General features: G+C 41.8%; 2 protein-coding genes across 3 annotated transcripts; both read right to left on the bottom strand.

The window, feature by feature from the left end:
- Positions 1 to 59,351: 59,351 nt before the first annotated feature.
- cacna1ba (calcium channel, voltage-dependent, N type, alpha 1B subunit, a) lies at positions 59,352 to 201,038 on the bottom strand. Its single transcript, XM_069682367.1, has 50 exons — positions 200,779 to 201,038; positions 197,846 to 197,951; positions 196,183 to 196,322; positions 158,230 to 158,321; positions 157,787 to 157,939; positions 154,020 to 154,207; positions 136,991 to 137,094; positions 128,154 to 128,269; positions 127,886 to 127,972; positions 125,675 to 125,756; positions 123,838 to 124,055; positions 121,902 to 122,014; positions 121,680 to 121,792; positions 121,463 to 121,594; positions 119,647 to 119,719; positions 119,451 to 119,568; positions 119,221 to 119,288; positions 117,973 to 118,079; positions 112,378 to 112,413; positions 110,012 to 110,782; positions 109,019 to 109,209; positions 108,690 to 108,810; positions 106,540 to 106,669; positions 105,889 to 105,948; positions 105,359 to 105,465; positions 103,588 to 103,599; positions 99,760 to 99,780; positions 94,629 to 94,725; positions 93,755 to 93,915; positions 93,510 to 93,647; positions 93,200 to 93,401; positions 92,918 to 93,082; positions 90,093 to 90,203; positions 89,933 to 90,016; positions 89,387 to 89,392; positions 87,812 to 87,928; positions 87,547 to 87,612; positions 87,309 to 87,400; positions 86,680 to 86,830; positions 85,564 to 85,691; positions 85,236 to 85,332; positions 81,645 to 81,750; positions 77,291 to 77,398; positions 76,205 to 76,314; positions 74,949 to 75,130; positions 72,647 to 72,770; positions 72,040 to 72,159; positions 65,172 to 65,412; positions 61,267 to 61,484; positions 59,352 to 60,558 (listed from the first exon to the last, which is right to left on the bottom strand). Exons 1-50 carry the CDS (start codon positions 201,036 to 201,038, stop codon positions 60,004 to 60,006), a joined length of 7,098 nt encoding a protein of 2,365 aa, XP_069538468.1. The 3' UTR covers positions 59,352 to 60,003.
- A 2,706-nt stretch (positions 201,039 to 203,744) lies between these two features.
- Positions 203,745 to 227,684, bottom strand: ehmt1a (euchromatic histone-lysine N-methyltransferase 1a). 2 transcript variants are annotated; one of them, XM_069682318.1, is made up of 23 exons: positions 227,655 to 227,684; positions 226,915 to 227,308; positions 225,758 to 225,893; positions 225,323 to 225,405; positions 224,665 to 224,872; positions 224,396 to 224,541; positions 224,166 to 224,309; positions 219,529 to 219,836; positions 219,303 to 219,386; positions 219,115 to 219,203; positions 218,904 to 219,010; positions 217,546 to 217,668; positions 216,533 to 216,634; positions 215,996 to 216,100; positions 212,831 to 212,985; positions 210,935 to 211,102; positions 209,673 to 209,817; positions 207,615 to 207,692; positions 207,199 to 207,314; positions 206,176 to 206,262; positions 206,015 to 206,093; positions 204,293 to 204,468; positions 203,745 to 204,171 (listed from the first exon to the last, which is right to left on the bottom strand). In XM_069682318.1, the coding sequence occupies exons 2-23, from the start codon at positions 227,278 to 227,280 to the stop codon at positions 204,075 to 204,077; spliced, it is 3,102 nt and encodes a 1,033-aa protein (XP_069538419.1). In that variant the 5' UTR covers positions 227,281 to 227,308; positions 227,655 to 227,684; the 3' UTR covers positions 203,745 to 204,074. The 2 variants fall into 2 exon arrangements, with proteins under 2 accessions (XP_069538419.1, XP_069538418.1); XM_069682317.1 differs by lacking the exons at positions 216,533 to 216,634; positions 225,323 to 225,405; positions 225,758 to 225,893; positions 226,915 to 227,308; positions 227,655 to 227,684 and having other exon boundaries at positions 224,665 to 224,847.
- Positions 227,685 to 234,552: the final 6,868 nt, after the last annotated feature.

Here is a 234,552-nt window from a genome sequence, read left to right as displayed (position 1 = left end):
TGCCACGTCCCCCCCTCTCCCCCTGTCGACCCAGGATCCCTGCAGCACCTGGAGGGCCCTGAGGGAACAATAAGTTCAGAAGTTCAGTACTTGTTGTACGGGGGTAGTAGGTGTCAAACTATGGAAACAAGACTGTCACTGGCATAAGATGTACACTTTGTGATCCCCTTTGTTTACTCTTTCAGGCTGAACCTGACACACATGCATCAGTTTCTTCTTACAATCAGTCACCAACAATGTCTCCCTCTTACTCTGTCTCCTTTGGGTCCAGCCTCTCCTTTGTCACCATCCAGTCCTCTGAAGCCCTGCACATGAACATGACATGACATCGTCAGATATTCTGGTTAAATTTGACTGACTTTGCATTCAATTAAATTCAGTTCAAGTAATCTTTTAACCACTTAGAACTCACTCAAAAGGAATAAAACTAAAAAACTGGACTAAATGAGAACAGGGTCTGCACAGCGTCTGCACAGAGCCTGCACAGCGTCTGCACAGCGTCTGCACAGCGTAACGAGACAACACTTCACTACAGTGGACCTGTCAGATTGTTTTGAGACTTTTTCTGTCTCCTGTGGCCAAAACTTGATGAATATAGCTTGAATAAACAATAAAGTAATTCCTGAGTCCAAATGATTACATGTAACTGGAAACATAAGAAGAAGAAACTGCTTACTGTGCCACCTGGAAATCCTTTTGGACCTGGACTTCCAGAAAGCCCCTAAAAGAGCAAACAGAGCAAAGTGTAAACAAAGCTTTAAAAAGTCAACTCATTTCAGTCATGTCAAAGTGAGTCTCAAGTTGTCTCAAACCTTGTCAAGAATCAAGTAAGTCCAAGTCAAGTCTAAAGTCTTGTCAGAGCATATGTCAAGTCAAGGCAGAGTCAAGTGTCAGCTACAGACCAGCAAGTGTCAAGTCATGTCTGACATGGAGACATGCCCAGGGTCCAGTCTCCAATCGTATCAAGTCTCAAGCCAAATCAAAGCTCTCAGGTCAGTTGAGGCAAGTACAGCACAAGTTTTCTCAGGACACTTGCAAGTGCAGCTCCTAGTCTTTCAGATCTCTGATTGCTACTTGATAAACTATAAGATATTAAAAGCTGTATGAGTAGTGTTGTAAGCCGAAGTCCTGCACTTCATGCATGCAACTAATAACTAAATATCAAACAGATCACGCCATGCAAGTCCTGTCTGCCACTAGTCCTTTTTTAATTGCTTATTGCAATGTTCAAGTTCAAAACTCGACACCTGGATGGTTTTACTTTCATTTCTAAAGACAAGTCTACCTTTTAGTGAGGGAGGAAGTCAAGTCTCACAACAGTCAAGTCCAAGTCAAGTATGTTAAATATTTAGATTAGAAACTGACAGGTGTAACTGAACATTAGAGATAATAATTCATATTATTTACCATGGGGCCATCCCTGCCAGGATTTCCTCTTGCTCCCATCGGCCCCATTTCACCCTGTTAGACAGAAGAATGCATCAGTATGTGTAAAAACTTGATTAACGAGGAAACATGTGATTGCAGATTATTACATTTAATCTTACCATATCTCCTTTCTGACCGGGAGGGCAGTCGTTACCTGGTGGACCCTGACAAACACACAGATAAACACCAATAAACAATACAGCACAAACTGTGACCAATATTTAAATGTAATGATGTCTGGCCCAGACTGCGTTTTTTCAGCCAATAGGAGAGAGTGAAACATTAAGCCAAACATAAAAAAGACTATTTTCTAAGGCCCTGGTTTAATTCTAAAAGTAAAGCCAGATCCCCCATCCATATTTTAAACCAGCTTATTAATATTTAGCTGACTCACCCTGAACAGACCGAGAATCTACAGCAGCAGAGATCTTGCAAATTCTGAGCACAGGCAAAATATCATTCTGCCCACACCTTTGACTAATTTGACTCACCTGACCTGCACATCACTTGACTATGGGAGGAAGCCCAAAGTTCAGCAGGGGAGCATTCAAACCCGACACAGAAAAGATCACAACATTCAAACTTAGAATCTGAGTATGTCATTTACTTATCAAATTTACCTGGGTCCCTGGAGGTCCATGTGAGCCCATCTGTCCTGTTAATCCTGATGGTCCCTGTTAGAGAGGCAATACGATGAAATTACTACAAGGCTAAGCCTCCATTAGTACCGTATGTAAGTCTGATGGGTGAGCTGGAAGACATACCAGAGGGCCTCTACGCCCTCGGGGGCCAGTTGGACCTTGATCCCCCTGCATGGGACAAAGAACACCGTAAACAATCATACTTTTATTTTACTTTACTGACTCAAACTGTGCTGATGCCTTTCCATATAAATTCACCTCAGACCCATTCAGTCCAGTTGGTCCTATGCCCCCTGTGGCCCCCGGTGCACCCTAGAAGATTCAGACTGAAAATGAGTTTCTTATGTGGTCACCTGAAGCATCATGTGAGGTAAGAGGAAACACAACAGCCTGCTCACCGCTGGTCCTGTAGGACCTCTCATCCCGTCATGTCCAGAGTCCCCCTGATTTAAAAAGGAGTTAAAAAAAACTCGATTCGCGATTTCAATGAGGAGACAGAAACAACATCAGAGCGATAGATTAGAACAGGTGTCCTACCTTTGGCCCTGGAGGTCCTGGAAGCCCGTTTATACCTCTTTGACCCAAAGGACCCTGAAAAGAAAAGTGCAGTCACACTTTACATCCAATTTGATGCATTTATGAAACCTTTTTAATCGATTTACACAAGAGCAACAAATAGTGTGACTGGTAATAAAGACAATATAAAAACACAACAGGTTGAATAAACAATGGGAAAAGTCTAAATCCAAGATACAGGGCCAGACTGTGAATGTGTAGCTGAGCTTTATGTGAGCCTGCCTGTCTCAGACCATTCACAAATATATTCCCTAATCCAGAATCTTCGCAACTTCTGGAGTGAAGTTTGTAGGCTGATAAACATTTTAAGACACAGGACATTTCAAAGACACGCTGACATCATCAGGATCATTGGTGAAAGTATCAGCGGTGCAACCAGGGGGGACTTAAACAGTCACAGACCTTGCTGAGCACACGGCCTACAGGAAGAACTTCTAACAGGTGCGTACAGGTTACTCTTTGTTATGGAGTAAGATGGAATTCAAATTTATAGCAGTATAATTGTCGCCTCTCATATGCTGGGAAATGCATATCTACTGTGTGTCCGTGATCATATTTGGCTGCTGTGCCGTTAATGATGAAGCTGAAGTCTGCATGTAATTGTATCAGGGGCTGTCATCCATAATGTGTATGCATATACAGTAATGCTTTTCTTTAGGCTGTGTGTTTTATGCTTATCAACATACAGTGTTGGTCCAAAGCTATTTCAGATGTTTTGTACTTTAAAGGCTGTGGTGGTTTTAGGCAGGCTGTTTGATAAATGTGTCGTGGCTGCTGTCCGTGGTTCTGATTATTGGCTGGTTCGGATGAGAGTTGCGTCGTGAGTCTCAACAGGGTGACATAAAGTGTCTGCTTTATAATTGTTTGGATTGGTTGTGTGTGTCCATGCATATATGTGCGCACAAGTATGGATTTCTAATTCGGGCCAGGGAGAGGGCCCAAAAAAATATTTGCACTGGGGCCCATCACAGTCATGTGACACTACTGATCAGGATCATTTTATTAGTATTTAAAAAAAATCCTCCTTCTCCACAGAAGAGGATGAGCTAAATTCCCATCACAGGTAACCTGATCTCCATGTGTAAAATCAGTGCAGTGTTCCTTTAAACATTCCAGGCTGGTTGTCACACTTACAGGAGGCCCAATGGGTCCATCTTCTCCTGGCTCACCTTTAAAACCCTGAAGGCCACACAAACAACAAGCAGAGGAAATGAAGTGGTTCATGATATTTCTAACCAATATACAAATTTATCACAATATTTATTAATAAAACTTTAGTGATATTTTGGATCTGAATGACTAATCTGTACAAAAAGTTTTTGAATTGCTCCAATTGATTTCTGTGAAATGATCTGTCAAGGCTGCAACATAATCCTTAGGGGCAAATGCGTCCAATCAAAGTGTGTCCACTACTGACAGGCTCGGATTGTTTACCAAAGTGTCTGGCAACATTACAGAAAGGGTCCCTACAGTAATTTTCCCTAGCAGAACACAGTAGCTGCTGTACTTGTGCCTCGATCAGTTGGTTTATTTGCGTATCTGTTGTATTGGATGAGCGCTAAGCATTTAAAATATCAAAGTCACAGACACTAAGAATTACAACATGAGCCAGTCAGTAGCAAAAAACAAAAGTGCACAGTTGACATTCATGGATCGTGCAAATTTGCCCCAAAATATTGAGACTCCAGTCAGAACACAGTAATCCACTGGAGCTTCCCAAACTTTTGGTACCCTAAAATAAACATGTAAAAAAATGTGCCCTGGTTAAAAAATACCAGAAATCCAAGAGAAATAACTTCTATCCCGTAAAATAGAACTGCATACACAAAGCAGGAGCAGAAACATTATAGTTGTAATCGTTAAAATGCTGCAGCTTTGGTTCTGTTTACAAATTATTTCCAGCCACCAGAGGGGGATACAGTTTTCAGCACAGTCAACTTCCTCGACATCTGCAGCTCACAAAAAGGAACAGAGGATCAGAGCAGAAAATATTCACTCAAATCTGTTTCCATACTGACCTTTTCCCCGGCTCTCCCTCTGTCTCCACCTGGTCCGGGCTCACCTTTGAAGCCCTGCAGGTAAGGACACAGAGAGAGCAAACATTTTATAGCAATATGCTTCTTTACATTTAATCAGTTCAGAGCGGCTCAGTGCAGCTTGCTGGCCACTGTACAGTACTCTACTGTATCCTCAGCAAACAGAATGAGCCCCAAGGGGGAAGTAAGTGGTTGACCTCTGACCCAATATGGCTGCATTTAAGTAGCACACCTGACTGTCTGAAATAATGTTCAAGTCACAAAATAACTACTTATAAATCATTATTAGCATCTCTTGGTTTCTTGTTATTCTTTGTTCTCTCCGGGTTTGCCGGCTTCCTCCCGCAGTCCAAAGACACGCTCGTTGGGTTCATTGGTGACTCTACTGTGACCCAGTGACGGGTTATAATACCATTATAACTGTGCTTCATTCTTCTCCGCCATACTTTTGCGTTGTTCACAAAACTACTTTAATCTGCTCATCTTGCTTCTCTTCAGTTATTTTCCTTGCACACCTTCACCTCTGCTGTAACTGCACACAGCGGCCTGTCCCTCCCCGCCTCTCTCTGTTTCTCTCGCCCTACAGGAGTCCGCTCTGTTGACTTTTATCATGAGCTGTACGTTTTACAAAGTGGCTTTCACAGCAGCAGGTGAGCTGCATTTCAAGGAGGTTTGTCGTAGAACAAAATGTAGCTAAATGGTGGTATCTGTTCGAGGCACACACTCCTGGAACAAATTACCAGCACGTATCAGAGACTGCGACAACTTTACCTTTAAAAAAACACTCAAACACTGGTTACAGCACTCATACATAACATCTGTCTCCTTCTCTGGTGGCCGTTCACCGGGGGTTTTGGGATCATCCTGCATTTTAACCAACTTATTGTATGTAGGTATGTTACTTGTCATGTAACAATGTGTCCATTCTGTATGTAAAATTGTTTGTGAGCATGTCTGTGTGCCGTCCGATGGGCCATCTTGTGAGGTGTCCTGTAATTGTAAAATTTGTTGTGTGTTTTTTAAGTACCTGCCTTAGAACTGCGGATGAAATTCAGCTATTGTGCTGATTCTGGCATATTTACTTTGAAGCATATTGCTGATAGGTTGATTAATGTGCACTGTCAATACATTAAATAAATTAAATTATATGAAACCCCGCCTCTCGCCCAATGACAGCTGGCAGCTGACGGCAGCAAAGACGATTATAGACCAGTGGTAGAAACCAACAACCGAACACAATTTTAAAGTGGACAAATTTAATATCTAACTTATAGGATCTTCTATCGAATCAAAACTGCTCTGTCTGTGTAGGTTCTACTATCCTGTTGGTTGGGGGGTGGGTCCTGGGGGGTTAAATGTTCTAAAATGCTCCAAATGTACCTGGCAGCCTGGTGTATTGTCTATACTGTGTTGATTTCAACAATATAAAAAAATAAGTGTTGAAAAATAAAAGAACAGGTGAATTCAAATGTTTTTGACAGCCTAATCTTTCTATGTTCCTTACTTATGTTTTTCCATCTGTTAACAAGTGAGAAAAACAGTTAGTGAATGTGGAGTTTGTTGAATACTTTTCCTTATTTCAGAGTCTAGGAGCTGAAGTATACTGAACTCTATTTTCTGAATAGGACTGAAAGCAGCCTTGTTTTCTTCCAGGTACATTTCTCTGTGTGGCAGAGGCTTTTTAAGGTGCTTTCACACCTGAGCTGTTTGGTCTGTTTAAACTGAACCCTGTTGCGTTTAGCTGGATAGTCCGGTCGCTTCGGGGTGGTGTGAAAACAATCTCAAACTTTGGTGCGGACCAAACAAACAAACTCTGGTCCACCTGAAAACGGGGATCTTGGTTCGCTTCCAAGTGGTCCAGAATTTTTTTCACTGAAGGTGAGAAAGCGATACAGGAAGTGAGCCAAAAAAACTGTGCATTGTGGGTTGTTAACCAGTGCTTACGCTTGCAGAGACAGATGAGTAGAGGACAGATGTGAGGGAGCTACGAGGAAATAGAAATATGGCCTGCCCAAAAATTTCACAACACGGAGGTTCAAACTGTTCAGTGAAAAACTACAGGAGAGTGGAACTGATCGAAAGTTAAAAGTAACAAAAACTCAGACAGCAAAAGGTTAAAGTCTGTGATTATGTTGAGTGTGATTGATCAGTTTGCTCTCCCTCTTTGTTTACTGCAGGGAGTTTTCCCATGTGGAAATTCTGACCAATCGGAGAGCAGTTTCCCCGTGCAACAAAACATTTAAAAGCCAGTTAAAAGCTGCCGTTTGAACACAAACCAAACTTGAGAGAAATGCAACACTGTAAGAATTTGGTCTTTAAATCGGATCAAATGGACTTTAGGTGTGAAAGCGCCCTTATAGTCAGTATAAACAACTTTGTAACACATAATATACTGTAGATAACAAAAGAGAAAAATTATCAGTCATTTTTGTTCTACCTGGCTTAACTTTTTCCCTCACTTGCTTCTCAGGGCTTCTTTAAATAAAATAATAGGCATGCTAATCTTTTCTGTCCCGGCATGCTTGTTTTTTGCGTTCTTGTGTGCACCAACATATTTTGCCAAACAAAGGCTGTTGTGATGTGTGTGTCTCAATAGTTATTTGATTTAGCTAAAACTCTCACCTCTTCACCTTTCTCGCCTGGTGGAGCAGCGTCTCCTTTAAAACCTCTGGAACCCTGACGAGAAAATGAACAAACAGAAATGTTAGAAAATGATGCAACTAATCACAAAGCATCTCTAATAGTGAGTGCTGGTACCTCTCACCTTCAGCCCTGGTAGTCCTGGTGTCCCTTGACGCCCGTCCACACCTGGACTGCCATTCCTGCCCCACCTCCCCGGGTTACCAGGGAGGCCCTTTGGTCCAGGGTAACCCTAAAATACACACACAATCCCATGATATAAAGACATCAGGTATAATGCAGTTTCTGATGTTACACACAGTCTCATCATTTTCAACATTTACCATGTCTCCTCCCTGTCCTGGTGTCCCTCTGCTTCCTGAATCTCCAGGAAGACCCTGAATGATGAACATGTTTTACTAACACTCTATTATACGCTTTTATTTTGAAAAACTGTGACAAGGTAAAGCCGGCTCAAACATGGGAAAGAAAAAGAAGACAGGCATTAAAACTGAACACATGATATAATGCCTGATGTGAGTATGATGAATGTTAAACTCACAGGAAGTCCAGGTTTGCCCATTTCACCCACAGACCCAGGTGGACCTGGCGTCACCTGAAGAGGAGGGGAAATATTAATAAGTTACCTTCTCTGAGTGAGCGTCTCAGATCCAGAGTAAAAGCTGAGCAACTCACCGGCCAGCCAGCGCGGATCATCTGGTAGAAGGATGATCTCTGCAGAAATAAGCAATCAGGATTAAAAATATGTGACAGGTACTGCTGATTACTGACAAACTAACAGGTGATACTGATTCACACACGTGCTAAATGCTGAAATGTGTGCATGAAAGAACTGAAATGAAAGTGTTAATACGCTGATGTTTCTGTGGTAAATATCCACCATGTTGACTCTTTAGTGTTAATGTTAGATGTTTTTATATGAAGTTCAGCGGATGGAAATGTCTTCCATTTTGTAGGAACTTGATCAGATATGAAAATACGGCCGGATAATAAAAAAATCTCAACAGAGAATCATGACATAATTTCTGTTAAAAATACAGACATGCATCAGCCAATCACACAAAGACAACAACAACAGGCTGTCAGTGTGCAGTTTTTTGTTTCCTGCCACTAACGATGCACTTCCTCTGTTTAAGAAGTAAACCAGGGACCATGTGCAATATTAAACATAAATGTTACCACTCGATGCATTGTACCAGTGTTAGCTTAAAGCTAACACTTCTCTTCATTCACAGTCCCTTGGCAGGTCACAATGAAAACATCACTTAGTTACAAGACTACCACACATAATACAAAATGACACAGAGCGGTCACTTCAAACACACACACGCACACACACACTCCCTCACACCCACACACACACACAGGTCAAGAAAACGTGTTGCTCAAGTTAAAAGCAGAGATATAAAATCAGTCGTAGCAGAGTTGAGTAGACTTCAACAGATTTTTCAGTTTGACTTTAAAGCTGCACAAAGAGCTGCAGCTCTCAGCGTCATCAGGGAGGGCGTCCCACTGAGTTTTGGCCTCCACAGAAAAAAGCTGACTGCCCAAAGGGGGAGCAACGAAAGGGTACAGAGCAATCTCTGAATGAGGTTACCAGATGAAGTGTTTTAGTCAATGGACGTTTTGGAAGTATTACAGAAACAAGCAGAGCTTGAGTCCGCTCAGCTCGCAGCCCCCAAAGTCTCAGAGTTATGGCTTTAGTATATTGATACAGAAGAAATTGTGATTTAGAAAACAGATACCAGATATCAGATATCCACTGTCTACAAAGCCCTGAAATATTGACGTCACCTCCAGAGGCTAAACTGTCGTCAGCCGAAGGTTCTAATATTCCTGTATGCATGACACTTCACATGTTTACAACTTATGAGGAGTCATCACCTATGTGAACGTAGGTGGTGGATGATGCTCTCAGACTTTATCTCTTGTACCACTTGAGATTATGGAAGGAGCCAAAAGACCTCAGAGTGTGTGACAAACTGTTAACAGCTCCATGTAGTTCATCTTGTTGCACTCTGATGGACGTTGAGTGGTGCAGCATAAAGCTCTCTGTCACTGTAAGTAAGTCCAGCACACAGGAGTCCTTCTGCTTCATTACACCACCCAGCTCTGCTGCTCCCGCTCCTATTTGTCTTGGCAGTGGAGGTGCAGCGGGGGTACGAGTGGAGGCCAGCCAACCCTGTCAGGGTGAAGCTGAGCCTGGCAGGGAGGCCTGGACCTCCCTTAAGTCTCCCTGTGTCTCTGCGGACGAGCAGTCAGAGCCTGCAGTGTGCTCGGAGACAGCAGACACACTGGGGCCTTTCACAGCCAGCCTGACCTGCTCGTGGAGCCGGTCAACACGCTGAGCGCAGGGCCTGACCCAGGACTGAGGTCTGGACGGGCTCCAGTTACAATGCCTGCAGATCCTTCAGCTCTCATTTCAGCCTGAGAGAGCACACAGAGAGAGCTGTGGCCATATAATGCACTGAGGACACACTGGGAGAGGATTAGTCAGCCCCGCATTAAATAGAAGCCAATTCCTCCCCATGTGACTGAGTCTATATAGAAATGACTGCATCTGTATGTCACTGTTGTCATGGGGCATAAGTTTAAATGTATTCACATAAACCAAAGGAGGACTCTGGTTCATAACATCTTTTTTGTTTAAGTGCAGAATAAATTGCTGTTTCTAATTTTCACCTTCAAACAAAACAGAACTGGTACAGAAACACAGACCAGCTCATATAGTAATGAAAGGCTTAATGAGCAGGATTTTCTCTCATCATCCAGGAGAAGTGTGAGCTGGTGTCTGTATCTGCAGAGGAGCTGCCCTCCATCTGTGTTACTATTGTTTTTATTAGTCTGCTGTGTTTGGGACATTTCTGTACGTCCATCGCTGGGCAGGAGCTCAGACAACAGTCTGCAGGTCAGGACTACATGAAAACATGTCTGTCTCTCTGCTCCGCTCTCTGTCTGTCTGTCTCTGTCTGTCTGTCTCTCTGCTCCGCTCTCTGTCTGTCTCTCTGCTCTGTCTGTCTCTCTGCTCCGCTCTCTGTCTGTCTGTCTCTGTCTGTCTCTCTGCTCTGCTCTCTGTCTGTCTCTCTGCTCTGCTCTCTGTCTGTCTCTCTGCTCCGCTCTCTGTCTGTCTCTCTGCTCTGCTCTGCTCTGTCTGTCTCTCTGCTCTGCTCTCTGTCTGTCTCTCTGCTCCACTCTCTGTCTGTCTCTCTGCTCCGCTCTATCTGTCTCTCTGCTCTGCTCTCTGTCTGTCTCTCTGCTCCGCTCTGTCTGTCTCTCTGCTCTGCTCTCTGTCTGTCTGTCTCTCTGCTCCGCTCTCTGTCTGTCTCTCTGCTCTGCTCTCTGTCTGTCTCTCTGCTCCGCTCTGTCTGTCTCTCTGCTCTGCTCTCTGTCTGTCTCTCTGCTCTGCTCTCAGTCTGTCTGTCTCTCTGCTACACTCTCTGTCTGTCTCTCTGCTCTGCTCTGCTCTGTCTGTCTGTCTCTCTGCTCTGCTCTCTGTCTGTCTCTCTGCTCCGCTCTGTCTGTCTCTCTGCTCTGCTCTCTGTCTGTCTGTCTCTCTGCTCCGCTCTCTGTCTATCTCTCTGCTCTGCTCTCTGTCTGTCTGTCTCTCTGCTCTGCTCTGTCTGTCTCTCTGCTCCGCTCTCTGTCTGTCTCTCTGATCTGCTCTATCTGTCTCTCTGTCTGTCTCTCTGCTACACTCTCCGTCTGTATCTCTGCTCTCTGTCTGTCTGTCTCTCTGCTCTGCTCTGTCTGTCTCTCTGCTCCGCTCTCTGTCTGTCTCTCTGATCTGCTCTATCTGTCTCTCTGTCTGTCTCTCTGCTCCGCTCTCTGTCTGTATCTCTGCTCCGCTCTGTCTGTCTCTCTGCTCTGCTCTCTGTCTGTCTCTCTGCTCTGCTCTCTGTCTGTCTGTCTCTCTGCTCCGCTCTCTGTCTATCTCTCTGCTCTGCTCTCTGTCTGTCTCTCTGCTCTGCTCTCAGTCTGTCTGTCTCTCTGCTACACTCTCTGTCTGTCTCTCTCCTCCGCTCTCTGTCTGTCTCTCTGCTCTGCTCTGTCTGTCTCTCTGCTCTGCTCTGCTCTGTCTGTCTGTCTCTCTGCTCTGCTCTCTGTCTGTCTCTCTGCTCCGCTCTGTCTGTCTCTCTGCTCCGCTCTCTGTCTATCTCTCTGCTCTGCTCTCTGTCTGTCTGTCTCTCTGCTCTGCTCTGTCTGTCTCTCTGCTCCGCTCTCTGTCTGTCTCTCTGATCTGCTCTATCTGTCTCTCTGTCTGTCTCTCTGCTCCGCTCTATCTGTCTCTCTGCTCTGCTCTGTCTGTCTCTCTGCTCTGCTCTCTGTCTGTCTCTCTGCTCTGTCTGTCTCTCTGCTCCGCTCTATCTGTCTCTCTGCTCTGCTCTCTGTCTGTCTCTCTGCTCTGCTCTCTATCTGTCTCTCTGCTCTGTCTGTCTCTCTGCTCTGCTCTGCTCTGTCTGTCTGTCTGTCTCTCTGTCTCTCTGCTCTCTGTCTGCAACAGACTCTATCGTAGCTTCAGCATCTTTATGAGACATGAAAGAGATTTCACAAAGCCTGTGCCGTTCTGTGAATCAGAGCTGCAAGTGTGACAGAGGGCGGAGCACACACACACACACACACACAGTCGACTTCGGCCTATCAAACTAATCCCTGTACCTTCCTGCGGGGTTGTACGGAGGTGTAGGTGTGTTAGTTTGTTGTTTAAAGTGTAACCACTCTGAAACAATCAGAAAATAACGTCCTGTTTCTGTTTCACTGCTTTATTTACATTAACGGCGCTTGCTCTCTTTTGCACGTTGAAAACCTGACTGTCGATGTGTTGTGTTATTTAAAACTAGGTAACTTTCAGTGCTGTGGACATAACAAAGACAGAGATTGTATATTTTTAAACACGTGGCATTGAAAAGTATCCAAGAACCGAACATTTTAACAACCCTAGTGCACGCTGAAGCCAAGGCTTTTACAAAACTACAGTATATACTCTGAATGGTAACTGTGAAAATTAAAATATATACAGTATATATGGGTGGCTGATGCCTGTCGCTCAGTTTATTTAGTCAATGTATCATTAAATAGAAGTTTAAATGCAGAAAATGTGACTCATGGATAATAATGACTGTTGGTCATGTATAAATGAAGCTCTTATATAAGAAAAATAAATAAATCATAATGCTGCCCCTGAGGTATCAATCACCACGCTGGGTTGTACATGTTCACTGAACTGTACCAATATAGAATGTTACTATATCAACTAAACAAGGGAACACTGTGGTATTAAGACAGGGTGACATTAGCAGGCAGGAATAGACAGAGTGTGGTGAGGACGTTCAGGACGCTGGTCTGAAACTACGTCAAGAGGACGACTGAGGTAAAGAGGAGGCTGAAGAGAGCACGTACTGGTGTTACAGCCTGGTCCAAATCCTCACCGTTCACAGCAGGTCCAGTGGGTTTAGTGTGGGTGTTTTTTAGCATATTTAAACTTACCCTAAATGCCATCCAGTCCTCTTCAGAGTTCCTCCATAGATAGAGAGTGGGAAGTCCTGGAGGTCCTGGAGGCCCTAGATCCCCTCTCCTCCCATCCAGGCCCGGAAGACCTTGAGAGCCCTGGAAGAGAAAAGATCAAAGGATCACAGGAAGTAAAACGCATATTTCATGAGTGGAAAGGGGTCAAAAAAAGAAATAGAATAATATAAGTTTGCCATTTAGACCATCTCCATCTTGGTTTGTTGCCGCAAGAAGAGACAACATTTGGACCCCATGATGGGGCTGGAGAGGAGTGAGGGGTTATTAAGCGCTAGCATTGTTTGCAAGGTGCATCTGTTATTCACGTTAACAGTGGTTGGGTAAAACACATTGTAATTACTGAAAAAGAGACCACTCCAAAGTGTCGTTTAGTTCAACCACATGCTGAACAAGACATTTTTAACGTCACCCTGGTAGCAACTGGTAGCTACACCCTTAAGCATACCCTGCTTTATCATTCATTTGACTCTAAATGGGAGAGTAATGGCATCATGTTGTGTTAAAGAAGACTTGAAACTAGAGATTGAGACCATAAACACTTTACAGAAGGAATAAATCAAGAGTGCAGAAGGCTTTTTTCCTTGTAGACTTAAATAATCAGCAGAGTTGTCCCCTGCTGGACATTAGACAGAATGCAGGTTTAAGGCTACGCCCACATCATGCAGTAACTATCTCCACAAACACACACTAAAAGCCTGTTAGGGGTAAAGGCGCCTCATTTTGTTTCCTGTTTGTAACATTACTAACGACATACTCTGAGGTCCTGTTTCAAATCACATGTGAACACAGAGTAAAATCAGGACCTTTAACATACACGTTAATCTGGTTTTTACCTGCTGCTTGGGAAAAGGTGGATAACTTTTTCATGATGATTACGTAAAAGTGTCCATGCACATCTTACCTTGTCACCTTTAAATCCAATGTAGCCTTCTCTCCCTGCACATCCCTGTAAGAATACAGAACTGAGAGATTTGTACCAAACATTTACAGCTTATTAGCAACAGCTGGATCATCTCCCGTGAGATGATCTTAAAAAGAAAAGGGCGCTGTTTTCTCTCCAAGACATTATTAATACGATGTGTTTAAAGCAATCTCTCTACCCTGCAATTTTACAAGTTCAATAAAAACCAGTATGAGTCAATTTCTCTTAGGTTGATGCAACCACACTGTTTGCACAGAATAACCATAACCTCCACTTACAACCCAAATACAGGCCTGTTAAAGAGAGGTAATTTAGGGAATTACATAAGCCACTGTGGGGAAACTTTCTGTATGAATGAAGAAAGATATTTTGGTAGCACCAGAAACAAACGCTGTGTTTGTTTGAGAGATTTCCTTAGTGAACTTGGAGGTTTTCTTAAAGGAGAATTATGTATTTTAAAATACGGAGCCTATTTCTTTTCATATTTCGGGCTCCTTATGACGTATAGGGACAAAAGCTCCGGCACTCACAGAATCATGGATGACTCAGTTTAAGTGGGTGCCGTCTTCAGCAACTCGTTGGTTACCCACATTCAACTGAGTCATCCGTGATTCTGTGAGGGACTGAAGGGCCTCGCACAGGGTCCGCAGCAGCACTTTTAAAGTATCCCAATTCCGCTGGAAAACCATGGACCTGGCGACCCTGGCTTTGTGTCCTGCATTACATTTTTTTTACTATATTTCTACTATACTTACTATATTTTTGACATGTTAGCTGGTGTGTGTGCCTTTGGTGTTTTAATTGGTTAGTTCAGATTAATATTTGTGCACATGTTCACACAAACATGCTCGAGGCAGCGATAGACCTGCAGGAACTCTTGTGTTTCGAGAGGTTAAATTACTGTTTTTGTTAATGGAGTCTGGTGGATTTGTAGCGAGCAATGCAACGATGCAACAATAATTTAACAAAAAGGTCCAACTCTGTAGGTTCTGTTACCCATTAACTGCACTACTTTTCCACTTTGAGTAAAGTTTGCTAAAGCAGTGTCCAGCTGTCTCAGGAAATTAGCTGACCTTTTTACAAATGGTAATATAAAAAGATATAATAAAAAATGACATCTTCAGGAGGAACCAGTAGCTTTAGGGCTCAGAGCCACAGACTAACACACTGTTACTGTGAGTTGTATTGACACTTAGGTATAAACAATGTGAAGGTAGGAGTAATGAAAATAGAAGCAGGAGTACAGAAAGAGGCTCCCTGGACTGATACATCTTATTATTTCTGTCCTAATAAGACACTTACTCTTCTTCCATGAGGTCCGATGGGACCTGAAGGGCCTTTGTGGATTCTGTAGACTTTCTGGTCGGATCCGTAGATGATGTTTCCTGTACCGGTTGCAGGTAGAGGTGGCATTGACTCCCTGTGCTGGGGACTTGAATCCTGCCCTTCATTGTTGTTAAAAAGCCTGTTGGCCTCCTGATCTTCATGAGATCCCATCGATGCTATCATGTCCTCGTCCGTCAGTGAAGTAACATTATTAGATTTCACCTCAGACATTTGTCTCCTTGAATCATCTGAGCTTAAGTCCAGCACAGTATACAAGGCTGTGTCTGCTGCACGTCTTTGGGTCATATCTTCATCCAACGTTTTGATGCTTGTAGAAGTCTCAGTCTCATGAACTCTCCTGTCTTTATTGTTGGTGGCCAACAGGATGTGAGGCTCATCAACAAGTATGAAGCCATGGTCAGCAGCATGGTAAAGGGTGGAGTCCTGAGGGTTTCTCTGGGCCTAAGAGGAGACACAGAAGAGGGATTGCAAAATTGTGTGTTTAACGGGATTATATGTGCAATTCAGGAACAAATACAACAGAAGAGGAGTGAAGCTGAGGAGCAGACGCAGCAGACGGCTTGTGAAACTTCTATTACATTCAAGAAGGACCCTGTCTGGTCTGTAAGGACCCTGAATGTCTGCTGTGTTGTTCAGTACACACTGAATCACCATGGGGTTAACAGACTCTGTATTAAACTGGAGGGAGTAAACAAATGTGAGTGTTGAACATGCTGCACACACTATCTGAACCCAGGACCCTCCCAGTTGAGAGCCCAGTTCTTCTGCCCATCCTCTCAGTTGTATTTACTGCAATATATCACAAAAACTACTAAAACATGAAACCTTTAATGTATTCATAAACCACAATAAGTTAGACTAGACAATACAAAGTACTTCATGATAAAAAAACAAAGAAGTAATTAAACAAAAAAGCAAATGACAAAAGAAATGAACCACAAACAAGTGTAAGCACTTAATGATGACTGATTGACCAATCTGACACAGACCATCTGCAGTCCCTGAAGCAAAGTGACACATACAAAAGTGCCTTTTTACCCTTCAGATTACTTTGTTTGAGCTATTACTTTGAATTCACTAAGAATAAATTGCAGCCGCTGATAGCACCATAAATTGCACATCATTGGCAACCACATAAAGTTTTGCAGTTTGCTGTTGTTGTGTGTCTGATTGTGGAGAGAAGCTCTCAGGCATTAGTCGACAGATGGATCTCAACTCCATCCACAGATCGATAATAAGCAGGGAGAGGAGGGGGCAGCTCTTTGACAGTTTATTGTTGAGTCCAGACTCGACAGCTGTTTTACTAGTTTCACTCTCTGTAACTCAGCTTCATTTCTTGAGCAGCTCGTCCATATAATAATCCCAGCGAGTTTGAAAGGTTACATTCATAAATATTAAAACACTAAGGGGGGAATTCACTAAGAATGAATTGCAGGCGCTGACAGCTCCATAAATTGTGCATCATTTGCCCCCGCTATCTGCTCCATTTTATAGAGGAGCACGCAACAGCAGCTCTTCCATAATAATCCCCGCCCTGCTCCAGACCGTCTCCACATATGTGGCCAAAGGGGGAAATACACTAAACAATTGCTCGGCTTTTGCGCCCGCTAAACCTGTGCAAATGATACAAAAAGACTCCACCTCATTTTTGAAGCACACGCAGAGGATTAAATGCACCCCAAAATGCGCTGCAGAGCAAACAGCGTCTCTGTGCTCCGGTGCCATTTGCACGTATTTAAATGAGTCATTACTCAGACATTTGGGGCAAATTTGGCCCCTTTCTATGTAAATTAGCCTCGTGGCAAAAAGCAACTGATTCACAAACAGCAGCGTTAACAGCACCGCGCAATTAGAGTGAATATATTACCGTCTGCAGAGAGCGGGTGGTAACTGCAGCGCAGTATTATAAGGGCTGTCACGCTCTGAGTTTACACTGATCAAGACGACAGTTCTTCTTCTTGTGTGATCAAATATGTATTTGCTCTAAAGGCTTCTTGACGGGGGCGGCACGAGCGCATGCAGAAAAACAACAACAAAAAAAATATTTGCAAGTTTTTTGGTTTTTTTTATCGCTAATTTGCAAGTCACTTCAATGATATCATGTCTTTGGTCGAAGTGGGCGCCCTTATTCTAGTTTGTGTGGCTGGGGAGGCCTCACATTCAGAGGAGAAGGGAGATCGGGAGAAGGGAGAAAAGCCCGAAGCCATCAGGTGCCCATATCAGGAAGCAGAGGACAGAGGAAGGAGAGAAGCGTGCAAAAGTTAAAGGTATGCCTCTATGTCATCTCATAATGATACTGTATATATATGCACGTAATGAAATATAGGCTGGCAGCCTCATAGCCCTCATGCTTGTTGGCCTATTTCTATTTCTGCTATGTTTTTAAGGGCGACAATAATCAGTTCATTCGATATAATTGGAGACTGTTTCATAACGATAATATGTTTAGCCTGCCATAAAACTATTATAACCAATATAACCAAACACATTATTGATTTGGTTAACCTTCATTTAGCTAACACCATAAAGGTAGTTGTACGGTGCTGAGCATAGAAAGGGTCATTTTCAATGCTGTAGGCTAAATTAAAAGACATCTTTAATATGCTGATATTTTGTATCTTTTCTCTTATTAGTTATTAGTTCCAATCCTGAAAGAATGATAGGCCTACATTGTGCAAAAGGAAATGTAAGCTGTATTTAATTGCGTCGTGTAACAGATGCGTGTTTGGTGTCAGAATTGTACATACAGCGAGTAAAATAAGTATTGAACATGTCACAATTTTTCTCAGTAAATATATTTCTGAAGGTGCTATTGACAAGAAATGTTCACCAGAAGTTGGTAACAACCCAAGTAATCCATACTTCCAAAGAATCCAAAACAAATAAGTTCAGAAATTAATTTATGTGAAATAAAATGTAATGACACAGGGAAAACGTATGGAACACACGTACTGAAATGTATTTAATACTTCATACAAAAGCCTTTGTTGGTAATGACAGCTTCAAGACGCCTCCTGTAGGGAGAAACTAGTCGCATGCATTGCTCAGGTGTGATTTTGGCCCATTCTTCCACACAAACAGTCTTCAAATCTTGAAGGTTCCGTGGGCCTCTTTTATGAACTCTGATCTTTTGTTCTTTCCATAATTGGATTCAAGTCAGGTGATTGGCTGGGCCATTCTAGCAGCTTTATTTTCTTTCTCTGAAACCAACTGAGAGTTTCCTTGGCTGTGTGTTTGGGATCATTGTCTTGCTGAAATGTCCACCCTTGTTTAATCTTCAGCATCCTGGTAGATGGTAGCAGATTTTAGTCAAGAATGTCTCGGTACATTTTTGCATTCATCCTTCCTTCACTTATATGTATGCTAGTACCGTATGCCGAAAAACAGCCCCACACCATGATGTTCCCACCTCCAAACTTCACTGTTGTGATGGTGTTTTTGGGGTGATGTGCAGTGCCATTTGTCCTCCCAACATGGCGTGTATTGTGTCCAAATGTCCAAATGTTATGCAGCAAACTTTAAACGAGCTTCAACATGCTTTTTCTTCAGCAATGGAGTCTTGTGTGGTGAGCATGGATAAAGGCCATGGCAGTTGAGTTATTGTTTTCTTGGAAACAATTGTACCTGCTGATTCCAGGTCTTTCTGAAGCACTCCACAAGTGGTCCTCGTCTCTTGGACAACTCTTCTGATAATTCTTTTCACTCCTCTGTCAGACATCTTGCGAGGAGCACCTGGTTGTGGCCGGTTTATGGTGAAATGATTATCTTTCCACTTCCGGATTATGGCTCCAACAGTGCTCACTGGAACATTCAGGAGTTAAGAAATCCTTCTGTAACCAATGCCATTTTGCATTTTGCAACAGTATGGTTGCGAAGGTCTTGAGAGAGCTCTTTGCTTTAACCCATCATGAGATGTTTCTTGTGTGACACCTTGGTAATGAGACACCTTTTTACAGGCCATCAGTTGGGACCGAACCAGCTGATATTAATTTGCACTGACGAGGGGCAGGATTGCTTTCTAATTACTAATAGATTTAAGCTGGTGTCTTGGCTTTCCATGCCTATTTGCACCTCCCTTTTTTTGTGTGTTTAATACTTTTCCCTGTGTAATTTCACATTATTACACTTAACTTATGGACATCTATGGTTTGATTTCTTGCATGTGTGGATTGCATGGGTTGTTTCTGACATTTGGTGCAAATGTCATTACAATAGCCCCATTAGAAATATATTTACTGAGAAAAATGTTGATGTGTTCAATACTTATTTTACCTGCTGTATATTATATTTCAATGCAAATTCAGGGACACTTCTGAAATACTTTGGAGCACCCTCTGGCACTGGCCAGCATGAGGAGCCATCCACCTCCACAGCCACACAGGTGCCTTCAGATCCTAAGAATCCTTTTGCCTCCACTTCTCCCCAGCAGGATTCTTCAGGTGTGTTAGTGGGTGTGCGCGTGCCTGTGTGTGTGTGTTTGGTGAAGTGCTGATGTAGTTGGAGGGTGTAGAAACGTTTACAGAGAGGGCTGGAGAGCCGGATATATTATTTGTGTGTGTGTGTGTGTGTGTGTGTGTGTGTGTGTGTGTGTTTGCTCAGGTCATCGTATGAGCTGGAACCGCCACTGCATCCATCCATCCATCTATCTATGAAAGATACTTAAATTGTTGAAGAAGCGGTTCTGTGAACATTTCTAAAGATCGGTTTGACAGCTGAGCAGTACGTCATCAGTGAAAGCCAGGGATTTCTCATTTGGCAAATTCACCTCCTCAGGCCTCTCGTCTGTTCTTCACGCCTCTCTTTCAATTCCTCGCTGGGAGGAGCTACGATGTGAGGAGGCGACGCGAGTGAGGGGCGCTCAGAGACACATTAGTGGAATGAAAAGAACTCAAAGACTAAATACACCGAGAGGGTGAGTGTAATCAGACGCAGGTGTGATTATCAAGAAACAGGAGAAAATACTAAGGGTGGGGCACATTATCAAACAAGCAGGAAAACACAGAGGCAGGAAGCACAGCAGGAAAGGAGCAGAAAGTGACAAAATAAAACAGGGATGAAACATGATCAAATTCAATATGCACATTCAGGCTCAAAGTGTGATGTTGTAGAAAGTAAGGCACTGTGCACATGTGCAGATAAAACTCAAGAACCTGGCAGCGTTATGACTTTTGAAGTAGGTCACTAATACAAGCCTGCAGCTGATCGACTTCAAAGAGCACCTGAGACAAGAAGGAGAAGAGAGCGGTGCTCAGCTGAGGGGCATGAAGAGGAGGCAGAACACAGACACAGTACAGGCACAAATTCCCGTTATTCAGCAGCACACAATGCTCCTTTATCCTGGACAAGCTGCCATTGTGGCCGCAGCTCTCCCAGCCTGCAGACACTTGATCGCTCTGCACCTGAGCCTATTTGTCCTGCTAATCTTCCCCTCGCTGCCCATCACTCCGACGGACTGAGACCAAAGCAAACCAAGCAAAGCTTACATCAACACGAGCATAAAGACCGAGCACAGTGTTTTTATAAAGAGACTGCATAGAGTGACACAGGATCTTACTTACTTCAATATATTTCCATTACACTGGTGATTTAAATCAACTCTGCATCATAAACAGAGCTTCAGGATTAAACCACGTGGTGAGCTCAAAGACTGACACATGGAGCCAGCAGCCAGTCCCAACAGCTGAACTGATCAAATGTACAGCCAGGTATAAAAACTGTTTTGGTGAATAATTATGCGTAATTGGGGGCGTGGCCTCTTTGAGTGACAGGAAGTAAGTAAGTAATTCAGTCTCTAAACTGAAGCTCTCGGCTGGACTGCTGCTGCCTTTTGGAAAGATATTCATGCAAATATCAGACAAATACAGCTTGCTGTGCAGTTTATTGAATTAACAGCTCTGTTAGTGTTTTTTAGTCTAAGCCTGGAGATATTCTTGCTTTTTAACCTTGTGTTCCTGAACACAAGGTTAAACACAACCGGCTGTGTCATCAACGTTATTGTTCACATACTTGTCTCTGCACTACGCGTGTTACTGGAGGATACCTCTAGAGGGCACACCAGAGAGCTCAGGCCGTATGCAACTACCAGCTGTGCGGCATGTGTACAACAGACAAGGCGACACTCGAGGAGGTTATTATTATGTTCATTCTGAGATCACAGCAGAATTAGTCTGAGACCAGTAACTGACAAGATTCAGTAGCCAGCTCAGGTGACTGATGACTGTCGGCACTGTCCCCACTTTGTTTCTCCAACATGTAACGGTCCCTGACTTGTTTCCATTTAGTTTTGCCACAAAACCACAAAACAACATCTCATTCTGTAGGAATGTTAACTAATTATCCAGCTAAAGCAGGGTACACACTACAAGATAATCAGATGATTTTGGGCCTGATTCCTCCCTTCCAGCAATCATAAGCAAAGTCCTGATGATTCGATGGTTCTAAGATGATCTCTCCACATGTTACTGTGGTGTGAGGGATGTAAGGAGTGATTTTACTTCCCCCGATCTGCTCGGAAGGCCGTCGTGGCCGCACCGATTTGAAATCGTAAATATTAAACATGTTCAATATTTGATATCCTGTTGTGTGGGGGGAACCCAGAGGACAGCCGGGGACGCAGTCTATGGATTGTGACGTGGAACCAAATGATAGCCAATGGAGGAGCAAGCTGACTGAAGGAGGAAGCACAACAACCGCAGCCATGGCGACAAAAGCAAAGCACAAAGTAACATGTACAGCCGGTGTTCACGCCGTCTCCACCACTTCATCCACAGTTTGTTCTTTTTTCTTCCTGAATTTTCTGTAAAAAGTCCAAATCTATCATCACCAATTCTTCCTGCTCGTCGTCCGCCATGTTTGTTTACTCTAAAGTCTTGTTTGACCGCCAGAGATTTAGTGAGATTTCCAGCTGTGAGAGTCGGACTCTGGTTGTTGGTGAATTAATCTGTTAGTGTGTGGTGTGCTGTTTTTGTGTAATCATTGCTCTCCACACACTACAGGAACAACACTATTCAATCTATGATTATATATCGTCATGTGGGGTCTCTCACATTTTCAACTTCTGTTATGATTTGAAAATCTTTTAGTGTGGGCCGGGCATAATGAAATAAGCCTAATTTAGCTTTCAAATAAACCATCTGCAAACCCCTTGCTGCTCTCCGGCACCACCCTCTCGTCCAAATATGTTTCACTTCTGGCTCAAAATACACCTCGATGGTGACAGCCTTAACACCAAACTCAGGTCCTCAAAACGGCAGACCACAAATGCCTGGTTTCTATTATATAAACGCGGCTGATCAACGTGTACAGGTCATGGCCATGCTTTATTATAATTAGCAATGCATTATGGGAAATGCAGGACCAGCGTTTGACCCTTGATACCATTTGGGCATGCCTGTTGTGTTTGGCTGGTTTGGCTTTGTGAGGTGTTGTCAGCTGGTGGGGGCCCAACAAGTAGACCCTGGTCCCTGTGTTTTGAGCTGTTATGTTTATTTTTTGGATAGCCAGTGTTGTAACCATAGAAGTCTGACGGACACCTTAAATTCAGACTTGTCTAAATAATATAGAAGTAGCATTTAACTATGTTTGGCGATGAGAAGTATCTGGCTTAAATATGGAGAAAAAGTTTAAGTGAAGACGAAACTATGAGTAACAATAAGTCATGCATATCTCTCAGTGGTTATGGATCTTTTCTGAAATACACACCAACCCATCCCATCATCTGGAGCTATACGTAACATGCAGGGTGGTTGTGTGGAGACACCATGTGGAGGGTTTTTCTGGAGGAGGGTTGTTCTCAGCGCTGCGTTTACACAGCTCAGAGCAAGGTCAGCAGGGGGGTCAAGAGGCGTTAGCAGCGTCTTGAGTCGCCGTGTTGCCCTCACATTGTTGTTTTGCTTGGACTGAGAATTTCCGGCACCAAAGTTTTCACTTCAGCTCTCATGCTCTCACTCTGTGCGTGCAGCTTAAAACCATCAGAGAACATCTGATCAGAGACAAAAGAAGCTCACAAATGCACATATGTGCTGGCAGAGAGCAGGGTGCTTCATATGGATCGATTTAAACAGGCTTCTAAGAATACAGGGCGTCTACATCTGGCCGGCGTATCAAAGAACCATCACAAACATGCTAAATTAACTCCTACATGGCAGGAACAAGAGAATGTCATTTTCAATACATGATGGAGTTCAAGAATCACAACATACACTGTGGAATCTTTCTGACTCATTCAAAGTACTTTAAGCTGCATCCCTAACACAGAGTCATCCCCAGCAGTACATACCAGATCTGTCTGCTGCCCATCTACAGTCAGTCCCATGTGGAGGGGGTCCTGCAGCCAAAGGCAGCCCAGCACACAGGTTAATATAATCCACATGTCTACAGCATGTCCTCACTGCAGCTGTGCCGGTGTCAGACAGAGTCCACGGTCCATATGCCTTCCTCTGGTCCTGTCAGAGCAGGAGCTGCAGGCTTTCCCCTCCTCCAGCTGGCCCTCACAGAGACACACCCAGGACTCTGCTGCCATACACACCACACTGCGAGCTGCCACACCCCAAACATCCCACTGAGCCTGGAGGAGGACGGATGCTTATCTCCTGTGTGTAGGGAGGTATTGCTGCTGTCACATCAAAGCCCGGTGACGTATTGTTTCCTCCATAAAGTAGAATAATTTTAAAACCCTACTGGCAACACAACCAAATCATCCATGACCCGCTGCAGCAAAGAAACATCTACAGGTAAAAAAAATTAAGGATGAAAAATGTGAAATATGCAAAACTCTAAAAAGTATATTCATGAAGTGTTGTCATGAGAGCATATTGCCACCAGGTAATCAATGTGGGATGTGTATCATATTACACAACCTAAAAACATGAAATACAAAAATTATCAAAACTAAAAACATGTCAGTGTCTGCACACAACAGCACACGTTAGGTCGGTGCTACAGGCTGCGACTGAATTCTTCACGAGAAATGTCCCTTGGTAGGTTTACAACATAACTGCCAAAGCATCTCACATCCTGGTAGCTAACTGGTTAAAGTTTGTGCAACACTTTAATTATAAATACAGATCGTGGTTGAATGGTTAGCTAGTCAGCTTGATGAGTCACGATCTTACAGTTTATATCACCTTCTTGTTTGTAATAAAACAGCTCAGTGGATTTCTCTGCCATTTAACCGGACTGTAGTAGAGATGGGAGGTTGGACTCTTCTTTACTAACTCCAGTAGGTATGAGTCACTCACTGAAAAGAGTCGGGTTTTCGAGTCACTTCGAGTTACCCAGAGCTTGAAAAAGGGAAATTAAAGACCTTTCTTTTTAATCTGGCTTTTAATTTGGAGTAATTTTACTACCAAAGTTCTGATCATTGTTTTTACAAAGTTTTATCTCTGGTATTTATTTTGTCTTAAACTTTTTACTGTTTTTAATTTATTGACTAACATCTTATTGGTTTTACTGCAGTGATTTAATATTAAATTAATTTTCTTATTCATATCTTTTCTACTTCCTTGTTGTCATCTTTTAAAATTGTATTCGTTGTTGTCAAATAAAGTTGAGTTGAGTTCAATCCCCCAACGGCCCAAGCGCCCATAGAGCATGTGCACTAGAGACTTCCGTCGCCCGATCGGGCTAACTTCCTGTTTAGCTTTCTGCTACATTAATGGAGATTAAATGTAATCATGCAGCACTTCAAGACCTTCTGATTGTTTTGGGACCTAATTGATCGATTGCTGATTGTAAAGTGAGTCATTTCATGGGGTTTGTGACGCTCGTTTCCCGTGATTGTGTGCAGAAAAAGTGCTTTTTCTGGAAGCTAAATTACACAGTTTGACCACTATGTTGTATTGTTTAAAGCTTGCAGCTGTTCCCGGGCTTGAAGCACTCAGCTGGTTTCAGAGCTGCCAGCTGAGTATCAAATAATCCAGTTAGTCACTGACTCACAAGTCATAACCGCGTAACCAACGAGACGAGTTCCACCTGCTCCCAATCCCACTGATTCACACGATTAGACCAAGATTATCTCAAAAACTAAACGTTAATTTCTAAATCTCATTCCTTTGTTGTTAAAGTCTGTCAGTCTGCTTAAGTAGGGACCTGTGTGTGATTTGTGCAGTGGGGGCTCCGTGGCCTGCTGGAAGAGCAGGTACTGAGCTAGTGAGTGATTCGTGTAACTCGAGTCAAACCTTCAGTTCAGGGCAGGGAGCGAGCTCTGGGCACCGGACTGTGGGTACGAGTACTGAGTTGAAACAAACACCAAAGTGGTTGTTTTTCTCACAGGGCAAGGTTTATACGGTGGTCTCACCTCAAATTCGCAGTTAGCAGTGGCCAGTAGCGTTCAGGAGGGGTGAGTCATTAAACGAGTTAGTGGAGGTGAGGACTCAGGAGTCGCTCATCACTAGACTGTAGTAGTGGATTAGTGTTTTTTAACAGAGGCAGTACCAGTGGAGAGGGTTTACAGAGTCATATTATGTGCAAAATCAGTAAAATCATTCCATCTCAATAACTTTACCATATCCACCGCCATGCTGCTTCTCTGTACAATTAAATCAGTATCTGAAAAAGTCCCATATTGGTCTGCTCCACACTCTGCAGGATGTAACTGCTCGTATGAACTTAAACCTGAAAGTCAAATGCAGAGTTTTTCGTCTACAATCCATTTAGAAATGACATGTTCAATGTACTTTAGTTTAAAGAAGCTTAAAGTACCTAGGATATCTGAGACCCTCCTTCCCTGATGTCAGCCACACTGTCTGAAGCTGTTTCACCATGCGAGCTAGTGTCAAAGACAATTAGATAATTTATTGTCAGTGATTATGAGTGGTCTCGTAAACCCACATCAACTCTCTGATGATCTCACTGAGGGTAGTTTGATCTATTTAGAAGAACTACAGTGGAGACCTACAGCAGAATCAATCAAACACAGTGAGTGGCGGGTTTAACATCCGCTGCACAGTAAGAGCGGGGGGATCACATTAGAGTGTTTCTCTTGAATGAGGCCTTCAGCACTCTGATATATATTGTGTTAGAGAGAGAAACCCCTCAGCAAATAAACCACTTTAAGTCCCATCAAATATACACATTCTGACCATGATGGAGCCACAAGATCTACAGGATGACTCTGTCAACAGCAGCTAAGCTAATCCCTATATATATATATATATACATACATACATATATATATATATATGTTACATGTGGTTTCTATTACAGCACAGGGTGAGGGCATGATTGGTTTTCTCATGGAGGGCTTAGGTCGGGTGTGAAAAGGACACAGTGGCTGCTTACGTCAGACTGTGTGTGTTGGTAACATGGTAATGGTGTTTCTTGTTTGACACTCTGCCGTCAGCTAAAGTTGGGTTCAGTAAATTACAGGCCTCAGAGTTAGTCTGAGGTCTGAGATGATACAGAAGCTCTGCCAGTTTCAGAGAGCACAGGCATCTGCGACACATGGGAATGTTTTAAGCCTGAACTCTGTAGCTGATTTGCTACGTCAGAGTCTCGACTCTACCTCGGTGTATTCTGAGATACACCGAGGTATTCTGAGATTTGCAGAATATGTGGTGTTTTTATATCTTTCTGCTCTTCACTTATTTGGCTGCAGTCACAAAGGCAGCACGGTTCATTCTGAAACATTCTGTGGGACCTAAAATGTAACACTTAATTCACTACTACAGGACAGTGACTGACAGCATTTAACCCCAAGAAAACTGATATGGATCTAAAATAAAAACTATAGTAACTAATGCACTCTTTCTTTTTGCAGCTAAGTCTTCTGACTTTTGAGTCATCACTGTAATGGCAACGTATTTATTTATTTATTGATCTCTGCAGCGGTAAGTACAGCCATCCTATTTCATTGTACTGTACTTGTGCACTGCACAATAAAGTTCTATCTATTTACATTTTGTTGCCTGGATCTAAAATAATATAGTCAGAGCATAAGAAACATAACTTTTAGATTGTACAGATCAAAATGATTTGCAGCATTTAATTGATTTGATTTGATTGTCTGGGAAATTACACGACCTGTAAGAGACAAATGTTCAGCGGCGAGGTTGTGTAAGGCTGTGGAACATGGAAGTGAAGTTTTAATTTTCCCCCAACAGCTGAAAATATTTCATCTTTTACATGTTACTTTGCATGTCTAAAGAAACGTTTATTTTTAATTTTTAAAAAGCCCTTGCACCAGACCTACAGGACCACGGGATGAATTTTGTCATAAAGATTAAGAGGACAGCCTCAAAAGACGAGTAAAGAGAGTCCAGGTGGATGCCTACGCCGTCTTTGATTGAACCCGTCTGATGTCTCCACATCCCTCCTATACTGTGATGGAGACCGTTTAGTGAGAGAAGACTGTGAGCATAGGACTGAGGCATGTTGCGTACTTCTTGCACAGGAGCCCCCAAACCTCACACAATAACATAATTAAAGCAGGTGTGTAGACAGAGAGTATGCATTCTTCAAGCGAGAACCATCACGGTCTGCAGCTGTGAGTCCTTGTTGTTGATCACAAAGCAAAACAACCTGTGCCGCACAATTGCATCAAAAGAACTGTCAGGTTTATCTTTCTTCCTCGACAACAGCCTCCCACAAAGCCAAGGTTTTCAGCAGCACAAACGACAGTGACCTAAGATCAGAGAGCTGAGATAACTTGTCCACGGACTCGAGCTGGACTCAAGCAAGTATGTGCCCACAATAGTAGCAGACAGTGACACACAGCTACAGGGGAAGGTTCATACAGAGCATTCTCAGAGCCTAGGCCTGTGTACCCAGCCTCAATCCAATTATCCAGCAGCCAGAGCATGAACTGAATCATTAACAACGTGTACCTACACTCATTAGAAACTGGTGATATGGAGCGATGACTAAAAGTATGTAAGGGGTGAAAAAGGCTTGAGTTATGACATCCACCGTCACTCGAGTCTTAGTGGGGTTTTTTGCAGAAAGATTCAGGCTTGTTAAAATATAATTTAACAAAACATTTCATCCCATGTGTATCATGTTAACTTAATGCATGCCTCATGATGATTTAATGTATCATGAATTAATGCAGGATGTATCATGAATTCCTGTTGCTCACCATTAAGAAATGATGAAGTCACAGTGAAGTATCTGAATGAGTCAAAGTTTGGATCAAAGGGGCGTGGGACACAATCTGAAGCTCACAGTTTGATGTGTAATAGCTCAGTGTTTTTATGTGCTGCATCTGGATGTCTGATGACACAGATTTGTCTCAACCCGAAGTGAATGCACCAACTCTGGACTCCTGCCGATCCACCCTACACATCCTCACAGGGTTCAAATATGTGTCAACGATACTCAATTGTGAAGCTGCTGCAAGTTCAGATAACAACTCAATGAACCATCAGCAAGTTCTATTGTTTAACTACAACAGAGACAGAACAGATGGAGACAAATCCACATTTTTTGTTTCTCTTGTTCTAGGTATATACAGTATATATTTACACACCTTACTGCCATCTGCAGGTCCTGCTGTCACACTGACAGTTGATGGCAGTGACATTGCAAAACAGTGAAAAGAAAGACAGCTAACCTTTAACCACATACTCTGTGAGTCTTTCTGGTTTATGAAGACTAAACTACTAAATGAACTTCCTGACCTGCTGTAATACTCTGAAACTATAGACGTTGATTATAAAATATAGAGTCTCTGTTTGTGACCTGACGGCTCATCTGTCACACTCTCACTGACCTCTGAACAGTGTGGGGGGAGTGGGGAGGGGCCCAGGGGCACTAGTGCAAGTCTAAACCCCGTAAAACTACAAATCAACACCACAGACATGGATACAGAGAGTTAAACAGAGGTCATGACCCCTGACCCCCGTAAAGGAGGTTGTGGAAATTGTTTTGATGATTGCAACCCAAACAGCTCACCAGTTTAACTCAACTTAAGGAGTTTGTTTTATGTATGTAGGTGTTGTTCAAATCTTTAGGAGTCATTACTATATAGACAATATAAAATCCAAAAGTGGAAGAGTTTGTAGAGAACAAAAAATAGGCAGAATATGACTGCATTTACATTTTTTAATTACGACATGCAGTTGGACATTTGATCACTTCCAGAACAACCTCCTTCAGAAGAAGCAGGAGCACAAAACGCAGCGAAGGCAAAAAATAGATCCATGCAGGCAGATCTTTAATCATCCACTTTCTCCCAGCAGATTTTCCCAACCCACACAGAACCGCTAACCTTCAGGCTCCCACCCCCCTGAAGAGAACATCCTCTGTGGAGCCCGGAAAGTTGGCGAGTATCATTGAAGGGCGGATAGTGGCAGCACTGAGGATGCAGCTAGAAGACATGGTGATGAATGAACACAGAGCCAAACCACAGTCCTCCCTGAAGGGGCGTTCATCAGAGCAAACACATCCTCCCGTCTGCACGTGCACACAAACACTAATGATGTAGTGAGTGCTGATAGATGCCGTGTGTCTATGCTGCTAATGAATTATGGCCCTTCCTCGCGGGGAATTATAAAGACAGAGTGTTTTCAGTACAAACTTTACTTCTGTTATAATAAACGTCTCAGAACACACTTAGAATCATTTCTTTCACTGCTCCCTCCTCACGTCTGCATGTTACACTGTAAATGGACAAAGTGTGAGGAAACAAAGCACCAGTGTCCCTACGTAAGCCCCCCAGTCACTGGACAACAGGATTCAAAGCTAAATTAAAATCTGTGCAACATTTATAACAAACAGTCTATTAAATCTGTCGTACATGAGCGTCTTACAGTGGACTCACCGGATCTGTGAATCCTTCTGCACTGTTGGACGACTCCTGAGGTCTGGTACCAGAGTGCAAACTCTAAAGTAGCAAAAAGACCGAGATGCATTACTGACAATAAAGGTTTCAGTCGGTCGTCTCTCAATCCGAAGGTTGGTGATTCGATCTGCTACAGTCACATGTCGAGGTGTGGCGTAGCCATCGGGTATGAATGGGCCTAGTTCTGATTAGAGATGAGCGCTTAGGCCTTTGCCATCAGTGTGTGAATGTGTGTGTGTGAATGGGTAAATGTGACATGTTGTGTAAAAGCAGCTTTGAGTGGTCCGAAGGCTAGAAAAGCACTATATAAGTACAGTCCATTTACCATTTACCATTTTGAATAGATATGTCTGAAGTATCTCCCATATATCTGTGTTGTAAGGTAAGCCTGGATGGGGGACGGAGCCCATATCTGTATTTGTCCTAAACTGTAGCCCCTTTTACATTGCCAGTTCAAGGATTATTACGCCTCTGAGGCTGAATGGTGGGGCGAAGTCGTTCTGCCTCTGAGTCGGCATTAGAGGTAGTAACAGAGGCGAAATGGCAGGGCAGAACAGCGCTGTGTGTGTGTATGTGAAGCACGCACTGTTTGTTTACACCTCGCGCTGGGTGGCTTTACCCCGGCGTTGCTTGGTTCAATGTAAAATGCCAAAGGCGGCAAGGACGGCGGAGCTTCGGTGATGTGGCAGAAGTGCTGTGTAACAAAAACTCATGTGGAGGAGTTTCAGGATCAGGAGCATGTGACAGATGTTTGTAATATTTGACATACAAAGGAAGAAGTGACATTAAGGCAAAGAAATGCTGTAACCCATCCAATGACATCCAAAAAGATGTGTATCATTTTGTTTAGTCAAACTTAAAGTGTCTCACTCAAAGGGCTTCAAGAAGAAGAACGAGAAAATCTCACTCCTTAATCACTCTTTGCTCCAAGCAATCAGGGTCGACATGGTGCTGGCTAGTGATCTGGAGAGAAGTAATCTATGAGCAGCAGCCATCTCAAGACAAACAATGGATGCAAGCAAGATTCAGGCCTGATCAGAGGTCTGGTGCTGATGGAGTTCCACAAATTAAAATGCACACTGAACATTAACCCCCTAAACTCTGCAATAGGTATGGTCCTCCAGTCCTACATTGGTATGTTTGCTTATTGTGATGTCATTTTCAAATGCTACTATCCTCACAATCTTTACAACTTAAGCTACATTTTTTTTGCTACATAATCACACAAAAATGATCCAAAACAATTCTTAACATAGAAACATGAACAGAACATTTCTTATAATTCCATTAGGTATTTGAACTGTGCTTGTCAGTTTTTTGGTTGTGTTAAAAATTTGCAAAAAAGGGTGCAAAGGCCTTTTCATAGTTTCATCTACAACCTACTCTCCTACCCAGGGTGCATCAGAGGTTGTTTGGTTGCAGGCCGGTCGGTGCAGAGTACAGTGGTCTCTGGCAGCGTCTGGATCCCCCATCACAAAGGTCATTTGTCTCACCGCTCCCTGAGGACGCCGACAGGAAGGAGAGGTCAGAGGTTATCCAGGGGACATCCACAGGTAACCCTCATCCTCCCTCACCCCCAACATAAAGACTTCTCCCTCCACTTGATACTTATGTGGAGGTCAAGAGAGCCAAGAAAAGACATCAATCAAGATCAGTGCTTGTGAAAAATCGCTCTCATGCTGTCTCTGTGACCCTGACTTCAGTGTGTTTGTATTTGACACAAAACAAGCCTCCGGACTGTCAGGCGGCTTGTTCTGGATTTATTTAAGGTGTACAGGATTTCTCTGCTTATACATGTTAGAATTTTTCAGGATTAAACAACTCAAGCTTATAAAGCACGTCTGTATGACTTAAATCTCAACAAAATACAACTTTGTGTTTCTCCTTACGTGTTAAATCACAAAGATTAATAATCATCTGTTTAACATTTGACAGGAATGACTTATTAATAATACCCCTGTACATTTACTTGATGGAATTTTGGTAACCTGTAATGAAGGATTTCTAGTGTCGTATAACTGTGTATACTTCTGCCACTATTCCCATTGATACTAAAGCCCCTTCCACACATGCACTGCACTCCTGAAAATGTCCCGACATTGTCCTGGTGGGCTGCATGTGTGAACGTGGACGAATTTCGTTGCTTGCATTGTATTAATTCTGGGATGTACGTTGCTTTGAACAAAAGTGTCTGCTAAATGAAATTGTAACATTGTAAAATGTCTGCAAGAAGTCGGGGTGAGCCGATGTGTGAACGCAGCAGGTAATAGTCAGGAACATTCGCTGCGAGCTAGCAGGCGGGATGATGAAGTTTCTGTAATGCGACCGATGATTATAAACATCCGAGGCTAAAACGAACAACAGCAAAGATGTCTGCAAACTGGAGAGATGAAGACAGTCAGAAGCCTCTGGCTTTGAGGGCCGACGTCCAAATTGTTTGCCAGTTTAGGGAACAGCAAAGTACTTTTTACGTCATGTCCTGCCTCATGAGACCTCCCACAACCCCATTTCTGGAAATTGTCAGGAGTGCATGTGTGAAAAGGGCTTGTTAAGCTTTTTCTGCTGCCAATAAGGTTGTCACAAGGTTAGCTCAGCAGGTTAGATCTGTGAAGTCAATTCAGCCTTCTCCACAAACAACAAACTCTCAAATAACCCTTAGAGCTGTTACATTAACCAGATCAATGTTTCCTCACTTCAAATGGAGTCTCAAAGGCCTCCAGGCTGCCTCCGATCATCAGCAGGCCGTCAGTGGAGATGTCCTGCCAAGGATAGGCCCAGTTCACCCTCTCCACCAGAGCACAGTCCACGTACACCTCCAGCCAGAGCGGGGACACCCCCAGTGAGACCCGGTGCCACTGGCCATCACACAGAGAGCCCACTGGGAACCTACATTTGATTCAAGAGGGACAGATAAGGTGAGAGCCAGGAGACATCATAAGCCCCTTTATCTGTTCAATGAAAAAATGATCCTAATGCTCAGCTGGTTTACATCAGGAACATTTTTCTGATGAGTTTATGGTCTTAATCTCAAGTTTTAAGTCTTCTTTAATACAGCATGATGTTCATTCAGTCAGTTAGAGTATGGTCAAATTAATATAACACTTAGGGCCCTATTTAGACAGCTGGAGGCGACTTTTGCTCGTTACACGGCGCACAATCTGGGCGCAAACCGAGGCGTAAGGCGCAAAGAGTTTGTTTTAAATCCCTGGATTATTCATGGACATGTTTTTGGCATAACATGAATCAAACCAATCAGAGCATCAGCTCTCATTCCCTTTAAGAGCCCGGTGCGCCTGCAGGCAGGCGTGTTGCTATTTACACGGCGGATTTCAGTCATTCTTCTTATATAAATCGGACCCCGACCAGCATATTTAACTTTTTTCTTTCCACTGTGTCCTTGAACACGCAGAAAAAAACACAGGTTACTGTACGATACATGTCGAAGAACTGAAGCGATCCCACTGCCCAACATGGCATGCTGTGTACATTTACGCACAAGGCACAGCATTAATGATTTAAATCTCTAGATAGACAGGATCTGATTTGTATTTCTGAGTTCTGTGTGCTGACCATCAAAGAAAGGTTGGCCTTAAATGTTTATTTTCTTATTGTTGCTGCTGGATCACATGGCTGTATTCTTGTGCGTAATGGACACTCGGCGTAATGGGACTAACTGGACTGGCCACAGGTAGTTGCATGCTTGAGGATTGTAATAAATGAACCTCTTAGTTGCGTGTGTGTGAGTGTGCACCTTTTTTTTGCGTGTACAAGAGAGAGTGTGCATCAGAATGAGCGCGTGAGATGGAGAGCTGTGTGTCGGTCTCGGGAGTTTGTGGCCTGTGCGCGGCTCGAGCAGGAATCTCCCTGAGGTGGAGCAGGTGTGTGTGGAGGCAGCGGTGAGCTGTCCACGTCTTCCTGCACTTCTCAGCAGATCGGTAGCAAAACGAAAGCAGTATCATGATTTAAGGAGACGAGGGAAACCAAAGCTTGCAGTCTGTCCCATAAACAACGTTTTTTCACTATATCTGCAAACACACTGCTTTTTCCTTATGAGTAGAGGTGCTGCTGTGCGTCCCCCGTGTGAGTGACAAGCAGACTCGTGTTGTAAACTCTCCGATGTATGTCCATAATGAGCCTTCTTAATAGCAAACACAGACTGTGCCATAATCTTTAGACTTCAGACCAGGTTTTTATTGGTCTAAGGCGTAGTCGTTTTCTGCGTCCTCAAGATAGCAGCACGCCATCCGTTTGCCTGACCACACCTCATTTCAAACCCAACACGGCCACGGGGGCTAATGGTGGCGCAAGATCACTTGCTATTTACACAACGTGGGCACTGGGCTAGAAGATGACGACTGCGGCGGGTGAGATAGCAATGACACTTGCACTGCACGCTTTGGCGCTTTGCGCCGGGTGGAGGATAGGGCCCTTAGTGTGAATGACTGAACACATTTGGGCTAGCTATAGCTGATGACTTAGGTTTTACGAGCCCCCCACTCCTCTCCAGCAACAACATGTCCAAATATGGCCACTTCTGGTAACAATAACCAAGATAACAACAGCCAAATTGGCAAATCTGAGGCTTTAGGGCGGTAATCAAAAAACCAATGTGTGACATCAAGGTGGCTAAATCTACTTCTTATTAATAGTCAGCAGGAGACATTGAGGAAACCAGTGCAAAGAACATGTTAGGGGTGTTTGCACATATAGGTAAAAATGTGGAGGTTAATTACAGTGTGGTACAGGAGTGTAGGAGCTGAGGATCAGACGTACTCGTATTCTCTATGTTGGGTGGAGATGAAGGTGATCGAATGTGGGCCAAGGCGGAGCTGCAGGTGGATGTGATGCTGGGAGTTTAACACAGTCAGCATGTTACTCTCCTCCTTCTGAGAGCTGCTCAACTCCACCAGCAGGCTGAACTCATCTGAAAAGCTGCAGGAAAGACACACACTCAGAAAAACACATGATGTGATGCATGCATATTCAATGTATTTCTGAAAGTGAGTTGAGAAGATCAATATAAATCTCTTGATTGTGTGCTAAATACGCAGCTGGAGTCTTAAGCCTTGTTTAGTTTAAAAGCAGAAGTCGTTAGCCTAGCTTAGTGTTAAGAGAGGAAGTTGTTAGCTTAGCTTAGTATAAAGACTAGAAACACGGGTAATCAGCTTCATAAAAACATAAACCAACACAACAAATGATTATTTTAATTATCAATTAAGATGCAATTCCAATTAATCAATAACTTTTAGATTTTTAATCGTGTGACACCTTTCCAAAGCTTCTATTCTGTGGCCAGCAGTCCGGTTCAGATGTCTCATTTACCATAATGTAGGATTTAAAAAGCAGCAAATCTTACATCTGCGTTTTTACTTCACGCACAATTTAAAGTTTTCTCTCTTTAAAGAGTTTCTAGATAAGTAAATTATTGATGAATTGTTTTAATCAAAAAATAAACAGTGTTTAAAATACACTCAAACTATGATTTAAAAACAACAAATAAGATACAACATAAACTAGTAGCATAAAAGGTGTTTATAGGTATATTATGGAGATTTAGGCAGAACTAGGCTTTCTGTTTTAGTCTTTATGCTAAGCTAGGCTAACCATATCTTAACTCTATCTCTGTCCTAAAAACACAAGCATCAGATATTTCCCAAATGATAAACTATTCTAACACAAAGGACAGCTTTGTCAGAGTTTCTGTGAGAATTCATCAAAAAAAGTAAAACAATCACAAACCTTGGTCCAACCGCCTGCTGTGTGGCCATCACAAGACTGTCATACAGGCTGACCTGGAGAGGTGGACACTTTGGACTGTCCGCTGAGAGAGACGCATTGGTGGACTTGACCAACATCTGGGAGAACTGCTGCACCAAATCCACTTTCTCTGTTGAGGATTTAAACAACACTGTGAAGGGAGAACTGGTGAGTTACGTTAAGTTTCCAGTTAGAGACTTTTCTAATGAGTCAGCAGAAACTAGAACGCACAAGTCCCCAAGCTGTGAAAACAACTGATGGGGCTTTTTAACAAACTACATTATGACAGCAGGAAAAGCACAGATTTCTATAATACAAACAATTCCATGTTGCTTCTTTGTTTGCAGGATACTGCTGCTGTTGGTTCTGGTTCACTCTGAGGTTTTTTTGGTCAAAAGATCCGTTGACTACAGGCCACAGGACTGTACATGCTTGGATATCCATCATCCTAGTCATATTCAGCAGCCTCAACATTGGTTCACCTCCTGACCCCTGAACTTTTGTTATGTGCCACAGCAGAGCCGATGCAGTCATACCATCTTGTGGCAGTGAAATCTTACACCCACAGTAGGGGGGTGATGAAGTCTTAACAGTCTCCATTCATGTCTCTCTGAATGAGCTGCAGCTCAGCAGTAATGTAACAGCCATGGAGAAAGGAAACACATGCATGGCCACTGCTGAGGAACTCCACAGTTCATCAGGGAGTGAGTGAGCAGCGTGAACAGCCTGGAGCTGCATCCAGTGTGTGTGGTGTCAGAAGTTGTGTTTCTTTATAGTGAAGCTCTGGAGACAACATGCCCTATCAGTGCGTCTGTATACTGGCAGAACTGTTCTGCTTTAAAGCCAATTCTAACCCTGGACACTGCCACAAGTTGTTGACAGCAAAAAGGAAGTGTGGGAAATTCCTCAAACAGGGATAAAGGAAGTTTGACAGCAGTGTGGTGTGGCAGATTTTCTAGTGAAACATGCAGAGGAACAGAGCTGACTGGAGCCAGTTCTAAACAAACAGCAGTGTTGGTTGTTTCTCTACCAGCCATCCCTGCTTCTGATGTCATGAACATCATTAGAGTCAAAGAGATTTATCCGTAATATTTTAGTTCACTGCTGAGAACTGGCAGCATCGACACAGCTCAATATTTAGGTCAAACTGAGAACACAAATCTGAGAACATTTGCTCCATCCAAGACAATTGTGGACAACGTACTGAATTTTGAGCTGGATTACAAATATTCCTTTTCTACATGGACTGTGTCCAAACTCTTGAACTTGCGTCCAACTTGTGTCCAAACTCTTAAACAAATAACTTTCTTAAAGAAAATTAATATCATTATCATTATACATTATCAGGGAAATATAGTATGGACCATAGGCTGTATAAAAAGATTGACGACATGACAGCTCCCTAAAAGTGAAGCCAAACCCTCTCTATCGCCCCCTGCTGACTGGCTGCAGTATAGGTCATAAAGCCCGCCTCCTCCATGTTAACAGATGGGACATGAGTCAAACTATAAAATCAAAATACACGTCAGATAAATTTTTCATTTCATTTTTGTCATTATAGTTAGTTCTTATCATGCTGATTTACGTCCAAGTGTTCATTTTTCTGACAAGTTTATTTGTAATTAGTTATTTGATGCTGTAAAAATGATGATTGACAGCTCTGTTGACAAATACAGCTCCTGCAGCCGATCAGTTCCAGATTAGAAGAGTAGAGGAGGAACGGCGAGAGGAAACATAACAAAAACAATCACTACAGTCGTTTCCATACCTGTGAACGTTAACCTCAGATCAACACAGAGAAGCTGTTCTGTTGTTAAATACGCCGGCGAGCGAGATCCTTGCTGTTTTTCGAGATAGGGTTGTCTGCGTCCTGCAAGACCATTCAAGAGCTACAAGAAACGCCCCCTTCTTTGAAATTGATCAAAACACATAACCACGTGAGACGTCAAAGCGGTAAGGCGGAGCAGCAGGCTGGCAGCGTCGAGGGAGGACTGAGTTTGCTTTAAGTTCGGCCGTTTCTGACTATTAATTAATAGAACATGTTTTGTTGCATCTATAGAGACTGATGATGAAGGTAGAGGGAGTTGGCAAAGCAGTATGGTGAAAAAAGACAGGAAAAGAAAGAGTAAGAGCAACTAGTCGCAGGAGTCGGATGAAGGGAGGAAGCTAAATTCAAAGATGGTGAAGATGGAAGGGTAAGGTAAAAAGTCACTTTCGGTAAGTTAAGTGTGTGTGTAGCGTGTAACATGTATGCTGTTGTATCTCTTACAGCCCAATACTGGACCGATGATATCAGCAGGGTTCACAACCATATGTATAAACCAGGAAGCAATCACATTATGGCACACAAGTGTATCCTTGGTTGTTATCATGCAAACCTTGCAAGTTTACTGAGAGGACCTCTGAGATTTTGGTTTATAAATATAAAAGACTCAATTTTAGAAGAATTTTACAAAACTGCAATGATAATTTATCAGAGTATTCATGTTGAAAGACCTGCTTGACCTGAGTGCCTACAGGTACAGTTCATCACTCAGTGTGTCTGTCCGTCTCATCCTTCCTGCACCACCGCAGCTGCTGCCACACATGACTGAGCTCTGATAATGCGATGAAAGGTCTGCTGTGAACCATGAGCTGCATTCCTGAGTCATAAAAATATTTGAGAAGACCAATTACTGCTCCGTGAGAGAGGAGCAGGCGGGAGCGCAGATGGAGAGGTGTTATTTTTCAAAGCAGACACATTGACTGGATGTGTGCAGGTGGAGGCAGAGGAGCTGCCATCTTGACTCCATGTGTCCCAGGAGGGCAGCCAATCATTGACAGCTTCATGGCTTCAGAGTGGAGTCTGGAGCTGCAGTGTACTTTAGGAGAAACCTACTGAACACATGGAGGAGCTTTCTGGACTGTTCTCATTTAAGCTGTAATTTCACAGTACAATATGTAAAATGTTGTTTAACACAAAATCATCGCCCACTAAAGATGGAAAGCCTTTTGATTAACAGTGTATCTGTTCCACCAGACACTCGTAGATGGATGTATAAAACATGGCTGAAATGTAGTGCAAATTTGAAGCCTTATCTCCCCCCTCCCCAGAATAAAAATCTGTTTGTTTCATGTGTAAATGTATCACCTGAAACGTGACAGTCTCATTGGTCCACACAGATCTGATGTTTCACCTGTTATTTCTCCTGCTTTCCTCTGTTGAACTGAAGCATCACCACATTAATGACCTCTACTCTAATGGCCCAGATACAGGTACACTACCAAATTCTCCACATTCTCTGCATTCAGTGAAATTGACCCTAACATATTTGCTCCCAGAAGCAAATCCCCTCCCAGAAGAATAATATTGGGACATGAAGAAGGGGTTACCCAGTATTACTTCTACAGTATTAGCAAAAACGAAAAAACAACGTATTCACGTAAGTGAAAAAACGCACATCCCCCAGGTGATTAATAAAGTAAGCCCCTAACTATTATCATTATTATTCATTATGTCAGGCTAAAACATTGGTTACAAGCCTGTGTAACTATGCAGCTACAAACAATCCTGCAGCACCATAAGATTACTTTAAGAGTATGAAGAAACTTTTTAATTCACCGCACACAGTTCACAGTGCGCTACATGTTCCTGCTGCTTTGACGTTCTCTCTAACGCTCTCCTCACTGAGAAACATCTCCATGGAAAATCTAAACAAAGGTTATTTTGGCTGCGTGCTGTAAATCGCTTTGTGGACAACAACCTGGTGGCAGCGGTTACAGGCAGTTTCACTGTTTTCTGTGAGAAGTCATGAATCATTCCCAATTTAATACTGATGCCCAACATTAGCTAAAAAAGCAAACCAGACCATCAGCTAGAGTTATTCATCAAGTCTCGCAGCACAAGAGAAGGGAATTTTTTCAGATGGTTCCTGATACCAATAAAGGTGAAATAAACATTAAAGATGCTTTGCTACAAGCAGAAACTGCTGCGTGAGATAAAGGTGACAAGATTCAACTACCCTTGGTGGTTGAACATTTCTGGATCAGTGCATCAGAGTCAGTGGCATAACGTGTCATTGATGTGTGTCAATGCCTTCAGCATGTCAGTGTCACGGTATCTCAAAGCGGCAACAGCTACATACTGCACTGACCATCGAGTGGAAGGTAGTCTTTTTAAAGTGACATTTGGACTGGTGTCGGAGCTGGAATTGGTTTCAGTTCTATTTGAGAGCATTGTCCATCTTTTAATGCTGTGTCCAAAGAACACATACATGCACTCGACTGTATCATAAAACTCACCTCTTGTATCTATACAGAGTCAAGGATGAGGTTTAAACCATATGTAATATATTTACTGGAATTTATCATAAAATGGCCATGATACTTCATCAGAGATTAAGGAAACATGCTAAGTTGAAATACTGGCTTCTCCGACAACAACGCTGCAGCCAGTATATTCTCCTCCTGAAATTTCCAACGTCGTGTGTGTTTTGGCCTGTGCGATCCCGCCCACTGCCCATTTCGTCACCCCGGGTTGCCAAATATGAAACAAATTGGCGCACAGGACTCGTTGCTTGTCATTGTCAAAGCGCACGTCTTGCGCTCGAGTAGGTTCAGTGTCCTCAACCTGGCAACCTGCATGAGCTTCGTGCTGTACTAGAATTGAGTGCTGTTTGGGAAAAGCTGAGTGTGGGTGGTGGAGCAAGTGAGTGAGAGAGACAGGAAGTAAGTGTATGCACATTAGTTACCAGAGTGAACGGGGATCAGAGCGGATCAGCGGAGAGTGTTATCAGTAACTGAAAATAACAACTGCTGAACAGTAAGGCTGTGTGTGTGTAATAAAACCATGTACTCCTCAAGAATGAAGCTGCGCTCCCGTGTCTTGCTTCCTGCTCGGTGCTGTGTGTGTAAAGTGACGGGAGTTAGCCCTGAAGCTAGCGGCAGCTTCAGCCATGGGGCAGACTGATAAGTGCTTTGTGACCACGGTCCTGAAGCAGGAAAGGCTAACATTAACTTGAGAAAATATGGGTCTGTCATGAAAATTTGCACTGGGTTACTAGTGTTACAGAAAGCCAGAGTGATACAACTCTGTTTTTTTTCTCTGTTTGTTGGATTTTACATATTATAACCTTCTTTGCTTAAAAGAATAGCTAACCCACCAAAAAATGCTAATTTGATATCCAGCTGGACGAGGCAATTAACTGCCCCGACCCCAGACCTCCTGGGATACCAAGGCGAGGGCGGGACAGGGGGAGACAACGCTCTCGAATATTTTGAATTTGGACTGCAGTACCCTTTTTAGATGCTAGCTGTCGATGTTACATATTGGTCCTTAAAGTGTGAGATGCACAGTGTACATACACAGCCGTCGGCACCTAGGCAGGAATTCTTGCTTGAACTCCTGTGTATATGCCACTTGTGTTTGCGGCACCGTCATATCCTTGCCCATTGCACTTTGGTAGATCAAATCCGTCATCATCTATAGATGCAGTTATATCCTTGGTAAGTTAACTGTCTGACAAAACAGACACCTCACGGAATCCAACAAATGATTCATTAATTTTCACGTCACTGCCTACATCACGAGCGTCTCTCTCTATGGTGACGTATCTGAAGATTTGACTCATTTGATCTACTTTGGACATATCCTGTGTAGTGTCCATAATAACAGAAAAAAAAAGAGCTGCGTGTATTTCATCCAGAATTTATTTTTGAACACATTTAGCAAGGATGTCCATAAGCTCATTTTGTTCTGATGGGCTAAGTCATTTGAATGAGCAAGCTGGGCGACTTATTAGATCTTTTAGGACCGGGACGTAATTTGCCATAAACACATGATAGAGGGGAAATTTCCCTGTTCATTTGGCCTGGTATTTCCCGATGCTCTCTGAATGTTATGTTGTTTGTAGCTAAATTAAGTGTGATATTAATCAGTCGGTCCAGTACCTGCCTCCAAAAGTTCGCTTCCTCAACAATGTCCTTTTCCAAATCCTTGTCAATAGTTCCGTGCAGACGCCTCTGGTCATATTCCACACATGCAGCGGTACAGAAGACATCTCAGGCTTCTGGATTCTTGTGGATAAATTAAGCCAATTTTTTGTCTTCCATTTAAACTTTCCATTAAGCACTGTGCGATCAGCAAAAAGCCAACATGTCTCACAATATGCTACATCCAGCTTGGGTGATTAGCATAACCATGTACGCGTTATCTCCAAACCTGATATGGTTTTGCTTGTGTAGTAAGCAGTGGAAAAACAGCGGTTTTCCTGTGTTGGATCCCGGGGAAATAGGCCCAGGGGTTTGCACGGTCCCTTAGACAAAATATAACGTTTGACATTTGCATCTACATTCTCAGGAAAATGTCCCTTGCCTGTTGTCTACTCGGGACTCGGGACAATACTCTACTTGTGCAGAGATGAGATAGCGGCAGTTGTATCTCCAGTATCTCCAGCGGTTCCAACGGGTTGGCTGGCTCCGACATGTTAGTCTCCACCACTCTTTTACCCCTCTCAGAAGGTTTGTCCAGGCTAGCATTAGCCGTAGCAGGTGGCTCTGAGCTGGTACTGCTACTGCTGCTTGATGCTGCTTTCTCATCCTCTTCTTTCTTTTTAGAGAAACTGTCTTTCTTTGGCAGCTTCGCCCTCTCTTGTTCGGCTGCCTCGATACGTTTCCTCTTTTGAAAGCCGCTTTAGTGTCGATACTCCATGTTTCTGTCTCGCTGTATTTCATGTTGCTTTGGTACGCAGTATTACATGTCAGTAAGTGCTATAACCCAGCATTCTCTGTGGGCACAATTTCACATTTTAGAACTTCCAGTCACCCATTATTCTCTGTTATAAACTTAACATAGACATGTAACAGGGTTATGTGTCAATAAAATATAGTTTGTTATGGCATTGTTATTTATTTAGCGAATGATTGAAGTATTTGACATCATGAGGCAAATGGCTTGGCTTACAGAATACCAAGTATTTAAAAGTCCTTGCACAAGGTTAATGTGAGTGAACCATAATTAGGTCCAGTAGGGACTTTTGTGGCAGGTTCATCTGATCCTGGAGAGACCTGCTGGTGAGAGATGGCGAGGTATCCTTCCAGGGCACTGTGAGTTTAGCTACTTAAAGGTTTTTGTAGCCTTGGATAGCTGAACTAGGTCAGGTCGAGGTGCTGTTACTGCCAACTGTTCTGGGAAGACCAGTCTCCTGCTCAGGTCTACTTGTATCTCCCAGTCAGCTTAGTTAGCTCGATGCAACATGGAGTTTAGGTTTTTGGCAGCTGGTCTTGCACTAGGAGCATGTCTCCCTCCCCTTGGAAATGGATTGCTTTGGGTAATGAGGCCTGTAGTTTATCGGCTTTGACCCTCTGCATCGGTCCATATGGCGATTTGAGAAAGGACCTTGTCCTGCCTCCACCTGTAACAGCCTTCTCCCAATGCCTTGGTGCATCCTGTTAGGATGTGGTTCAGGGTGCAAAGAGCTGCCCTGTAGTGCTTGCAGGATGAATCTTCTTCTTTGCCCCAAACCTTATGTTGTGGGGAGTTGGCAAAATGTCTGCCACGGCCCGGAGAAGGAAGGTCAGCATGCCTTGATTGGTACCCAAGAGATCTTTCCGACGCAGTGGAGGCTCAAGTGCCTGGACCCATTGCATCCACTATCACTGGCTGGCAAGCTCTACCGCTTTCACAGGGCGGTCTTCAAGTTGTCTTTTGCCATTGGATGCCTGGCTACAGCTCATCGCATCGTAGTTGCCAAGCCTCAGCCATCCCTGACAAACCACTTAAATGATTCCCTGCATGCTTCCAGTATGTGGCTGCTTCCTTATTGCTTCCTGGGGTTTCCACTTCCTGGTCTTGCTGGCGTGTTTGGCTTTCCTGTCTTTGGGCACTAGCAATGAGCTGACTGCTCTTGCCTTGGTGGCCTTAACTTTTTCCATCATATATGGAACTGGCAAAGAAGCTTTGAGGGCTTAGTGTATAGGTTCACTGAGCTGAAAGTAGAGTAGTTACTGCACAATCTCTCCATTGCTTTCACTTGAGTAAAGTAGGAATGGCCATTGCAATCTAGGAATGATGCCATACTGGAACGACTATCCTAGCAGCAAAATTGAATTCCCTGTCCTTGTTCTATCATGGGGATCTCCAACCCTTGGATACCGAAGGTGGGTCTCACCTGCTGTCCTTTAAGGATACTGAGGTTCCTGGATTTTCCCAGGTCAAGCTCATCTTTGACCATGTAGCCATCTTTTCCAGGGGGCTTCTGGGTTCTTGGAGTCATTACAATTATGTCATCCATGAAGGCTCTGCTGGCCAGACGCCTTGTGCCATCTTTGACCCTTTACAGTGCATACATCCTGCTGTCAATAGGAGGTTCATGGCTGCCACAAACAGGACCATAGATATAGAGCATCCTGCCATTATAGTGTCTTTTGGTGAAGCCCTAAATCATCTTCAGCGACTATGGTGACTCAGCGAGTCATTTGTAAAAAATATGGCTGCTTTCTTTTGAGCACTAAAATTTGAATGCATGAAAACCAATAGGTCACTCAGTCTCTGTCATCATAAAGCCACAGCAAGAAAATTGATTTTTTTTTACCCTATTTCAAATTAAATGAAGTGACAACGTTGTTTAAAAAGTTGGAAATAATCAGCAGGACGAAATTGCTGTATCAAAATGGCTCCAGTTTGTTGCCATTTTAATATAGGTCATCTTTACTGTAGTAAAATAAACAGTTACAGAGAGTGATTCCTCAGTGGGTACAGTGTACTGCCTGGCGTCAGAGTGACTGCAGTGTCAGTCTGGTCAGCCTGCCTGCTGACTGATGGGATCTCAGGTAATCTACAGTAGGAAGAAGCACATTCCTGTCTGCGAGGAAACGAGGAGCTCCACACATTCCTGAACTCTGGTGGCTTCAGATGTTACTGACAAGAAAGAGTTAACAGACCCTCTTCACTAATCAGAAGGACAATGATTTATATGTACTATATCTGAAAGCTTCTCATTAATCTTGGTAGTTACCAACCAAAACCCCAAACAATAAAAATAAAGAATATTTTATTTGTAAAATAGGACAACCCATGACTTCTAGGGCTTGAAATCCAAGACATTTGGATTTTTAAGGCTGTTTTCTTACTGATGTTGCCACTAACCAACACAGTGGTTGTGAAATGCTTTCAGCAGATATGATTAGTAGAAGTTATTTGAACATTAAAAAACCTGAAACAAAGTTATCAATGTTGAAAATTTGCTGTTTGGCTTTAGTTTTTCCAAGTTTCCACACTCCAAGTCTGGATCGCAAACAGGACAAAGGTAACTGCTCCAGGCCCCAGGTGTTCAGAAGGCTCCAGGTTCTCCCTGGAAGGGCCCTTAGTTATTCAGGAGAGTTGAATTTTGTTGAGCTACAAAAAATACTTGAGCTTCAAAGTCACTTGTAGTGCGCCAAGAAAGCCTTTAGATTCTCATGACATTCTTACTTTGCATAATTTACAAAGCTGTATCATGACGTAGTTATTTCAACATCCTTTTAACAAGCAAAATTACATTTTACATAGGGTTATTTAGGGTTCATAGTGCTGTTGTAAGCATAGGCACCTGAGCAATGAAGCAAGTGGAGCAAATGCAGCTCCATTATTCAATTAGGGGGAGTAATGTTCTGGTTTTGCTACCCCACTTTCGGTCTTTATAAATAAATAAACTAATCACCAGACAGTTCCCGCAATCAGGTGATTATATTAAAGCACCATATATCAATGATCATTTTACTATTTACAGCAACTGACAAAAACAAGTCATAAAAAAATCGAACACCCTTTAAGTGGTTCCGTCAAACACGTAGCTGATCGTTTGCCTCAGCATGCCTTAGCTGTCAATCATGTCTGTCGATCCACACAGGAGTCTGACTGACAGAGGTGAGACACATGTAGCTTTACTGCGATCATGGACTGAACACAGAACATGGGGAAAGATAGGTTAGCGTATGTTGGCCCACTGACTCTGACCAAACATTATATTAGCTAAAAGTAGGATTTTACTGTCGCCGATTTACTAGTCAACGTTAACTTGGCCAGCCTGCCCGCCTGACGTTAGCTTGCTTGTCCAATATAATGGACGACTATGTGAGCAACTTTCTCGAGCTGATTACATTTTTTGTTTTCAACCTTTTATTGTATTATCAGAGGTCACAATTGGTCCGCAGCCATTTTCTTGAGCAGCTTTATTGCTCCCTCTAAGGTCACCTGACAACGATGTTAGTGTTTTCTGAAGAGCACTTAGTGCCAAGGTCATCTATGATGAAACACAAGAGGTCTCAATCCACTAAAAGCCCCATTCACCACCTCGCCTCGCCCTGCTGTTGTTCTTGGATGTCACCAAACCTCTACCTGAGGGCCTAAATGAAAAGATACAAAAGCTTTTAGTCAAACGTTTCCCGTCTTCTGTTTCAGAAGCCGATTCACAATGGCAGGATGGAGACCAAAAAACACACAGTGACAGAATTCAAGTCAGGAGGGTTTACACTGGGACACAAAACAAAGAACGTCTCACAGCGGACAGCACAAAAACGTGGGTTAGTTGTTTTTTCATTTAACGTAATTGAATCCTGATCTAATTAATTGAATCCAAGACTACTTGTTTTGTGGAAGAATTTTTACTCTCGAGTAAATTTGTGATAAAAAATACGTAATTCTACTCCGTTACATTGGCCTACACACGTCTTGCTACTTTTATTGACACCAGGGTTGGAAATTAAGCACCCACCAGTCCGAAGTATAACTGTTAAGGATCACTTCATGACTTCACCACTTACGCGGACGTGTACGTGAAGCGGACTGCGGTACTTCCATATGACGACGACATCACTGTCTAATCCTTGAGCAGTGCCTGCAACGTCTCTCCTGCTGGGGACTGCTCACATGTTTACTTCACGGAGGAACACTCATGATTTCTAGTGAATAAGCTAACGCAAATAACCCCTACTAAGTTAACCATCAGTAGTCTGCAAGCACCAGTTAGCAACTTATCAACAGCTAACCACAGAACATAGAGGAGAAGAGGTGCACAGAAACTGAGGCAACAGTTAGGATAAGGGGAGAATGAGGCAAGGTGAGCCACCTCATGTTTCTGGGTAAATGTGCGCATGTCATTTAAGCTACATTCATCAAACACCCATCATTTCCTTCTGGCAGTGATGGAGAGAAACATACAGGAGAAGGGCTTGGAAGTGGAGTCAAACTTCACTTTGTGATGTCACAAATTGGAGGAAATTGCAATTTGGGCATCTGCCCGAGACACAACAGAACTGCCTGCCCCTAGCAGAGATCAAGGACACGCCCACCCAGCAGCTCAATCTGCCGCAGACATTTTTTTCACTCCACCACTCTGCCAACGGCTCTGCTCGTCAAGTTGGTTCAGCATGTCTTGAGGAAAGTGTTTCTTTGGCTGGGAAGGAAAACTATCATCTAAAAAGTGGAGTTTTCTCTTTGCTGACAACTCCGCAACACGGCCACAGGGAAGGAGGCGTACCTCAAACACTGAGTTCTACCCCTCAGCAGGCTTCGGAGAGCTGACCGATCAGAAGAAAGCTGGTACCACAGACTGAAATGTGAATCTTGTTATTAGAATAAGACCTCACCTTTAATGTAATGTTAATTGACTGTGTCATTATTAATGAGGCTGGCAGCAGAGGGGAAGAAACTCTTCCTGTGGCGTGACGTTTTGGTCCTGATGGACTGCAGTCTCTTGCAAGAGGGGAGGGTTTCAAAAAGACTGTGTCCGGGGTGGGACGGGTCGGCCACAATCTAACCTGCACACCTCAGGCTCCTGGAGAAGTACAGGTCGTGGAGAGATGGCAGATTGCAGCCAGTCACCCTCTCTGCAGAGTGGATGATACGCTGCAGCCTGCCCTTGTCCCTGGCAGTGGCAGCAGCATACCAGACGGTGATGGAGCAGGTGAGGATGGACTCAATGATGGCGGTGTAGAAGTGCACCATCATTGTCTCTGGCAGGTTGAACTTCCTCTGCTGTCCCTTTTGGATGAGGGAGCTAATCCCTCACTTGAGGTCCTGGCTGATGATGGTTCCCAGGAAGCAGAAAGACTCCTCAGTGGAAACAGTGGAGTCACTGGTGGTGATGGAGGCGGGTGTGGCTGCTTTCTTCTCAAAATCCTCAATCATCTCCACTGTCTTCAGAGCATTAAGCTCCAGCTCACCATGTGGTCAACCTCCCACCTGTAGGCGCACTCATCCCCACCAGAGAGTGGTCCTTGACGGACTGATGACTGGAGGTGCAGCTGTTGGTGTACAGGGAGAAGAGCAGAGGGGAGGGAGCGCAGCCTTGTTGTTATTACTAATCTTATAGTTTAATTTTAGATTCCTTGCACATCAGCAGTACTTTAATAAATGAATTCTGTATAATCCAGGATAAAAGCATCTCGTCTTGGCTTCTTTTGCACTTTTTATTTGTGATTGTGATTTGATGAAACGCACAATCAGCTGGCAGACGCACAAAGCTGCTCCGCCTGCGGAGCTATGAAAGGTGAGTGACAGTAATTACTGGTCGTCTGCTCTTCAACACTCAGTGCAGACTTGGACCGACGCCCGGCCGGCTGTCAGTGAGCTGCATGGCGGGCACTTTGATGTGAGATGAGAGCAGAACACGGAGCTGCCTTCTCTTAGTGTGCTGTTCAAACATTACATCAGATACAACAGAGCTGATAACACCACACAGTCTGCATGCCACGCACACACGGAGCAAGGCATTCCCTCTGGAGAAATACCTCTGTGCATTCTTTAATAAGCACATCAGAAGGAGACTGTACTCATGCCGCTGTATACAGTAGGACCACAGTGCCAAACTTTACACTTTACACATTTTCAGACTTGAGGATGCAAACTAAAAGTAGTTTTAAAAGAAATTAATACTACTACAAACCCAAAGCATACCTTCTGGAAGAAGATGTTAATTTACTATTTAGTTTTTTAAGTTCCAGTCACCGCTGCCACCGGGTCAGCATCAGATGAGGCAATTTTAGGTGCAAAGACCTGAAAAGCCTTTGTTTATACAGCAAAGATTCACAGTGAGTGATGTGTTTGACATTAAAAAAGGTTTTTCAGAAAACAAGACTTACACATGTAGGCCCACAGAACAAAAGATCGGCAAAGAGATAAGACGTACCGCTTTGCCTACAGGCAACAAAATTAACACAAACCAAAAGTTCCTCACAGTACCTTTAAAGGTAAGTTCAGATCACATACAGTCTTCGTGTTAAACAGAAAATTAAGCATGGAAATGGCCAGACTTCAGAGCATAAATGTGTGCCCTGCACCCTGGTCTATATATATGTGGGTATATGAAAGTACTTCAGTCCGAAGTGACTGGAGCTGGGGCTTAATGTGCAGCATGTGGACGAGGAAGCAGAAAATCTGCTGAAATATTGTGTAATTAATCGTCTCTTAAATGCTATATCAATCACACATACTCAAACTTTCAGGTTACAGCAGGAGCAGATGTTCTTTTAGTGCAGCAACAGCAGCTCTCAGTGGAAGAAGCTGGTACTACAAGTCATTATTAGGGCATACACATTCATTCTTCAAATTCAACACTTTAATTCAGTCCAACATTTCAGGGGAATTGTGGGGATAACTGAATACTAAGACATAAAAAATAATAATCAAAAAAATAATTCTTGATGTTACCTGGTGGATTTCCCTTTCACAACAAAAAATGAATTATTTTAAGATTAGTGTAAATACAGTATGAGTAGAAGTTTTAATGACGACCACGGACTTCACAGCGCGATTCACTACCATTTTATGACTTTTTTTTCAGTTTTTAGTTCTCTTGTGAAACTATAATATTACTTGCATGAAGGTGTATCTTACCTGTCCGCTGAAAACTCAACGCATCTCCTGAAGCCATCACGTCCACAGCATATCCAATAAAGTCAACATAAACCAACAAAAACTGGATTTTGCTTATTAAAATCATGGCCTCTGTTTTACTTTCTCCAGGAGGACAACAAAAAAACATCTGAAAACGGAAAAACATTGAAACTTTCGAGGTTAAAATATGTAATCCATGTAAGCCCGTTGTTACATTTCCATCATAAAGTGATGAACTGCCAAATTCTTTTTCTCGCGAGTCAAGCGAGAAAGACTTCATAGGGCAACTTCCTGTGAAGAGTTTCAAAACAAAAGCCCTTTTATGGATTATTGAATGTGACACTTTAAAGGCAAAGCGTGAGATAAGTTAACCAGTGATATTAGTACGTTCACAATCACATTTGTAGCCAATAATGAACAATATGGGCTTTCTTTTAATGCTGTGTGTGCTTGAATTTTATTGTCCATCAGTTTGACCTTTTCTCTCACTTGACATCTTTGAGGTGATTCCCACCTGATGCTTTTTATCCGCCCTGACAGCAAAGACTGATTTGAAAAAGATGTTGGTGAGCTTTTTTTTTACTTTGCAATTCACAAAAAATCTAAAATACACAGATATTACAAAATAGTTGGTGAAGTTGGTGTGAAGCTAAGATAATATAAGATAAGATAAGATAAGATAAGATAAACTTTATTGTCCCCGGAGGGAAATTTGTCATGGACATAAGTGCAGTGCTGCTCACAATCAATACATTCATCATACCAATCATAGGATACATACAATCATACAATAACATGCCCACTATCAAAAAATAAAAAAGACTGTATCACTGTGGCAAACCAGTGACACAGCAAATATCAATAAATACAGTAAGATACCACATGGTAGTGAAACACAATTTCATGTTGCAATTTATGCAAGAGTGGAACAACCTCCTACTAAAACATTATGTTATTGCAGGCTGTTTGTTGAGTAGAGTGATGGAAGTAGGGAGGAAGGGGAGCTTGAAGCGATTGCTTTTATATCTACTAGCTCTAAACCGTCTTCCAGAGGGCAACAGTTCATATTCTGAGTAGAGAACATGAGAATAGTCCTTCAAGATTTTTTGTGCCTGATTGACAACAATTTTTCCAAAGATAGTTTGAAGGGACAGGTAATCTTTAATACCGTAATTTTAATGGCACATTTAAGCATTTTATCAATCTTCCCATGACAGCATTATAGAACGTCAACATCACACTCGTACTTACACCAAACAATCTGAGTCTGCGAAGAAAATGCAGTCTTTGGGCCAGTTTGGCACACAAGAAATCAACATGAACATTCTACTTCAATAAGTTATCCATCTGAATGCCCAAATACTTATATGAGTCCACCTGCTCAATTGGACAATCATTAATTAAGACAGGGTCATGTGATCTAACTGCCCTGGTGTCAAATATCATCTCTTTAGCTCTCTTTAAAAGGCCAACAAGCTAGTGTCAATAATTGCAGTTCCTCTATTGACCTCTTGAAGCTGGTTCAAAAAGAGCCCCATGGTGAAATGCCCCAATTTACGTTAAAAATATGTTTGTACAAAAACAGATTTGTTTCTACAGCTAGGTCCCCGTTCATGACAGCTGTGCCGGGCTGAATTTAATTGACTCATCAGATTGAATAATATAAAGGCATAAAGTTCTGCATAATAAGGGGTGTGGCCAATTAAAAAGACAAGTTAGAGCTGCTATCTGTCTGCGTTCTCCTCGTGCATGCATTGCTTCCCTCTGAGTACTCTACTTCTCCAACAGTCCAAAGACATGCTGGGTTCATTGGTGACTCTAAACTGTGGTAGGTGTGTTTGCAAGCCTGAATAGTTGTCTGTATGTGTTGACCCTGTGATTGACTGGCGCATGGGTGTCATAGTGGGGGGGGAAAGTGGGATCAACTACCCCAGGTAGTTCTCCATGGGCCTAAAGAGAAAAGATAATATCAGCAAATTATATTAAAGGCAGTCAGCCAGGAGCCTTTGGCTTGGATCATATTAGTGTTTTATAAACATGAATACAATCTCATATGACATCATATTCAAAAATATTACCTTGTGGTAATGATGGTCAACTTTGGAGCGATATTCAGCCCCTTTCCCATCGAGCCAGCATCACATCTGGATATCAACGGATTCATGACCATCTAGATTCATATGATATCACTTATCATGCTGTATTTAAAACTGAGCATGAAATTGCCTTAAAACACAGTTCATTTTCATGTATTCATGTTTCATGCACTTTTCAGTATATTGAATTTACAGTATTAAATTTTTTGCGTATTGAATGTGTTGTCACGACCTTGTGCTTAAAAGTTAAGAGCTGGGCTTTTCTGGCCATATTTGAAGTTGGTCAGATCAGCAGGCTTGGAGCAGGACATCATAGTGAAAACATGACATGTCCTGTAGGGGGCGCAACATCCTCACCAAGAAAACAGCAATGGAAAACATTGTTTGCAATTATTTTGTTATACATTTGGACAATAGCAACAACAATCAATGTTTGTTTTTTTAACAGACCCCACAATTCTTGAGAGTTTGTCCAAATGGTTGACATGACGCTTGATGGTAAAAGTATCAAAATGTATACAAATACTGAAATGAGTAGAAAAAGTCATATTAAATGCTTATATAAAAAACTTTACTGAAGAAATAAGCATCACAGATGTTTGGGGGGCATTAAATCCACTTTGTATCTCATGGCATGCTACAAAACATTGCAGGTTTTCATTCAAACACAGCAAAAACGTTTTTGGGCATTAGATCCACTTTATTGAATCCACATTAGATCACTCATTCCTGCCTACAATCAGCACATGGGCAGCACTAACCTTTGACCTTTCTGACTTGCTGGTACACCTGACCCAAGCCCAGTCAAGCCGATGGTATCTCCCTCTCTTAGATATATTCTTGATTTGTGCATCTCAGACTCCATAAAACATGTTATCTTGTAATAGTAGTAATATGTTCACATATATCAACATGTTTCAGTTTGTTACCATGGAATTGATAGTATTACCAGTATGAGAATTATTTCAATGTATTTAGTCTAGATATTTACCTTATGTACTTTCAAAACATTTCAGAAATGGTAAAAAAAAATGTAATGATCGATTTTTTAAAATTCAAATATGTAACGGCAAAATGTTGATGAATTACCGTAGAAAATTTTGCCAGACCGAGTACATATGTCAGACTTAAGTTTTTGTTTGCTCACTTCCTGGTAGGCAGCAGACTGAACGGGCCCAACACTTTCAGACACTGCACCATCTGGTGGATTTTTTCAGCATAGCATACCTCCGCCAAATGGTAGAGATGTGCTCTACCAAATGGTTGAGCAGGAGGTTAAAGGGAATATTGGTATGTGGACATGTATTCAGGCCAGGACTAATATAAAACAAAATGCAAAATTGGAGATGATTGAACCTTTTATATCTAAGTCATAACAACTTGAATTGTCAAACTTGGGCATGCAGCCATGGCCTCCAACATTTGTCCTCGTCAATTTAGGTCTTTTGGTCTCATACGACCTTAAGACAATTAGTGAGGTTTTTTTATTTCTTTTACATCTTTCGCTCAAAGAAGAGTGTCTCTTTACACAGAAATCATTAAATGTGCAGGTGATATTCAGAAAGTCTTTCTATTTCTACATGAGCTCGACCTTTAAAAAAGATGAAATAAAACTTTTTATGTCTTTACTGAGATGGAGAAGACAGTGGATAGTGTCAGAAACAAGGGAAGAGGGAGTGGGGACAACGTGCGGCAAAGGGCCGAGGGTGGGAGTCGAGTCTGGCGCAATTTAACTGCTGAGCTAAACCTGCACCCCACAAATACTTTTTTAAACTGGAGTTTTCAGCTTTCAGCAAAGGACTACCGCACATAACATTATATTAAGGGGTAGTCCCATTTCTGCAATGTTACTCTTCTACTCCACTACATCGTAGAGGCAAATATTGTACTTTAGACTCAACTACTTTTGTCGTTCAGCCATGGGCGTCCGTAGGCCCTAATACCTGGAGGGCCCTTGATGGACCTAAGGAGAAAAGAGTTTTTTTGGACAACGTCCTGTCTCTCTAAGTTATTACTGTCATAAATACATCAAAATTGACTGTATAAATACAGTCAGTGACTTCTTTATTTAGTTTAAATGTGGAGCCCCTCTCAACCCTACTGAATGCACAGAATGGTTTAGTCCCTGCACCCAACTGTGCAGGGTTAGCTTGTGTAATTGGTAACAGGGATATTGTGATATCTGTTCATGGGGCCCATCATTTCTAGCACCTCCAATGGCTAGGGACAGCTCCATGCCCCCCCGCGACCCCTAATTAGGTTTATCAATAGCAAAGTCTGTTACAGGGCACAGCATGTACCAAACCTTTGTCACAACACACACTGAGACCTGTTAGCTTCTTCCACTTACCTCATGGAGCCACAAATGTAGTTACTGTTTTTTTTACGATGACTGGTGAACAAAGAAGAGAATTAAATTGATGACTAATTGTTCTCCTTTCAACACATCTTGATTGAAAAAGATCATTGGACTGAACATCCTCGTCATACAACATGAAGCAGATTATTTCCAGTAGTCTGTGTACCACAGCTGCATAAACACTCAGATCATTCAGCTCATCAAAGTTTCATTTCATTCTTTTTTATTTCAATGAGCTTTGCTTCATACAAAATGTTTAATGTAGAAACAACTGCAGAGTTCAAAGTCTGGCCAAGAAACATAAAATCAGGCAAACAAACATTTCACTGAATCCCGAAACCCAAACAAAGGAATGTTCCAGCTCTGCTGCACGGGGGGGAAACAAGGTTCAATACTGCTTTAATAGAAATCCATCTTTTCAGCAAACCCCACAGTTTATATCAAATATTAAAAATCAACAACAAAATAACACATGGTATCTAAAAGTACTAAGTTTTCTACATGCACATACATCGTTAGAACATGCAAACATTTTAATTTTCTTAGGAAAAGCCACATCTACACTGCCAATGGTATGCAGAGAAGAGACTGGATCACTTGTAATGTTTGGTGGCAGATAGGTCCAGACACGGGCAAAGGGAAGGTTTCCTTTGACGCAATACAGAGGCCGCATAGTTAAAGAAGGTAAAGGTATTATGTTGATTTTTTTTTTTTTTGCCTTAACGAAAGAAAAGGTTTAAAATGATGAATGCATCTGCAGAGAAATGTGTTCCAAAAAAACAAAACAGTATTCAAGGTTGATTTATGAAACCCCTCCTCCCATTTTGAGCCATTTGACATTGTGGGTAAATGTTCTGCATGCAAATATACATATAAAGTTGCTGTAGTCCTAAATAATCTGTTTCTTGTCTACACTTTGTGCCTTTATGCATTTTTTTGATTTCATGTTTTTTCATGTTGTTTTCTATAAAACATTTGGTCACAACCATGCTGAAGCCTGAATCTGAGGAGACCAGCATGTAAAGCTACAGAATGGATGGAGAAATGGGTTTGTCTTGTTGCATAGCCCTACTCCCATGTCTTCAGCTTGTGTCTGGCCCCTGTAGTGTGTGTCACTGTGGAGAAACGAGGCCCCGTGACGCTCCCACACGGCCTGCTGAGGGTTCAGAGTCTGTCAAGAAATCCTCCACAAATACCTTGAAGCCCTACAGCTGCTGCAGGAGGTTAAAAGACAGCTATAGATCAACTTTACATAAAGACAAAATAATATTGATGCCAATCACGTGTATCAAGCAAGTTGCATATAACAAATATTGTGTTTGAATCAGCCAGCAGACAGCTGGAGAATCTCTTTCTTTAAACTGAACTGGAAGCAGAAGTCAGTGAATCCACCCTTTACTGTCATGTTTTGGGGAGTAACTCTCTAGTCTTACAGTCTGAGATTTGCAGATTTGGTTATTTGAGCTTTTAGAAAATTGTTTACATCTCAGTTTACCCTGTTTGATCGTTCTTGAGGCGGCCATTTTCCTCTGACATCCTGTTCACGGTGGAAACTCGATGATGTCTGCTGTGTTCCAGGTTGTAAGTTTCATATGTAGGGAATCTGCATTATCAATTCAGCACTTCTGGATTAATCAGGGACTGAACAGGCGATGTAAAAATCTGGAAGGATGTTGTCCATATTTCAAGATTAAACAACCATTAGCTAACCTACAGCTAATGTGTACAGCCAGCCACTTCCTAGCTCTACATAGAAATGTAGAATCTCTAGGCAGACACATGGATTTCCGGGACGGCAAGTGTTCTGGTTTACATTTGTACCAGCTTGTAGTCCAAGTGATGTTGACCAATCACGTATCAGCAGGCTGCAGCATATGCAGGAAATACAGTCCATAAGGAGAGCAAAAGCAGGCGGAACGTAATCCACCATAACGACATTAGGCTCCCATCAGCGTCACCTGACAACGATTTATCTTCTTATTAATCTCTATAAACAGACCTCTGAATGTTAACAGCTAACAACCCGTTCGAGATCTGAAATTCAACTTAAGATAAATTCCCTTGACGCTGTGTCACGAAAGCCATTCAGCATTCAGATTTGCCGGCTTCCTCGAACGCATCAGAAATGATTGATCCGACCTCCGGTCAACAAACATCTCATTTTAAAGTAGTTTTCTTCTCCTCTTGAGGACAGACCTGACCAAGCTTTATTTTAGTTTTTTACAAATGCATCATGATGTTGAAATTTCGACAAAGGTAAGACCCGTTAATTAAAGTCAATCACAAGAAAAACGGGTTCTATTTCTGTAACAATGCAGCACGCGGAAAAGGAAGTAGTCTATCGCCAACCGCCGGCTACATGCCCCGACATGTTTACAGGTGTCCCCAGAGGCTATGTTGTCGTCAGACTATTATTTTATAGAACTTGATATAGGCGATGGCATCTAAGATTACTTCCCAGCTAATACTACCATTAGCTACAAAGTGGTTGAATGCTAGCATTAGCTGTTAAAGCTGATGAGTAATCAAATATGTTGTTTTACTTTGAAATGTGGCCCAAAGAATCCTCATGATACTCACTGTTCACAGCCTTTTCAGTTGCTAACTGATGTAGAAGCAGTGAAATGATAGCAATTGATCAGATTCACGTATGTTTATACAACCAAAAACACAGAAAAGGAAAAAGGCTGCCATGTGAATATAATAATCCTTTAAATAAAACCTCTGCTGTACGTTTATGCTAAAGGACTTTTCTACATGTCCGAGAATGGGTTTAAAAAGTCCAACAATCTACAGCGTGTATGTGAACATATCAGCCGTGTCCCAAGTCTCTACAACATACTTATAGTTACAATGTACTAGAGATATGATGTTTTGATATATTAGGTTATCGGTACCAGTTTCAGTGCAGATCAATATCAGTGCAGAAAAGCCAAGGACAGTGTCACCGTTACAGCCCTCACATGTCAGTATTTATACTGTTAAATGACCTGGTCAGCACATATCCTGCTCATAAACTACATTTAACCAGTCCTTACCAAGAGTGTTTCCATCTGCCAATAGATCAGTATCATAATCCAGAATCCAGCAATATAATGTTTTTGCAGATATACACAAGACACGAACATACGTTATCATTAATGTTAATTACATTGAACAAAAAGAACTAAGGGACTGAGGAAAGTTCATGAAAGGTTTACTGATATTAAAGCAAAGTTCTGGGACAAACAAACTTTGGTTATTCAGTGTCTCACACAGAGAACGAGAACTATGATGTAACCAAGGCAACGTTTCACTTGTACACTATCCTTCACAGGACATTAAATATGCATGAGGACATCTTTGAGCATAATTGTCTCACTTGTTGACCAGTGCAAACACGCTACATTTGCCAAACCTGCATAGAGTTGTAATGTGGTATGGAATTGGGACACAGCTAATAATGCTATCATGGTTTGGGGTTTGATGCTAATGTGGGTGGAGAAGTTTGCAGGGCGGTGCCTTACAGGCTGCAGAGTGTTGTGTCCTGATGCATGTTCTAATTGACTCCCGTTGGGTCATCACGTCAGTGTTTTGGATTAAACCATAATCTTTTCATAATCCCAACCAAGTAATTTGATTGTCTGAACTTAAACTGGGACTGTTGTTCAGTTTGTTCAGGGTGAAAGAGAAACAGAAGCGTGCACTGCTATGTCCTGCAAAACACGCCCATCTTTTAGGGATTCCCTGGAGAACCTTTATAATATGAATGAATGATTTTGCTGGGTGATTCCTGCTGTAAAGCTCCAAGATACAGGATACATCATTTTTTTGCCAGTTATCCATGAGAAAAACAACAACAACAACAAGAATAAAACAACAAACTGGACACAGAAATGCAAATTATATCTGCAACACCGGCATCTGTTTGAATCCACACGTACACACTCACAGGGCCCGGTGTGTCTCAAATATCCATAAAGACTGTGACTGGATCCCGCTTTGCTACTCTGGGTCCTAAATCAGGAAGTGCACACTCTTGAACCCCCCTCCCTTGCTTGTGCTTGCAAGGCTCACATTCTTAGCATCCTCATGAAATACAAAAAAACATGAACTCTACAGCGTGGTCACAGCCGGTGGCCGACCATCGAAACATGCAGGATGTGTTACTGGTAATGTGCTGTAACTGGATCGATATATTTTTGCAGTTCTCATAGTTTGAATGCTCGCGTAGCGTTTCAACAGAGTTGATTCTTGCTCCCCGATCCTCACACGATTTTATGGTTCATCAAAAAAAGTAATATGATCGACTGTCATGAGGTCATTTCCATTCTTGTCCTCTAAGTGTTATGTAGGTATCATTCCTCCGCTTGCAGATAAGGCTTCCTGTACAACATGTTTTCCTGCAGAGCTACAAACAGAATGAACCGAACATCTATCAGACTGGATGCTTTAGAAAACAGTTGACATTGCATCTTTTTTTTCTACAGTATATCTAAAAGGAGAGGCACTTTGTTTTAAAACATCGCAAAGAAGTCAGTAAGAAACATTAGACCTGAAACGATGGCAAACCGTAAGCAGTTCACATAAAACACACCTTTTTTTCATGTCATACAAAAAATGCACACAATGAAAAGAGAACATCTACAAGGAACGTCATAGAAACAAATCAGTCAGTCGGGTACTACCATGCATCGCCTGTCTCTTAAACCTGGAAGAAATAAAACAATCATCACTGTCTGTGTGACAGCAGGTCCTCTGTTGGACTGACACAAAGGGAATGTAGTAAAGGATTAGGCATCATCATGGAATGATAAAGAACAACACGCCGTTTGTACAGTGACACAATGTCTCATTTCACTAAGCTACTTTTTGTCCTGTCTCCATGACCTGGTGATGATTCCTGCTGAAGCTGCCTCACTGACTCTCAAACGCTCTGAAGCTTCAGTCCATTAGTAACTTCAAGTTAAACAAATGACACGGCCTGTTGGTCAGTTGTGCTGTTTTCTGTTCCTTTAGTACACGAGGAATTAAAACTATTATTAAGCAGCTGAAAAAGATAAAACAACTCATCTTGTGTGTGTCTTTAACCTGATTCATCTTTTCCCTTTCTATGATTGTGTTGTTTCTGTATGTAAACTCTCTACAAACACATATATTGATATGAATGCAGAAACTTTTTGGGTCAGAAGGGCAGTACTGGTTGGCAGTAGTGGGGGACAAATGGCCAATCACATTTACGCAGACATTGTTTGTGTGTTTGGAAGCAAAGAGATCGAAGGCATGGCGGATCAGCTGTTATTTGATAAGAATTTAACCTTTAATCCAACTCTTTAAGAGATATCTGTATTTGAATGCAGATTTAAATCAGGTTGCTGACTTTGTCTTTCAACTCTAACACCTAGTCTGACAATGATTGGTCAATAGAAGAAGTCTTGATGACTGATTAGTTACATTAGTTACATCTGAAGGAAGAACTCCCCACAGATTTTAAATGGTTGTTAGACTTTAGCTGATTGGCCATAATGTTGTTGTGTATACGGAGTATGGAGTGAAGCTGTGCAGTGCCACTGTTTGGGTCTCTGTTGTGATCTATCAGACAGCAAACAACTTGTAAGCTAACAATTTACTTTTAACTTTTTTTCTGGTGGTTTATCTACATCAAAAATCCTTTGGCTGTTCCCTTTTCACCTGCGTCAAGTTATCGTAATCTTAATGTTTAGTACGTGTTTATCATGTCAAGCTGTTTGAGAGTCAGTACGGTAGTATCAACAAAACCACAAAGTCAGAGCAAATCCAGCGACTGTAAGACATCTGACATCAGAACAAAGTCGACTCTTTGTTTCATAACGCTACGTGCACTTTGATAATGAAACTTTTTGCTCACATTCAAACATCTCTCATGTCTCCCTGTATAGATGTTCTCCCTAACATTAGCTCTCCAAGTAAGAATTAAAATACAGCATTAAACACACACAGTGACAATGTAAACTAAAGCCTTCAAAGAAGATGATAAAACTCATCACAATTCCTCAAAAATGCATTAAAAAGGTTGGTTTAAAGCCATGCTAGCACCATTCGTCCTCCTCTGCCTCCTGGTAATACCTGGGTGACCTGCCACCAGAACCCGGGCTGCTGCTGCCCCCGAAGCTGAAGTGATACCCGTTGGGCACCCCGAGGTTCTGCTGCGGAGCGGGAAGCAGGGCTCCCATCGTGCGAGGCAGTGCGGTCCGAGATGAGCGTCCGGAGCGGGGGCTGGGCGACAGTGACCCCGCATCCTGGAAGACGTCCAGCTGGTCCCGGAGGCTGCCGTAAAGGCTGTCCAGGGCCTCGCCGGGGCCCCGGCCCAGGAAGGGCTCGGAGCTGATACGAGTGACGGGGCAGGGGAAGTGACGGGAGCCGCTGTGCCGCAGGGCGTTGTGCTCCGACAGGCCGCGGCTCAGCCGGCCGGGACTCAGAGAGGCCTGACTGGACACAAAGTGCACGGGAGAAGAGTTGGCAGTCTTGTAGGCCACCCCGGGTCTTGGGGTGAGGGGGGTCTGAGGGAGCTGCCGACGTCCGCGGCTTGGCGTGCTAGAACTGGAGCTCAGAGCCACTGGGCTGCCTTTAACCCAACCACTGCCCTGGATGAAAATTGGACAAGCAATTTGAAACGATAAAACGATGAGGAAAATATGTAAGAGAGGAAAGGAAACGGGACAGGGCCACCGAGGGAGGAAAGGAAAGACACCAACATGTGATGTGAGATGACACGAAGATGACAGAGAACAAACAAGGAGGAGAACACGGAGAGAGAAGACAGAATAAAAGAACAGGCAATGATGAGATAGATGAAATGGATGGAAAATGATGAAAAGAGAAAGTGGGAAAAGAAGTGAAAGGCCATGAGAGGCTGCACTGAAGCAGACAGAGGAGAAAGTAGCAGTAAGAGCATGCAGAGAGATTCAACTGATTCTGCAGAAGAGGATGCTTTGTGCCTCACCTAAGTCTCATCAAGCTCTCTGTGCCTGCATCTTAGCGTTTAATGTGGAGATATAGAGGACTCTATTCAAAACAATGGCCAATAATATCTGACATGATCGGTTTAACTGGAATCCTGAGACCTCTAGAGTTGTGGCAGTAAACTGGTTCACACTGCTTTGCTGTGTGCTGGATGTCGGCTTGTTATGGATATTTCACCTACACTAGTCCATCACCATCGATGGTCAACTGACGGAATATCTGTTTGCTGTTAATATTTAAAGCCTTTTCCAGACTGAACTGTTAATTCGTCACCTTCACCTGGTCTACAGCCTGGTCTGATCCTATTGTACGAGCGTGTGCCCTCCCACCTGCTTGTTGCTGGTTTCCTGCCCCTCGCTGGGGGAGGCGGCACAGCTGGCAGTGGCAGATTTGGTGTGGCAGTGTTCCCGGCTGCAGTAGCGGTCGCAGGAGTAGTATCGTTGCTTGTCTGCAGAGGAGTGGTGATGTTTCCTCTCGTGGGAGCGTCCACGGTCGTGAGCTCGCTCTCTGGAGGCAGCCGGGTCAGACGCTGGCTCTTCTGGAGCTGCTGAGGAGGAGGAGGACAAGGATGCAGGGTGAACACTGATGTCTCTGTATTCTAGATGATAGATCCTGATGTCTGTATCTTTTCATATTCAGACTTCTGTTCATTGAGACTTAGAGTCTTCTTGTCAAAGCAGGAACAGTATGGAGTCACAGGAGTGGCATAAATAAACTAAACTTAATCACTCGAAGAATAAAAAATAGGAATATATACATTTTTATTTATTTTACATGTATTTGCTTATTTATTTTTGTTTGTGTTTATTTATATATTTGTAAAAAATACTTTTTATTGATTTTATCAACATGATCGTATAATAATCTTTTTTTTTTTTACCTTAATTTAAGTTTTTTAGTTAAATTTGATTTGATTTAAATGTAATGCATTTATTTAATGTCAATACCTTGTTGTTATGATTAATATTATGTCTTTTTCCCAGTTGCTTTTGCTAATCCTTGAAGGGCAAAACTGTCACTCAACTGGCTTAAGGCGGGTCGTCCTGCTTTTTATCTTATAAAAATGAATCATTAAATAAGAATATAATAAGTTATTTAACCTTATTTAATTAATTAAATGTTTATGTGTAGGAACAATGATGTAGAATGTAAACCAAACAGCACAGCATCTACACACGTCACCTCAGCCTTTATCTTGTGTTAACTATTGACCCTTAGTAATTCATTTATTCATGAATTACATAAACAACTAAACAGTCAGGACATTTTTTACAGCAGGACAACTCAAGTTGTTTTTGCCTGTTCATAACTTTAAACTGTAATCTATAAAGTCTTAATAAATGATTATTTGACCACTCATGAAGTTGTAAGTTCTAACGTTAAAGTGCTTTAAAAGAGCGACTGTGTGCTCTTACAGAAGGAAGTCCAGGCTACACAAGTTCCATAATAGAGCTTAAACCATGGTAAGAGTGGCTCTTGAAGGCTGGACTATTGAGCTAAAGAGGAACGTCAGCCTGCCAAGAAGCTCACAGTTACATTGCTTCCATAATGATGGTTACCATGTCGACAATTAACAAATCCCAATTCCCAAAAAGCTGGGACGTTGTGTAAAATGTGAATTTGACGCCTGAAACACGTTCCAAAACAGTTGAGACAGGAGCAAGAAAAGACGGGGAAAGTTGTGGAATGCTCAAAACACACCTGGAACATTCCACAGGTAAGTAGGTTAATTGGTAACAGGTGATAGTACCATGATTGGGTATAAAAGGAGCACTCCTGAAAGGCTCAGTCGTTCACAATCAACAATGGCGTGAGGTTCTCCACTCTGTGCAATTGCAAGGAATTTAGAGATTTCACCATCTACAGTCCATAATGTCATCAAAAGATTCAGAGAATCCGGAGAAATCTCTGCACGTAAGGGGCAAGGCCGAAACCCAACACTGAATGCCTATGACCTTTGACCCCTCAGGCAGCACTGCATTAAAAACCGGCATCATTCTGTGATGGATATTACAACGTGGGCTCAGGAACATTTCAGAACACCATTGTCAGTTAACACAGTACGTCGCTGCAAAAGCGAAAGCCGTATATCAACAACACCCAGCGCCGCCGACTTCTCTGGGCCCGAGCTCATCTGAGACGGGCTGAGCTAAAGGGGAAAAGTGTGCTGCGGTCTGACGAGTCCACATTTCACATTGTTTTTGGAAATAATGGCCGTCGAGTCCTCTGGGATAAAGAGGGAAAGGACCATCCAGATTGTTATCAACACAAAGTTCAAAAGCCAGCATCTGTGATGATCCGGGGTTGTATCAGTGCCCATGGCATAGCTTAACTGTGAAGGCACCATTAATACTGAGAGTCAGAGGATCACCAAGATATTCATCCTGAAGGGCACATGAAATTGATAATTACAGCAATCCTTCTAACAGTTGTTGAGATATTCAAAACCGCATGAGTCTCAAAGCTGCATCCTCTGGGCATCATGGATATCAGTGCATTCTTTTTTGCAATCCATCTTATATCCTGTAAAAGCCCCAAACCTCCTGGCATTCATTTCATCCCCATCCTCTGGGGTTCATTAATGTTTGAACCTAATGTCAGAGCAATCAAGCATTTTGGACCACAGAGGTGAATCGACAGACCATTTAAAGATTCTTTTGGTTTTCTTCTTGCACAAAATTCGCAGTACTCAGTACCTACACGCTTCTTTGTGACAGCACCATGAGCGGCTGGTTTCTCAGACGTCTACAGCAACATTCAGACTGACCGTAACACCAAAGGGGTTTTATCCTCCTCTGCTGACAATTTTCTTTCTCCACAACCTCACCCTGCAGAGACGCTGCCAATAAATTACTGGGTCATTGGCTGTTCATGTCAGTCAGTCTCTTTTATCTGAGTAATAAAGAGCATGTGTGCAGAGCTGCAGTCTCATAGGCAGACCCAGAGTGAGCAATGCTGATCTCTATCACAGCTGAGACCCTGCAGGGGGCCGACGTCTCTGCTTGACACATACGGTGCTGTGTCCATCTTTTACACAGAGGTCAGTCAATGATGACGATGACATCAGGGCTGTAAAGTACAAGTCTGACGCTTCACACAACAATGATTACATGAGATCAACTTTTGTTTACTACTCTGACTTTTTTGTTGTTTTCTTTTGTTTATTCTTGCTTGATTATGTATTACTTTGCATTCATGGCTCCTGCTGTAACAGTGCTTGTCAGTCATAAATAAGGATTCTTTCATTTTCTTCACGCTCAAAATGCACTATAAATTAATTTTGGTTAAAAAAACATGTGACTCTGTTATCAAAAGTTCAACCATAAATGTATGATGCATTAGGGTAATCTTGAGCTTTTTTTACACTGAGGTTCTGCCTCAGCGGCGTAATGAAGCTCCGTCCTCATGCCACCTTTGTCATTCTACATTGGACCATGCAACGCCGGCGTAAAGCCGCCCCAGTGTGTGTTTTTAAAATAGCGTTCCGGCGTTGCGGAAGCAAAACGTGTGCAAGGTGTAAACAAACTGCGCGTGCTTCAAATGCACACACACGGGGCTGTTCCGCCCTGCTGGCTCTGCAGTTTGCACAGACACAGTTTCGCCTCTGTTACTACCTCCGATGTCGGCTCACAGGTGGAACGACCATTTCGCCTCCGTGCATTCTACATAGAAGAAGGAACGTAACAAACGCCTAATAATCCCGCCTTAACTGGCAGTGTAAAAAGCCCCTTGGAAAGAGTCATATAAGAAGACTGATACCACTCTCATATCTAGAGACGAAATTTAATGCTAAAATCAGCATCAGTTAGCTTAGCTTAGCTTAGCACAAAGACTTAAAACAGATGGTAAACAGCTAGCCTGTTTCAGACTAATGTAATACAATCTTTCCACCAGCAACTATAAAGTTCACTACTTCATACATTATATGTGGTTTGAGTGTAAGTGTTTTAGTCAGCCTGGAAACAAAAGTAATCCTTCTACATTTAGACAGTCACATAATTCACATAAATGTATCGTCTCAGCAGAATGTAATAGTTAAGTTGGTGATAATGTGATTTGAGTAACAACAAGTGCCTCTCCCCAATGAATTAATTGTTTCTTTTGCTGTCTTACATGACTGTAAAAAAAGTTCGAGTAGTCATTGAGGTTTGAAGAAAAGTCTAACTTTGTCTTGTGTCCTGCTTTTGTATTTGTGTACCGTGCTCTCAGAGTGTGTGTATAAGTGCTAACTGACCAGCAGAGCCGGGTGCCTGTCCACCCAGGGGAGTATCCAGAGACCTCTGCCTCTTCTCTCTGTCTCGGTCTTTATCTCTCTCTCTGTCTCTGCGGTGGTGGCAGCGGTGGTGGTGGTGATGGTGGTGGGGTCGGTCCTGGCTGGGTTTCTCCAGGGTGTAGTCCCTCAGATTGACCTCCTGGGGCCGCTGTGGGGCCACAGTGGAGGCTGAGCGCTTCATAGGGCTGGTATCAGGGACGGACTGAAGGAGGAGGGAGAGAGAGACACTGAGGCTAACTGAGAAACATGTTTGGCAAAATGTTTCCATCCAGCAGTAACGTTTGCATGCAGCTGCAGCTTCATTCTATGTCTGCACCTGATTTTGTCCTATTTTACATATTTCAGGCTTTAAATGACTAATATGAAATTAGATTTTGGAACTCTCCTCCTCTTGTGATGTGGATCAATCCTTTGGCCATTGCTGTTTTATATATATGTTAATGATTTGGCCAATGCATCTGAGCAGCTTTAAAAAATGTTATATGCTGATGACACTAGTTTGTTCTATTCTCATTCAAATCTTAATACAATCATGAAAGTGGTAAATGAGGAATTGGAAAAAATCTCACAATTGTTTAAAATCAACAAATTGTCATTAAACATTACGAAAAGATTTCATTTTGTTTGGTCACAATTTCAAAAAGTATCCTGAGAACATAACTGTGTTGACTGATAACATAGACTGTATAAATAGATTGACGACATGACAGCTCCCTAAAAGTGAAGCCAAAACATTTCATTATAGCTAGTTATTATCATGCTGATTTACGTCCAAGTGTTTTTTCTGACAAGTTTATTTTTAATTAGTTATTTCATGCTGTCAAAATGATGATTGACAGCTCTGTTGACAAATACGGCTTCTGCAGCCGATCAGTTCTGGGTGAGCAGAGTAGAGGACGATTGACGAGAGGAAACATAGCAAAAACAATCACTACAGTCATTGAAGTTTCCATACCTGTGAACGTTAACCTCAGACCAACACAGAGAAGCTGTTCTGCTGTTAAACACGCCGGCATGCGGGATCCTTGCTGTTTTTTCAGTAAGTTAAGTGTGTGTTTGGGTTAGCGGAAGTGGCTACGGCCGCTTCACTCGCCGATCTCTGCTGTGCAGACTCTGGCTCCAAATGACATCACCATAACAAGATGGCAGCGCCTATCACAGGGGCTATTTTGGCATCAATTTCGTATAATGGGAGCAGATGGAGACGCGTTGACCATCTATATATACAGTCAATGATTGCTAATGTCCCAATAGGCAATGTCAAATCAACTTGTTTTCTTTGTAACCTCACATTTCACTCATTACATCCAAAATTGCAAAAAAATATTGGAATAATTGGAAGAATTTGTTATCTCTTCAACATAACAGTCTCCCTTAACCTATATTATTCTATGATTTATCCTCTTATTAGTTACTGCAACATTGCCTGGGCCAGTACTCACCAAACTAAACTGCGGTGAGAATCATTGCCTCCTCAGGTCCCAGAAGTCATTACTTCTGTTTTGCAAACTTGGCATACTTAATATTTATCAAATTAACAACTTCCAAGTTGCTCAATTTGTACATGGTTCATTAAATAAAACACTTCCCCCCTTTTCCCACAATCGTTTTAGCGCTAACAATCAGTTTCACAATCACTACACACGAAAAGCATTTGAGCTCAGGCCCCCCCAATCACGAACGACTTCATCACAATTTAGTATCACATAGAGGTTCCAGGATCTGGAATTCATTGCCCCCTTCATCTGGTTAAACTTACTTCTTTATCATTTTAAAAGTCTGTGAAAAATATCTGACTTAATAACAGCACAACATGTTTTTATTTCTATTTATTTATTTGGTTAGCTTTTCTTTCTTTATTTCTCTCTCTCTCCATTTTTTTCCTCCTTAATTAATTATCTCTGTCCTCATCTGACTGTCCCTTTTTATTTACATTGTTATTATAGTCTTTCCCCCCCTTTTTGTAAAAACAACTTTATAATTGCTTTTTTTGATTAATGGTAAGAGAATGTATGTATCAAGCCCCCCGAGGGTTTTCTGGGTTTCCCCTGCAGGTCTCCTTTTCTTAAAATGTATAATATTGTTTTCTCTCTCTTTTTTTTTAAACATGTGCTAAATAAATAAATCAAATCAAATAAAATCAACTGCTCCAAGAGATTGCTTCAACCAATAGCCCGGAATCAGGCTGCAACAAAATCCACGGGAGCAAATGCAGTAATCAAAGTTTGTCCACTTAAAGTTCTTGTAGTTTCTACTGACAGGCTCAGATTTTCATTCTTAGTGTGTGACAACATCACAGAAAGGATCCCGACAGAGATAGACCTTTTTGTTACAGAGGAAGATGACTTTTTAACCACAAACAGACGTTACATTGCTCTCTTCCATTGACTAAACAATACATTTCCCTTGCAAAGCACAGGAGCTGCAGGTTTAAGCGTGATGATCTTTTTGATTGTTTTATTGTGTCTGTTTACTTTGAACAGAGCTATTTTTTAAATCAGGGATTTCTTTAACAGAAAAGGTAATTGTAGGATCCCTCGTGTAATGTTGTTGACACTTAACATAAGAATCTGAACCTGTTAGTGGCAAACACAAGAACTGTTACGGTAAATACTTTGATCAGGCACATTCTGTTGCAGCCTGTTTCACGAGCTGAAACCAGGGGGCTCCATCCACTCCTTACATACAGTCTACGACCCTGCAGGGACCACATGTATCTTTCCATCATGTGTCATCATTCACACAAAATCAACTGCATGTGTGATGACAAAAGGGGAAAAACAGGGTCATCAAACCTGCAGCATGAACTCACACTGGAATATGATCTGCTTTCAGGGGTGGTGTTAGAGGAAGCTGATCTCACATTAGCCTGGTCCAGATAAAGTGTTAAACCATAAAGAAGTGTATGTGTTGTATAAGAGTGTGTACATACAGCTAGATGGATCCCTGGAGAGTGGCGTGAGTGGCTCCGCTGTAATGCAGGAGAGAAAGGAGAGCAGAGAAAGTGATGAGCAATGAAGTTTGTTTTAGTCTTTATGTTCATGAAGAAAAGATAAAATCACGTTCACAAACAACGCTCAGTGGGCATTTTTCGATACCACCACAGGTCCATCCTTTCCATCCATTACTCATACCACAGGTCGCCAGTCAATCACAGGGCTGACACACAGAGACAGACGACCTTTGACACCTACGTGCAATTTAGAGTCACCAATGAACCTAACGAGCATGTATTTGGACTGTGGGAGGAAGCCGGGGAACCTGGAGGGAACCCACACATGCACGGGGAGAACATGCAGACTCCACAACAGGATTCGAGCCAGGAACTTTCTAGCTGTGAGGCGACAGTGCTAACTACTGCACCACCGTGCATGAAACATTTTTATACCCAACACAAAGTGGCTTTGAGTATAACTTCAGTCAAGTGCAAATCTAAAACAGAGGGACTTCATTTACAATGGTGCTGAGGTACAGACAGCGATAGAGGAGACACAACTGAAATCACCAAACAGCAGGCAGGAAGCAGTAAAGGACAGAAAGATGGTTCAACATATGTGAATTTACAATATTAAAAGGTAAATGTGCAGGAAAAATAATTCGTAAATGAATCAAGATTTAATCAAGAACAATTTAAATATAACAATCAATACCAAACAATCAAACATTGTAATTGTTGCAACAGTATTAGTGATCACACCAAGCTGCTTGCTGCCAACATGACTCAGCCCCAGGTAAGGGGTAGATGCTGGGTGGATGGACACACTTTATTGGGGCTAAAGATTAGCCAGCATCTTGCTCCACTTTTCAGTAACAGTTGCATGACATGGAAAGACTCAGGTTCCTCAACACCTTATTGTCGTATACTCCTGTGTACTGTTCCATGATAACTTAACTAAGACTTTCATCAGCTGCATGTAAGACAAAAGATGCACTGCAGGATGCGGAGGATACATTTTCTGTGTTTTTCTGCCCACACTGATTTTATCTGCTTCTTTCAGCTCATCCTAGAGGCTCACTGATATCTCTAAGAATATATCAACCTTAATTCCCTCTCTTCTTTCCTGCCAGGCGTGTTATCTGGAGAGGATCCGGCAAGAGCATACCCTGCAAATTAAAAAGGGGCTCTGCACATACTGTATTAAAAGGTGATGAAACTGCAGTATCAGGATCTAATGTCCCATATCAGCGGACTTAAAGGGACTGAGTGTCTTCTGTTTGACTTCACTGTGAACAGAAGATCGCTGAGGTTTCCCGTGTCACCACGGCACAAAGACGGATCTTAAACAGGAGAGCAGGTCTTAAAAGATGTCACCTCCTGATCCCGGCAAAGCTGAGCTCAAATTAAGCAAAAGAAAAGCAATCTAACAAGAGTGAAAGACAAACTGCTGTGACTGAGGCTGGAGCCCCTGAGCTCAGACTACACGGCACAGTTCCCATCATCCTCAGCAGCAGCAGGCACTTTCCAAAAGGCCAGCATTAATTGAATTGTCTAAAGGATTTCCTGCCCTCTTTTCCAAAAGGTGAGGAAAATAAGACAGCGAGTCAACAAGGCAACCTCCCGCCCTTGTTCCTTACATCCTTTCATTAATCCCCCACTCCAGATTCTCTCTCCTCTACAGTAACCCAATTACCATCTCCCTCTCCCCCCTGAATCTTGGGCCCAAAGCCATTTGGAGCCACTATCATCTTTTCGGCTGGCAGTGGGAGAAAAATGATACAGGACAAAAGGCTGGCAGCCTGCCAGCGTCTAATCTGATTACTGTGGTCTTTTCCTCTGCACTGAGGATAGGATCAACAGCTCTTCCAATGTGGCTGTGAAAGGAATGCACTTTAAATGCACGAATCGATCAACATCAACATCACTCAGGAAATGAGAAGCTTATCATATTTCGTAGGATCCAGTCAAAGATTCATTTAGAGTTTTTTTAGCTGTAACTGGATGAATAGTGAGTCAACGCTTCTCTGTGCTTTCTCAGTGGAAATCCTCTCTGTGATGGTTCATCTCACTAAAACTGTTCAGCACCTCTAACGCTACAAAACAGAAGGTCCAAAACATTTTACTGACCGAGACCAAATGTGACAGAAAACTGAATGGCTGCCACTGCCAACCAGTCAAGTTGCAGTATATGACCCGGGCGAGGAATGGAAATAAGTTTGTAATTGAAATTTAAATTTTTTTTTAAATAAAAATTTTATTTGAGGCCTGCATTAAACATGTCACAAGATGGTTATTCACAGCAGGGACCTCGTACCAGAGATCGTCTCTCTCATGTGATCATGAGTAGACTCCACAGCAGAACAAGCAGGTACATGAGCGGCAGAGTCAGGGGAGATTCCCACTTTATTCTGTGTTGTTCTCTCGAGTGTATAAAGAAGATAAAAATACCAGATTGGAAAATAAAATTTTGCTTGCTTTGAAAAGTATGTGCAGAAGTGTGTCATTAGAAACTGAACTGGAATTATTCATATTAAATTTGACTGGCTGGACATGGATCGTTTAATTCAAACTTTGAATTTAAATCACACAATTGAAAATTGAAAAATGAAATGTATTTGTTTGAAGCTGAATTTCAATAAACTTCAGAATGAATGTAATAAACTGAAACTGAATTCAGAATATCTGAAAATTCTGTTTCCACAAGGAAGAGCAATCGAGTGCAGATTCACAGCACTCCTTTTGGCCACTCAGCAGCACCTGTGTTTTTTTACCATTTCCTTCACTACATGGAGCTTCTGGAAGATCCCAAAACTGATGATAGTTAGTTATATTATTGTTAATAGTTATATTATAAGCTGATTCCGCTACGTTAGCTATGCTCACTACGTCACAATCATCCATTTTAAGAAAATGATGGCAGCCTGTTAAATAAAACAACCTTGTGAGGAGCTGATTGAAATGAAAAGACTCCTCAGATGAATTGGTCGTGTGCAGTGGCTCCTGTTATTACATTCACTTTCAAGTTTATTGATATTCAGTTTCACACAATTAAATTAAATTCAAATATAAATAATTCAAATTCAGTTTCTACTGACACATATTTCTGCCCACAGAAAAGATACTGATACAACAGTTAATGAAACAGATGTGAGGTCTTCGGGTCTTTAGGTCAAAGTGCACAGTTGTCTGAGGTATCACTTTCACAAGAACTGGACAGTGTGTTTCCTGGACATCATGAGGAGTGGACCTTTGACCTTTTGGGTAAACAATGCTTCATCGTGTTATACCATTACATATTTGTTGGAAACTGTGCCAAAATCATCAGAAGAATACTCAAGTTATGGCCAAAAATATTTGGCCACCTTTAAACACCAAAATCTTAACTGTTCGTCCTTGATGCAAAGTGCGTTTATGAGCCAAACATATTCTTTCCTAAGACTCCTGAGATATCCTGAGACATACAGGTCATAACGTCGACGTGCATGGCTGTCACCACAGAGGCATGAAAACTGCAAAATCTTGCAGGTCAGTATGTCAAGATTTCTACTTGTTAACTAACTAAATTATTGTTTCAGTTGTCTTACTTTGTTGTTGTCTGTTTGTGAACCATTACATTCTGCTATAAAGAACCAGAGTCCTTAGTCTATGTGCTGTAGGTTGTACTCCAAAGTGGCGATTACAAGACATCGAAATTGACAAATACACCCAGAAAAAGAGACAAGAATCCTACCACCAAAACACAGGACTTAAAGGTCTTTATTCTCTGTTGACTAAAACTATATTAATATTGAAACAACAACAAAATTACTTAAATATTATATACATTATTATCAGATCAGGAAGACTAAAACTGAATCAAGCAGACACAGGTATGGTGAGATGAGGTGTTACCTGCAGCTCAGCATTGAGTCGAGGCATAGAAGCAGCTCGGCCCTGGTTCTCCAGACCTGACACAGGGACTGGGATTGTACTGCTGGCACTGGTCTCCATCTTCCTCATCTCCACAGACTCCTGGACATACAACATACAGACATTTCCACTAGCATTAAGCTATTTTGGCCTGAATATTTGGACAGATACCCCAAAACACAGGGCATTGTTACTGTAATGTTCACACATACAACTGCCCCTATACAGACCATCTACTTTCAAAATGAATGCAGAATCACACGATGGCAGATAATTCATCTTACAAAATACAAAATACACATCAATCAGCTGAAAGAAATCATCTTAATCTCCATTATTTTTATTATGTTACTGCAGTTTCCTTGGGACACATCAATACTACTTTACAGCAGTCAAATAATATAAGAGCTAACGCGTGAGCATGTCAAGCAAGTAAAAAAAAAAAATCAAATAGCAGCCTTTAGTAAAGGAAGCTGTTTCCATAGCATTATTTGATCTTTCCTGAGTAATATATTCAGAATTAGACACCCCTCTAATCTGTTCCACAGAGTTGTTTTACATACACATCGTGTGTGTGTGTCTCCTGTACCGTGTTGGCATCATTGTCCGGCGTGTCCTCTGAGGGGCCTCTGGATGTGGTTCTCTTAGCTTTAGCTTCCTTCGGTTTGTCCATCACCCAGGAAGCAGAAGCCTTGATGTGTTCATGACCCGGCCTGTGTGTTTAACAGTCACAGCTCAGAACGATAATAATAATAATAATAAAGTGTCCATCCTACAGGTCAAAAGTTTGCATTTTAACAATGCAGACACTCCAAGGGAACTTCATTTGAATATTTTGATATTTAATTGTGTAGTACTGAAGTGTGTTAGAGTTTTATCCAGACTTGTGTGTGAGCAGCGTTTCAGTGCACAAAACCTTGAATTACTGAACAATAGTCATTGACATACATAGTTCTGTCAGTATTAGTTATTAGTTTATATTGATAAATGAAAACCAACCAATTTCAAACATTGCTGTTTAAATCTCTTTGTCTCTGTAGGGGTCTTCCTTTTAGGGATTTACATTTAGGATGTAAAAATATCAATACACTTGAGTATCATGATATAATGTTTTGTTTTACTGTATCATGCCTCAAAAACACAGTATCAGTTTAATTAATAGTGTATGCAGAAGTCGATGGTTTGAGCCCCAAACCATTAAATAGCAGCGCTGTAAGCTACACTGAGCTAGGTGACTCTTTGCAACGTAACAGCCTAAACAGACACAGGAAGAAGTAGGTGCATATCGCTGGCTCAAACACCAAAGACAAAAAACAAAGGACTGTGAAACATGCAGGCCCATAAAGAGTCAAATATATTGCTTATATAACCCCCTATATTGTAATACATAACATATTGCTAGATTGTTGCCATGCACAGTCCTGTTAACATTGTTTTATCATATGAAAGATGTTTTAGTCTTCCAAGGCGTTTAACATCTATAAATTAAGTAAAAAGCAAGTCAAATTAACTCGTGGTAGATCTTTTACAAAAACGTCCTTTTATTCTGACGCAGACAGCCTTAAAAAAAGACAAAACATTAGATAACATAAAACAATGTTGTGCATTGTCCACTTAATTGACACAAAAGGCTCCAAACCAGTCAGTCAAAACTGAAGAAGCTTCTTTCTTTAACAATCTAAATCGAGTCCAGTTGTCTTTATATCGCCTGAAACCGCTGGCGGGGGGTCAGACGAAGCGCTTTGTGCTTTACTTTCAATATTTACCCTTCAACATCCATTGATATGGTAATGTTTCTGTTGTTCTCGAGTTGCAGCAGATTGTTTATATTATAGGTCTGTCTATACTTTGCAATGAACATGTTTAGCACCTCCTAAACGCACTGATTGAGAAAATCATGGCCGATCCCGATGTTTAAAACAACAAGATGACCGATCCCAATGTTTTTTTTCCATAACTGTAATTTTTGTAATTATTAATGCCCTTGTCTGCATAAGAAAATACATTTATTTAGGCCTTCATGACTCTCTTTGAGCAAGCATGAATTCAATCTTTCAAATTCTGAATAATCTTTTTATTTAAACTTCTTTTATTTAAAACTAATCTTACTTAAATAATAACTGCCTGAAAAGCCTCTTTAGCCTGTTTTAGAATCATTAAATTTACAACAATTAAAGCAGTTCAATAATAAAAACATCAGCTACTACCATCGGCGCAAGCCACCTTATTTGCCGATGGGCCGATGTGTGTCAACAATTGCCAGATATCGGCCAATTCCGATGTTCAGCCGATGCATCGGTGCATCCCTACTATAAAGATTCTAAAGTCAGTCTGATCTACTAAACAGCACCTATTGAGCCCTTATCCACTCAGGGTGTGCCTGGAGGACAGTACCCAGATATTGGATATTATGATATCGATATATTATAATATATTATATATTTGATATATTATTTATTTTATTTGATATTATAATATCAAATTAAACATGTTCGATATGATTGTTGCACGCTCAATGAGTCTGTAAGCCATTGAGGAGGTTTAACACTGGACCTGTAAAGCCCTCGAATTACCAGATTATTTTAGCAGAACTTTGGTACCAACTGAGGTCCAAGACCAGATTTATCCTCCAGCTGTCCAGAGGAGTAACTGATGTATACATCTGCACAAAACTCCTGGACTCCAAGAAAAGTACCTGAGTAAAGAAGGTGCTTACAACACCCACGTAGAAACCACAACCTCAATAAAATCTGCAACAAAAAATGTCTGAGTAACGCCGGCCATCAGTCTTTTTTATGGTAAGTCAGGACGTACTGTTTGGCGTTAAGTGTTGTTGTCATGACGACTTCACATCTGTCTCTCAATATAACTTCCTGTAGCAGTGAACTTACAGTGTGCCTCCATTGTTGAGGGAGTTGGAGCTAGGTCTGGTCTGTGGCTGGGACTTGGCATGGGATTTGGCCCGGGGCTGAAGCATGCTGGGAGGCTCCACACTGTTTAAAATCGTAGGCGGATCTTTCTCCTGCATGTGAGTCAGAGGCAGCAATGGCTTAAACAGAGCCCCGACCTTGCACTGTGGAGGAGAGACGGATGGCACCATGCTGAAGACATTCAGAGGCAGCAGGCAGAATATTGTTGGACCCAGGTCTGACAGCGGGGGCTCAGCACCACCAGGATGTAAAGTCTTGGGCCAGAATATTCATTTCTCGCAGTCATGCTTGAGTGTAGAACATCTGTGTGCATGTGTATCTTTGTGGGTGTTTATGTGTGCAGAAACCATAGACTGTATATAACAAGTGGAAAAAGCCTATTGGTTTTAAACTGAAGCCAATGTGGAAATGCCTTACACCTTAATTTATTATATCGTAAACATTCTCCTCATCAGTTTGTGATAAGGATGATTTCCCATTAAGAGTCCAAAAGATGACAAGTCTTAGAACTGTCCATCTGTGACTGAGAAGTTGCTACCACAATGTGAAACTTGTTCAGCGTTGCACTGAAACTGAGGAGTCAGCCATTTTTCTGTAAATACAATATGATTTCTTTTTAAATAGCCATAATTACCATCCCAATTAATATAATATTAATTATGATGCGCCTTGCTACCCAGTTCGCCCTAGCTAGTAGTAGTTTATGTTAACTCCTTGCTCCTCTTCAACTCTACGCTCTCGTCCCAATATGGTCTCTGGATGAGGATGATGGCCAAAATGCCCAACTTGAGGCATCAAACAATATTTCACAAACCAATGTGTGACACGGTGACTACATTCACTTCTTATATACAGTCAATGGCCGAGACATGCATGCACCTGTGAGGTTGATGTGGAGGTTACAATTAACCACCAACCCGCAGCCAAATACATGTTCATCTTTGGCTGTAGGATGTTCATGTGTCTTTAATACTTTGGCAGGAAACCAATCAGTGGCTGCTTTCACACTGAAAGTGGATACAAAAGTACCATCTTTGCATGTGTATATGCATGCAGGCATACAGTCAAAGTGAGTATCTGCAAGCATAATATATGTGTTCCATGCATACAGGTTTGCACTACTGCATCCAATATGTGTGGATGCTTCAGAGTGTATGTGTGTTTGTGTGTGTGTCTGTGTGTGTAGTGTGCAGGCATATGTGGTGTGGATGTTGTACCTGAGAGCCTGACGTGCTCTGTTGCTGCTGCAGCCTCCTCATTCGGTTCTGCTTATAGTAGTCGAAGATCATCAGCGCCGCATAAACCTTCCCCACCGTCAGTTCATTGGCTGAATATGTGAAGAGAGAAGAAAGGAGGAGAGGAAGGAGGACAAAACAGGAAAAAAGGAGGTAGAGGACAGAGGAGATGGAGATGAGATTCTGCTGACTCATTCCTTCCTCCTCACTTTGTCTCTATTTGCCTGCTTGTCTCCTGAAAGCTTTAGTTTAAAGGAATTTCTTACACCGAGTGATTTGATTTCTTTCACTTCTATTCACACTAATGGATTCTGGTAGATCTTTAAGGTAAACAAAATAAACATCTTCAGACAGGAAATGCTTTGTGTAGTTAGATGTAAACACAGTTCTTACCAAAAGGTGGCAGCAGAAGCAAAGACCACAGCGGCACAGTAAGTTATGTCTGCTCTCACACTAATGCACTTGTAGACACCAGGGGCATTTTTACCAAAGTTGAAGATACCAAAGAAGGAAATCCTTTTATTCACAATTTTAAGAATAAAAGCTTTTATTATGAAATTTCTTACAACTTAAAAACACTGTTAATTTAAGAGAGTTCCTGAAGTCTCCTGAAATTTAAACAAAATTAAACTAACAATAAAGAAAATCTACTCAAAAGGGGGGCTGAAATGATACGTCAGCGCTGTCTTTTGGTTTCACAAATGACACAGAGGTCTCCTGGGTGAAAGAGAAACAGCCTTACTGTGGCTGTCACTGAGCCTAACAAAGCATGCACTGCTATGTCCTGCTGAACCACGCCCAACTGATGTGTGTTCTTATGACTGACTTCACTGTTTGGTTGACAGGTTGGTCATCAGTGCTTCCTGCTAACACCTAGGGCAGGTCTAACAGCTCGCCCACATGTCCCCAGCCTATAATATCTCAGCCACTATTACTCATTATTTCTCTCTCCCTGCAGGCAACTCTTTGGTCAACTTTTGTTGAATGTATTACTTTATAAAATCTGTCACACAGAGTTTGTGTAACACAGCTCAGCCAAAAAGTATATTAAAAAAAAGAAATACATACGTTTATGTGGCGTCACCAACAGGTCCATGGTCTTCTGAGAGAGGCTGGGCCACACTGTGGACAACTCCTTCTTTAACACCTCGTCAGATAACCGCTGAGCCACCATGCCTGCAGAGATAAAAGACTCTTTTATGAAAACACATAAATCAACGACACGGCACCACACAGTGTTTTAAATAAAAGAGACACAGAAGAAGTGACAGAAACATCTTCAAACTACTTCATCGTACTCAAACAATGGGTTGTTTCTGAGATGATAGGACACTGGTAGAAATAAAAAGTCAGCAAACTAGCGCACAGACCCTGCACAGCACAGAGCCCTCTAATGAGTCTGAGAGCCACGTTTGCTCATTTTCTGAGGAAAACAAATAGCAGCTGTCACTTGAACCCATCTGTGACTCTGGTTGGGACTGGCCGGCTGTTAGAAGAGGACATTTTAGATACAGCAAAAACAACAAATTCTACATCTATCACCTTTTCCAGTCACACATATGATGCCAAACGCACAAACAGATGGATGACATAAAACAATAGTTGAAACAATAGCATTGTAAGTATTTCTGCTGATGTTGTAAACTTCAAATTTGTTTTACAGGAAATCAGATTTTAATCTTGATGCTTGAAGGTTAAAACCCCATTAAAGCATAGATCAGTAGTTCATGCAACATCAACCTCAATGGAATAGCAAGACAGAGCAATTAACATATTAATAGCTACAGTGGCACCCCACAGTATATTCACCCTCCTGGAGCATTTGCACGTCATGTCTATTGTTTAGAGAAAGGACATCAAACCCCACTCGATTCTTCCCAGGCAGCACACGTGAGCACACGGGGGCAAATAAAAAAAAAAGGGTTGCACGACTTTTGTGGATGTTTAACTTGAGGGGAAAAAATGCGACAAAAAAAACATCTAAGTTTTAAAAAAAGAAAGCTGAGGGTTAGAAGGATCCCAAACTGCAGTGCACAGAAAACAGTGTCTCTGTGCTCCGGTGCTGTCTGCGCTATTCAAATCAGCCATTATACATTCATTAGGGGCAAAACTGCCCCCTTTCTATGTAAATGAGCCTCACTGCAAAAAAGTCTAATTCACAAACACCAACGCTAACAGCCACGCGTAGCAAGAATGAAAATATTTGCCTCTACAGAGAGTTGGTGGTAAAAGCTGTACAGTATTAAAAATGTTACCAGAAAAAATAAAAAGGTGTATTTTACATTTGATCATTTTAATCATTTATCTGTTTTTACTTTCTACTGTATAACTTTTACTGTCTATCATTTTCTGGCCAAGGGGACCTGGGGATTTCACAGTTTTTTGCCAAACTACTAGATTATATGATTATATTACATGTATATTATTATATGATAATATTCGTCCTGTGCAAAATCAGCATCTTTGTGTTTTTGGGTTGTAATTTTTGTTTTCTTTGACAGATTTTGGGTGAAAATGCAGAAGGCTCATTTCACTTCACAGCAAGGAGACAGATTCGCAGAAAGATTGACCTCAAACACACTAGAAGAACAAAATCTCAAAATAATGAGATGGATGTCATCCATGGCAGCATCTTTCAACTGGCACAACAGTTATTTTGTAAATGGATGTAAGTATACTTGGATAGCACTTTCGAGCATCGTGAACTCGTGAAGTCACATTCACACACTGATGGCATTGGGCCTTAGTGCCATTTTACAATCAGTATTAATGCACATTCATACCCCATGGCTACGCCTTTGGGAGCAATTTGGGCTTCAGTGTCTTGCCCAAGGACACTTTGACATGTGATTGTAGCAGTCAGGGATTGAACCCCCAACCTTCTGATTGAGAGACGACTGACTCTACCACTGAGCCACAGCCGCCCCTGTCACCGGCAATTAATAGTAATGTTAGGAAGCTAAAATAACACAGAGCCTTGTCAGGGGAATAATGTTAGAGATTAGAAAAAAATACAGACTTTGTTCATCCCCTCGAAATGAGCTGAAAAACCCCCACAGAAATGAGGGGGTCAAAAGTATTAACAAGGGATGTCAGAGGAGACTTAAACTTAGTGCATAGTCACAACAAGTCAAAAAAAGATACTGGAAGTAATAGATGTCTTTCACCCATGTGGCCTGGCCAGGCTCAGCCCGAAGTAGTAACACGGTGGTGAGCAAGGATAGGCATGGGGTCGTGTGTTATGCAAGCTGGCCAGCAGACAAAGGCGTGCTGATCCCCTGCAGCGTAGACTGGCTCTTGCAACATGGGGCGTCCCCTCTCTGGTGGGGAGGGAACCAGAGCTGGTGCTGGGGGGTGAAGGGGTTAGGTCCATAAATAGCACTGGTTCTGGAACCAAAATCCTGGAGATGGTCTGGACTCTCTTCTTTTCCAGGGTTGCCCAGGATGAGAGGTGCCAGACGCATGTGAGAATACTTGGCTGAGGGCTGCGGTATTGGAATGCTTTCTTGCTGTTGTTAGTGCTTATGCACCACATATCAGTTCAAAGTACACAGCCCTCTTGGAGACTCTGGGAGGAGTTGTAGAAAGGGTTCCACCTGGGGACGAATGGCCTGCCTGAACTGAAGCAAAGCAGTGCTTTGTTATTGGACTTCTGTGCCAGTCATGGACAGTCCATAACAAACACCATGTTCGAGCATAGGGTGATTCATAAGTGTACTTGCTACCAGAACACCTTAGGCCAAAGATCAATCATCAACTTTGTTTTGGGGCTGTGTGTTTTGGACACTTCGGTAAAGAGATGAGCAGACCTGGCAAACCTAAACGTGTAGTGACAGTGAATTAGGAACTTCTACAGATGGCTCCTGTCTGTGAGTTCTTCAACTCCCACCAGAAATCTTTGTGCGTCCTGGGGGAAGATGGGTATATGGAATCTGAATAGGCCATGTTTAAAGCCTCCACTATGGAAGTGACTACTAGGAGTTGCGTCAAGAAGGCTTCTGTGGTTGTGGAAGCAAAAACCCAGCTTTGGGAGGAGCTCAGGGAGGCTATGGAGAAGGACTTTCAGTTGGCCTGAAGGTAGTTCTGGCAAACCCTCAGGGGACAAAGGCATAGTTCAAAGATGCGGGGGAAGCCTTACCATTTACTTTACAGAGTTTGCGGAGGTAGTTAAGAAGCTCTGCAGTGGCAGGAAGTCGGGTGTAGATGAGATTCGCCCTGAGATCCTGAAGATTCTGGACATTGTTGGCCTGTCTTGGCAGACATGCCTCTTCAGTGTCGCATGGAGGTCTGGGACAAGCCTGTGGAATGGCTGACTGGTGTGGTGTTCCCATCTCTGAAAAAGTGGGACCAGAGGGTGCGCTCCAACTATTGGAATATCTCACTACTCAGCATCCTGGGAAAAGTATATACTGGAAAGGAGACCCCTGCTGATTGTTGAACCTCAGATACAGAAGAAACGATGCAGATTCTGTCCTGGCCATGGACAGACTCTTTACCCTTGCAGGATTGCTGAAAGGGTCATGGGAGTAAGCTTATCCAGGCTACATGTTTGATGGACTTGCAGAAAGCCTACAATCATGGGGAGTCCTGTGGGGGGTACGGCAGGATTATGGAGTAACGGGGCCGTTGCTATGAGATTATTCAGGATTGAGTGTAAAATGGATCTTGAGATTGACATATAGTTGGGGTGGCTTTGGCTCAGTGGTAGAGTCGGTCATCTTTCAATCAGAAGGTCGGAGGTTCGATCCCCAGCTCCCTCAGTCTACGTGTCGAAGTGTCCTTGGGCAAGACACTGAACTCCAAAGTGCTCCTGGTGGCATAGCCAACGGTGTTAAAGTGATGACTGATTGACAGTTGGGCACTTTACGTAGCAGCCTCTGCCGTTCGTGTATGACTGTGTGCATGAATGGGTGAATGTGACATGTAGTGTAAAAGCAGCTTTGAGTGGTCGCAAAGACTAGAAAAGCACAGTCCATTTACCATTTGGTGCAACGTAAGCAGTATTGTGGGCATTGTAGTGGACATGCCTTGGTGAAGAGGTGGGAAGAAGTTAATTTACTAGTCAATATGTTTCAACCCTTGAGTATGGTCATGAACTCTTGGTAGTGACCGAAGGGGTGATATTGCGAAAACAAGTGGCCAAAATAACTTTCTTCCACAGTGTGACTGTGCTCAGCCTTAGCGACAGGGTAAGGAGCACTGACATCCAGAGGGAACTCAAGTAAAGCCACAACTCCTTCTCATTAAAAGAAGCCAGTTGAAGTGGCTCAGACATCTGATTAGGATGCCTCCTGGGCGCCCTCTATTTGGAGGTCTTTCGGGCACATTCAACTGGGAGGAGACCCGGGAAGACCCAGAGCTTTCTGGAGGGATTATATATCCCATTCATTAGAATATAATAGAAAATGTATGTTTCTCTGACCTGAGGCCAGTTTGATCTCCAGGGCAGTGCGGATGAGGGCCATCAGGGTGGAGGTGAAGTGGACGGTGTTGTCATCAGCGATAGGCATGTTCATTTTGACGAGGCGCTGAGGACAGTAGATGAGCAGAGACAGAGACGTTAAAACACTGAGAGAGAGCAAATAGCCAGATCAGAACATTTAAATCAGCAAGAGAAAGCAATCTGTGTGCTGATGTGATCCGATGCCCTTTATGTATTAACCATCCTACTATAAAAAAGACAAAATAAATCATTAAATTATGTGCATCTTTGGCCACATTGGTGAAATTTTACTGAGACTCAGTTCAGCACACAAAAAGCCTTCTCTACAAGTACGAACAGAGGAGACAAACTAAACATTCACATTCACTGCTAAAGGCTACAGTATGCACTACGCTGCAAGTCAAAGTGCACTGGTGCAAGACTGACATTGACCGAAAGAAAGGTGAGAGAAGGCATGTAACGCATAACCATGGAGGTGCCTCGACAGTCGCAGGAGCTCGACTCTGTGGTTTCTGTCCTAGCAATCATCACTGTGAGTTGAAGAGGTTGGGTATGCTCTACATGTGCAGTGGCAGCTAGCAGTAAAGAGTGTCTCTTCTACCAAGCTTGGGCAGCCTGAGCAGGAAGAATTGGTTCATGTGTTGTAAGAGTTGAGCTCCCCTGAACACAAAAAGCATTCGCCTACATGTGCTATCAGTGGCAGAGCAGAAAGTAAGAAAGACCAGAGTCAGAATGAGGCGGGGATGGAAAGCTGTGGGGCAAACACACAGACAAACGCACGCACACACACACACACACACACACACACACACACACACACACGCATTCATGTAAAACCACGCTAAAGTGGACACACACTCACCCACAGAGACCAACACATACAACAAGAAGCTGCACAATCAATTAGGAAGACAGAAAAACTGACAGATAGAAATTTGAATAAGACTTAACAGCTGTTTAGAGATGAAAACAAAATTTCAGAGTAAATTTGATTTTATATTAAACTTGATAAGAAAAAAATCATTGATCGATTATATTGTCTCCCCATGAACTCCCCGTACACCTGGTATTATCATGCAGTCTGTAACTGGACTTGTTATGTGATCATCTGACCACAGGCCTTTGCATTTACATCTGCTGTTCTCCTGTTTTTAGAGCCCGCCCGACCAGTATTATCCCCAGATTTAGGCCTATCACAGGTATATCCGTTTCTTGTAGCCAGCGGCTATTCAGTATGTGAAGTGATTAGGGACTTTTGGCCTATGACTTCCCATTCTATGTGTTCGTCATTGTTAACAGCCAACAAGAAACTTATATCTGAGATTAATAAAAAGCTAAGTCATTGTCAGATGATAGCTGATTGGTTCCGGTATTGCATTACGGTGCCTCCTTTGCTCAGACTACAAACTGACACCAAAAATCTTGTCCCTTGCACACTGATTCTGCACTTACATGCATTAGGGATTAGAGAACATAGAGAGAGATTAGAGAACATATAATGCAGAAAACAATGCTTAGGGTCATTAAGAATTTGTATCATCATTTTCCAGCAGAGAGCACTCATTTCTTACTATCCTCTCAGTACTGTCTGCAGCACATAGAAGATCATCACAGCTAGTCCACGCTACAATATTTTGACAATGTACAACAGTGTTGAAAATTCTTTAATTAAGGTATTTGTTTAAGGAAGCCACTTTCAGAGTACCTTTGCAGAGTGCTACTAAAGCAAAAACAATGCACAATCCATGTATCTATTTTCATGCAAGCTTCAAAAATAAGGATATTGGCTGCCGTACTAATATTTTTTATATTTTTATGATAGAATCTGTTTCAGTATCAGTCACTAACTTCCCTTATTGTTTGGGCTCTATAATAAGAAATCCAGATACAGCTAACATGTTAATATCAGGTGAAAATGGGTCTACTTCTCATACATTTCATCAACATTCACGCAAACAAAGATTATAAAAACAACAGTGACATATTTTATAATAAATGCTGAGCAGCACTAACACACTCTGGCACACAGACAAACACGCAAGCACACCCAAATAATTTCCAACAGTGGATAGACTGAGGTGAGATGAGAGAGAGTATGACAGTGAATGAGCAGCAAAGACAGAACAGCAAAGTTAAATGCACACATAGAAAGTATTTCTCTCACAGAAAAGCTTAAGAAGCTACACACACACACACACACACACACACACAAATGCACACGCACACACTCCTGTGCACGCCCAACGCACACACACACTGCTCCACAAAATAAAACCCCAACTGGTGCGTACAGTTCAGAGAAAGTAGTGATATAGGAATGCAAATTTTCTCCATAAAAATAATAAATCTTAACAACAATGACTTTAAGTGTTCTGACTTAAGCTTTATGTTATTATCATTAGTGAAAAAAGCAGCTATGCTCGAAGGAACAGTAAAGACAGTAGAGATGAGGTAGGGGCTTACACCAAAAATATCAGAGCACTAGCAAAACAAAGTGAAGAAACGAGGGAACACTGCAGAGCACAGACGTTGGCTTAAGGTCACGCCAATGGGAGAAAGGTTGTCGAGCACAGGGGAGAAGGTGGAGGAACAGGAGGGTCTACCTTGTAGGCGACTCTTGGCGGACATTTCTTTCCCAAACCTAAGGGTGGGGACATGTGGAGCAGCATCTGATACATATCGAGGTACTTGATACGGCCACTTCACAGGGAAGGAAATAAAAAAAAATAAAAAAAACGCAAACAGAGAAGGATGGGGAGTTAGAGAAGGAGGAGAGGAACAAAGGGAAGAAATCAACAGAAAAACAAAAGTATAATGGAAAGGAAAAACAGAAATCTGTTGTTAATAGATTTCCAAGAGTGAGATGTGAGGTGGATGTCATCCTCAGCCGCTGTGTCGGGGCACAGGGATGCATCAATGTGGAGATCAGGATCCCTGACAGGAAACATGGGATGGTAAAGAGTGAGTTTGGTGGGAGGGGAGGAGGTGAGAGAAGAGGGAGGGATGGGCTGATCCAACACACGGGATGCTGATGATGGAAGGGAAGAGAAATGACAGCATTGTAACAGGGATGTCTGCCTCTGCATGCTAGCAGGCATCCCACTGGTACTTCAACCAAGGTGCACGGAGACAAAGGTTTCAATGCCAGCCCGAGCTTTGGTTTGGGGCTTTCTCTCATCGCCTGGCTTTCATCTGGCAGATGTCATCATAAAACATATTCTTTATAAAGCTTTTGATCTAATTCAGATGTTTTTAAGATCTGAATGTAAGGATCAAATTTCTTTAAAGGCTTTTGAAGGTTCTGTCTGTTAGAAATGGAAGGTAACTATGTATGCTGTCTGCACATTACAGACAGGAGAAAGTAGGCATGGCAGGCGGCATGTTGGGACAATGCCGTGGCTTTGAAAGCTTTGTTTCCTCTCCGGCATCATCAACCAAAGCCAGTCAGTTTGAAGGGGCGGGTGCTAGTGTAGAGGCGATTTCATTGGTGCACAGCCATTCAGTTAAAAGTCTCTTGGCATAGAGGTACACAAAGCACCCTAGTGACGGAAATGTCTGGGATTTGCAAACCTTGTATGCTACCCTATTAGGGCAGTTCTTCCCTAAGCCAAGGGGGGGTGAGATAACGCGTAACAAATTGTACATATCCTTATAGGAAATCCGTCCGCTGTGGAAAAGAACAAGCACATAAATAAACAAACGTTCAGGACAGCTTCAAATAAAACAATGATCATCAGTGGGCTCACTGCATACATTTAGGTATAGGAACAAGGCCTGGAGGCCTCATTCAGTCACCTTAGTCACAAACGAGGAAGAGAGGAGTAAAGTTAGGGTGCCTTTTCCCTCTACTTTTCTTTGTATGCTATTCTCTGGGGCACACAGGGAGGGCTGAACATACCATGCAGCCGGGTCGTACTCAGCCCAAACCCGGATGAACTCATCGAGGTGATGAGGCCCCAGGATGGAGGAGTCTCTGGTTAGGTACTCAAAGTTATCCATTATGACGGCCACAAACAGGTTCAGCATCTAGAACACGGACATAAGATTGAGTTCACACAAGCATTTAAAATAATAACAGTAAAATCAATTAATCTGAATGTCACTGGCATAATAAGTCGAGTCATATTTCTTGTGTCGACTTTTTTCACTCTGACCAGCGAAATTGTGCTCTTGAGAGCAGTGGCCTTTGAGGGAACAGAAAGCTGGAGAGCTGATAACATCACAGCATGTTAACTGTGTAGCTCCATACGTTTGTATAAAGCACTGCTCCGTCACAGTAAAAACTGTCTCAGAATAGAGGCACTGCTTGAAAGAAGACTTGTTGATAGATTAATTGAGAACAGTTGAATCATGTGGTAAGTCAGCTAACTGTCTAAGCTGGCTCACTTAGCCTCAGCAGTTAGCTTGAAAGACTACAGTGAACGGTAGGCTACGGTAGCATCTTTAACGCCCAGTGACTGTATGTCCTTGCCTAGTACGTACCTAGCCAAGGGCTCGTATATTCCTTACAGAGTTCGACCATGTTCATAACCTAGTGCTAGCCTGTTCTTGGCATGGTGTTAGCATGATTCTGGCTGGTGCACTCTCCACCGGCGCCCCTAACTGTCTACCTTTTAAGGACATTTGGATGAACTTTGCTGTGCCCCTTTCTGGTGTGACTGGATCTTCTGCGGATCTTATTGTAAGTTGTTGCAAAAAGGGCTTCACATCATTGATTCTGCTACAGAAATGTAGGCCCGAATTAGCTGACTTTGAATTAAAATATAACATTTTAAATATATTTTTTTCTCCCAAAATATGTTAAAAAAAGTTAATTTAACTAGAACTTAGAAAAACACTGTCTTTAAGCCAATGCAATACATTTTTGAAATAAGAAAAGGTGACATGATTGGACATATCACCGATTTACTCTCTGACATAATGAACTGAATTTGATCTTTTCTGCAGGCCAATCTGACCCAGCAGCCCCATCAGACAGAATCAATCACAGGACACCAGGTGTTACAGTACTGACCAGGAAGGAGCAGAGGAAGATAAAGGAGACAAAGTAGAAGTAGGCGAAATCACTTCCACACTGTTTCCCCTGGGACCCCGATCGCTCGTCACAGACTCGGTGACTCAAACATGATAACATGATCTCGTGCCAGGCTTCGCCAGTTGCACTCCTGATACACACAAAGACACAGACAGACAGAGAGAAGCAGAGCAGCTGTGACTGAAAAGACAGAAAGGTCTGTCAGCTATTTGATGGTTCGTAGAAGATTAAACAGACAAGGTTGAACGTCTGTGCTTCATTGTTGAACTCCACAGAAAATGCCAACCTTAAAATTCACCTTTAATGGACATTTAAGACATTTAAATTCTTCAGTCTTTAAATGTCTGCAATAATTCTGTGATATGTTTATCGTATACATGCTGCTGTATGTGAGGACCACAGGCTGTAAGGACCTACACTGCACGACTTCTGGCCCATATACCCATATTCTAGTGTATCGTCTTCAGTTTCGATCTTCATGTGTAATTACACTATGGTTTTGGTGCAATTACACATTACCTACTGGGCTTTATGGCCACACAGAAGTCTAAAGTCTGTCAAAGTGATCTATTGTGCCTTTTTGATAAACAAAATAAAGCCTCATGTACCTGAAGAGCAGCATGAGCGCTTGGAGGAAAGTGCGGAAGTTGTTGTGGTGATTGATGGCCGTGTCCTCATTCAGCTCAATGTTGCCAAACACCTACAGCAGAGACACAGACAGGGAAACAGATTTGTAATTCTAAGCAATGTGCAACTCACCTTTTTCATGTTCAGGCCACATTGTGATTGTAAACCACTGTATGAACATCATGGCCTCTCTAACATCAGCAGAGCAGCGTTACCCACCTGCATCCCAATGATGGCATAGATGAAGAACAGCATAGCAATCAGCAGGCAAACATATGGCAGGGCCTGAGGAGAACAATAGTAAACCAAAACATATTTAATTATTTACATCACCTCTGAATTATTCTAGCTAGGCTGTTTAAGTGTCTGCGTGCAGGTACGTTCTGTGTGTGGCTGTGAAAGGCTGGATCATAATCTGGATCCCAGTATAAGTGTAGTATGTGTGTGCACACGGTGGTGAGCATGGAATACTGTGTGCGGGCACCTTGAAGGACTGGACGAAGGTCCACAGCAGGATGCGGATGGTGTAGCCCTGCCTCAGCAGCTTGATGAGCCGAGCGGCTCTGAACAGCCTCAGGAAGCTCAGGTTCAACAGCCGGTCCTGTCAGACACACAGGAGACACACTTAGCGCCCGCTGACAAACACGCCAATATAAGGGCTCTCATGCTTTTGAAGGTACATGTATTAATGCTCGGCCTAAATACATTCATGATGTATTGAAGATTCAATCACCATATTCAGATAAATGCGGTCACACTGGATATTCAAAGTGAAAAGGATTAGAAGATTATACTAACAGGATTATTTGAGCAGTGAATGCACACCTTGTTGCTGGATGTTGCTAATTTGTGCTTTGATGTAATTTCTGCTTGTTATGGTCTGTTGTTTGGTCTTTCATTTGAAACTCTTTTGTACTGCTGTCTTGTCCAGGCTCCAATGTAAAAGCGATTTTGTCTCTCGATGGAAACATTCTTGGTCACAAGTCCTCTCTATTTCCCTGAAGTTTAAGAAGCATCAACCAGCATCTATGAAACATTGGGTGGCCATTGTTTATGCTTTGCGAACTGTTGTTTCCACAGCCAAAACATTTAAACTGTAATCACCATCAGTAAAGCAGGAGATCAGACCACACTTATCCTGGCCAGATCTCCTTTGCCGTGCAGGACATTTCTAGCATGGAGTGGCTCTGGGTCAGAGGGCATCAGAAACACTCTCAACTTTAGTTGTGTTTCTGATTTTTCTACAGATTAGCAGTAAATTCATCAAATTCTGTGCTAGGTCTTTCTAGCCTTGAGAACTTCTGTTGTGATGACTGGACATTCAGTGTTTTTCTGTTCCATTTGTGGTCTGACTTTGTGTGTTTCTGATTTTGCATGTTTTATGTATTTGCAGCATGTTTGCTGTTTCAGCATGTTTTCATTATCTGCAGCATTTTTTTTATTCACGGCATGTTTCTGTTGTTTTATTTGTTTTGCATTATTGTTATGAATTCGTTTTTGGAGCATGTTTCACGTTATCAAAATGCTATGAGCCAATGTAGCGTTTTGCAAATATCAGCCACCTGTGTAAATGCGGAGGAGCTGTCAAGTCTGAGTGTGTTACGCTGATGATTGCATCGAGCTATAAATTGTAACAGAGCTATATTATATAACACAACTTATTACAGAACCAGATGTATTTTAATCTCTCTGTGCAAAAAAACTTGTACAGTATTAAATGGGCTGTACAGGTCCAACTCAGTCACAAAGACATTCTGACATTCTGACCGACTCTGCCATTCTTGAAAGAGATTAAAGGAATAATATACTGTATGTGCTGCATCAATTTAAACCATTCTTTATGCATCTCATCCAAGTTCCACAGCTTTATGCAAGCGCAACACTAAATTATACACTTTCAATGGATATTCTAAAGACGAATATTCTATATATTAATTAATTCACAGCGGGGGAAATTTACAGAAGGACTACAGAGCTTTTGCGGCTGCTGCACATAGTACTTTGTGAATTCCTCCCTAGGGTAGCTCAAAGCAAAGAATGGCAACCGAAAGTCACTCACCGTAGTCTAGTGATGTTTGGGACCGGGGCATGGCAACACCAGAGATGACAATCAACAAGATGAAAATGTAGAGGACAAGAGAAAGACAGAGGCAGAGAGAGAGAGAGAGAGAGCAGAGCAAGATGAGGAGACAGGAAGACAGGAACAGTCATATTGCACAACATGAACCGATACAGCTCAACAGATACACACATGTAAATCAGTCCAAAGCATCTTAACATTACACACATGTATACTGGTAAGTGCACAGAAAGGAAGTGTCTGGCATGACACGAAAACCCCCGTGAAGCACATATCACTCTCCTCCTGTGATACATTGATCCACTCTTGCTCACTTCTCCTCTTTCTCTCCTTGTCTAAAGTTTTCAGGCTCTCTGGCCTGCTGCCATGCTGATGTGGCTTGTTAGCTTGTTTGCACAAAGCTTGCTGTACAGGCTGTCCCTGCCCTAGCTCATTACCATGACAGCTTTGTTGTTTGGATACAATGCCCTCAGTCTGGTTGAGGTGAGGGTAGTGTGGGTGTTGGGTGGGGCTGGGGGCTCTTACATTGATTTCAGTCACCAGGATGTCGGTGATGCTGCCCAACACCGTCACAAAGTCAAACACGTTCCAGGCGTCCTTCAGGTAGTTCTGAGAAACAACAGATTAAAGTCTTTAGAAGTTATTTATTATTCAGCAGGTTTAAAGTTTTATAAGCATTACCCACCAGTGGACCAAAAGCAATAATCTTGAGGATACACTCCAGAGAGAAGAGAGTGGTGAAGACGATGTTGAGGTTTTTCAGCATCGTTTCATAGAAGTCTGGCGCTCCATGGAACTGAAAGACAGAGAAAAGGTTCCACACACGTTTTCATAGCTTTAACACTTTAACATGGCTGTAACACTGTTAAACAAAGTGTGTGACAGTTATTTGGGAAATTCTTGATTTTGCTTCCTTGCCAAGAGTAATTTGCTAAGATTAAAGGCAGGTTCGTATTTGTCTGTTAAATATTAAAGAGTAACTGCACACTTAAACCTGTTTTTTGAGCTGTAATCTAAATTATATCGCTGTACTGTGATGAAACGCATCAATGCTGGTGTTAATATTGACAATTCTTACCAAATTAATAAAAAACGGCATTGGAAATGTCTCAAACACGCCATCTACTGTTTTAATTGAGCCCTGGACCTTGCCAGCCTATGGTGACGTAGAGATGACCGTCTGTGACAAAATGACATCATGAAATGTATATTAAAAATGGAATGTTAACACCTGTCTATGCATGTGCGGTCGGCACATGCGCACTTGCATTGCCTCGGCTCCGAAAGCTCCGGCTCCAGGCATTAGTGGGGCTGGAACTGATAGGGCTCGGGACCCCCACAGTCCTCCAACACACTCAAGTGCTCTTCAGGGAACTCTGGAGGGGAGAAGTCCTCCACCTCAAAAGAGCCCTCTGTGGCATCTGTGCCCTGTGACTCCGTGTCACTCTCTTTTTTCTCTGGCCAGGGGAGGGAACGTCACTGAGCTGCCGGACATGCCCACACCCTCTTAGCCCCCTCTCAGCCCCTTGCCCACTTTGAGCATTTTTAAAAATTGTGCAGTGGGTGGAGTTATGGTGAGACCTGTGGGTGCAGTTACACTTTAAGTAACAGCAAGCAGCTGGTTAGCCTAGCTTAGCTCCCGGCAAAAACATACCCTAATACGCATAAAAAATAATAAATAATAAGTTCCCAACCTTTCTGACTACACAGACCAGACAGTAGCAATAATATTTTTGACGGACCGGGGGGGGGTTCGACACGCATGCGCATAAATCACGGTCACACGCACGGAAATACAGACAGATCGTATCTGTGTTTATTCAGTGAGGAGACTGCATCTAAGTTTTTTTTAATACGGGACGAGATGACGAGAGGGACGGCGCGACCCATATGATCCATAGTGTGATCCTAGCAGTTTATCTGAATTTATTACGTGATCCATCAGTGAGCAGTTTATAATCATGCAGTGCAGTGACTGATCTGTGTGTTTCTCAGGCTCTGCCCCTGACTTCATAGGGTCGCGATCGGTCTTGTATTTCCGTGAAAACCCTTTATAAAGCATAAAATACGTCTTCACACGCTGTGACTGAGATGAGCCGGAGGTGATCCCCGCGTAGTTTATCAGAGTTATCACGCCGCGCGGGGAGGAGACAGCCGTTAGGAGAGGATCAGATATGACGCAGTGTGTGTGTTTTGATGATGCTCAAACCTGAATCAATAACGCTGTGATCTGTCCGTATTTCTGCGCACAGTTAAAGTATAAACTTCGTCTCCACAGGCTGTCATATGCCCATATGCTGTGTAGTTCATATATTTCACTGATAAACACAGAGCTTTAGAGGGGCATCAGGCTTCTTGTTCAAAGTTTCATGTGATGTGAAGCCAGGGTTGCCAGGTCTGTGGTTTTTCCAGCTGAATTCTGCGACTTTTGGAATGTCTTTAGAGGCGCGAGGCCCTGTGCGGTGGCATACTTCACACGGTCCATTTGACGTTTCTGACTCCGCAAATGTTTGGAATGTCACAGACACCTATGGGGCTTCGCGGCCGGTGCTGAACAACCTATGGCCTGGTACCAGTCTGGGAACCCCTGCCCTAATATAACTACCAAGTGTTGCTTTTTCAACTTAGTTTTGGTACTGATTACACCAATGACATATAAGATAGAAATAGAATCTATTCCTTTCATTGTAATAAACAAAGGTTTCTTTCCTGACAGTCATTGAGAAGAGAAACAGAAAGTGTATCAGTGTGTATTTCCCTTGTGTTGGGCAGGAGAAATGTGCACACACTACAGGATTTTAAAATAATGGCACATCCAGACTGCAGGATATCATTAAAAGATTATTGTGTGCACCCAAGAGAGCAATGCATCACCTGATGTGATCTCACCAGGAAACAGACGATGAAGTGGTGACACAACTTGGTGAAAAACAAAAACAGAAGCTGAACCGTCTGGATGAAGCGACTGGTTGAACATGAGATTCTTAAGCAGGCACTGGAGGTGAGATATTACCTGCCAGTTAGCTTGCTAACTTTAGCCTTGGTTACTACAATTTTCTTTTTTTTTTTACCATACTTGGACACACCATCAGCAGCTCTTCCTCCTTCCAAGTACGTAGACTGATGCATCCAGAAAGTTTCAAAAATCTTTTATTGATTAAATTTATAGATGCAGCTCCGATGAGGCAGTAGGTTAATCTGTGAAGCTCTCATATTAACAGATAATCATTGGTACTGACAAAGGTACTGTTACTCAGGGTGAATCCTGCGAAAATCAGCTGAAACTCTTTTACTCTGAGGAAGGCCTTGTTATTAGTTTTGTGTAAACAAGGTGCAGAGCTTCCCTAAATAATCCATGTGAAGATCATTCATTCCTCCAAATGTGTTACGAGGCTGCTTTTTCTACCTATTTCCAGTCTTTATGCTATGCAATGCTAACAGCAGTAGCTTCCTCCTTAATTAGCATATTTCCTGGTTAAATACATCAGTATCCTCTGCAAACATCCTTACCTTCATCATGAGCACCACAGTGTTGAGAGCAATCATGATCATGATGGAGTACTCAAACGGAGCCGATACCACAAACTTCCACATCCTGTACTGGAAGGACTGCGTGTTCTCAGGCATGTAGCGAGTCAGAGGTTTGGCGTTGATGGCGAAGTCAATACAAGCTCTCTGTAACAAAGAATCTCCACTTCAAACAAATCCATCAGTCGAGATTTGAGAATGTCCAGCAATCTAAAAGCACCATTGTGTAGGAGACGCTGACTGTTTGTCATGTCTATGCGTTACCTCGTTCTTTTCCAAGCTGCACTCAGACAGGGCCTTGTCTCCCTGCTCCTGGAAGGTGATAATAATCAGAGCGACGAAGATGTTGACAAAGAAGAAAGGAAACACCACAAAGTAAACCACGTAGAAGATGGACATCTCTATCCTGTAGCCTGGACTGGGACCCTGGTCTTCAAAGGTAGCATCCACAGAGTGCTTCAAGACACTGCAGGGAGAGAAGAGCACAACACAAAGCCAGGAGGTGAGATACAGAAACATGCAAATCTCAGAGCAGAAATATAACTAGAGAAAGAATACAGTGAGCTGCGCTTACGTCGGCCAGCCCTCCCCAGTGGAGACGGTGAAGAGCGTCAGGAAGGCCCACAGCACGTTGTCATAATGGAACTCATATTTCTTCCACTCTCTGGGCATGGCGGCCACCTCGTCCTTGTCGTAGTCCAGAAACTGTCCTCTGGAAGACATGAATGAAAATAAGGCTGAGTGGAGTCAGACCCTGAACCTGGTTTAGTTTATGATCAGACTAAAGTTTTTGAGAGGCAGTGGGGTTGTTAGACCAACTTGCAATCCTTCTGGAGGCCTTTGGACTCGTCGGTGCAGTAGAAGAATTTCCCCTTGAAGAGCTGAACTGCGATGACGGCAAAGATGAACATGAAGAGGATGTAGACGATGAGGATGTTCAGCACGTTCTTCAGAGAGTTGACCACACAGTCGAAGACCGCCTGAGGACACACAAACAGTATCACATTAAGAAACAAGTGATACTGTTTGATGCTTCTTTCTGTACCAGAACTGTCTTTAAAATCTTTCTCATCATATGATTCTATAATAACCTGCAGGCCCAGTATGTCCACTGGGAATACTGTGAGAATTCCCAGTGGTCTGGCCTGCTGGTGGGTCCAGACAGTGAGATAAATTAGATCGTAATTAGTAAGGCACACAGCTGATTATTATTATGTTTGTATAAGACCACTTTGCAACCATTCACAGGGTGGACATAAAAATAAATAAGATGATTGACACACTGTGTTCCGTGTTACAAACTCAGTAGAGTTAGTTAGTTAGTTAGTTAAACAGATAATCCATAATTATTTGAAGATAATGTTGATGATGTTTAATTTTCCTGTCAGCAAATCTCAGAAAAAGACCCAAATCCAAAGTTATCTCAAGACACTACAAAAAGGTCTACACTGTACTCTTATTATTTAGAGAGAGGCCCAACATGAATCCACCATGAGCAGTACTTAGAAACATTTGGCAACAGAGGCAGAAAAACTTCCAGAAGGCAGAAACCTCGAGCAGACCCATGCTCGTGCTGAACAGCCATCTGCCTCCACTGATAAGTATTTTCTGTGTGTCATTATTAGCGTACACACTCACAGCATGCTCTGCTAAATAATTGAAAATAAACCAAGGAGCAGCGCTGGAGCAGAACCTTGAGTTTGGGCAGACGTTTGATGGTCTTGAGAGGCCTGAGCACACGGAGAACCCTCAGAGACTTGATCGTGCTGATGTCTTTGCCTTTGGTCCCCCTGTGGAGAGCACACACAGTTAGAGCACACACACATTTGTCTTCCAGCAACAGGTGCTTCATCAGACCTGGTCACATCTTTCTAATTACTTGAGTACACATAGGAGAAATAGGTCTTCGGAGCTAACATTTAATATTCAACTAGTCACTACTATTGAAATGTGGTCTGATGTGAATCAGCCGGTTAATGAGACACATTTAATTTCTACCAGAATAAACACATCCAGCTGATGTGGAGTCATTGCTGTATAAGGTATCCTGTTTGATGTATGATGGTGAATTCTGCAGACTGAGAGTAGTTTGGTAACACACAGTTAAGGTTGGACTAGAGTATAAACCTGAACTCTTTGTGCTCAGCTGGGCTGGAGACGCCCTGACTTCAGATCTGTAACACAAAGTTGGGACTGAGATCCATCTTTGGGTCTTAATCTAAAAAAAAAGGGGAGTAATCCTGTTTACAAAAACGATTCATTTTACTTTTAATTATTATACTGTGGCTTTTGTTTATTTTTTTACACAGGCAAAAAATGGTTTACTAATAGCAACAAACAGAGGGCACACTCAGCAGATCATCCTCACAGTGACAGCCCTTCACTTTACCCACTGTTATAGACGACTGTAAAAAAAAAAGAAAAAAGTATGGTAGAAAAGGGAGAACAGCAGTTTCTATCAACAACAAAAGAAGCATCGTAAGCTGTAGAGTATGTGTTATTAGGGTTTGAATGAGGAACATGTTGTCAGGTTTGTCCTGAGCAGGACACACTCAAACACAGACCTCACACAGGGACATGCATCTCCTGATAATAAAGCTGTGTGTTTCATGTAATCCAAGTTTACATGAACATGTTTGAAATCTGAAATTGGACACATGTAGTCATTAAACACATTTACAGAAAGACTGAGTATGTCTTTTGTTAGTCTCAATTTCAACATTTCTCATGCAAATATGGAGAGTTACAACGGTGCATCAATTATCTTGATCAATAAGATGTCCTGAGTGGACAATTTAGTGATTAAGATCTCAGTGAAAAACTCCTTTTTTCAAGTCATGTCATTGTCATTTTTAACGATCTAATTTAACCAGTTGAAGGATTTTAGTTAGCCTCTGAGCTAAAGTTAGGCAGCTCCACTTGCAGCCCCTCCAAAGAACATTTGTAAACAGGACAGTCCTGAGCAATATGTTCTCACTTAAGTTACATAAGTGACTATGTAGCAGAATAATGGCAGGATCAGACTACACATAAATCAGTCACATTAATAGCCAGTCCCCATCGGATGAACACCAGGTGCAAATACAGGATCATTGTGTTTTATTACATGAAGTGAGTCATAGCGCAAAGGACGTCAACAGAGCATCTGTGACACCTGACAAAAAGACAAGGCAGGACTTTGTGCATCTTTTGAGTAGTTTGAGGACTCCCATGCACACGGTCAACATGACAGCTGCCCTCCCTCACCACCCAGGGGGTGGATTCACATAGCTTGGGAATGCTGTGTTAGAGATTAGTCTCCAGTTTGAACTGCGTGTATGCTTGAAAATAGTGGCACTCCCGCTGTCATAGAAACATGGCTGAATAATACAAATGTGGATAACAGCTCACACCGAGCTTGAATGCACTCATGATATCGCACTCGTTAGTACACTGGTGGAGTGAAGGTGGATGTTGTGTGGAGAGTGAAGACAGAAAAAGCTCCTGTCTGAAAGCAGCTAGAGATCAACAACAGAACTGTTTTGGTCTTCTGCTGCAGTTTTTTTATCTCGTCAGTTTCGGGCGAATTTTCGAGTTTTTCCACAATTTCCCCTTGGGCTGTCAGACAGAATTCAGCCAGCGACTGTACACAGGAGAGCAGGAGTGATACTGGCTGAATATCCTGGTGTAATAAAAATGATCATATAATAATAATACTGTACAATAATCCTCGTACCTTCTGACTCTGCATATTTACCAATCCTGATGGACAGGAGCAAGGCTTCCGCAGATAAAAGGAAAACCATTAATTCCTGAACGGAGTGTTTTTCTCTGGTAAGCTTGGAAATAGAGCAGCTGGAAAAGATGTGGGATGTAGAGTAGAATGTCTGAAAAGACAAATGACGAAAGGACCGAACATCCTGGTCACAGAGGAAGAATAAGCCACAAATCCTCCAAATCAAGAGTTCTTTAAAATCCCTAGGAGGTTGTAAATGTTCAGCCTTTACCTTCAGATAGGCCTTTGCTGAACAAGCACTTCAAGGAGATGATAAGGAACGCTGAGGATGATGAGGTAAACCAGTCACAGGTAACGTCTCATTTTCTTACAATAGAAGTGTCCGTCAACTCGTCCTGGGGGAACCTGACGTGTTCACAAGCCAGATGTCCGGCATCGCATCTGTTAAAGTTGGGCTGTGTTCACCAGGGGTGTAGGGGGGACTACAAACTCTGACTGGGATCAGGTAGTTGGAAGAGCACTCTGGGGGAACCCTGAACCAACATGCCTTGCATATATTCCCGGCATAAGTCAGAGGTGAAGAGGCTCTCCATCAGCAAGGCGCCAAGTGTGAAGGAGGTTCACCCTGAGCTGCTTAAAGCTCTGGACATAGTTGGGCTGTCTTGGCTGGTAAGCCTCCTCAATGATACATGGAGGTGGAAGAGCAGGAGAGCTTGTTTGTGAGCTGAATCTATCTCAGATGTTCAAAGCCAAACCAAGCTCAAGCTACAGCCTATGGAGACCCGAAGGCCCGTAGAAGAACGTCAGAGACTCTGACTTTGATACGAAAGTGTTTTTCTTTTTCAAGACTTATTTAGTAGAAAATGTGCCTCCTGGATAACACTGTGTAAACTGTGAACACTGAAGGCTCATTTTTAGGCTTGTTTTATACAGCCTAACATGCTGTTGCTCTTACATTGCTCTGTGTACAATAATGCGGCTCAAAAAACAAAACTCGGGGTCATGTCAGTGAACGATTCATCCGCGTTTACGGGGCAGTCGTAGGAACTCAGGACTTCACTTTGAGGTTCGCTGCATTAAGCTTTTGGGTGACAAACAGTATGGCATCCCTTTGATCTAATGACATATCCTTTGTCTTTTCATATCGCCACATGAGGTCCTTTTACTCCGATCACAACCACATGCAACTACTTTCATGCTGTGATGCACATAAGTCTTACATGCGTTCACAGCAGCAGAGGGCCTGAGGGTTCTCTCACAGTTACAATGAGGGCTAAAGATAATCTGAAAGCTTTCAAAGAATACCGCTCAACACCATAAATAAATACATGTAGGGATGAAGCAGAAGAACAAGTGAGATCTGACTTGTTAAAGAGACTAAAATGTGACAATTATCTGTCAGATGCTCAGAGGCCGTGAAGGTTCAGATGATAATGAGGACGTCTGGCTCAGACGTGTCCGAGGCCAAAACTGTTCATCATTTCTTCTGAACCACTGTCTCAACACTGAGCTATTTTTAACCTCTATTACCCTGCAGAGTGTCTCCAGTATGAGTTATATTACTCAACAAGCCAGCTGCATTACAATATACTGCATAATTTATGGGATAAGAGTGTGTCTAAATACAAACTTACATGCCATGTGTATTTTAAGAGAGTTCATAGTCCAAACTACGAAGCACAAGCGACAACACTGTAAAGGTGTGTTGAGATCACAGACTGTGTATAAGAAATGGACGTAGCCACCCTGATGGGACCGTTCAGTTGGTATTTTGGACGTCGCCATCTTGTTTTTTTGGAGCCAGAAGTGACCATATTTGGACAAGATGGTGGAATCACATTCTATGTTTGTATCCTGGCATGTAGGTTGCTGTGACTGATACGTCAATCACAGGTAGCCCCACCCTCAACCCTCCCCTGCTTTATGGTCTATGTGACTCTAAATGGGAGCATCATTGACTAAATGAACGTCATGCTGTGTCGAAGAAGACTTGAAATAAGGGATTGAGATCATAAAGTCATTAGCTAAATGTTTACTGAGGGAATAAATCAAGAGAGAAGTAGGACCATTTTTTGGTAGACTTCAACTATGGATTTACTTTTTGCATCCAGCGGAGTCGCCCCCTGCTGGCCATTAGAAAGAATGCAGGTTTAAGGCATTTCCAAACTGGAAATGTTCACTTCTTATATACAGTCTATGCTGAAAACAGAGCCACGAGGAGATGCAGGAGTACATTTTAAAATCTAAGACCACTTGAAGAACAATATGCCCAAAGTTTTTTATACATCTTTTTAGCCAGTGACGCCAAAAAACTAAAAAACTGCCTACCGCAGCTTTTACCAGCAGTTAGTGTAGCCTCAGTTGTCACACACGTGGCTACACATGGCTGAAGTCTTGTGTGATCAGTCAGTACTGAACTAGCCGTATTCTTTTCACAGTTTACAATCAAAAACACATTTGTGTTTAACATATTGTTTAAGTAACTTCATTCTTTCAACCCCTGAGAACACGTCTGTCTGTCCCCTCATGCAGGTAAACACTTCCTGTATGTACACTATCCGACCTGGAGAGCTTCTGATTGTGTCAGTGCAGTTAAAGGAGGGCCTGGGTTTGGTGAGTTGTTCTTGTGAAGAAAGACAGACTGACCGACACATACGGAAGAACACTTTTTATACTGACCGCTAAATGACAGGTCTCATTCCAAAATGCAATATGAAGTATTACTTGTACTTTTTAAGAGTTTGGTTATAGATGTTTGTTTATTACATTGACTTAAATCAGGAACATTCTTAAGATCATTTTAAGAACTTTTATTACTTTCTTTATTAAAGTTATAAACTACAAAATAGAAATAGAATATTTTGATGGTATTTTAGCACATTGGAATGAAACTGCTAAAACATGTGAGGTTTTAGAATGTTTTAAATGAAAGCTGTCAGTCACAGGTTACTGCTGTGTATCAGATGCATTTGATTCACTGGATTATGGATTATTGTACACATGAAGCAGATCTAAGCAGAAGGAGAATGGTAGTTAGAGACGGTTGGATTTAAGGGGGGGTGGGTTGGGGTAAGGTATGGGTACAGGGTGGCATAGAGAGGTTCCCCACCTGGTCACACCTTGTTGCGATCTACTTGGGGGAAAACAGTGGTAAAACAAGGTACAGCACATTTATGGATGCTTCACACACACAAACAAGATAAAGCATATGTTTGCATCAAATGACAACACCATAGTTCCTATAAATAAACAGGTAATGTATATTTTGGTTGGTAGCAGACTGAAGGAGTACATCCCAATAAAAAAAGGCTTAGCTACAGTATACAAAACAGCAGGTTTGGTTGGATGCTGAATATGCCTGTTATTTTTAGCCTATCACTGAAGTAGCACACAAATTAAGACTGTTACTGATCATGACAGGCACCTGCTTATACTTTATTCTGTAATTGCATGCTGCAACAACTTGTCAGTCTCAATCAAAACATCCACTAGAAGCCATTAAAACAGGCCATGTTCTTATTAATAACACTTATTGTTATGATGAAGGAAATAGAAATATCACTAACATCTGAGGCTGACAGTAAAATGCAGTTTGCAGTTTGTAGCATAACATGAAAATGCACAGCAGACTGGGCTCAACACTTGAATGGCTCAAGTAGGTGGGATGACAGACTGACAGATCGGGCTGCGATGGGGATGCTATGGTTTGTTGTCCTTCTCACAGGCAGTTAATCATGTGGATTGCAGGCAGAATGAGCTCTGAGACATGCATGGTGAGTGAACAACACCTGTCTGTCAAACAGGACTTTTCATCTGTGACTGCCATGCCTCACACATGTGAAACTTTATAACATGATAGAATCACAGCCACGTGGACCCAAAGTGTTCAATATAAAATATACAAACCAGACACCATGTAATAAATATTTGCATTAATAAATACACTAAAATGTAATTAAAACACTAAATTAAAGGTAAGTACACCTTTGACATTTGGTAATCACAGAGATTATGGCAAATCATTTAACTTAATAATGGTATTTAAAAGCTTCTGGAAATGGGCCTGAAATAGTTAAAATGCAGATATCATTAAGAGTCCATAAAAATCTCATCTCATCTCATTTCGATGTTAAAGTCGAGCTGAAACAGCATTTGGAGAGTATCTAGCTTCTGTATCGTGACGTATTTCCGAGTGAAACAGGACGTGCAGGCGGGACATATCATTAGAGGGATTTGATTTGATCGTTGAGAAGTGGGCGTAGACAGACGTTCTCCACAGCGCAGTAGCTAGCTAACTGATCGAACGTTCTTTGTGCTCTGAGGCTAAATGTTGCAGATTGATTGGTTGAAAGTGTTTGATGCTAACTTACATAAACACGCGTGAAATTTAGTTTTACCGGAAGAAAAAATGATCAGATTTTGATATAAGAATATGAAGAAATTGATTTTCTGTATTTTTTTTGACTAAATTGTCAAATAGATGCACAATATTACCGGGGATGTGATCTAAAAGGATTAAAATGACATTTTTCATTTCACCTCGACTTTAATACAATTTCTCAAGACTGTGGAGGCCTAGCAGGTCACATTTTGATTGACACCTGCAGCGCTCCACACACAGTAAAGGCGTATGTGATCTGATCAGCTGTTGCAGCTTGATTAGTTTGAGTCACCTGAGGAAGCAGTGATCAAGAGCCGTATAACCGCAGTGTTACTGTTCTTATTGTTGGTTCACAGAATTAATTATGTATTTTACTTTACTAATATTTTTAATTAATAAATATTCAAGCATCTAACACAAACTTCAAACCCAAATTTTATATGACCTAAGCAGAGCCCACTGGAAATAAAGGAGCAGCACTGTCTCAGTGATTTTGTGTCGCATGATCGCGAGACAGGTGTAGGATCATTGGTGTGATTAGGGAAATCTGAGATAAAAAAAAAAATCTATATTATTAATTTTATTTAATAATAGAAAGTAGCCCTTGGTTAACACTGTGGATATTAGATAGAAGATAGCTATGGAATCTTGAGAGTGTCATAAAAATACATCATCTGTTGGAGGACATAAATGCAGAAATAAATGAAAAATAAAAAAGTAAAAAAAAATTGGAATTAAACAAGAATAAGCATTTATTTGATCCACTTTATATATATTTATATAATCTAAAAATACATTTTATTTCATTCAACTTATTTCATGTATATTAATTCTCTTTAAAATAAATAATTAATGTTGACTCATTTATTTTGTTGGATGTAATTTATTATTATATAAATTATTTTTTGTATTATTAACTTTTATATTCCTTTAAGGGCCAAGCTGTCAATCAACCTGCTTATTCCTTTATTTCCACATTTATTTTCTTATTCTCTCAAAGGAACTCCTAAGACTCAAAAGTTGAGCCAATCAACATAATGTCATAATGTCTCATTTATTTAATATTGAACATTGGGTCTCTATAATATGCAGGCTGTCAGTCACGGATACAAATTCCATGAATGCTTTTCAGCACAGGTGTAGAACCAGACCATATAGATATATCCCCATCTGCACTGTGACGCTGAGTCAGGCTTATACAGGTTAAGTGGTGCAGTGTAGAACAAACTGCAAGTGAATGGGATGATTTGACAGTATGGTCATAGGGCAGTCATTACAAACCTATAGCTAACAGCATACATGTCATACAGTCCATCTAATGTGCATGCGAAGATCACAGAGAAGATCAATATTCCCAGTGACGCACTCATGCCCTCCTGCATCAGCGTGTTACATTAGCGAGCCTCTGGTGAATTAATAATAGAGAATGTGAAATTGATGGTATCATTGCAGGTCAAGCAGAGCTGTGGTGGGGCAAAGTGCTGAGGAAAACACTTCCCCTCATAGGCTCGGGGAAGATAAGGATGATGAACACGCAGGTGACATGCCCTCCTGGAGAAGAGGAGAGCATGGAGGAAGGACCTGTATCCAAGCACATGAGGGTCGAGTACAGGAAGGTCTCGGATGGACGACGTGATGTGAGTGTGTCTCAATAGTGCACACTGCAAAAAACACCCATTCTCACAAGCAATTTCACTTCATATACTGCAAGTCTTACAATCTTTTGAAGGAGGAATACATCCTGGGAAGTCATTTTTAGCTATTTTGGGGTTTCACAGATCGCTCGAATAGATGACTTTATTTATCCCACGTGAGACAGGCTGTGGTCGCTGCACTGTAAAGCTTGTGGGCGAATGTTCCTAATAAAAGTACGTCTTGTTTGTGCAACTGGCAGGCTCAGATTGTTCAGAAAGAAGCCCTGTTTATAGATTACCTTTTTAAGGTAAGATCCTTTTTCTCCAACCAGGAACAGCCTTCAGATCATTCTCTTCGAATCCCCCAGACTCCATTAGAGAAAACATGTATTCGGAACAAAGGAGTTGCTGGTCTACTGCTGCCCTGACCACTATACGTTTCTATTGTGTTCTGATTCAAAACATTTGTAACACTTAAAGCTCAATGAACAATGCAGCAGCCGAGCAAAGCAAAGCAACTCCAGAGTTCAGCAGGGTAGAACCATTGTTTTTGTCAATGGAGTCTGGTGGCTTTGAAAGAAATTCTACAATAAAAAAGGTCTGTCTCTGTAGGGATCGTTTCTGTAATGTTGTCAGACACTTAGAATAACAATCTGAACCTGTGAGAGGAAAAAACATTTAATGGACGTACTTCATTCAGGTGCATTTAGCCCCAAGGATCACATTTCGGCCTGTATCACATCTTTATAGAGTTATATTCTTTACCCCATCACAAAACCCTGACACAGTTCAGGAAGTAAGACTGAATATGTGAGGAAATGACTTGGTTTTGCAGTGGAAGCCATGTATGTTTCTCTCTCACATACATACACACAGATAATGACACAGACAGGCAGGATGAGAGAGGTAGAGGAGGCATTACCCCATGAAGCTCCTTCAAAACGATCCCGGCACAGAAACAGGGAGAGGATCAGGTCAATAAACACATAGAACAACAGAACAGAGCTCACACTCACACACGGGCAGACACACACACACACAGGCAGACACATTTCTGGCTCTTCCAGGGCTCGTTCAGGACCTTAGTGCCACCTCTCATTAGGTAGAATGTCTGTGTTTTTACTGCAAGTTTCCTGCTCTTATGTGCTGATGTTCACGAATATCTCTTGAGAACAAAGAGTTACTGAAGTGTAAGCAGACTTAACTATGACAAATGCACACATATACAGTTTATTTGAAACCACATGAAATGGTACTTTAAAATCCAAGAGGAAAAAAGTGATGAAAATATTAATAGAAGAATTAACAAACAGAAAAAAGTACACACTTCGTCCTTTAAAGCCCAACAACCTTTACAAAAAGATTAGTTCATCTCTATCTATTGTTAAATTACCTTCAGGTGCATGATTAAACATTGGACTCCCTTGAAACACGGCAATGTACCTGGGTGTGCAGCATAAGGTCCCGCGTCACACAGGACCTGAGTTTTGTGTGATTTATTTGCGTCCTCTTTGGCTCACATTGGGTTGTCGCTTATTTAATAAACTAGCAAAACCATAGACTGTATAAAAAGATGGCCGACATGACAGCTCCCTAAAAGTGAAGCCAAACCCTCTCTATAAACCTCCCTGCTGACTGGCTGCAGTATAGGTCATAAAGCCCGCCTCCTCCATGTTAACAGATGGGACATGAGCCAAACGATATACATATAATTCATTTTTCTCAAACATGGTTTCTGTCATTATAGTTAGATCTTATCATGCTGATTTACGTCAAAGTGTTTATTTGCCTGACAAGTTTACTTTTAATCAGTTATTTGATACTGTAAAAAGGGGGTGTGGCCTCATGATTGACAGCTCTGTTGACAAACGAGGCTCCTGCAGCGTTCTGTTCCCCGAGTAGCAGAGTAGAGGAGGAACGTCGAGAGGAGACGTAACTAACACCAACACTACAGTCATTGAACTTTCCATAAGCGTGAATATCTGCTTCAGACCGACACAAGAAGCTGTTCTTGTGTTTTGGTTAGCGGAAGTGGCTATGGCGGCTGCCACCCTACAGCCAAATGACGTCATCATCGCAAAATGGCAGCATCTGTCACGGGGGGTATATTTTGGCTTCAATTTTGTACAATGACAGCAGATGGAGACGCGTCGTCATCTTTAAATACAGTCAAAGGTAAAACCATCACCTAAAAAGATGAATTAACCTGAAGATTTAACCCACAGGAGAAGTCACACCTAACTGTAACTTCAGACAGAGATGATGTTTTAATTCTCATACTGACCGTTGTTAAGTTCTACTGGAAAAAAGGACAACTAAACAGTGCTTAAATATTGACATTTAAATGGAATATATTATGTCCAACAACAATGTAGATATAATAGATGTAGTACTATAGATTATTATTTGTTTGGTTTTGTGAACAGTCACATTTTGACTAGGTTTAGGAATAGATCATAATAATATTTAAGACTTGTATTTTGACAGTCGTCTCCTGGGTTTTTCATGGCGTCCAAATTAAACTCACATTACACATGTTTCTAATTAGAGTGAGAGTCAGAGTTTATACTGTATGTTACACCTGACAGAGCAGAGTAAAACAGCAGTCATCAAATATATCCACCACATCTGATGATTAACAATTACAAAATGCCGAAATTTTAAAGACATAAAGTTAGAAAAACACAACTTACGAAAATGCAAAAGCCACCAGCGCCCCACTGACCACTATGAAGTCCAGAATGTTCCACAGGTCTCTGAAGTAGGCTCCAGGATGAAGCAGCAGGCCGAGGTCCACCATCTGAACAACAGACACCACGGTTACATCTTTTTACCTCTCATATCATTTTACTACATACTGTGATTACAGTGATGATTGATTGAGCCTTTAATATTTATAGTTTAAACTAGAAACTGGTTTAATCGCCATAGTGTTAGATTAACCAGCAAACAACTGTGTGAAATTACATTGGATTAATAATAAAAAGGACAGTAATGCAGACGGAGATCCTGAGTACATCGCCATGGGATGAGGTCCAGGCACTCGCTGCTTCAGTGTTCTCCTCACATTCATCACTTAAGTACTTTCAGTATGAAGACAAAGTGCTGAGGCATAAACACAATTCTGACAACTTATAATCAAAAACACATCCGTCTAAGGAGGACAATTTCTTGAGTCTTGAGGTTATAAGTGCTTTAAGTGTGTATTTATCTGCATACTTACCTTGATCACCATTTCAAAAGTGAAAACACCAGTGAAGGCGTAATCCAGATATTTGAGCACCTGCACAAGAGACTCAGTCAGTACTGAAGACACATGTTGCCCTGTAGGGTCATGGCTGATAACGCTGTGTATAATACTGTGTATAAAATGTGTTTCATATCAGTCGGCAGGTTTGTGTCCCCTGTTTAAGGCACTTTACTGCACTGGACTGTGGTGGCTTTAAATCTAAAGTTGTAACAGCTGTTTCCGCTTTCAATAAAAGCAAAAGGTCTATCTCTGTGGGAATCCTTTCTGTAATGTTGTCAGACACTTCTGAGCCAGTCAGTGGAAAAACAAGAACTTTTAGCAGCTGTACTTTTGTAAGGCACATTTCCCCCCAAGGATGAAATTGCATCCATTACAGTCTGTTTCGTGGCTGAAGAAATCCACTGGAGCAATTCCAAAACTTTTTGTACCCTTTAGTCATATAGATCCCAAATGATGTGAAGATATAGAAATGGCTGTATATTTACTTTGTTCACATGACTTATCAGGTAAATTAACTTATTTAATGAACAAACTAACCTAAATAATTCAGGAATAATACATTTTAAAAACTCTAGTGAATATTTTTACATTTGTGTGTATGTGTAAATGTTCACTGTGTCTCACGTTGTTGCGAGGGGCGTTGGTCCACACGGGGTCCTCTGCTGCCAAAGCAATGCTGCTCATGGCGATGACAACCAGGATGGACATCTCAAAGTACCGCAGAGTCACAATGTAGTGACATAACCGCCTCACCCTGAGGACACACGTACATCAAAGGCTGTTGTTGTGGCAGCAGCTGCTATATTTGCTTAAACAAACACATGAAGCTAAAGCATGGGTCAGGATAAAGCCAGGATCTCTGTCACCCAATCTTCATCAGTGAAAATGAGTTTCATACAAATACACATGACAAATGCATTTCACTATTGTAGTTGCTTATGTCTTAATACAAAGGAACCTCTAGACTGAATATACTGCATGACAGAAATCTACACATAGAGCAGTGAGGAATCAAAATAATGCAAGTGCACATTCAGCAGTAATACGCTGTCTGGCCAAACAAAAAAGTCACCACCTGGATTTAACTAAGCACATTGGTGAGAGCCTTCCACTGGAAAATGACTGCAATATGTTTCAGCTGGTTATTTAACCCTAACTGTGAGCAGTGAGGAGCTTCTCATTTCTGAAACAACCATGTCAGAAGACATATCCTGTGGTCATGGAAAAGATGTGACTCTGTTTCAGAAGGGTGACATTGTTGTCCTGCATCAGGCAAAAGAAACAACTAAGGAGATGCTGAAACTACTAAAACTGGGTTAAGAACTGTCCAACGCATTATTAAAACCTGGAAGGAAAGTGGTAGGCTTTCATCGTCAAGGAAGAAATGTGGTCGGAAAAAAATCTTGAATGATCGTGATCGGCAAACGTTTGATGGAATCAAGTGGTAAAAAATCAACAGTCGAACTCACAGCTGTGTTTAATAGTGAAGGAAAGAGCATTTCCACACACACACAATGTGAAGAGAACTCAAGGGATTGGGACTAAACAGCCGTGTAGCCTTAAGAAAACCACTCCTCAGTGAGAATAACCGGAAGAAAAGGCTTCAATTTGCTCGGGAGCATAAAGATTGGACTCTGGAGCAATGGAAAAGGGTCATGTGGTCTGATGAGTCCAGATTGACCCTGTTCCAGAGTGATGGGCGCATCAGGGGAACAAGAGAGGCAGATGAGGTGATGCATCCATCATGCCTAGTGCCTAGCGTACACGCCTGTGTGGGCAGTGTTATGATCTGGGGTTGCTTCAGTTGGTCAGGTCAAGGTTCAGCAACGTTATGTGGCCAGAAAATGAGGTCGGCTGATGACATGAATAACCAGGTTTTTCTATCAATGGATTTTTTCTTCCCTGATGGCATGGGCATATTCCAAGATGCCACGATTCATCGGGCTCAGATTGCGAAAGAGTGTTTCAGGGAGCGTGAGACATCATTTTCACACATGGATTTGCCCATCTTTGGGATGTGCTGGAGAAGTCTTTACGCAGCGGCCCTACTCTCCCATCATCAATACAAGGTCTTGGTAAAAAATGTATGCAACTCTGTACAAATGTTATAAAAATAAATGTAAATAAATGTTGTGACATTGCATAAGCTTATCAAAACGACGCCACAGCGAATGCTTGCCATAATCAAAGCTGAAGGCGGTCAAACGAAATATTGGAGTGCGTGACTTATTTTTGGCCTATCTATAGATAGGAGTACCTGAAACCCTATAATACACCCCCATAATTGTCAGATAAAAGCCACATTTAAACACACACATTGTAAGGAGCCTAGAGTGACGGTTCTGATAGCTTTCTTTGTTGATTTATTCTCAGAGTTTTTGACCCGGTGAATCTGTGGAGCTTCATAGATTTGAACATTAGGATCAACAACTATGCAGAGCATTTGTGTTAAAGAGTCGCCCTGATTAAGGTTTAATGGTGTAAATTGGCTCGAAGCATGCTCAGGGACATTAGAACTAAATACTTGACAAAGAACAGCAAAAGTAGAATGTAATGCTGGAAAAAACAACATGGCACCAAGTAATCATCATGCAGACACTAAAGTGCATGCATTACATACAAACTCAGGAGATAACAAAATCCACATAATCACATATTGTACAAAAACTAAGGCCTCAAAGACACTGAGACTAGTGAAGAAATACCAGGATACATGAAATACAGAGGAAGCATTAGGTAAATATGTCATTTAAATGAAAAAGTAGGTGACTCACGGATTGGTCTGTCCAAAGATGAACATGGAGCTGTAAGGCAGGATGGGTTTGGGTCCACTTGGGCCGAGATCCTCCAGGTTCCTCTCAGTCATGGGCATCGTCTCACAGTCCATACTGTTCACTGGGGAGCAGGAGAGACACAATATACAATTAACTAAGCAATCATTAATGAGGCAGAGTGGCATTAAATAACAACCTTTTGCATCCAGCACACTGAACACGGTTCATGAGTAAGAGGTGGTAGATAAAGGCCCTCAGTGTAATGGCTGCCATGAAAGTGATCAGAGTGAGATCATGCGAGCATCCTGTGCGCCTCGGCTGGTACTGACTCTGTATGAGCGTGGTCTCTCCGGGTGGGGAGGTGATGGTCACAGGAGGAATGTGGATGGACGTTTGTTGTCCGGTCCGTCTCACATTCTTCTGGTTGTCTGAGTCCTCTGGTCGGTCAGGAGGCCAGTTGGTCCCATCAGAGCCCTGCTGGGGGGAGATGGTGAGGGACTCCCCCTCTGAGTCACCACACCTGTGCACAGAACAGCTTCTTAGATATGAATATGCAGCATATTTTCAAATGATATCAGTGATGATTGTGTACCTTGCCAAAATCAGGCATCTTATTTGACTTAACAGAGGTTGATGGATCTACATTCATTAGAAACACCATTTCACACTGCAGGGTCACTGCCGAATGATCTCTGATCAGTTTCAGATACAAAATCTTTGTCAGCTCCAAATGATCAGCCCAGTGATTTGTTTTCATTGCTTTGTCTATGTTTCAGACAAAGAGTTGCTTGTTTTCTGCTGGCTTAGTTGGCTAGCTTGAGACTTTGGTGCTTTAAATGGTTAGCCCGGATCTAAAATACAATGCATTTACTATATTGCACCAGGCCTGCGTGAATCCATCATATTAGGAAGATTAAATCTGGAAGCTGGAGAAGTTTGTTGGCATAAACGGCAGGCAAGCAGTTCTTATTTATGGACTGAAAAAGTGCCATCTTCAGGTCCAATGACTACAAACGATTAACAACCAAGTACTAAAGGTTATGAAGATGTCACATTACTTCATTTGCCGCACTTCTTCATATTCATGTAACTTTTGTCTCTCAACTCCATTCCTGCATCTCAAGTCGGCCCCAGAGGCTAAATTGTGATCAGACGATACCCAGTGGGTTAGGGACTTCTGTTTATCTGATGTGTATGTGGATATCCTTAAATTAAACCCGATAATTACTGTTTCCCTTACATATACCAATCTCTGACCTTACAGTACCCCATGTAACAGGGACTGGGATAAGAATTAGGACTTCTGTAGTTCTGACTCTTACCTGTGACTGTGGCTCTTCTCCCTCTCATTAGACTCCTCTCCTTCAACTGTGGATTGGCCTCTGGATCCATGAGTCCGATGTTTCCTCTTCTCTCCATTCTCTGCTCGGGAATTCTTATCCCCGTCCCTGTTACATGAACGTCCATCTTTGTGTCGGGATCTCCGCTCCCCCCTCCCTCCACTGTTCACAGTCCCGTTGCCTCCTCTGGACTGCCGGTGTGAGTGATGATGGCGATGCTCCCTCTCCCCTCCTCCTCCGCTGTCATCCACTGAGCTCTGATGGTGATGCTTCTTGCCTCCCTCTCGGCTGCGGGACCTCTCGCTCTTCCCCTCTTTGCCGCGGCTGCACTCGTGGTCTTTGGAGCGGCTGTGATGGACATGATGCCCCCCATCCTTACTGGTGTCCCCATTTTCATGTGTCTCCTCTCTCCTTCTGGCCCGGTCTCTGTGCCGATGGTGGCGGCGGGGCTGGTGGGGCACAGCAGGAGGAGGGTCAGCAGTGGCGTCCGTCTCCTCTGGCATGCAGGTCTTATGATGGTGGTGGTGTTGGTGGCCCCCCAGCAAAGGCCCGTCACGAGGTTCAACAACAAGCGGCCGGTCCAGGTGGGTCATCATGTCGGGCCGGATGTTAAGGGCGGAGGACAGACGGAGGCGCTCCTCGGGCTCCAGCTCGCTGTAGAGGGCCTCACAGCTGGCTCGGTTTTGCCTCCTCAGCTGGTTGGCCCTCTGCTCCCACACCGACATCGCCTTCATGGACTTCTGCTGCTCTTTACTACGAGGGGAAGAACCAGACAAATCAAAGCACTGAGATTGATTTTACCATAAAGAAATACAGTGTAAATCTTTTATAAATCATTCTCATCAATCCTGTTATTGTAACACAGGACAGAAGCTTTTCCAATGGATGCACTGACAGGCATGGTTTCCTCGGAGGTGTGACACATTCAGTATGTATGTACTTCACTTCATGACTTCATGGCACATAAAACCTGCAGTAAATTTCACTTTACATCTCATGATGGCACATCGTCCCTACATGCTGGATGATTTACAGTATGACCGAGGTGCAATGAAGCTTTCAGCACGGGGTCCATTTATCACAGTCTACTGTGGAGGGAGTTCATCCATGAAAGTGTCTGAACAAATGCCAAGCATGGCCTCATTACCATGCTTAGACATGCTGTTAGACTGTCTGTAATATACTCAAGTAGCTGAGTACATGCACTTTTGATACTGTGTGAAATAAAAACAGTGCTATCCCTTCAATCATAGGGGAGATAACATACACTGACATATCTGCCTGCTGATATTATTAGGCCGATATAGCACACATATCTGTATCAGCGTGTATGTTATGTCTGATAACTTTCTATACAAAACATAAGATGCAAAAAACATGCTGGGATTCATTTTGAAATGGTGTCATTATGTAGTGTGTCCAGCAGAGGGCGCTCTAACTCTGGTCTACATTACAATTGGTTAAAGTGATAATCTCGAAGAATTTCATTTAAATAAATGTCTGTTAAGTCCATCGCCGAATGAGGTAACACAATGGTGATTCTCAAGCGGCGCCCAATTAGTGACGTGTTCCCATCCCATCTGCCAGAGAGGGTAGGCGGAGCTAAGCGGCTGCTTTTCCGGTCTCTGCAAGTGTTGCGAGTAAACAGTAATTTACTATAGCTGAACAAACAAAGAAAAGATCGATGACTACAGATACAACTTCAAAAATAAGTGAAAATCCAAAGAAGAAGAAACAAATCTGACGCTCAGATGAAGGCAATTTATCACCACAGGTGCCGTCAAAGAGAATGAAACTGAGATCTTCGAGATTATAACTTTAACAATGAATAATATTCTTTAATAAAGTAATTTGTTTAAGAAAGTAGCCTCCTTAGTACCTTAAAACATGTGGAAGGATAATCTGTGCACAAATTTATTTTCATTCTGGCTCAAATATTCTTTATATTAGCTGCCTTATATAAGCTGTCTCACAAATCCCATATCGGTCTGGCTCGAGTTACAAAGCCATCTCTTAATGTTAAATGACAAGGGAGACTTCAATCAGTCAAATAACTTTATCCCATGATCTAATGCTGCCTCATCCTGCAGCTTAATGCGTCCTAATATCCTTCTAATGTACAAATATACAACACACACACCTTTTACATGTGTGAAACTTTAGGAGCTAGCTCACTGCACTACACTCTCTCTCTAAACTCCTACTAAGAGGTGGATGGACGACATGGGACTGAGGTTCTGAATGAACAGAAAAACCTGTAACATGGTCGAAATGACTCATGAGAACATGAATACGTATGTTTATCATCATCATCAATGACCACCCTGCTATCAGGCGGCTGGGTTTACCTCAGGTAGTGATGGACGGGGGTGCAGACATAACTCCTACGAACACATAAAGGGAGCAACATTGAAACAAACATTGGGAGAGAAGAAAGTTCAAAGGGACAGAAACAGGTTACAGACAGAAGCATGGAGGGAGCAAATGAGCTTCAGGAAACTAACACGGGGGAAACATGTACAGTAGAGATGCAAAATTATACAAAAACCAAACAGAAACTGTGTTTGCTGCGAGGAAGCTGGGAGATTATGGGGCAAACGTATTGAACACTGGATACAAAGTTATGAAACTACAGAGTTAAAGAGCCTTGGCTTGGCTGGTGGGTTTTCCTATGCTAAGAGATTAAACTCATACTACTCAGAGAAACAGGGTTACACATAACTAAATACACTAAACCTACCACTTGGTGACATCTGTGTGGTGTTAATGTACCTGTTACAGATCATCCAGTGTGAAGCAGCAGCAGCGCGACAGCAGATTCCCATTATTACAAACACAAACACTATTTTTAGCCCTGGTCTCACTGTAGGCTGTAAAAACTGCATAGCAAAACCTACCCAATCTTTCCTCCTCATTTTGTTTTCTTGTTTATGAAATGTATGCATATTACAGACAGAAAATATTCACAATAATACAAACATAAGTTTAATCGCCAATTAAAACATCTACGGTAATTAAGGCGCTTTCTGGCCTGAGAGTGATGATAAGATGTGATCTGAGACCAGCCTGCTGGGAACACAGAAATGGTCGCAGCTGCTACAAACAAACTCTGGGAGGATGAAGGTTGTCTTCATGTTACCTATTAAAGGGCTATTCTGGTACTCTGAAACCTGGGCCCCAGTAAAACACTTTACAGTATTTGTACCACATTGATTGCTTCAGCCAGAAGCTGTAAAACAAGCTGTAAAGGCTCCAACACAGTCCTGGGGGGAACTACGTCTGACCAAAGTACATTCACTAAAAGTTCTTGTTTTTGCCACTTATTCTAAGTGTCTGACAGCATTACAGACAGGATCCCGACAGAGACAGACCTTTTTGTTAAAGAGGAAGTGAAAACAGAAACAGCCGTTACATCCCTCGTCACAGCAACCAGCCCCCATTGACAAAGACGGTCATTTTACTTCTCAGAACGTGGAATGTGCTCAATAACTCATTGGTTTGTTTGGGTTATTTTGTGGCTGTGGTGTTTTAGGGTTTATTTCCCGCCCATAACAACATTTTGTGAGCCAAAATGTAAAATCACAAAGAACTTAAGATCTAAAAAATGGTGAACAGTAACTCCCATGTTCTGAGAGGTAAGACAGCTACGATGCTAATGAGGGCGATGTAACAATAGTTTCTGGTTAAAAAAAATCATAAAAGTAGTTAGTAAGGCTTCTCTTACTGTTTTTATTGCAAGATCATTACATTTGGAGGTATTAAATTTTGGGACAAAAAAGGTATTATTATATAATTCTTATTGTCACAAATGCAGTGAAAAAAGCAAAACCAGAAAAATGTTAGTTTTACTCTTTAATCTGTGGTCTGTGTCTCTCAGCCTAAAGATATTTCTCTTTTATGAAGAATTTAAACTTTATAAGCCTCACAAATATAAAACTAAAAGACAGTAATAAGACAGTACAAATTTAAAACCAGCGTAGAAAAATTATGGAAGCCCTGAGAGGCAGGCGAGAGGAAAACTCTAGCAATCCTTTTTCTGGATCTGATCTAAATTTGTTCTTTCTCTTGTGTCTCCGTGTTTCAACAAGTGTTTGGTAGCATAATCATTATAAAGTCATAGCTTTATTTTTATCTGTGAAAACTGTGAAATAAAAAGTTTGAGCAGGTAATTATTTGTATTTGTTGATGTTATACTCGGCCAAAAGAGGCTGAGATGCACCACTAAATGTTTAGATATGCAGCATTTTAGCCCAAAAGAGGGGTGTTGTTCACACCTGCACAGCTTTTTCTTTTCTACATTTTGAAGGAACATAGAAAGATATTGTGGCAAAGAAAGAAAAGAAAGAAAAGAAAGAAAAATCACCTGTTTCTAAGTCATGAACACAGGAGAGAAAACGATTTAGATCTATCTTAAAAAATGGATTTTCAGGTTTTAGTATATCTCTCAGGGCTTCAACAGAAACGCATCAGAGCTTCAAATATACATAATGAACAAACACAGTATGAACAATGATATCTTGAAGTGTGAAGAAGAAGAAATCATTCCCAGACAGAAGGATGTCGATCACAAACATTCAGACACCAGGATCACCGACACGGACACTTTTAATCACAGAGAAATCATAAAAACTGAACACAGAAATGGAAATATGTTAACACACACGCAGCTCTATGAGAAGTTTGGAAGAACTGCTATGATCACTTTGGACAATTCACACAGAGGAATGATTAAATGATGGAGTTGGCAGCAGAAGAAGAGGGATGAGAGAAGGTGATGGGAGGATTTTAAATTGTAACAGAGAGGTAATAACTCACAGTGAGTTAACGCTGCAGATGGATGAGCTGCTAGAGTGCGCGTTACCTCGACTGCGTGTTAGAAAACTGCACATGCACAAAACAAAAATGGGGGAGGGAAAACATCATAAAGGATGAAGTCAGAGAAACAGCCAGACACCATTCGACATTTTGTCTTCTCTGGGATCCGTTAGCCTCCCACCACAGCTCAATGCAATGGGCAGTCAAAGCTCAGAAAGACTCAGACTGAACCAGAGAGGAAATGTCACACAAATGGACCATCAGGGACATACTGACCGCTATAGTGACAATTATTCAGTTTTAGTTAAAGTGAGAAGAGGAGAAAACCATTAAAGCCCAGATATAAGAGGACAGGATTACACTGGGATCTATAAACAAGCCTTATGTCAATGTAACACATTTATAAAGCTTGATCTGCTCAGGATACAAGAATAATGTCAGGGTGGAGCTGAAAAAACACTTTTTGGCACAGTGATGTTGGAGCTCGATTGTGGTAGATAGTGAATGTCAGTTTATGTTACACAGTGTACACTGTGCTGCTACGTCCATGGTCGAGTCTATCAGAGGAACTATGCATCAGTTGATTTAAATAATTGTATTATAACTAATATAGTAACTCTATGGCTTTACTAAATGCAAAATGTCTCCCTGTGTTTCAAAGCAGTGCAAGTGCACTTAACCTGCATTCTTTCTAAAGGCCAGCAGGGGGCGACTCCACTGATTTCAAAAAGTAATTCCATCGTTGAAGTCCACCTAAAGATGAGCCACTCCTGAGCTGCTTTATCACCTTAAACAGTTTCCCAACAAGTTTATGGTCTCACTCTCTAGTTTCAGGTCTTTTTCAACACAGCATGATGTTCATTTAGTAAATGATGCTCCCATTAAGAGTCTTTAGGGCTGGCTACCATGCAAACCACAGGGGTCTCAAATGTCTGGTTCAGAGTTGGGTTGTGGTCTACTTTTCTTTTTTTCACAAGCCAAAATTAGCATCCCAATGAATATCAGAGTTCCCTTGAAGCACGGATGCACTGAGCTAAGCTAACTGCTAACACTTGCATCAGCTGCTAACTTTTTAATCCCCTTGCTCCTCTCATGCTCCACCGTTTCAGGTGATGACCGTCAAAATACAAAAAAAGCAATCCATAAACAGTTGTTTTGGTTTGGTCAGCTCAACTTCAACTCAACGAGATTATCTATGCATCCAGAGCAGCACTATTATGTTTGTGTTACACAAACTCCATGTATTTAAATGGTCCTTACCAGCTCGTGCCTATAACACAGATTGTTACAGAATATACAACAGTCAACAAGACAAATTAAGAATTGTACACACTAAAAATCACTGGGTTAAAAATGGACCCAGAGTAGGTCAGTAGGATGTAATACAGGATAAACATGACCCACAACCAATGGGTTGTATAAAATCCAGGGTCAGTTTTCATTGAGTCTGAACACTGCATTGGTGCTGGGTCAGGTCACACACACAGACACACACACACACACACACACACACACACACACACACACACTGGGTCTGTTTTTTACACAGTGATTTTCAGTCAGGAAAGTGTTTGAAACAACAATAAAACAATAAGAAATCCAAGTTGGAGCTTAAATAACTGAAATCATGACTGCATGATGCATAAGTTAATATTTTTACATGCACTATCATATACTGTACTGTGTGGAATATCTACAGTAAGTGCATATTTATCGTTGTGAATGGCCACAGTTACTGTTTGTCGAAGATGATTTTTGTTAAACATCTTTCTACCCCAATACAACAGGCTGTATGTGTGTTGTATCATGGACTTATTAAGAGGGTGTACAAGATCTATCACACCATTAAGAGCCGTTCTGCATGTGTTGATGTAATGATGTGTTCCTGCAGAGGTCATTGGGGAGACAGAACACAATATCAGACTGTGTGTGTGTGTGAGGATATTAAATGGGACTCTGACTCTGAAGGTCATCCTGCACTTTGTTTTGTCCTCTTTACACTTCAGAAGAACAAACAGGCATAAATGTGTCAATGCAGGAACACTCTGTTTTTATTTCTTTTTTGGCTTCACAGCTATAAATATGGAAAATAACAACTATGTAAATATTCTTTAAATCTACCCTGTAACTGTTAACACCTGATCTGGGCACTGAGCAATGGGGCAATGAGGAGTTCAATAAAACAATAATATATCTGTGAAAGAAAAGTCTTTATTTCTTTAGTTTACATTTATAGGTAATGCACTTTTTGAACCTTTAGTTCCTGATCTATTTCTCTTGCTTTTGCTATTCCTTAAAGGGCCAAGCTTTCAATCAAGTGGCTTTTCACAATATTTTAAAATATACAAAGAAAACAGATTAATTTATATGAATACAATTAATAAACTTTTATATTTTAAGAATAAAAAACAGATTTAAAGGACCAATATGTAACATCGACAGCTAGCATCTAAAAAGGGTACTGCAGTCCAAATTCAAAATATAGGAGAGCGCTGTCTCCCCCTGACCCGCCAAATCTGCTGCTAGCTTCGAGGCCAACTCCCATCACGCTACACACACAGCAGATAGCCAGACATGGGAGCGCGGCTTCAGTCTTGATGAGTTTATTACACACACAGCCTTACTGTACAGTCGTTCTGTTACTTTCAGTTACCGATAACACTCTCCGCTGATCCGATCCAATCCCCGTTCACTCTTGTAACTCATGCAAACACACTCACTTTCTGTCTCTCTCTCTCACTTGCTCCATCACGCACACTCACGCACTCAGCTTTTCCCAAACAGCGCTGCGCTTCTAGTACAACACGAAGCTCACGCGGGTTGCGTACAGTGAATATATTACATATTGTTCCTTTAATCAGATTATAATAAACAAATAAATGGCAAAAGAAATTAAGTTTAAAATTATTCTCTCATATTTGATTTGTAATTATATTTCCACACAGTTTAATTTACTTATTTATTTATTATATTACTCTTCTCTATATTTCTACTTTTACTTTCTTATGAATAAGGATTTATTCTTTAAAATTCACTCCTATGACTTTATTAAATGGAGGGGATTAGACATTGTGTGTGTGTGTGTGTGTGTGTGTTAGACGAGAAGACAGAGAAGACGTTTGACTTACGCGGTGATGGAAATGTTAGCGGCCGACATGGGGCTGACCTCCTTTACCTCCTTGGCCTTCTGGAGTGCAAGCTTCTTATTGATGGCCTCCTCTTGCTCCTCTTCATCCTGGATAGTATGTGCAAAGACATACATACACACATGCATACAGTACGTACGCCTTTTAAAGGTTGTGGCCATTATGTTTTACCATTGTGACCTTTATGATAGCAGCAGGTACTTTCATCCACTCAGCATCATCATCTAGACAGAGCGTCCAGCAGATCTGAGCGACCGGGAGCTGATACATGGACACCTAACAGGAAGCTGATTAACTAAGCTTAAACACAGCTTAATTAGTATTAGTAGTTCACCAGTCAATCAGATACGTATAATTATGTTCTCCTTTAAATTCTCAACACTCATACTCCAAATGTCTGAGAGAAGTGACACTTAATTTGAAACAGCCTTCCATTACAGACGGGACTTTATTTGTTTGTTTTTAGTGGTTTATCTTTATTTTATTAACTCACTTTAATGTACACTTCTTATTTTCCTTTTTTATGAATACTGCCGACCGTACATGATAGGACTTTGAAATGACTGTCATCTTGTCACATTGACAGCAGCCCTTGTTTGTGTCCTGTTTAGTGCAGGAGCGAGCGCTCCTATTGATTGCATGTTTGTGTCTTTGAACATCCCTGTTTGCAATAGTCAAGACTAAATACTGTTAATAACATTAAACATTTTTGAGTTCATCTTACTGTCAAGACAAGAAAAAGACTGGCTTAAGACAGCTGCAAAAAGTAGCTCCGCTTTTAGTTTAAACACACCTTCAGGCTGCATGATGTAAAACGTAATCAGCACTAACTCACTTCGATTTGCAACTAAACAAGATGTAATGAATAAAACAGCTTCTTAGAGAAGATGCTCACATAGTGGATAACCGGTTTGTCTTCAGTGGTGTGATATTCACAGCTGGAAATGTTCTTTCCAGTTCATTACTATGACTTTTTACTGACCTGGCTTCACATCTTTTATACTGAAGCCCCTCTACCAAAGTGGAGAGTGTTATATGAAACCTGTAAACCAAAGTATCGTCTTATCCTATAAACGTTCACTGTCTTGTAAAGAGAGGGGGATAAAAAGCTTGAGGGATTTGATTTGAATTCAAGGACTTTTATTGATGGAGTCGTGGTGGCCCTGCCTTTATCTCCTCCTGTAAACTGCTGTAAAAGCAGCAGATCTCAGAGTGTAAAAAAGACTGTACCTTAGTGAGCTCCTGGGCATTTGCGAGGTTGTCGACAGCGATGGCCAAGAACACGTTGAGGAGCGTGTCTGGTTATTTGTGGTCTCAGGAAAAAAGATCAAATGATTGATGAACACAGAATCAACATTTACAATTGCAGCTTCAAATCAATGATACATTCTTTCACAGTATTTAAAGGCTGCTTGACAGTCACAGGGGGGAATCAGTGTGGATCAATCAGGGGAGGATACAGTTTCCAAAGAGAGTGAGAACGATGAAATAAATGGAGGAGAACATTCCCCCGCGGACGCCCCCCTGTGATTCGATCCCATGGTACATGACTGCATTCCAGTCCTCCCCAGTTAGGATCTGCCGGAGGGACACAGAGTCCAGTTCAGCGGAACAAGTTAAGCAGTAAAAACAAGGCTTGATGGCCTTGACCTTTACCTGGAAGACGGTGAGAATCGCTGCTGGGAATGTGTCAAAGTTGGTTGTCGGTGTTTCGTCTTCAAAATTAAACCTGCAGGGAGGAAACAAACAAACCGAATGTAATCAAGCTCCAAAGCCACATCACATCACATTCAGCCCATCTCTACCTGCTGCAGGACGGAGCGGCATATTGTCCTCTTCATTAGGCTGCTGCACATTACACCAGCACAGTATATGCCAGTATATTACATTTAGTTGTCTGGTGTGTATGACCTTATGGTGGGTATTCTTCTCAAATGGATGAGTTGTGCTAATGCTGACATTTGGTATCTCTGTCTGTCTACTGGGACCTAATTACACCTCCCCACAATGTGAGCGATGCAGATAGAGGAGGCTGGATTGCCAGCAGACTTTGTCTGCGCCTTCTCTAAATCCACGAGAGCTTTATTTTTTTGTCTGGATCTCATTAAAAGACGACCGCAGAAAGTAGAGAGAGAAAAGTGCATTTACTTCAGGAGCCTGAGAATACTTTCAACGTCTCTCTGTTTTCTCTCCTTTAGTTATTAAAGTTTAAAGGGTGAAATAGTCAATGTCAACTTGACTCTTAATTGACATCTCTTCACACTTCCATACATAGAAGTGCAGAGAGATATTGATTGAGACTGGAGCCTGAATCATGTTGCAACCTCCAAATTCCTTAATAAATGACAAAATACTATTCCTCATTTGTTCATCTTTATGGTTTAACTGTTTTCACACCTTTTATAGATACCTTTAGAATAAGATTCAGAATTCAGATATAAAAATAGTCTTGTGAGCTTGTTGATGTGTCATTTCTATTAAATGCTTCGTATTCCTTAAATCTGTACAACCAAAGCTTAAAGGTCATGTTACTAAACAAGTGTTGAAACTGTGTCATATAGATGCTGAATAAACCCACAAAACATATCAATCCAAACAATTCTGAATGTAGAAATACAAACAAAATACTTTTTAATACTCTACAAGTTATTTGGGCGTACATTTTTACGAGCAGACTGCAGGGAGATTTAGATATTTGTGCTACAGAAATACCTAAACTGGTATTTTTCCTTCGGATTTATATCAGCACTAATTTTCTTTTCCTCATCAAATGATATGATATTCCTACCAGGGTCACTGACAAGCTTCGGGTTACGTTAATCAGCTTCCTGTTTTCACTTCAAACATGGGTGCAAATAAAACAACTGGCTCGATTGTTGGAGATTAAGATTACTAGGCACTATAAGAGGATTTATTTTCTATTGATTCTATTTTGATGATAGTAACAGAAACTATTGTGACAATTACCAGCGAAACAAACAAACAAAATATATAATAATAACCCGGAATTTAGAATTTATTTCTAGTTAAATCCAAGATCTAAAGTACGTTCTATCTGTCTGTCTGTCTGTCTCTCTGTCTGTCTGTCTGTCTGTCTGTCTGTCTATTTTTGGGAAAACAGGAATGTTTGAGGCGACAGTGAGACTGTATGATCAGAGGTTGCTAGAGCTGAGTAATTCTAAGGTTAATGTGATTGTTAGTATTTTCTTCGCTCTTTAAATATTTATTATTTAGTGTATTCGGGCTAACAACAATCTTACCAATGCTGGACTGCCTCCCCTCAGCTATGTAACTGCCTCCAATAGCAGCGTGGTTATGGAGGACAGATGCCAGGTGGAAGGGTCTCTCATTACAGACTCTTTGGCAGATCTCTACCACTTTTCTAGGAATTGTAAGCTGATTAATGGACTGCTATCACTGGAGTGAGTTGTGCTGATTCCAAGAGTTGGAGGACTTGAAATAATGAACTCACTGGCCACCGAACAGCTGCATGCCCAGCAGAGCGAAGACCACGATGAAGAGGAAGAGGAGGAACAGCAGGCTGATGATCGACTTCATGGAGTTGAGCAGAGATACCACCAGGTTCCTCAGAGAGTTCCAGTACCTACACATACAGATTCATTATATACAGACATAATGTGGCATGACCTGTTTTCCCAGCATGTACACAGACTTTTCTGATGACTCACTTGGTGACTTTAAAGATCCTGAGCAGCCTCAGAGCTCGCAGGACGCTGATCCCAAATGAAGCTCCGGGTTTGATGGCCGCCCAGATCACCTCAAAAATACTGCCAATAATCACCTGTGGACACAGTCAGATTAATGCTGCAGGCCTCCATACTTCTACTTTACAAATACTTAATATACAATCATAACAACTGGTTAAACTTCTAGCTAAACAGACAACTCACTCCAAAGTCGAAGCAGTTGAAGGAGGAGTGGAAGTAGTTCTGGGGGCCAAGGCCGTACATTTTCATGGACATCTCTGCCAGGAACAGGCCAAGGAATACGAACTCAGCCAGGTCTGTCAGGGGACAATAAGACAACACACAGATCAATGCCCCGGGTTAAAAAGGCCTCCCTGATGATTTTTACAATTCAATAGAGCTGAGCTGCCGCTGCCTGTTCAGCTGTGCCCACAGCAAATAAAACACAGAAAGAGTCTATTGTTTGGGGAAATAGCTGCTGCAGTGTTTGCTCACATGTGTGTCTGTGAAATGACACTGCGTCTCATGTGATCAATGTTTGCACATGTGCCCCTGTGTTGATCTAAAGCAGAACACCAGAGGAGAAAAGTCACAGGCTCTAGAGACCCAGTTACAAAGACAGCAGGTGCATGTAACATCAGTGTGCAGGTCCTGCAGTTACTGAAACTCAGCCCTGTGGTTTTTATCATATCATAGTTTGTAACTTGTTTCTTTCTGTCTGTTGTTGAGTTTTATGTATTTTTAAGGCACAATGCACATTAGTTATGGCTATAAATGATGTAACACTGGTGTAAACATCACATTGGCCCAAAACAAATAAACATTAAATGAATTAATATTCTTTATCTTTACCATGTTTCAACATACTTTTAAACTATAAACAAATGGACAGAAAGCAGTGTTCCTGTGTAGTCTTCCTGAAAAACTAGGGTCCTAAAAGTCAGCCTCCTCTGCTGCAGCCTCCTCTGCTGCAGGATTAATAATAAAAGACTTGGATTTGATCCAAGAAGCTTTGTCCCACCTTTTCTCTAATCTGATATGCCAATGTGTTCCGTTAAAAGTTTGATCTTCAAGGCCAGCATAAGTCAAAAGTTACAAATTACATTTTCAGGATATTGTTAAGAGCTGTGTCGTCATGCTCTCCCATTTATGTCAAAGGATTGTGGCATTTGTGCCCGCTAAACCTGTGCAAATAACACAAAAAGACGCCTAATGCTCGAAGCACATGCAAAGGGTAAATGCAGCCCAAAGTGCGCAGCAGTGCCGTTTGCATGAATGTAAATGAGTCATTATGCAAGCCCCTGTCTATGCAAATGAGCCGCATAGCAAAAAGCACCTAATTCACAAGCTCCAGCGAGAACAGCACCACGAAGTTAGAGTGAAAATATTCCTGTCTGCAGAGAGCGGGTGGTAACTGCAGTGTAGTATTAAAAGGGCTGTCAGGCTCTGAGTTTACACTGATCATGTCAAGAATTCTTCCTTTTGTGTGATCCAAAAAAATAAAATGTCTGCAAACACAGCAATTAATATTTTTTCATTATTATCACAAATGGTAGATCAACCCGTCCAGGGCTCTCCTACATACGGGCACACTTTGTCCACATGTGTGGAGACGGTTTGGAGCTGTTATGCAGGACAGGGATTATTATATGGACGATCTGCTGTTGCGCGCTCGTTCAAAAAAATGTGTTACAGACAGCTAAACACCTGTCGAGTCTGGACTTTACAATAAACTGTTAGAAGAGCTGCCCCCTCCTCTCCCTGCTCATCACCGATCTGTGCATGCAGTTTGGCTCCGTCAGTGTGGAGCTCGGCTGATGCATTAGAGTGCAGCTCATTATCAGTGCAATTTGCTTTGTGAATCCGACGTTGAGACGGAGCGGGCAAATGATACGCAATTTATGGAGCTATCAGCGCTAGCAATGCATTCTTCATGAATTTCTTCCTTAGTGTTTTAATATTTATGAATGTAACCTTTTAAACTGTCTGTAAACTGTGTCAGAAGCCACCGGAGGAATCTCAACATGTTTTTTGTAAATACTTTGTAATTTTAACGAGATATAAAAGTTAAAATAATAACACTGATCAGATAAATAGCGACGCATTAGAGGTGTGTTGTTAAATGTCTGCTGGTACTCACATAGTGCATAGGTGAGCCACTCAGGCTGGTCGTAGTGTACGATGGCCACACACAGCGTGTTGAGGCCGACCAGGCACAGCACAGTCCAGTAGAAGCTCTGAGACTTGACCAGCCGGCGGATGGTGAAGCGGATCCTCTTCTCCTTCCTCCTGAAGTACGATGAGCTCTCGTTCTTGCTCTTCACGCTGGCTCGGGCGAACGGCGACCCCGGGGGGGCAGTTGTGACAAAACAAACAAAAAGGCGATAAAGTTTCCAGGTCTAACACTGACATGTGGACTGAATAAGTGTAATGTAACCTCAGTGAAGGCCTCTTTCAGATCACGGTGACCTGGTCTTGTTCATTTACTGTGAACTATATTAAACCTTCTGTAACTTTAAATGAAGCCCAAATGTCAGGTGTGAGTGGACACAAAGGGAAGGAGAAAAATGGTTCTATTAGAGTTTCATTACGAGCTCAGGAAGACTAGTGGCCTCATCATTTCCTGATCTATTTTAACCCAGACATCTGACTCACACTGAACCACCTGGAGACCAGAACTAACCCGAGCTGTGTTTCTATCCATCTCAGTCAGTCAACAAGTGTATTGTTGTTATCATCACAATAGTCCGTTACAAACAAACAAACAAACCTGGTGATTTTGGTAAAAAACAATCATTTTATATTTATATTGCTTGTCAACTATTTTGAATTAAAAACTGCTCCAAAGACCGAAAATCACTTGGAAAAACTGGAGGAAAAAAAAGGCTCAAGGCTGCAGGCCAGAGCCAAAGAGAATCACAGCGTGCTGATAGTCAGTACAACGGCACAACCTCCAGTGTGATAACGCTTTTATACAACAGTTCTACAAGTAGCATATACGTAGTTCTAATTTGTAGTTTGATTAGAAGCGTTTGCCTCAAGGATTAAGTTAGGGGTGCAACAATTAAATGATGACAAAATGAGCTGCGAACAAAGTTAGTTAAGGTTTTTCATGCTGTGGGCGGACATAACATTGTTTTCCGGAGCTGAGTTGCTGAGGGGTGAGCCATCTCACATCCTTCCTATCTCTGCTGAGAGTTGTGCATGCTAAACAGAGACCGGGAAGCGACAGGTAAACAAAACAGCAAAATGGCGGCGGCCAATGCGACACCATCGCGTCCTAAAACTTCTAAAGTCTGGGAGCATTCCACCCTCAACGCTGCAGAGAAAAGGATCGTCTGCAGGATCTGTGAAGTGGAGCTTGTTCATCACGGGAGCACGTCGGTGATGCACGAGCATCTGAAGAGAAGGGCCGCGTACTTGATTTGATTTATTGTTTCTATCAGCACTTTCTCCGTCGTTGGTTTGAAACAGACAAAAATCTGATGTTGGATTTTTATTGATCTTTTGTATCAGAAGGAACCAATATTTTTTAATGAAGAACTCATGTTTATTGTCTTTACTGTCTACTGTTAGTTAGTACATGCTCAAAAGAACCTCCAAAGCTGAGAGCTAAATAAGAGCCATTACGTAATTGTGCAATTTATTATCTGATTAGTCGATTAATCGTTTCAATAATTGATGACGTTAGATGCAGCCCTAGATTAAGTTGCAGCCATTACTGCCTGTTTATGAGAAAGAACCTCCTGAGGAAAGTCTAAAACGTTTTGTCCCCTTTAATCATTTTCATTTTCTTTGTTTCACTGTTCGTTGGTGTTTCAGTTGCTTATCAGTCGAAAACGTTGAAATGTTGAATGAATGCATCTATGTGAAAATCTGTCACAATAAAGAGGTGCAGCAGCCTGTTGCCTATGACATGTATGCAGAGCACAGTTAGGAATATTTCATATATTGTGTCTCAGGTTTCATCCTCACCAACAGATGAGATGTCAGTGAAGTGGTCCTCGCCTTCCTCTGCATTGATGAGGTCATTCTTACTCTTCTTGGTCCTTTTCAGCACTGCAAATACAACACAGAAAAAAAAAGTCATGTAGCTTCTGTTTCAATTTCAATGAGGACGATCACAACTCTCTCAGCTTCTGTCTTTAATCTCAGCTTGTCAACATTTACAGGTGTCACATGCTGCTGTGACCTGTTCACATTATTTTATATTCAGCTATTCATCGATCCTTCACTGTTGGAAAACACTGCGTAAGTTCTCAAAACAAAGTGCTTTATAGAGATTAAATCATTAGGGAGGTTAATGAAGCCATAACATGGAAGTTAAACCTTTAAATCCTGCAAAGGTCTAATGATAAGAACACATCTAACTGTGTCCTCTGATATCGTTCTATGTGTGAACCATAAAACTAGCATAACGTCTCTATTGTTTTTATTTTCAAATGGATCCTGAAAAAGGGAGTCTGGAGGAGGTTTTATTTCAGGTGGTGAACAGTAAATGCATATTTTGTTAAGCGATTAATTGTTTAAGGAAACCATGCGGTGGCTCCGGCTTCTCAAATGTGATTTTACAGGGTTATCTAAAATTATAGTTTTATTATTAGAGGATGAAAATCATAGTTAGTTGCAATCCAACACAGATTATTATAGAGCATCAAATAGAGTCCTCTAGTGCAGCCACCTGCAGTGTGCAGGTGTAAAGTATCTCTGTTGTAAAAATATCATCTTTTCTGCTCTAATAAGCTCTGCCACATCTCCAAAACTGCAGACTGTTGGCTGTTCAGTTTTTCTGTGAGAGCTAATAAAAAAGTCAGTCAGAGTCTGAAACTAGAAGAGAAGAGCTTTGAAAATGCGTGAAGGACCCTCATACTCCCATGATGCCTCTGAACTCCGCTGAGCCTCGCTCTCTGTTCTTCACTCTAATCTCATTACCCTCCAACCCCGCACCCATAATCACTGTGACTGTTACCCCGGGCGAGACTGCAGAGGAGAGGCAGTGCAGCCTTGATAAGAGAATATGTGAGAGAGAGCACATATGCGCACACATGCACACACACACACACACACACACACACACACACACACACACACACACACTCACACACTCAGAGCGGAGTGCTAGTAAAAATGATCTCCAGCAGCTATGAACAAATGTTCAATGTTACTGATTTATGATGCAAAAACAAATGTTCCTATACGTCACATTATTGATTAAGGGAAATGAATATGGCCTTGGTATGTGGATATAAGCTATCTCTGTATTTTGGTACTTTTAGAGAAGCTGCTGAACAGCTGATGGCCCAGTATGATGACTTACAGATTTTATTGAGACTAATTCAAAAATCATTCACTTTTACGATGCACACCTTTCTCATCCATCCTCTTATGTTGCTGCAAATGTATAAACACAAACTGTAAATACAAAATAAACACACAAAATAAAACACACAGACAACAACAGATAAGGGGAAGAAGAACTGGATTGGAACAAGGACATGTTTTAGGAACAAAAAGAAGGAAGAAATTGGTCGTTATCACGGGAAAACAGAGAAAATAAAATACATGGATGCATGTCCATTCAGGGCTTCCGTAGTTTGATGACAAAACGTATCATGCAAAGTAGCAGGGTTCAATGGCTCTATTGTATTTTATCTATTTAACCCAATTTGACTTCAATCTGCTTCTTGCAGCATTAAAGAAAATGTTTCCAAAACATATATAGCATTCATACTTTCAATAAAGACTTGTGATATAGCAGGCCGGGCTGTGTTATGGGAATTTTCCTTGCAGACAAAATTCTTTCAAACAAATACTAATGTCTAACCAAAGTCGTGTTTGCAGGTAGTGGGTCTAAAATAGACAGCTGGGATCGGCTCCAGCACCCCGCGACCCTGAACAGGATAAGCACCACAGATAACGGATGGATGGATGGCCTTAAATAAAACATGAAACTAAACTGGAGTTTTTTATTTTCTGAGCATTTTTTAAGCAGAATTTTCTCCACTTCAGAGAGTCGGCTGTTTGCCAAGGGATGAAGCACACGGTCTCTGATGCTGCCTCTGACAGTGTAAATAACATTGTTGTCCCATTTCTTTTCCCTTTGCGTTAATCCTTAAAATGATGCATTTTTGAAACCTGAGGGTTTTATTCTGTCTTCACTGTAGATTCTGAAGCTGTTTTTTCCTCACCAGAGTTGTGTTGCTTCCTTTTGTACCACGCTCCGTCCAGAGACTTCTCCTCTGCGTTCTTGTCTTCCTCAGCCAGCATCACCTCCTCTGCAACACAAACACACACACACACACACACACACCTGAGCTCAAAGTAGTCAGAACTGTTTGTGTCAAAACCAACTACATTTTTTATTTGACTGAGTGTGTGTGTGTGTGTGTGTGTGTGTGTGTGTGTGTGTGTGTGTGTGTGTGTGTGTGTGTGCGTGTGTGTGTGTGTGTGTCTGACCTGCTTTGCAGATCCACTCCAGGTACCCGGTTAACTCTCTCTCTATCTGCTGTTGTCTGCGGAGTTTCAGGAACTCCTGCCTCTTCTCCACCCGCTCTCTCTCCTTGGCAAACTCCCTGGAGAATCCACACACACAAAAACACACAAACACACAAACAGAAATGTTTATTGGATCTGACAGGCCTACACACAGACCCTGGAGCACTTCCCCGCTGACAGGTGTACAGCAGACCGGCCTCCAGCAGGTAAGAGTGCGTCAGTGTCCTGTCACATTGTGGAGGATCTGAACTGTCAACTGCAGGCGGTTGACACGGCATGCTTTGACAAGAAGTGAGAGTTTACCACAACAAATGACATGAGAAACATTTGGCTAAAGAAGCTACAAATGATTGTAATTGTTTGACAGAAATAATCTGTTTCCAATTGAAATAAGCCAAAAAGCCTGCAGGGAAAGATTATTATTTGAGTGAATATGAGTGTTATCACATAAAAATGTTTAATAGTTATTAAATATCGTATATAAGTAAAATGCATTTGCCTTTAAAGTATATCTTCATTTCTACTTTCTTATAATTGGCTTAAACGTATACTCTACCATGCAGCAACTGTAACGTTACCCCTTTTCCCCCTGGGGATCAATAAAGTGTTTCTGACTCTGATTCTGTCTATGTCTATACAGAACATCCAAACACTCTAATGAACTAAACTCTGTGTATTTTGTAAACAAATAAAACCCAGCGATCATGGTCAGATTGTGTCCCTGGGAAGAGACGAGTGGGACGGCCTGGCAGCTCAGGGTGAAGGAAACACCATCGACAACTTCCCCTGTTGTTTCATCTCTCGAGCGTCATCTCCTGTCATCTCTCTGCTGTCACTAACGAACTCATGAAGAACCAGTTCTCTGCTGTTTGAGACTAGTATTATGGCCTTGTGGTTGTATCCTTCAATCAACCAGTCAAGTTGCAGTTTCTATTCATCAGTGGTTCCCACAGGATGACACTGTAACTGTAGCTGGGATGGGGAATATACAGCTCTGGAACAAAATAAGAGACCACTCCAAATGTTCCCAAGCCATGGAACAAAGCCGAGCTGCGCCAAATGCGGCCTCACGTCACCCAGCAGCACTGTGACAGACTGGTGGAGAGCATGCAGAGGTGCATGAGAGCTGTGATTATAAACCAGGTTATTCCACCAAGTACTGATGTGTGAACTCTTCCTGACTTAAAACATTCTGTTGTTTAAACATGAACATGAACTTTTGTTCATGACTTTTCTTTGCATTATTCGACGTCTGAAAAACATATTTCTTTGCATCTTTTGGTTTTCTTAACCAGTCGTCATTTTCTGCAAATAAAAGACCTCAGTGAGAATATTTAAATTGGAAGTAGGAGAAAAGTTTTTTACAATAAAACAGTTAATTTTACTCAAACTACTACTGTTTCTTCATACAGAGCCTCCGTCCTGAGCTGTCGTTAGGAGGGAGGAATCATAAAAGGATTTTACGCGAACCCAATACTCTGTAATAATCTGTGGTGTGTGTTATAAAGAAACCTGCGGCTGCACAGGAGACTCACACTCTGTCATTAAGCTCCCCTTTTTAAGTCACATCATGTCTGTGTGGTGAGTCAGCAATAAGCAAGCTGACAGAAGATACAGGAGAGAGAACAAACACACATACAGAGAATACATACAGGGAAACAGGAAATCATTAATCAAGTGAAAGACAGATTAAATCATTCAGTCATTATAAAGATATTAAAATGCTTCAATTAATGTTTGAAGTGATATTATTTGGTTATGAATTTGTTAAAGCTCGTAGAATTGTCTTAATCGCTGTGTTGCTTTGGGTTATGTCATGCAAATGAGGCAGTTTTGAACTGAAATGAGCTGGGAGAGGAGATGTGAGAGAGGAGGCGGACTAAGAAAGGAAAAAAGAGAGAAAGAGAGAGAGAAAGAAGAAGAGAGGTAGAAGAAGAAGACTATTGAAATAACCGATCGAGGGATCTCCAGTCCACCCCCACCGCTCTGTGATTGGTGTGTCTCCCACACAGCGGAGGGGGAAGCTCTGCTCTGCATTGCAGTGGCTGTCTGCCTGCCTTCCTGAGGGTGTGTGTGTGTGTGTGTGTGTGTGTGCGCGTTTGTATATGTGCGTTCTAGTGAATCTAAATCTAATTTGGAGCCTTTATATTTTCCTCTCTGTAATGTGTGAGCAGTTCGTCCATGTGTTGGCTGCAGTGTGTACAGTGTGTGTGTACACAGAGCGACTGTGGCAGAGAGGATTTCCAAGTGTTGTAGCAGCTTTCACACAGTCTCACACACATACATGGTGATACATATGCCAGCATGAGCACAAACATAAACATTGCACAGAGTCAGAGCCACAGTAAACGGGACAACAAGGTTTCATACACACAGCACACATATTTGTCTCCTCTAGAAAGACTTGGGCTGATTAAAACGAGCTAATGTACAGAAACACCCGATCCTCCTCAAAAAGCTGCTTCAGTGCAGTTCTGCTGGAAGAGAGTGTCATCAACAAACAATAACAATCATACTGCACAACTACAAAACAACACGTCCCCTATCTTAACTTATCAAGTATAACAGCTTGATCAGCGGCCATACACTTCAAAATATGATCATCTAGGTACCCCTAAAGCATTCACCCATTCACACACACATTCACTGATGGCAGAGGCTGATACGTAAAGTGCCCAACAGTCAATCAGTTATCACATTCATACCCGTTGGCTATGCCACCAGGAGCAATTTGGGGTTCAGTGTCTTGCCAAGGACACTTCAACATGTAGCCTGAGGGAGCTGGGGATCGAAACTCCAACCGACTCCACTGAGCCACAGCCGCCCCATTGTTTATATCATCACAATGGCACCTGTCAGTGGGTGGGATATGTTAGGTAGCAAGTAAATACCTTTTTCCTTGAAGTTGATGAGTTGGAAGCAGGAAAAATGGGCAAGTTTTAGGATGTGAGCGACTTTGACAAGCGCCAAATGGACTGGATCAGAGCATCTCCAAAACTGCAGCTCTTGTGGGGTGTTCCCGTTCTGCAGAGGTCAGTACCTACCAAAAGTGGTCCAAGGAAGGAAAACCAGTGAACCAGTGACATGGTCATGGCTCATTGATGCGTGTGGGGAGCGAAGGCTGGGCTGTGGGGTCCGATCCAACAGGAGAGCCACTGTAGCTCAAACTGCTGAAAAAGTTAATGCTGGTTCTGATAGAAGGTGTCAGAACACACAGAGCATCACAGTTTGTTGTGTATGAGGCTGTGTAGCTGCAGACCGGTCAGGGTGTCCATGCTGACTCCTGTCCACCGCTGAAAGCGCCTACAATGGGCCCATGAGCATCAGAACTTGACCCCAGAGCTATGGAAGAAGGCGGCCTGGTTAGTGGATTTCAGCTCTGCCTTCAACATGATCATCCTGGCTCTGCTTCAGGACAAGCTCACCTAGCTGAACGTGCCCGATGCCACCTGCAGTTGGATCACTTCCTGTCTGACAGGAGGCATCACGTGAAGCTGGGGAAACACGTCTCTGACTCCAGGACCTGCATTCTTTCCCCTCTGCAATTCTCCCTGTACACCAACAGCTGCACCTCATCAGTCCGTCAAGCTCCTGTAGTTCGTGGACGACACCTCATTGGACTCATCTCTGGTGGGGATGAGTCTGCCTACAGGTGGGAGATTGACCATCTGGTGACCTGGTGTGGTGAGAACAACCTGGAGCTTAATGCTCTGAAGACAGTGGAGATGGTTGTGGACTTTAGAAAGACAGCAGCCACACCCACCACCATCACCATCAGCGACTCAACTGTTTCCACTGTGGAGTCTTTCTGCTTCCTGGGGACCATCATCAGCCAGGACCTCAAGTGGGAGCTGAACATCGGCTCCCTCATCAAAAAGGGACAGCAGAGGATGTACTTCCTGCGGCAGCTGAAGAAGTTCAACCTGCCAAAGACAATGATGGTGCACTTCTACACCGCCATCGTTGAGTCCATCCTCACCTGCTCCATCGCCGTCTGGTACGCTGCTGCTACTGCCTATTTTTTATCTTATTCTATTTAAGTCTTTTACTTATTTTTATTCTAGTTCTGTGTTAATTGTTCTGCACCAAAATCAGAAAACCAGTCCAGTTAGACTTTGGAAATAAAGCTTGTTAAGAAATATTTCATGAGAATTTCGATGTGAAAATGTAAACAAGTGAGTTATGTTTAGGAAAGAGATCAGGGGATATGTTCAAGTAAAATAATCCTTTTTTTAGCTGTTCCATATAACCACAAGCAGGCAAGCAACTGAACTCATCTTCAATTGTTGTCAAAGTGAACCCATTTTGAACTTCCTTTTGAGTTGTGCACCAAAGCAGGGGCATGGATGTAGGGTTTAGTGTTTGCACATCTGGTGATATGATTAGTATCATGAGACAGGTGTTACGATACAGTACATTTGTTTTATTACAATGCTGCAAGCAAGGTGATATATATAATTCAAAACTGTCATTGTTTAAAAAAAAACAAACCATCTGCACAAACTCGAGTATAAAGGTTTACTTTTTTCAGAATAACAATTTGAGCCTATCAGAAGAACAACAATAACTTTTAGTGGACGTACTTGATCAGGTATATTTTCTTGCAGCCATTATAGCCTGTTTCACAGCTGCCGGCTGAAGCAATCTGCTGGAGCCATTCCAACCAGTTTCTTTCTGTATCTATTCGTCATTTAGACCCCAAAATGTGTCGGGCCCAGGTTAAAAAATATATGAATTACATTTTAAAAAGTTATCATGGCTAACATGTCTGCGAACACTTTGACACATTGCTGTTTCATCCCATTTGTTTTTTTCAGACACATGTAAGACTAAATGTCAGTTCTGGTAAAAGGATGAGTCAGACAAACTGGAGATGAGTGAGAGGAGGTTTCAGAATAGACGGTCGGGAGTTCAACTTTGATCACATCTTATCCCCGCCTGCCCACGCTGATGGGATAAAAGCTGAGTGAATGGCCCAGATCTCCCCCGGGGAATCTACAGCCTCTCAACCCTGCATGTATCTGCTCTCCTGCCTGCTCTGAAGCTCAGATCGTGGCCTTTAAACAATGACATGCCCTCCGCATGCCCCAGCCAGACAGCAACACTGACCTTCCACCTCCATAGTAACTGTAAAACCATCTGACAACCGCTGTGCACTGAGCAGGAAGTAGAGAGGACAAGATCACCACAAAGGCTACCTGCCATCTGAGGCTTTTGTCCAGTCTTTGTGTCTGCCTGCAGAAATATGTTCAAAGAATGGAGTGTATGAAAGAAAGCGTTTTTGCTTGCATAATTTCTAGTTCCTTTTTTAAATCAGACAAATATATAAATAAATGATAGACGTAGCCACTGCTACATCAACCATTGGTTTGTTGACCACTGTTTTAAAGCCTTGAGTTCCACATTTTGGCCGTCGCCATGCTGTCTTGGAGCCAGAAGCAGACATGTGTGATTGGGGATGGAGAGAAGTGAGGAGCTGGCAAACACCAAATTATAGAAAAGTTTCCAATCTATCGCCATGGCTATGAACTGAATGAACTAGTTAAGCATCATGTTTACCACAGAATGAGATTCCATATGTGGCACGGGTCACCATAAATGAATCAATATGTGACACTCAACTAGCTAACAAGCCAGGTATGGTGAGCACAGACACAGAGAGCTGCTGACATTTAAATCAAATAACAGTAGAGTTTGACTGAGTGTAAAAACAGTGTGTCAGACTTGTTGGATGGTGTGTTAGTCCAATGAAGCGCACAGACAGATTATCTGTCTGATATTTACATGAACAAATCTCCAAAAGGCTCCAACAGCACAAACACGGCCCAGAGGTTACGTTCAGTGACTGAATTAGCTGAGGTGGCACCTAGCAGACAGCTAGCAGCTCCCAGCTGTCACTCAAAGAGGCCACGCCCCTAATGATGCATCACTTTAAGCCTTAATATAATGTAAACAGGTCAGTTGTATAAAGATTCTCCCCGTACAGTTGTCATGAAGAGAGAAATTAGCTATAGAGAGCCAAACTGTTTTTTGTACCAGGCTGTAAACACGTTTATTTCTGCTGTAAAGTTTAACATGGGGCTCTATGGGGACTGACTCACTGCTGGAGACAGCCTCAAGTGGACAAGAGAGGAACTGCAGCTTTTTGGCAAATGTTTGTACTTTATAATAAATACAATTAATGATAAAGCTTATAACATGGGGAAAAAACTGTACCTGCTGCCGTTATGAAGCCATATCAAAACTTGCACTTGTTTCAGCTTGTGATGAGAGCATTAACCTACACCTGACATGAATCAGACAGAGGAACAAGTTTGAGAAAAAAGACTGGGATGTGAAACAACACATTAATGACTCTCTGAGCTGACTTTGCACTTTCTTCAGTCTAGTCATCAAGCTCGTCTCCCACCGGCCCTCCATTAATTGCTGTTAGAATTAAGTAAACCAGAAAAAGCTGAAACTCATTATTAAATCCAGCAAAAACTTGTTGCACAAATGACTTCAAGTCTTTGAGGGACGCTCAGTCTCTCACCTTGATTACAAAAAGAAGCACAGAGAGGAAACACATTTCACAGCAGTGAAAACGCTGCCTTATCAGCACAGACAGAGCAGCCAACTGGAACGGCTGGTGCTGGAGTACAGACGTTTCTGTCTTGAATTAATCATCTAAGCATTAAATAACAGGAGAGTGAATGAGAATACACCTCTGTGTTCATCCAGTATAAAATGAGAGTATAAAAAAGAGCGAAAAACTGTTCTCAGTAGCTGTGGTAGCGCCATACCACAGTGTCATGTTGATGCACATATTTCTATCCTTTAGTACGATGGGGTTCAGTATGGAAAAGACAGAACTTTTGAAAGACGTCCACTCGACCATAAACTCATCAGGAAAACGTTTACAGAGTAGGGCTGCACGATTAATGGAATAGTAATCCTGATCATGAGTTTGTCTTCCCACGATAAAATAAACATCCTCCGCCCGTAGAAAACTCTGCTGCATATCAAATCAAGCGCTCCCTTAACTAACAGCCACTCCCCCATGGGGCGATGGAGAGGTTTTCGCTTCACTTCTCAGCGAGCAGGCATGTCATGTGATGAGCGCCTGCCTTGCAGCAGCAGTTTAGAGTGGAAGAGTAAACAACAGAGATGTTGTCTGGAACAGAAGACGAAGAGCTGGTCCCCTGAAATGGCTCGTCATCGCTTGTTCGGAGGTGTTTCAGGTTTAGGGCGAGTGATGTTAAGAAGAATCAATAGGAAGAACGAGCTACTCCCCGTCTCTGTCCAGTGTCAAGTCAGTCATCCAGAAAAAGAGACGCTGTGCAGTGCTTGATTTGGGGTAAAAAGTTTTCTGGTACAATTTTATTTATATTTTGTCTTTCGAAGATGTGCCAAATTGAATCTCAGTTTGATGCAAAATGTAGCAAAAAATGGAAGTGGAAGTGTTGCTCTGTTCATTTAAATGTGAAAGTACAATCAAAAATGTCCCTAAAATTAATAAATAATTGTGATTAATAATCGTGATCTCAGTTTTGATCAAAATAATCATGATTATCATATTGGCCATAATCTTTCAGCCCTATTAGAGGTAATAAATCTCATAGAAGCCATGTCTTAAATACAGTCCACCTCTCTCTCTTCAGACGTCCGTCATTAACTTAATACTCTTCAAACTCGCAGCATTATCAAATTATATTTTGGGTTAAATAACAATATTGATTACAGTAGAAAAAAAGATATGGTGGTCATATTTATGGTTATATCACCCAGGCCTACTGCACTGTATACAATACGTGTCAGTAATACCCAACATGGCCTCTGGCTAACAGGAGCAGCATTCAGCACAATGCTGCTAAGCATGACTTACAGGGAATTACGGAGACAAACAATCCATCCTTTGGAGCTAAAAAGTATGTTTGTATCTCTTCTTCAGTCAAAATATCTGCCTGTGTAAATGCTAAATACTCATCAATGTCACCAGTTAGTCTTAATCTAAGTCAAGGAGCAGGGGGATTCTAAGCACTGACAGACTGACTGAAAGAGGCATTAAAACCGCAGCATCCCTCCATGATGCTCGTTTCAATGTAAATGAAAACTTCTCAAACTGATTTGTTTCATAAATAACGTGAACACCACAGAAGTGCAATGACAGGGTCAACATAGCATGGACTTTAGAAAGTTTGATCTCAGGGTGTCAGATTTATCATCATGTGCACATACCCTCCTTGTGGATATTACGGCGATGTTGTTAAGAAGAAGCATGTGGAATCTGTCTTAATTAATAAATGCAAGAGAAGTGCAGACTCTGGAGGAGAGGATCATCTCTGTATTTCAGGTGTTTCAATGCAAGTATGGTTCGATATTCTACCCGGGTTATTTCTAAGTTAGTGATGATCCGATAAGAAAAAGTCACCCTTAATATTAATATTTGAAAGGATTATTCACTTATCAGTTGAATAGGAGCCTCCCAGCTTACGTTATCGTGCTGACCTGAGGATATTACTGCTGCAGTGGCAGAGAAGGAGAACCAGCAGCTTTAACAGTGTGTTGTTCTGAACTTACAGTATCTCTTAACTTTTTTAATAATGTGAATAAAAAAGGGAAGTCATTTGGATGTCACAGAATACTCCACTGCCTGTAGCAACACAGCCTCTGCAATAGATGCTTTGTGGCAGCGGTAAAGACAAGTGTATGAGAGAATACCAAAGCTATGGCAGCTTTGACAGGACCAGTGAGGTGAGGTGTAGAGGTAGGTAAGACCTTTGAAGAACATCTCAGCTCAGATCACAGTCTGTACTCACCCTGACAGCACACCCAGGACCAGGTTGAGCATGAAGAAGGAGCCGATGATGATGAGGGGGATGAAGTAGAGCCAGTTCCACGTGTTCCCCGAGGCGTCGTTGGCCTAAACACAGGAACACACAGAGAAACATGAATCGTATGACTATTGAAGCTGCCTATCTTTTCTTACTTTCAACAAATCCCATTAAAAAAACTAATCCATCAGTGTGTCAGTCTGTCTCTCATTTCATTCGGGCTTACCTCCTCTGTCTGTGGTTCTCAGCCCCAAACACATCTTACAAACCTTAAAAAGACTCAGTCATTCCTAAACCAGCTGGTCACTGTGGTTTTATCCCAGTTCTGTTCTATTTTTAGCAATAGAAAAATGATTCTGTGTGATTCAGACTAAATGAACTTCAGTGTGTGTATTTATGGCTACTGAGCAACATGTCATCCAGTGCAACAGTGTGCCTCCAGTGTTTTAATTTGTTTGATTGTTAGAATAACATCTGCCCGTTCCAACATTTGTATTTCTGACTCTTGTGATGTTGTTTCTGTTTCAAATGTATTTAAGTATTTTTATCATACACTACTTTGCACAGGTTAGCTCCCCGTACATTAACCTTGCATGTCATTGTTGAACATGATTGTACACCATGTGCATTGACGAGCTGGACAACCTTTGTGGTTGCATTCTTTGCTCAGGATGAACCTGCTGTTGGTCAAGTTCTTCAGGCTATTCTCATTTACTGTTTACACTCGAAGCTCAGACGAGTAATGCACTATATCTAACTTATAAAGCACCTTTCATGGGAGCCAAGGCCGCTTTACAGAGTAATAACCAACAGACAACAGAACAAAGCAAGCAAACAAATAAGGCACAAAGAGGTTAATAAAACTAGCACTGAAAACAGGGGAAGGTGGTGAATCAAAGTCCAAAGGTCGTGGTGAACAGATGGTTTTGAGGGTGTTTTTGAAAATGTTCAGGGAGGCGGTGTTGCAGATCTCTGCAGGCACTGAGTTCCAGAGGGCGGGGGCCGCAACACTGAAGGCTCGGTCCCCAACAGTTCAGAGGCGAGAGTGAGGGATGGAGAGCAGGCCTGTACCTGTGGACCGCAGACCAGGGGATGGAGTATAGGGATGGAGGAGGTCCTTTAGGTGCTGGGGGGCGAGGGAATGGAGGGACTTGTAGGTGAGGAGGAGACTTGACAGGGAGTCAGTGGAGGTGGATGAGGGTGGGGGTGATGTGCTGCCAGGGCTTGGTGCAGGTGAGAACCCTGGCGGCTGAGTGTTGGACGTACTATGTATCTATGATGTATCTATGGCAAAATTAGATGCTCAGAGCAACAGCAGTTAATTTAATTAAATTAATAACTATCACAATTGTTTCATCTTTGCCTACGACTGCAAACACAGACTCTGCCTTGTGAGTTAGTTTGAGACAACAGACAAGTGTTGGTATTTGACTGCAGGGGATGACAACACATTTGACACTGGCAGCATTACACATGAAAAGTTGTGCATAACTACTACTTCGTAAGATATCATTCCACCTAGGGCTGCACAGTTAATTGAATATTAATCCCGTTCTTCCCGCAATTATATATACATAATTGATGCCGATACTGACGTCAAGCCCTTCAGCAGACTCCTTGCTTTCCTCGAAGACTGTGGAAGACTGTGTGGAGCTTTTATCTCTGGTCCCATTCCCTCTCTTAATTGAGGCTCTGGCCGCTTCAGTCAATCCTCAGACTCCACACCAGGCTCCGATCTACCTGCCCATCACATGATATCCCGTATGTTGACAATGGAATCAGGCCCATCCTCCATTTAACTGACTACATCTTTTACTCTGTTGTTAACACACCATGACAGCCAGAGTTATGGAATTCAGACCAAACGGTCACTTCAGGTCACAAAGAGCCTGCCCTGCCCCTCAAAAGAACTAGCACCCCCTGCTGGTCTGTAGGTCCCCACTCATCCCCAAATCCTGCCAGGCAAATTCCTGTGATAATCACAGATTAAAAAATTGGGGGTACACTATAATCTAAACATAATTCAGCATTAAGATTCTCTCCACTGGAGGGAAATACAGCCCTTGTAAAAGCAGCCCTAAGTATTTAGACAGGCGCTCCTACAAACCTCTGGTCTCACACTGTAGAACACATATTGCTTTGTGGGTTCAAACACATTAAAGCGCTGCATCCTGACGGTGTGGAGAAGATAACTTCCACACCTCTGAAGACCCATAATCAGAGGACTGCTGACGGGAGCAAAGCACTGAGCCTGCTCACTGCGCTGCTCTGCTGTAATGGATCCGATTCTCACTTCTTTTCCAGTCTCTGCTGTCTAATCACCGCCTCCCTTTGGAAACACAAGACAATCAAACAGAATTGGTGTTGGTGTGGAGCACAGTGTGTTTGTGTGGTTTGCTGGTGAGGCAGTAATGGCACACGCAGCAGTCACAATCTGAGGCTCATGTTCTCCATTGTGACTCTCACCCCGCCTCAGGGCTCTGTGCTGTATTAATGTTTACAGAGTTCTTTACAGCAGACACTCATATTCGGATTATTACTGTGGGAGGTTAATTTGATTGCTGAAAATTGTCTGGTGATGCACTCGTTTACTGCCACCCATTGTGAGGCCTCCTTCTCATTCAGCAGCAAGTTTTACTTTGCGTCCATTGATTTGCTCATTGTCTCCTCAGATAAAGGATGAGTCTTATTAGAAGCTCTAGGATTGCTCATCCACACAATACAGGTATTACACAAGTTAATTAGAGGATAAAATGCTTACATACAGAATGTCATGCAACACTTGGGAGTACAGTTGTGGCCTGTTTCACCATCAACATACTGTGACCTCATAACCTGCTGAGACCAGAGCTGTTGTTTGGGATTCTTTTTCACCTTCTCTTGGCTTTATGGGATTAGTAGGACCTGAGTAGTATAGCATGTAAGCATGTCTTTGGACAGTAGTTTTGAAAAATTCTGTCCTTGTTTGGGGACAAAAGTATTTTTTTTCGTATAACACAATAAAGTTATTAAATAGTTACAATGCCTGAATGTTGCTGTGCAAAAATGTAAATGCAAACAATGCAGCGTCTCTAAAATCTACAACATCACAGTTCTTCTACTGTTGCTTTCAACGAGCCATTTTGCTCCTGACAAAGAGATCTGAAATGTACTGCGTATTTTTATCATGTACTGTATGTATACAAATTTTAAAATTATTTTTTAATGATTTAATTTCTTTGCCTAAATGTCTAATAAGTCCACTGGTGGAACTACATGAACAGCAGAGTTAAACTCATTACCCTTCTTATCATGAGACTACTTAGCTAAAAGCTACTAATTCGCATTAAAGGGAAGATTTTCATTTATGGTGAGGTGCAATCTCTGAACCCATCGGCTACAGTCTGAAGCCTCTGGGAGCAACGCTGAAAATCTTGGGCATTCCAGAGTAGCCAGTGTTTAGATTAACGACTTCCAGCCAAGACTTCATTCTCCGTGCGATGCGTTGTTTACAGTCCAGTTAGCAGCTTGAGAAGCGACCGTGTGTTCAGAAAGTGAAGTGAAACTCTCTCCCCCCGAGGAGCGCCCGTTCATCTGTTTGTGCTGAGTCTCAGTTTAAACAGTAAGTTACACAGAGGCTGCACTCTGGCTGACTTCAGCGGGATGAAGCCGAAAAAGAAACAGATTTTGTGGTGATCGACTTTAATTAACGGCTCTTCAGTTTGCTGAAAGAACAACATCATGATGCAGATTAGGAACAACATGAAGCTTTGTCAGGTCTGTCCTCAAGAGGAGAAGAAAACTACTTTAACATGACAAGTTTGTTGAACAGAGGTCGGAGCCATCATTTATGATGCATTCAAGGAAGTCGGGAAATCTAAACGCTGAACGGCTTTCATGACACAGCGTCAAGCAGGTTTGTCTCAAGTTAAAATGTTTGATCTCACAGATGGTTAGCTGTTAGCAGGCAGATGTCTGTCTATAGACATTACTTAGAAGCTAAATCGTCATCAGATGACCCTGATGGGAGCTGTGATGTCATTATGATGGATTACGTTCCGCCTGCTTTTGCGCTCCACGAACTGTTTTTTTCTCTGAATATGCCACAGCCTGCTGATATGTGATTGGTCAATAGTACTCGGACTACAAACGTACCACAAACAAAAACCAGAACACTTTCTGTCCGAAAATCTGCCTACAGATTCTACATTCATAAATAGATACTAGATGAGGTGTGAAAAGGTGAACATGACCGCATGAATCAGTGCAGCACTTGATCCAGGTTTTCTGCCTCTTGACTAAAAAAAGTCTATTCACATTATATTTTCAATTCACTTGTTTGAACTTAATGTTTGTTTTAATGGCATTAATTTGATATATATATATATATATATATATATATATATATATATGTATAGTATCCCTGCTTTAGAACTAAACTGTGCATCATTGTATGCTATTAAACAGGTTATTATTTTATTAATGTTAGGATGAGTTCGCAGACACAGGGCCAGTGTGATGAAACAGTACTAACGGTGTCAGATAAAGCAGCTGCAGCTGACTGGAGAATCTGTTTCAGTTTATACGACTTGTTGAGATTGATCGTCTCCTGCTGGGGGTCATATTGACCCAAACTTCCAGGATGTGAGATAACAAGATTATGGCGTCTGCAGCTGCAGAGCTTGGATTAGGTTGCCACAGCTGGTTATTGCTCTGCTGTCAGCAACTCCCATTCCTCTTCATCATTCATGATGTGGATATCTATTATATGTTCCCAGAGGATTATTCCTCATGCTGTGGGTGGCGTTAGTCGTTGGTGAAGAATTCTGACCATGACTTCAGATACTGATGCATTCACTGTCATCACTTCAAGTCTGCAGGGGCTTTTGACCAAGACGGAATAACATGCAGACTGAGACGTAACACATGGATAACATCACTTGTTTCCATGGATACCATAGGGGGCTCTCTTTTTGAAGAACTAGAAGGTGGTGCAGTTTGAGACTTGAGGCAATCAGCGAGTCTGTCATTAATAAAGCAGACTCAGGTGTGTGAAATGAGGCTGTTGATGGGAAATGTTTCTATCGCTCCCAAGCAGCTATACGCTAAAAGAGATGTTTATGATATTTAACAAAGTCTCTTTGAACACTTTGGGTCCACATACTGCAGGTTTGATTTTATACTGTTATTACTATGCGACTATACTACTAAGACTATCACAATGCATATTTGCATCGCATAATTTACTCGACTCTGTCGTTCATTTGTTCGCCCTGTTGTGTTGTGTCAGGCCTTTATTCAATATCACCAACAATATTACTGACAATTATAATGAATAACATGTAAGTTCCTCACCCTGTAATCCCTTTAAAGTACTTTCAGAACCGTTTTTAACAGTATTGACACTATTAATGCAAGATGTGCAGAGTTTGCTGCTTTGATTCTAATCGAATATTTAAAACATGTTATAACATTTAAACATTAACCTCAATTGATGATTAATTTATTTCACAACATCACTAAAAATGTAAACTTAACTAGAAAATTACAATGAAGAAAAAAACAAAAAGCCAAGATGTATTAATCGTATATACAGTTTAAATTTAGTGGATCAAAAGCACAGAATGACAGAATCACCACGGCAAGGAGAAGTGTTTCAGCATCAAGGCAGAAACGTGTACAAAGATAAAAGGTTCAGTCCAGCAGTGTGTCGGGTTTGACAAATTTGAAGTGAAAGAATAAGAGATATCTTACCAGTGAGGGGTCTGAAGGTCCTTATTTTGAGTGGCAGCATTCAAATTTTTCTGCTGCAATTTTAGCTCCATGTAAAAAACAGTCCTCCGTGTAAAAATACGTTGCTATCCTCCTGATTTTAAAGGAAATAAGAGTCATTGAGAGTACAGCAACGTTTTATAAACTACAGTATCTTTGTTTAAATCTGATTTTAAAATAGTAAAAGCAAACAAACTTTTTTTTGCTTTTTAATTTTTTTTTGGGTCATTAATTACAGCCTCATTAGTCATGGTAGTATAGTAGAAATTATTGTTAATTTAATTTGCTGGTTTTTATTCTATATTTGGACTTTTAATTTTAAAGTGATCATCTCAAAGATCTTAGTTTCGTTCTCTTTGACGGCACCCATGGCGATAAAGGGTAATTGTGGGAGCACGCTTCCCAGATATCCAGACAGTGTTGTGTGTGTGACTTTTTCCTGGCTGACGGTCGCTTTCCTTTTCAGACTGTTTGCTTCATCTGAGAGTCGAGTTTGTTTCTTTTTCTTTGGATTTTCTCTTATTGTTGAAGTTGTATCTGTAGTCATCCATCTTTTCTTTGTTTGTTCAGCCGTAGTAGATTACTGTTTACTCGCAACACTTGCAGAGACCGCTTAGCTCCGCCTACCCTCTCTGACAGACCAACCACTGCTGGCTGATGAAAAACGCGTCACTACCTGGGCGCCGCTTGTGAGTTTTTCTGCGAATGTCGCCACAGACACCCAGTCTGTAATAATACTATATACTGCAAATGCAAAGGCTTTCATCAGTGGGCCATAGGCTCAATCATTTATTTACATGAAAATCTTCAAGATTATAACTTTAAGTATGACCAAAATTATCCCTCATTACACATGAGAAAAATGTTTCTGTTATCATTTGCAGGTATTAAGAAATAAAGCCAATTCTAACTTAAAGTCTAAAACCATTCATAAAAAAACTTTTCTATCTTCCAAGAAGATATAATATCAAAAGAGCAGGCTGCGCTAAAATGAGTGACGTGGCACATCTTGTGTTACACTGTTCTAATTGTGCTTCAACTCAGATGTTATTCATTTGGCACTGTGACATTTACACTGTTATACGTGTTGCTTTACATCTGTTTATATTTTCATGGACAAAGCCATTAAACTGTGAATCACAGTAGTCTGTATGGAGAAGTTTGCAAACCAAACCATCCATCCATCTATTATCTATACCACTTATCCTGTCAGGGTCGCGGGGGGCTGGAGCCTATCCCAGCTGTCATTGGTCGAGAGGTGTGGTAACACCTGGACAGGTCACCAGTCAATCACAGGGCTGACACATGGAGACAGACAACCTTTCACGCTCACATTCACACCTACGGGCAATTTAGAGTCACCAGTGAACCTAATGAACATGTGTTTGGACTGTGGGAGGAAGCCGGAGTACCTGGAGGGGACCCACGCATGCACGGGGAGAACATGGATTCAAACCGGGACAGTGCTAACTATTGCACCACCGTGCAGCCCCAAACCAAACCAATTTACAGTAAGTCAACAGAAATTAAACATAAGGCAATGGATGAATTTGTTCAGCCTTGGATGCTCGGGGACTTCTCAATGTGCCCTTGAGGATGCAGGTTTGTAAGTGCGCCAAAGTTTCCCTGGAAATGTATGAGCCGATATGTACAATATCTTTATGGGGGAAGGTGAAATCTATTGTCCAAAACTTATACGTTGCGAATGCAGAGTTCAGATAGATTCCCATGAGGACACAGAGACACAGAGTCTCAGCCCTGCACAGCCTCATCATCCATCTCTGCTCCCCACTGAGCTATTTTTAAACATTTAACCTCTTCTGTCAATAGTCCAATCAGAGCAGTGGAGACAGCTGCTCCGAGCTGAATTTTAAGAGTACACTGTAAAAACTACAAAGGGGACATGACAGCTGGTATAATAAAGATAAACTGTTTAATATGATCGGTAGAAACATTTTTATGTGAATCTATCATCACGGAAACGCAGTGACTGAAAACTGAAAGGGTTTGTACTACTACAGTCTGAACCCTGTTTTGTGTGTGTATGTGTGTGTGTGACATAACTGATTTATTAAACGTCCTATTGATGCTTCCAGAGGTAATACTTGCTGTTATGAAGCCCCACCCCTGTCTCTCTCTCTCTGTCTCTCTCTCTCTCTCATCTTTACCAGAGTTCTGCATAAGTGTTCCAAGTGAGCAGATAAGTCGTAGCTCAGCTTCTATAAAGAATTTAAAGATGATGAAAGAATCCCAGGAATAGCCTGAGAGATCTGTCTGAAGTGGATTCGTCTCCACGATAAAGCTCTATTATTACTTTATTCATGTGACAGACACTTGTCTAAAGTTACTAGGCACGCTTTTCTTCTTCTTTCTTTCTTTCGTGCTTTTGGAGCGTGTTTGGACACTTTGACACGAGGACAGGAGAAGCTGGGGATGAAACAACCAATAAACCGGTCTAGCACCTGAGCTACTGTCTCCCTGTTGCTCTACTCACATTCCCACGTCCCCATCTTTCCTTGCCGTTGTCCACCAGAAAGCCTCTGACCTTCCCTTCTATCTCTATGCACACATCTGTACCCTGTTCCAATCAGCCCATCAGTGTCCTGACCCCCACCCTGCTCACCTGTCTTCAATTAACTAATCTGTCTCACTCCTTACTTACTAGACTATTTTCTTTGTTGGGTTGCCAGTTAATCTATATTACTAATACTACTTTATTTTGCAGACGTATCTGGAAGGGAAAAGTTCGCTTTTGATGTGAACACACGCTGGCTTCTCAGTTAGCTAACTAGACTGTAAACAATGGAGCGCATGGAAAAGGAAGTCTTGGCTGGATGTCCTTTGCACCTCGGTCTGACAATCCTCTTGTTCATCCTCCTCCTCATCTTAATATCTTCCATTTTTGGCATCTCAATTTCTGTTTCTGTCTGTTATCGTCATGATCAATGTGATCGTCCTGACTGACAACTTCTAATCTCCCTTGTATTTTGTCGATAACAAAAGTTTTGCGGCCCATAATCACCTGATTAACACAAACTTATTGTAACTCACTGACTCCATCTGTCACCTGAACTCTTGAGAAACTGAGTAATGTGTGTTTATGTTGTCCTACACATTCATACTGAAACTAATAAATAATGAACAAATCAAATAGCACAACAGGCAGTAAAGGTCAACAGTTATTGTAACATCATGACGTAAAACATATAAATGAACATTTTTAGTTTAAGTAGTTAATGTGGAGACGATGGCCAGCGATCTAATTCATGACAAAGAAGGCAGAGGGAGTCAGTGGAAGGGGTTGGACCATCTGATGACACCTCCTCCAGTGAATCCCTACATGGAGGTGTTGTGTTAGAAAGGTTGAATCATCAGTCATAATGTAGCTGTGTGCTGGAAGAGGCTGCAGAGGGTTAGAGTGTATCAGTGCATTAGCTGGTGTCGAGTGAGGCTGCTTCAGATCTTGGCCAACAAAATGGAGAGAGCAAACCAGGCAATAGAAAAGCCATTAGCAGCCCTGTTCTACCCCTAAAAGTGTTAGCTTTAGGACAGCTATCAATTGAACAGCAGTACACCACACCCATACTGCCTCAGAGGCTGAGACAGAGCAGACAGTAACAGGTACTGACTCATACAAACCAGTTTTGTTAAGACTTCAACTAAAGTCTGGGCAACACCATCTGCTTTTATTTCTATTTGATCGCAGTGAGTTAAAAAAAGACTCACAAAGAATCACTTTTTATCCATTCAGGGAGGGGCGGGACAAACACCTTATCCGCCTACATTTAGAAGTGCCGAAACAACAGCAGAACTGGGGGTGAATTAATATTTCTGGTCCTCTCTCCCATGCTTCATCCTAGGGCTGCACGATTATGTCCAAAATGCTAATCAGTATTATTTTGATCAATATAGAGATCAGGATTATTTATTCATTTCAGGGACAACATTTTATTATTGTATTTTCACATAAATAAAGAGAGCAACGCTTTCAGTTCCACTTTGCGCTGCTTTCAGGCTCATGTACAAACTTTGCATCAAACTAAGACTTAAAATCCGGTTCTTTACCTGAATTTGGTGCATCATGGGTAATTTCAGTGTGTCTTTGGGAGTTTGGTGGATCGGTCGTCTCTGTGCAGCGTCTCTGTTATGGATGTCTGACCTGATGCTGGACAAGGACGGGAATAGCTTGTTCTTCAATTTGTGAACTGTGCAAGGAGAGGAAATAAAATCCTGGACCTCCTGTATGCCATGTGAAGGAGGCATACAGGTCTTCTCCACCCCCCACACCCTTTTGAAGAATCTGACCACAACCTGATCCATCTTGAAACCACCTACAGGCCACTGGTGAAACAGCAGGCGGCTAGCGCAAGGACTGTGAAGGTTTGGTCTAAGGACACAGAGGAGTCCCTCCTGGAGTGCTTTAATGTCAAAGACTGGAAGCTGTTTTAGGAGGACCATGGAGATGACATTGAGGGTCTCTCTCATTGCATAACAGACTACTTCTGTGAGGATACCATTGTCCCATCTAAAAAGGTGCTGCTTCCCCAACAATAAACCATGGATCAATAAGGAGATTAAAGGCCTTCTCAACAGAAAAAAGAGGGCCTTCATGGCTAATGATCGTGAGGAGCTCAGGGGTGTCCAAAATGAGTTAAAGAGGAAACTGAGAGAGGTCAAGAACAGCTACAAGGAGAGGATTGAGGCCAAGATGGAACAGAACAAAGGAGATGTGGAATGGGATGAAGCAGATGACAGGCTGCAGCCAGAGCTGAAGGAGACCCAGAATTTGCTGCTGAGCTGAGGTGGAAAGGGAGCTCTCCAGACTCATGTCACATGTAATGAAGACATTTGAGAGGCTGGCTGTTGGCACCTGAGGACACTGCTAACCCTCTGCAGTTTGCATATCAGCCGCACATTGGTGTGGAGGATGCCTTCACTGATGCACCAGTCCCTTTCTCAGCTGGAGAAGCAGGGAAGCACTGTGAGAGTCATGTTCTTTAACTTCTCCAGTGCTTTTAATACCATCAAGCCCTGCCTTCTAAGGGACAAGCTACTGGTGATGCAACTGTACCCTGACACCACAGCCTGGATACTGGACTACCTCACTGACCGGCACAGTATGCTAGAGTGGATGGCTGTGCCTCTGAGGTGGTGGCAAGCAACACGGACGTACCTCAAGGAACTGTTCTGGCACCATTCCTCTTCACTCTCTACACCTCAGACTTCCGGTTCAACTCTGGTTCCTGCCACCTCCAAAAGTTTTCTGACGACTTCTCCATTGTTGGATGCATTATCGATGACGAGGAGGAGGAGTACAGAGCACTGATGGAGAGCTTCATCACATGGTGCAACAGCAACCACCTGAAGCTCAACATCAGCAAGACCAAGGAGCTGGTGGTGGACTATCGGAGGAACAGGAGGTCCCCTGCCCCAGTCATCATCCAGGGAGAGGAAGTGGAGAGGGTGGACTCATACAAGTACCTTGGGGTCCAAATCAACAACAAACTGAACTTGTCCCACAACAATGATGCCCTCTTCAGGAAGGGACAGAGCAGGCTGTTCTTCCTGAGGAGACACAGGTCCCTCAGTGTTGCCACTATTACCCATGCATGTGTCTTAATCCCATACCATGTCACTTATTCACTTTTGTTTACCAGTTGTATTTACCTCTTATTTTATTTTATTTAATTTACCTATTTTTACTTTCTATTTGTATTGCCTTCTTGCTACTTGTCTTTGTGCTGTTGCAACAACCCAATTTCCCCTGTGGGGATTAATACAGAATTATCTTATCTTTACTCTTCCACTCTAAACTGCCGCTGCAAAGTAGGCGCTCATGACATGACGTGACAGCTCCCCCAAAAGTGAAGAACAAACCTCTCCATCGGTAGAGTTTTCTACCAGTGGAGCATTTTTATTGTCAATATCACCTCCCAAAACGTACAACTCTCTGGGCACACAATGATGTGTTTCTTGCAGCTGACCTGAGGCTGAGGTTTAAAAACTGTGATACCTGACTTTTAGCATACTTTATACCTTCGTATTTTATATTTTTCATAAAAGGGAATGTATTCTTTGCAATGAACCCTCCACTTGACATATCTGTAAGCAGGTTGAGATGACACAGAGAGGCGGGGGAAGCAGCAGAACTGGAGACAAGCAGCAGTGAGCGGTCTGCAGTGTATCTTGTTGTTGCTGTGCTCCAGCCGCCTTGTAAACAACCTGCTCCCCAGAGCTCCACTCTGATATCATCTGAAAGTCTGCCTGCTGTTTACAGGTGAGTGGATATTATGTCACGGGGGGGCTCATGCAACTGACCCTAACTATCCCTGACAAGCACTGGGAAAGGCAATGGAAGCAAACAGTGCCCTCTTCTATGAGAAATGGCACTGTTAAACACATAAAGACTGCTGAGTCGGATACAGCCATAGTTTGAAGAGAGCTAACAACTGAAACAACCAATAACTCTTCAATGTGCATATAAATGCATTGTTTCAAAACAGGCAAGACAAATGTTGCAAGGTGTAAATTGGATCAATTAAACATGTGCAAGAGAAATCAGGTGTGATGGCTAAAATAAAAACTACAGTGAAGCAAGATGCTGGCTTGTACCACAACAGTAACAGATATATTAATTCAAGGCTTACACATGAGCTAGTATCCAATTTGGTTATTTGAGATATAAAATCAATATTATTTGGATGATTCAACACCAAACCTACTCTGCTTTAATCCCTCTTTTCTGTCTAATCCAAAGTTCTCACTGTTCTGTGTGTTCATCTCAAATGTGTAGGTGATTAGTGAAATGTTCTCTGAACACAGAGCTGTAAACAGGCAACATGCCTGTCAGAAACCACAGTTTATGGCTGAGAGGTCTCGGGGTCTCCTAATGAGGAATTGACAGCCTGAGTTTTGCCCTCCATCCCCATCAGAGACTCCCAGCTTTGGCAGACGAACAGCCCGTCCGGCCATGATGGATGGCCGCTCTTGATGAAGAGGACGCAGCCGGGTCCCTCAGCGGCAGGAAATGAGACAGCCGTCACTCCTCCCTCGACAATTCAATCAGAGGATCCACCAATCATATTCCACCAGAAGCAACCTGTGCCCGCGGTCAGAGCATATTACCTGTCTGTCAGCGATCCAGCAGACAGGAAGAGGAGCTGTCTGATGATGAATGAAGGAGTGGTCTTAACCCCTCCAACCCTCCTGCCCTGTATGGACTAATTCTGGATTAACATCTCAGTCTAATGGGGATTATTAATCATGAGAATGACGACAGCAGCCGATACTGATGGAGCAAAGGTCTTAAATCTTAGAGATGTCTGAAGGAGAAGATGTTAATGGGAGGTGAAAGTGAACCAAAACCAACATAACAAGCAGGAACATCAGCTGAAAGAGCAAAGGTAAAATGAGGGCATCCAGCAGAAAAAGAAAAGGAAACTGTTGAATATAGGAAGTCTAAATATTTAGTACTCTAATAATCTCTGAACCCATCAGCTACAGTCTGATGATATAGCCTCTGGGAGTGATGCCGAACACTTAACAGATTCGGGTGTAGCCAGTGTTTAGCAATAAATGACTTCCAGCCAAGACTTCCTTCTCCGTGCGCTGCATTGTTTACAGTCCAGTTAGCAGCGACGAGAAGCGACCGTGTGTTCAGATCAAAGGGAAGTGAAACTCTCCCCTCCAGATACGTCTGCAAAACAAACGCTGTCATCTCTTGGTTCATTTCATCCCCCGGAGGAGCGCCCTTTCATCTGTGTGTGCCGAGTCACAGCTCTCTTTCTCAGCGGCTTTCGTGACACAGCGTCAAGTGGATTTGTCTCAAGTTGAAATGTCTGAGCAGGTTTTAGAGCAGATTGTTAGCTACCGTACCGTACTACTGACAGAAACAAGAACACTTCCTGACTGTGGTTGTGCTCAGGTTCTTTTTCTTATTTAAGAATTAAATTCTGCTAATTACGCAGTTAATATTCAGTAAAGCATCTGATCATACTTGTCATTGGTCATTTGGATATAAGCGATATAAAATGTGTGGTTCCTAAAGAAGTTATGCACTGACGGTGATTTTCTGTGGACAACAGCTGACCTAATGACTGTGTGCAGCTTCACAAAACTTTGCAGACCCGTGCAGAGACCATACTGTGTTCATCAACCACATTTGGCGACTAAAGCGCTGTTAAAGTCCAGATTTATCTTTGTGGGGATTTACTGTAATGTTGTTGGACGTCAGTTTCTCGGCTGTTGGTTTAAGCAATCAGCTGGAGCGAATACAAAACGTTTTTTAGCTAGCAGTCCTTTAGACACTAAAATAAATAATAATAATTTTAAAATACTGGATTTCCCCTCATACAACAAATAAAGGTGTGACAGAGCTTCGGGAGAGGAACACACTGGTGTCGATCAATGACTTGAAACTCTAAACAATAACACGGGAGAGTTCCCATTCTAGCGTGGGAAAAGGCGGACTCTGTCACTGACAATACAACTGCAGTATGGAGAGGCAATCAAAGAATGTGAATACATTAAACCTTTTCTTTACAATGGTTTGTGATTAATCTGCTTTCACGCTCCCTTTGCAGAGTTCACTTTGAGTTCTGTCCAGCATCATTGTTTTTGTATCCAATACATGTGTTTCTGTTACAGCGAGGAAACAATTATTCGACATGAAAGAGCAGCGTCCTCCGCCTACCACGCCTTTTCTTGCTCTCAGCAACCAAACTACTATTGATCGCTCTCTGCCTCCCTCCTTTCTCTCTCTGTGTGTTTCTGTTTCAGCACGACTCACACTGATAAACACACATCCTTCTCCCACTACAGCTGTTTAATTATTTAACCTATTACATAATTGTTTCCCTGGTACAATACAAGCCTGAGTTTATGCAAATGGCAGAGCGCTATGATTTGTTTCATGCTAGCAGTGAGGTTGCTGGTCCTAATGGAGCTGTGGCTGCGTGTGAGTCATCCTCCGCAGGCTCTTATGCTCCTCTAATCATCCCCGAGAGGAGCAGGGGGGGCAGTCAGGAGGAGAAGCACAGTGTCTCAGCAATCATGCACAGGCCAGGCTAACATGTCCTTTTATACATGCTGTCCACAGACGGGGTCTTAACTTCACATTTATCACATTTTTTTCCTTTGTGCTGGATGATGCTGCAAACTGTGCATAAATCAGAGGTGGCTCATCAACTGCATATGTGTTAAAGCCACTGAGCAGTACGGGAAATGCTTGTTACATTAAAGGGATAGTTTGAGCTTTTTGAAGTGGGGTTGCATGAGGTACTAATCAATATTAAGTTTACTACTTACTGTAGATAGATAACAGTCAGCACGGCCCCTGTTAGGAGGGGACATGCACTGCATGCAAAGGTATACAGGGCCGTTGTGCAGAGAAAGACAGTGATGAGGGAAAGGGCGGCCTGAAGCCAATGTGAAGTGGTGACAAAAATTAAAAATACAGCGCACACTTAAAGGTATAATAAGTAGGATTTTCTTAAAAAAATAAAATATAGACTTTTACAAATTTAATATAAATCATCACTTATGGGCCTGTATACATGTGTGGTGGTGAGTGTGTGTGCAGACCCTTGTGAGACCCTTCCCTTTGCATCTATTCTGTTGTTTTGCTTTGCACGGGACATTTTGCACAGGGCGCTGTTGTGGTTCCCTGAGCCAATCACAGCGTACAGGTGAGTGTGGGAGTGGTTCATATTAAGTGGGCCCCATTCAGACCAGCGAACATGGCAAAAGAGCGACGCAGAGTTGGCCTTTTATCTGTTGGACAGGTAGGTGCCTCAAACCGGGTAGGACAAGCTAACTGGCGGTTAGCATGCTAGTGCAACGGTAACCGGCGGTTAGCATGCTAGCACAAAGGTAACCGTGATGTTGGTGGTCACACGAGAGACTGAGAGTGAGCTTCTGGTGACGAAGAGCCCAGGAGGAGGGGCCCAGTTTGAATGTGTTGTTGACAAAATGCAGGAAAAATCCTACTTATTATACCTTTAAACTAAAACGTTCCTCTTAAAGCTGCAGTCGGTAAGATGGAGAAGAGAGCGGACTGAAAGATCACAACTTCCAGGTCCCTCCCCCTTTCTCTCCGCGGCGCTCAGCACAGCAACCGAAGAAGCCAGATATACAATGGTGGACACACCGGTAAAAACGTGAAATGACAACAACCGCAGCCGTTGTATTACACCACCAACATTATCGAAGCAGATACACATCAAACCAGCGGAAAAAAAGTGTTTTTGCTGTGAACAGTAATCTACAGCTAATTCTATTTAGCAAAACCATCAGCACTTAGTTTGCTAACAGAGACTGTGGAAAAAACAGAGCCAACAAAGCAGTAACACACTGATGTTGAGGACATTTAGCCGTGAGAGCACAGGCACACAGAACTATCAGGAGGAAGTCTAAAACGGTCACACTGCCTGGGCGCTTCACAGAGATATTTTTAGCCACCCCGCCATGAAACAACGCTAAGCAGCAGCGGTAACAAGCTAACGTTAGCCCGCCTGCAACACCAAAGTAACATCACAGTAACCGCAGACATCTGAGCAATGTGGAGACATTTTCTGAAAACAAATACAGCAGAAATGAAGTTGGGGTAATTACCTGTCGAGCAGAACTGTCTAACTCACTTAAATCACTTTATAATCCTTTCAGGTCCCGTAGCTCTCTCCATCTCAGAAATGCCGCTCCAAGATGGGATTCAAACCAGGAACCTTCTGGCTGTGAGGCGATAGTGCTAACCACTGCACCACCGTACAGCCTAGATTGGCCTTCATTAAAATGGAGAGGTTGCACACACAAACCTCTTCTGCAGAAGGGACATAAAACCAGAGGATGTCTTTGTTTCTCATCAGATCATGTGATTGTCAGCAGACCTTCTCACCACAGCAGAACAAACATGTCCACAAGGGGAAGAGTGAGGGGAGGATTGTCCACTAATAGATCTTGGATGTCGTTGTTCTACCAGACTAAAATGTAGCTAGTTTCATTGAGCCTAGTCAAAGTGTAGTGTAGCTCCAGGGAAGGTCTACACTGACTCATAATCACATAAGAAAAGTATGAATACGGACGTCATTTGAGGGAAGAACCCGTCAAACATTCCCAGGTAGGTTCAAAGCCCAAAAAACATCATATCTGGGGAGACACACAAAATTGACTTTCCACAAAACCCCGTCCACATGAAACCCCAGCCCCTAACAGGCATGGAGCTTCAGAAACATTAGGGCCCAGGTGTGGTTTAGGTGCGTGGACTCACGTTGTAAAGGATGTCCACCCATCCCTCCATGGTGATGCACTGGAACACTGTGAGAACAGCGAACAGGATGTTGTCAAAGTTAGTGATGCCGAAGCTGGGTCCGATCCAGTACTCCTTACAGGCGGTGCCGTTAGGGCAGGTCCTCGCCGGGGCCTCCAGACCACAGGGGAAATCTGCTGCCTGCTCACCTGCAGCCACACACACACACACACACACACACACACACACACACACACACACGCACACAGACACACAAGTACACAAACATGCAAAGGTATTTTTAGAGAAGGCTGGGGATGTATTATGTAAAAGCTCCTCTCGTGCTAAGATACCGAAAAAATGCCAACTTATGTATAAAATATGTTCTCAACTACACGATACACAGGGCGGTAACACTCGAGTATTTTTGATGTCATTTCCAGTTTTATCCAGAGTGTCAAACAATTACAGCTCGTCTGATGCTCTTTAATCTTAACTCAAACCATTGACTTTCAAAAGGGATGACGGACAAGATATTTGGTTTTCAGCTACCTCGGGATCCATTGCCGGCCTGCCTTGGGGTCATCCCAGAGGTAGGGATGAGCAGGAGAAAGATATACCAAGAAAGCAATAACACTGAGCCGGCTTAAATAAGACCCTCCAACCTTAGACACATGGCAGTTAGTAATTAGAAGAATTTACACAATGGAATGGTCTTTTTGAGACTGACAGATCGGTGGTCACCGTGGCTGTCTCATGGAAGTGTTGAGTGGATGAGGGGGTGGAGGACGGGATGAGGGCAGAGATGAAGAGGTATATATGTAGGGGTATGTGTTCAACTACGGATGTAGATGAAAGCAGAGGTGAGATGGCAGGTGAACTGGGAAGTGGGGGACAGAAAAGATAAGCAAAGTCATACTGACTACAAGTTGTGGAAGTTTACTTTGCATAATTTAAAGAAAATGTTGTAATAACTGCAACGTGTGTTTGTTTAACTCCCAATAAACATAAAGTTGAAAAAACAATAAAAAGGGATGACAGGATTTTGATAACTCAGGGAAGCATTTTGGATTCACATCTTACAAACTGAATGGTTATATTATTTTCTATTTCTTCTGTACATTCATTCTTCATTGTCATAAATAACTGGATGCCCTTGAAATGATTTCAGCCAGTTGATATAATATTTTCATTAATGTATTTTTTCTTGACATTTCTCCAATATTAACAAGATACTCTGGAAAGACTTTAAATTACAAAGCATCATGAACATACCTCTCTGTCTGATATATCCACCTGGGCTCTTTGTATATTTTGCTCTCTGTGTTTTCTTGACTGTGTTTTTATAACATTGTTACGTGCAGTAGTGTGTATTTTGTGTTGTGTTTCCGTGTGTCTCTCTCTCATGTGCTCTACAGGTGCAGCTCTTCCACTCACTGCAGCAGGTGATTAAGCTCACCTGTGACAACTTAAAGAAACCATATGTAGTATATTTACTGAAATTGTCCTCAACCTGGCAACCCACGCGAGCTTCGTGTTGTACTAGAAGCGTAGCTCTGTTTGGGAAAAGCTGAGTGAGTGTAGGTGGTGGAGCAAGTGAGTGAGAGAGACAGGAAGTGAGTGTGTGCATTACGAGAGTGAACGGGGATCAGAGCAGATCAGCGGAGAGTGTTATCGGTAACTGAAAATAACAGAACGACTGTACAGTGAGGCTGTGTGTCTAATAAAGCCACGTACTCCTCAAGACTGAAGCCGTGCTCCCGTGTCTTGCTTCCTGCTCGCTGCTGTGTGTGTGTGTGTGTGTGTGTGTGTGTGTGTGAAGTGATGGAGATTAATATGTTTCAGTTGACAACAAGTTATTTAACCCTAACTGATGCAGTGAGTAGCTTCTCATTTCTGAAACAACCATGTCGGAAGACATATCCTGTGGTCGTGGAAAAGATGTGACTCTGTTTCAGAAGGGTGACATTGTTGTCCTGCATCAGGGAAAAGAAACAACTAAGGAGAAGCTGAAACTACTAAAACTGGGTTAAGAACTGTCCAACGCATTATTAAAACCTGGAAAGAAAGTGGTGAACCATCATCTTCAAGGAAGAAATGTGGTCGGAAAAAAATCTTGAATGATCGTGACCAGCGATCGCTTAAACTTTTGATGGAATCAAATGTTAAAAAATCAACAGTCGAACTCACGGCTGTGTTTAATAGTGAAAGTAAGAGCATTTCCACACACACAATGTGAAGAGAACTCAAGGGACTGGGACTAAACAGCCGCGTAGCCTTAAGAAAACCACTCATCATGCACCCATCATGCCTAGTGCCAAAGTGTGTTATGATCTGGGGTTGCTTCAGTTGGTCAGGTCGAGGTTCAGCAACGTTATGTGGCCAGAAAATGAGGTCGGCTGATGACATGAATGACCAGGTTTTTCTATCAATGGATTTTTTCTTCCCTGATGGCATGAGCATATTCCAAGATGCCAATGATTTATTGGGCTCAAATTGTGAAAGAGTGTTTCAGGGAGCGTGAGACATCATTTTCACACATGGATTGGCAACCACAGAGTCCAGACCATAACCCCATGAAGCAGCAAGAGAAGACTTCACACAGCAGCAGCCCGACTGTCCCATCATCAATACAAGATCTTGGCAAAAAATGTATGCGACTCTGGACAGAAATGTTGGGACATTGCACAAACAAACAAAACGACGCCACAGCCAATGGGTACCGTAATCAAATTTTAAAAAAGAGTGTGTGACTTTTTTGGGGGCCAGGCAGTGTTTAATTATTTTGTTATTTTGCCTTTATGAAAAAGGACAGCTGAAGAGAGACAGGAAATATTGGAAGAAAAAAGTCAGGAATGACATGCAGCAAAGGGCCGAGGGTCGAACCAGCAGCTGCTGCGTTGAGGACTGCAGCCTTTGGAGTGCCTGCTCTACCCACTGAGCTAAACCAGAGCCCCATATTCTCATTTTATGTACTTAATGTTGTCATCCTCTATATTCATAGTTTCATCTCACTATGTGTACTTTGCACATAAGTACACCTTTTGCTTGTCTTTCATGAGAAGGCTTGCTCAACAGCTGTGCACGTAAAGTTTCTCCCATTATGTCCTGTTAAAAGTTTTTTTTGTCTGAAACAAATTCATTGTAGAGATTGTCATCACACATCCTCACAAGGTAGGTAGGTGGACAACACACCTGCTGATGGTAATGTTATCTTTATTATCTTTAGAGCCTTATTTGTATAAATCTGTTTTGACGTGCGTGTTTGCATTTGCATGTGGTCTGATGGATCTTTTATTCTACATAAAACTCATCACCAATATTACATTTGAATGTTATCATTTCCTACAAACTACAGCTGCACAATGAACACACTAAAGTAGGCTTGAAGTTGAATGCTAAATAATACATGCACTGCGTCACAGCTTTCATATAGCAGGTCCCTAAAGTGTTCTGTGCAGAGAGGAGTGTCAGTGTGGATCTGTTAGGCAGGGAGTTTTGGACAGAATTTATTCAGCCTCTCTGTATCTAAATTCTTCAAGTAGATTAGCAGCATCGTTGCGTGATACATCTGGAAATTGTCACTGAAAAGAAACTAGCCAAAGCTAATTCTGCACACTGTCAGAAAACGGCAAAGGCCTGTCTGTGTGTGACTGCTGCTCTGTCTTTAAGTCACTCTTAACATTGCACTTGTATCCTGAGCTGTGACGAAGGATTGATTAAGGTTTCAGTTGTGTTATGAAAGCACCTTAAACTTGTATATCCCTGGTTCTCCTCCTCTCGCTTACCTGTGTCGATCTTGAAGCAGGTGCGGTGGAACTTGCCCATATAGAAGTCGAGGCCAATGATGGCGAACATGAGGATGGCGAAGAAGAGCAGCAGGCCGATCTGCAGCAGAGGGACCATGGCTTTCATTATGGACTTCAACACCACTTGAAGACCTGATGTAGAGAAAAAAAAGACCATAAACATCTGCTTTTTAATGCATGAAAAACAAATCCTTGCATTGTGTGCAAAGAACATCAGTTTGTCACATATAAAGTGATACATCTTTTAAAATGAATAGCGTACATCTTAAGGTTGTCTGAATAAAGATTTGATGAGAAATAATGTTTTAATAAGCCAGTTTTCAGTCTTCATATTAGAAAGGTAACAGACTCTTTGATAGTGCTGTAAAATTATAAGCAGCAGTATTGAGAATAACTGTGGTACAAATGAGAAGTTGACTTACTCGGGATACCAGAGACCAGTTTGAGCGGCCGCAGTACTCTCACTGCTCTCAGTGTTCGTAGATCAAAATCTGCCCCCACAGTGGCCAGGATCCTGCACACACAACAAGAGCAGGGGGTCAGGATTACAGCGACTGTTTGTCTAAAGACCTCTGCAAGAAAAGATCATTCGTGAGGCTGAAACAAACTGTGAACCAGTGAGACAGTGACGGTGACGGTGACCTCCCATAAGTGATTGACTGTAGAGTTTCTCACAAACAGAAAACAACAGAACAAATATAGTTTCTTCTTTCAGTTCAGCAAAATACCAAAATACCTACGACAGCCAAAATGAGTCGTCATTTTTACCTGATGGATGTTTATCATAAGCCTGTAATGTCATCCATCCATCTATTGTCTATACAGCTTATCCTGTTCAAGGTCGCGGTGAGGATGGAGCACCAGCTGTCATTAGGCGAGAGGCGGGGTTACACCTGGACAGGTTATAGAGACACATAACCTTTGACGCTCGCAATTTAGAGTCTCCAATGAGCCTAACGAGCATGTCTTTGGACTGTGGGAGGACTGTGCAGTACCCGGAGAAAACCCACGCATGCACGGGGAGAACGTGCAAACTCACATAACCGGGATTCAAACCAGGAAACTTGTAGCTGTGAGGTGACAGCCCTGACTGAACCACCGAGCAGCCCCTTATTGTAAATCAGATATTAAACATTGTTAAACATGTTTTTCAGTCATGTCTCTGTTTTTTTTTTAATTATTTTTTAGCCATTTTGTCTTTATGAGACAGGACAGCTGAGATAGACAGGAAATATGGGCTGAGGAAAGGAGGGAGGGAAATGAAAAGCAGCAAAATCTGCGCGAGGAACTGTATAATAGGGCACTGCCCGGGGCTGTTTTCTTAATCGCACTCCCGTTGGATTTCTGATCAATACTGCCCGCTCCCACAATGTGTGTTTTCCACTCCCGCCCGATGTTCAAGCGCTGCTCGGACAGAGATGTGTGAATTTGTAGCCGAGATGACAAGGAGTCGCAGAAATTACAGACGGATCATAGCATCATGCTGGAAAGGGGGCGGAGATTAGCGTGTCGACACGGGTTTTGTGTTTCCATCAATGCTGATCGGAGCCGGGGCCATAATTTGACCCGAGTCTGAATGCCGATTGTAACTTTTCCTACTAAGCAAGTGTTAACGGGTGTTAGTGGGTTTTTTGACCAGTGGGAAAGCAGCTTAATTTTTGCTATGGCAACGCCAGTGCTCGGGTTCAGTAGTTCAAAGTAGAGATAGACCGATATGTTTTTTTCAGGGCCGATACCGATACCGATTATTAGTAGTCAAGGAGGCCGATAACCGATATTTGGAGCCGATATTCATTTGCAGTAAAAGTGAAAATATTGGCGTCAAAACTTTGAATAATACAAACTCCAACACTTAACTTTGTTTAAATGCCTTTAAGCACATGTTTATTAAACAAACAAACAAAGAGCGCAGGGAGTTCCCAGGTTCAGCAGCATCTCTTATAAAGTTAACTGAAAATGTAAAACAATAAATAAATATATAACTTCCTGAAGTTTTATAAAGTAAATAAAACAAAGTTAAATAAAATTTGCAAAGAAATGAACTCTTATCGGCCGATAATCGGTCTATCCCTAGTTCAAAGTCATGTCAAGGAGGACTTCTTCACCTGGTGTTTATTCTTACTAAACAAGGTTATTTCAAGACAGTGTGATCATTTTCATACATAAAGGGACTAATTTCTCCAATGTTCATCCCATGAAAATCCTGCCGTTAATTCTTTGACCGCCAGCTCCCATCTGCAGCAAAGTTTAAACCACCTGCTCCCACAAGATTTGTGTTGGGTCCCACTGGACCTGCCGACGATGTGGGGCGCCTGCTCTACCCACTGAGCTAAACCAGCACCCCCACTGTTGTTTTTCACCTTATCTTTAAAGCTAATGAAGGAGCTATTGAGTTTAAGTTCCCAGGCTCCCAGCCTCAGAGAGCATCACAGAGACCTCAGCTGATGATTCAGCTTCCAGTAAAAGCCCTTGAATGCTGAACGCTGCAGGCTTATTCTGAGACTCAGTTTGTGAAGTTTACAGGCCGCCATGCTGTCGCTCCTGCATTGCTGTGTGTAGAATGATGCAGCTAAAGATTCGTCTGACAATACGCTCCACTAGGGGTCTTCTCGACAGATGGTTAATTACCTTTTAGGGAGCAGCCTTAATTAATCCAAAAGCATCACGTATAATAATGAAACACTGCGAGAGACCATTTGCCAAATGATTAGCGGGTCCTTTCTTACAGTATGGGTAAGCCGTTTCCTTTTGGTAACATACTTGCACAAACTTTTAACATTTTTAGCAAAACACTTCAACAATCTGAACTGCAGCAGTCTGCTCTGACATGCTGTCATGTAGTCCCACATGGACGGGTAATCACAATCATATGATACAACGAACACTATTCAGTTTGCATCAGTCTGGAAATGTTTGCAGCGTTTCTGTGCAGTGGCGTTCAGCAGGCAGAAGAAGAGCAGCAGTTCTAAATGTAAATCATTCACAGCAGACGTTCTTCAAAAGCTTGCTGTGACTCCTTTCCGCTGAGCTGCTGAACCGCAGTAACTCTTCTGTCTGTTCCTGCCGTGGGGGGTCTCTGCTTTCTCAAGACAATTCAGCCCCCAAGCCACAATCCACTGTTCCTCCTGCTCCACACCATCTGCCTGCACCTCAGTCTTTGCAGCAGTCACACAAAGAAAGAGCAGAGATGCATTCTTAAGTATACCTCTGGCACATTCCTGTTCCTGCCTGCAGGAACAGGAATGTGTAAGGTGGACCATAGTACATTAATGTGCATTTTAATATGGTGCAAATTCACAGAGGATCAAAGAGAAGCCTCTGAGCATGAGCCTCAGAGCGACCCAAGAGGGGAGAGAGAGATGGATTAACAGACAGAGGAAGGGAGAAATAGATCTACAAGGGATTTTTGAAGACAGAGATGGGAAGATAAGGTATTCTTTACTTGCATATTATAATGAACATGAATGCTCAAACAGGTGAGGAAGCAACAGAAAGGGCGATGGAGGAGACAGAGTTCAGAATGTCCAGAAAGAATGACAACACAGGAGAGAAGAGAGAGAGGAAGAAGGAAGTGGGGATTGAGGGGGGACAGAGGTAAAGGAGGCAAAGAAAAAAGAGGGAGGGGAAAAACAAATGAAGATTTACATGGAGTCGTCCAATCAGACTCTGTTATTCCTCTAACTGCTGCTGCTGTGAGCTTTACAGGAGCTGGAGCTGATCCTGACTGTTCTTCATAAATCACTCCAAAGTGAGTGCTGGTTAAAGTTCAAAAAAGTCAACCCTCAGTTGATCCTCCTCTCCTGCACCAAGCTAGCTGGCTGTTCTGTGAGGCTGTGCTTTAACTTCGATGTTATCTCTATTTACAGATTCTATATAGAAATGTAGACTCTGTAGGCAGGGACGTGTAGGGACAATTTTTAAGTGTTCTGGTTTCTGTTGTACGCTTGTAGTCCGAGTTGTATTGACAAATCACGTATCACCATGCTTTGGTGTAAGCAGGAAAAACAGTCCGTAAGAATCCACCATGATGACATCCCGGCTCCCCTCAGCGTTATCTGACAACGATTTAGCTTCTTATTAATCTCTATCATCGGCTGTGTTCAAAATGCCGTACTATGTATAACATACTATGCTACATACTGCACACTGCGTTCGGCAGTAGTATGTAGTATGAAGGAGCTTTTCAAATTCATTTTGCAGTATGCTACGCCAGGCGGAAGTAAACAAAAAACGCTTCTTTAGCTATAGCGCCCCCTTCTGCTGGAATGCTGCTGTTGTCTGTCATTTCTACATACTACAGGGGCGGCTGTGGCTCAGTGGTAGAGTCGGTCGTCTTTCAATCAGAAGGTCGGAGGTTCGATCCCCAGCTCCCTCAGGCTACATGTCGAAGTGTCCTTGGGCAAGACACTGAACCCCAAATTGCTCCCGGTGGCATAGCCAACGGGTATGAATGTGTTATCTGATTGACAGTTGGGCACTTTACGTAGCAGCCTCTGCCATCAGTGTGTGAATGGGTGAATGTGATATGTAGTGTAAAAGCAGCTTTGAGTGGTCGCAAAGACTAGAAAAGCGCTATATAAGTACAGTCCATTTACCATTTTACCATTTACATACTGCATACTACATTTTGGCCAAAACAGTACGTACTGCATATAGTATGGCATTTCTAACACAACAATAGACTGTATAAAAAGATGGACGACATGACAGCTCCCTGAGAGTGAAGCCAAACCCTCTCTACTGCCCCCTGCTGACTGGCTGCAGTATAAGTCGTAAAGCCCGCCTCCTAACAGATGGGACATCAGTCAAACTATTAAATCAAAATACACGTCAAATACATTTTCCTCAAGCATTAGCATTAGCAGTAGCATTAGTTCTTATCATGCTGATTTATGTTTATTTTTGTCTAAGTTATTTTTAATGAGTTATATGATACTGTAAAAATTATGATTGACAGCTCTGTTGACAAATATGGCTCCTGCAGCCGATCTGTTCCAGATTAGCAGAGTAGAGAAGGAACGGCGAGAGGAAACGTAACTAAAACAATCACTACAGTCAGTGAAGTTTCCATACCTGTGAACGTTAACACAAGGAAGCAGCGTTGCCAACTCCTCAGTAAGGAAAGTAGCTATTGGATTATTATTGGAGCTATTAGAAGTCGCTAAATTACGTCATTGCCTAATTTGCATAATTGTCCATTTGCATGTAATTTTAATGACGCTGTAGGAGAAAGGAATAACGACATGGGACAAAAAAAAGTCGCCAAAAGGATTTGGAAAGTCGCCAGATTTAGCGAGAAAGTTGCAAAGAAGCTGTTCTGTTGTTAAACACGCCGGCGTGCGGGATCCTTGCTGTTTTTTCGGTAAGTTAAGTGTGTGTTTAGGTTCGCGGGTCCAAATGACGTCACTATCGCAACATGGCAGCGCTTATAATGGGGGCTATTTTGGCATCACTTTCATACAATGGGAGCAGATGGAGACGCGTCGTCCATCTATACAGTCATTGATCTCTATAAACAGACATCTGCATGCTAACAGCTAACAATCTGATCTAGATCAAAAAATTCAACTTGAGACAAATCTGCTTGACGCTGTGTCGTGAAAGCCGTTCAGCGTTTAGATTTCCTGACTTCCTCAAAGGCATCAGAGCTGATGGATCCGACCTCCGTTCAACAAACTTGTCATTTTAAAAGTAGTTTTCTTTTCCTCTCGAGGACAGACCTGAGAAAGCTTAGACAAAGTATTTGGTGATGTAAATAAGTAGTGGATAAACTTATTTTGTAGGAGACAAGCTTACAGCTAGCAACAAACCATTTATAGATTCTATTCACGTACAATAACTTGAAGAGTCTGATGGCCAAGAAGAGACAAAGAAGAGGATATCTGTATGCAAAATGTTTTTTAATTCGATTTAAAGAAGCTCCAGCATCAGTTCAGTCAGAGGGACTGTATTGTGCATGCTGGTTCTGTTGTTCATATCTCATACCATTCTGCTCACACTCCCCTCACGCATGCTCACTCTTATTCTCCTGCAGTCATCAGCTGTTATCATCACCTGGTCACATCTGTCCAATAGCACTGCATCACACCCTCATCATACTGTTGCTGTCTTTTAAAATATGGCTTTTCTCGGCCTCCAGTTTCCTCTTGGAATCCAATAAAAGCCTCAAAGGATGCTCAGTAATCCTGGACAAACAGTAAATGCTAGTTTCTGTCTTTCCTGCATTTTCACAGTATCACATTCATTTCATATTTGTTTGTTGTATGTTTGTGTCTGTTTGTTTGCAGAGAAAAAGAGAAGAAAGAGAAAAATATGTGATAATTAGTGAAAGTAAAAAAGAAAGGCCTCTCTGCCTCACTGCTAATTAATCCAGTTTAATGCCCTCCCTGCTGGATCTCTGCTAATTACAGAAGCAAGAGAGACGGGACAAGCAGAGGGAACAGCCTGTTTGCACATACAATACACAGTATAGTATCTGATGGTGTGAAAATAGATCACCAATCATATCTGTGGAAATGATCTCCTTAGAGTCTGTCTTCCTTTCTACAGCAGCCATATTAATTACACTCAACAAAACCGTTGAGCTTCTCACAGACACAAAGAGAACACATGAACAGGTTTCATTGACGTCATCAAAGAAATCCTCCTGCTCGCATTGACTGACAGAGCTTTGACTGAATTTTCTCAAGTTGCGATAAAATGTGCTTTTTGATGTTTTTATTGACTCATATTCAGGAGTGAATCAGAGAAAATCATCATTTTTTAACACTTTATAAACAAAGAGTGGAAGCAGATAGAACTGCAGACATGACAGACAGGACTCTTTAAAGGTGCACTGTGTACATGTATTAATCAAAATGCAAGCTGTGTAATGGAGATGTATTATGCCAACAAACGATGGGCACCCACAACAACACCAACACAAACTACACACAAGAATAAAAAAAACAAAAAAAGTTTTATCCAGTGAAGCCGGTCGGACCAAACAGGAATGTGACCGATGTCAGGGGGAAAACTAGCGTCAGCATCGGCAGGGCGTGTGACGCGGAGGGACCTTCAGTTGCTTTTGGGGATCAAAACAGACCCACAACTGGCTTTCTTGCTATGGGACAGGTCAGCCGACATCGCTGCAAAGCATGTGAAATATATATCATTGTGATATTGTGGTTTTAGCTGGCTCATGTTAGCTAATGTTTGTGATGATTTGCTGGTTCGCCAGCATGCTTTGCCGTTTGGTTATGAAGCACAATGCCAGAGTCATGCAGTGTATCTATGTTAGAGCTAGTTGGCTAACCTTAGCATGCTCGCTAACGTTATGACTACCAAAGTACTATCTGAGTGTATGTCAGTTATCTAACTTGACAAATAACTTGGCCAGCTAACATGACAAATGGTGTGGATTTTGGCCAACAGTAAATTATGTAGCATTATCTGCCTATAGGCTAAGGTTAGCCAGCTAGCTGTAAGCTGGCAACAAACTACCATTAGCAAACAAGCAAACGTTAGCTTGTTTACTATCACAGACGAGTGGATGACATCAGCGCGTGCAAGAAGGTTAACTGCATTTCACTCAACGGCCAATAGCATCACTAACAACGAGGACAAAGTTATAGAATGCACAACAGATAAATGCTTTAACAGATAAAATTATATATAATGATATAACAGGAGTTTCTGGTTAGAAAAAGCATATTAACTTTTAGTGGACAGACTTTGATCAGGTGCATTTGCCCTGAAATATTATGATGCAGCCATTACAGCTGCTGGGTAAATTCATCTGCTGGAGTAATTCAAATCTTCGGTACATGTTTGTCATTCATACGTAATCATAAGGGTTTGAAAATAACAGACTTTTCTACAATCATCTTACAATATACACAGCACGTTTTTGCTGCTTGGTTTTATAGAAAACTCAAACTAACTAAGATAGCAAAAGATGCAGTGAAAGTCCTGACAAAGAGCTGCTTTATTAAAGAATAAATACAAGTGTTAATATGCTTTTTAAGATGATGATGCCTTTATAAATTCATCAGCAAAATGATTAAAAACCCAGAGGGGAGCGTGATAATGCATTCTGCTTGCATACATAAACTCAGATGACATGAAAGAAATATATGAGTGAAACAAATTAGCTCCTTTATCAATTAGTAAAAGCTGTTTGTTTACAGCTCCTGCAGAAGGCTCAGAGGGGAATACCAGTCCTCTTTCACTCACATATACAACAAGCACATTTTAACTTGCAGTCTCAGTCTGGAGCCCTGCTGAGTGCTCTGGAAGGGTTATTTGTCCATGTCTAACCTTCATGACAGCTGCAGTGTACTGCATGTAAACAGTTATACCGATCCTGATTTACATCCACTGTTGTCATCAGAGAGATGCTGCAAGGCCACAAGGTCATTAGATAAGAGGGTCACCACTCTGATATCTGAATACAGCAAGCGGCCTGTTGGTTTAGCTTAGCATAGAGACATGAAAACTGCTAGCTTTGCTATGTTCAAATGCAATTTTTCCCCAAAGACTGGATGTAAGAACAGGACGAAGCCTAATGCAGAACTGCCTTAAACCTGCAGTCTTTCTAATGTCCAGCAGGGTGCGACTCCTCTAGTTGCAAAAAGAAATGTCCTACTTCTCTCTTGATTTACAACCTCCATAAACATTTTCCTAATGACTTTATGGTCTCAATCTCCAGTTTTAAGTCTTCTTCAACACAGCATGGTGTTCATTTAGTTAATGATGCTCCCATTTAGGGTCACAGAGACCATAAAGCAGGGGAGGATTTAGGGCGGAGCTGCCTGAGCTTGACAAGTTGCTACCATGCTAACTTGTGTTACCTCACATTCAGTTTTAAAGAGGGGCTGACCTGTATTATTTCAATTTCAATTTCTTCAAAGGATAGCCCCTTGAGATGCAGCGTCTCATTTTCGAGGGGGTCCTATAAACACAAATACAAAATTATAAAACATGTACAAATAAACTAACCAAAAACAACACTATACCAACATATACCAACGTACAGACATTTCGCTCACCCTCACCCTCACCCTCACTCACCCACACCCTCACTCACCCACACCCCACCCCTCAGCTTTGTACAAGCAGAATTTTTACAATAAATACAGTATGATTATTATTTAATCATCACTGGTTGTGACGACAGCATTAGAGGGCTACTGTCTGTGTCATTGCAGCTAGATAGATAACTAGTAGAGCTGGTTAAACAAGCTTTCTCATGAATTGCTTCTAAAGTTAACTGACGCACATTTGCTGTGATTGTAACCATGGTTACCTAAGGATGGAGCAGGTAGAACAAAAGCATACCCTTTATCAAATATATGGTTTTGCTGCCACACTTTTTGACTGATCAAAAATAAATGTATCATCAAACAATCACTGACATCAGGCGACCATATTAATGAGCCTGTTAAACAGATTATTTAATTATTTTCAGCAACTGACATGAAACGAGGGAAACACCCAAAATAGCCAATTTTTGGACCAGCCTTTGAGGTGGTTCAGTTGAACCTGTCCATCGTTTACCACATCGAACATCGGCTTTAATCAAGTGTCTAGAAGAAAATTGCCAGGGCTGAATTTTAATGTTAATCTGACTCTGCTCAAAGTTCTTGTTAAATCATATGAACTGGATTTTTATGAATTCAACTCAGATGTTTTGTAATTCTATAAAAGCTTTTGAACAAAGTTCACATATTTGCCAATTATCTTAAGAAAGATATTGTTTATATATTAGCATCACACGTTTCTATTTTCAAAGCACCTGCTTGTTTACAAAAAGCTAAATAGTTTTAAATGAAGAGCTTTTCAGATTTTAAATTTGAATGATTTAAAACCACTTTTTTAATGTACATGCATAAGAAGTTTTTTGAATAAGAACTTGGAGATCTTAGTTTGTCCGCATTCTTACTTTAAATCATAATTATATTTAACCATAAGCCCAGTATAGTAGAAGAAATGGACTTTTGGAGTTGACTGTATCATTACACGCCTTTATGTTGCTTTATGTCCAGGATTTTAAAATAACATTACATTCACATTTTCCCAGCACCTCCACCACCAAATTGCCGCATAGCCACCAAAAATATTTGGCTTCTAATCAACTCAAAGTTTTTGTTTTGTTAATTGTTATAACTATTCAGTTTATGAAGACTTAATCTCCCTAACCATCCTTAAAGCCATTATATGATTGGGAGGTTTGACTATTATATGCGATTTAAATCAAATACATTTTTTGTCATGAAACTTTCAGAATCAGCCTTTAAAAGCCATTAGTAAACTTGTTTTATTAAAACCAGGAAAAAATCACCATTAGACATCACATTAACAGACATTAGGTGTTTCTGTTCAAGGACTCTTTTTACAAAATTACAAGGACATTGTTTTAATATTCTTAAATATTGATGTTTTAATATTTAAAAATGGGGATCAATTGCAAAGCCCAAAACATTAAATGCAATATTAACAAAAACATTTTATTGCAAACATTTGCAAAGAAAATATGGTGAGAGGGTGGATAGGTTAGATAAGCGTGGTGGGGTAAGAAGGTAGAGAGGGATTCTGTGCTAAGGCACATGGGGGTCCGGAGTGCTGGGGGCTGGCTTTTGTAAGCCAGGGATGGAGCTGGAGCTGCTCCAAGGAGGGACGTTGCTGAGGGTCTTCATTTATTACACAACAAGAATGTACGCTAACGTAGCTAACAGCTGCTAAAGAAGTTATTTGGAAACTGTATAATGTTCACTATATGGCCAAAAGTATCTGTACACCCCCGTTCATCTTTGGTGGGTTTTATGCCCCAGTGTACAACATAATAATCTTATACAGTTTTAATAATTGACTGTATTTACACTGTAAAAGTGACTAAACCAGGTTTTTTCAACCATATAGCATGGCCTCTATAAAACCCAACATTTTCAAGTGTTGTCAATGTATACTATTCTCCCATGATGCAAAGCTCACAAGAAATGTAAAAAGCAAAAGGAATACTGTGTGCTTGTGAAACAATTTTGTAAACCCCCCTGAGAAACAGAAAAATAGTTTTCCCTTGCGTGGAAATGAAATGTTCATTCCGCATCACGCGTGTCCTGAACGCACCACACAAGTCACTGCCACAGCGGCCTGTCAAACAGGACAGAGATGTAACAGTGTGTATCAGCCCTGCTGTCCAAATATGGTCACTTCTGGTTCCAAAAAAACCAAGATGGCGACAGTCAAAATGCTGAACTCAAAGCTTGAAAATGTGACGTCTCAGTTTATACAGTCCATGTTATCTCCTTTTAGATGGTTTGTTTAGTTTATACTAAAACATTCTGCCCCAATCAGCCAAAGTACCAACTTTACAGACATGAGGGATCCAGAAACTGTGTGTGTGTGTGTGTGTGTGTGTGTGTGTGTGTGTGTGTGTGTGTGTGTGTGTGTGTGTGTGTGTGTGTGTGTGTGTGTGTGTGTGTGTGTGTGTTTGTGTGTGCGTGCGTGCGTGTGTGTGTGTGATCAGCTCAGCCTCTTTTTCCTTCCAGTCCTGCTTTTCCTCTGGCCTTGTCTGATCACACAATCAGAACATCTGCTCTTCATTTGTTTGACAGAGGTTATGTGTGGTGCTATTATTTTGACAGATACAGTGACTACTTGTATGGATTTGTATTTATACCTACATTTTATCATTATATCCACAGGTAATTATTGAATTTAAGGCAAACTTTAATTAGTAAAATCAGCCAAATGGAAAATTGGACTGAAACATTTGTGGCTGGCAGCAGTGTCTTGAACTAAATTGCTGATTGGATTATCAGTTATCAGGGAAGCTTATAATGATTAAATTCTTATTCCTCATCAAAAAATAATTAAAAAAAACAACAACTGGTACCTCTCCTCAAAATGTTCCATTGCATGTTAATAATAGAGGCACAAATGTAATCAGTCACCGGCTGGCAAAATGAGTTATTTTCTAGGCTGAAAAAATTTGATCTGAAATGAGCTCTATCACATATCAATGATCATTACTTAATACAAACAAACAGGATTCTGCTGTAATACAAAAGCCATTTGACAGATAATAATCCACAGGAGATTAGTTCATTGTAGATTACGCAGATAAAACCTTTTCTGTACAAACTGCAGCCAGTAAAACTTCAAAGCTCCATAAAATCATATGAACATAGTTCATGGTCAAATAAACAGACTATTTTTTTCTAAAACTGAATATAATACCAAAATTCAAAACACTAAATCCTGTATATTGTATTGCAATGATTCAATGACTAAGTGTTTTGATCTTTGGTATTTCATTAAGAGGTTTATAAATTTTTTTTATAAAAAACTGTCTTAGTATGATATTTTTTTAGCATCAATAATTTGGAACATTACACACAGTGAGCTACAACTAGAAAAAATGACAGAGCCTGGTGTGTACTCAGTGGGAGCTCTGCAGACACACTCAGAGGATAAAATAGAGAGAAAGTGAGAATCCACATAGTCAACTCTTGTGTTGACAATTCTATTATCTTTAAACCTGGACCTTACTTTATAATATTATGGTTCTAAATGACTAATTAGTACAAAAAGGTTTTGAATTGCCCAGGTAGATTGCTTTAGCCAGCAGCCACGAAATGGGCTGTAATGGCTGCAATAAAATCCTCAGGAGCAAATTCGCCCAGAAACAGCTGCTGCATCACTCTTTTCAAAGCCACCAAACTCCATAGACAGAACAGTCATTTCTCCTTGCAGAACAAAGGGGCTGTCGTCTACTGCTGTCTGTAACAGTTAGTTTGTTTGTATTTGGTGTTTTAAAGAGTAGGCTCGGATGCAACACAACTCAACACAACCGTATAACCACCACAGCGGTGCACCAGCAATCCACATGTTACAGGAGGTAAAATTACTGTTTTTATCAATTTATTTATTTTGGTGGCTTTTAAGAGAGCGATGGAGCTTACAGCTGTTTGTTGTTAAAACGTTTTAATAACAATCCGAAGCTGTCAGTGGCAAGAACAAGCACTTTAAATGGACCTAAGCTAAGATAAGGGCAGCCATTACAGCCTGTTTCAGTGCTGCTGGATGAAGCAGTCTAGTAAGTCATTAAGACCCCAGCATCAAAAATAGCAACATTCCTGCCAACACTGATCAACATAGATAATCAGATTACAGACTGTGTATTTAAAACATCAGCTGAAATTCTTTTCATGAATTCTATAAATATAATTACGAGAACCATTTTCCAGAGTGCTGTGAGATCATCTCTGTGTGAAGCTTTAGTGCTGACATCAGAGCTAAAAGCTTCCTTCCTTCATGCTGAGCTGCTTCATCACCAACAAAAGTGTCTATAACACCACTTGTAGTGAACGCGAGGGTCCTTTACGCTCCATTACAGACGGGTTTAAGTGGGCTGTACCTGCTGAATGCTCTAATACACACACCAGTATCGCTCCGTCATATAAGAGCTTAATATGGGTCTTTCTGTTGATTTCATTGTCACTTTGTCTAACAACTTATTCAACGTGAATTACAAGTCCTTTATTTGCATTCCAGGGGAGGTTCACTGACTCTGTAATCACGGCGTGCAGGAAAACACAACTTGTGCAGACAAGCACACACACACACCTGACAGGCTGAATGAGATAATCCTGTGTTTCATCCTGCAACAAGCCTGACCATGGAGCTCCGTCACCAGCAGGCCGCAGGAGGTGGAGTGGAGACATGTGTGCATGTACGGCACATCAGGTTTTTGTCACACCATAGGTCGTGTCAACCAAGTATATCCTGTTATTTCATTTTTTTTTTTGAACACTGACTCATTAAGGCTCTTTGTGTTTGTCATCTGTAATGAGTTTTTATGAAATGATTGTTTTATAACAGTTCATTATGAATATATAACATCTAATGACACACAGAAGTTCGACAGCAAACCGCCAGAGCAGAGAGACAACCAGCCCTGCATGATCAAACCTTGCTCTTATAAATAAGTGTTTATTATTAAATGTCTAAGCACATTTTTTTAAAACAACACCAACATGGCCATGGATAGAAGTGAGCATGACATCACTTGATAAACAGGATGAAACAGGCCCTCTAGCTTAGCTGTAAAAATATTATGACAACCAAACTGTGAGAAAACCACTCCGGGGGCTCCATTAAATGTTTGTGTGATGGATTGAAAGGACAATTCGGTTCAATAGGACATGTCTCCTACAATCAAATATTAAAATTAGATTGACGATTCGTAATAGATAATGAAGGAACTTTTTTGACCCTGTCTACACTACCACTGTGTTAATTTCCCTTCAGAAGTCGGGATTAACATTCATTCATAGAGACTTTGTAAGTAGATTTGGGAAGCTCTGATGCAACAAGCCGCCTTACATGTAAATCCATTTACAACAGTGAAGAGCTGCACTGGCTTTGACTCTACAAAGGTCTTTAATGAATTCCAAACAAAGCAAAGGTGTCATATATTTAAACTGAGGAGGTTTCCGGGGAGAGACACAACACACAGCAGGTGTTCAGAACAGGAAGGATTGGACTCTAAAATAATAAAGCTTGATGCAGTAACTATTTATGATGGACTTCTGATCATACAGCATTGGTAACACACTGTATGAACATCCCAGCGCTTCAAATTTCCCAGAAAGCTTCACCACAAAATGAGATGTGGGAAATACAGCCAGTCATCAGCAGCACGCACGTGAACATCCTGCACTCGGAGTCAGTGCAGCGAGGTGAAGGATGGGTCCAATATAGAGCCTCTCTCTGTGTTTAATTCATGATCTTACTGTACGAAGACGCTGAGCATGGACATAAAGGCTCCTCATTGTTCTACCTCAGATCTGCTCTGAGTCAGGAAACACATGGGGCCAAAGTATGCTCATCTTAGTAGAACTGGACAAAAGGCAGGCAAACTATAGCCATCCCTCTCCTGCTGTTCTGTCGGGTGCCATGAAACCATTTCTTTGTGTTATTGTGCCGACATTTTATCTAGTTGGGATTTTGCTGGATACATCAGTGTAAGCATTCAACACTGAGTTACCATGTCAGTCCACAAAGTAGTGAGATAGCAGGTGTTGCAGCACATTATCTATGAACCCTCCAACACAGGTGATACTTTGTATCTCCTGACCAGCAGTAGTTTATATATAAACCCAGCACTACTGTACAGTCTCTCTAGCTACTGGTTGTCAAATACAGGAGGTTAGCACAGGTTTGGGTCTCTGTCAGGACCACAGACTGTACTGTGTAAGAAGTGGAAGTAGCCTCTTGGCCTCAAAAGTGAAGCCAATGCTGAACTGCCTTCAACCTGCATTCTTTCTAATGGCCAGCAGGGGGCGACTCTGCTGGTTGCAAAAATAATCGTGATTGTATAGAAGTCTATGAGAAAATGGTCCTGCTTCTCTCTTGGTTTAGTCCCTTATTCATTTTCCTAATGAGTTTATGGTCTCAATGAGGGCTGTGAACAAATATTCTGAATTCAAATATATAACCGAACTGTAATAAAAAACGGATATTTGGATATTAAAAATAAAATCAGCACTACCGCGGCTGTCACGTGAGCTCTCGCATGTTCTCGTATGTCTGTGTGCGCGCTCTCTTGGTTACGGAGCATCTTTGAATGCATCACAGCGTCACTTTTTAGTTAATAATTAACTTTAGTCTGAGCTGAAACCAGCTACTACAACTGTGTGTGGCGTGTGGCAATGATGGTGGAGAATTCAAATCCCAGTCTGGCCAGAGAGAGAGAGACTCTCACCCTGAGGATAACAGACAGGTACACAAGAAGACATGTATGTTTAAATAATTATACCTGTCACAGCACAGCGCGCTCAGAGCGCTGAATGTCCGTCTATCGTAACCAAATTATTTATGTGTTTATTTTGCAAGGTGTAGGAAGCCTATGTTGATCTTCTAAAAGGCATGTTTATGTTTAAATAATTATACCTTTGCAAGTAAGATTGTCTCTTGTTGTATTGGTGAACACACTGCACAAAAATAGATATTAGAATAGTTTGAATGTGTTTTTTTAGAAGGAATAATCAAATGTCTTTTTGGGCCAATTTTGACAGCACTAGTCTCAATCTCTAAGTCTTCTTCAACACAGCATGATGCTCATTTAGTCCATTCTGCTCCCCTTTAGAGTCACAGACACCATAAAGCAGGGGAGGATTTATCCAATGAGATCACTTCTGGCTTCAAAAAAACAAGATGGCTAAGGCCAAAATGGAAAACTTGAGGCTTCCAAACAGGAGTACATAAACAGCACAAGTGGTGACAACATAGTGGTTGGGCACTTCTATCAAGAGTCTGTGGTCAGGCACAAGGTATTGTTTTAGCAAGAGATAGTAACAGCATGTTACTATGTGTGAAGGAACCAACTGCCTTATTTTATTGAATTGACAAGAAGCCAAACTCTTTTCTTTTTAAAATAATTATCGTGGTGATCAATATGCTAATGCTCTATCTAGTCTATACATCTACTTTCAGAAACAATTTAGCTTTTGACCCTCAGTGAAAACAGCTTTTGTGAATATTTGGAGATTTTGTCTTATCGAAACAGACTTAAAATAATGACTGTCATGAAGATTTGGGATGACTAAGCAGTTCCTAACTAGATGTCAAAAATAGGAATAATACACAAAATGTATTATATTTTGGAGCAGAAGACGATATGCAGATGACTTGAGAGTTTAAAATAATGAATATATTTTCACTTCTAGCCATGTTGCTTTGGAGGTATTTACAAGAAATTACACTTGAGTGGCTAACTGGATAGGATTCGCAGCCCATCTTCCAATTTAGGTAAGATTTGTTCATTTAAAGTGTAAAAAAAATAAGAGAAATGAGAACAAAAACAAGGGAGCTACAGCAGGGGGTGTTGTTGTTGGACCCCTTATTAAAGAGCTTTGTTGTTAGTAGGTGTATTTTGAACTTTGGACGGAGCCAAGCTAGTTGCTTCTCCCCGTTTTCAGTCTTTACGCTAAGCTAGGCTTAACCTTTCCTGACTCTTTTCTGGAGACAGACACAGATAAGATTGATGTCACTAAAACTAATAAGTCAAACTCAAGTTCATCTTAAATTAACTGAAAGAAAAACGTATCAACATGAACTTCAAAACCGCCATGATATGCAGGCTCAATAGCGTTCGACAATCCATGAGCAGTTGTGCATTTGATGTGAGAGACTTACAGAAACCCAAATATAAACATGGTGACAAAAACAATTGCAGAATAATACATGGCTCAACTTAGAAGGGGAAAGTCTTCAGCTCAAGATTCTGTAAGCCACCCCGGCAAATGTGCTATAGACACACTGAACTGAGCAAGAACTTACAGAGTCAGAGACAGATGTTGGATTAGAAATGGAGAACAGTTGTGGTAATGAAAAACGTGTCCAGTTATTGTGCAGTGATGCACAATAAGTGGAGGAAGAATGTTTTTTGGTGGCGATTGTGATTCCTTTCTTTTGCAAATGAAATGCTCAAATCTTTAAAAAAAACAACAACACATTGTTCAACCTGTTCACTGACAAACAGCAGGCTGGAGCTATTCATGGGAAATAATGGAAACTGTGATCTGACCAGGATCTTTCATTTGTATAATCCCTGTTAAAATGATCAAACATATAAACCATCATTTGTTCATGTTTCTACATTCAAAATTGTTCTGGATCAATTTTGTGAATCAAGTTTGAGAGAACATTTCTAGCCAGCTGCACCTTGCTGCTTGGTAGTTTCTTCTTCTACTAAAACCATTGTGGCAGACTAGAAGCTTAAAGAAGTGCTGCTGCCCCCGCAGGACATACTAAGATCCACATAACTTTGTTTCAAATAAACACGCAGGCACTTTTAATGTGATGAAACATGAAAACTTTTAGAGATGTTCCAGATATCAGTCAGTAGTATAATTCCCGCACAGTTCTGCAGTACTCGTCACTGGTTAGAAACCATCCGTCTACATCACTGAACACTGAGTGAATTTCTTATTCACACCCGAGGAGACAGATCCTCAGATCCAGCCTGAAGTGCTGTTGTGATTTCAGCAGAGCTGAACACTCAAAGCTTCACTCCTCGTCTGATTGACCCTGAAATTTCTTATTCTATTGAATATTCATGACAGCACCAACTCCGACTTGGCCTGGTGCCATGAAAATATCATCCAGCAGCAGCAGGGAGGGGGTTAGGGGGCTCCAGGGTTCAGACTCGGTGACAAATCAGATTACATTTGTTGCTCTGCTCTGACTGCACTTTTTATCTCCTGAATATTCTTCTGCCAAGAAAGGTGGAGCAGCGGGGAGAGGATAAGGAGATCGGGTGGAGGGTGAGAGAGCATCAAAACTCAGAGACAGGCTGCTGCAGCTCTGCTGTGATGACTCCAAAGCAGATAGGAACATTATTCATCACAAAGCCGTTAAAGAAGGACATCGAAAAGAGACACATCTCACTCTGCACAGTGATAATTAAAGATATGTATTAATCACAATCACATAACATTTCATGCAGTGAAGGTAGATTTACATGTTGGGGCGGCTTGTTGCATCAGAGCTTCCTTAACTTACGAAGTCTCTACGAATGCTTCATATTTCTTTGACTATTATCTTGGTGAAGAAAACTTGCTTGCTTAACAAAACTTAATGACCTGTCCTCAGCCCAACCCTGATTTCTTTTTTGTATACTTAACTCACATGATGTCACGATGACATCACATCCTGTCGGCTTATTCTGCACATTCTGCTGAAACTGCTCCTGCAAACACACAACGCAGCCCTGGAAAGAACTCCAGTTTAAAGTTCATGTGTGTCCGTGTTGCTCTATATCCCGCAGTAAATCAAAAAGGGAACTTAATGCAGCAAAATGTGGACTGCTCATCTACAGTGTAATGTAGAAGTCTCACACTGTGGCCTTTAGAAGTCATTAAAAATGTGTTTAGTTTTCCTCCACACATTTTTAATAACATAAATCCCAAACTATATACATTTATTTTGTAATGTGGTTGGATCAACTACCCCACATGTCAGGGGTGTTTGTCCTTTGGGTGGCAGTAAAAACCATTGTTACTCTTCCTTATCCAATATCACATTTGTTAATATTTGTTTAAACCATATGATGTTCCCACAGCATACGCTGTAACCTTTCACTCATGTGTTAACTACTATAACACAGATTCCCTCTCACACATGGCCCTGAGGGAGAGCTATAGTATCCTGATGATGCTCATGCGAGCAGGGTGGATCTGACAGAGGAGAAAGAAGGATGCACAGATGAAGAGAGAGAGAGAGAGAGAGAGAGACAGAGAAAGGAGGAGAAGGAGGAGGAGGAGGGTTGCTTTGAGAGGGGAAGCCACAGCGGAGATGACTGGAGGTGTCACCATAGAAACAAAGGAGGCTCCACTGATCTCATTAGAGACAAATAGACAGGAGACCAACACAGACCAACACCGGCTCACAGAGAGAACAGAAGGTGTGTTTCTTTACATGCACACATTCATATCTGCACATACACAGAACAGTCAGGGACCGATGGTATTCACAGTTAGTGAAGCAGGATAATATCAGCAGGTCATTGGTATCTGCATTGGGCCCAAATAATAAGATGCTTTAGGTTTATCATGTCACACAGCCAACTTTTGTCTGGTTGTTTAGAGGATTGATCGTCTGACGGTGCCGCATCAGAAAGACCAACGTCGGTTTGGTTTGTGCGATTCGCACCAGCTCGCTCTCTCTCCGCCTCTCCAAACATTTATCTGATTTTTTATGATTAACTTGATCTTATATGCAGGGAATAGGGGAAACAACTGGCTAACAAAAGGCAACAGCTGCAACGACCAAGACATTTCCACTATCAAATTTGGAAACAAAGCCAATTCCAAAACCTACAACAGAAATGTTCTGCAAAAAGCTTAAACAAACACATTAAACAGCAAACAGCAACGATGCAAAGTCAGAAACAAAGACAACAGAAAACAAATGCAACAGAAAAACCTGTGAACCCAGTCATTATTATTAGTGATAATAAGTAAGAAGTCATAATCATTAGTGTCCTCACATAACTGCTCCCTGTAGATTAAAGCAAACATCTGGAATGTAAGTAATCTCATTCATCAGGTCAACAAAGCAGCAGCAGTAAAATGAACATGGGAATAAATATTCAGCTCTGCTTTCTTCTCTCATGAGACAGCATGATGACACTAAGCTTCAACACTGTCTGCCTCTGTTCTGCAGTATTGAGCCTTTATTGCAGCACCGTGTTTGACATCCAAACTGCTTCACTACCTTTAAAAAGTCACGAGGGCTCTTGACTCTCTCATGATTATTTAGCTTTGTTAAGCTCACCTGACCTGAGTGGAGAGGCTTTCATAGCAGCTCTGTGATCTCATCTTGTGTAAGTGTGTCTATTCTGCTGTGTTTGTGAGCTCCCAATTCACCAGGAAGCTGTTTGTTAACACACACGAGGAAGTGCTGCTTGTAGTTAAAAAAAAGCATGAATACTCTGAGCGTATTTACGCACACAGAAGACGAAAAATTGTGCAATAACTGAGCACACACCATCCCGACTCATCTCCATGGCAACAAATGAATCTTTAATGAGGGTGGGGACAGAGGGGAGCAATGAAAGAAAAGATATGTTAATCTAAATCCCTGGTTTTTATATATTATCAGGTGGCTAGTAAAGGTTTACTGTGCTACATGTGTGTGTCAAATTATGATTAGCCTCATTGCTAGTAGTCTGCACATTTGTATCTCAGCTGTTGAGCAAAGTTTTTAACTTCATCTGACAGGACATTTATGCAAATGTTGTTGTGGCACAAATGAGCCCGACTGTCCAAGCAAATCCTCGCCTTCATTAGCAGCTGCAAAGGCAAATTGCTTCTGTTGTAAGACTAAACAGTGAGGCTTTGTTGTAGCCTAAAGCGGCTTTATAATTGGACAGTTCACGTCCCTGATGTGAGGCGTTCGACAGCTGAACGGCTCTCATGCTCGTGTGGAAGTGTGTCTAATGTAAAGCAGAGCAGGCCGTCTGAATGAGCCACCGTCTCATCACCGTTTAAGGGATCTGGGATGCACCACAAGAGGATCATTCTGTGTCCCAGGAGGATGAGTTCATTCTATAAACTGCACACTATCCCTCAGCCATATGAATCTCAGTATGACAAAAGTTCAGCTGGTGGTCACTGCTTGTAAAAATAAGGACTTATTTTGGGGCACAGAGGTTCTGTTAGGGCACTGATGAACACACGGGATAAGGCTGGGTTCAAACTTCAGATGAATGATTTATGTGGGCACATAAGATGAACAACCGTGCACGGTGGCGAGATCTTGCCAACCTCAATGTTTTGTTTACTTGTTTTAAACTATACGCTGCTCCCTCCAACTTCAGCTTTACTTTCTGTTTAGGGATAATGCATAGAAATGGCCTGGATGTGGAGCTGCTGCTCAGCCTGGTTTCCAATTTTGCCAAGTGGTAACACCTTCACTCCGTAGACCTCAGTTATGAAAGAGATGCTTGTAAAACTAGTGACATGACACCTCAGTCTTACAGTCAAGGGCAATTATGACTCTTTCTTTTATTAATTTGTGACCTATGGAGGTTTTATATTTGTACAACTTTTCTCAATGGACAAAAGTAATGTGTAAATATGTGATGCTGAGAGATTATAAAGTGTTTAGGCAAAGCAGGAGAAACACTACTGAGCATATTCAGTGGGCTGCACACCTCAGAAGTAAACCTGGATGCTAGAAACATTTTGACGTACCTCACCTCACCATCTTTGATTCAGCATGTGTTAATACATCAATGCTAAGAACTGCCTCACAAAGCTGCTAGCATACAAATACCATTATTGTACCTCATTTAAAGCCCTGCATGAAAAATCAAATATTCTGATAATTTAAACTGAGACAGTCCAACAGAGCAGCTTGGGTGTCAAACAACACAGACTTGTCCTTCAAGTTGGATCAACTTTTGCCAAAATACAACGCTGCGTCATTCAGCAAACAACAACCTGTGCACACACACTTTCCTGATGGATGACTCAGTAACGTGAGCAGCTTGTTTTTGTTTCAGCCTGATATGATTCATGAACCTCACTGAGAAATGTGTCTTGAACATCAATGCTGCACACATGTAGCTGTTTCAAACATTGTAAAACAACATTAAAACAATAATATGTAAACAAAGTATAGTCGTAACCACTAATTACAAATATCACACACATAATACACAACAAGTGATAAGAGATGAGATAACTTGCTTAAAAAACTGTCACTCGCTTACAAAGCAGCGACAAAAACGGCTCCTGCCTACCTGAACACCCTCATCCAGGTCTACACTCCGTCCCGCCCACTACGCTCTGCCAATGAAAGGCTGGTACTCCCATCACAACACGGCCCTAACTCTCTAACTGGACTCTTCTCCTCAGTCGTCCCCAGGTGGTGGAACGAGCTACCAAACTCCATTCGGCCCACAGAGTCCCTTTGACCTTTAAAAACAAGCTAAAGACCCAGCTCTTTATGACCTCTGACCTTAATGATATTGATGCTATTGATGATGATGATGATGATGATGATGATGATGATGACATCGAGGATGTAGTTTATGCTGACTAGGATTTTCATGATGATGATGAAGACTAAACTGATCTTGTTAATGTTGCTGATGATGATTATTATTATCTAAAGAAATAAAAAACGCCTGTCGGCATCAGTGTCCGATCGCACTTGAAGCTGTTTGTTACTTACTGACTGACTTTGTTCCCTCCTGTCTCAGATGTACGTCGCTTTGGGCAAAAGCGTCTGCTAAATGAAATTGTAACAGTGTAACATAACCATGAAGCTAATGCACAACCCCTGCAGCCCCAAGAAACATTATTGAAAATATTAATTGAAGTCAAGTTTTTAAAACACTTTACATTTGGGTTCTGTAATGTCTGCTGAAGGTCTGAGCTCATAGTCAGCATGGAGAGGATGAGATGGGCCGGATCATATTATCTGTGTGTTAAAGAGTATAATGTCCTGCTCGGTACAGACTTTGACTATCCTGGCCACAACATTTTCATCAAATCCTGATCTTAAATGTTATATGATCAGCAGCTGATATATTAGCAGAATTCAAGTAATGTTTTTAAATGCACCATGTGTTTGACTCTGGAAGCGGTTAATGTACACTAACATACACTTTATCTGCTGTTGAAGTCCCTTGTGTACGCTCAGTTAAAGACGGCTATCTACGGTGCCGTCCTCGAGTCATTGAAGCACACAGGACGACAATATTTCTCCACTCAAACATGTCGTACCGTTTATTATCTGCTGGTGCAATAAAATGAGACTGGACCTTCTCAGTGATGGACAGTAAGTGCAAATCAATGCCTGAGTTCAGTTAGAGCTTGGGGCCAAAGCCAGTATTCATGTAATGGACATCAGCTTAACATAATGACAGGCCACGCTCAATAAAAAACACTCATCACTGTCTGGCATGCAGACAAAGAGATAACATGGCTGAATGGGCCAAAATAACCAATTCTGGAAAGAGCCTATTCAAGACTTCCAATCTGGGTGTGGCCCTCAAACAGCCAGAAGACATTAGCTGCACGAGTTCATCTGATCCCTCTGTACACACACACACAGCCATTCAGGCTCTGCAGCCACGAGCTGATTGTTCCAGCATGCACTCTGGCTGCTTCCCCTGCAGATGAAAGCGTGAGCAGGCTGGCATGCAGAGAGACACGGCGAGCAGCTGAGTGGAGACAGCAGCGCCTGGATGCCTGCAGGGTCCCGACCCTCCCTGACAACCAGCTCTTAGATCAATCAGATCCCTGGAGGAGAGGTGGTAGTGATGATGGAGTGCGGGGGGGGCTTGAGACACCTCCCCGGCCATCGATCGGCTGTCTCAGACACGTCGGTGCAAAAAAGAAAAACACATCAGTGCAGAGGTTGTCTGTCTGCCTCTGTCTCATTCACTGCCTCACTCTCATGTGACAAGTGTGCAGAGCTGAAGCAGGCTGAGGCCGGTTATGCTGAGCGGCAGCAGTTTCCTCCCCTCACAGTAACAAGGGAACATGGAGGAGAAATCTCCCACATGTGCTCTGAGAAGGTCCAAAGTTCAATCATCATTGGTTATTTCTGCCTCATTAGTTAAAGTCACTGTACGTCTGAATGACGCCTAAAAATAGTCTAATGTCTACACCCTTTGACTACGTCCACACTATATTTTAACTTTAAAAAGCCATTTTAAAACTAATAACAGAATATGATTGTCATGACCATGTGAAGCTCATCTGACAGATCATAAAATGAAGTGGTCGGCTCTAACAACATGAGATGATACAGCTGTGACGTGTCTGTAATTTTGTCTCAAATTAAGACACATTCTCAGTGTTTATGAACATAAACTGGGGCTGGGATTAAAGGGAAGTTTCCTCGCATGGTTTCTGCTGTGTTCCAGTCACCTCTCCACACAGTTGATGTTTACTGGTAGGTCGGGGTGAGGGAGTCTGAGGCACATTTCCCAGCATAATCCTCCACTTCCTGAGAATAAAGTCCATTTAAACAAATGGCTCAAAGAGTCATGGCTGCCAGTCAAGCACCTCAATCCCCACCGGGTCTCCTCTCTGCTACGCTGAGCACAGCAAACAGGCAGAGAGTTTAAGAGCAACAGAGTCTGATATGTGTTTGGAGAAGCTGAAACCATTATTTTTGGGCTGAAGCTGCAAAAAGGCTGCATCAATACTGACATACACTGTCTTTAAAGTTTGTCTTTTCTATACCCAAATCCCAAATTACTGACAATTTCTCAGCAGTTCTTCTGACATCAGAAGTCAGTTTCTTATTGGGAAGGCTTGCATAGCATGTTGCGTGAATATGAATTCAAAATAATAAATGTTTTGAAAAGCTTTTAAAGTGAAACAGACAGTTTTATCAAGTCCACTGTGGAAAATAGGATTATAAAAATTCTCCTGTATGAAATACAAAAAAAGAAAGAATCAAAAACAGAAGCAGCTTTAGGCTGCAGCTGCTCTTGTGTGAGCAGTGGTTTGTGTATCTACGGTGATAGAGGCCGAAATGTTAGCTGGATTAGCATTCAAGCTAGCAGGTTCACCGTACAACCTATGACAGGTTCACTGGAGCTAACCGCTGCCACACTAGCTCTGTGTCCTAACAGAAAGCAAGGCTCCGCCTATGGCGTTGCTTCAGTAAGTCCACAGTGACAGCAGCCCTCCCTGAAAGCACCTCCATGCATCCTGCTTCCTGTTTGGTGCTGGATTGGTTATTGACAATGTTGACTTCATTGAACTTTACTCTTGCATGAGCCAAGACTTAAAACATGTTTAATATAAATCAAAATGTCAAGATGAAAGAAAGACTGGTACGAGACTCTGGTACAGAGTTTTATGACTTACACTAAACGATTCAGAAAACGGGAGCACTTCCACTCCAGCAAAACTCTCCAGTTGCCTGTTAACGACAATGCTAATAGCTAAAGCAGTAATGATTCTGAATGTGTGAAACAATCAGCAATCAGTCAAATACTAATTTAATTAATTTATTTCCCTTTAACATCGTCCGTCCCTAGCTTTAGTCCTCTGAACTGTATTTAGGAGAACTCTGGTTTCTTTAGGCTGATGCCGTTAGCTTTAGCCTGGCTAACCAACTTCTAACGACTGGTGTAATCCGCTGTAATCTCTCCGGGGAAAAGTCAACAACTCCTGACTCCTATTTACTGGTCAGCGATTAAAGTCGAGGTGAAATGAAAAATGTAATTTTAATCCTTTTAGATCACATCCCCGGTAATATTGTGCATCTATTTGACAATATAGACCAAAAAAATACAGAAAATGCATTTCTTCGTATTCTTATATCAAAATCTGATCATTTTTTCTTCCGGTAAAACTAAATTTCACGCGTGCTTATGTAAGTTAGCACCAAACAATTTCAACTAATCAATCTGCAACATTTAGCCGCAGAGCACCAAGAACGCTCGGTCAGTTAGCTAGCTACTGCGCTGTGGAGAACGTCTGTCTACGCCCACTTCTCAACGATCAAATCAAATCCCTCTAATGATATGTCCCGCCTGCACGTCCTGTTCCACTCGGAAATACGTCACGATACGGAAGCTAGATACTCTCGAAATGCCGTTTCAGCTCGACTTCAAATAAATAAACACTGAACAGGCTAACAAGCAGCTAAAGCGAGCACAGTATACCTGCTACTTAGTGCTAAAAATATTTCAATACAATAACACTAACATTTAACTCACCGAAAAGCTGGAGCTCAGACTTCTTGCACGGCCATAAAGTTCCATAAATCCCACAGAGAGATTATTTGTCCAAACTTTGAATGAAAAAATCCCCAAAAGTCTCCAACAACACAAACAGGTGAAGTTAAGCTCAGTGTCTGTGTCTGTGTTGACATCTAGCAGACAGCCAGCAGGATCCACCTGTCAATCAAGTGATCCGGCCCCTATGATTTAAGGCTTAATGTAATTAAAACGGGTGTGTTATAAAGAAATTCACCCCCCGTACAGTTATCTTGAACAATAAAATAAGCTATTTATAACAAAACCGTTTTTTGTACCAGGCTGTAAACATGTTTATTTCAGCTGTAAAAATTGGCATTTTCCCACCTGCTGTAATGTTATTTCTTGTTTTCTGGAGCCTCAAGTGGCCACTCGAGGAACTGCAGTTTTTTGCACTTCCGCATTGGCTTCATTTTTCAACACCGGAAGTTGCCACTTGCTCGCAACTTACAGGACTTAAAGGATCTGCTGCTCACGTCTTGGTGCCAGATACCTCAGCACACCTTCAGAGGTCTGGTGGAGTCCATGCCTCGAGCCGTCAGGGCTGGTTTGGCAGCAGAAGGGGGTCCTTCACAATATCAGGCAGGTGGTCATAATGTTATGGCTGATCAGTGTATGCTGACTACAACAACACATGGAAAACATAAACTTTACTGTGTCAGCTGTACCTCAGTGTACATTTCTTTACAGAATCCCATACACCACTACGTCACAGGCTTACTTTACCCAAGAATAGGGAAAGAAAGGGCTCGGCCACTAACACTACTGATCTAACAGACGTGCAGACAACAGACAAGGAGCAGCTCCTGGATTGAGTGAGATTATTTTTTCTGCAACAGGCCGATGTAAACTTGTTGACTTTATAGGACTATTTTTCATCCACTTATGTTTGGCTGACTATTTTTGGGCTGTGGCAGAATCATCCGACTGAAATAAGTGGATGTTTTGGGAGTTATAAAAATAACTGTTTAATGCTTTTTAATTGTTCAGGCGTAATGACAGATAAGACATTTTAAAAAAGTATATTCATAGGAGAATGGATATTATGCCTTAGGTAAAGTATATTGTAGCATTACTGTGCACAGTGCTTATCAAAGTGGATAAAATGTACTCTCTAACTGGGCTAATTCATCCACAGTGAAACCTAATCAATTATTCATTCATTTGCTCCAGCCTTTCTCTTCAGAGAGCGGCTGATTAGAGAGAAACTCTCTGTGCAAACGCCACAGTCTGGCTGTGTGCATTAGCCCTGACCACAGAGCCATCATCACAATGTCCACAGTCCAGATTCTGATAACGCTGCTCATATCAGCGACCGGAGCAGCTCTGTGACGCCACAACACCTGCCGTCAGTGTTCAGTGTTCAGCCAGCCGACAAGAGAATAAATAAATGAAATGTTTCCTTCACGGACGATCCTAAAATATACTGGATGGGAGGAGAAGTCTTTCATGAAATTACTGTATGAGTTTGCTGACTCATGGCTGCCTTACCACTGATGTAGACAGATAACAATCAAATCTGACGGACAAAAACCCTTTTCTCTTCTTTCCACATTTCTGCTTTTTATTTTAGAAATCAATCATGTTTGAAATGAAATAGTTCTTCATTTAAAAGCAACAATTATTTCCTCTTCCATTAAATCAATTTCATTACGAGCCTCGGCTGCCCTTTGTGTACCAGGTTTGTCTGAATAATGTTATGAAAAAAACAGAAAATGTTCACCAACCTCTGCTGTTTCCCTAAATGCTAGTTTTTTAGCATCTTTAAGCTGGTGTGGTTTATTTTACGGCTGCTTTTTTGGACCTCCCTTTCAGCAGCAGCAGGCAGCAGATTTCAATAGCGGATGTCTGTTAAACCCACTCCACACAGTCTGCTCAACAGCAAGCAGGAAACAGACAGAAAGTAGAAACAAATGTTCAACGAAGTGGAGCGTTAAGCAGCTTCATAGTGAGAAATGTTTCTCAAAGCAAAGCCAAAAGAGTATTTATTGACCTTGCTTTTTGCCGAATGTGTAAAATTAGCTTCTAACAAGTACAGATGACTTTGGTGTTAGCATTAACACCAACTAACTGTCATTGGAGTCTGGTGTCTTTGAACAGAGCGATGTAATGTCTTTTTCTGGGTAAAAAAATCATCTTCTTCTGTAACAAAAAGGTTTATCGCTGTAGGGATTCTTTCTGTAGTGTTGTCAGACACTTACAATAATAATATGAGCCTGTCAGTGACAAAAACAAGAACTCTAAAAGAAAGTAAATGCACAATGCTAAAAGTAATTTTGATATATATAAATAACAGGATTCCAGGTTAGATCATCCAGTTTCAGCAGAGAAAATCAACTATCATCCGGGTCAATATAAATATCTTTAACACAAATGTCAACAAAAGGCCTCTTCAAACTTACAGGCTGACTTTTTAAATGCTCCAGAATGAAAAGTAGAAACACCATCCCTTCACACAAAGCAATAATAGAGACTATGCTGCAGCTTTACTGTGTGGGAATATGGTTATCTTTTCAAGCTACCAAGCAAAGATGAAAGACGCCAGTCTCATATTGGAGCCTTAAGCCGTCAAATATGAAACAACGCATTGTTCCTCTTCCTGGTTCCAGAGAGCAGATCACGATCACACAAGGCGTGCCACCACCTACTGCTCAGAGTGATTTAAATAGAGCAGTGGAACAAGAATTCAAACACATTTAATGTTGCGTTTGTAAAACTCCAGATATCTGAGTACATTTTAGACCTTCAGTTTAAAGAAATGGAACAAAAATATTGATTTAGTAACAATCCCTTGTGTTTTACGCTGCTCTCATTAGGATCCAGCTAGTCTGTGTTTTCTCTCTGGGTTTCCCTCTGCTCAGTTTGTAACTACAAAGGCTCTGCAGCACTCTGTGTTTGGCAAACAGGCTCCCATGCTGATGGTAGTAACAGTGTGTGATCCAGCAGTCCCTGGTGTTGGATCAGGGGGAGGTGTGGATGCTGCTGAGAGCGAGCCAGGATCCTCTGCTGATCACACGGCATTTACACAGCAAATACACAACCAGCTCTTATCATAATCCCATCAATATGTCTGTTGCTAAGGCTGTGGCACTCCACCGCACACTGAGAGAACAGTGATCGAAGAGACAGACGGAGGGGCTCAGAAAGAACAAACACTTGGTTTTCTCTTCTTTCAACACAAAACTGTTGTCTACCAAAAAAACAAACCATGCCTGCCTGTTCTTACGCTTTACGTTCTAACATCTCACACACATTTATCCACCCACAAAACTAACGGTATACACAGTAGGCCTGCACGATGAACTCAATGTGTGATTACATTGCTCAATAGTGTCTTTGTCTATCTGCTGTTCTGCATGTTTTACACAACACCTGTGTTTACAACATGTCCCTCCTGAATCCAACATAAATCCTACAAGCTGTTTTTTTTCACCACTAAATTGACACCAATTAATCTGATGATAGCTGCTTGTTCTTCATCTGATCACATAGCCATTACAGGGCTCCATCTAAACGGTAAGATTTCCACATGCTTAGTCAGAAAGTGAGGCTTGTTTACATGAAATAATTATTCTAGTTCTTTGCGATAAATTCAGACTTCTGTGATGTGTTTATTGTGAATGCTTTTATAGTGATAACGATGAAATTGAGATTTATTGTGCAGCCCTTATAGACAGTATCTTGACATGGAGGATGCAGATACAATGATGCATTCTTGTCAGGGGTTGTCAAAAGCAGAGTGTGCTACAGAAATGCAATTAGAGCATAAAATCACCCTGATAAATACGTGGAATAACCAGGACCTCCTAAGACTGCATTAACTGATGGTGGCACAGAGTGGGTCAAAGTTACAGGACGCACCACAGAAACTTGTGATACATGTTCGGAAAAAGAAAGACATCATGGTTTTGGTTTAAAAAACAGATGATGTCAGTCAAATTACATAGCTTATGTTACATTACTTTATGTCATGTTGCAGCCATTACAGCCTGTTTTGCGGCTGCCTGCTGAAGAAATCTCCTGGAGCAATTCCAAAACTTCTTGAAGAACTCTGTAAAATCTTCAAAGTGATCAGGACCCTTTCTTAATTATTTTTTGGGGCATTTTGCCTTTATTTATAGGACAACTGAAGATAGATGGGAAATATTGGGAGGAGTGTGGGGGATGACCTGCAGCAAAGGGCTGAGGCCGGGAGTCGAACCTACAGCTGCTGCATCGAGGACTGTAGCCTCTATATATGGGGCGCCTGCTCTACCACTGAGCTAAACCAGTACCCTGGGAATAAGCTCCAACAGTCTGGAGATAAACAAGCCTTGACCCACTGTGTTTTTTTTTAAGTACAGTTTACTTCAGTTTGAAAACTTAGTCTGTGACTTTTTAAAAATGTTTTGTCCCAAACTCTGTCCACAGCGGAACATAACTCAGCTTCTGTGTTCAAATTCTGGTCGTCTTATCCAAACAGGGGCCTTGTAGCCTTCCAATGGCATCCTAACCCCTATAGAAAGTACGCTCACTTCATACAACCCCATTTAAAAAAAAGATATCCCTCTAAACTAGAAAGAGTCAAACCAAAATCCATCCAAACAGAGAGTCTGCCTTGCTTCAAAGATTGCCAAACATGTAGCCTATAAAAGCTAAAGTGTTGGCAAGACAGACAGTGATTAGATAAACACAGAAATATCGACACAGTTAAATTACCACCTCATCTTTGCACAACATCTGCACCCACATGAAACCGAGCTACAACCTGCAACACTTGACTTCACTCAAAGTTAAATGAGGCCAAGTTGCTGACTTTTGTGTTGAGTTTCATTTGCTGGAAAGTACCCTGATAGCAGTGATTATTAAACAAAATACAACATATTTGATTCTTTGAAACATAGGAAACATCTAAATTGTTAAAATAGAGACATCTTGTTGCTGTTGTAAGATGCTGGAGAAGTTATGGAAAATGATATAGTTCACTGGTTTCTGAAACATAGTACTATTAAACCGAGCAGTGCTCTTCTGGCCTGTGTGTGTGGCAGAAGGAGGCTTGACTGTAGGAGCGGGTCACTGCAGAGATCCAACAGCAGCTGCTTTGATCCAACCGGCTATAAAGAGGAGAGCCGAAGTGAATCTATTCCCTCTGCGTTCAGCTCAATATGCTATTGATCTGGGTGGGAGCACAGCAAGAAAGATATATGCTCTTATTAGCAACTCCCTATATCTTATTGGAACATGGAGGAGGTCGGGCCTGGCCTGCGGGACCTGAATCCAGGCTTTTCTGTGTTCATACAGACGTACACGTGATCTGATTAGCGGCTGAAGAACGATGGCTCAGGTCCATGTCCTGAGAGTAAACAAATGTGTGAGGTGACCAATCAATGGATGGCATGTTCAAAAGGGTAATGTTGTTAGAACGAGGTGACCCTGAACTACCTCTCCAATGACTGTATAGATGGACAACGTGTCTCGATCTGCTCCCATTGTACGAAAGAGATGCCAAAATAGCCCCAGGCGATAAGCGTTGCCATCTTGCGATGGTGACGTCATTTGGAGCCAGTCTGCGCAGTAGAGATTAGCGGGTGAAGCGGCCGTAGCCACTAACCAAAAGACACACTTCACTTACTGAAAAAACAGCACGCCGGCGTGTATAACAGCAGAACAGCTTCTCTGTGTTGGTCTGAGGTTAACATTCACAGGTATGGAAACTTCATGACTGTAGTGATTGTTTTAGTTATGTTTCCTCTCTCCGTTCGTCCTCCACGCTGCTAATCCAGAACTGATTGGCTGAAGGAGCCGTATTGGTCAACAGAGCTGTCAATCATCATTTTTACAGCATCAAATGACTAATTGAAAATAAACTTGTCAGAAAAATGAACACATGGATATAAATCAGCATGATGAGAATGAACTATAAAGACAGAAACCATGTTTGAGAAAAATTTATCTGACGTGTATTTTGATTTTATATTTTGACTCATGTCCCATCTGTTAACATGGAGGAGGCGGGCTTTATGACCTATACTGCAGCCAGTCAGCAGGGGGCGATAGAGAGGGTTTGGCTTCACTTTTAGAGAGCTGTCATGTCGTCCATCTTTTTAAACAGTCTAGGTACACTGTAGCTCACACATACATGGTGATGACTTGAAATGAAACTTTGTTTTATCATGAAGCCTCATGCTCCTCCACAGCTCTGTATTTAACAGTGAAATATATGAACTACTCAGCATATGGACATATGACATGTGGAGACGTAGTTGATACTTTATAGTAACTGTGAGCGGAAACATGGAGAGATCACGACGTTATTGAGCCAGGTACAGAGCATATGAGACACACACAGAGATCTGTGTCATATCTGCTCCTCTCCTAACATCTGTCTCCTCCCCGTGGAGCGTGATAACTCTGATAAACTACACGTGGATCACCTCTGCCCATCTCATCCACTGTATGTGAAGATTTAATACTTTATCAAAGTTGTTCACAGAAATACGGACAGATCGCAATGCTATTAAGTCAGGGGCAGAGCATGAGAGACACAGACCGGTGTCCTCACTGTGCTGCATGATTACCGTATTGCAAGTATTGTTCTATTTTAGAACCGGTTCTCGATGCCCAACCTGAATCATTCCTGGTGCATTCAAGGAAGTCATGAAATCTAAACGCTGAACAGCTTTCACAACACAGCATCAAGCTAATTTGAGCTACTGATGTCTGTTTATAGAGATTAATAAGCAGCTAAATCATCGTCAGATGACGCTGATGGGAGCCGGGATGTCATTACGGTGGATTACATTCCGCCTGCTGTTTCTACATAGAAATGTAGAATCTGTAAATAGAGATTTCCATCGACTAAACTTTGTGACCTGTTGAGAGAGTTTAAACACTGATTATGAGATCATTGTGTCTCTCTTTGAACTCCTGAACATAAAAACAGAGCGATGGGAGTAGTTGCCAGCTGATGGCAACGTTCTTTGCGTTGTAGCCTTCACAATTTTGTTGCTTTTTTTTAACCCTTTGTTGCTCATTGATAATTGGCTGTTGACTGTCATGTTGTGTCATCCTGTTCCTGAGATGAAATGCAGTGTAACAGTAGTTACCATGTAAACATTTGCAGTAAATATTGTTCATTATAATACAGGGAGAGGCCTGTCATAGAACAGACAGAGACACTATATTTTACCGCCTCAGTACAAGAGAACAACGGGGAGAGTGACTCTCACTATTTCTGTGTGGAAACTCTCACTCTCCTCCTGTTACTGTGCCATGACTGTAACTCTCTCTCCTCCTCTGTGTATAAATAACAGATGAATCCCAGCAGACCTCACCTCGCTTTCTTGGGATTTATCAAGAGGCATTCTGGGAAACCCATGGAAATTCTGACTGAGACACCGAGGCAGACTGAAATACATATGTGTGACAAAAAGCAATTTGAATGATATCTTCCATGTTTCTATCTAAAAAAACAAAAAAATATTATTAGGAGAAATATGAGGGTCATGTGACAGAGCTAGGAGGTCGCCAAAGCTACTCGTACTGTAAAATAAATAAAATATAGCTGATAAAATGTACAAAGTGTCAGTTTAAAGCCCTTTTGATTATATCAGCACTGAGGGAAATAAATAAGGTATTTATGAGCGCATACTGTCGCTGCAGCTGGTTCTTGTTCACAGAAAAATATCCAAAGAATGAAACTTCCCCTCACTAAAGATAAGAAGAAGTGAAATTCAGAGGTGTTTGTGGGCATATTTTAGAACTTTGGACAGAGCCAGAGTACACAATCTTGCTGGTCTTAATGCTAAGCTAGGCTAACAAGTCCCTGACTCCAGCTCTGTACTTAATGCACAAACTTGAGATTGATGTTGTACTTCTCTTCTCACTCTTGGACTCGCTTTTCTCTCCATCTTCAGCCACCATGCTAGCTAACCTCACCATTGCCACCAGATTGCCATCAATCAGTCTGAGGCTACCTGAGGGCTAGCTTGGCGTCATCTGATTGGACAAATAGTTGTTTTTCAGGGAGTTTTTTGAAATGTGCTTATCACACATGTTCATATTCAGTGATGGTGAAAATACAATGAATCAGTCAGGACACTTATTCTATCAGTAACAGGTAGCCACCGAAACACCAGACGGAAGGAAAATAAATGTTTTACCTAGTTTGATCCGGAGGAATCACCATTACTAATGCATGCTGATGAATGTGTCTAAAGGCAACTGTTTCCTAGTGTGTTGACGTGGGTCAAAATATTCTCACAGGCCTGCATGTCATCTGTCAACTTCTTCTTCCCACAAAGGGCTTAAAAAAGAATTTAGGCAGCTTTTACATAAACATTATCGTCATTTGTTTTCTTTGACCTCTCATACTCTCATAATACAAACATGTTGATGTGTTGACTGATATCTTTGAGTCCGTCCAAATGAGCTGAACGCACCAATAATCCGAGTCATTACTAGAACCTAATTGCTGTGGGTTTCTACACAGCACATCCTGCAGGAAATGGACATCATGATGAAGAAGTGATTTGTTGGCGTGTGTGCTTGTGTGTGTACATGCATGTTTCAGCAGCCTGACTTCTTGTGTGTGTGTGTGTGTGTGTGTGTGTGTGTGTGTGTGTGTGTGTGCGAATGTGTGTTCAGCTGATGCATTTGATATGAGCGATCAAATATCTACAACATGGTTCAGCCCGACAGTGTAGCATGATGAGATGTCCAGACTTCTGTTGTAATGGCCTCTGACCACCACCATGTCCACCATGTTATCATGTGAGCTGGCTCAAGTCCAACTCAATCAGACCTGTTTGGGCTGCTCCCGTGCGCACGCACACACACACACACACACACACACACACACAAACACACTTAGATACTGCATACATGCACATATACACATACACACCCACACACATGCACTCATAGTGGATAATCAACCAAGTAGTTTTGGTGCGTATACATAACCGAATTGCATCAGATCAAATAAAACATACTATTATTGTTAAAACTATAAATGTAAATGTATCTCAGTGAGCCTTTATTTTGAAAGTCTAATAGGATGTACTATTTTGTGTGTTTTGGGGCAGTTTAGATAGAGTTGATTGGCTGATTTATTGATTGATTACTGCTCACTTAACTGCTTCATTTTGAAAATCCAAGCAGCTGTGCATTTTTTTTATTGCTAACTCAACCACAGATATCCACAGACTGACACTAGATGGGTACTGTATCTGCATTGTCATATGTTGGGGTGTGGAGCTGCTGTCATAATCATACTAAGGCTGTTACTTTTTAGTTCAAATTCTAACCTCACTGAAAGGTTTGTAATCCATCACAGAGTGTGATTAGAAAAATACCTACTTTTATTTTTTCTGCTTAACTGCAGACACTTTTTTGCTATCTAGTATAAAAGTAGCATAAGCACTTACATACACTTTACACAGTGTAAAAAACAAGATGGCAGCCATCTCTACCAAGTCATTCAATGGCAGATCCAGAAACGAAAGTGGGGGTGCAAAGGTCATTTATTTTTTGGTTGAAACTTGTGTGTATGTTTATTTGTAGTTTGACAAATGTTACTGTAGCACAACAGTAAAAAGCTATGACGCTCCTAATTAGGAAGTGCTTGTGAAATGATATTGGAACGTATTAATGTTCTTACAAAGTAAAAGTGTAAAAGTAATTAAAAAGAGCTTCAAAAGATTTGGAAAGAAACCAACAAATTAATAAGATAGTTTTTGTATATGAAAAACAAATTCTATTCAGGTGTGATAACTTTCCAAGACATGTTTCTCTGTCAAGAGACATGAGCGAACTCTGGTTGTCTTTCGTAGACTTGTAGGTACTAGTTTAATATTTAATGTTTAATGTAGGCTTGTACATATTAGTTTAATATTCAGTGTTTAAGTGTACATAGAGAGCAAAGTTAAACCGGAGTCAAATTCCTTGTATGTGTACATACACATGATGTTGATTCTGCTCGTCTCTGGTGTGAAAAAATCACAAAGCTTTTTGAGATGTGGAGTTGTTTAAAATCTTGTTTTTGTACGACAAATTTCAGGCATTGAAATAAACTGGTGACTAGTGTTTTATACTTTAAAACCATCCTTTTGTCCTGATATGAGGACATATTTCTTCCTGTTCAAACATAACAGTTTGTCGTTATTCTTATCAGATCCTACTAATCCCAAATAGCAAGGAGAAAGTAAAAATGCATACCAAGCAAAAGCTCGGGTCTCAGGAGGGACAAAATAATTAAATGCATTGGAAGATTTTGGCTTCTCTGATATCAGTTCCTGCCTGAAGGTAAAAATGGTGGGTAGTAATGGGGATAAAGCATTATAGAACATTGGAATGGTCCTAAACCCCAGTGGGTCCACATACAGACTCACACAAACAGATGTCTGCGTCAGTCCAGAAAAACCAGACTCATTCTGCTGGATGACATTTATTACATTTTCCACTGACTGCTTCCCTTCTATTCAGCCAACAGGAACAAAGGCTGCCTGACTCACAGTGACTTGCAGCGGGAGGGGCGGGGGCGTTGATGAGGGGTTTGGGAATTGGTGGAGGATCTGTTTATTGCAATGAGGTCCCTGACACAAGCCCCAACAGAGGGGCCAAATAAATCTCTGTATCATTATGTAAGAGAGGCTGGGCCGGCCCCCGGTGGAGCCAGCAGGTGTCCAGGGACTTTCTGCAGCGTAACAGCATCCTCCGTCACTACCCCCGCCTTTCCCCACCAACCCCCGACACTACTCTGCTCTCCATCTCTCCATCCCCCCGCACCAACAGCTTTATTCCTATACTCGCTCTCTCCTCCAGCACCAAGGGATACTCTCTGTTTACTCCACAGACTCTGAGACGACGGAATGAAAGACGAGCTTACAGCTGGTTAAGCAACATGTATTAAGCCTGCTGGGAATTTTTACAGAGTAAACTACATGGAAATAATGGTAAGACATGAATCAAATAACAACAATCCACTGCTGACAGGATCAAGTCAGCATTAAGCTAAGTTCTATTAGTCCAACATGTAATAAATTAGCACTTTAGGGCGATTTCAGTTTTACATAGTGCTGAAGTGATGGGTGCCATTCACAACTGAAGCCAAAATATGACGTAAGGTGTAGTAAATGCACATATTTTTAAAAAACTACTATTAACTATGTTTCAATAATTCATAAATCATGTTTTTTTTAATCTTTTGGAGTAAAAAGGAAGTCTGGAGAACATTTTTGGCATGTTCAGCGTACAGTTTGTTGAAGCACATTTAAAGTGCCTGGTGCTTATGTTAAAAAAAATGTGATTTGAAAGATCAAAGTGGGTACATAGAGGTTTAAAATTCAGATGGAAAAAATAGGTCTGATAAATTACAGTGTTTGCTTTGGAACCTGAATCTCAGCAAACAAGCAGAAAGCTCGCCGAAAAATCAAACCTGAGAACACAGGGGCGTTGATTTGGGCAACATTAATGCAGACGAGCCTTTAAACTGCATTCTTTGTAATGGCCAACAGGGGGCAACTCCACTGGTTGCCAAAAAAAGTTATATGTGTAGAAGTCTATGAGGAATTTGCCTTTTTCTCTCCTGATTTATAGTACAATAAATCAGGTGATGAATTAGGGTGTGGCTGGCCCAACTCCACCCTCTAAGCCAAATGTGGTCACTTCTAGCTCCATAAAATCAAGACGGTGACAGCCAAAATGCCAAACTCAACATTTCAATACAATAGTCCAAAAAAACAATGGGTGGTGTCAAGGTGGCTATGTACACTGATTAAATACAGTCTATTACAGAAACAAGCTCTGACTATCCCTGCTGAGAACTCAGAATCATCACAAAAACAAACATTTTCTTAAATCCTGTAACTGTTTCTGCTTTTCTGCACGTCTAACGTAGACAAAACCATCTTATCATCTTATCAAGACAGGAAGAAAACACCCTGCCATCTGGAATGGCTTGGCTCTACTGATCATTGGAAACACAACACACACACACACACACACACACACACACACACACACAGCAGAGCTCTCCCCTCCCATCATTAATCGCTGCTGCCCATCAGCTCTGTCAGTTAGCAGCTGTATAAGCCATTAGGCCGGTGCTACTCACCCTGTTAGGACCACCACAAAGTCCATTACATTCCAGCCATTACGCAGGTAGGAGCCTTTGTGAAAGGCAAAGCCGAGAGCGATGATCTTGATGCCAGCCTCAAAACAAAATATTCCAATAAAGTAGGGCTCTGTGTCGTCCTGTTGAGAAAAAGCAGAAGGAGGATTCAAGAATACAGACTCAAATTTGGACAAGTTAATAAAATCATATATTACCCAGTCAATGTCATTGAACTCGGATACAATGAATTGTTCATATGATTTTCTTGAACAGCTTCAGAGGATTCTGTGTCTTATGATCACCTCCAACATTGTGTCTGATGCTTTAGCTTCCGGGAGAACACTCAGAATCAAGTTTCAGTTTCAGGTAGCGGGAGACCAGCAACTCCCGTTATGCAAGGTTAAATTACTGTTTTTGTCAATGGAGTCTGGTGACTTTCAAGAGTGTTTTTGGTTTCAGAAAAAGGCATCTTAATCCTTATTAAAAAGATCTATCTCTGTAGGGATCCTTTCTGTAATGTTGTCAGACACTTAGAATAGCAATCTGATCCTGTCAGTGGAAAAAACAAGAACTTTTTGTGGGCGTCATTTGCCTGAAGGGATTAGGGTGTCAGAACCAAAAATATATATGCCAGGTTAAATGCTCCAGCTTGGAGAGGACATCCTGGTAGCTTCTTTTTTGTTAATAAAGTTGTCAATTTAAATACACAAGAAAAAAATGTGCTGTTGTTCGCTCAGATCCAAAAGACATGAACTGACAAGTCTGGTACCAGTTGAATGCTGGTCATTTGTGGTCCTGGCCTTTTAATGCAATGAGGTCATCTTTCAAAGAACGTCTGCAAAGCATTTCAGGTTGATAAAGGTGCACCAGCTGCAGCAATCTGATTAGACATGATAACATTTTGGTAATACATCACACACAGCTGTGTTGAATCTCAGTACAGTTTTGGTTCTGACCGACACTGAAGTAAAAGCTAGCTTTGAGAGCCAACAAAGACTCATTTGTCTCCTGAATGGTTGTGGGCCAGCTAACCGCTGGGTCAAGACAGCAAAGCTGAAGGTTTTTTTTTTTTAATCCAGAGACACAAACTTGATGTCACATCTGATCACTTCATGTCATCATGGACTCTGTGGTTTGTCTGTCAGTCGGAGTTTCAGCCCATCTCAGGGAGGGGATCAATGAGAGCAGGCAGCTGGGAGGCTCCTTGCCTCGGGGGTGATATTTCAGTCTTAAAACAGCCCTGCCCCTGCCACTGCCAGCTCTTTGATTGGACAGAAGGCATCACAGCTCTTCTCGCTTCTTTAATAGAAAGATTTAACAAGAGAGCTGGGTGGGGGTAGGGCGCAACAGGGGTAACTTTAGGTGATAATACAAGGGAGGGGATGAAAGCAGCTCTGCAGGCTTCTGTTTAACCTACAGTGCTCAGAAGGAGGAACACTACCTGACACTTAGAAAATAAAATTATAATTTTTGGGTAATTTGGCTTTTAAATTTTGGAAAAGAGGCCAAAATGGAATAAGCAGAAACAGACAATTTCAAAATGCCTCTACAAGGTCTGTTAACTTGGTACCACAAAGACAGAGAAAAGCATCACAGTGTTCCTGTATCTTCCCTGCTGTATGACATGACACAGTAAGAACTGAAAAGCAGTCATGCTACTCACCAAACGCTCTGACATCGGTGTTTTGTCTAAGGCTGGAAGGTGTTGCTCCAAGGCGAGCACGATGCAGTTTGCTATAATGGTGGCCAGGATCATGTACTCAAATGGAGTGAGAGCGTTAAGGAATTCATGAGGAAAGGTTGTGACACATAAATATAAACCACATAATTTAGAAATATCTAAATCCATCCCAAACACAAAAAAAAAACACTGGGAACAAACTTTCTGGACCTACATTGTGTAAAAGACATTACATAGAGCATCCACAAACTGTTCAAAACAGCTTCCCTTATAAATAAGAGCAGAAACGTTGTTGGCTAGGTCATGCATCTGTGGTAAACGACCACTTTGGCATCATTTTTCATATTTGAAAGAAAAACAAAGAGCTTCTTGTTTTATCATACCAGCAGAAATAAATGCAACTGGAGAACCAAGAGATTACAACAGGCCAGAATGCAATGAAGCAAAAAATATAGTCATAGACTGTATGTAAGAAGTGGATGTAACGACCGTGACGTTGTTTCTGGGCGACAATTTTGAAGCCTTGGGTGGTTGACAATCACAGGTAGCCACGCCCTAAAGCATCCCTTGCTATACTGTCTATCTCAGGCTAAATGGGAGCAAAATTTACTAAATGAACATCATGAAACTAGAGATTTAGACCATAAACTAATTAGGAACATTTATATTTCAATGTAGGGTTATTTCCTCATAGACTTGCATACAATTAGACTTTTCCCAACCAGCAGAGGCAGGCACTATAAAAAAAGTGTAGGTCCCAAATCTCTACTGCACACTACATGGGACTCGATACGTTAAAAAAGATACTTGGACAGCTAGAAATATTTTAATGTCCAGCCGACAGCAGGTGCATTTGGAAAACTCCGATAAACGTGTGTGATACATGCAAACATGAGACCCATCCGATGAGGAATCTGATTTAACTGAGAAAATTCGGAGTCAGGTAAAGCTCAGAATCACAGGATGCTACATGTCCCAGAGCGTCTTTCATTAGAACATTCTCCCCCAGCAGCCCCCAGCAGCCCCCAGCCTCCCCGCCTCATTAATACTAACTTCTTTCAAGTGCCACAGACCTGATTTATAATGCAGACTTCCTGTTAAATATTTTAAGTCACAAGCCCAAGCTGAGAAAACCTTGATGACATCACAGAGGGTTATTTTTTTTCAGATTTTGGGAAGCTCACGTCAAAAGACATTCTAAACTGTTCATAGGCTGACTAGTACTCCTAATGACAAGAAAACTGGACCCCCAATATCCACAAAATAGCTGGTTAGCTGGTTGAATTTATTTCACTATGAACTCTCCTAGAATCCAAGAAACAACTTCACAAATCCTTTCTTGACCTCTCATATAAAAATACAATAATCATCCTTCTGCCAGTCAAAAAGCCTGTCGGTACCCTCACAGATATTCAACATTTCTGCAGTGTTGAAGAGGAGGGATTCTGGCTAGTTCCAGAAATGATGCACAGATTTGTACGGATTATTGGAAATCTTCCCTCCTTGCAGAGCACCGCTGTTGTGTCATTAGAACGAGCACTCCATCATTCCCTCAGGACTGTTCCAGCTCTGCCAGGAGGAGCTGCTCATGGACACCAGCTGCTTGGGGCCACAATAGATCCTCCTGCAGCGGTGCATTATTGCTGTGCATCAGGAGAAAGTCGGTCTCTGTAATGCACTGCGACATGACAGTATGATAAATGTTTGCTCAGCACCAGAGGTAACCAACCAGTGACTGAAGTAATGGAGGCAATTACACAACATAATTTGAATTAATTGCAACACCTACAACTCGCATTACCTTATGAGGTGTTTTGTCATTGACTTTTCCTCACAAAGTATCTAAAACTGCAGCATTGAGGAATGATTTTGGTGGTGAGACTAAACTCAACAGGTGGCATCTGGCTCACATGATCATTCACTGGAAATCCATTAAAAATGCACCAGCAGCTCATTTCAAACCTGCATCCTGCTGCGTATTATTGATACGGCTTGTTTGTTTGCTGTCACACCCATGCAGTTTGCCTCTGCCTTGATGCTGTAGCCAGCCTGCCGTTTGCTGGGAGTTCAGCACCCTGGACAGCACCCTCTGCAGACTACAGGCCTCTGCAATGAAAAGTCAGCCAGACAATGGTATACTAAGGAGAAGCCTCCACAATGGAGGTCCATAAATCAACTTCTAACTTTGCCTGATGTGCTCCATGTTCAAACCTGATTCATAAATTCAACATTTGCACAGAATACAGAGTTTTACCTCCATCTGCACATAATACAGAGAAACAACAGAAATGTTTCTCGATTAAGATCTCAAAAACAAATTTTATGAAAAAAGGCAAAATAAAATAGCTCGACTAGAAACTCCTGTAAAAGAAGTCTTAGCATATAACAAATTTATGAACTTTAGTGAAACACCAACCTCCCTGATATGCACTCAGTCTACCTTTAGGTAATTACTAATCGATTAAAATTATATTTCCTCGATGCATGCCGAAATATATAAAGAATGACACCGAACCCCATTAGCAAAATGGCCTTTTAAGATTTCCTTGCTTATCAAGCCAACATACATTGAAGAAAATAGAAAGAGATCTTTGCAGGAATAAGACTTGACCTACAGAAAATCACTGTCGCTGCCGCCCTTCTCTGTGTATTGAAGGCTGTGGAAACAACAGGAGAACCAACTGTGGAAGTTTTACATGCTATTGATGTAAACGCTTATTTGCATTATGTTTGTATGCCGAATTAATGATTTTTCCGATTCGTATTACTTAAAATAGTTTATAATATCCTAGAAACATGTATCTTCCGCCGCTAAGCAAGGGATCTTAAATAGACTTATTTTTCAGCGGAGTTCGGAATGGTGATCTGCGGGAAATAACGGCATGTATGAGGGTTAGACTGCAAGGTAAGGATATGGCCATTCGGTGATCTTTTTGGCATATTTCCGTATGATATTATCCTCGCTGAAGATGAACAGAGAGCGGTTAACAGTGAGGCAGCTCTGTCTGACAGGAATGGGGTTGTAAATAGCCATGGTCCGGGCTCTTTGGGCCATCGTCTGCTTGTACATCCTCTGGACCCCCGGAGGCCCCGGCTGCCGGCTGGCCCCTCTGGCCGGGCCCGCTGGACAGCTGCCTCCATATCGGCTGGACAGTTCGTCTTCAAAGCGAGCCATTCCGGGAGAGTACAGATCTTTCTGGAGAAACCAAAACTGACACCAGAAAAGAAATGGAGAAGAAGCATCACAACACACACTATCGTCCCGTCCCCCGAGTCCTTTAGGTGCGTGTATCGTCCGCGAACAGAAGAGTCAAACATTCACAAAAAAACGCGGACAGGGAGGCTCGTGTTCATTAGTCTGTCAGCTCCTCGTCCCTGCTGCTTCCCATGCTGTCACTCCGCCCGACGTTAAATTGTTGCTCAAAGTTTAGATGAACAGACTCCATCATGCATCATTTTTTCATGGGTGTTCCTCCCTCGGTTCACTGCCCCGGTCCTCCCTCAGAAGGAGCTGGAAGATTCTGCCATCAACGCTTCAAGTCCATGCTACAGGAAGCTACTTCACCAAACCCCAAGTACAAAAATATCAATTTAACACCAAGCTTTAGGAAATGTCGACGCGCCAGCGTTGGGAGTCAAGAAATATTTTCCTCTTGAAAGCGTCCACAAAAATCACTTATGTTCCCCATAAAGACTCGTTTCCTTTGCGGGTTACCACTGAATGATTCCCGGTGCACTTAGGAAAACACGCCGCTTCTTTTTACCGTTAAACGCGGAGAAATCACGGCAGAGCTGAGCGGGTTCTTTCCGTTAAGTAGCCGTTGATGTGAATGTAGAGACTACTTTCTCCGCTGCTCCTTATCCAGAGAAACCCCCACGTGACCAATAAGACGCCAGCCAGTGGCTCCACCTGGACCGGCCCTGTTTCCATAGCAACAGGGAGGAGAGAGAGACGGCCACACCGGCGTCAAGATACACGGAATATATAAAGAGACTTCCCAGAAATATTTTCATGAAAGGAATTGCAATATAACCAACCAAACTGTTTCGATTGTACGGCAGACATTAGGACACAATTTCCGTTGAAATGTTTCAAAGTAAAAAAAGTAAAAATCTGTTGCTGCAATTATTGTGAATAGGCTAAATATTGTAGAATTGACATATAATACAACATACATACCACTTAGATCTTTTAAGACTCTGGGTTTTCTATCTATCTATCTATCTATCTATCTATCTATCTATCTATCTATCAAAAATAAAGAAGCACCAATAAAAAAGATAAGGCCTCATCTGTGACACAAAAGTTTACTAAACATAACATCTTGGATCTTCTTCTTCAAAATTTAAACCACATCTGTGGGCGTGGAACCTTAACTTCTTTTCTTAGCCACTGACTGATAAAAACTTGTTTCTGATAAAGTATCTATCTGTCTCTGTCTATCTGTCTATCTATATAATGTCATAGCTGATCTGCTCAAACCATTGATTTGAACTTGAATAGCATGTACCACTGACCAAAGTCAGTAAAGATGTGTTTATATCATGTTTCTTTGTATTTTTTACCACTGATGCTAATACAGAAAATTATCACCCACATAAACAGCACCTTCGAGGCTGCTCTGTAAACTCTCGATTCGTGGTTCCCAACGTTTTCATGTGTGCAAACTCCTCAACATCACCCACTAATCTGTTTATCAACTACATTATCTTTGGGCGAGCGTGAAACACTATCTATAACCTAAAACATGGGCCAAGCCAAACCTTACATCTCAATTTTGCCTTTGTAAATTTGTGTTTATGTTTGCATGTGTGTTTGTTTTGCCTCAGTGAAACGTGTTAAATCACATGTTGAGGGAGATAACTACTGGAGAAAATGGGGAGAGGTGGTTGTTGTTACCGTAAAGAACTGCAGCTTTAAACGGGAAACTTACAAAGAGGATCATGTGTTAGCCTTTTTTTTAAAGTTATGGTAAGGATACATCAGGTGGAAAATGGTCCAATGAGCCTTAATTCACACTACAAAGAGATACTAAGTGTATATGGTATATCACCATTCATAGAGCATAGGTCAGAAAGTGCTTAATTTGTAGCTGTACAATGCTGCACTTCAAATAATTGTATATAAATGTAATAAACACACACACATAAGATGTTTTAGGTGTAACCTTATTGGAGAGTGCAGGTGCTGATTCCACTAGAAGGACTTTATTCTGACATAAATTTCCCCTAACTCGGTCAAGTAGTGGGTGACTATTAATTACAAAGACAGAGAAAAACATATGGCATAAGAGATATACTCCATGTAGTTATTCATATTAACTATTTGCTTTGAACAAAGTTAGAGGAATCTTTAAACACAAACTTTACCTCAGTGTAACACTGGACAAAGTTTTTATATGGACAGACATTAAAGAATAAATCATTCTAAGAAGATATATTCTGGTTGTTGGTGGAGCAAACAAGGCAAAGGCTTCTTCCTCCAGGTAACAAATTCATCACTTCATTGATCAGAGTGTACATAACATGTGTTTTTTTTAAATGAGGGGAAAAGGAAGACGTTGTATATCCACGTACAGACCACCAAAGACCAATCAACATGATGATATGGGCCTGACATGGGTCATCACTAATACATCGTTATCAGAGTAAATGATTTCTGATTGAAGCTGATATGAAAATAAATAAATAGAAACGTGTGTGGCTCTGTTTTGAAAATTAACTCCTTAATTACGGCTGGGTTTCAAGAGAGATAGGTCAAAATGGTTGGAGGAATTTGATCACCCTGCACCAACCATTGACCGCAACTCAATCCGACACTTTCACCATAAAGAGACAGCCGTAAAAGCAAAACAAAGAGAAGTTTTAAAAATGTGTTTAATTACTGATTAAGACATGTAGGAAAAAGCACACTCATAGCTGAGACTACCAAAACATTCCTTCACTTCATTCATCTACAAATATAACACTTTGCAGTACTAAAGGTTGAGTCCATCATGTTAAAATCATCTGTTAAAACGAGTGAATCCCTCCCTCACATAGAGGATCTCTGCTGGTGGCGAGCTACGTGTTCTCCATATGAAAAAGTATTCTGTGTATAAATATATCTAGTTGGTGTTTACCTCATCACAGGCAGTGTTTCTGACATTAGAGAAGTCACAGCAATAATACTGTGTCCATACAGAGAGGTTTATGGATCATCAGGTAGTTTCTATCTGCCAGCAGCCGAGTGGCGACACTTCAGAGATCCACAGTAGCAGCTGAAGAATTTACTCTTTACCCTCCAGTAGTGGTCACCGTAGTCAAACCTGGTGAGGAGGAGACGTCAGTTCATTAAATTCATTCATTTTTTTTTATTTAAGTTCTGTCAAAAATTGAAGCATAGCAGAAACTTTCTTTATACTTGATATTCGTTTCTCCTCCACTCACCCTATCTGGTCTCCAGCTTTGATGGGCCTGCTGGAAAAGAAGGCTATCTTGGGGAAGCGTAGGTCCTGGTGCATGGTGAACACTCTCACAGCCAGCAGGTTGGGCTCACACAGGTGGTTGATGAAGCGGCCGATGTTGCCAAAGAGTCTCGCATCAATACAGTGAACATCTCCCACCTGCACAGGACGATGAAAGGATGAACAGAGTTACAGAGTTAAGTTCTCTTTGGGGTTAACCTGGTTTCAACCTTCTATCTGCTGTAATAGAAAAGAAAGTAAAGAAACTAACGATCAAGACAGCAGTGGACCAAAGTCCTGTGTTCTGCAAGGTGTTTTTTTCAATGGATCGTCAGCTGTTACACTGTTCTCTTCAAAGCAAACATTCTCCAACTCCAACAAAAAGGTCTATACATTGCGCATCATTTGCCACCACAAAAGGTGGAATTGTTGTCCTGATAACTGGAAACTCTGGGCGCGACGGTCCTTATAATACTGAGCTCCAGTTACCATCGGCTCTCTGCAGACGGTAATAATTCCACTCTAACTGCACAGTGCTGTTAGCGCTGGCATTTGTGAATTAGATGCTTTTTGCAACGAAGCTCATTTGCATAGAAAGGGTCCAAACTTGCAAATGCGAATGACTTATTTAAATATGCAAAAACAGCACCGGAGCACAGAGACACGATTTGCTCTGCAGCTCACTTTGGGGTGCAATTAACCCTTTGTATTTGCTCTGAGAATGAGCCAGTTTGTCTCATTTGCACAGGTTTAGCGGTTGCAAAAGTTAAGCAATCCTTTTGTGAATTAGGTCCTTAGAGTTACAGTCTCAGCCTGTCAGAGTCAAAAACAAGAACACTTTGTGAAAGTACTTTGCCTGCAAGGATTAAGTTGCAACCTTTACAGCCCTCTCCATGGCTGCTGGCTGAATCTACTGGAGGGTCTCAGAATCTTTTAGTACCTGGAGTTCGGCTCTAAGATAATTCAAAAAACAACTGGCTCATGAGGAACAAAACCTGAGACGTGATTTAAGAATAATTCATTCAACAACTAGCCCATCCTGTTACCATCAACAAGCTGTCTTTATAAGATCAAACACAGTGCATAAAAGCATTAGTGTGGCTGCTGATAGGAAGTAACAGTGAGCTGTCATCATGAGCTGAGAAGGGCTTGGATGAGCAACTCTGCAGCGCCCCCTCATGAGCAAACATATCAGCACATGTTTGTTTCTCTTCTTATTCTATTATATGTTCTTTAGATTGTTTGTTTCATTGTTTTATACTGAGTTACATTTTGTCTGTTTGCTTTACTCTCTGTACAGCCTGTTAAACTAATTAATTTTGCTACATGCCCAAAAAGCTACAAACTGCATTGAGGAAAACATGTAGATGAAAGTATTCATTATAATAGCATCTAATGATTATACGAATGTATACGAAAACAGTAAGTTATTAGTTATAGAGTTGTAGGAGCTGTTCCTTTCCTTGCTGACAATCAGTGTAGGATGTGTCAACTATCAGCAGGAGTCAGAAGTGACTCTAAAAGGGAAGAAAAACACATCCAAAGCAAAGAGAGAACACCACTTTCTGCCGACACAATTCCCAAACACTGCATCATTTTTTTGTCTCACCTCAGACAAAAACTTGCATGTGTGTAATTATGTCTCAGAACTAACATGTAGAGTTTCCTATCACAGCTTTAAATGCGTGTGAACCACTTCGGTCACCTTGTTGTCGAGGGTGAAGAGGAAAGAGTCGTTCTCCCTCTTATCAGCCTCAGCATCAGTGATGATCTCCCCGACGTACCTGTGAAAGCATCAGTTTCAGTATTTCATGCAAAAAAACAAAACTGAATTCCGTCATTTTCCTTACATCAGCTTGTCCTTACTCGCAAATAAAAGTTCCCTGAGGGATGTCCTGCACGGCTCTGACTCCCCAGCCCATCTTCTGAGTCCTGAAGAGCTGCAGGCGGACCCTGAAACAGAGAAAACACTTCAACCTCGCAAAGCTTCAAATGTTTTCCTGTAATTTTTGCTGAAGGTTTTGCAGAGAGCCCTAGTCCACGTTTAAAGTTTCTAACACTTAAATAAAGAGCGCTGGAGACTTTGAACCAGTCAGCTTTGCTGTATCTGTAACAGCAGGTGACATGGATCTGCGTTTGCAAAGCTTTCACCTTTCTGCAAGAAATAAAGTTGAACAAGTTGAACATTTTACTTAAAATATCTCAACATCTTTTTAAAAGCAATGTCTCTGCTAAAAGAGTGTCTTTGCTTGGTGCGAAACATCACAGCATCACATTCCACTGAACATTATCATTTAATTTATCTACATTGTAACTACTCTGACTGAGTAGAGAGTGAAGTTTAGGTGAGCAGACATGTGGAGAACAGAGATACGGGTGTCAGATCCACAGAAAAGAGAGGGTTAACTGGTTTGTTCAAAAGACATTTAAAAGCTTCACAAATGCTTCTTTAATCCCTTTAATCCTCAACACATACAGCATGTGTGGCTCAGGGTGAATTCAACTTTACAAAACAGCATCTTCAGTTGGTCCTGATCTGGTTATGTAGCCCACTACAGAGAAATCAGAGCATCTTAGTGCTGAAGCAGCTGTTTTATAACTCAGAAGTCTCTTTGGTTTACAGTTTGTTCCACTTCTACCTTCCTGCGTTCACTTTCCTCCCACAGACAGCAGCCTCACTACTTCCTTATCTGCTCTCCTTCAGCCACATTAGAGCTACATTTGCTGATTTCTGTCATTTCTACTGCAAACTTAAACATTTTTTCTGCTGCGTCATTTAAAAAATCTTTCCTCTATGATACCGGGAGGGTTTTACTACAGAAAACGCAGCAGAGTATCAGGGAGGACTGAATGGCCGCAGGCGACACCTCAAAAAGTGGAACAGCTCACCTCAGGCCGTTCTGGACCACTCGGTTCCTGCAGGTCCTCCAGCAGGAGCAGGCGTGGTTACACTCAAACAGCACCGGAGGCTCCCGCTGACAGAAGTCCAGGGGGAGCCGACCCTCCTACACAAAAGAGAACAAAAGGTCTGAATCTGGATTTCTAGCGACACATTTAACAAAATAAATGAAATGAATACATAAAGTAGCAGATAAATGTGTTTTTGTGTTTAAAGTTTGACCTGGAAGTGACACGGAAGTGATAAAATGTATGCAAACATACCTGTACATATTTTATGCATCTTAAATCTTAAAATAATACCACTGAATACATGTATTGAATCAAAATTAAACTTAAATGTAATTTGCATTTTCTGATTGTGTGTGTGTGTGTGTGTGTGTGAGTGTGTGTGTGTGTATACTCACGCTGTCATACCAACATTGCAGACTGAGCTGCCCACACACGCAGGTACTGGAGGAGCAGTCGTCTGTACAGCCGCAGTGCTGAAAGACAAAATCAGTGAGCGTTTATTAGTCAGTATTATGACAGTTCGTAACTTAGACTTTATTACTGCAGGTTTTTTTGGTTTAATATGGAATACAGAAACAGCAATCCTTTTCAGAGTAGTTTACTTTATTTGAAAACAATTGCTATTTAATATCTGGCAGACAGCAGTTCCTCCTGCTTGCCGGTTTGATCGAGCCCCTCAAACAGAGATGAGACCTCGATACATTTCCGTAACATTTCCAACTCCACTCAGTCTGAAGAGACAGTTTGCAGCAGCACCAGGTAAAACAGTAAGGCTGGTGATATTCTGCTTGCCAAAATCCCAAAGAGACCAAAACCAACAAGTCAGTTTGCAACAAAGAGGTAAAAACTGTTTTTAATTGGCACATTTCCTACGGTCCCTAATCAAGCGCGGGCTTCACACTGTGAAACCTGGGCTGTTGTGTGTTAAGGGCAGTAACAGATACCTAATAAAACAAATAAAAGTCTATCTGAAGCAGCTGCAGCTTGACTTGCCTGCAGTAGTGTTACGTTTTACCTCTAAGACGCATGTTTTAATGCCTCTCTTAGACACATGCGATGTGAAAACATCAGATTTCCACACCGAGAGAGAAAGTCAAAGTTTACGTTCTGCTCATACTCAGTGATTAAACCCCCACCGTGGAGCGACTCTCCTAACAGGAGGCTGACAGCAGTGTCAGCCAACCACAGTGGACGATTTAAGAGCGTGCTGTAGTTCAAAAGTGGTTTAGCAGACTTCATCAGCAGTCATCTTTTTCTATAGCCTGAAAACGTCGGAGCAGCAGACAGACAGACTGTGACAGAAACAGAAGGCAGTGTGACTTCAGTTAGTTTTATGAACTGTGTCATGCTTTGCTCTGTGTACATGACGCAAAACAACAGTGCATTGACCGGACTGTCAATTAACTCAATTAATCAGTTTTTCTACAGCTGTTCCAGACACATTATCTGTCCATGTTTAATATGAAGCTTTGACTTTTGGTCCCTTTATTAAAATAATATGAACTTTATTTATATAGCACCTTTAAAAACAAGAGTTTACAAAGTGCTTTGACAACCAAGCAAAGCAAATCACAAAACAAGCAAAGCACAAAACCCAAAAGGCAAAAGGAGAACCCACACAACATGGCCAGACCAAGGGGACAAAAGAGGAGAGAGGAGACAGAAAAGAAAAGGTAAGAGCAATAAAAAGCAGTTAAAGAGAATAAATGAAGCCAGAAAAAGTAAAAACAATAAATAGCGATAAAAGACATAAATAATAAAAAAACTAAAAAGGAGAAAAGAGGAAATAAAGCTATAAAAACAAATAAAAGCAATAAAAGAGATAAAAGCACAAAAAAAAGATAAAAGCACTAAAAAGAAGAATAAAGTGAGATAAAAACTTAAAAAGACGATTAAGAAGACAACATCACTTAAAAGCAAGTCTATAAAAGTGAGTTTTAAGAAGCAACTTAAAAGATGTCACTGATTTTGTAAGCCTTCTCCCCTCAGGGGAAGTTCAGCACCACCACATCATTTTAACACCTTAGATAAGTTTCATGTTTTACGTGTAAAATACAATTTTATCCTAACAACATGCAAGCCCACTCTAGTCTTCTGCACTGATCATTCTTATCATTGACTTTGGGGGGAATGCCTAACATTTTCATTTTAAAAAAGGCCCAGAAGTTTCCTAAAACAGGTTGGACCCTGCAGTTTTTAACAAACACTTCTGGAAACAGTGGAGCTCTATTGCACACAGGATGAAGATATCAGGTTTGGGATTCACACACAATGCTTGTTAGTCGGACACAGTCATTATTTGGGCTCTGCACATGGGATCTGCTGACAATAATAAAAATACAGAATATCATCAAAGTTATTCTCTAAATACACAAGAAAGGATATTAAATGTGTGTCCTGTTACGCTCTCTGCAGAGCACTGTAATAAAATTCACAGACAACTGAAGTCTCACCTGTAAGTGAGTGATGTCCTTGTCTATGTTCAGCGGGGAGGTGACACAGTTGTCTGGGATGTATTTAAAGTTTTCAGGACACGGCTCGCTGTCGACACCGTTGACGCAGGTGATAGGAACGGCCTCATAACCACGGGACATGTCCCTGAGAGAAGGAAAAATTATGTTTATAAGAATGTGATTCATATGTAAAAAGAAAAAGAAAATTAATGACAGGCAGATGAAGGAGAGAATGTAAAGGTGCATTGACCTTACATGTCATGTCTGTGTGTTAAAAACAGAGGAGGAGTCATGATGACTTAGCATGAAGGCAAGAACCAGGGGGAGACCATTAGCTCTGTCCAGAGTGACAAATATAACTACCAACACCTCCAGAGTTCGCTGCTTAATATGCAGGATCTGTGTTAAACATGTAAACAAACAACGCAATACTTTCTGACACTCCAGCACACAGTTTTTTTTCACAGTTCGGTTTAAAAATCCTCTCATATATTAAGCCTTAAGTTGTAAAACACATCGTGCTTCTGTTTCTTTAAAGGCAATCATTTGACCCTGCGTGTCACCAATCTTTGAACCCATCATCTGACTGACACCTGTAGTCGTGATAATGGATTCAGCATCTGCAAAGAGAGGAGTTAGCTAGCTAGGCTAACAGTAATCACTGTTGAGCATTCAGGTTGGTGAACTAGCGGCCTGTCAAAACTGAGAAACTACACTATGATTGTATAATCAAGGCCAAGTTTTGCAGCAGCTCTGTAAGTTTAGGGTTGAAGATACTAGTAAAGACTGACAGTGAGATGACGCTGTTGGGTAGATGTGTTTTATCAAAACGCTAGCAAAACAACACAGCTCAGAAAATAAGCCCAGAAGAAACGTCAGAAAGGTCAGACCACCGAGTCTGAGTGCAAATCTCTAATGTAACAAGTGCAGCTGAAAATGGTCATAGAAGTAAGAGAAGTTTGCCACTTTTACATCGCATTATCTCCATAGACAAACTGTTCTATCTGCCTCTTGTCTACCCTGAAGTGACAGTTGTTAGAGCGACGTCATGGAGATTGGGTCTATAGAAACTCTTTTTTTGTGTATCAAAGTGTTTCATAAGAACGACATGGAGAGGTGTGAACCCGCTGAGGAACAGTGCCAATGAAAATCCCCCAACGGAGATGAGAGCAGACAGCAGATAAATAACAGTCCTATACATGTAATATAAAGAATAAACATTAATAATATTGTGTTACACACACAGTAGAGTTGCTGTGTACCTGCTGAGCACTCTCTCCCCCTGACAGTCCCTCCCTCTCCTGGCGTCAGTCAGCTTCTTGTTGGTGTTGAGGGCCGTCCACACTTTGGAGCCGTGGACGCAGCAGTCCAGAGCCGTCTCCCCCTCCCTGTTCCTCTGGTTGACGTCAGCTCCTCGAGACAGAAACAACCTGCAGAGGGAGACGAAATTCAAGTTAGAAGTCTGTGGAACAAAAATAACAGTAATCTTAAAAACACAATAAACTGGTGTATCAACAGATGAGCAACGTGGGGACTTTGAAGCTAAAGCCAATTTCCTGCAGACATTTCTGGACTATATTTGCCAGGAGTTGATACGCTTCATTGCCAAAAGTATGAGAAACCTTGAACAAAGTTTGTTAACATCCCTAAAAACCAGCCACATTTGATTCTTGAATATGTCATTAAACACCATGAACGATGGTGATGTTAGGTCTGGCTCCATTTCCTTGTGGAGCACGGGGCACTGTCATGTTGGAACAGGGAAGGCACAAAAACTGAAGGAGCTTTTTGAGCAACTTTGTTTGTTAGGTTTAAAATCCCCAGGCAGCTGCTCCTGCATTTCTGTGTGTTGCTGCACGATATTGGAAAAAACTGACATTGCCATAACTTTTTGTTTTCTGCGATAAAAAAAATAACAGGAAATAAATAAATGCAGCGTGTTTTAATGTCCATATAAACAATTAACAATCATACTTTTTATTATTTAGGACTTTTGGGTCTATCTTTTAAAACAAGACCCCCTCTTACTCTTATCACCCTTTGGTTCAGCTACTCTGACAGCTGCATGCAAAAGTAGAAAGAGTTCAGGTGGAGTAACATGTTTCTGTATAAAATAAATACAAACAAACTCGTGGGCTGCAGTTGTGTTATTTTTAGTACGTCACCATTTCTAACGACGTTCAAACGAATATGTAATAAGCGTGACCAGCCCCGTGACCGTAACTTTTGAAAGCTCACCGCCTCCTACTTCCTGTCGACACCAGCCCATAGTGTTAACGAGCACCGGGAAAAGGTTCCGCGGATAACAGCAATACACACACTGAAAAGCTGCTACGCATAACTAAAAGCCTGCTTCAATCATCTGTGATGGCAGCAACGTCGTGTGCTTGTTTACAGTTCACAGGCAGGTGACACAGACACAGAGTTCACTCTGTGCTCTGGTAAAGAGCTGCACTATGTGATGTCAGACGGACTTTTGGCGCACATTAGTGATGGAAAACTGGCGAGTTTACCTTCTGCCTCGAGCAACAATAAAGAAGCAGTTTGACGTGTTGCAGTTCAATTGCTTTACTATCGCATGTCCTGCGATGTAACTATTGCACATGCGCACATCACAGTTGCGATTGTTACACGGTACATCGTGCAGCTCTAGTGCAGAGATTTGTCTGCAAGTGAACTTGGGTCTTCTTGACAGATGGTTCAAATTGTTGAGTTTTAGGGGGCAGCCCTGCCTTAAACATGATTCAGCCTAAAGGGGGTAGTGCATCTCCAGGTTTTGTGCTGAAGCAATTCAATTAATAACGTATATCTATTGCAAACAGCCATGACTTTAAGGAATGAAACCTCAGATCATTAAAATGTCACACTGTGTACAGGAAAACTTCACTGACAGCTGCAGAAATGAGCAACCAGCTCCCGGCTGCACTGCCACTGTGTTCACACTGAGAGGTAGGTTTCTCATTTCCACAGCTCTCAGTTAGGTGGTCAATGCACCAGAATAAATGTAACAAAAAGAATTATTATTTATTATTGCTTTGAAACTTCAGTGAGACACCCCACTGGCTGCTTCAAACTCATCCGGTTAATAATGCACAGATATGAACTTAACTGAAGGCCATATAACCCAAGAAAACTTTGTCTCCAGACTTCACACTCACATCACACACTCCAGGTGGTTCTCTCTGGCTGCGACGTGAAGCGGTGAGTCACCGTGAACGTTGATAGCGTTGAGGTCACATCGAGCCTCCAGCAGAGCCTGAGCGACGTCATCACAGCCCGACAGAGCCGCCCAGTGCAGGCAGACGTTCTCCTCCTGAACACAGAGAAGAGAGGGTGTCATCACTGACGTTGTGTACTGAGAGAGGCAGGACTTCCTAAAGTACAGGCTTAATAACAGGTTCCTATGTAAGATGCAGCATGATGATTCACAGGTTATGTACTCTGTATGTCTAAACTTAAGTACCATGTCATTAAATCCGTGTTTAAGAGAGAGAAGTGACGGGTAATATCAGTTAAATAGTTTATTTGTCACATTTTATGTTCAGGCAGAGTTTAAGCAGAACTCAAATTATCTAAACCAGGGTTTCCCAACTCCTGGGCCGTGGAATGGGCCTTGGGTCGTTTAGTAGCAGGCCGCGAAACCCAAGACTTGTCTGTGACATTCCAAACATATGCAGAGTCAGAATCATCGCATGGGCTGTGCCAAGCGTGCAATGGCACAGCACCTTGCACCTGCAGCAACACTTGAAAAACCCTGGCTTTGCATCCCCTGACGTGATATTTAATTTTGTTTGATCGTGAAGCCTGATGCCCCTCTACCGCTCTGTGTTTGTCAGTGAAATATATGAACTACACAGCATATGGACATATGACAGTTGGTGGAGAAGAAGTTAATATTTCAACAATGTGCGGAAATACGGACAGATTGCAAAGTTATTGATTCAGGAACAGAGCCTGAGAAACACACACAGATCTGTGTCATATCTGCTCCTCTCCTAACATCTGTCTCCTCCCTGCACTCATGATAACTCTACGCATGGATCACCTTCGGCTCATCTCATTCACAGCATGTGGAGATTTATTTTATTCTATAAAGCTTGTTCACGGAAATACAGGAACGATCGCGACCCTATTGAGTCAGAGGCAGAGCATGAGAACCACACACAGATCGGTGTCCTCACTGCGCTGCATGATTACAAACTGCTCACTGCTGGATCACATTGTTAGAAATTCCACTAAACTGTTGTAGATCACACTCTGGATCATCTCTCTGACCCGCGCCGTCTCTCCCTCTAGTCGGATCGTCCAGTATTAACTTTTATTGATTTTCTCAACAAACAGACAAAGGAAATATATTTTACTTGCACACCAACATAGGTATCTGTAAAAAGTAAGAAAAAAAAACAAAAATGAAAAAATAAAATAAACTAAAAACTTAATAAGTAATAAGTCTAAAGAAAAAGGAAACAAGAGGGATTATAAGGAGCTTACTGAGATGATTTACCGGGTAAACTATACAAAAGGGAGATAGGAGAGATATGGAACACTTGCGTTGCATAGGGAGTATGCCTCGAGATTTGTGAGAAAGTGGGTATTTTACGAACATGTCCAGTATAACCTTCCATAATTGTTGTTCTTCATTATAAACTCTCCTTCTGTCTCTATTAATTCTAACCTAGATTCATTTCTTGTCATCTTGGGTATGATTACAGCTTCCCTTAAATACCTGGTCAAATGTGATCTAATTTGCATATATTAATTATTAGTATATTTAAGAAAGTCTTTATTTTCAATAAGCTTAGGGCCATACCAACCTGAACACGCCCGATCGCGGCCGCCTCCTCCATGTTCACAGATGGAACATGGGTCGCAGAGTAGAGGAGGAACAGCGAGAGGAGACGTAACTAACACTAACACTACAGTCAGTGAACGTCTGCTTCAGACCAACATAAGAAGCTGCTGTTAAACACGCCGGCGTGCCGAATCTTTGAGGGTTTTTTCAGTAATTTAAGTGTGTGTTTTGGTTAGCGGAAGTGGCTACGGCGGCTCCACCCGCTGATCTCTGCTACACAGTCTCTGGCTCACCAGCGCAAGATGGCAGCGCCCGTCACAGGGGCTATTTTGGCTTTAATTTTGTACAATGAGAGCAGACGGAGACGCACCGTCCATCTTTATATACAGTCAGTGGTAAACACACATGCTCTGCAGAGAATTCAATTCAATCAACTTTGTTAATCCCTCCTGGGGTATTTGGTTTTGGAGCAGCTTGTAAACAAATAACATAAAAAAACAGTGCTGACTTTATCAGCACCCAAGGCCAGATCCGTGCAGTATAGCTATGTTAGAGCTGATTGGCTAACCTTAGCTTACAAACTACTGTTTTTGCTGGCAAAATACTATCTGAGTGTACATGATGTTAGTTAGCTTGTTTGCCCATTGACTCCACCAGCTAAAATGAGTCATGATGCTAACTTGTGTTTTATCACAAACGTAGTTGATGTTTTGGCAAAAATAAAATACAACGCTTACCGTAAAACATGCACGTGTGTAACGTATAATGTCGTGTATGTCACATCACTGGTTTGCTGATACCCCAGGATGCTTTCCCATAACTACAGAGTGTGTGTAAAAGCAACAGGATGCTGATCACATCACAGGTGTCATTAATAACAATCTCCATATAGTACCTTTAGAGTCAAGGTGAAATGAAAAAATGTCATTTTAATCCTTTTAGATCACATCCCCGGTAATATTGTGCATCTATTTGACAATATAGAAAAAATAAATACAGAAAATCCAAATCCACATCCACATCCAGCTGTCAATCAATCTGCAACATTTAGCCGCAGAGCACCAAGAATGCTCGGTCAGTTAGCTAGCTACTGCGCTGTGGAGAACGTCTGTCTACGCCCACAACGATCAAATCAAATCCCTCTAATGATATGTCCCGCCTGCACGTCCCGTTTCACTCGGAAATATGTCACGATACGGAAGCTAGATACTCTAGAAATGCCGTTTCAGCTCGACTTTAAGCAGATAAAGTTATGAACTGCTGTGACATCCTCTCTGTCTAATTTAAAAGCACATCTAATTTTAATCAGCACATAACATAAGTCTCCTTCTCTCCTGGATCAAGGTGACACTTCCCTTCTGATCCTCCACTTTTATACATACACTCTTTAAGTGGTTTAAAACATTATGCATCCCATGAGATCACACTAATTAGACAGCTGACTTAGAAGAGCTACAGCACTGTATGATGTGTGAAAACAGGGTGTAATGGTGTGAGCTGTAATAGTGAACAGCGTGTCGTGTGCACCGACCTTGTCTCTGATGTTAACATCGGCCCCTCTGGCCAGCAGCAGGTGGACCAGCTCCTTGTGCTTGTACTCGATGGCCCAGGTGATGGGAGTCCATCCTCCGTCGTCCTGCACAGACACAAGCTGTAAAACCGCTGCAAAGATTTAGACACCAACACCTTTAATTGACCCGTTATGTGTTCGCAGCAGTTAGTAAATGAGGCACTTTGTGTCTTTGTTACTCCCTAAAAACCTGGCATTTCACTCTGGGGCAAAGGTGGTGATTACTTTTCCTAAACATAACCAATCTGTAACTGTTCCTCAAAGTCAGACAATCAGTCACAGTTTAGGCACCAAAACTACTTGCGTATGTTTAGGAAAAGATCATACTTTGGGCTGAAATAACACGTCAACTTGTGTTTTGGTCTCACAGGGGGAGACAGACAAACAGCTTCACTGTGATGGTAACAGAGCTGCCCAAAGTGTACACTGCTACTTCCTACAAAAACCCGCCCAACCAGGTGATGTACAAGGTTTTTTGGGAGTCCGGTGTGTCTTTACCTGAGAGTTGATGTATTTGGATGCCTTGGAGAGTAGATGATGGACTACATCATAATGTCCCAGTTTAGCTGCCAGATGCAGACAGGTGAAACCCATGATATCCTGGGATGACAACATGATGCACAATGAACAACACAGCACTACTGCCACCTCTGTCCACGTCCAAAAGGAAGGGCATTTCACTGGCTTCAGGACGCAACAGTTAAAACTCGTGAAAGAAGAGAAATGTGTCCAACAGTTCAGAAATGTTATTTAACAACAGTAGCTGTCTCCTGCCCTCCAGAGCCTTGTTTGGGCTTTGATGAATTACATTTTGACATTTTCAGTGGATGATCAATTAACGAGATCCTAAAGAGCAATCACATGCTTATCTGTACTCTCCTTCTGTCGTGACTGTTTCCTTCTCAAGTGTAAAGCTGCTCTAATCTAGGCCTCATGCAAGAACATTTTATTCGTCTTTAATCTCTCCTACTTTTTCTCCTACATCTGTTAGAAGGGAAATTATAACTACATCATCAGAAGCCATGAATGGGTCATTGTATATGTATGTGTGAAGAGTATACTTATGTGTTTATGCGTGTATTTTCTGGTTTCGTGGATTTACATATGCATTTATTTTTATTATTATTATTATTATTATGTGTCTTGTTTGTCTGTTTGTTTATTATTTCTTGCTTACTTCAGATTTCTTAGTTTAAGATTTTTGTGTAAATACATAAAAAAATAAAGTATATAAAAAAAATAATTGATCCCCATAGGGAATTCGATACACCAAACTCTGCAGTTAAAACATGAAACACCATAAATGTGTTTTTCAGGCGGTAAAAAGATCAGTAAAAGTGTTGTGATCTTAAATAGTGGACAGTACAAGAGGACAGAGCAGTGGCAGCAGGTGATAGAGTGATGGATGAAGAAGCAGATTTTGACATGTGAACACATCGGGCTGGTAGGGCATGTTAACATGGTTAACACTGACTGGGATGATCTAACAGGCCAAGTGTGCGAGGACTCACCTTGTGGCTGACAGCCGCTCCGGCTCTCAGCAGGTACTTCACTGTGTCCAGGTGGTTGTTTTCACAGGCGGCCATCAGAGGTGTTCTCTGCTCCTCGTCAAACATGTCCAGGTTAGCTCCAGCCTGTGTAAGATACGATAAAATAACATGTGATACGAAACAATGGTATATTATACTAATCAATACCTCATGATACAATAACACACAATACAATAATAATAGTTTTAAATGGTTCAGAAAAGACTGAAATTGATATCGATGCCGCTATATGAGCTACAAAAGCAAAAGAGGCAAAAGAGGACTACGTGTTTGAAAGCAGGTGCGCGCTGCGGACGTAGGTGACCCGCAGAGCGAAGAGAAAAGAAAAGAGATCAGAGACCAATGAAGCTGCTACTTTCGTGTTATGTAACCCTTTCATATAATCCAAAGTTTTCCAGCATTGTTTTTTTTTTCTAAATACCTTCATATACCGTATACTAGGGGTGGGGACGAATATTCAATTACTCGAGTACTCGTTGTTGACGTCATTATTCGAGTAACGTTACACTACTTGTGCACCTGAGCATGCAATGTTTTCAGCTAAAGTAGTTTAACTCAGTTACATGCACCATGTCAGCTGTGACCAGGAAAAGTGATGTCTGGAAGCACTTTGAAAAAAAAAGACAACGATAACGTGCTGTGTAAGATATGTGTTGTTAAACTTGCTTTTATAGAATTACTAGTTTCCTGTTCACACACGTCGTTGTGATGATACCAGAGCATCATCCAACATCACGCCGGACAACAGCAACGAGAGTGGAAAAAATGTGAGTCACGGTTATGTGTTTTTAACGGTAAAAGAATATATAATATTACTCAAATACTGAGATAACTGGAAATGCCCATCCCTACCGTGTACCCCGGGATTAAAACTGCCTTGGTGCCTTGGTGTGACACGTTTTTGCAAAAACACACGATCATCTCCCTCTTTAACAAAAGGCCTCTCTCTCTGTAGGGATCCTTTCTGTAACGTTGTCAGACACTTAGAGTAACAATCTGAGCCTGTCATTGGAAAAACCGTTTAGTGGACATACTGTGATCTGCTACGTTTGTCCCAAAATATCACGTTGCAGCCATTACAACCAACTAAACTAGTACTCGTTCTTCGTTAGCCCCCAAAATATGTTAAATTAAGGCACAGGTCTGAAAACACCAGAGTTTCCATTAACATCGACAGAGATGAGAGCGATTTTCTAAGTCATGTAAGAAAATGCTTTTGTTCCATGGCCGACAAGAGGAAACAAATATTTAAAATTGTGACATAGACACTTGATAAACACAGGCCCTGAGGTGAGCTAACTGAAACACAGTCTCCTCACCTGGACCAGCATGTGGCAGATCTCCTGGTGACCCTCAGCAGCCGCTGCATGCAGAGGGGTGCATTTGTTTTGGCCCTCCATCAATAGGTTGGGGTCTCTCCCATCAACTGTAACATACAAAACATTGGTGATTATACAAATCAAAAAAACATATACAGAGTTCATTTAATCAAAGCTGCTTAATGTCAGATAACATTTATTTTTGAGGTACCTAGCAGGTGGATGACCTTCTGGAGCTCTCCTTGTTTTGCAGAGATGAACAGCTGCCTGGTGGGATACTTCACTTTCTTTGGTTTCAGGCTAAAAGGGATAACGGTCTCAATTATTTATATCAAAGGGCAGATGGAGCCACAGAGCTCTTCTTTGGAAAGTGAATCAAAATATTTTAGTTTAACTTACTTCTCATCATCCAGAGCCATCAGGATGCTCTCCAGGGACTCTTTAGGTAGTCTGTCCGCAGTACAAACAGCTTCACTCTTTAACCTGGAGACAGAAAGCCAGCCTGGTGCTACTTGTCTGAGTTCTAACGGATTTAAGTCCTTAATATTGAAGTGATTTCAAAGTGAAGTTTTGTCTTTCCATATGAGAAGATGAGAAGACGCAGACAGTGTCAGTCGTGTGTTACCTGCTCGGGCTGTCGTCTCTGCCTCTCTGTGGCTCGCTGGTCTTCTTAGCTCGGAGGATCTGTGGGACAGCAGGTGTGTTTGATACTGACGGCAGGGTGGCCACAGTGGGCACAGCTGGGAGTGTCGGCCCGGGGTTCGATCTGGGTACTGAGGGAGACGGATCGGCCTTCAGCACCGTGACCTCCTTCGCTCCACTGGCATCCTCGCCGCAGTGGGGACAGAACCGGAGATCTTTCAAGATGGAGGCACAGTCACGGTGAAAGCGGTGGGAGATGCTGCCGTACGGTCTGCACTCCATGAAGGTGCCCTGTAGAGAAAAACAATGCCGTTAGGTCCAGACTATCCCAGTTATTCACCAGTCGTCATTTTAACAAATCTTCTCATTAAGAGCAGGGGTCACCAATGTGGTAGCCTGAAAAACACCTCACCCTTTCCAAATGACCTGGAGTATTCAGCAGTGCTCTGCATTTTATTTGTCACTTTGTCAGAGCTCTTTGTACAAACTGCTGCACTGTTTTTGTTTTGTTTGTTTTTTTAAGATTATTGTTTGAGAGAGTGGTTAATCACATGCAGCAAATGATCACAGACCGGGAGTGGAACCTTCGACCTGTGTGCTGAGGACTGCAGCCTCTGCTCTACCAACTGAGCTAAACCAGCACTCCAAAGACATAAAATTCACCAGCTCGAAAACAACAATTCTTATTATTTATGGCAAACAACTCCCGAGCTTGATGTGAGCATCTCTATAATTGCTAGTGGTAAGGGCTACAGGCGCTATGTACATGTCTGTTTGAACTGAATGTTAAAACTGATTTATTTTAGGGGCGCTGGTTTGGCTCGGTTGGTGGAGCGGGCGCCCCGTGTGCGGAGGCTGCAGTCCTCGTTGCACTGATCGCAGGTTCGGCTCCCGGTCTGCCGATCATTTGGTGCATGTCGTCCCCTGCTCTCTCCTCCCGGCATTTCCTGTCTGTCTTCGGCTGTCCTGTCAATTAAAGGCAAAAAAGCCCAAAAAATAATCTTTAAAAAAAAAAAAAAAACTGATTTATTTTACACTGTTGATTAACTAATGGTGATTATTACAAACTCAGCTATTAAAGAAAGAAAAAATCATTATCAATATATTTTTTAAGTTCCCAACACTAGCACTTGACAGCTGCAAAACAAAGTAGCTGAATATGTTAAACTCCTACAGGACATTTTTAAGTCTGGCAATCTGTTGGTATTAAAAAAAGGGTGACGAGAAACATAAGCAAAGATGTTCGGGGGGTCTGAGGGCACTCTCCCGCGGGAGAAAAAACTGTCATTTTAACCTGCAAATGAAGCCTTTTGGAGTGTTTTGAGTTAATACTCGTAACATCTGGTTTTGATATACAAATAAGTAAGAAACCCGAACAAACTCAGGTTTTACTCTACTTGCCTACAAGGAGTAATACAAAAGTTAATAATAGAGGTTAAAGTAATAATCTCGAAGATTTTCATTTAAATAAATGTCTGTTAAGTCTCTTTCACTGAATGAGGTAACACAATGGTGATTGAGCCGATGGCCCACTGACGAAAGCCTTGCAGTATATCATATTTTTATGCACTGGATGTCTGTGGCGACATTTGCTGAAAAAATCACAAGCGGCGCCCAGTTAGTGACGCGTTTTCCATCAGCCAGCAGTGGTTGGTCTGCCAGAGAGGGTAGGCTGAGCTAAGCGGCTGCTTTTCCGCTCTCTAATCTACTATGGCTGAACAAACAAAGAAAAGATGGATGACTACAGATACAACTTCAACAATAAGTGAAAATCCAAAGAGAAAGAAACAAACTCGACGCTCAGATGAAGCAAACAGTCTGAAAAGGAAAGAGACCGTCAGCCAGGAAAATCAAGAGTTACAACCGGAGCCAACCGTGTACGTCTGGTTAAATTAGGAAGTGTGCTCCCGCAATTACCGTTTATCGCCATTACAGGCGCCAAAGAGAACAAAACTTAAATCTTCGAGATTATAACTTCTTAATTTATAACTTACTTCTCTCTGTGTTTCGCTCCTTTATTGTTTGGTCATGGGCAACTCTGTGATTGAATTTCAGGTGATTAAACAAATCGGTCGTGTTCCTTTGTAGTGCAGACACCACATGAAAGAGTACACGGTATTTGTTGCTGCTCCTCGTCAGACTCTTTGAAAATAAAGTGTTTCCAAACAACGGAATTACTTTTACCTTTCTTGTTGACCAAAGGCTCTCTGTGAGACTGAACTACATGCCGCTACAGCCTGGCGAGTGAGTGTGGGCGGGGAAAAGGTCATTGCTGAGGGAGAGGGGTGCGCTGGATTTATATCACAGGACAAAACGAGAGCTACAAAATAATTGTTTTTACTCGATTTTTTAAAAAAAATTTTTACAATTGTTGGAAGCCAAAATCGTAATTAAAATTCGATTAATTCAGCGGCCCTTTACTACACTATAGCTTAATGACGGACATTAATGACTTGTTGGACATTTAAAATAGTGTTTTAGGTAACTCTATGAATCTTGAAATCTATGAAACTTGTATTGTTCTAAATATTGTCTAAATTACTTGCGTGAGTTTAAAAAATAGCAAAATATTTACAAAATCAGAAATGTTTTGATTGATAGGTTTTTGTGTTCGTTTATCACCTCTTACTGTAAAACATCCAAAGTGTGTGTCTTTTTTTGAATGACGATTCTAACAGTATGCTTTATTGAATCTTTTCTGAAGGCATTTCTAAGAGTTAATCTTTTTTTAAGCTGTATATCTTTTGCTTTTCTGTTTCAAGACAGTTTTGATTATTTAAGTTCAGTTTGTAAAATCGTTGAAGTACTCCTCAATCTGTACATTTAGCCACTGGAAACTGCAGAAGTACCCTCGGGTACAAGTAGTGACTGGACACCACTGCTTTAGAGTCTGTGGGGGCCGATAGACACAGTGGGTAAGAAAAAGGACATTATAGAGGGATAAAAAAGGAAATGGGTAAAATGGAAGAGAAATGAAAAGATCAGAAAACAGGAAGGTTTAGAAGAAGGAGACAAAGAACAAAGAGAGGTAAAGAAGAACCAGCAAAAGAGACAATGAAGGCAGAAGAGAAAAGCAGAAGAGGAAATAAAGGATGATTTCATGTACTCGTAGGATTACCACGTGTCACATATGGGAGACCACTCGCCTCTCATTCCTGTCTGATTTAACATTTCTCCGCTGTGCCTCTTGAAAACCGTATTTTTATTTTTGTCTCATGTCATTCCAGCATGTGTAAACATAGCTTATGCATTAGAGCGGATTGTGCAAGGACATACAGACAGACCGTGTCTGTGATTACTCAGTAAGGACACTGCATTTAAGTTTTTAATACAGAATGGTCCTGAACTGACGAGGGAGGAGGAGAGGAGAGAGTTTATAATCGTGTAGCGCAGTGAGGAGACAGACGTTTCCTCGAGGAGAGGAGCAGATCTGATCATACTCTGCCCCTGACTTAATAACAGTCACGATCTGTACCATATTTCCGTGCACAGTCCAATATAAAGCACAAACTACGTCTCCACATGGTGGAAGTGACAAGAGCGGGAGCGGTGACCCACATGCAGTTTATCATAAATAATGCAGCGCGGGGAGGAGACAGGCGATAGGAGACAAGCAAATACACAGATCCGTGTGTTTCTCATGCTCTACCTGGCGCACAGCCACTCTAAAGTATAAACTTTGCCTCTAGATGCTGTGAATGACAGGAGCAGCAGATCAAGCAGATCATCATGTGCAGGGAAGAGAAAAACATAAGGTTGATCTTTCTGTCACTGTTAACACAGTCTGTTGTGTAGGTCATATATTTCACTGATGAACGCAGAGCTGTAGAAGAGCATCCGGCTTCATGACCAAACAAAGTTTCATATCACGTCATCGCTTCAGTCCGTACTCACCCGCTCCCTCCCTCCCTCCCTCCCTCCCTCCCCTCTATGCTTGTGCGCAGCAGCTCTCCCCCTCTCAGCGCTGCGAGTCTGCATCACAGTTTTTTGTATTATATGATGTTTTTTAAAGTCTGATGAAGGTGAATTAGCTTCCGGGTTTGTTTGCATACAAAGCGGGAAAGTGACATTCGATCACAAGTGGTCACTGAAGATACATTTGAGGGGCTCGTTCATGCTAGCTGTGAACAGCTGTGCTTCAGGCTGTTCACTTGTGAACTGCTCACCCAGGGCACATGGGTAATACCAAATGTGAACAAGGCCTTGGTGACCTTGGTATTTCAAGGCATGTGAGTCTACCTGGAACATCTTTATTTTTGCACAGCAATGCACACTTAGGGTTTATTTCCTATGTTTTATCTATTGATTTATTTATTGGTTTGTTTTGCGCCGTTTTATTTTTGGGCTGAGTAATTAATGTGTGATTATACTACACTTAAAACCACATTCATATATAATTACTCTTGAAACAAAATAAATAAATGATAACCAAAAAAACTACTTCATCCCTAAATTTGTTAAATCCGACCTCAAAGTTTTGACTTCTTGTAATCTTTCCACATTTCAACACTTTAATCCTAATCAATTCCCCTGTAAAGATATAAATAAGGTACACTCTAAAACTAATGTCAGGTACCTGTCAGAGTGTCTACAGTATCAGCGTGCTTAGTGTCCACTCACCGTCCTACAGAAGAGTCCACAGCCGGGGCAGCACTGGTGCTTCACCATGCCGGCCCGGTGGTCCTCACACAGGACCAGCAGGTGCACCGTGTTGGAGGGTCGCATCATTTCCTGCTTCATCACTCGTCTCTGGCATCGACTCAGCTGTGTAGAGATAGATAACAAGTAAAATTAGAGTTGTATCTGATGTTTAAGGCCAGTATTAAAGTAAGACAATAATAAGAGTTTACCTTTCTGTCAGTGCTCTCCATGGCCATGCAGGTCTGATCCAGTGCGGAGAGGCTGCCTCCGCTGTGAGGAGTCTCCATACGACAGCAGCACAGAGGTAACTCCTCAGCTAGGTCTGTTTCTGTCACCTCAGCACCCCCTGCTGCCCCTGCACACACACATCACATCAACGCCCGATCATACCAAAGCACTGACCTATGTGACAGATATATATGTGTTCTGTAGAAGAAGAAGGGGACAGCATAATGAGTCGGTGAGATGCTGTTATCACCTGACAGTGGAGGTGAGAGCAGCTCCTCCTGAGCCTTCAGGTCGAGACAGTCCAACGCCAGCTCTGTGTATTCAACATGGCTGCCGTCTGCAGGTTCCACCTCCATCAGTGATTCCTTTCTGACGGCCTTCAGAGTCTCTGGTAGAATCACGGGTTTTTCATCTGCTGCAGCTCCGTTCTTCACCTGACTGGCTGCTTGATCCTCTTTCTGATGGAGAGAAGGACGGTTTGCATGTCAGACATACTTTGGGCCAAACAAGTTAACTTATTATTATTATATTATTACTATTTATTATCTATTTATTTTTCACTGTGTGAAACTGTATGATGATTTTAATGTGCCATTGATGTATAGATTTTTTTTTTTAACTGTATCAGAGCATTGTGAAGTCCAAGGCAAATTTCACACTGGGACAATAAAATCTTATCTTATCGTATGTTATCTTAATGAAGCAGTTACAGGTTAAAATCGTTGTCTTTTTATCGTGTCAGTTAGTGAAGATGATGTGACTTAAAACATAAAGAGAGTAGTCAGCTGGAAAAGTTTTAATGACTGCCCGACAGATAGTGCTAATGGAAAACTCAATAATCAACATAGTGTAAAAGTGAACATAGTGATTTTACAGAGAGGAATAAATAAATAAATACATGGACCTGCCTTCTCCTGCTGTTTGAGGGCTTTGGCCTTCTTCTTTGGGACCAGGTCGTACATTCCCATCTTCCTCTTCCTCCTCTTCACAGCTGGGATAAACACACAGAGCGAGCTTAGCTAAGTCATCACCAGGAATTTAATTTGTAAACTAAATAAGACATTGAGGCCATCACTGGTTTAAATAGAAAACTACTTTTAAATTACACTCCTAATAGAACAAGGAGTGATGTTGCACTGAAACCTTATAAAAGCAGTGTCACATGAGCTTCAAATACCCCAACAGGAAAATAAAATCACATACTACAGGAAATAAAACAGGAACAGGTTTAATAAGAAGATATCTAATTGTAAAAAGAACCACAATAATAAAGCCATACTGTCCGTCTGTTGTCTTTACAAGTTAAATTGTAACTGAAGAAGTTTGCAGAAGTATTGACTAACCTGGGAGAGGTTTGATGGAGGAGGTGGCAGCTCTCCTCTTTTTGCCTTTCTGGCTGTTAGGAGGCTCCGTGTTAGACGGGGGTCTAAACTTCTGTCTGTCCTTCAGGCTCGACTTTGGTGCTTTCTTACCAGCAGGCTGTGGGAGCATAAACAAGATTATTATTATACTTTCCTCATATGTATGTATAATAATAGAGTGCATTCAGAAAGTATTTGTGCCTCTTCTACTTCTTTCCACGTTCTTATTTCAATGCCTTATGCTAATATATTTTGTCGCCTCATCAATTTACAATCAATGCACCATAATGACCGATGACTGATATGAGCCTATCGCAGACAGATCTAATTATTCTATAAGTTTCCAGCAGACGTTGGCTTTATGTAGAACAAACATTTGTGTGGAAAGCAAAAGAGGTGGACTGCATTGGCTGTAATGCTTTGGCCAAATATTAAGTATCATCTGGTGAGAATGCTTTTTCCTAATCTCTATAAACAGACATCTTCAAATGAGTGAAGAAAAACTCTGGTCGTAGATCGTCTCTCATCTACAAATATATTCCTGTGTCAAGTTTAGTAGTCGTACTGTAAAACATGATGAAGGCACGGAAAAGAAAGTCTTGATCCAGGAAACCTTTGTCTTTTATTTAAATATACTCTGCTTCTCAGCACCTGTGAGAAGTTTTTTTGCTGGTTATTTCGCTGGGTTTGGATATTACGCTTATTACAGGTTGATTTAGTCATCATGTTTAAAATCCTCTCAGCACTGTCTGCAGCACAAGTAGCAGAGCACCGCGGCTCAGTAGACGCTGGTCCACACTAAAACTGGTTAAAAAATGTATGATAATGTTTCATATTCTTTAATAAAGTTGTTTAAGTTGGCCCGAGTATCTTTGGATGATTGTGCACGAATCACATAGCAAAGGTGGATTTTCATTCCAGGTATAAAATGTAGGCGTCATAACCACAAAATGTGAAGTGTTCATGCACAGAGATTTCAGCCTTGATGTTTTTCCACCACATGACCCTCGCTGAACTTCCCCTCTCACTGAAGATGAACACTGAGAATGTGGTTGAAATCAAAAACCATATTTAAATCAGACATTTTAACACCAAAGCGTTTATCAGCCTTCACACACATAAATCTTATATCTGTTTACCTTGACAACAAGAGAACTTGTCTGTCCTTTTTCTCCTTTTATGGTCGGTACAGAGCCTGAACCAGGAGTTAGTTGCACAGAGCTCCCAGCAACCGCAGCAGAGGCAGGGAGTCTCTCTTTAACAGGTGGAGCAGCCACACGACCAGATGTGTCCAAAAATAAGCCCCCAGAAGCTGCTCCAGGCCGTTTGCTGCGGAGAGCTCCATCACTACTGAGTATGGGGGAGCTGTGGAAGGGGGTTATCTTTACTCTGGGCCTTTGAACAACCTGTGTTAGTGGACCCTCAGCACCCATGGGTGTCCCAGAGGAAGGACTGGAGGGTCTTCTGCCTGGTCCAGGGCCCTTACTGGCTCCACTGGGATCCATTGTTGTCCTGAGGGGGCTTTAGCAGCACCTGAGAAGGAGTTTTAACAAGTTTTACTCCTCTCTTTAAGAACCATCAAGCTCCTCAAACATTATCACATAAACAATCCTAAACAACGCTGTCATTCCGATGCAGTACATACATTAAGAATCTGTGCAACATTTCACATGCAGGACAATGCACAGTGTAGATTGACAAAGTTAGTTATCACATCCTTGCATAACAATGAGGTTTAAAGAGGGAAGAAAGGAAAAGCTCAGCCCGGGTTGAGCTGCGGTCTTATCAGAACATCACGTGAGACGAACAGAGCCGCTTATAGACGTTAAAAAGATATAACACTGTGTAAAAGTCGGAGGTAAAAAAAGTTGCATCCTACCAGCTCCAGTCGGTGTTGCTGTAGTCGAGCGAAGGAGGTGAGGAGGGATGGGACCGGAAGACGAGAGTATACACTTCCGCCCCAGCCTGTGCAGTGCAGAGGCACGTGACGCGCTGTGTGCGCTGCATTCATGTCCGTGTGGATCATTCAGAAAAATATCACCAGATATGTAGTTGCATCGAGCTACAAAGGGGACGACGATATACGGATTCACTTTTAATTACATTTTAAAACCGCGTGGAGTTATTAATTTTGACAATGAAATGATAAAAAATTATTAGTTATTTAGCGGGCTGTTAAATGGCATTAACCCTTAAAAGTGGGTCAAAAATTACCCGGTGAGGTCGTTTTCTTGCAATATCTTTGCAATGAAAAGTTGTGAACATTTCATATTCCTGGTATTCCTCAAAAAACATGTTTTTGATATTATGCCATTTAAATTTTGAAGTTACCTTAAATACAATTTAATTTTAAATACAATTTAATTTTAGTTTTTGTATTACTACCCCAAGCTTCCATAATAAGTAGGTCAAAAATGACCCACATGCATTTCCTGTGGGATCTCATGCATCTTCATTTTTACCTTACAAAATATTTGATGTCATCAAATTCATATATTTCAGCAACATACTTGCACATTCATTCATGTGTGGATGTCATGACTATTGTGTGAAAGAGTATGTTATCATGTATTATCATGTATCAACAAATAAGCTTACATTATAGTTAGCTAAGACTAGCTGGCTAACTAAGCTAGTTAACCTTTACTAACATTACTGTATGTATTGTACGTGTGTGCGCATGCATGTTTGTGTTCATTATATAGCTACATATTGATGGACAGGTTTGCTTGTCATTCAAAACATTCTCTTCCTTTTATGTATCCTCATCCAGGCTGTCATGGCTGCTAGGTAGTCAACAACAGATGTAGGAAATACAATGTGCCTGTGTGCAATGATCACAGCCAGAAACAGGTAGTTTGTCACAGCTGCATACAGTGAGACAATGGTAAATGGACTGTACTTGTATAGCACTTTTTTAGTCTTCCAACCAAGTAAAGCACTTAACATGTCACATTCACCCATTCACACACTGATGGCAAATGTCTAAATGTCAATCTCCAATCAGATCTATGCCCATTCATACCCAATGGCTATGCCACATTGCAATTTGGGGTTCAGTGTCTTGCCCAACGACACTTTGACACGTGACTGCAGCAGTCAGGGATCAAACCACCAACCTTCTGATTGAGAGACGACTGACTCTATCACTGAGCCACAGACAGAGGAACTGTCAATAACTGGACAGTTACGGACAGTCACACACACACACACACACACACACACACACACACAGACAGACACAAAATGGATGTTGACATTTTTCAATTGCTTGTTTTGTGTAATTTTCTTCTTTTTCAGTTATCAAAATGGTCAAAATGTTTTTAAAATGTTTTAAGATGTTAAAAATAAAAATATTTTAAACATGAAATCACATGAAATCATTCAAAAATATAAATATATGTGGACAAAATATAAAACAAACTATAATATAAATAATTACTCTTAACCAAAATAGCATTAAAACACATTCATTCTAATACGGGTCATTTTGACCCACTTATGGAAGGGTGTAGGGTCCAATCACTCGTGCATCTAAGGATTAAAGCGAAAACGGATGTAGGTGACAGTGAAACCTCTTTCCATCTTCGGAATGACATAAAAGGGCCAGTGTTGACAATTTTAAGTTGTGCTACTTATGACAATAACAATAAGAATAATTACAAGGAAATCTGTCTTTCAATGCATTAAAATAAACCAAACTTGTGCACTGGACCTGTCCTATGTCAAACATCCTGGCATTGTGTGCTAATAGTCCTGATGGCGGCGCTACAGCAACAGTCCAAAGTTTAAAACTTTATGAAAAATCATAACAAATCTATCCTAGGTGCTACAACCCTGCAACTTATGCCAACATGTTTCCAAATTTACTAACAATTATAAAACTAAAACAAATTAAACCTATTTCCTCATACATTTTTTGTTCAATTGACACTGACCTTGCTGCACTACATCTTCGTTAACATTACTTCCTGTTGTCAACACCATTGCCAACTGAGTCCCCCCTGACCCAGGGTTTGACAACTTCAACCTCCCTGCTGTCTGAAGCTGCTGTAATAGTTAGAGGTGTTGACAACAACCCTCCCTAGATGCTCAGAGCCAACAGAGTCCACTCAAAGTAACACTAGATTCATGCCAGCTTGTACTGCAATAATATCATGATGACTGCATATGCAGCTTTTAATATCTGTATCTATGTTTTTCTTTCTGCTTTTCATTGTTAATGCATTTGTTTGGGGCTTTGGCAGCATGTTTTGTCAGCCATTACTGTTGTTTTCAATATAGCAATGTGTTTTTCAATTTTATGATGGCCTTCCTGCTTAGCAGGGCCTGCTTTATGTTTACTTCTAGTTCACTCTTTTCTGTGTTTGAGGTCGCTGGTAGGCGAGGCTTCCGTGCACCTGCGAGCACCTGGCCAGTCTCCCTAGGCGCATTTAGGCCCTGGCCTTCCCCACGTGTGATGCTTTATCAAACAATGATATGCTAAGGGCATCATATTACTGTTTGTTTGGCTTCGGCCGTCTTTGTAGTTTTGTCTACCGTCTACCCTTTCAATTACAAGATTGTCACTTATGAAAGGATCAATCTTGGTAAAATAAATGACAGACATGTCTGTATTGCTGACAGGAAGAACACAAAAACTGAAATTTATTCCTGATAACTGAATATTATATATTTGACACTTGATTAGAATCTGCCTTTTCCAGCTTGAAGAGCTGTTTTACTAAACTGGTAGTGGATAATGTCCCAGTTCTCAGGGTTGATCATGATCATGACATGTCGTCGTGAAAAGTTGTGAGTTTAAGACCTGGATGATGCAGAAGCAACATGTTCTTTCTATCTAACATCTTCTATTGAGAGACACATACTGTATCAAAAGATTTATTATGATCTGGACAGTTCTGCTCAAAACACCGGGCCCAATGAACTGTTGTGAAGCAGCTTTCATTTTTAATTCTATAGAATGAAGTCGAAATAAAGACGGAAAATATAGAGAATAAAGTCAAACTGTAGGTATAAGCACCACATATAAGAAAAATGAATGATAGGAGGAAGATTTTTGACATTTCGGTACAAAAAAAAAACTTGACATACTTTGTTGTGTCACAGCCAAATAAACTTCATACATAAATTCAGAAAGGATGTAGTAGATCATTTTTCTGTCTTGGGATAGGAAGTTGTTTCACGAGAACAAACAGTTATTGCAAATGTTTGCAATAAAATGTTTTTGTTAATATTGCATTTTATGTGGGCTGCGCGGTGGTGCACTGGTTAGTGCTGTTGCCTCACAGCGAGAAGGTGACTGCTGCAAACCCTGGTTTGGACAAATTTGGCCTTTCTGTGAGGAGTTTGCAGGTTCTCCCCGTGCATGTTTGGATTTTCTCCGGGTGCTCCGGTTTCCTCCCACACACAGACATGCTCGTTAGGTTCAATGGTCACTCTAAATTGCCGTAGGTGTGGCGACAGTTTATTTCTATTTTTAAATATTAATGATATTAAAACAATGTTCTTATAATTTGCAATATTTGGTGAAATAGTCTGTTTATTAATGTTTGTTAATGTTAGCACAGACAAACTGCACATCATGCTGTGTTCATACTTCTGTGTTTATAAGAATTATAATAATATAATAATATTAAAACTTGACATACTTTGTTGTGTCACAGCCAAATGAACTTCATACATAAAGTCAGAAAGGATATAGTAGATCATTTTTCTGTCTTGGGATAGGAAGTTGTTTCACGAGAACAAACAGTTACTTATATTTGATTTTATTTTTACATTTCCTGTGAGCATTCATTATAAATAATTGTTGAAGGTGAATACTATATGGTTGAAAACAGCCTTTTTAACGGATTTCTACACAAATATCTTCTTTTTGCATGTTGACAATGAATTTGTTTCATATTGATGGCTTATATTAACAAGTGCAGGGCTGCATAGAACTGTCAACATACTTTAGTTCTACTTAACGTCATCTTCATCATCATACTGCTGCTGCTAGTCCATCAAAGAGTCGGGCTATGAGTCAATGAATTTAATGGCAAGTTATTAAAAACTGGAATTCATTCTCCTTGTATCTGGTATTCAAAATGGCCACTTATAACTTCCTGGTACTAATGGAAGTCTGTGCATTTCATGACGATCGAGCATTTTGAACTCTCTTCACAGGGCTCATGTCTAATTTAGTTAGATTGAGGGTCCTATGTAGGATGACCATACATCACAATTTGACCGGGAGCGTCCCGTTTTCAAGCTCCGTGTCCCGAGTACCGACATATCTATAAAACACTAATATGTTCCGGTTTTGAATAGGCCCTGTCCCGGCTATGACCAATTTAAACAGTAAAACAATGCACCATACTTGCAACACTGATTTGTCCGTATGTCAATCAATGTCGTTCCCAAGGCTGTTGCTGTTTTAACCAACAGAAAAACATCACAAATGCACCACTGGTCAAAGTTCAATACTGATTCGTCTGTACATGTGTCAGTCAATCTCGGTGTGCGGTTGTTGCTTAGCTTGCCCTGCTTATCATACTGACAGGACCTGCTGCGTGACACCAGGTAGGCTAGCTGTCATACATATTTTTGTGTTTTCATATTTCTGTTATTGTTATATTTGCCTCAAGAGAATAAAGTCGTAATTTTAGGCTATGGTTAGCCTGTATCTTATTTTGAAGGGTAATATCAGAAGAGCAGCCAGCCGTCTGCACTAAAATGACTAAGATCACGAGTCATTTTCAAATCAAATCACTTTTCAAAGTCCTGACAGTTATGACAAAGTAGTGCTGATGTATTTCATATTTGTGAAACCTACACTAATGTATTGACATATAGCTGTTTAGTGTGCTTGCGCATATCTAGGCCGGAGATCTCGCAAGGTACATGTATGCTAAGCTTCTATGCTACCAAGTTGTGTTAAGCCTCCTGTGCATCATTTACAAGCATAACTTTACAAGACGCTCACTGTGAAGTTATACTTCACACGTTTCTCATTTTAGTGCAGGCGACTGGCTGCTCTTCTTATTTTTAGGATATTTAGGCTAGCAATAGTCTAAAATTACGACTTTATTCTAATAAAATAATAACTTTTTTTCCCTTTAATGTGGCCCTAATACTCAGTCTTGCAGATTTGTAAAAGGTAAAAACGAAGCTTTGTCAGGTCTGTCCTCAAGAAGAGAAGAAAACTACTTTTAAAATGCTCGTTTGTTGAACGGAGATCGGATCGATCATTTCAGATGCATTTGAGGAAGTCGGGATATTTGAATGCCGAACGGCGTTTGTGACACAGCGTCAAGGAAATTTAGAAGTTGAAAGTTAAAGTTGAATTTTAGATCTAGAACAGATTGTTAGCTGAACTTACATGCGGATGTCTGTTTATAGAGATTAATAAGAATGTAAATCATTGTCAGATGATGGTATCTGCCTGCTTTTGCTTTCCACACGGACTGTTTGTCCTGCATACGTTGCAGGTATTTTTCCACAGGATCCGTCTGCGGCGCGTTCCGTGTCTGATCTCTCGAGTCAAGCGATGCATGCGTGGAACAGATCGGGCAGTGTCGTAAAACAGGTTCAATTCTGCGCATGCGCTGACTTTTGCGCATGCACAGAACGGATAGGGCAGTCGGGATGGATGGGGTACTGACCATGGTAGTCTGACTGACGTAGTCAAGAAGCTCCTCAGTGGCAAGGCGCCAGGTGTAGATGAGATTCGCCCTGAGATGCTACAGGCTCTGGACATTGTTGGGCTGTCGTGGCTGACACGCCTCTTCAATGGCGCAATGTTGCGATGAGAGTCAGTGCCTCCAAGTCTGAGGCCATGGTTCTCTGCCGGAAAATGGTGGATTGCCTCCTCTGGGTGAAGAGTGAGTCTCTGCCTCAAGCCAAGGAGTTTAAGTATCTCGGGGTCTTGTTCATGAGTGAGGGTAAAATGGATCGTGAGATTGACAGGCGGATCGGTGCAGCAACAGCAGTAATGCGGGCGTTGTACCGGACTGTGGTGGTAAAGAGGGAGCTGAGCCTGAAGGCAAAGCTTCCGATTTACCAGTCGATTTATGTTCCAACCCTCACCTATGGTTACGAGCTTTGGGTAGTGACGGAAAGAATGAGATTGCGGGTACAAACGGCTGAAATGAGTTTCCTTCGGAGGGTGTCTGGGCTGAGCCTTAAAAATAAGGTAAGGAGCTCGGGAGCTTGGAGTACAACCGCTTCTCCTTCGCATCGAAAGGAGCCAGTTGAGGTGGTTCGGGCATCTGGTAAGGATGACTCTTGGGCGCCTCCCTTTGGAGGTTTTCCGGGCTCGTCCAACTGGGAGGACACCCCAGGGCAGACCAAGAGCTCGCTGGAGGGATTATATATCCTGTCTGGCTTGGGAATGCCTCGGAATCCCCCAGGAGGAACTGGAAAATGTTGCTGGGGAAAGGGACGCTTGGGTCACCTTGCTGAGCCTGCTGCCACCGCGACCCAACCCCGGATAAGCAGAAGATAATGGATGGATGGACAATTAAATTCAAGGCTTAGTTTTGACATCATTTCTGTCTCAGTGGGGACAGGTTTGCTTTACTTATACAGTATCCTGTATAAGCAGTTACTATATCATCATATTAACAGATATATATATATATATACACACACACATATGCACACACACACACATATATATAAACAGAAACAGCCTGCTCTGGAAACACCAGTGGTTTAAACAGATTTATTGAAATCCAGAACAATCGAAACAATAAATAAATATAATTTTGTCTTTCTGCATGTTTGATGGA

This window comes from Semicossyphus pulcher, unplaced genomic scaffold (genome assembly GCF_022749685.1).
Source record: "Semicossyphus pulcher isolate SPU_LCO1_2020_fin unplaced genomic scaffold, fSemPul1.0.p SCAF_6, whole genome shotgun sequence".
In the NCBI taxonomy this organism is placed as follows: Eukaryota; Metazoa; Chordata; class Actinopteri; order Labriformes; family Labridae; genus Semicossyphus; species Semicossyphus pulcher.
Note: the sequence above shows the minus strand (reverse complement) of the source record. Positions and strands in the feature narration are given on the sequence as shown.

What these genes read in the sequence shown, in the direction of transcription:
- cacna1ba (XM_069682367.1), bottom strand. Translation starts at nt 201,038, where the DNA reads ATGGCTCGCTTTGAAGACGAACTGTCCAGCCGATATGGAGGCAGCTGT. An exon ending in ATCTTTGGACAGACCAATCC is followed by an intron (nt 106,670 to 108,689) that starts GTGAGTCACCTA and finishes GTGTGTCCTCAG; the next exon opens with GGTGAGGCGGTTATGTCACT. An exon ending in ACAGGCACCCGGCTCTGCTG is followed by an intron (nt 61,485 to 65,171) that starts GTCAGTTAGCAC and finishes CCTCCTCCTCAG; the next exon opens with CAGCTCCAGAAGAGCCAGCG.
- ehmt1a (XM_069682318.1), bottom strand. Translation starts at nt 227,280, where the DNA reads ATGGATCCCAGTGGAGCCAGTAAGGGCCCTGGACCAGGCAGAAGACCC. An exon ending in GAGCGGCTGTCAGCCACAAG is followed by an intron (nt 216,635 to 217,545) that starts GTGAGTCCTCGC and finishes TTGTCATCCCAG; the next exon opens with GATATCATGGGTTTCACCTG. An exon ending in TCTTCACCCTCGACAACAAG is followed by an intron (nt 204,469 to 206,014) that starts GTGACCGAAGTG and finishes CGTCCTGTGCAG; the next exon opens with GTGGGAGATGTTCACTGTAT.